The sequence below is a fragment of the Anomaloglossus baeobatrachus genome, chromosome 5 (genome assembly GCF_048569485.1).
Source record: "Anomaloglossus baeobatrachus isolate aAnoBae1 chromosome 5, aAnoBae1.hap1, whole genome shotgun sequence".
Taxonomy (NCBI): Eukaryota; Metazoa; Chordata; class Amphibia; order Anura; family Aromobatidae; genus Anomaloglossus; species Anomaloglossus baeobatrachus.
In genome coordinates, this window is record NC_134357.1 from 299,095,530 (window position 1) to 299,342,450 (window position 246,921).

The 246,921-nt window shown below is 50.0% G+C and overlaps 3 protein-coding genes across 3 annotated transcripts; 2 read left to right on the top strand and 1 right to left on the bottom strand.

Moving 5' to 3' along the window:
- Positions 1-33,504: 33,504 nt before the first annotated feature.
- On the top strand, positions 33,505-175,440 carry NUP85 (nucleoporin 85). Its single transcript, XM_075349637.1, has 19 exons — positions 33,505-33,697; positions 36,812-36,905; positions 37,971-38,127; positions 38,272-38,342; positions 71,975-72,018; positions 72,755-72,824; positions 104,818-104,939; positions 106,056-106,190; positions 119,434-119,547; positions 126,199-126,330; positions 126,601-126,707; positions 126,804-126,887; positions 147,962-148,027; positions 148,189-148,340; positions 148,484-148,601; positions 173,802-173,902; positions 174,000-174,151; positions 175,090-175,194; positions 175,285-175,440. Exons 1-19 carry the CDS (start codon positions 33,665-33,667, stop codon positions 175,381-175,383), a joined length of 1,956 nt encoding a protein of 651 aa, XP_075205752.1. The 5' UTR covers positions 33,505-33,664; the 3' UTR covers positions 175,384-175,440.
- A 654-nt stretch (positions 175,441-176,094) lies between these two features.
- On the bottom strand, positions 176,095-226,119 carry GGA3 (golgi associated, gamma adaptin ear containing, ARF binding protein 3). Its single transcript, XM_075349638.1, has 17 exons — positions 225,906-226,119; positions 222,337-222,421; positions 222,152-222,227; positions 220,913-221,011; positions 220,669-220,792; positions 219,196-219,299; positions 219,033-219,113; positions 198,930-199,067; positions 197,828-197,909; positions 197,347-197,463; positions 196,051-196,302; positions 187,871-187,923; positions 187,537-187,784; positions 187,221-187,450; positions 182,436-182,605; positions 181,073-181,183; positions 176,095-179,521 (listed from the first exon to the last, which is right to left on the bottom strand). The coding sequence occupies exons 1-17, from the start codon at positions 225,943-225,945 to the stop codon at positions 179,411-179,413; spliced, it is 2,121 nt and encodes a 706-aa protein (XP_075205753.1). The 5' UTR covers positions 225,946-226,119; the 3' UTR covers positions 176,095-179,410.
- Positions 225,900-234,989, top strand: MRPS7 (mitochondrial ribosomal protein S7). Its single transcript, XM_075349639.1, has 5 exons — positions 225,900-226,120; positions 227,693-227,884; positions 228,172-228,235; positions 234,362-234,529; positions 234,616-234,989. Exons 1-5 carry the CDS (start codon positions 226,065-226,067, stop codon positions 234,835-234,837), a joined length of 702 nt encoding a protein of 233 aa, XP_075205754.1. The 5' UTR covers positions 225,900-226,064; the 3' UTR covers positions 234,838-234,989.
- The last annotated feature ends 11,932 nt before the right edge of the window (positions 234,990-246,921 follow it).

Genomic DNA, 246,921 nt, shown 5'->3' on the forward strand with positions numbered 1-246,921 from the left:
TTTCCTGCAATCAGGGTTGGAAAAGGGCTTGTCGCTCGGCTCCCTTAAAGGGCAAGTCTCGGCACTATCCGTGTTTTTTCAGAAGCGTCTAGCACGTCTTCCTAAGGTGCGCACGTTCCTGCAGGGGGTCTGTCATATTGTGCCCCCGTACAAGCGGCCGTTGGATCCATGGGATCTGAACAGGGTACTAGTGGCTCTCCAGAAGCCGCCCTTCGAGCCTCTCAAAGAAGTTTCTTTTTCTCGCCTGTCACAGAAAGTGGCGTTTCTTGTTGCGATCACATCGCTTCGGCGAGTGTCTGAGCTGGCTGCTCTGTCATCCAAGGCTCCCTTCTTGGTGTTCCACCAGGACAAGGTTGTGCTGCGCCCCATTCCGGAGTTTCTCCCTAAGGTCGTATCCTCGTTTCATCTTAATCAGGATATATCATTGCCTTCCTTTTATCCTCATCCGGTTCACCGGTATGAAAGGGACTTGCGTTTGCTAGATCTGGTGAGAGCACTCAGGATCTACATTTCCCGCACGGCGCCCATGCGCCGTTCCGATGCACTTTTTGTCCTTGTCGCCGGTCCGCGCAAGGGGTTGCAGGCTTCTAAAGCCACCTTGGCTCGATGGATCAAAGAACCAATTATAGAGGCCTACCGTTCTGCTGGGCTTCCGGTTCCTTCAGGGCTAAAAGCCCACTCAACCAGAGCCGTAGGTGCGTCCTGGGCATTACGGCACCAGGCTTCGGCTCAACAGGTGTGTCAGGCGGCTACCTGGTCGAGTCTGCACACGTTCACCAAGCATTATCAGGTGCATACCTATGCTTCGGCGGATGCCAGCTTAGGTAGAAGAGTCCTGCAGGCGGCAGTGACATCCCCGTAGGGGGGGGCTGTTTTGCAGCTCTAACATGAGGTATTTCTTTACCCACCCAGGGACAGCTTTTGGACGTCCCAATCGTCTGGGTCTCCCAATAGAGCGCTGAAGAAGAAGGGAATTTTGTTACTTACCGTAAATTCCTTTTCTTCTAGCTCTTATTGGGAGACCCAGCACCCGCCCTGTTGTCCTTCGGGATTGTTTTTGCTGTTTGCGGGTACACATGTTGTTCATGTTGAACGGTTTTTCAGTTCTCCGATGTTACTCGGAGTTAATTTGTTTAAACCAGTTGTTGGCTTCCTCCTTCTTGCTTTGGCACTAAAACTGGAGTACCCGTGATACCACGGGGGGGTATAGCCAGAGAGGGAGGGGCCTTGCACTTTTAGTGTAGTGCTTTGTGTGGCCTCCAGAGGGCAGTAGCTATACCCCAATCGTCTGGGTCTCCCAATAAGAGCTAGAAGAAAAGGAATTTACGGTAAGTAACAAAATTCCCTTCTTTTATGGCTCTTAGGCTGCATTTTTGCACATTGCACTTATTGGGGTCAATCGTCAGTATTACAAACCCAACCTGAAGGGAATTCAAAACACAAATACTGATGTGATGCTGCAACCCATTTTGTATTTCCTTCAGTTTTTGCACTTTTACAAATGTTCTACATTCATGTTTTCCAAAGTTTACTTTAAAAAGTTTATTAAAAAATGTTCATATTCAATGTGTGCAGTTTTTTTCTTTGCAGGGAGTTCAGCTAAGAATAAAATTGTGACTGGGAACTAAGGGAGGGGGAAGGTAACAAGTATTGGCACATAAGGGGTTGACTTACATAAATCCCTTATGATATTGTAGAATTTATTGTATATATCACTCACGTAATGTAAGAAGTAAAACTTTTTTCATTGTACTATACCTATTTTTCTCCATCATATCTGTGCATAGTGAATCAAGGTATGTATTAAAGGGGCCCACTGAGACCTTTTCGCCCAGGGCCCACAAAAACCTGGAGCCGGCCCTGGGCGGCCGGATGGAACGTTGCCTGGCACGTTTTTTTGTGTGGCAAAAAACACGCATCGCGCCGCATCCGGCGCGATGCGGCGTGATTTATAATGCAAGCCTATGGATGCTGGATACAGTTTTTTGCACTGTGCATGCTCAGTATCAAGCCGCATCCGTCAAAAAACGGACGGGCCGCATGGAAAAACTTATGCAACGGATCTGTTTTTTCACCGCATCCATTGCATAGGTTTTTTTTTCCAATTTAAAGTTTTATTGGTTTTCAAAGGAAAGAGTACAACAACATTGTAAACCATTGAATACAAATTTGATAAACAAGGAGCCAACACGGTGGCTAAAGGCCACAGGCTCAGTAATCTTTACAGCTGTCATTGAGGAAATAATCAAACAACATGACTTATTAATAGAGAACAAGAAACCAAAGTGAAGGTAAAGAAGGATGAACAAGGAAAAGAGTAGATCAGAAGTGGGTGGGGGAGACAAGAGGGGGAGAACCGTAGGGGAAAAGATGTGGATAGGAGTATGTTGGCCGAGACTGGCGTCCCGTCTGTTGGGCGTAAACCTGAAAAGAATGAAAATGACTATGGAAGGTGTGGTTAGCCGAGGGTCTTGTTTACTGAGGGTCAACGAGGGCAAGAAACCTTGGGTCAGAGAGAAAAGATTCCCACTGATACCATTTAGAGGAGGCCTCCACTAGCTGGCCCCGCGATTGAGCCATTACCATCTCCATGCGGTGTATTACATTTACTTCTGTCACCCATTCCTCTATGGACGGGGGGTAGGGTCTTTCCAATGTCGTGGGATTACTGTCTTGGCGGCCTAGAGGAGATGTCCAGTAAGAGATTTTTTATACACCTTTTCTGGTATTTTAAACATAAACAATAGGGCTGCCTCGGGGCGACTGGGGACTAAGATCCCTGTGACCTCCTGGATGCCCACCAGCACCTTGCTCCAGAAGGCCGCCAAGCTCGGACAGTACCACCAGATATGGGCCATGGTACCTCCCTGTGCCCCGCACCGCCAGCATGTGTCAGGGATTTCGGGGCACCACTTATGAAGGGATGACGGGACCTTGTACCACCTGGAGAGAATTTTGTAGCAAGTCTCTTGCATTCTCGTTGCAACCGCTGACTTGTGGGTCAAGCGGAAGCATCGTTCCCATTGATCCCTGGAGAATGTCTGGCCGAGCTCTGCCTCCCATGCAGTACAGAAGCGAGGAAGTGGTGTTTCCGCTGCTGCTGTCAAGATCCCATAAATCCTTGATATTGCATGTCTAGTGTCGGGTGTCCCTGTACAGATAAGTTCAAAAGGGGTTGGGGATGAGGGACGAGCTAGGTCTGCCCCCTGCGTGGTTATGAAGTGTTTAAGTTGGGCATATTCAAAGTAGAACCGCATCCTGAAGTCTCTCTGCCCCACAATGTCCGTGCATAGGTTTTTGAGACGGATTGAGCCGCACTGCAAAAACCGATGTGTGAAAGCAGCCTTAGGCTATGTGTCCACGTGGATGTGGATTTTTCTGCCTCAAAATCCGCAGCTTTCCCCCAGAATCCGCACCTTAGCATAGCTGCGGATTTGACGCGGATTTCGTTGCGGATTTTGTCCATTGTACTCTAATGTGTTTCTGAATAAAGCTTTGACTGTTTTGAAGGCAAAAAAAAGTCTCTTTATGTCATTTCCTGTCCCAACCCTCCTTTCTTCTCCATTATCCATTTTGTTAGCAGTCTCACAGTGTGCTTATACAGAAAAGCTGCTGCCAACACCACTGAGCTCTGCCAACACCACTGGGCTCTTACATTCTAACAGGCTGTATATAATAACCCAATGGTGGTGGCCGCAGCTTATAGCCAAAAAATGTGGTCCCATGTTCCCTTTCACTGTTATTTAAAAAAAAAATGTGCTCCGCTGTATTTTCACTGTCCAGCCCGATGCAAGCGAGCAACTGAGGGCTGTGCTTCTCAGCGGGATAAGGCTGAAGCATTCTCTGCCCCTCCCGCTGAGAAAAACAGTCCTCAGCTGCCCCTGAAAATGGCGGCTCCGTTGTGAAGCGCCATTCTCAGGTGCTGTACCGAGCCTCATCCAGCTGCCCTGATGCATTGGCTGGCTGGGTAATACGGGGTTAATGCCAGTTTTCTGCAAACTGGCACTAAGCCCGAGGTTCATAATGTCATGCCTGTGTAGACACGGCCATTATGAACCTCCATTTGGGAAAAAAGAAAACACAAAACACCTTTATTAAAAATTTTAATTGAAAGAAAAACACACACACACATCCCTGATTGCCATCTTTATTACTCCCAAGCCTCAGAGGTTAATCCAGGACAATATCACAGGAAAGCTCTCTGCCGGCTGCTGGGAGCGGCAGAACTCACTGGCCGGGTCAGCTGACTTCACAGCATCAGCTGACCCGGGCACAGAAGTCAGCCGGTCACAGCAGCCGTCAGTGTATTAAATGCTGCACAGCTCTCTTCCGGCAGCTGGGAACGTGACTTCAGAGCCCTGGTCAGCTGACTTAATTCGCGAGCGCGGGCGGGTCAGCTGAGTGCACATCGACAGCTGAATAGTCGGCCGATGTGCACTCATCTGACCCGGGCACGGACGTCAGCCGGTCCAAGCAGACGGAAGAGAGCTTTGCAGCATCTCGTACACTGACGGCTGCTGGGACCGGCTGACGTCCGTGCCCGGGTCACATGACTGCACATCGTCAGCTGTCGGTGTGCAGTCAGCTGACCCGCCTGCACTCGCGAATTAAGTCAGCTGACCAGGGCTCTGATATCAGACGTTCCCAGCTGCCGGAAAAGAGCTGTGCAGCATTTAATAATACACTGACGGCTGCTGTCACCGGCTGACGTCAGTGCCCGGGTCAGCCGGGTGCACATCGGAGCTGTCATGGATTATCGTCGGGGGATTCAGGGAGTAATAAAGATGGGAATCAGGGATGTGTGTGTGTGTTTTTCTTTCAATTAAAATTTTTAATAAAGGTGTTGTGTTTTCTTTTTTCCCAAATGGAGGTTCATAATGGCCGTGTCTACAGAGGCATGACATTATGAACCTCGGGCTTAGTGCCAGTTTGCAGAAAACTGGCATTAACCCCGTATTACCCAGCCAGCCAAATGCATCAGGGCAGCTGGATGAGCCTCGGTACAGCACCTGAGAATGGCGCTTCACAACGGAGCCGCCATTTTCAGGGGCAGCTGAGGACTGTTTTTCTCAGCGGGAGGGGCAGAGAATGCTTCAGCCTTATCCCGCTGAGAAGCACAGCCCTCAGTTGCTCGCTTGCATCGGGCTGGACAGTGAAAATACAGCGGAGCACATTTTTTTTTTTTTAAAAAAGAATTGTGAAAAAAGACCTGGGATCCTGTTTTGCCAGCTAAAAGCAAGCAGCCTGTAACTAGCTGCTTTTAGCTGGCAATCCAGAGTCCGGACACAACACGACTACACTGCCACTACTCTACACTACAAAATGGTGAAACTTCCTCTTCCTGAACTATCCTACATCACTTCCTGCGGATTTGTTTGTGAAATCCGCACCAAATCCGCAGGAAAAAGAGCCTGTGGGAACAGACCTGCGGATTTCTTGCAGATTTTACACCTTGCATTGACTTGCATGGGAAAAATCCGCAACAAAATCCGCAACAATAATTGACATGCTGCAGATTTTTCCGGATCAAAATCCGCGGCAAATCCGCCGCGGAAAAATCCGCAGCATGGGCACAGCATTTCCAAAATGCCATTGAAATGGCTTGGAAGTGCCGCTGCTGCAGATTTTCGGCAAATCCGCGGCAAAATCCGCGGTAAATCCGCAGCGTGGGCACATAGCCTTACAGTGTTCTATGCTGCAGAATAGTATGTGTCCATAAAACTGGATGGCATAGGCTACTTTCACACATCAGTTTTTTCCCATCAGGTACAATCCGGAAAAAAACGGGTAAACCGGATCCGGTATCGCATCCGGTTTATCCCCATAGACTTGCATTGTAACCGGATTGTACCTGATGGCTTTGCGGTGTATCCGTTTTTTTCCGGATGCGGCAAAATTAATAAATGCGGCGGCTGGATAGAACGTTCCCTGCAACGTTTTTTGCTCCGGCAAAAAAAGCCGCATCCGGCCGCTGCGGCGCATTTTCAATGCATGCCTATGGATGCCGGATGCGGCGCAATGCGGAAAAAACCGCATCCGGCCGCCGCATGCGTTTTTTTCCACTGCGCATGCTCAGTAGCGTGCCGCAACCGGAAAAAAACGGACCGGCCGCATGTAAAAACTTATGCAAAGGATGCGGTGTTTTCACCGCATCCGTTGCATAGGTTTCACAGCCGGATTGAGCCGCACGGCTCAAACCGGATGTGTGAAAGTAGCCATATGGACATGTGTGGCATCTGATTTTTTTCTCACACATATACACTTACATTGACGAGTCGTGTCCAATAGACAATCGCTGCATGCTGCAATTAATTTTCATCAGTCCAATTGGAGCTGAGGAAAAACTCGCAGATCTGCTCTGCCTCATTGAACAATATTGGTCCCGGTGCAATGCGATTTTTTTTTTTCTCACATTGTACTTTATATGCTTTATATACCAGTGTGAGAGGACCCTTACATGTAATCACCCAAACAGAGCAAGACATATGTTCATCAACTGGGCATATCCCACACGCGTTAGATACAGGTGAAACCAGAAGTTTCCCTCCACTCTCTATAAAGACACATCAGCATGTTTTTCTCACTATCTTAGGTGAAATCTATATAAACCTTTCCTGTTTAGGTCAATTAGGAACCAAAATTATTTATATTTGCCAAATGCCAGAGTAATGAGAGAGAATGTTTTAATGAATTTTTATTACTTTCTGCAAAGTCAAAAGTTTACATACACTTGAGCCTGCTTTACACGGTACGATATTGCTAGCAAGCGTACACGCCCCCGTCGTTTGTGCGTCACGGGCTAATCGCTGCTCGTGGCGCACAATATCGCTAACACCCGTCACATATACTTACCTTCCTAGCGACGTTGCTGTGGCCGGCGAACAACCTCTTTGTTAAGGGGGGGGTTTCGGGCGCCGTCACAGCGACGTCACACAGCGGCCGACCAATAGAAGAGGAGGGGCGGAGACCAGCCGCATTATCGACACGCCCACCTCGTTGCCGGAGGACGCAGGTACGGTGTTGTTCGTCGTTCCTGGGGTGTCACACGTAGCGATGTGTGCTGCCTCAGGAACAACGAATAACCTGTATCTAAAACGATCAACGAGATTTTAAAAAACGAACGACGTGTCAACGATTAGGTGAGTATTTTTGATCGTTAACACTCGCTCAGAGCTGGAACAAGGAGAAAAGGGTATACCAACACGGGATCACCACACCATGAAATAATTAGGAAACAAATTTTATTGAATTATTTTGTAGCCAAAAACACGAGACACATGTCTCCACACTTAGAATATCACACTTAGAATATAAACACACAGTGACACAGGATAAAAACACTTAAAAAGCCATAGGCGTAAAAAACGTCCGCCAGGAACCAATAGTATGTGATAATCAATAAATATGACAAGGACACTCCAATAAATATTGCACAAGGCCCGTTCCTAGGATTTAAACATCTGGCATGATAAATTCATTATATAGAGACACTTGAGACTGATAATGCACAAAATGAAAAATATGCAAATCAGTGGACAGACCATAAGGTGCACGGATACAAGGAATCTCTGATAGTGTACGTAATAAAATATATGGATCGTATCTCAGTATGGATCTATCCACAAAGTGCATACAGGTCTCTATACATGCAAAATAGCTCTACAAGCATAATGTCCCAACATGGATGTATCCATACAGGCCCATAAAATACATAACAATATTGAGTCAGTGTTTCTATCTGCATAGTATATATACCAGTATTTTGCCACACATAGCCGGTATCCTAGGTGCTTGAAGAGGTGCCCACCAGTAAAAGTATATGCGGCAGATAAACCAGCGGCCAGGCTAGAGGAGGCACAGGATTGGACCTATACCCACCACCCCACTAAATAAATAGCAACCAAGCAGGTGGGGTAGATAGGAGGAGCGACCAAAGGGGTTCCTGGCATGGACACCCCACGCGTATCGCCACGTATACAGTGGCTTCCTCAGGGGAAAAAGAAGGCAATGTGCAATGGCAATGTGTGTCCTATTTAAGGGAGTATAATCAACACTCACCAGTGTTTGCAGCTGCAAGATCTTAGACGCTGGAGGTGAAGCTCGGAGCTGTTACACGCAACGACGTCGCTAACGACGCCGGATGTGCGTCACGAACACCGTGACCCCGACGATATCTCGTTAGCGATATCGTTGTGTGTAAATGGACTTTTAGAGTACTTTGGCTTTAAATGATTTGGCACAGCCCATATATTATACGGCCCATTATACAGCCCATCCATTATACTGTATGTACATTATACTGCATGTCCACACGGGTCATATATGTACATTATACGGCATGTTCACGTGGGGCAAATATGTACATTATATGGCCCGTCCACATGGGTCAGTTATGTACATTATACAGCATGTCCACAAAAGTCAGATATGTACAGTATATGGCTCGTCCACACACGTCAGATATGTACTGTATATGGCCCATCCACATGGGTCAGTTATGTATATTATATGGCATGTCCACATGGGTCAGATATGTACTTTATACGGCATGCCCACATGGGTCAGATATACATTCAGATATACATTATACAGCATGTCCACACAGGTCAGATACAGTTAGGTCCAGAAATAATTGGACAGTGACACAATTTTTGTTATTTTAGCTGTTTAGAAAAACATGTTCAGAAATACAATTATATATATATAATATGGGCTGAAAGTGCACACTCCCAGCTGCAATATGAGAGTTTTCACATCCAAATCGGAGAAAGGGTTTAGGAATCATAGCTCTGTAATGCATAGCCTCCTCTTTTTCAAGGGACCAAAAGTAATTGGACAAGGGACTCTAAGGGCTGCAATTAACTCTGAAGGCGTCTCCCTCGTTAACCTGTAATCAATGAAGTAGTTAAAAGGTCTGGGGTTGATTACAGGTGTGTGGTTTTGCATTTGGAAGCTGATGCTGTGACCAGACAACATGCGGTCTAAGGAACTCTCAATTGAGGTGAAGCAGAACATCCTGAGGCTGAAAAAAAAAGAAAAAATCCATCAGAGAGATAGCAGACATGCTTGGAGTAGCAAAATCAACAGTCGGGTACATTCTGAGAAAAAAGGAATTGACTGGTGAGCTTGAGAACTCAAAAAGGCCTGGGCGTCCACGGATGACAACAGTGGTGGATGATCGCCGCATACTTTCTTTGGTGAAGAAGAACCCGTTCACAACATCAACTGAAGTCCAGAACACTCTAAGTGAAGTAGGTGTATCTGTCTCTAAGTCAACAGTAAAGAGAAGACTCCATGAAAGTAAATACAAAGGGTTCACATCTAGATGCAAACCATTCATCAATTCCAAAAATAGACAGGCCAGAGTTAAATTTGCTGAAAAACACCTCATGAAGCCAGCTCAGTTCTGGAAAAGTATTCTATGGACAGATGAGACCAAGATCAACCTGTACCAGAATGATGGGAAGAAAAAAGTTTGGAGAAGAAAGGGAACGGCACATGATCCAAGGCACACCACATCCTCTGTAAAACATGGTGGAGGCAACGTGATGGCATGGGCATGCATGGCTTTCAATGGCACTGTGTCACTTGTGTTTATTAATGACATAACAGCAGACAAGAGTAACCGGATGAATTCTGAAGTGTACCGGGATATACTTTTAGCCCAGATTCAGCCAAATGCCGCAAAGTTGATCGGACGGCGCTTCATAGTACAGATGGACAATGATCCCAAGCATACAGCCAAAGCTACCCAGGAGTTCATGAGTGCAAAAAAGTGGAACATTCTGCAATGGACAAGTCAATCACCAGATCTTAACCCAATTGAGCATGCATTTCACTTGCTCAAATCCAGACTTAAGATGGAAAGACCGACAAACAAGCAAGACCTGAAGGCTGCGGCTGTAAAGGCCTGGCAAAGCATTAAGAAGGCGGAAACCCAGCGTTTGGTGATGTCCATGGGTTCCAGACTTAAGGCAGTGATTGCCTCCAAAGGATTCGCAACAAAATATTGAAAATAAAAATATTTTTTTTTGGTTTGGTTTATTTGTCCAATTACTGTTGACCTCCTAAAATGTGGAGTGTTTGTAAAGAAATGTGTACAGTTCCTACAATTTCTATCAGATATTTTTGTTCAAACCTTCAAATTAAACGTTACAATCTGCACTTGAATTCTGTTGTAGAGGTTTCATTTCAAATCCAATGTGGTGGCATGCAGAGCCCAACTCGCAAAAATTGTGTCACTGTCCAAATATTTCTGGACCTAACTGTATGTACATTATACAGCATGTCCACACATGTCAGATATGTACAGTATATCACTCGTCCACACAAGTCAGATATGTACAATATATCGCTCGTCCACACAAGTCAGATATGTACTGTATATGGCCCATCCACATGGGTCAGCTATGTACATTATACGGCATGTCCACATGGGTCAGATATGTACATACATTATACAGCATGTCCACACAGGTCAGATATGTACATTATACAGCATGTCCACACAAGTCAGATATGTACAGTATATCGCTCATCCACACAAATCAGATATGTACTGTATATGGCCCATCCACATGGGTCAGTTATGTGCATTATATGGCCCGTCCACATGGGTCAGTTATGTACATTATACAGCATGTCCACACAAGTCAGATATGTACAGTATATGGCTCATCCACACAAGTCAGATATGTACTGTATATGGCCTATCCACATGGGTCAGTTATGTACATTATATTGCATGTCCAAACATGTCAGATATGTACATTATACGGCATGTCCACATGGGTCATATATGTACATACATTATACAGCATGTCCACACAAGTCAGATATGTACAGTATATCGCTCGTCCACACAAGTCAGATATGTACAGTATTTCGCTCCTCCACACAGGTCAGATATGTACAGTATATCGCTCGTCCACACAAGTCACATATGTACTGTATATCGCTCGTCCACACAAGTCAGATATTTTCTGTATATGGCCCATCCACATGGGTCAGTTATGTACATTATATGGCTTGTCCACACATGTCAGATGTGTACATTATACGGTATGTCCACATGGGTCAGATATGTACATACATTACATAGACAAAACTCCATATAACGATTTTAAACATAATTACGGTTAAGTGCCACCCTGGGATCACCTCGCTGTACACACAGACTCCACATTAAATGCATGAAAAAAGGATGAAAATAGGAGTTCAATGTGCAAACATTTATTGAGCAAAAGGAAAGGGGAAGGGGTTACACATTTTCTTTTTTCCTTCCCTGATGAAGCTACAAACGGGACGTACTTTGACTCCCGGCGAAATACGTGTTGGTGTGTTGGGGGGAGGGTTCCTAATTACAGATCCGGTCCTTGGGTTTGTATTTACTGGCACTTGCACTTTATGGTTGGTATATAATTTTGTTATCAACAGAAATTACTCTCTCTTTAGCTGCTTGATGCACTTGGCACTTTGAAACAGAAAAGTGATTTTGATAAGTTTGTCTAATGTCTCCATACATTATATGCACTTGCTACTTTAATGTAAAATCAGCTTTGCCTGTTCTCAGCCAATGCGATTTTTGTATATAATTGTACCCTTATTTATATACCATCATAATTATTTACAAAATTGTGCTTTGTACCGGTGTCCCTTCTTTTGTATGTTTTTTTTTTTATTCTTTTACATGTGTATATTAAAAAACCCCTTCCACTTTCCTTTTGCTCAAATAATATTTGCACATTGAACTCCTATTTTCCTCCTGTTTTCATGTACATACATTATACAGCATGTCCACACAAGTCAGATATGTACATTATATGGCCCGTCCACACAGGTCAGATATGTACATTATGCGGCATGTCCACACGGGTCAGATATGTATATTAAACTGCTCATCCACACAGGTCAGATATGTACATTATATGGCATGTCCACACGGGTCAGATATGTATATTACACAGCCTATCCACATGGGGCAGATATGTACATTATACAGTATGTCCATATGGGTCAGATATGTACATACATTATACATCATGTCCACACAAGTCAGATATGTACATTATATGGCCCAACCACATGGGTCATATATGTACATTATACGGCACGTCCACACAGGTCATATATGTACATTATACGGCACATCCACATGGGTCATATATAAACATTACACGGCACGTCCACACGGGTCAGATATATACATAATATAGCATGTCCACACGGGTCAAATATGTACATTATACAGCCCATCCACACAGGTCAAATATGTTCATTATGTGGCATGTCCACACAGGTTAGATATGTGCATTATGCGGCATGTCCACACAGGTCAGGTATGTACATTAACACTAGAACTACTGGACTCGTGACACCTATATAGAAATACATGGTGCAAAGTAGTCAAAATGACTACCTCAGTAGTTCTAGTGTTAAACTGACCATCCACACAGGTTAGATATGTACATTATATGGCATGTCCACACAGGTCAGATATGTACATTACACAGCCTATCCACACTGGTCAGATATGTACAGTATACAGCATGTTCTCTTTGGTTTGATAAGTAACATTTTTGGGACAGAAAATCCCCTGCATGTAGTATGTGTATACAGATTAAATAGACATCGGGTATAAACTCCATAGCAGGACCTCTTGGCTACAGGGAGAAAATGAACTTGTAGCTTCATTGGAGTGTGCATAGAGCAGTTACAGTCACCTCTCACTATACAGAGGGCACACTGTAATTACACAGGTCTACAAGGGTAAAATTGTTTGAAAAGTAAGAGGTGATTTTTTATATACAGTGCCTCGCGAAAGTATTCGGCCCCCTTGAATTTTTCAACCTTTTCCCATGTTTCAGGCTTCAAACATAAAGATAAAATTTTAATGTTATGGTGAAGAATCAACAAGTGGGACACAATTGTGAAGTTGAACGAAATTTATTGCTTATTTTAAACTTATCAAAAAAATAAATAACTGAAAATTGGGGCGTGCAATATTATTCGTCCCCTTTACTTTCAGTGCAGCAACTCATTCCAGAAGTTCATTGAGGATCTCTGAATGATCCAATGTTGTCCTAAATGACTGATGATGATAAATATAATCCACCTGTGTTTAATCAAGTCTCCGTATAAATGTACCTGCTCTGTGATAGTCTCAGTGTTCTGTTTAAAGCACAGAGAGCATCACGAAGACCAAGGAACAGAACAGGCAAGTCCGTGATACTGTTGTGGAGAAGTTTAAAGCCAGATTTGGTTACAAAAAGATTTCCACAACTTTAAGGCTATGTGCCCACGCTAGAATGTCCCTGCGGATTTTTTTGCCTGAAAATCCGCGACTTTCGCGGCAAATCCGCACCCGCGGATTTGCCGCGGATTTACCGCGGATTTGCCGCGGATTTTGATGCGGATTTTTTTTTTTTTTTTCCCATTCAAAGCCAAAAATCCACACCAAATCTGCACCAAACAATTGACATGCTGCAGATTTTTCCGGATCAAAATCCGCGGCAAATCCGCCGCGGAAAAATCCGCAGCATGGGCACAGCATTTCCAAAATGCCATTGAAATGGCTTGGAAGTGCTGCTGCTGCAGATTTTCGGCAAATCCGCGGTAAATCCGCGGCAAAATCCGCGGTAAATCCGCGGTAAATCCTGTAGCGTGGGCACATAGCCAAACATCCCAAGAAGCACTGTGCAAGCAATCATATTGAAATGGAAGGAGTATCATACTACTGCAAATCTACCAAGACTCGGCCGTCTCTCAAAAATTTAATCTCAAACAAGGAGAAGACTGATCAGAGATGCAGTCAAGAGGCCCATGATCACTCTGGATGAACTGCAGAGATCTACAGCTGAGGTGGAAGAGTCTGTCAACAATCAGTCGTACACTGCACAAATCTGGCCTTTATGGAAGAGTGGCAATAAGAAAGCCATTTCTCAAAGATATTCATAAAAAGTGTCGTTTTAAGTTTGCCACGTGTCACCTGGGAGACACACCGAACATGTGGAAGAAGGTGCTCTGGTCAGATGAAACCAAAATCCAACTTTTTGGGCTCAATGCCAAACGACATGCTTGGTGTAAAAGCAACACAGGTCATCACCCTTAACACACCATCCCCACTGTCAAACGTGGTGGCAGCATCATGGTTTGGGCCTGCTTTCCTTCAACAGGGAAGATGGTTAAAATTGATGGTAAGATGGATGGAGCCAAATACAGGACCATTCTTAAGAAAACCTGTTGGAGTCTGCAAAAGACCTGAGACTGGGATGGAGATTTGTCTTTCAACAAGACAATGATCCCAAACATAAAGCAAAATCTACAATGGAATGGTTCACAAATAAACATATCCAGGTGTTAGAATGGCCAAGTCAAAGTCCAGACCTGAATCCAATCGAGAATCTGTGGAAAGAGCTGAAAACTGCTGTTCACAAACGCTCTCCATCCAACCTCACTCAGCTCCAGCTGTTAACAAAGGAAGAATGGGCAAGAATTTCAGTCTCTCGATGTGCAAAACTGATAGACACATACCCCAAGCGACTGCAGCTGTAATCGCAGAAAAAGGTGGCGCTCCAAAGTATTAACTTAAAGGGGCCGAATAATATTGCACGCCCCAATTTTCAGTTTATTATTTTTTATAAAAGTTTAAAATAAGCAAGAAATTTTGTTCACCTTCACAATTGTGTCCCACTTGTTGATTCTTCACCATAACATTAAAATTTGTATCTTTATGTTTGAAGTTTGAAATGTGGGAAAAGGGTTGAAAAATTCAAGGGGGCCAAATACTTTCACAAGGCACTGTACTTTTGATCACTGAACTCAGGAAAACTATTGAAAATATTCCATCACGTACAGTTTTTTCACAAACACTGACTCCATAGGCTTTTTCTTGCACCATACTTTGACCCCTTTGTGTAAACTGGTACCTGTTTTTCATGGTATAGAAGCAGAGAGAAGTAATTCCTTCCATACTTTTCTCACGACGGTGCTCCAGTGTATTGCAGTGATGTTCCTGGGCTGATGGAAAAATGTAACATTGAGTACAATGTGAGTGAGTTGGAGACTTTAATTATTCATCCAAAAAAAGTCTAAAAGAGATTATGTTCGGTGATTGCACCTCTTGAAAACTGGACTGAGATGTATGAAGTGGAGAGTGGATCCAAATCATGATGAAAAAAATGTTTTTTTATTTGTTGTTAAAAACATTAAAATTGGCTAAAATATTTAGCAGTGTACATTCAAGAGGCACGATCACCGATCGTAATCTCTTATAGGGCAGTCACAACTTGCGTATCGCTTCTGATGCAAGAGCATCGGATGCGATATGCTAATGACCCACGGGCTCAGACTCTGCTGCGAGTGAGTCTAGTGTCATGCAACTGTGGTCCGTTCCTGAGATCAGATCACAGCTGCGGAGGAGAGGTAGGGATTAATCACCCCATCTCCTCCATTGGTAGCCTGTGCGTATATCGCACTGCACAAGGATAACATCCGAGTGCAATCTGATGTTTCTTTCGCACCCATAGACTTGTATGGGTGTGAGTAACAGCTCTTGCAGACATTTGCGTCATGCTGTGATTTTATCCTCAATCCATTTAGGGCTGAGGAAAAACTTGTAGATCTGAGCTGCAGCATTATCTTAAATGGGGTTGAGTGTAATGCGAGATTTTCTCGTATTGCACTCTTGCGGGTCATACGCAAGTGTGACGCTGCCCTTACTTGCATCCTACTCGACATCCACTTGAGGATTCCCATTCAGGGGGGTCCGATCGACTACCACCAGCCCCTCCAGTATCTGGACATCTGGACATTCCTCTCCTACATGCTGTACCTGTCCACCGCAAGGTAAGTTTGTTAACCATTTCATATCATTATGGTGTTAACCAGCTACTACACCCAGAAAGCGCCACATTTTCTCGTTCCTTCACCGGATCCTCTCAAGAAATGCTTATTATCCCCAAAAGAAGTCTGAAAGCTATGCTATTGCACAATGATAGAAAATATGCTTCTGTGCAGGGGTGGGCAATTTATTTTCCCAAGTGGCGACTTGGAAAGTGTGACTAGTGTGGAGGGCCAAACCAATAGTCTGAAATTAATTCTGCTCTATATTAATATTAACATATTAAAGGGAATCTGTCACAAAGTTTTTGTCACCTAATCTGAGAGTAACATAATGTAGGGCAGAGACCCTGATTCCAGTGATGTGACTAAGGCTAGGTCCACATTTCCGTTTTTTATGATCAGTCACAATCCGCCGCTCTGATAAACAACGCAATCCGTTTGGCGGATTCCGTTGTTTCCATAGACTTGTATGAGCGGCAGATTGTGACTGATGACGCTGCGTTGAAACCGCTGCCCAACTGATCAGTCATGGAACGACTGACCGTCGGGCGGCAGGAACGCAACATGTAGCATTTTTTGAGCAGCGGAATCCTTTTGATTTCGCTGCGTATGCTCTCTCTCGGCGGCCGAACGATCAGCTGATCGCCCGGCAGCCGCCTTCTGTAAGCGATCAGCTGATCACCCGGCGGCCGGCTTCTGTGAGTGATCAGCTGATCACCCGGTGGCCGGCTAATGAAAGCGATCAGCAGATCACCCGGCGGCCGGCTAATGAGAGCGATCAGCTGATCACCCGGTGGCCGGCTAATGAGAGCGATCAGCTGATCGCTCTCATTAGCCGGATGCCGGGAGATCATCTGTTCGCTCTCAAAAGCCGGCGGCCTGATCGTTCTCTCTGTCTCGTTTTATAACGGAATCCGCTTTCTCTTCCAATACTTGTCATCCGTAGTACAACACATCAGTCACAAGCGTCAAGCAACGCATGTGACTGATGCAAAACAACGGAAATGTGAACCTAGCCTAAGTTCACACACTGCGTCTTTTTGACGCTGCATTTTTGTGCGTTTTTGCCGCAAAAAAACCGCACAAAACGCACCTGTGGCAAAAAAACGCGGCAAAAACGCATGCGTTTTTACCGCATTTTTTGCTGAGTTTTGCTGCGTTTTTGCTCACTGCGTTTTTTTTGCGTTTTTTAGCAGTGAACTATGCCATTAAAGATTGTTGAAAAAAAAAAGAAAAAAGGTCTGATGTAATTTCCTTCTTCAATATGTTCTTCATTCTCCACTAGTGTATGCAGGAGAGCAGACAGCTGCAGAACTACAAGGCTCAGCATGCTCCATCCAGGACTGTATGCTGGAGGGAGAGTCGGGGGAGCAGAACTACAAGGCTCAGCATACTCCATCCACTAGTGGATGCAGAAGAGCAGACAGCAGCTGCAGAACTACAAGGCTCAGCATCCTCCATCCAATAGTGTATGCAGGAGAGCAGACAGCAGCTGCCAAACTACAAGGCTCAGCATCCTCGTTCCAGGACTGTATGCAGGATTTCTTTGCCCCCCAAACAAAACAAATGACGTGGGCTTCGCCATATTTTTGTATGCTAGCCGGGTACAGCAGGAAGGTACGGGCTGCCCCCAACCCCCAGCTGCCTATTTGTACCTGTCTGGGAACCAAAAATATAGGGAAGCCCTTTTTTTTTTTAATTATTTCATGAATTTCATGAAATAATTAAAAAAAAAAATTACGTGGGCTTCGCCCAATTTTTGTGTCCAGCCAGGTACAACTAGGCAGCTGTGGATTGGAATCCGCAATGCAGAGTGCCCAAGCTTTCTGGGCACCCCCGCTGCGAATTGCAGTCCGCAGCCACCCCAGAAAATGGCGCTTTCATAGAAGCGCCATCTTCTGGCGCTGTATCCAACTCTTCCAGCTGCCCTGATGCCGGGTGGCTCGCTGGGTAATAAAATGTGGTTAGGGCTAGCTGTGTATTATCAGCTGGCCCTAAGCCTGAAATTCATGGTGTCACGCCAATATTAGACATGGCCACCATGAATTTCTAGTAAAGATAAAAAAAAAACCACAACACACAAAAATATTTTTATTAGAAATAAAACACAACACAATTAGTGACTCCATCTTTATTGAAATAAAGAACCCCCCTCCACAGTAATCCTGGGTCAAGGGTCCCGCGCCGTCCAATCCGGATCCAATATCATCTGATCGGTTTGCTGGAAGGCAAAGCGATCAGATGATGTGTCAGGTTCAAGGCCTGAATCAAATGACACATCAGCTGATTGTATAAAAGCCGTTTATACAATCAGCTGATGCATCAGTGCAAAAACAAAAAACAAAACACAGCAGCATCGGACTGGCTACAGGAGGAATCTCAAGTAATTCCAGGCCTGGATTCAGGTACCTGCACTGCACTCCGGAGTTCTCAACTGACCTCCGGCGTGCAGCCTGGACTTTACAGCGAGCGCCGAGTGATTGATTCCCCGGCACTTGCGGTTCAGTTCATGACAGCTGCAGACAGGCCAGGGTGATCGCCGGTGCTCTCACCTGAACTCTGGAGATCAGCCCTGCCTGTCTGCAGCTGTCATTAACTGACTGTGAGCGCCAGGGAATCAGTCACTCAGCGCTCGCTTGCTGTACAGTCTAGGCTGATGCATCAGTGCAAAAAAACAAAACTACACACGTCCGTCCTGACTCCCGTCCAACCGCTGCAGGAGCTGCCGGTAATCAGTGATGAAGTCTCCTGACGGCATCAGCTGATAGCCGGCCGGGCGGTAAAATCCGGCGTCACCGCGAGACTTACGATCAGCTGATGCGTCAGGTGACCGCATCAGGTGATCACCGCCAGGTCCTGCAGCTATCGTACGTGCCTGGGAGCCGGCACACAGCCGGAGCGGGGGTGGCGGTACCGGGAGCAGACATGGCACCGGGAGTCTGCAGACAGGTGAGTATGACATTTTTCTACTGTTCACTTTTGATTTAGCAGCCGCTTCCACCTCCTGCACGGGAGCAGACATGGCACCGGGCGGGAAATGGAAGCAGCGGTGGCGGTACCGGGAGGATTCACGCTTCTGTGTTTACTAACAGAAGGAATCTTCTTCCTGTACATGTCACTTTTCTACCCACCCCTTGCGTTTATAGTTGCGTTTTTAGTCATAAAAACGCACTAAAACGCAGCTATATTTGCAATTTGCGATTTTCATTGCGTTTTTGAACATCTCATTGAACTCAATGGGTAGAAAACGCAGTGAAAAACGCAAAAATAATTGACATGCGTTTTTGTGGGCACCACAAAAACGCAGCTAAAAAAAACGCTGTGTGCAGACAGCAAAAATGAAAACTCATAGACTTTGCTGGGGAAGCAAAGTCATGCAGTTTTCTGAGCAAAAATGCACCCGAAAAACGCCGCGAAAAATGCACTGTGTGAACTTACCCTAAGGCTGCTTTCACATCACCGGGGTTTTTTGCCGGTCGGCAAAAAAACTCAAAACACATATGACCAGATCCCTTACAAATGCGTTGTCATTTCAATGCATTTGCAATGGAATCGCAGCAATATGCGTTCACTTGCTGTTTCGTGCAGCACACACTGGATCTGGTAATATGCAGTATTTTATCATTTTCAAAAACGCTACTTGCAGCGTTTTTGACCTCCAACAAAATACTGCATGTCACCGGATCCTTCATATTGTGGTGGTACCTGCAATGCTTTTCAATGAGTCGGATCCTGCTCTACCGGAAGTCACCGCATTCTGGTAGGCAGGATCCTGTTTGTCTGTACTGAGCATGCCCAGAAAGCAGTTCCTTCTCCGTGCTTTCTTGATATAGTGGTGCTGCATCAGTTGAAGAAAGAAGGCAGAAGAAATAAGACAGACGACCAGGATTATGGAGGGGTGAGAGGGAGTAATAAAGATGGATTCAAGTGTGTCTGTGTATTTATTTCTAATAAAATATTTTTTCTCTGTGATGTCTTTTTAACCCTGTATTGGAGATTCTTAATGGCCGGGTTAAACTTGGCCTGACATTAAGAATCTCGGGTTTTATATCAGCTGGTAAAAGAAAGCTGGTATTAACCCTTTATTACCCAGCGTGCCACCTGGCGCCAGGGCCGCTGGAAGAGTTGGATACAGCGCCAGAAGATGGCGCTTCTATGAAAGCGCCATTTTCTGGGGCCGCTGCGGACTGCAATTCGCAGCAGGGGGGCCCAGAAAGCTTGGGCTACCCTGCACTGCGGATCTTAATCTCCAGCTGCCTAGTTGTACCTGGCTAGACACAAAAATTGGGCGAAGCCCACGTACATTTTTTTCTTAAATTATTTCATGAAATTCATTAAATAATTAAAAAAAAGGGCTTCCCTATATTTTTGGTTCCCAGACGGGTACAAATAGGCAGCTGGGGGTTGGGGGCAGCCTGTACCTGCCTGCTGTACCTGGCTAGCATACATAAATATGGCAAAGGCCACATAATGTTTTTTTTGTTTTTTGGGCAAAAAAACTTAAAAAAAAAGGCTTCCCTGGATTTTCCATTGCCAGTGAAGGTAACACCAAGCAGTGGGGGTTAGCAGCCAGTAGCTGCTTGGGTTACCCTTTTCTATAGAAAATGCAGCAGGAGCCCATACATTTTTTTTTTACCCCTAACCCTAGGGTTAGGGTTATGTGTTTGGGGTTTTTGTTTTTTTATTTTTTAATGAATTAGAAAAAAAATAGACATGAGCTTTCTCCATCGAGCATTTTACTCCTCACTCATCCCTACTCCTGACTACACAGCCAGCAGAACAAGTAATCATATCAGCTGACTACAGTGTCGGCCGATTACTTGTTCTGTGTCCCCCTGCATCCATCGCAGCATGTGCGGGCTGTGAGGTCAGCTGAGTTCGCCCGGCACTGGAGTCAGCTGATCTGAACTCAGCTGACCTCACACGCTGCGATGGATGCAGCAGGACACAGAACAATTAATTGGCCGACACTGGAGTCAGCTGATCTGATTACTTAAGTTCAGATCAGCTGACTCCAGTGACGGCTGATTACTTGTTCTGTGTTCCCTGCAACCATCACAGCGTGTGCGGATTGTGAAGTCAGCTGAGTTCAGATCAGCTGACTCCAGTGCCAGACGAACTCAGCTGACCTCACATCCCGCACACACTGCGATGGTTGCAGGGGACACAACAATTGACTGACACTGGAGTCAGATGATCTGAACTCAGCTGACATCACAGCCCGCACACACTGCGATGGTTGCAGGGGACACAGAACAATCGACTGACACTGGAGTCAGATGATCTGAACTCAGCTGAACTCCTGACCACACAGCCCGCTCACGGTCACATGTGATTGGCAGCAGCCAATGACTGCTGTTAACCTGCATCCACAGCGTGTGCGGGCTGTGAGATCAGGAGTCAGCTGACTCTCGATCAGCTGACTTCCGTGCCGGCCGATAAATTCTGTGTCCCGCTGCAGAAGGATCCGGTAAAATAACAATTGCGGTTGCATGCGTTGCACGTAGAATCCGCAGGATCCGGTCAGGTGTGTGTTGCGTTTTTTTGCCGCCAGGCAAAAAAACGCTGATGTGAAACTAGCTTTACTGGGCTGCTTAGTGTAGTTTTGATAAAATCACTGTTATATCAAAAGTAGATTATCATTAGAGGACTACTTGGCGTGCTGGCTGGAAATCCAGAATATTCATGAGCTCTAATAAAAAAAACAAGAAAACAATATTATTTTCATCATGGGTTTTCTTTATCTTGTGGCCAGTATGAAATGCGTTTATAACTTGCATGTGCACCAACTCACGCTCCGACTCATTTTTTTGTTTTTTATTGTAGTCTCTTGTACTCAGTACAAATAGGGTGTGGCCCCCTTCTCAGTGAGCTGGGCATTTCATCTTATGCTTCCCATGGCTGTGTGTCCAGTTATGACCTGGTCACTCTCTGCCTTTATTCAGATTGATAACAATCAAAAACACTGCTGGAACACCATTGCAAATGTGAACAGGGTGCTAGCTAAAAAATACACAATCTATATCAAGTGAAAGCTGCACACCAAATTCAGAGAAATATAAGCATAACTTCTCTATGGTACATAAAGACATGAAACATACAATAAGCCAGATGAAAAATTGGAAAAATTACAGCCCAGGTCCCAGCTATACACACTGGGACCTGGGATGACCTTTTATCCGCAGTTGCCTCTTTTTGGCAGGGGTGGCTGAAACAATTGATCAATTATTTGCTAAAAATCTCATTTTGTATTATAGTACAGTTGGAATAAATCCGTGAATTTGCACTTATATATGATGCATGCCACTCTCAGTTTGTGCTGGCTCTTCTTTCTATGTACTGACATGAGCAGGGGGACCTTGCATGCCCCGCTGGATTTTTATCCATGACAGCATAGTGTGTTACTAACAGTAACCTTTGATATTTTTTAGACTGTGGTCCCAGCTCTTTTCAGGTCATTGACCAGGTCCTCCCTTGTAGTTTTGGGCTGATTCATGACCTTTCTCAGAATCATCCTTACTCAACAAGGCGACATCTTGCATGGAGCCCCTAAACCGAGTAGCATTGCCATTCAACTTGTTTCTTCCATTTTCTAAAAATTGCACCAACATTTGTTGCCTTCTCACCAAGCTGCTTGCCTATTGTCCTGTAGCCCAACCCAGCCTTGTAGAGGTCTACAATTATGTCCCTGGTATTCTTACAAAGCTCTTTGGTCCTGGCCATGATGGAGAGCTTGGAGTGTTATTGGCTGAGTGTGACAGGTGTCTTTTATACAGGTAACGAGTTCAAGCAGGTGCAATTAATACAGGTAATGAGTGCAGAGTAGGAGGGCTTTTTAAAGAGAAAACAACAGGTCTGTGAGAGTCACAATTCTTGCTGGTTGATAGGTGATCAAATACTTATTTCATGCAATAAAATGCAAATTAATTATTTAAAAATTATACAATGTGATTTTCTGGATTTGTTTCCCCATCTGTCACAGTTGAAGTGCATCTACAATAAAAATTACAGACCTCTCCATTCTTTGCAAAATCAGCAGTGTATCAAATTCTTATTTTCCCCACTGTAGCCTCTAATATACATTTTGAGCCCCACTTACCCCCATACAGTGACCTGCAAATGTTTGGGCACCCCTGGTCAAAATTAGTTATTGTGAACTATTAAACAAGGTGAAGATGAAATCAGGGCTGTGGAGTTGGAATCCATTTTGATGAAGTTGGAGTTGGTATAAAATGGACCAACACTGACTCCTAAAATATATAATAAATTGGATATAGCGGTTCAATGCAGTGTGTGATGAATATTTTTTCATAAGAATTTGGGGAAGTTATGAAATGTCCTATAAATGTCTGTTCTATTCCTGATAAAAAAAATCTAGGCTTTTAGTTGAGATGAATCTGATCTGTGCTGCACTTCAGCTACATTATATAAGTAGTGATGGTATCATTTTACTACACTAAATTTATCACAAACATGAGTCATGTACAGTTGAAACCTGAAGTTTACATACCATACACTATCTAAAAAGACAAATCTGCATGTTTTTCTCACTATCTGACATGAAATCAGAAAAAACCTTTCCCATTTTAGGTCAATTAGGAACCAATATTATTTATATTTGCCAAATGCCAGAATAATGAGAAAATGTTTTAAGGCATTTTTATTACTTTCTGCAAAGTCAAAAGTTTACATACACTGAGAGTACTATGCCTTTAAAATAAACCTGTCAGGTGCAATATGCACCCAGAACCATAAGCAGTTCTGGGTGCATATTATTAATCCCTGCCTAACTGTCCCAGGCAGTATATATATATATATATATATATATATATATATATATATATATATATATATATATATATATATATTGCATATATAAAGAGATCTTTAGAAAAAGTATTTATAAAAATTCTTTATAATATGCTAATGAGGCGAGGAACTAGTTGATAGGGCATTACTTCCCCCAACTAGTCCGCCCTCTTAGCATGGTAGCACGCCACAGGGGCGTGCTAACATGCTACTCAATGCAATATCACCAGCGGTGATGCGCATACTTGTGTCCACTGTCTCCGCTGTTCAGAAGTCCGGCACCTTCGGTCATGTGCAGTATGAAGCCGGGTGTACGTATCCCGGCTTCAGCAAAGTTTAGTGCGCATGAACAGAAGTGCCAGGGACGTTTGTACAGTGGACACAGGTACGCACATCACCTCTGGTGATGCTGCATTGAGTAGCATGTTAGCACGCCCCTATAGGTGTGCTACCATACTAAGAGGGTAGAATAGTCAGGGGAAGTAACGTCCTTGTGACTAGTCCCTGGCCTCATTAGCATATAATAAAAGATCTTTAGAAATACTATTTCTAAAGATCTCTTATCTATGCTATTAGATACAGGGACAGTTAGGCAGGAATCACTAATATGCACCCAGAACTGCACATGGTTCTGGGTGTATATTGCACCTGACATTTTCCCTTTAAACAATATGGGACAGCCCATATGATGATGTCATATTTTTGGAATCTTCTGATAGGTTTATTGGCAACTACTGAGTTAATCAGAGACACACCTGTGGATGTATTTTTGTTTTTTAAACATATTTTATTTGATGAGTTGTCAACAAAATAGTTACAGAAATGAAAACATTCTCAGTTAGCGTTTTAACAATTCTCATCCATTTTAAATCTTTTTTTCTGTCGCAACACTAAACATGTTGGCGTTTTCAAGTTGTACATCGAAAATAATAATAAATTAACATAGAAATAACCATAACATAAGGGTTCCTTGTTTTAACTTTCTATTCTCAATCTCCCCAACAAGCCATCTAGCTCTCCCCAGCTATACCAGGCTGTATCTTTGAAACGTTGCATTAAATTAGAAATCTCTCTTTGAGAGTAGTTTTTTTCTATAAATGTTTTCCATTTATTTAAAAAACTAGACGTGCGTTTCTATTTGCTATCTTCTGCTTCTAATAGACCCATCAGTATCAACATGTTCATGGTATCTAACACTTCTGTAATATCTGGTGCTTGTTTTGTAAGCCAGTGTCGCAAAATGCATTTTTTAACCGATAGTATTAACGCGTGTACTGCTTTTGGAATGAATAACTTTTCTTCCCTCTCTCTCGCCTCTCGACTTGTGGCATGGAATAAACAGAATCAGATCTTTTGGGATTTTGATTCCCCAAGTCTTGTCTATCTGTTTGATTGTATCCCCCCAAGGTTTTGCTATCACCGGGAATTCCCATAGGCAATGTATCCTCTTTGCTTTGTGGAGGAGGCATTTGGGGCAGCTACTTAGATAGTGTGCTGGGGAGTTTGTGTACGGAAGGTCAAAGGCGTATATAGCATTGTGCATTAGTTTGAATTGCATCTCTCGCCATTGTTCGTTAACCAACAGTGTTCTTACAGTTAACCATCCCTTGAGTATTTTTTCTTGTAGACCATTAACTTCAAATTTATTGTTCCACTTTCCCCCTACTTCGTTCTCTTTACCTCGATCATATTGACTCCGTATTTGGGCATAAAGTGTCGCCAATGAGATCTGGTCCTCTCTTCCACCCAACAAGGTATCGAATTAGTTTCTAATTCCCAGTGTCCCCCAGCATTTCATTATGGACGAGTAATGGCTCACCAGTTGTCTGCACTGACAGTGTTGTTTGTTAGATAGCGAGTATACTCCCAACATTTCTTGCCAGTTGAAGGCCCTGCACTCTGCTAGATTTAGTAAATCTCCTAATTCTTTTAATTCCCTTTTGTTTCCATTCTCCAAAAAGCTTGTTTTGTTGTCCCTCTTCAAAATTGATGTCTTCCCAGAGAGGCATGTGTTTTGAAAGATTAAATGGTACTCTATATAATTTCCTTAGTTTTTTCCAGGCTCTTCTAGTGTCAGTTAGTAGGCAACTGAGTTTAATATGTGACGGGAGTTTGTTCGTTTTCAAATGTAATATCGTAATTAGATCTAGGGGTTTTGCTAGTTCTTTTTCCAACTGAGTATTGGAAAAGTACTGAGTGTTGTATATCCAATCTTTGATGTGTCTTGTCAAGGCAGCTAAATTATAGGCTCTCATCATAGGCATTTGCATCCCTCCTTCCTGTTTCAATCGGGTCAATTTATGATAGAAATTCTAGGTCTTTTGCCCTGCCAAATACAGTTGGTGAATGCTTTCAGAATTGTGTTTACATCCGTGTGTTTTAAAAGGACTGGAATGGTTTGCATTGGGTAAAGTAGTCTCGCAAAACTAATCATTTTGATCAAGTGCATTCGTCCAAATAGAGAAAGCGGCAGGGTTTTCCATCTCTCTAGATCCCTAATTATTTTTTCTATCAACGAGGGTAATTAAGTCTATACATGGCCAAGGAGTCTGTACCAATTTTAATTCCGATAAACTGCGTCACCACTTCATGTTCAAAAATTTCTTTGATCTCCGCCCTGTGGGTCTTAGGAATAGCAACTGGCATTTATTTATATTTATTTTGTAGCCTGAGTAGGCTCCAAAAGATTCAATCAGGTTTAAGATGTGCTGTAACTGTTTTTCTGGTTCTGCTAGAAATAAAAGCATATCATCAGCAAAACAGGTCAGTTTTTATTTCTCTGTTTCCAACTCTTATCCCTGTAAAATTTTCACATTTTAGAAATTGTTGGGCAAGTGGTTCAATGGAGATATCAAATAATAGCGGCAAAAGTGGACATCCCTGTCTAGTTCCTTTTTGCAGGTGAATTATTTTAGACAGAAAACCTGGAGTTGCTATTTTTGCTTGTGGGTCAGCATACATGGCTTTTATATAGCTTCGGAAGGTCCCTATGATTCCCATTTTGTCCAACACTAACTCCAACCATTCCCAGTTTACGTTGTCGAAAGCTTTTTCGGCATCCAGTGCCAAAGTGCCGGGTTGCCTCCCACCATGCTCGGTCGTCTCATACTATCCTGTACCGCTAAGACAGAACGAATATTAAAAACCGCCGATCTATTTTTAATAAATCCCACCTGATGTTTTCCTATCAACAATGAAAGAAAGAGGGGCAGTCCGTCCGCTAAGATTTTGGACAATAGTTTAATATTCTGGTTAATCAGGGATATGGGTCTATAGGATGCCGGATCAATTTCATCATTTCCTTATTTGTGGATAACGTTGATGTAGGCCATATTCCCAGATTGTAGAAGTGTTTGTTGCTGTAAGATAGTGTTGTATACTTGGCGTAGTGTGGGTGTTATGTCCTCATTCAAAATTTTAAAGAATTCTCCTGGAAGTCCGTCAGGGCCTGGAGCTATAGTTATTTTTTAAATTTGTAATAGCCTCTGTTATTTCGCCTTCCCAGATTGTTGCATTCAAGGTTTCCCTATCTACTTCTGAAATTTTTTGCAGGGCAAGGTTGTTCAGCAGCTCCTGGCCTCCTTCTATCTTAAATTTTTCCTGAGTATATAGTTTTGTGTAAAAGCTTTCTAAAATCTCGTTTATTTTTTTAGGGTCAGTATAATTTTGCCCCTGTTCATCTCTTAAACACCCAATGTTCGTAATAGGGATCTTTCCTTTTGCAAAGTTCGCTAATAGTTTACCTGACTTGTTTCCATATCTGAAAAATTGCGCTTTTACTCTCTGGCTCTTAATCTTTTACTTTCTATTGAGCCACAGGTCAAAATTCTTTTTTGCTGTCACCCACTGCTCTCTGTTTGATGTATTTGGTGTTTGTTGGAATGAATAAAAAAGGGAAATAGTCCGATGCAAAAGTTTGGGCACCCTGTATGGTGAGTACCTAGTAGCACTCCCTTTGCAAAGTATCACAGCTTGTCAACGCTTTTTGTAGCAGCAAAGAGTCTTCCAATTCTTGTTTGAGGGATATTCACCCATTCTTTCTTGGAAAAGTCTTTCAGTTCTGGGAGATTCCTGGGTCGTCTTGCATGCACTGCTTATTTGAGGTCTAGCCACAGATTTTCAATGATGTTCAGATCAGAGGACTGTGATGGCCGTTGTAAAACCTTCAGCTTGCACCTTTTGAGGTAGTCTATTTTGAATTTTGATGTGTTTAGGATCATGATTAGACATGAGTGAACCCGAGGTACGTTGTTCGTACCGAACACAGACAGTAGAAAAAAAACAAGAGTTCAAGTTTGGCAATCAAGTGCTTTATGTATGCAAACCACTCGCGTGAGCCTCGCTGTGCTCAGGTACGCTCGGTGCTCAGTCCAGTGGCTCACACTGGGGGTAACAATAGCATGGTCGGATGTAGTGTGCACCAAAAGATGAAAACCCCCCGTCCATCTGCCCCCGGGAGTGATCTGTTTATGGCTGACTGCGTGTGGGCAGAGACTCATACTGCCCAATTAGTGACTTCCACTGGGGTTCAGGTCAAGTCTGGGAACCAAACTGATATTTTGAAAGCTCTGGAGGGGTCTGCTCTTCTCTAATCATGATTCATTTATAGAAGCCATCCTCTTTTCAACTTTAGCTTTTTTACAGATGGTGTTAGGTTTACATCAAGAATTTGTTGAAATTTCATTGAATCAATTGTTCTCTTTACTCGTGAAATGTTCCCCGTACCATTGGTTACAACACAACCTCAAAGCATGATTGATCCACCCCCATGTTTAATGGTTAGCAAGATATTATTTTCTTGAAATTCTGTGCCTTTTTATCTCCCCACATACCTTTGATCATTGTGGCCAAAGAGTTCCTGGAAGAAGAAATAAAAATACATGGTATGGGGTCTTCTTACTTCCTTTATTGTAGAGGATGTGAGAGTGTCTACTTAATTAATGATCATATTTTACTGCTAATTAACCTATCTTCTGTTCCAACTAAGCATAAGGAATTAACTCATTGTGTGCTGTCATAGGACGACCAGTAAATATGTATTTATTGCCGTAATATTTTTTCACAATTTTTTCATTATAATTTTTTTTTCCTTAGTCCCTAAATGGGACTTTAAAGGGATTGTCTAGTCTAAATCCCGAAGTCTGCAATCATTGCATGTGACTGCTGACGTATGAATTTTCACATCGCAGACAATGTGTAGTGTGAGAAGTTGTTGGTTTCAGAATTGGGAACGGCGGGGAAGTGGTTGCATATATGTGAGGTGCAGACTTCCGGCTACAGTCTGAATATAAAGGGTCATGGCCTCGCTCAATACACTTGGATTGAGCTGGTTTGTTCTGAGGGAGTCCCCCTCCCTTAGCAGCCCCCCTCCCCTAGCATTCTAAATGCCATGATCGCTATTGATTTTGGCACTTAGAGGGTTAAGCCAGGGGCAATGCGAATAGCGGCCTTGGCTGTTACAGCAGTAACTCAGCTGTTACATAAACTGAGCCCCCTATGGCGTTCGTTCTGGCACCATTCCTGTGCCAACATAATTGCTATGATGTACCAGTATGTCCATTTGCAGGAACACACATCAAAATATGACCTAAGGATATGCTATGTTTCAGGAAGGGGTTAAAGAGGTTGAATTGTCCAGTGACAAGTAATCACCTTCCAGTGCATCACATTCTGGTTCAAGTCAAAAGGTCCATTACTTGGATTGTGAAGGTCGGTTGCGTGAATCTGGCCTTACAGGGGTTGTCCTGCTTTCTGGTGAAAGTCTGCAGTCAATCTGCAAACTTCTGAAGACATACAGCACCTACATCGCAGGCTGTCAGGCTTTTTCCGAAATGGTGAGAACAGGCGGTCATGTGACCACAAACATTCGATTTCATATTTCTGGCCGCATTCAGACTAGACGTGTGTGACCATGCTCAATCCAAGTAGACTGAGCGAGGTCAGAAAATGGCTGAATGGATACCAGTATTTGTGTGACCATCACCTCTCCCTGGCAACTCCAGAGAACCCTGACAGCATACAGTCTTACTTTCCTCAGACCCCTTTACTATAGGTGTCTGGAAACAAATAGAAAAAATGATCCTGCACTACCAGGGCACCTTTGCAATTTCGGTGGCAGTAGGGGAGCAACTCCAATCCCTTTATTCAGCACGTGCAAGGAGGTGCACACTCTTGAAGTAAATGTTCAGATAATTATCCATGAAGAAGAAAAGAGAGGCTCAACCCCAAAGTCTGTAAAAAGTAGAAATTTATTCCAAAAAGTGTGCATAAAATAGGCAGTGGCGAAGCCAGGTGGGAGATACCCCAGGACAAACCTGGACAGGACAAACCTGGGGGAGCTCGCACCTGGCTTCACCACTGCCTGGGGAGCTCGCACCTGGCTTCACCACTGCCTGGGGAGCTCGCACCTGGCTTCGCCACTGCCTGGGGAGCTCGCACCTGGCTTCGCCACTGCCTGGGGAGCTCGCACCTGGCTTCGCCACTGCCTGGGGAGCTCGCACCTGGCTTCACCACTGCCTGGGGAGCTCGCACCTGGCTTCACCACTGCCTGGGGAGCTCGCACCTGGCTTCGCCACTGCCTGGGGAGCTCGCACCTGGCTTCGCCACTGCCTGGGGAGCTCGCACCTGGCTTCGCCACTGCCTGGGGAGCTCGCACCTGGCTTCACCACTGCCTGGGGAGTTCGCACCTGGCTTCGCCACTGCCTGGGGAGCTCGCACCTGGCTTCGCCACTGCCTGGGGAGCTCGCACCTGGCTTCGCCACTGCCTGGGGAGCTCGCACCTGGCTTCGCCACTGCCTAGGGAGCTCGCACCTGGCTTCGCCACTGCCTGGGGAGCTCGCACCTGGCTTCGCCACTGCCTGGGGAGCTCGCACCTGGCTTCGCCACTGCCTGGGGAGCTCGCACCTGGCTTCGCCACTGCCTGGGGAGCTCGCACCTGGCTTCGCCACTGCCTGGGGAGCTCGCACCTGGCTTCACCACTGCCTGGGGAGCTCGCACCTGGCTTCGCCACTGCCTGGGGAGCTCGCACCTGGCTTCGCCACTGCCTGGGGAGCTCGCACCTGGCTTCGCCACTGCCTGGGGAGCTCGCACCTGGCTTCGCCACTGCCTGGGGAGCTCGCACCTGGCTTCGCCACTGCCTGGGGAGCTCGCACCTGGCTTCACCACTGCCTGGGGAGCTCGCACCTGGCTTCACCACTGCCTGGGGAGCTCGCACCTGGCTTCACCACTGCCTGGGGAGCTCGCACCTGGCTTCACCACTGCCTGGGGAGCTCGCACCTGGCTTCGCCACTGCCTGGGGAGCTCGCACCTGGCTTCGCCACTGCCTGGGGAGCTCGCACCTGGCTTCGCCACTGCCTGGGGAGCTCGCACCTGGCTTCGCCACTGCCTGGGGAGCTCGCACCTGGCTTCACCACTGCCTGGGGAGCTCGCACCTGGCTTCACCACTGCCTGGGGAGCTCGCACCTGGCTTCGCCACTGCCTGGGGAGCTCGCACCTGGCTTCGCCACTGCCTGGGGAGCTCGCACCTGGCTTCGCCACTGCCTGGGGAGCTCGCACCTGGCTTCACCACTGCCTGGGGAGCTCGCACCTGGCTTCGCCACTGCCTGGGGAGCTCGCACCTGGCTTCGCCACTGCCTGGGGAGCTCGCACCTGGCTTCGCCACTGCCTGGGGAGCTCGCACCTGGCTTCGCCACTGCCTGGGGAGCTCGCACCTGGCTTCACCACTGCCTGGGGAGTTCGCACCTGGCTTCACCACTGCCTGGGGAGCTCGCACCTGGCTTCGCCACTGCCTGGGGAGCTCGCACCTGGCTTCGCCACTGCCTGGGGAGCTCGCACCTGGCTTCGCCACTGCCTAGGGAGCTCGCACCTGGCTTCGCCACTGCCTGGGGAGCTCGCACCTGGCTTCGCCACTGCCTGGGGAGCTCGCACCTGGCTTCGCCACTGCCTGGGGAGCTCGCACCTGGCTTCGCCACTGCCTGGGGAGCTCGCACCTGGCTTCGCCACTGCCTGGGGAGCTCGCACCTGGCTTCGCCACTGCCTGGGGAGCTCGCACCTGGCTTCGCCACTGCCTGGGGAGCTCGCACCTGGCTTCGCCACTGCCTGGGGAGCTCGCACCTGGCTTTGCCACTGCCTGGGGGAGCTCGCACCTGGCTTCACCACTGCCTGGGGAGCTCGCACCTGGCTTCGCCACTGCCTGGGGAGCTCGCACCTGGCTTCGCCACTGCCTGAGAAGCTCGCACCTGGCTTCGCCACTGCCTGGGGAGCTCGCACCTGGCTTTGCCACTGCCTGGGGAGCTCGCACCTGGCTTTGCCACTGTCTGGGGGAGCTCGCACCTGGCTGCGCCACTGCCTGGAGAGCTCGCACCTGGCTTTGCCACTGCCTGGGGAGCTCGCACCTGGCTTTACCACTGCCTGGGGAGCTCGCACCTGGCTTTACCACTGCCTGGGGGAGCTCGCACCTGGCTTTACCACTGCCTGGGGAGCTCGCACCTGGCTTTACCACTGCCTGGGGGAGCTCGCACCTGGCTTTACCACTGCCTGGGGAGCTCGCACCTGGCTTTACCACTGCCTGGGGAGCTCGCACCTGGCTTCCCCACTGCCTGGGGAGCTCGCACCTGGCTTTACCACTGCCTGGAGAGCTCGCACCTGGCTTTGCCACTGCCTGGGGAGCTCGCACCTGGCTTTACCACTGCCTGGGGAGCTCGCACCTGGCTTTGCCACTGCCTGGGGAGCTTGCACCTGGCTTCGCCACTGCCTGGGGGAGCTCGCACCTGGCTTCGCCACTGCCTGGGAAGCTCGCACCTGGCTTCGCCACTGCCTGGGGAGCTCGCACCTGGCTTTACCACTGCCTGGGGAGCTTGCACCTGGCTTCGCCACTGCCTGGGAAGCTCGCACCTGGCTTCGCCACTGCCTGGGAAGCTCGCACCTGGCTTTGCCACTGCCTGGGGAGCTCGCACCTGGCTTCGCCACTGCCTGGGGAGCTCGCACCTGGCTTTGCCACTGCCTGGGGAGCTCGCACCTGGCTTCGCCACTGCCTGGGGAGCTCGCACCTGGCTTTACCACTGCCTGGGGAGCTCGCACCTGGCTTTACCACTGCCTGGGGAGCTCGCACCTGGCTTTGCCACTGCCTGGGGAGCTCGCACCTGGCTTCGCCACTGCCTGGGGAGCTCGCACCTGGCTTTACCACTGCCTGGGGAGCTCGCACCTGGCTTCGCCACTGCCTGGGGAGCTCGCACCTGGCTTCGCCACTGCCTGGGGAGCTCGCACCTGGCTTCACCACTGCCTGGGGAGCTCGCACCTGGCTTCGCCACTGCCTGGGGAGCTCGCACCTGGCTTTACCACTGCCTGGGGAGCTCGCACCTGGCTTCGCCACTGCCTGGGGAGCTCGCACCTGGCTTCGCCACTGCCTGGGGAGCTCGCACCTGGCTTCGCCACTGCCTGGGGAGCTCGCACCTGGCTTTACCACTGCCTGGGGAGCTCGCACCTGGCTTCGCCACTGCCTGGGGAGCTCGCACCTGGCTTCGCCACTGCCTGGGGAGCTCGCACCTGGCTTCGCCACTGCCTGGGGAGCTCGCACCTGGCTTCGCCACTGCCTGGGGAGCTCGGCGGATCCCAGAATCATCAAGGGGTCCCCAGCTTCCTTGACATTATTCCAAGTAGAACCAGAGCATCAGGAGGCCAATGTGATCGTAGCCTCACTGGTGCCCACTCTTACTAGGCTCACTTCAGACACTATGGGCAAACCCTGGCAGGTTGAATCAATAAATGTGGCACAAGTCCTAAGTCCCGCGCACTCTGAGTGCGGCTCCTTATTTCCGGTGTAAATGACTGATGATTTTGGGGGAGCGCGGCTGATGACCGAGCAGGAGACGACCCTGTCTGCCAGGCTGAGGTAGTGGGGAATGGCGGGTGTGGCCAGTGACGGCGGCTCAGGATTTCCTGTCAGTGCCGGCGCAGGCAGTGAGGAGGACAGCCCCGGCCCTACTGACATCAAGCGGGAATCTGGAAGCCGAGAATGGAGGAGCTGGACGAGCAGCCGGCGGACACGGTAACCTGCCCGTCCTGTCTCTGTACAGCGCCCTACCATGCAACATGTGTCAGTATGAAGACAGTGCTGTGCATGGGGTCGGCTGGACCCCTAATACATCCCATGCTGGGTACTAGTCATAACAACGGGGCCACTGTGGGCTATGAGGGGCACAACATCAGGCCCAGGGATGGCTGTGTGTCATATCACTGAGGTGGGCACAGCTACATGTCAGGTCCCTGTGTAGCTGGCACAGCAACAGTGTGTGGGCCACTGTGAGCTAGGAATGCAAAACATAGGGCCATCAGGCCACTGCTGCCGGGGAAGACAGCATGTCGGCCATTGTAATGGCAGAATATTACGCCACTGCTTGCCGGGGATGGTAGCAGAGTGCCAGGCCGCTTCATACATGGCAATATCTGGCACAACACCTTGTGGGCTGCTAATGGCAAAACATTGGGTCACTAAGTACCAAGTATGGTGACAATGCGTCAGGCCACCAGCGCATGTCATGTAGGGCAGTGCATTGGGCCACTACGAGGCAGGCTGACCAGCCGTGCTTACAGCCATTGTACAGTGACTGTTTTGTGCCAATGCAATGTTGGTCCACAGTGATGCTGGCACAGGAGCAGGGTAATGGGGGCACCATGTGGCAGGTATGACAACGGCGCCGTCAGACCCCTGGGAGACAGGGATGTCCGAGCGTTAGACCCCTGTGTGGCACGCAGAGAATGGCAGTTCTTGGGTCACCAGTAAGACCCTATGATCAAATGTTGCCATCTTATCTGATTTGTGTCATTTATACTGATGGAAGAAATAAGCCCCCATCTTCCCTAGAAAAAGTCCCTTGTAGAAATGTAATGACCCATCATTGATCTGCCAGATATTACTAGTCACCACAGCTTAGCTGCATTGAGCTCTGAAGGGTGAGCTAGTCTAACATCTGCTGTCAGTTACTGCTCCCTTATGCTTTAGGGTATGTGCTCACGCTGCGTTTTGGCTTGACAAATAAACTGCAGCGTTTTGACAACTGTAAACACTGCGTTTGACAAAAAAAATGCATCTTAAATGCGTTTTGGATGCATTTTTGACAGTGCGGTTCCACTCGGCTCTGCTATATCCCCATAGAGCATGGCTGGCTGCGAGACAGAGCCATGCAATCAGAATGAACTCAGATGGACTTCACTGTCATTGCTTTGTCTGTGTGCCACGGCCTGATTTGCAATCACTGGTGACTGAAAATTCCCTGAGTGACTGAAGTGAGCTGCGCGATCAGCGGTGCCGTCACTCAGGTTACCCGCGGCCAGCCGAAGTCCAACACCCGAGACCACAAATCACCTGAGATAGGGCACCGCTGATCGCGCGGATCACTTCAGTCACTCGGGTGACTTGCTGTCACAGTTAGGGGATCCAGCGGTGGCCTCGGGTAACCTGAGTGACATCAACGCTGATAGCGCAACTCACGTCAGTTGCTGCATGGAGCTCACAGAGATTGGTCATGGTCTGTGGAGTTCGCTGTCAGCTTCCGATGTAGCAGGGCTGAGAGCGTCGTGGGACCTCATGTGGATTACGTCGGACCTGGAGGGCTGTTTGGGGATTAATAAAGTGGTGAAATAGGGTGTTTTGGGGTTTTTTGTCTTTTTTTCCAATTAAAGGATTTTTTGGGTGTGTGTGTGTGTATTTATGTTCACTACAGTTTAATGATGGGGGTGTCTCTTAGACGCTTGCCTTCACTAAGCTAGGACTTTGTGGCAGCTTTGGGCTTGCCATTAACTCCTTATTACCCCGATTGCCACCGCACCAGGGCAATCAGGATGAGCCGAGTAGAGTCCCCGGACTGTCGCATTTCCGGGCGGCTGCTGGCTGATATTTTTAGGCTGCGGAGCTCCCCATAACGTGGGGCTCCCCATCCTGAGAATGCCAGCCCTTATCCGTGTGGCCTTACCTTGGCTAGATTGGGGGGGGGGGTGCATGCCGTTTTTTGTCTTATATTTTTTTTATTTTACTACACGATATAGTCTTGCCCACCAGCGGCTGTGATTGATTGCAGTGAGACAGCTGTCAGCGTGGGGGCGCGTCTGACTGCAACCAATTATAGGCCCTCATGGGCGGGGGAAGCAGTGAATATGAGATGGAATAATGAGCAGCCGGCATTTTCAAAAGCAGGAGAAGTCGCCAGAGCTTTGTGACAGCCGTGCAGCGCCGCGCCGGTGATCGGTGAGTATGAGAGAGGGGGTGAGAGGGCGAGACCGACCGACAGAGAGAGAGAGACCGCTAACTGACTGACTGACTGACAGACAGAGAGATCGACAGAGACCGAAATACCTGTCTTTTGTTTGCCAAAAAAGCATGCAGAATGCAACAAAAATGCAGTGCAATCGCACAGCTAAACATTTTGGTTGCAATTTGACACCCCTCATTCATTTCAATGGGTGGAAAATGCAACCAAGACGCACAAAATAAGTGACATACTGCTTTTTTAAAAGCATCGATTTTGTCAAATATTTGGCATCCAAAACGCTGCGTTTAAAAAAAAAAAAAAAGAAGCAACGTGCGCATGGAATTTGCTGACTTCTCATAGACTTTGCTGGGGAAGCACAACGCATGCATTTACACTGCAGTTTTAAACGCTGCGTAAACGCGGGGAAAAAAACGCAACGTGCGCACATAGCCTAACACTGCAGCTTTGCTGTGTATACAGGACCACTGCAATGTCTGGGGTTAGAGAGCAGTAATGGCTGTGAGAATGATTGTAAACTATCAGCTAGACCACATGGTGAAGTAAGCCGAGTGTATTCCAGAATTCACCATAATTTCCTGCTGTATGATTGGAATTATACAGGTGTTCTAGTTAGAATAAGTTATCATGTATACACAGGATAGCTTGTAACTACTGGATTGATTACAGCCCAAGCACTCAGACCCCACCGAACGCCAAAATGGGGGGACTTGTGTTCCCCGTTTCAATAGAACAGCCATCGCTCGTGTGCCCTGCCGCTCTAATCCATCTGTACTATATATTATATTTTGGGGACTAATATACATAAAATGGGACATACTCCTATCTGTTTTGTTTTTACCTGTTCATCTAACCAGATTGATTCATAGGGTTCCTTTTCATTTTTTTTCTCTTAGATTGTAAATGGACTCGGCCGACCTGACACACATATTGGGTTTGATTGGGGGCCAGGAGAATTGCTTCTTTATGAAACACGTTACCCAGCCAAAGGTATGTGCATTATATTCTTTGAAAAGTAACTTTTTTTTTTTTTCCCCCATAAATCGGCAGTGACAATATTAGAAAGTTGCTTTTTTTTAAATTCACAAAAAAAAGCTTATTTTATTTCTGCCAAGAGATGCAGATTCAGTGCAGAAATTTCTGCAGCCAAGTGCTCACATAGCGTTCTACTTTAAGAAAAATAGCCAATATTGTCTATACCTCCCCAAATAGTACAAAAAGATAGGAATTAAATACCTACAAACCTTACATTGTAAGAGGACCTGTCAGCACTATAGTCAACCGATAACTAAAGGTATGAGTGTAAAGCCCCTTTAATGCTTATTACATCCATACTTTGCTAATAGAAATTCGGGAAATCTAGATCCAGTCTTGAAGCTTTATATTCAAGTGCATCAGGGCAGGCACTTCACTGCCCAGCTCCTCTGTACTTTACCGGCCTCTGGTTACTCTTTCTTCAGTGACCTGTCTCGCCTGCGCAGGAGCGGTCTATGCCCGGGTTTATTTCCATCAGAAGGGCCTGCGCAGTGAGCTCTTGATGACGTTGAGAGCACTATACTGACACCTGCAGCGTCATCAGGTGATCACTGGCTCATTACAACGCACCCAGGCAGTGACTGCACCTGCATAGTGACCTCCTTAATGATGTTGTGGGTGTCTGTACATTGATCTCACATTGTCATCAGGAGCTCACTGCACAGGCGCAAACCCATCTGATCAACTGATCCTGGGCAATGATGGCCCCTGCACAGGAGAGATAGGTAAGTGACCGGCGAAGTACAGCATGGTGGTGAGTGAAGTGCCTGCCCCACTGAGCATAAAACATCAAGGCTTGATTTCTCAAAGAATACCAAAGTGAAAAATCTACTAGAAAAGTATGATTGTTGAGAGCCTTAAAGGGGCTTGACACTCATACCTTTGGTTGGGGTCAAATAACCCGCAGACAGGTCCTCTTTAAGCTTGAACACCTTTCTATAGGAAATCTGTCACCATTCCTTTGTAACCTTTTCTGTCCACTTAGACAAACTATAACTGAGATTTGTTTTTTCTCTGCAGACTTGCATTTCCCAACCACAGGGCACCTGGCTTTTATACGTGATGACGAAGAACTGTACTCACCAGTCTTGAGAAAGCTTTTCAATGAGTCACATGGAATATTTGTGGGCCTGCAAAGGAGTGAAGAAGCAGCGTCCAGCAGATCGCGTAAAGCTCAGTATGTAATTGCTGTTGGGGGCATCTGACACGTTAGGGGAGATGTTAGTTGACAGACACCTTTTGATGCCACTTGATGAATGTCTTTGTAATTTACTGTTGATCTATATATGTATACTAATCTGCTTGGTATTTTATTTCCCAGGTTGGTTCTTGTGAGTAAGAATTATCGCTCACTTCTCCAGGCTTGTATGCAAGAAATGCACAAAGTGGCAAGTAAGTCAGTCTCCAACTATTTTTCCATACATGCATGGTGGCAATACATATGTATACTATTTCACTGAATTACTTTTCAGCCCTCATTTGTCAGTTATGCTCTCCTGACAGTGTTTTTTAGAAATACATCCATTCCTCATGGAATAACAAATTTGTACTTTGTGTCATACCCTATTTCTTTATCGTTCCTTTGGGAGACCCAGACCATGGGTGTTTAGCTTCTGCCTCCGGAGGACACCCAAAGTACTACACTTAAAAGTGTAGCTCCTCCCTCTGAGCTTATACACCCCCTGGTAGCCAGTCCCAGCCAGTTTATCGCTTTGTGTCAGGAGGCATACATCCACACATGCATTCTCATCTGATTTGTTTGACTTTTGGAAAGAGTTTGAAGAAAAGCGGGTCCATGTCTGGACTCCCGGCATGTCCCTTCTCACCCCACTGTGTCGGCGGTGTTGTTAAGGTTGATTTACAAGGCTGCAGCCTTACATGCCGCGCTCCTTCACCATCCCTTCTGGGCTCTGGCTTGAAGTGGGAGCCAGCACGGTCTCCATGCCTGGCAGGAGTCTGGTCTCCATCCACAGCCCCTTGAGGATTCTGTTGGACCGGAGCACTCATCCCCAGGGACATGGCCCTGCGTCTCAGCAGCTAAGTACCTGAGACGTTTATGTTGGGGGTCCCGGTTCTTTATTGTAAGGGGAGAGTATGCTGTATGTGATTGTTTTTTAACTTTTCCGGCGGGTTCTCTAGCTTTTGCCTGAGAACCGCGCCGATGGTGCCTGCTTGTCGGCCTCGCCGCTTAAATTTAGGCCCCGGCTTCGCCGGAGGCCTAGTTTCATTTTCCTGCCCTTGCATGTCACTCATGCAGAGGGACAGGTTCAGCTCCTCCCGGCGGCCGTTCTACACTGAAGAGGGACACTCCCCACTGCTGGGGCGTCCCTCCTTCCCTGCAGGTCTCTATAGCCCTCCAGTTCCCGCTCTTTTATAGGAACGCCCCCTAGTTTCTCAGGCAGAGTTCACTCTGCTCTGGAACATCCTGCATTCTGCATCTCTGCTGAGGTGCTGCGTCTGGGGGACCGGACTTCGGGATCTGGAGGGCACACAACACCGCGCTCAGCGGTCTGGTAAGCCACAGCAGGTCTCCGGTTGTGGACCTCTGTATATTCTCCCTGGGGTTCATTCTCTGGAAAGCCCCCACTCCAGCAGCATGTCTCACACAAGGAGCAAGGCTCCAAAGCTTTATTCTGCATGCACTGCATGTAAGCTCCTGCTGCCTGAGCCGAGCATTTATCCACACTGTGTTGGTTGCTCTAACTTGGCGGTGCCACAGCCTGGAGTCTCACCCCCAGTGGTCTCTCAGGCTGCTGCTGCACCTGTGACTGAACCCCCGGCCTGGGTAGAGTCCTTTTCTAGGTCCATATCCCAGTCATTTGCTGAGTCCATGGGACTTTTGTCCAGGACTTTGATGAATATGCATCAGCCCCCCTCACAGGGTGCCTCTAATACTCTTGACAGAGGATTCCTATCCTCTGACCTCCGTCCATCGGAGCTCACGGAGGATTCATCATCTGATCCCAGACCCCGTCCTTCTAAGAGAAGGCGCAGGGTTTCCTCCCGCTCCCCATCCCACGGCTCTGTCTCAAGAGCTGACTTTCAAGATGAGGAGGATGCCCTCACTGGGGGCTCGGAGGCTATGTATCCCTTCGATTTCTCTGAGGGTGACTCAGATCTTAGTGATTTGATTGCTTCTATTAATTCTGTGCTGGATCTCAATCCGCCAGTGTCAGAGGAGCAACCCTCTTTGGCAGAAAAACATCAGTTTACCTCGCCTAAGAGAGTGAAGAGTGTGTTCTTTAACCACTCTAGTTTTCAGACCGCTGTGACCAAACCCAGGGCCTGCCCTGACAAACGCTTTCCAAAGCGTGGTTCTGATGACCGGTTTCCATTTCCACCTGAAGTGGTCAAGGAGTGGTCTCACTCCCCAAAGGTAGACCCTCCGGTGTCTAGGCTCTCAGCCCGGACCGTTGTGTCGGTGGCTGACGGCACCTCACCTCACTTAAGGATTCCACTGATCGTCAGATTGACCTTCTAGCCAAATCTGTGTATGAAGCTGCGGGGGTCGCGTTTTCCCCGACTTTTGCAGCGGTGTGGGCTCTCAAAGCCATCTCTGCTTCTCTAGAGGAGATGCATTCCCTCACCAAGGAATCTATGCCTGAGATGGTTACCTTAACTGCTCAGGCTTCAGCCTTTTCATCTTATGCCATGTCTGCCATGCTAGAGGCTGCTCACCGCACTGCGGTGGCTTCAGCTAATTCTCTTGTTATCCGCAGGATTTTGTGGCTTCGAGAGTGGAAGGCAGATGCTTCTTCCAAGAAGTTTCTTGCTGGGCTCCCTTTTGCTGGTTCACGGCTGTTTGGTGAACAGCTGGATGAAATCATTAAAGAAGCTACTGGCAGGAAGAGTACTTCCATGCCACAAACCAAGACCAGGAAACCCGCCCAGGGTAGGAATCAATCAAGGTTTCGTTCCTTTCGTTCCTCCAACTGGTCATCCTCTAAGCCTTCCGCCTCGTCCGCTAACTCAGCCAAGGATCAGAAATCCAACTGGCGCCCAAAAGCGCGTCCGCAGAAGGTGCTGCCACTAAGGCAGCTTCCTCATGACTCTCGGCCCGCTCCAGCCACGTCCTTAGTCGGTGGCAGGCTCTCCCACTTTGGCGACACTTGGTTAAAGCAAGTCTCCGATCAGTGGGTGAGAGACATCATATCTCACGGCTGCAGGATAGAATTCTCTTCCAGCCCTCCAAACAGATTTTTTCTCTCTACTCCCCCCTGCTCCAAGGCCGCTGCCTTCTCGCAGGCTGTGGCATCCTTGCAGGCAAACGGAGTGATTGTCCCAGTTCCCGCTCAAGAACGGTTCAGAGGTTTTTACTCAAATCTCTTCCTAGTTCCAAAAAAGGACGGTACCTTCCGGCCCATCCTGGATCTCAAGCTTCTCAACAAGCATGTCCGGGTGCGGCATTTTCGCATGGAGTCTCTGCGATCAGTCATTGCCTCTATGACCCAAGGGGATTTCCTGGCGTCCATCGACATCAGAGATGCCTATCTAGATGTGCCAATCGCAGTGTCACATCAGCGTTGGTTACGTTTTGCGATAGGAGAGGATCATTTCCAATTCGTGGCTCTCCCCTTCGGGTTAGCCACGGCCCCTCGGGTATTCACCAAGGTCATGGCGGCAGTGATTGCGGTCCTGCACCTCCAGGGGTTAGCAGTGCTTCCTTATCTGGACGACCTTCTGGTCAAGGGTCCATCCAGCGCAGACTGTCAGCGGAGTGTTTCGCTCACTCTCGCCACCCTAGCCCAATTCGGGTGGATTGTCAATCTTCCCAAATCCACTATGACTCCGACCCAGAGTCTCACGTACCTAGGGATGCAGTTCGAGACTTTGCCGGCACTTGTGAAGTTGCCCTTAATCAAACAGCAGTCTCTCCGGCTAGCGGTACGCTCTCTCCTGAGGCCCCGCCATTATTCCCTCAGGCGCCTGATGCAGGTGCTGGGTCAAATGGTGGCCTCCATGGAGGCGGTTCCCTTTGCCCAGTTCCATCTGCGTCCTCTGCAGCTGGACATTCTCCGCTGTTGGGACAAGCGGCCTTCCTCCTTACAGAGGTTAGTGGCTCTGTCGCCACGGACCAGGAGCTCTCTTCAGTGGTGGCTTCGACCCCTCTCCCTGTCCCAAGGGCGCTCCTTCCTGACTCCGTCCTGGGTGATTCTCACCACAGATGCCAGCCTATCCGGCTGGGGAGCGGTACATCTCCACCACAGAGCTCAGGGCACTTGGACTCCGTCCGAGTCAGCCCTTTCAATCAATGTGCTGGAAACCAGAGCTGTGCTTCTAGCTCTCCTAGCCTTTCACCACCTGTTGGCGGGCAGGCACATTCGAGTCCAGTCAGACAACGCGACAGCGGTTGCCTACATCAATCACCAAGGCGGGACACGCAGCCGCCTGGCAATGTTGGAGGTCCAACGCATTCTTCAATGGGCGGAGGACTAGAAGTCCACCATATCCGCAGTCCACATCCCTGGCGTAGAAAACTGGGAGGCAGATTATCTCAGCTGTCAATCCATGGACGGTGGCGAGTGGTCCCTGCACCCGGCGGTGTTTCAGTCAATCTGCCGCAAGTGGGGCACTCCGGACGTGGACCTAATGGCATCCCGTCACAACAACAAGGTTCCGGTTTACGTGGCTCGCTCCCACGATCCTCAGGCCTTCGCCGCGGACGCTCTGGTTCAAGACTGGTCCCAGTTTCGTCTGTCCTACGTGTTTCCCCCTCTAGCTCTCTTGCCCAGAGTCCTGCGCAAGATCAGAATGGAGGGCCGTTGAGTCATCCTCATTGCACTGGACTGGCCCAGGCGAGCTTGGTATCCGGACCTGCTCCAACTGTCCGTGGAGATGCCGTGGCATCTTCCGGACCGTCCAGACCTGCTCTCGCAAGGTCCGTTTTTCCGCCCGAATTCTGCGGCACTCAAATTGACGGCGTGGCTCTTGAGTCCTGGATTTTGACGGCTTCTGGTATTCCTCCTGAAGTCATCTCCACTATGACTCGGGCCCGTAAGTCTTCCTCCGTCAAGATCTATCACAGGACTTGGAAAATTTTCCTGTCCTGGTGTCGCTCTTACGGCCATTCTCCTTGGCCATTCTCGTTGCCGACCCTTCTGTCTTTTTCTTTGTCGCTCCATTGGGAGACCCAGACAATTGGGTGTATAGGCTATGCCTCCGGAGGCCGCACAAAGTATTACACTAAAAGTGTAAAGCCCCTCCCCTTCTGCCTATACACCCCCCGTGCTCCCACGGGCTCCTCAGTTTTTTGCTTTGTGCGAAGGAGGTCAGACACGCACGCACAGCTCCACAGATTGGTCAGCAGCAGCTGCTGACTATATCGGATGGAAGAAAAGTGGGCCCATATAGGGCCCCCAGCATGCTCCCTTCTCACCCCACTCTTGTCGGCGGTGTGGTTAAGGTTGAGGTATCCATTGCGGGTACGGAGGCTGGAGCCCACATGCTGTTTTCCTTCCCCATCCCCCTCAGGGCTCTGGGTGAAGTGGGATCCTATCGGTCTCCAGGCACTGAGACCGTGCTTCATCCACAACTCCTGTGGAGCCTGCTGGATAGGAGCCGGGTATCGTTCAGGGACATGGCCCTGCTACTTGGAGGTACTCTGTATCCCTGTGGGGACAGCGCACAGCAACACTCCAGCTTTGCTGGGTGTGCTAGTGCACCTGGGACCGCGGCGCTGACCGGGTTAATATGTGCCATTACACACTCAGCGTTGCTGAGTGTGTTTATGTATAGGGACTGCCGCACTGACCGCCGCTGCCATGGAAACACCGCGGCGCGGCTGGGACTTGTAGTGCGCCGGGGACTTCCACGCCGGCCGCGCTTTTACGGCGGCCGCGTTTATTACTAGAGTCCCCGGCTTTTTGCGGCCTAGTTTCCTTTCTTCCCACCCCCAGCCCTGACAGGCAGGGGAAGGGCGGGACGCTGCACAGAACGAGCAGCACTGAGGGCTGGAGCATGCTTTGCATACTCCACCCCTCTCACTGTGCACAGTGCGGGCACCAGTTCCCGCACTTTCTGGGTCACGCCCACGGCTCCCTCCTCTCCTCAGGACGCCGGCAGCCATTCCTGTCAGCTCCTCGGACGCTGCAGAGGGGGACAAAGTCTGGGAGACCCAGGCAGGGACTCTGGTGGCCTCACAACCGCTTTAAGCGGGGGGTAAGCAGCACCTGTGGTGCTAGCCCCATTGTGCAGTAGTGTAACATTATATGTTTATGGTATATATATTTTACACTGTATGGTGCACAGTTGATTTCTGGCTATATACCCTATTGTGTTGCTCAGGGAAGATAATAGCATGGCGCCCACGAAAGGCAGGGGTGCCAAAACACAGGCTTTTTATGCTGCCTGCGCCGCATGTACGACCCCGCTACCGGCAGGTTCCACTTACCCTCATTGTGTGCACTGTTCGGCCCCTGTGGCACTTACTCAGCCAGAGCCTCTGCTAAGAGGGGCCCAGGGGGAGCCACCTGCTGACACTGTCCAGGTGACGGGGACGGAGTTTGCAAAACTCTCTGAGACTATGGCTAAGATACTAGAAGCCTTGCAGTCCAGGCCGGTATGTCAGCACAGGGACTCTGTTGAATCTTTGTTCCCTGGCCCACCTCAGTTGGACCAACAATGTCCTCCCGGGGTATCTCATGGGTCCCAGGCTGAGGGTTCTGACACAGACCCCAGCCCCAGGCCGACTAAGCGAGCTCGCTTAGAATTTCCCTCGACATCATCATATTGTGCAGGGTCTCAGAGGGGGGAATCTCTGGTTGATGAAGCGGAGACAGTTGATCAGGATTCTGATCCTGAGGCCGCTCTCAATCTTGATACTCCGGACGGGGACGCCATAGTGAACGATCTTATTGCGTCCATCAATCTAATGCTGGATATTTCTCCCTCAGCTCCTCCGGCGGAGGAGTCGGCTTCTCAGTAGGAGAAATTCCGTTTCAGGTTTCCCAAGCGTACACCGAGTATGTTTCTGGACCACTCTGATTTCAGAGAGGCAGTCCAGAATCACCATGCTTGTCCTGATAAGCGTTTTTCTAAGCGCCTTAAGGATACACGTTATCCCTTTCCCCCTGACGTGGTCAAAAGTTGGGCTCAGTGTCCCAAAGTGGATCCTCCAATCTCCAGACTGGCAGCTAGATCCATACTGGCAGTGGAAGATGGGGCGTCACTCAAAGATGCCACTGACAGGCAGATGGAGCTCTGGTTGAAATCCATCTATGAAGCTATCGGCGCTTCTTTTGCCCCAGCATTCGCAGCCGTATGGGCGCTACAAGCTATCTCAGCGGGTCAAGCGCAAATTGACGCAGCCACACGCACGTCCGCGCCACAGGTGGCGTCCATAACCACTCAGACGTCGGCATTTGCGTCTTACGCTATTAATGCTGTCCTGGACTCTGCGAGCCGTACGGCGGTTGCAGCCGCCAATTCGGTGGTACTACGCAGGGCCTTGTGGCTACGGGAATGGAAGGCAGATTCTGCTTCCAAAAAGCGCTTAACCAGTTTGCCAATTTCTGGCGACCGATTGTTTGGCGAGCGTTTGGATGAAATCATCAAACAATCCAAGGGAAAGGATACATCCTTACCCCAGCCCAAACCGAACATACCCCAACAGAGGAGGGGGCAGTCGTGTTTTCGGTCCTTTCGGGGCGCGGGCAGGTCCCAATTCTCCTCGTCCAAAAGGCCTCAGAAAGATCAAAGGAACTCTGATGCATGGCGGTCTAAGTCACGTCCTAAAAAGACCACCGGAGGTGCCGCTACCAAAGCGGCCTCCTCATGACTTTCGGCCTCCTCACTCCGCATCCTCGGTCGGTGGCAGGCTCTCCCGCTTTTGCGACACCTGGCTGCCACGGGTAAAAGACCGTTGGGTGAGAGACATTCTGTCTCACGGTTACAAAATAGAGTTCACCTCTCGTCCCCCGAGTGATCCCGTACTTGGACGATCTGTTGATCAAGGCACCCTCTCAAGAGGCATGCCAACACAGCCTCGACGCTACCCTGGAGACTCTCCAGAGTTTCGGGTGGATCATCAATTTTCCAAAGTCAAATCTGACACCGGCCCAATCGCTCACATACCTTGGCATGGAGTTTCATACCCTCTCAGCGATAGTGAAGCTTCCGCTGATCAAGCAGCGGTCACTACAGAAAGGGGTACAATCTCTCCTTCAAGGCCAGTCACACCCCTTGAGGCGCCTCATGCACTTCCTGGGGAAGATGGTGGCAGCAATGGAGGCAGTCCCTTTCGCGCAGTTTCACCTGCGTCCTCTTCAATGGGACATCCTACGCAAATGGGACAGGAAGCCGACGTCCCTCGACAGGAACGTCTCCCTCGCTCAGGCGACCAAAGCTTCCCTTCGGCGGTGGCTTCTTCCGACTTCATTATCGAAGGGGAAATCCTTCCTACCCCCATCCTGGGAGGTGGTCACGACTGACGCGAGTCTGTCAGGGTGGGGAGCGGTTTTTCTCCACCACAGGGCTCAGGGTACGTGGACCCAGCAAGAGTCCTCGCTTCAGATCAATGTTCTGGAAATACGGGCAGTGTATCTTGCCCTGAAAGCGTTCCAGCAGTGGCTGGAAGGCAAGCAGATCCGAATTCAGTCGGACAATTCCACAGCGGTGGCATACATCAACCACCAAGGCGGCACACGCAGTCGGCAAGCCTTCCAGGAAGTCCGGCGGATTTTAATGTGGGTGGAAGCCACGGCCTCCACCATCTCTGCAGTTCACATCCCAGGCGTGGAAAACTGGGAAGCAGATTATCTCAGTCGCCAGGGCATGGACGCAGGGGAATGGTCCCTTCACCCGGACGTGTTTCAGGAGATCTGTTGCCGCTGGGGGGTGCCAGACGTCGACCTCATGGCGTCCCGGCACAACAACAAGGTACCGACGTTCATGGCACGGTCTCAAGATCCCAGAGCTCTGGCGGCAGACGCCTTAGTTCAGGATTGGTCGCAGTTTCAGCTCCCTTATGTGTTTCCTCCGTTGGCACTGTTGCCCAGAGTGTTACGCAAGATCAGGGCCGACTGCCGCCGCGTCATCCTCGTCGCTCCAGACTGGCCGAGGCGGTCGTGGTACCCGGATCTGTGGCATCTCACGGTCGGCCAACCGTGGGCACTACCAGACCGACCAGACTTGCTATCTCAAGGGCCGTTTTTCCATCTGAATTCTGCGGCCCTCAACCTGACTGTGTGGCCATTGAGTCCTGGATCCTAGCGTCTTCAGGGTTATCTCAAGACGTCATTGCCACTATGAGACAGGCCAGGAAACCAACGTCCGCCAAGATCTACCACAGGACGTGGAAAATTTTCCTGTCGTGGTGCTCTGCTCAGGGTTTTTCTCCCTGGCCTTTTGCCTTGCCCACTTTTCTGTCCTTCCTTCAATCTGGACTGGAAAAGGGTTTGTCGCTCGGCTCCCTTAAGGGACAAGTCTCAGCGCTCTCTGTGTTTTTCCAGAAGCGCCTAGCCAGACATCCACAGGTACGCACGTTCCTGCAGGGGGTTTGTCACATCGCTCCTCCTTACAAGCGGCCGTTAGAACCCTGGGATCTGAACAGGGTGCTGATGGTTCTTCAGAAACCACCATTCGAGCCAATGGGAGAAATTTCTCTCTCACGCCTTTCGCAGAAAGTGGTTTTTCTAGTAGCAGTCACTTCACTTCGGAGAGTGTCTGAGCTAGCAGCGCTGTCATGCAAAGCCCCATTCCTGGTGTTTCACCAGGACAAGGTGGTTCTGCGTCCGGTTCCGGAATTTCTCCCTAAAGTGGTATCCCCCTTTCATCTCAATCAGGATATCTCCTTACCTTCTTTTTGTCCTCATCCGGTTCACCAATGTGAAAAGGATTTGCACTTGTTAGATCTGGTGAGAGCACTCAGGCTCTACATTTCTCGGACGGCGCCCCTGCGCCGCTCGGATGCACTCTTTGTCCTTGTCGCTGGCCAGCGTAAAGGGTCACAGGCTTCCAAATCAACCCTGGCTCGGTGGATCAAGGAACCAATTCTCGAAGCTTACCGTTCTGCTGGGCTTCCGGTTCCCTCAGGGCTGAAGGCCCATTCTACCAGAGCCGTGGGTGCGTCCTGGGCTTTGAGGCACCAGGCTACGGCTCAGCAGGTGTGTCAGGCGGCTACCTGGTCGAGCCTGCACACTTTCACGAAACACTATCAGGTGCATACCTATGCTTCGGCGGATGCCAGCCTAGGTAGATGAGTCCTTCAGGCGGCGGTTGCCCACCTGTAGGAAGGGGCCGTTTTACGGCTCTATCACGAGGTATTATTTTACCCACCCAGGGACTGCTTTTGGACGTCCCAATTGTCTGGGTCTCCCAATGGAGCGACAAAGAAGAAGGGAATTTTGTTTACTTACCGTAAATTCCTTTTCTTCTAGCTCCAATTGGGAGACCCAGCACCCGCCCCTGTTTTTTTGTGTGTACACATGTTGTTCATGTTGAATGGTTTCAGTTCTCCGATATTCCTTCGGATTGATTTTACTTTAAACCAGTTTATAATTCTTTTCCTCCTTCTTGCTTTTGCACCAAAACTGAGGAGCCCGTGGGAGCACGGGGGGTGTATAGGCAGAAGGGGAGGGGCTTTACACTTTTAGTGTAATACTTTGTGCGGCCTCCGGAGGCATAGCCTATACACCCAATTGTCTGGGTCTCCCAATTGGAGCTAGAAGAAAAGGAATTTACGGTAAGTAAACAAAATTCCCTTCTTTACAGTCCGGTCTGCAGCTAGGACTGTCCCTCAACTCTCTCAAGGGACAAGTCTCAGCTCTATCAGTGCTGTTCCAGCGGCGTCTCGCCCGGCTGGCTCAGGTCCGCACCTTCATGCAAGGTGCGTCTCACATCATTCCGCCTTATCGGCGGCCCTTGGATCCCTGGGACCTTAACTTGGTCTTCACGGTATTGCAGAAACCCCCTTTCGAGCCCCTTAGGGAGGTTTCTTTGTATCGTCTATCTCAAAAGGTGGCCTTTCTAGTTGCCATAACTTCTCTCAGGAGAGTCTCTGATTTGGCTGCGCTCTCCTCGGAGTCACCTTTTTTGGTTTTTCACCAAGACAAGGTAGTTCTCCGTCCGACCCCGGACTTTCTTCCTAAGGTGGTATCTCCTTTCCACCTTAACCAGGATATTTCCTTGCCTTCCTTCTGTCCGGCCCCTGTTCTGCATACTCTAGATCTGGTGCGTGCTCTCCGGATTTATGTGTCTCGCACCGCTGCGCTTAGGCGGTGCACCTCTCTTTTTGTGCTAACCACAGGGCGGCGCAAGGGTCTCTCTGCTTCTAAGCCGACCTTGGCCCATTGGATTAGATCGACCATTTCGGACGCCTACGAGAATACTCAGGTGCCTCCCCTGCCGGGATCAAAGCACACTCGACCAAAGCTGTCGGTGCCTCTTGGGCTTTTAGGCACCAGGCTACGGCTCAACAAGTCTGTCAGGCTGCCACTTGGACTAGCCTGCATACCTTTTCGAAGCACTACCAAGTGCATGCTCATGCTTCGGCAGATGCGAGCTTGGGCAGACGCATCCTTCAGGTGGCTGTCGCCCACTTGTGAAGTTAGGCTCCGCCTACTTAGTTTTTTCTGTTTTTCTTTGTCGCTCCATTGGGATACCCAGACAATTGGGTGTATAGCTTCTGCCTCTGGAGGCCACACAAAGTATTACACTTTAAAAAGTGTAACCCCTCCCCTCTGCCTATACACCCTCCCGTGGACCACAGGCTCCTCAGTTTTTACACACACATCCACTCATAGGGAAAAAAAAAAAAAGATTTCTCATACATAGTATGACGGATGGAAGAAAAGAGGTCCCCTATGGGGTCCCCGGCATGCTCCCTTCTCACCCCACTATGTCGGCGGTGTTGTTAAGGTTGAGGTAAACATGGCGGGTACAAAGGCTGCAGCCACATGCCGTCTCCTTCACCATCCCTTATGCGGCTCTGGGAGAAGTGGGAGCCTCATCGGTCATTCACCTGCTGAGACCGTGCTCCATCCGCAGCCCCTGGTGGAACCTGCTGGACCGGAGCGTTTTCATCCCCAGGGACCGGGCCCTGCAACCTTGAAGGTACTCTGTGTCCCCATGTGGAGACGGTACGGGGAGAGAGGTCGCCTTTCTCCCCAGTAGCGCCGTCCGTTGTTTTTTCATCGGACTTCGCGCCGACCGTGCCTGCTTGTCGGGCACGGCCTTAAATTTAGTCCCCGGCTTCATCGCGGCCTAGTCGCGAAAAATCCCGCCCCTGGGCCTGCCTGTCAGGGGTAAGGGCGGGATTACCGACAGAGGGCTGGAGCATCTTTGCATGTCTCCCCTCCCCTCTCATGGACCACTATGGGGCCTCCAGATTCCCGCCTTTTACCGGCGCCGCCCATGGCTTCACTCCCCCCTTGAGAGCTCCGGCGGCCATGTTTGGCATTCTGCCGGTGTATGCCCGGTGCTGGTTCCCCTAGGGTGCCGTGATTATATATATATATATATATATATATATATATATATATATATATATATATATATATATATATATATATATATATATATATATATATATATATATATATATATATATATATATATATATATATATATATATATATATATATATATATATATATATATATATATATATATATATATATATATATATATATATATATATATATATATATATATATATATATATATATATATATATACAAAATATTCGGAACGGCTGTAGAACCTTTTCCCATATACCCTCAGTGGTCGCTCTCCTAAGGGACACTTATTGCTTACAGCATGTCGTCCACAAGGAGCAAAGCCCCTAAGGCACAGGTTTTTTTGCAGCCTGTACCTCTTGTGGGGCTATGTTGCCTGCGGGATCCACCTACCCTCACTGTGATCAATGCTCGACTCCTGCCACGCTTGCTCACCCGGAGCCTAGGGCACTTGTGGGCCCCTCGGCTCATGTAGATCCCCCTGCTCCCCCTGAGCAGGCTGCAGGGACAGAGTCACCGTCGTTGGCCTCTTTCGCTGAGAAACTGTCACTTTCTCAATCCATTGCACAGTCTATGGACAAATGGTCATCTAAGCTCCTTGAGGCATTGCAGTCCAGACCGGGCTCTTCACAGGCCCCGGCCCCTGTTAGTTTGTCTCCTCCAGGGCCTTCTCGCTCCGCGCCGCAGCGCGCTCCCAGGATAGCCCCTAGGTCCCAGGCGGAGGACTCCTGCCCGGATCACAGTCCCAGACCGGCTAAGCGGCCTCGCTGGGACTCTTCCCCGTCCTCCTCACGCTGCTCTGGATCTCAGCTTGAGGACTCTCAGGATGACGAGTCGGACGTGGGAGCTCAGGGCTCTGACCCTGACTTCACCCTCAACCTTGATACCCCTGAGGGGGACGCCTTAGTAAATGATCTTATTTCGTCCATCAACCAGGTGTTGGATCTCTCTCCCCCGCCTCCACCTGTAGAGGAGTCGGCTTCTCAGCAGGAGAAACACCAATTTCGATTCCCCAAACGTACGCGCAATACGTTCTTTGATCACTCTAACTTCAGGGACGCTGTCCAGAAGCCCAGAGCGGTCCCGGACAAGCGTTTTGCTAAAAGGCACTCTGACACGCGTTATCCCTTTCCACCTGAAGTCGTTAAGGGCTGGGGCACACTCACCCAAGGTGGATCCGCCAGTCTCTAGATTGGCTGCTAGGTCCGTTGTGTCTGTTGTCGATGGCTCATCCCTGAAGGATGCCACTGACAGACAGAGCTCTTGGTGAAGTCTATTTATGAGGCCACGGGCGCATCTTTCGCCCCGGCCTTTGCGGCCGTGTGGGCTCGCCAAGCAATCTCGGCATGTCTGTCTGAGATTAATGCTGTCACGCGGAATTCTGCTCCGCATGTTTCTTCCTTGACCTCTCAGGCATCAGCATTTTCGTCCTACGCCATGAACGCCGTCCTGGACTCCGCTAGCCGTACGGCCGTGGCATCCGCTAACTCCGTGGCTGTCCGCAGGGCCATGTGGCTGCACGAATGGAAAGCAAACTCTGCTTCCAAAAGGTTCTTAACTGGTTTGCCTTTTTCTGGCGAACGTTTATTTGGCGAACGGCTGGATGAGATTATTAAGTAATCCTCGGGAAAGGACTCCTCCTTACCACAGTCCAAACCTAAGAGACCTAAGCAGAGAAAGATCCAATTGAGGTTTCGGTCCTTTCGTCCCTCCGCCAAGCCCCAAGCCTCTTCGTCCAACCGGCCGGAGAAAGGCCAGAGGAACTCCTATGCGTGGCGGTCCAAGTCACGCCCCCAAAAGGCCGCAGGAGGCACTGCCTCCAAGACGGCCTCCTCATGACTCTCGGCCTCACCTACCCACATCCTCGGTCGGTGGCAGGCTCTCCCGCTTTGGCGACGCCTGGTGGCCACACGTTCAAGACCGTTGGGTGAGAGACATTCTGTCTCATGGTTACAGGATAGAGTTCAGCTCTCGTCCTGCGGCTCGTTTCTTCAGAACCTCCCCACCCCCTGCACAGGCCGACGCACTTTTTCAGGCAGTGGACGCTCTAAAGATGGAAGGAGTTGTGATTCCCGTTCCCTTTCAGGAATGTGGTCGCGGATTTTACTCCAACTTGTTCGTGGTGCCAAAAAAGGACGGGTCATTCCGTCCCGTTCTGGACCTCAAGCTGCTCAACAGACATGTGAGAACCAGACGGTTTCGGATGGAATCTCTCCGCTCAGTCATCGCTTTGATGTCACAAGGAGACTTCCTAGCATCGATCGACATAAAGGATGCTTATCTCCATGTGCCGATCGCACCCGAACATCAACGTTTCCTGCGGTTCGCCATCGGGGACGAACACCTCCAGTTCGTCGCATTGCCCTTCGGCCTGGCGACAGCCCCACGGGTTTTCACCAAAGTCATGGCATCCGTCGTGGCGGTCCTGCACTCTCAGGGCCACTCGGAGATCCCCTACTTGGACGATCTCCTAGTCAGGGCCCCTTCTCGGGTGGCGTGTCAACGAAGTCTTACCGTCACTCTGGCGACTCTCCAGCAGTTCGGGTGGATCATCAATTTCCCGAAATCCAAGTTGACGCCGACCCAATCACTGACTTACCTCGGGATGGAGTTTCATACCCAGCAAGCGTTAGTCAAGCTACCGCGCGACAAACAGCTTTCTCTGCAGGCGGGGGTGCAATCACTTCTTAGGAGTCAGTCACACCCCTTACCGCACCTCATGCACTTCCTGGGGAAGATGGTTGCAGCTATGGAGGCAGTGCCGTTCGCGCAATTCCATCTACGGCCACTCCAATGGGACATTCTTCGCAAATGGGACAAGAGTTCGGCTTCCCTCGACAAGAACATCTCTCTTTCCCTTGCAACCAAAACATCACTTCAGTGGTGGCTCCTACCCACATCTCTGTCTCGGGGAAAATCCTTCCTACCTCCAACCTGGGCCGTGGTCACCACGGACGCGAGCCTGTCAGGTTGGGGAGCGGTTTTTCTCCACCACAGGGCTCAAGGAACCTGGACTCCGATAGAATCGTCCCTTCACATCAATATCCTGGAGATAAGGGCAGTATATCTAGCCCTATTGGCTTTCCATCGGTGGCTGGAGGGCAGGCAGATCCGAATCCAGTCGGACAACGACACTGCCGTCGCCTACATCAACCACCAAGGCGGCACTCGCAGTCGTCAAGCCTTCCAGGAAGTCCAGCGGATTCTGCAGTGGGTGGAAGCCACAGGCTCCACCATCTCCGCAGTTCACATCCCGGGCGTAGAAAACTGGGAAGCAGATTTTCTCAGTCGTCAGGGCATGGACGCGGGGGAATGGTCTCTTCACCCAGACGTGTTTCGAGAGATCTGTCACCGCTGGGGAACGCCGGACGTCGATCTCATGGCGTCACGACACAACAACAAGGTCCCGGCCTTCATGGCACGGTCTCAGGATCACAGAGCTCTGGCAGCGGACGCTTTAGTCCAGGATTGGTCGCAGTTTCGACTGCTATACGTGTTTCCCCCTCTGGCGATGCTGCCCAGGGTACTACGCAAGATCAGGTCCGACTGCCGTCGCGACATTCTCGTCGCTCCAGACTGGCCGAGGCGGTCGTGGTATCCGGATCTGTGGCATCTCACGGTGGGTCAACCGTGGGCACTTCCAGACCGCCCAGACTTGCTGTCACAAGGCCCGTTTTTCCATCTGAATTCTGTGGCCCTCAACCTGACTGTGTGGCCATTGAGTCCTGGCTCCTAGCATCTTCAGGGTTATCTCAGGATGTCATTGCCACCATGAGACAAGCCAGGAAGCCAACGTCCGCCAAGATCTATTACAGGTCTTGGCAAATCTTCCTATCCTGGTGCGCTGATAACGGTTTTCCTCCATGGCCGTTTGCCTTACCCACATTCCTTTCATTCCTACAATCTGGAATGGACAAGGGTTTGTCCCTCGGCTCTCTCAAGGGCCAAGTATCGGCGCTCTCCGTGTTTTTTCAAAAGCGTCTAGCCAGGCTTCCGCAGGTCCGCACGTTCCTGCAGGGGGTCTCACATGGTCCCACCTTACAAACGTCCGTTGGAACCTTGGGATCTTAACAGGGTCCTGACGGCTCTTCAAAAGCCGCCTTTTGAGCCGCTGCGGGATGTCTCTCTCTCCCGTCTTTCGCAGAAGGTGGCCTTCCTGGTGGCAGTCACATCACTTCGGAGAGTGTCTGAGCTTGCAGCGCTGTCATGCAAAGCCCCCTTCCTGGTTTTGCACCAGGATAAGGTGGTTCTGCGTCCTGTCCCGGAATTTCTCCCTAAGGTGGTATCCCCTTTTCATCTAAATCAGGATATCTCCTTGCCTTCCTTTTGCCCTAATACAATTCACCAGTGTGAAAAGGATTTGCACTCTTTGGATCTAGTGAGAGCACTCCGGTTCTACGTGTCTCGCACGGCGCCCCTGCGCCGTTCAGATGCGCTCTTTTGTCCTTGTCGCTGGCCAGCGTAAGGGCTCTCAGACCTCCAGGTCAACCTTGGCTCGGTGGATCAAGGAACCGATTCTCGAGGCCTACCGTACTTCTGGGCTTCCGCTCCCTTCAGGGCTGAAAGCCCATTCTACCAGAGCCGTAGGTGCGTCCTGGGCATTGCGGCACCGGGCGACGGCTCAGCAGGTGTGTCAGGCAGCTACGTGGTCTAGTCTGCACACTTTCACGAAGCACTATCAAGTGCATACCTATGCTTCGGCAGACGCCAGTCTAGGTAGACGAGTCCTTCAGGCGGCGGTTGCCCACCTGTAAGAGGGGGCCGTTTTCGGCTCTTTTTATTGAGGTATTCTTTTACCCACCCAGGGACTGCTCTTGGACGTCCCAATTGTCTGGGTCTCCCAATGGAGCGACAAAGAAGGGAATTTTGTTTACTTACCGTAAATTCCTTTTCTTCTAGCTCCTATTGGGAGACCCAGCACCCGCTCCTGTGCCCTTCGGGCTGGTTGTTCTCTTGTGTACACATGTTGTTGATGTTGAATTGTTCTTTTGGTTCATGGTCTTCAGTTCTCCGAACATCCTTCGGATTGAATTTACCCTAGACCAATTTGTACGTTTTCTCCTTCCTGCTTTTGCACCAAAACTGAGGAGCCCGTGGTCCACGGGAGGGTGTATAGGCAGAGGGGAGGGGTTACACTTTTTTAAAAGTGTAATACTTTGTGTGGCCTCCAGAGGCAGAAGCTATACACCCAATTGTCTGGGTCTCCCAATAGGAGCTAGAAGAAAAGGAATTTACGGTAAGTAAACAAAATTCCCTTTATTCCCACCCAGGGACAGCTTTGGAATGTCCCATGGTCTGGGTCTCCCAAAGGAATGATAAAGAAAAAGAGAATTTTGTTACTTACCGTAAATTCTTTTTCTTATAGTTCCGTATTGGGAGACCCAGCTCCCTCCCTGTTGCCTGTTGGCAATTTTCTTGTTCCGTGTGTTATCACCGGCTGTTGTCGTGGACAGAGTCTCCGGTTGTTCCGGTTCTTACTCGGTTCTACTTGTGGGTGGCTATTCTCCTTCAGCTTTTGCACTAAACTGGCTAGGACTGGCTACCAGGGGGTGTATAAGCTCAGAGGGAGGAGCTACACTTTTAAGTGTAGTACTTTGTGTGTCCTCCGGAGGCAGAAGCTAAACACCCATGGTCTGGGTCTCCAAATACGGAACTATAAGAAAAAGAATTTACGGTAAGTAACAAAATTCTCTTTTTTCCCAATGTCAATAGGGTATGTACTTCCACAATGTAACACTTGCAGCAATGACTTACCAGATTGTATAGGGACATAAGGAGAATAATAACCTCCAATTATTTGTTGTTGTGTTTTGTTTTGGTTTTTTTCTTCATCGTTCCTATGGGAGACCCAGACCATGGGTGTATAGCTTCTGCCTCCGGAGGACACACAAAGTACTACACTAAAAAGTGTAGCTCCTCCCTCCGAGCATATACACCCCCTGGATAACCAAATATAGCCAGTTCAATGCTTTGTGTTCAGGAGGCACACATCCACACATGCATTCTCATCTGATTTTTGATTTTAAAGAATTTGAAGAAAAGCGGGTCCAAGCCTGGACCCCCGGCATGTCCCTTCTCACCCCACTGTGTCGGCGGTGTTGTTAAGGTTGATATCAGGGCTGGAGCCTTACATGCCGCGCTCCTTCACCATCCCTCGGGCTCTGGCTTGAAGTGGGAGCCAGCACGGTTCTCACTGCCTTGCAGGAGACCGGTCTCCATCCGCAGCCCTTTCAGGATCCTGCCGGACGGAGCACTCATCCCTCAGGGACCTGGCCCTGCGTCTCACAAGCTAAGTATCTGAGACGTTATTGTCGGGGGGGTCCCTTGTACTTTATTGTTGGGGAGAGTGTGTTATTTAACTTTTGTGTCATTTCCGGCCGGTTCTCTGGTTTTCACCTGAGAACCGCGCCGAGGGTGCCTGCGTGCCGGCCGCATTGTAAAATTTAGGCCCTGGCTTCGCCTGAGGCCTAGTTTCGTTTTCACTGCCCCTGCATGTCAGTCATGCAGAGGGACAGTGCGGCGCCGCCCACCGGCCGTTCGGCACAGGGGAGGACACTCCTCTCTGAGGAGATGTTTCCCTCCCCTGTATATCTCCTTGGCCCTCCGGATCCCGCTCTTTGACTAGGCCCCGTCCCCTCTCCTCGCTCCGGCGCCATTTTATCAGCGTTCTCACACCGATCGGCGCTGGCTGCAGCATCTCTGCATAATCTGTCTGGGGGTCCGAGCTGTGGGATCCGGAGGGCACACAAACGGTCTGGTAAGCCACAACCTCCGGTTGTGGACCTTCTTATACACTCTCTGGGGGTCATTCTGACTCAGAGCCCCCACCTCAGCAGCATGTCTCACACTAGGAGCAAGGCTGCAAGGCTGTACTCAATATGCACTGCATGTAAGCTCGTACTGCCTGAACCGAGCACATATCCACATTGTGATGCCTGCTCTAACATGGTGGTGCCTCAGCCTTGAGTCTCCCCAGTGGTCCCTCCGGCTGCTCCGGCCCCGGTGGCTGAACCCCCGGCTTGGGTAGAATCCTTCTCTAAGTCTATCTCCCAGTCCTTTGCCGACTCCATGGGACAGCTGTCCCGGACTCTGCTGAGCATGCATCAGCCCCCTTCTCAGGGTGCCTCTGCTACTACGGCTCGCTCTGCAGAGCTCACAGAGGATTCTTCATCTGCTCCCAGACCCCGTCCTCCTAAGAGGAGACGCAGGGTCTCCTCTCCTTCCTCGTCCCGCGGCTCTAATTCACGAGCTGACTCGCAGGATGAGGAGGATGTCTTTACTGGGGGCTCGGACGCTACCTCCATGTGCCCCATTGATCTCACCGAGGGTGACGCAGATGTTGGTGATTTGATTGCGTCCATTAATTCTGTACTGGACCTCAATCCGCCAGTATCAGAGGAGCAACCCTCTCTGGCAGAAAAGCACCAGTTTACCTTGCCTAAGAGAACAAGGAGTGTGTTCTTTAACCACTCCAGTTTTCAGGCCACTGTGACCAAGCCCAGAGCCTGTCCTGACAAACGGTTCCCAAAGCGTGGTTCTGATGACCGTTTTCCTTTTCCACCAGAGATGGTCAAGGAGTGGGCTCACTCACCAAAGGTAGACCCTCCGGTGTCTAGACTCTCAGCCCGGACAGTTGTATTAGTGGCTGATGGCACCTCACTTAAGGATCCCACTGACCGCCAGGTTGACCTTCTGGCCAAGTCTGTATATGAGGCGGCAGGGGCCTCGTTCTCCCCATCCTTTGCAGCAGTGTGGGCTCTCAAAGCCATCTCTGCTTCTCTAGAGGAGATGCATTCCCTCACTAGGGACTCTATGCCTGAAATGGTTGCCTTAACTTCCCAGGCTTCAGCCTTTTCATCCTACGCCATGTCTGCCATGCTGGAGGCTTCTCACCTCACTGCGGTGGTTTCGGCTAATTCCCTCGCTATCCGCAGGATCTTGTGGCTTCGAGAGTGGAAGGCAGACGCTTCTTCAAAGAAGTACCTTGCTGGGCTCCCATTTGCTGGGTCCAGGCTGTTCGGTGAACAACTGGATGAAATTATTAAGGAAGCTACTGGCGGGAAGAGTACTTCCTTGCCACAGACTAAAACCAGGAAACCTGTCCAGGGAAGGAACCAGTCGAGGTTTCGTTCCTTTCGTTCCTCTAACTGGTCGTCCTCTAAGCCCTCGGCCTCGTCCACTAACTCAGCCAAGGACCAGAAGCCCAACTGGCGCAAGAAGCCGCGTCCACAGAAGTCCGCAGGAGCTGCTGCCACCAAGGCAGCCTCCTCTTGACTATCTGGCCGAGCCAGCAACGTCCTTGGTCGGTGGCAGGCTCTCCCACTTTGGCGACGTGTGGTTTCAACACGTCTCCGATCAGTGGGTGCGGGATATCATCTCCCATGGCTACAGGATAGAGTTCTCTTCCAGCCCGCCAAACAGATTTTTTCTGTCAACTCCCCCCTGCTCCAAGGCCGCCGCCTTCTCTCAGGCTGTGGCATCCTTGCAGGCCAACGGAGTAATTGTACCGGTTCCCACCCGGGAACGGTTCAGAGGTTTCTACTCAAATCTCTTCCTAGTCCCCAAAAAGGATGGTTCCTTCCGGCCCATCCTGGATCTCAAGCTTCTCAACAAGCATGTTCAGGTGCGGCATTTTCGCATGGAGTCTCTGCGATCAGTCATTGCCTCAATGACCCAAGGAGATTTCCTGGCATCCATCGACATCAGAGATGCCTATCTGCATGTGCCAATTGCAGTTTCACACCAGCGTTGGCTATGTTTTGCAATCGGAGAGGAACATTTCCAATTCGTGGCCCTCCCCTTCGGGTTAGCCACGGCCCCTCGAGTATTCACCAAGGTCATGGCAGCAGTGGTTGCGGTTCTGCACCTCCAGGGGTTGGCAGTGATTCCTTACCTGGACGACCTTCTAGTCAAGGCTTCATCCAGTGCAGACTGTCAGCGGAGTGTCTCGCTCACTCTCGCCACTCTTGTTCAATTCGGGTGGCTTGTCAATCTGCCCAAGTCCACTCTGACTCCGACCCAGAAACTCACGTACCTAGGGATGCAGTTCGAGACTCTGCCGGCACTTGTCAAGCTGCCCTTAGTCAAACAGCAGTCCCTCCATCTGGCGGTGCGCTCTCTGCTGAGGCCCCGCCGTCATTCCATCAGGCACCTAATGCAGGTGCTGGGTCAGATGGTGGCGTCAATGGAAGCGGTTCCCTTTGCCCAGTTCCATCTGCGTTCTCTGCAGCTGGACATTCTCCGCTGTTGGGACAAGCGGACTTCTTCCTTGCACAGGTTGATGGCTCTGTCGCCACAGACCAGGGGCTCTCTTCAGTGGTGGCTTCGGCCCCTCTCTCTGTCTCAGGGACGCTCCTTCCTGGCCCCGTCCTGGGTGATTCTCACCACGGATGCCAGTCTATCCGGCTGGGGAGCAGTATACCTCCACCACCGAGCACAGGGCACTTGGACTCCGTCCGAATCAGCCCTCTCGATCAATGTGCTGGAAATCAGAGCTGTGCTCCTAGCTCTCGTAGCCTTTCACCACCTGTTGGCGGGCAAGCACATTCGAGTCCAGTCAGACAACGCAACAGCGGTTGCCTACATCAATCACCAGGGTGGGACTCGCAGCCGCCTGGCAATGTTGGAGGTTCAACACATCCTTCAGTGGACGGAGGACTCCAGTCCACCATATCCGCAGTCCACATCCCAGGCGTAGAAAACTGGGAGGCAGATTATCTCGGCCGTCAGGCCGTGGACAGCGGCGAGTGGGCTCTGCATCCGGCAGTGTTTCGGTCAATCTGCCGCAAGTGGGGCACTCCGGAAGTGGATCTAATGGCATCCCGGCACAACAACAAGGTCCCGGTTTATGTGGCTCGCTCCCACGATCCTCAAGCCTTTGCAGCGGACGCGCTGGTTCAAGATTGGTCCCAGTTTCGTCTGTCTTACGTGTTTCCCCCTCTAGCTCTCTTGCCCAGAGTCCTGCGCAAGATCAGAATGGAGGGCCGTCGGGTCATCCTCATTGCTCCAGACTGGCCCAGGCGAGCTTGGTACCCAGACCTGCTCCATCTGTCCGTAGAGGTGCCGTGGCATCTCCCGGACCGCCCAGACCTTCTCTCACAAGGTCCGTTTTTCCGCCAGAATTCTGCGGCTCTCAGATTGACGGCGTGGCTCTTGAGTCCTGGATCTTGACGGCTTCTGGTATTCCTCCTGAAGTCATCTCCACTATGTCTCGGGCTCGGAAGTCTTCCTCGGCCAAAATTTATCACAGGACTTGGAGAATTTTCCTGTCCTGGTGTCGCTCTTCCGGCCATGCCCCTTGGCCTTTTTCCTTGCCGACCATCCTGTCCTTTCTACAGTCCGGTCTGCAGCTAGGACTATCCCTCAATTCCCTCAAGGGACAGGTCTCGGCTCTGTCAGTGTTGTTCCAGCGGCGTATCGCTTGGCTGGCTCAGGTGCGCACCTTTATGCAGGGCGCATCTCACATCATTCCGCCTTACCGGCGGCCTTTGGATCCCTGGGACCTTAATCTGGTCCTCACGGCCTTACAGAAACCCCCCTTTGAGCCTCTTAGGGAGGTTTCTTTGTTTCGTCTTTCACAGAAAGTCGTCTTTCTAGTGGCCATAACTTCCCTCAGGGGAGTCTCTGATTTAGCTGCGCTCTCTTCGGAGTCGCCTTTTTTTGGTTTTTCATCAAGACAAGGTGGTTCTCCGTCCGACTCCGGACTTTCTCCCTAAGGTGGTATTTCCTTTCCACCTTAACCAGGACATTTCATTGCCTTCCTTTTGTCCGGCTCCTGTTCATCGCTTTGAGAAAGCATTGCATACTTTAGATCTGGTGCGGGCGCTCCGGATCTATGTGTCACGCACCGCTGTTCTTAGGCGGTGCACCTCTTTTTTTTGTGCTGACCACAGGTCGGCGTAAGGGCCTCTCTGCTTCTAAACTGACCCTGGCTCGTTGGATTAGGTCGGCCATTTCTGATGCCTACCAGTGTATTCAAGTGCCTCCCCCGCCGGGGATCAAGGCACACTCGACCAGAGCTGTCGGTGCCTCTTGGGCTTTCAGGCACCAGGCTACGGCTCAGCAGGTCTGTCAGGCTGCCACTTGGTCTAGTCTGCACACCTTTTCGAAGCACTACCAAGTGCATGCTCATGCTTCGGCAGATGCGAGCTTGGGCAGACGCATCCTTCAGGCGGCTGTCGCCCATTTGTGAAGTTAGGTTTCGCCTACTTCTCAGTTTTCTGTTTATTTCCCACCCATGGACTGCTTTGAGACGTCCCATGGTCTGGGTCTCCCATAGGAACGATGAAGAAAAAGAGAATTTCTTTGTCGCTCCATTGGGAGACCCAGACAATTGGGTGTATAGCTTCTGCCTCCGGAGGCCACACAAAGTATTACACTTTAAAAAGTGTAACCCCTCCCCTCTGCCTATACACCCTCCCGTGGATCACGGGCTCCTCAGTTTTATGCTTTGTGTGGAAGGAGGCACACATCCACTCATGCATTCTCAGATTAGTTATATCGGTTGGAAGAAAAGAGGACCCCCACGGGGTCCCCGGCATGTTCCCTTCTCACCCCACTACGTCGGCGGTGCTGTTAAGGTTGAGGTACCCATTGCGGGTACAAAGGCCGGAGCCTCATGCCGTTTTCCTTCACCATCCCTTAGTGGCTCTGGGAGAAGTGGGATCCTGACCGGTCGTCCATTCACTGGGACCGGGCTCCCTCCGCAGCCCCTGTGGGAATCTGCTGGACAGGAGTCTATTCTTCATCAGGGATCGGGCCCTGCATCTATAAGGTACTCTGTGTCCCCATGGGGACTGTGCATGGAGCGCCTTATTCCCGGACGCTGCAGCAGCTGCTGATTTCGGAAGACCGGCGGACTTCCGCGCCGACCGAGCCTGCTTGTCGGCCGCGGTCTTAAATTTAGTCCCCGGCTTCATCGCGGCCTAGTAGCAAAAATCCCGCCCCCGGGCCTGCCTTTCAGGGCTAAGGGCGGGACGGCCGGCCTGTCGTCGGCTGTGAGGGCTGGAGCATCCTGTATGTTTCCTCCCCCCTCACTGATCACTGTGGGGACCCCAGATTCCCGCACTTTTCTAGCACCGCCCAGGGCTCCACTCCTCCCCTGAGAGCTCCGGCAGCCATGTTTTTGGCATTCTGCCGGTGGAGGATTATCAGAGAAGAGCTCTGCAGCTCTGGGAGACCTAAGGCAGGGAATCTGGAGGACACACACTCGCTTTTTAGCGGTCGGTAAGCCACACCGGTCACCCGGTGCTGGTCCCCCCCCCCCCAGGGTGCCGGAATAGATACGTATTTATATACATATTTCTGTTCGGTCGGGCTGTATACCCCTTCCCATATACTTTCAGTGATCACTCTCCTAGGAGACAACAGCATGTCGTCCACAAGGAGCAAAGGTGCTAAGGCACAGGGTTTTTTTGCGACCTGTACCTCTTGTGCGGCTATGTTGCCTGCGGGTTCCACCTACCCTCACTGTGAGCAATGCTCAACCCCTGTTTCGCTTGCTCAGCCGGAGCCTCGGTCACTAGTGGGCCCCTCGGCTCAGGTAGACCCCCCTGCTCCCCCTGTCCAGGCGGCAGGGACAGAGTTTGCTGCTTTTGCTGAGAAACTCTCTGAGTCACTTTTGCAATCCATGGCTCAGTCTATGGACAAATGGTCTGCCAAGCTGCTAGAAGCTTTGCAGTCCAGACCGGTCCTTACACAGGCCCCGGTCCCCGTTAGCTCGTCGCCTCCAGGCCCCTCTCGGTCCGCGCCGCAGCGCGCTCCCAGGTTGGGCCCTAGGTCCCACGCGGAGGACTCCTGCCCGGATCTCAGTCCCAGACCGACTAAGCGGGCTCGCTGGGAATCTTCCCCGACTTCTTCACGCTGTTCGGGTTCCCAGCCCGAGGACTCTCTGGAGGACGAGGCGGACGTCGCAGCTCAGGGCTCTGAACCTGACGTTGCTCTCAATCTTGATACACCTGAAGGGGACGCCTTAGTTAATCTTATTTCGTCCATTAACCAGGTGTTAGATCTGTCTCCCCCGCCTCCACCTGTAGAGGAGTCGGCTTCTCAGCAGGAGAAACACCAGTTTCGGTTCCCCAAACGTACACGGAGTGCTTTTTTCGATCACTCTAACTTCAGAGATGCTGTCCAGAAGCCCAGTGCGGTTCCGGACAAGCGCTTTACTAAGCGCCTTACTGACACACGTTACCCCTTCCCCTCTGACGTAGTTAAGGGTTGGGCTCAGTGTCCCAAGGTGGATCCTCCAGTCTCTAGATTGGCGGCTAGATCTGTAGTATCGGTGGCAGATGGCTCATCGCTGAAGGATGCCACTGACAGGCAGATAGAGCTCCTGGTGAAGTCCATCTTTGAAGCCACGGGCGCGTCTTTTGCCCCGGCCTTTGCAGCCGTGTGGGCACTCCAAGCTATCTCAGCTTGTCTGGCTGAAATTAATGCAGTCACACGTAATTCTGCTCCGCAGGTTGCGTCTCTGACTTCTCAAGAGACAGATTTTTCTTCCTACGCCATGAACGCAGTCCTAGACTCTGCTAGCCGTACAGCGGTGGCATCCGCTAATTCTGTGGCAGTCCGCAGGGCCATGTGGCTGTGCGAATGGAAGGCAGACTCGGCCTCAAAGAGGTTCTTAACCGGTTTGCCGTTTTCTGGCGACCGATTGTTTGGCGAACGATTGGATGAGATTATTAAGGAATCCAAGGGAAAGGACTCCTCCTTACCCCAGTCCAAACCTAAGAGACCTCAGCAACGGAAAATTCAATCGAGGTTTCGGTCCTTTCGTCCCTCCGCCAAGCCCCAGTCCTCTTCGTCCAGCAGGCCGGAGAAAGGCCAGAGGAACTCCTATGCGTGGCGTTCTAAGTCACGCCCCCAAAAGGCCGCCGGAGGCACTGCCTCCAAGGCAGCCTCCTCATGACTCTCGGCATCCCCGAACCGCATCCTCGGTCGGTGGCAGGCTCTCCCGCTTTTGCGACGCCTGGTGGCCACATGTTCAAGACCGATGGGTGAGAGACATTCTGTCTCACGGTTACAGGATAGAGTTCAGCTCTCGTCCTCAGACTCGTTTCTTCAGAACCTCTCCGCCCCCCGCTCGGGCCGACGCACTTTTTCAGGCAGTGGCCACTCTGAAAACAGAGGGAGTTGTGATCCCGGTTCCCCCTCAGGAACATGGTCGCGGCTTTTACTCCAACTTGTTCGTGGTGCCAAAGAAGGATGGATCATTCCGCCCCGTTCTGGACCTCAAATTGCTCAACAGACATGTGAGCACCAGACGGTTTCGGATGGAATCTCTCCGCTCGGTCATCGCCTCAATGTCACAAGGAGACTTCCTAGCATCGATCGACATCAAGGATGCTTATCTCCATGTGCCGATCGCACCCGAACATCAACGCTTCTTGCGTTTCGCCATCGGGAACGAGCACCTTCAGTTCGTGGCATTGCCTTTCGGCCTGGCGACAGCCCCACGGGTGTTCACCAAAGTCATGGCATCCGTAGTGGCGGTCCTACACTCTCAGGGCCACTCGGTGATTCCCTAGTTAGACGATCTCCTAGTCAGGGCACCTTCTCGGGCGGCGTGTCAACACAGCCTTACAGTCGCTCTGGCGACTCTCCAGCAGTTCGGGTGGATAATCAACTTCCCAAAATCCCAGTTGACACCGACCCAATCACTGACTTACCTCGGAATGGAGTTTCATACACAGTCAGCGGTAGTCAAGCTACCGCTGGACAAACAGCTGTCCCTGCATGCAGGGATACAATCTCTTCTTCGGGGTCAGTCATACCCCTTGAGGCGCCTCATGCACTTCCTGGGGAAGATGGTGGCAGCGATGGAGGCAGTGCCGTTCGCGCAATTCCATCTGCGGCCACTCCAATGGGACATTCTCCGCAAATGGGACAGGAGGTCGACTTCCCTCGACAGGAACGTCTCTTTGTCCCTTGCAACCAAGACGTCTCTTCAGTGGTGGCTCCGTCCCAATTCTCTATCGCAAGGAAGATCCTTCCTACCCCCAACCTGGGCTGTGGTCACCACGGACGCGAGCCTGTCAGTGTGGGGAGCGGTTTTCCGCCACCACAGGGCTCAGGGAACCTGGACTCCGGTAGAGTCCTCCCTTCAGATCAATGTTCTGGAGATAAGGGCGGTGTATCTAGCCTTATTGGCCTTCCATCGGTGGCTGGAGGGCAGACAGATCCGTATACAGTCGGACAACGCCACGGCCGTCGCATACATCAACCATCAGGGAGGCACGCGCAGTCGTCAGGCCTTCCAGGAAGTCAGGCGGATTCTGCAGTGGGTGGAAGCCACAGCCTCCACGATCTCCGCAGTGTACATCCCGGGCGTAGAAAACTGGGAAGCAGATTTTCTCAGTCGTCAGGGCATGGACGCGGGGGAATGCTCTCTTCACCCAGACGTGTTTCGAGAGATCTGTCGCCGCTGGGGAACGCCGGACGTCGATCTCATGGCGTCACGACACAACAACAAGGTCCCGGACTTCATGGCACGGTCTCAGGATCACAGAGCTCTGGCGGCGGACGCATTAGTTCAGGATTGGTCGCAGTTTCGACTGCCTTTATGTGTTTCCTCCTCTGGCGATGCTGCCCAGAGTGTTACGCAAGATCAGGTCCGACTGTCGTCGCGCCATTCTCGACGCTCCAGATTGGCCGAGGCGATCGTGGTACCCGGATCTGTGGCATCTCACGGTGGGTCAACCGTGGGCGCTTCCAGACCGCCCAGACTTGCTGTTACAAGGACCGTTTTTCCATCTGAATTCTGTGGCCCTCAACCTGACTGTGTGGCCATTGAGTCCTGGCTCCTAGCGTCTTCAGGATTATCTCAGGATGTCATTGCCACTATGAGACAGGCCAGGAAACAAACGTCCGTCAAGATCTATTACAGATCTTGGCGGATCTTCTTATCCTGGTGCTCTGATAATGGTTTTTCTCCCTGGCCGTTTGCCTTACCCACTTTTCTTTCATTCCTTCAATCCGGAATGGACAAGGGTTTGTCACTCGGCTCTCTCAAGGGACAAGTATCGGCGCTCTCCGTATTTTTTCAAAAGCGCCTTGCCAGGCTTCCGCAGGTCCGCTCGTTCCTGCAGGGAGTTTGCCACATAGTCCCACCATACAAGCGTCCGCTGGAACCCTGGGACCTTAACAGGGTGCTAACGGCTCTTCAGAAACCACCTTTCGAACCGCTGCGGGATGTTTCTTTATCACGTCTTTCGCAGAAGGTGGCATTTCTAGTGGCAGTTACATCACTCCGAAGAGTGTCGGAGCTTGCAGCGCTGTCATGCAAAGCCCCCTTCCTGGTTTTTCACCAGGATAAGGTGGTTCTGCGTCCTGTCCCGGAATTTCTCCCTAAGGTGGTATCCCCTTTTCATCTCAATCAGGATATCTCCTTACCTTCATTTTGCCCTAATCCAATTCACAAATGTGAAAAGGATTTGCACTCATTAGATCTAGTGAGGGCACTCCGGTTCTACGTGTCTCGCACGGCACCCCTGCGCCGTTCAGATGCGCTTTTTGTCCTTGTCGCTGGCCAGCGTAAGGGTTCGCAGGCTTCCAAGTCAACCTTGGCTCGGTGGATCAAGGAACCGATTCTTGAAGCCTACCGTTCTTCTGGGCTTCCGATTCCTTCAGGGCTGAAAGCCCATTCTACCAGAGCCGTGGGTGCGTCCTGGGCATTGCGGCACCGGGCTACGCCTCAGCAGGTGTGTCAGGCAGCTACCTGGTCTAGTCTGCACACTTTCACGAAACACTATCAGGTGCATCAGGTGTATCCTGTAAGAGGGGGCCGTTTTCGGCTCTTTTTATCGAGGTATTCTTTTACCCACCCAGGGACTGCTTTTGGACGTCCCAATTGTCTGGGTCTCCCAATGGAGCGACAAAGAAGGGAATTTTGTTTACTTACCGTAAATTCCTTTTCTTCTAGCTCCTATTGGGAGACCCAGCACCCGCCCCTGTGCCCTTCGGGCTGGTTGTTCTTTTGTGTACACATGTTGTTCATGTTGAATTGTTCTTTTGGTTCATGGTTTTCAGTTCTCCGAACATCCTTCGGATTGAATTTACCTTAGACCAATTTATAAGTTTCCTCCTTCCTGCTTTTGCACCAAAACTGAGGAGCCCGTGATGCACGGGAGGGTGTATAGGCAGAGGGGAGGGGTTACACTTTTTAAAGTGTAATACTTTGTGTGGCCTCCGGAGGCAGAAGCTATACACCCAATTGTCTGGGTCTCCTAATAGGAGCTAGAAGAAAAAGAATTTACGGTAAGTAAACAAAATTCCCTTCTTTGTTTACTTACCGTAAATTCTTTTTCTTATAGTTCCGTAATGGGAGACCCAGCACCCGCCCTGTTGACTGTTGGCAGTTTCTTGTTCCGCGTGTTATCACCGGCTGTTGTTGTAGACAGAGGCTCCGGTTGTTTCGGTTTTTTGCTCTATCTCTACTAGTGGGTGGCTATTCTCCTTCAGCTTTTGCACTAAACTGGCTATATTTGGTTATCCAGGGGGTGTATATGCTCGGAGGGAGGAGCTACACTTTTTAGTGTAGTACTTTGTGTGTCCTCCGGAGGCAGAAGCTATACACCCATGGTCTTGGTCTCCCATTACGGAACTATAAGAAAAAGACTTTACGGTAAGTAAACAAAATTCTTTTTTTTTTCCATACATTTCCTAGAAGAACTGAGCAAAGCGCAATGCAGAGTTCTGAAAAAAAGATGCTTCAGTTTTTATTGGAAAGGCAAGCATATACTGCAACAGACAGGCTAGAAGAGCTGATGCCACCTCTTAGTATCTTTTGTCTGGGAATCGGATGAATCCTACTAATAGCACTAATCTGTAATCATTATAAAAAATATATTCGTTTTTATACATATCCAACTTATTTAGAAACCAAAACTAGTGAAGAACTAGGAGTACTAGCGCAAAAAAAACAAAACAAAAACTCCTAAAATCAATATTTATTATATCATAGTATTAAAAATGCTCAAAAAAGAGCGCAATAACTCTTATATAATTAAGTAAACTGGTCAAGTGTGGTGGAAGAAAGGACAAAAAGAGGTGAGAGCCAAAGTGATGGGGGGAGCTCTAATTTACTCAACACTCAAAATAGAGCTATAGGTAGCATAACTTCAAAGATATAGTTTTGCAGATTGAATGCCCTATTGTTCTAGGGGGTATAAAGAAGGGGATAGTCTAACCCTCCCTTTTTTCTACCTACCAGCGGAGGTGCACCATAAGTTATTAGGTACCCCCCGCTCCTCTCGGCCCGGTGTGTTTGGGGTCATTATACCTCGAGCACTAGTGGGTAATGCATGTCAGACGTTTTGCCCACTACTAAAGGCTACTGATATCGGCCTGTTATCACGAGGAAAGCCAAACCAGCTAAGAAAGAAAGTTTATGAAACTGATGATTTGGATATGATGAAATCTTTCTTTCTTCCCCTGATGAACCCCTAAAGACATAAATAGGGGGGAAACGCGTCGGGATTGGGATATGTTATCAGTGACCCTAACAGATAAGTTCCCTGTTGGGATTACATACTATTATTAATATCATCGGTATATCATTACCTATTTGCATCTGTATAGCTGTACAGGAACATATATGTGTACAGTTATAGTTTGGCTATCACATCTATGATGACCAAACTTTAGCAAATATTGTTTATGGATTTCCAAGTTTGATGCTAATACATTAATAAGCATCATCTTCTTTTCTCCTTTTATCATAAAGGATAAGCTGCATCAGGGTTGCCAATCCAGGTAACCAGTTTGATAATGACCTTCTGACTATTGTGCACCTTTTATTCTTGGTGGTTGTTCCTGCGACTTGCGGGTCAAAGGGACAGAATAGGGAAAGCCGACGAGGAGCGGGGGTACCTAATAACTTATGGTGCACCTCCGCTGGTAGGTAGATAAAAGGGAGGGTTAGACTATCCCCTTCTTTATACCCCCTAGAACAATAGGGCATCTAATCTGCAAAACTATATCTTTGAAGTTATGCTACCTATAGCTCTATTTTGAGTGTTGAGTAAATTACATATCCACCTTAGCCTTAGAACTTTACATCAGCCCTGTCGACAGCTCCCCCATAAGGCCTGTATTTACATTAAAGCTGGCTGGCAATATGTCAGTAGTATTGCAACTCCTCTGGCAATCGTTGACTGATATAAATCAGTATGTTCCTTTTTAAAGGAATTGTTCAATTTTAGGAAAATGGGCCCCAAAGTTTGTAAATAATATAAAACCACAAACTCGGTGCTGAACCCAGGGAGGATGTGTACCTGCTGACTGCGTGCCGCTGTTTCGGTGCTGGTGATTTGACCACAGTTGCGTTGGCGTGCGTCACCGCTCTAGCAAGTCCTTGAGCTCCGTGATTGGTTACAGCATTGACGCGTGTTGTTGATATGACACCACTATCATAGTAAAACACCAGTACCGGAGGAGCTGGGAAGAGCTGCCAATGGACCCAGGAAGGAAGCATATCTGCTGAATTTATGTACTTTACACAGTTTGGTGACCACTTTCTTAAAAGTGGACACCACTTTTAAAAGGGTTGTCCAATGTCAGAAGAAAAGTCTTAAGTTACTCTGTGACTGGTAAATGCCAAATGTGCGATGGGTAAACTGTCACCATTCCCCTGTATTCCCCTTGCGGGTGGGCGGCTGAGCGATATACATACTTGTGGTTACATTCTGAGGCGTCTGCCTTGGCCTCTTGCAATATAAGAGAAATGGCCACCCACCCGCGTGTGGGAACCGTGACAGAGTACGCATCGCCCACTGTCATGTCTTGGCAGTCTACAGTCCTGGTATATCTGCTTTAATAAAAGCTTACATTTTTAGTCAAGTAACAGTTCTCAGAAATCTGTCGGCCAATTCTCTTTATTCCTCCTGGAAATGTATGAATCCATTGATGTTTGGGCTTTATTATTCCTCTATGCATAATGCAGAGTTTTTAGTAAAGATGCTCCTGAATATCTTTTTACAGGGATTTAAGAACCGACATGTCAGAATGTGTCTGATCGCTGTACACCAGATATTGAATTCTCTGCCCTTTTGCTTTCTTGTTATTTGTCACCTTTTGTGTGCTGTATTTACCGACATTTCTTTTCTTTTCACACTTTTCTATAAAGCGAAGGTCCTTTCTAATTAAGGGTACTTTCACGCTTGCGTTCAGCGCAGTCCATCACTATGGAGAATAGCGCAGTCCGTTAACGCACTGCGCTATTCTCCATAGACTTGTATGGATGACGCACTGTAACGCAAGTGTCAGCGTTGCATCCGCTGGACGACGCAGCGTCGTTATTAGCTGCGTCGGGCGGAAGGAACACAGCATGTAACTTTTTTTGAGCAGCGGAATCCGTTGATTTCACTGCGCATGCTCTCTCTGGCTCCCTGCACCCGTAACCAGGGTACACATCGGGTAACCAAGCAAAGCACTTTGCTTGGTTACCCGATATTTACCCTGGTTACGTGTGCCGGGAGCCCGACATTCCCCCACTCGGTTCCGCCCCCTCCCGCACTCCGTATGTATATATACACACACACATACACACACTCACACTCACTTACCTGTCCCCCAGCGATGCAGTCCCCGCGGCACTGATGTCTTCAGTCATGGCCCCGCTCGGCTCCACCCACTTCGCACTCCGCTCCCGCATCCCGCACACATTGTCGGCGGCCGAACGATCAGCTGATCACCCGGCGGCCGGCTACTGTGAGCGATCAGCTGATCACCCGGCGGCCGGCTACTGTGAGCGATCAGCTGATCACCCGGCGGCCGGCTACTGTGAGCGATCAGCTGATCACCAGGCGGCCGACTACTGTGAGCGATCAGCTGACCACCCGGCGGCCGGCTACTGTGAGCGATCAGCTGACCACCCGGCGGCCGGCTACTGTGAGCGATCAGCTGACCACCCGGCGGCCGGCTACTGTGAGCGATCAGCTGACCACCCGGCGGCCGGCTACTGTGAGCGATCAGCTGACCACCCGGCGGCCGGCTACTGTGAGCGATCAGCTGACCACCCGGCGGCCGGCTACTGTGAGCGATCAGCTGATCACCCGGCGGCCGGCTACTGTTAGCGATCAGCTGATCACCCGGCGGCCGGCTACTGTGAGCGATCAGCTGACCACCCGGCGGCCGGCTACTGTGAGCGATCAGCTGACCACCCGGCGGCCGGCTACTGTGAGCGATCAGCTGATCACCCGGCGGCCGGCTACTGTGAGCGATCAGCTGATCACCCGGCGGCCGGCTACTGTTAGCGATCAGCTGATCACCCGGCGGCCGGCTACTGTGAGCGATCAGCTGATCGGCCGGCTACTGTGAATGATCGGCTGATCACCCGCCGGCCGACTGCTGTTAGCTATCAGCTGATCGTTCACAAGAGTCTGCCGACGGAAAAAACTGTAAGAAAAAAACAAACAAAAAAAAACCGGATTGCGTTGTTTTGCAGCATCCATTGCATCCATTGTGCCACTATGTGCAACACATCCGTTGCATCCGTCACACAACGCAATGCTACAGATACCGTTCAACGCAAGTGTGAAAGTAACCTAACAGAGTTTTCAATTGTTCTTTCAGGCTACTCACGAGATGGAAAGCAAAGTGCCAAGTACTCTGAGCTGGTAGGACAATAATATGGTTTTATTTTTTTTTTTTTTATATTACAAAAATATTTCTCCTCATCATGCCTGCTCATAATAAAGCTTTATTTGTTATGTTATGGTAGAGGGACTGATATTTGGGATATCAAGTTTATTATATAAATAGGAGCGTTGTCGTAGTCAGAAAAAGTGTCCGTAAAGGAAAACTTGTCAGTTATTCAAAAACCTAAATCACAGTGTATAACTGAAGGTATTCTTAGCCCTCTCTCATCTATACAGTGCTGTCCTTACACCGGCTGTGCCACATCCATAGGTGTAAATGTCTCTATTGGAGTCCCTCAACGAGGACCACCACCAGTCACTAGAACAACAAGCCCCTCGTTCCTTTTTACTGCAGAGTTAGTGAATTTGGAATGGACGAGTGGTCACATTCCATTTAATGTCAGCTCTCAATCTAATGGCCAAGTACAGCTCTTTCCTGGTGGCCAGAATAAACGTCTGTTGCTGCTTTTAGCCAGAATTAGTGCTGTGGATTTTACTTTGGATTTGTCTGTTTGTCCTGAGACCAGTTTGCTTGAGTTCCGGTCTAATAAGCCAAGAGCCTGGAGACCCCCAGCGTATTGGCTTGCCGTGTCTGAGCTGAGTAGTGCCAACCATGTCTTGGCTTTGGATTGGCTAAGCATAGTGAGCCTCGGACTTTGAATCACTTGATTGAAGTCTTTTGTTGTCTAATCAAATTGTCTTTTTTGGACTTCAGCTCTCTATCCTGTCTGCCATGGAGCTATGCTGGAACCTTTGTGAAATACTTTTCATTGAAGCTGCAACAGGTGAGCATTTTTAGGAAATACTATTTAATAATAATCTTTATTCCTATAGCGCTAACATATTCCGTAGCGCTTTACAATTCAGGATAATCATTTACAAACCAGTAACAGTTTAAGAAAATACAATATTTTAGAGGGAAAGAAAGACAACCCTGCTCGTGAGAGCTTACAATCTACAATGAGATGGGGGGAGAAGGTACAAGTGCTTATTTACAATGGCAGTCCAGCCATCTCAAGGAAATGGGGGATAAATAATGGCTTCCTGGACCAGTTGGCCAGAACCTTGAGATGCATTTGGGTGCCATGGAGTTTGACGTGGGGTTATGTTCTGAGAAGTTGTGGAGGGACTATGTGAATTTAGTTTGGCTAGGGAGTGTGATAGGCCGCCCTAAAAAGATGCGTTTTCTCTGACGCCTCATTGGGGGACACAGGACCATGGGTGTTATGCTGCCTATCCATAGGAGGACACTAAGTAGATGCAAAAAGCATAGCTCCTCCTCTGCAGTATACACCCCCTGGCCGGGCCAGGCAACCTGAGTTTTAGCTTAGTGTCTGTAGGAGGCACATCTTTCAAGGTTTTGTTATTTTCTTTGTCGCTCCATTGGGAGACCCAGACAATTGGGTGTATAGCTACTGCCTCCGGAGGCCACACAAAGTATTACACTTTAAAAAGTGTAACCCCTCCCCTCTGCCTATACACCCTCCCGTGCATCACGGGCCCATCAGTTTTATGCTTTGTGTTGAAGGAGGCTGACATTCACACAATGCTCCACATTTTAGTCAGCAGCAGCTGCTGATTATATCGGATGGAAGAAAAGAGGGCCCCTAACAGGGCCCCCGGCATGCTCCCTTCTCACCCCACTGAGTCGGCGGTGCTGTTAAGGTTGAGGTACACATTGCGGGTACACAGGCTGGAGCCACATGCCGTTTTCCTTCCCCATCCCTTAGGGGCTCTGGGTGAAGTGGGATCCTAACCGGTCATCCAGGCACTGGGACCGGGCTCCCTCCGCAGCCCCTGGGGGAATCTGCTGGACAGGAGACTGAGTATCGTCAGGGACATGGCCCTGCATCTACAGGTACTCTGTGTCCCCTTTGGGACGGTGCATGAAGCACCTTGGCCTTCAGACGCTGCAGCGACTGCGGTGTGGTTTTTTGACCGGGACTACCGCGCCGACCGTGCCTGTTTGCCGGCCGCGGTTTTTACTTTAGTCCCCGGCTTTTGCGGCCTAGTGTATTAAACTCCCGCCCCTGGGCCTGCCAGTCAGGGGGAAGGGCGGGACGGTCGGTAGGACGCCGACCGTGAGGGCTGGAGCACACTTCGCTGTCCTCCTCCCCCCTCACTGATCTATGGGGCAAGATTCCCGCACTTTTGTGGTTCCGCCCACGGCTCCCTCCTCCCCTCGGAACGCCGGCAGCCATTATTATATGGGTCTCAGTATGATGCTGCCGGTGGAGGATCTCAGATTGTGCTCTGCAGCTCTGGGAGAGGGGGTTCCTAACCGGTCGCCATGCACTGGGACCGGGCTCCATCCGCAGCCCCTGGGGGATTCTGACGGACAGGAGACTGGACATCATCAGGGACAGAGCCCTGCATCCATAAGGTACTCTGTGTCCCCCTTGGGACGCTGCATGCAGCACCTGGGTTACAAACGCCGCAGCGGTTGCTGTGTGCTTTGTGAGACCGGGACTACCGCGCCGACCGCGCCTGTTTGCCGGCCGCGTTTTTAATTTTAGTCCCCGGCTCTTGCGGCCTAGTACCATATACTCCGTTCCCGGGCCTGCCAGTCAGGGGTAACGACGGGACGGCCGACTGGACGTCGGCAGTGAGGGCTGGAGCATACTTGGTATCCTCCTCCCCCCTCACTGAGCACTGTGGGGCACCAGTTTCTCAATCGGGTGCTGACCCCCCTTGGGTGCCGAAGTATATATATATATATATATTTATATGGTATATGATTCACTGTTCGGCAGCACTATTTGCTTTTCTTCGGCGCTCTATTGGGAGACCCAGACGATTGGGTGTATAGCACTGCCTCCGGAGGCCACACAAAGCAATTACACTAAAAAGTGTAAGGCCCCTCCCCTTCTGGCTATACACCCCCAGTGGGATCACTGGCTCACCAGTTTTCTGCTTTGTGCGAAGGAGGTCAGACATCCACGCATAGCTCCACTGTTTGTAGTCAGCAGTAGCTGCTGGCTCTATCGGATGGAAGAAAAGAGGGCCCATATAGGGCCCCCAGCATGCTCCCTTCTCACCCGTGATGGTGCTTGTAAGGTTGAGGTACCTATTGCTGGTACGGAGGCTGGAGCCCACATGCTGTTTTCCTTCCACATCCCCCTGAGGGGCTCTGTGGAAGTGGGATCCTGCCGGCCCCCAAGCCCTGGGGCCGGGCTCCATCCACAGACCCATAGAACCTGCTGGATTGGGAGCGGGAGTGCCGTTCAGGGACATGGCCCTGCAACTTCAGGTACTCTGTGTCCCCGGCAGGCACGGACACTCTCAGGGCTTGCTGAGCGTTATAGTGCGCCGGGGACAGTGGCGCTGTACGCTGGGGGTTAGGTCACTGCAGCTTTGCTGAGTGACGTTTGTGTGTTGGGAACTATTGCGCCGACCGCTCCTGGAGCGGCGGCGCAGCTGCGACTTGTAGTGCGCCGGGGGCTTGGCGCCGACCGCGCTTGTACGGCGGCGGCGTTTTTAACTTTAGCCCCCGGCTTCTGCGGCCTAGCGCCGCTTCGTTCCCGCCCCCACCCTGTCAATCAGGGTAGGGGAGAGACGCTGCTCAATGGCTGCGCCGAGGGCTGGAGCCTTATTTACATGCTCCAGCCCTCTCACTAGGCACAAGGGGAAGCAGACTTCCCGCTCTTCGTCGGTGTACGCCCAGGGCCCGCCCCCCCTCTCCACAAGGACGCCGGCAGCCATTACACATGCGATCTGGCTGGAAGGAGGCAGCAGGCTCTGGGAGACCCAGACTAGAGGGATTTCTGGCGCCCACACACCGCTCCTAAGCGGGTGGTAAGCTGCACAGTAGTGCAGGCCCCACTAGTGCCTCAGTGATATATTAGTGTACTTCTTTATTGGTACCATATATATATATATATATATATATATATATATATATATATATATATATATATATATATATATATATTTATATAGTGCACTGTAAGGTCGCTTCTGGCTGGACACTCTGTACTGCTCTGAGGACGCAGCAACATGTCATCCGCAAAACGCAAGGCTGCCAAGGCACGGGCTGTGTACACTGTTTGTACTGCATGTGGGGCTAATCTACCAGCAGGCTCCAATGATTCACATTGTGTGCAATGTTCAGTCCCAGTGGCACTTCGCCAGCCAGAGCCTATTGTGGTGGTAGCCCAGGCAGAGACGCCTGTGAACCCTGCCCCGGTGACGGGGACAGACTTTGCAGTGTTTGCTGATAAAATGTCTGAGGCTATGTCAAGGATCCTGGAGACCTTGCAGGCCAGGCCAGTTCCTCAGACTATGGACACTGCTGTGGCTATGCTCACTGGTCCCCCTCAGTTGGAACTAATCCGTACTTCAAGGGGGTCTCAAGCATCACAGGCTGAAGTCTCTGACTCAGATGACAGTCCCAGGCAGCCTAAGCGTGCTCGCTGGGAAAGACCCTCGACGTCATCACACTGCTCAGGGTCTCAGCGAGAAGAGTCTCTCTGTGATGAGACTGAGGACGGTGATCAGGAGTCTAATCCTGAGGCCCCTCTCAATCTGGATGCCCCTGATGGTGACGCCATGGTTAATGACCTTATATCGGCGATTAATAGGCTGTTGGATATTTCTCCCCCAGCCCCTTCTGCAGAGGAGGCAGCTGCACAGCAGGAGAAGTTCCATTTCCTGTATCCCAAGCGTAAATTAAGTGCTTTTTTGGACCACTCTGACTTCAGAGAATCAATCCAAAAGCACGACGCTCATCCAGACAAGCGTTTCTCTAAACGTTCTAAGGATACCCGTTATCCTTTTCCCCCTGAAGTGGCCAAACGCTGGACCCAGTGCCCAAAGGTGGATCCCCCAATTTCCAAGCTGGCGGCTAGATCCATAGTCGCAGTAGAAGATGGCGCTTCACTTAAAGATGCCAATGACAGACAGATGGACCTTTGGTTGAAATCTGTCTATGAAGCTATCGGCGCGTCGTTTGCTCCAGCATTCGCGGCCGTGTGGGCACTACAGGCTATTTCAGCGGGTTTAGCACAGGTGGATGCTATCATGCATCCAGCAGTGCCACAGGTGGCGTCCCTAACTTCGCAAATGTCTGCGTTTGCGACCTATGCTATCAATGCTGTCCTAGAGTCTACGAGCCGTACCTCTATGGCGGCCGCCAATTCTGTGGTTTTGCGCAGAGCCTTATGGTTAAAGGACTGGAAAGCAGATGCTGGTTCCAAAAAATGCTTAACCAGCTTGCCATTATCTAGAGACAGACTGTTTGGTGAGCCATTGGCTGAAATCATAAAACAGTCCAAGGGTAAGGACTCTTCCTTACCACAGCCCAGAGCAAGTAAACCTCAACAGAAAAAGTGGCAGTCGAGGTTTCGGTCCTTTCGAGGCTCGGGCAAGCCCCAATTCTCCTCGTCCAAAGGGACTCAGAAAGGACAAGGGAGCTCAGATTCCTGGCGGGCTCACTCACGCCCCAGGAAAGCAAATGGAGGAACCGCTTCCAAGGCGGCTACCTCATGACTTTCGGCCTCCTCCCTCCGCATCCTCGGTCGGTGGCAGGCTCTCCCGCTTTTGCGACATTTGGCTGTCACAGGTCAAGGACCGGTGGGTAACAGACATTTTGTCTCGCGGGTACAGAATCGAGTTCAGTTCTCGGCCTCCACTTCGGTTCTTCAGAACCTCCCCACACCCCAACCGAGCAGATGCCCTGCTGCAGGCGGTGGACTCTCTAAGAGCAGAAGGAGTCGTGATCCCTGTCCCCCCTCTGGAACGGGGCCGAGGATTTTACTCCAACCTCTTTGTGGTTCCAAAAAAGGACGGCTCCTTCCGTCCCGTTCTGGACCTAAAACTGCTCAACAAGCATGTGAACGCCAGGCGGTTCCGGATGGAATCCCTCCGCTCAGTCATTGCCTCAATGTCCCAAGGAGATTTCCTAGCGTCAATAGACATCAAAGATGCTTATCTTCACGTGCCGATTGCTACGGAGCACCAACGCTTTCTGCGCTTCGTGATAGGAGACGAACATCTTCAGTTCGTGGCTCTGCCATTTGGTCTGGCGACAGCCCCCCGGGTGTTCACCAAGATCATGGCAGCAGTGGTAGCAGTCTTGCACTCTCACGGACACTCTGTGATCCCTTACTTGGGCGATCTATTGGTCAAGGCACCCTCTCAGGAGGCATGCCAACTCAGCCTGAATTTTGCACTGGAGACTCTCCAGGCGTTCGGGTGGATCATCAACTTCCCAAAGTCAAATCTGTCACCGACCCAATCACTAACGTATCTTGGCATGGAGTTTCATACTCTCTCAGCGATAGTGAAGCTTCCGCTGAGCAAGCAGAGGTCACTACAGACGGGGGTGCAGGCTCTCCTTCAGAGTCAGTCGCACTCCTTAAGACGCCTCATGCACTTCCTCGGGAAGATGGTGGCGGCAATGGAGGCGGTTCCGTTTGCGCAGTTTCATCTGCGTCCACTTCAATGGGACATTCTCCGCCAATGGGACGGGAAGTCAAAATCCCTGGACAGGAAAGTCTCCCTTTCCCAGACGGCCAAGGACTCTCTGCAGTGGTGGCTTCTTCCCACCTCATTATCACAGGGAAGATCCTTCCTACCACCGTCCTGGGCGGTGGTCACGACAGACGCGAGTCTGTCAGGGTGGGGAGCAGTGTTTCTTCACCACAGGGCTCAGGGTACGTGGACTCAGCAGGAGTCCAGCCTTCAGATCAATGTTCTGGAAATCAGAGCGGTGTTCCTTGCCCTGCTAGCCTTCCAGCAGTGGCTGGAAGGGAAGCAGATCCGAATTCAATCGGACAACTCCACAGCGGTGGCATACATCAATCACCAGGGCGGGACTCGCAGTCGGCAAGCCTTCCAGGAAGTCCGGCGCATTATGATGTGGGTGGAAGCCACGGCCTCCACCATATCCGCAGTTCACATCCCCGGCGTAGAAAACTGGGAAGCAGACTTCCTCAGTCGCCAGGGCATGGACGCAGGGGAATGGTCCCTTCACCCGGACGTGTTTCAGGAAATCTGTCGCCGATGGGGAAAGCCGGACGTCGATCTAATGGCGTCTCGGCACAACAACAAGGTCCCAACCTTCATGGCACGGTCTCGCGATCAAAGAGCTCTAGCAGCAGACGCCCTAGTGCAAGATTGGTCGCAGTTCCGGCTCCCTTATGTGTTTCCACCTCTGGCACTCTTGCCCAGAGTGCTACGCAAGATCAGATCCGACTGCAGCCGCGTCATACTCGTCGCTCCAGACTGGCCGAGGAGGGCGTGGTATCCGGATCTGTGGCATCTCACGGTCGGCCAACCGTGGGCGCTGCCAGACCGACCAGACTTACTGTCCCAAGGGCCGTTTTTCCATCGGAATTCTGCGGCCCTCAACCTGACTGCGTGGCCATTGAGTCCTGGATCCTAGAGTCTTCAGGCTTATCCCAAGGGGTTGTTGCCACCATGAGACAGGCTAGGAAGCCCACGTCTGCTAAGATCTACCACAGAACGTGGAGGATATTCTTATCCTGGTGCTCTGCTCGGGGAGTGTCTCCCTGGCCATTTGCATTACCTATCCTTCTTTCTTTCCTCCAATCGGGGTTAGAAAAAGGTTTGTCGCTCGGCTCCCTTAAAGGGCAAGTCTCGGCGCTATCTGTCTTTTTTCAGAAGCGTCTAGCACGACTTTCCAAGGTGCGCACGTTCCTGCAGGGGGTTTGTCATATCGTACCCCCGTACAAGCGACCGTTAGATCCATGGGATCTGAACAGGGTACTAGTTGCCCTCCAGAAGCCGCCCTTCGAGCCTCTGAGGGAGGTTTCACTTTCTAGGCTATCACAGAAAGTGGCTTTTCTGGTAGCGATCACATCTCTTCGGAGAGTGTCTGAGCTGGCAGCGCTGTCATCCAAGGCTCCCTTCCTGGTCTTCCACCAGGACAAGGTAGTGCTGCGCCCCATTCAGGAGTTTCTCCCGAAGGTGGTATCCTCTTTTCATCTTAATCAGGATATCTCTTTGCCTTCGTTTTGTCCTCATGCAGTTCATCGGTATGAGAAGGATTTACATTTGTTAGATCTGGTGAGAGCACTCAGAATCTACATTTCCCGCACAGCGCCCCTGCGCCGTTCGGATGCACTCTTTGTCCTTGTCGCTGGTAAGCGCAAGGGGTCGCAGGCTTCTAAGGCCACCCTGGCTCGATGGATCAAAGAACCAATTCTTGAAGCCTACCGTTCTGCGGGGCTTCAGGTTCCGTCAGGGCTAAAGGCCCATTCTACCAGAGCCGTGGGTGCGTCCTGGGCATTGCGACACCAGGCTACGGCTCAACTGGTGTGCCAGGCAGCTACCTGGTCGAGTCTGCACACTTTCACCAAACATTATCAGGTGCATACCTATGCTTCGGCGGACGCCAGCCTAGGTAGAAGAGTCCTGCAGGCGGCAGTTGCCTCCCCGTAGGGGAGGGCTGTCTTGCAGCTCTAACATGAGGTATTTCTTTACCCACCCAGGGACAGCTTTTGGACGTCCCAATCGTCTGGGTCTCCCAATAGAGCGCCGAAGAAGAAGGGAATTTTGTTACTTACCGTAAATTCCTTTTCTTCTAGCTCTTATTGGGAGACCCAGCACCCGCCCTGTTGTCCTTCGGGATTTTTGGTTTGTTTGCGGGTACACATGTTGTTCATGTTGAACGGTTTTCAGTTCTCCGATGTTTCTCGGAGTGAATTTGTTTAAACCAGTTATTGGCTTTCCTCCTTCTTGCTTTTGCACTAAAACTGGTGAGCCAGTGATCCCACTGGGGGTGTATAGCCAGAAGGGGAGGGGCCTTACACTTTTTAGTGTAATTGCTATGTGTGGCCTCCGGAGGCAGTGCTATACACCCAATCGTCTGGGTCTCCCAATAAGAGCTAGAAGAAAAGGAATTTACGGTAAGTAACAAAATTCCCTTCTTTGCTATATACCCTCACTGATTACTCTAGAGGTGACAACAGCAGGTCGTCCGCAAACAGTAAGAGTGCCAAGGCACAGGCTTTCTTGCAACCTGTACCTTTTGTGCGGCTATATTGCCGGCAGGTTCCACCTATCATTGTGTGCAATGCTTGGCCCCTGGGGCACTCACTCAGCCGGAGCCTCCGGCACTGGTGGGACCCTCGGCTCAGGTGGTACCACCGGTTTTTCACTGCACAGATGGCAGGGACAGAGTTTGCACGTTTGACTGAGCAACTCTCTGAGTCGCTTTCACATTCCAGGCCCAGTCTATGGACAGAGGGGCTGCTAAGATTCTGGAAGCTTGCAGTCCAGACCGGTAACACAGGGCCAGGGCGCTGTGAGTTCATCGCTCCCAGGCCCCTCTGGGTCGGTACAACAAGGGGCTCCTGGGGTAACACCCAGATCCCACGGTGAGAACTCCGACACGGACCGCGGCCTCAGACAGGCTAAGCGGGCTCGCTGGGAACCTTCCACGACTTCATCACGCTGTTCGGGGTCTCAGCTTGAGGAGAATGAAGCGGAGGTCGCAGCTCAGGACTCTGACCCTGACGTTGCTCTCAATCTGGATACACCTGAAGGGGACGCCATAGTAAATGTCCTTATAGCGTCCATCAACCAGGTGCTAGACCTCTCTCCCCCATCTTCTCCTATGGAGGAGTCGGCTTCACAGCGGGAGAAACACCAGTTTAGGTTTCCCAAACGTACACGGAGTGCGTTTTTCGATCACTCTAACTCCAGAGAGGCTGTCCAGAAGCACAGAACTTTCCGGACAAGCGCTTTACTAAGCGCCTTAATGACACACGTTACCCTTTTCCCCCCTGACGTAGTTAAGGGTTGGGCTCAGTGTCACAAGGTGGATCCTCCAGTCTCCAGACTGGCGGCTAGATCCGTAGTATTAGTGGCAGATGGTTCATCTCTCATGGATGCCACTGACAGGCAAATAAAGCTTATGATGAGATCCATCTATGAAGCCATAGGCGCATCTTTTGCTCCGGCCTTCGCAGCCGTGAGGGCACTCCAAGCTATCTCAGCTTCTCTGGCTGAGATTAATGCGGTCGCACGTACCTTTGCCCCGCAGGTTGTGTCCTTGGCTTCTCAAGCGTAGGTTTTTTTCGTCCTACGCCATGAACGCCGTTCCTGGACTCTGCGAGCCGTACAGCGGTAGCATCCACCAATTCGGTGGCAGCCCACAGGGCCATGTGGCTACGTGAATGGAAGGCAAACTCTGCTTCCAAGAAGTTCTTAACCGGTTTGCCATTTTCTGGCGACCGTTTGTTTGACGGGCAATTGGATGAAATTATTACTCAGTCCAAGGGAAAGGACTCGTCCTTACCCCAGTCCAAACCAAACAGACCTCAGCAACGAAAAATACAATCGAGGTTTCGGTCCTTTCGGTACTCAGCCAAGTTCCGTTCCTCCATGTCCAACAGGTCAGAGGAGGGCCAAAGGAACTCTTCTGCATGGCGGTCTAAGTCACGTCTTACAAAGACCGCCGGAGGAACCGCCTCCAAGGCGGCTTCCTCATGACTTCGGCCTCACCAAGACCGCGTCCTCGGTCGGTGGCAGGCTCTCCCGCTTTTGCGACGCCTGGTGGGCACATGTCCAAAACCGATGGGTGAGAGACATTCTGTCTCACGGTTACAGGATAGAGATCAGCTCTCGTCCTCCGACTCGTTTCTTCAAAACATCTCCGCCCCCCGAGCGAACCGGTGCATTTTTTCAGCCGGTGAACTCTGACGGCAGATGGAGTTGTGATCCCTGTTCCGCTTCAAGAACGTGGTCGCGGCTTTACTCCAACTTGTTCGGGGTACCAAAAATGGACGGATCATTCCGTTCAGTTCTGGGCCTCATTCTGCTCAACAGACACGTGAGAACCAGACTTTTTCGGATGAAATCTCTCCGCTCTGTCATCGTCTCGATCCCAAGGAGACTTCCTAGCATCAATTGACATCAGGGATGCTTATCTCCATGTTCCGATTGCACCAGAGCATCAACGCGCCTTGTGTTTCGCCATCCGGGACGAACACTTTCAGCTTGTGGCTCTGCCTTTCGGCCTGGCGACAGCCCCACGGGGCTTCACCAAGGTCATGGCATCAGTGGTGGCGGGCCTACACTCTCAGGGACACTCGGTGATCCCTGTCTTAGACGATCTCCTAAGTCAAGACACCCTCTCGGGTGGCATGTCAACACGGTCCGAACATTGCTCTGGAGACTCTCCAGAGGTTAGGTTGGATCATCAATTTCCCAAAGTAAAAATTGACACCGACCCAATCACTGACTTACCTCCTTGATGGAGTTTCATTCTCTCTCAGAGATAGTGAAGCTTCCGCTGGACAAACAGCGTTCGTTGCAGACAGGGGTGCACTCTCTCCTTCGGGCTGAGTCACACCCCTTGAGGCGCCCCACGCGCTTCCTAGGGAAGATGGTGGCAGCAATGGAGGCAGTTCCCTTTGCGCAGTATTCATCTGCGTCCACTCCAATGGCACATTCTCCGCAAATGGGACAGGAGGTCGACGTCCCTAGACAGGAACGTCTCTCTTTCTCTGGCAGCCAAAACCTCCCTTCAGTGGTTGCTTCTTATCTTCTTGTCGAAAGAAAAATCCTTCCTGCTCCCATCCTGGGCGGACGAGAGTGTCAGGGTGGACAGCGGTCTTCCTCCACCACAGGGCTCAGGGAACCTGGACTCCGACAGAGTCCTCCCTTCAGATCAATGTTCTGGAATTAAGGGCAGTGTAGCTAGCCCTACAGGCATTCCAGCGGTGGCTGGACGGCAGGCAGATCCGGATACAGTCGGACGACGCCACGGCGGTCGCGTACATCAACCACCAGCACAGAGCGCTGGCGGCGGACGCATCAGTTCAGAACTGGTCACAATTTCGACTGCCTTATGTATTTCCCCCTCTGGCACTGCTGCCCAGAGTGTCATTCAAAATCGGGTCCGACTGCCGCCGCGCCATCCTCGTTGCTCTACACTGGCCGAGGAGGTCGTGATACCTGGATCTGTGGCACCTTACGGTGGGTCGACCGTGGGCACTCCCGGAACGACCAGACTTGCTGTCTCAAGGGCCATTTTCCATCTGAATTCTGTGGCCTTCAACCTCACTGCGTGGCCATTGTGGCCTGGCTCTTAGTGTCCTCGGAGTTATCTCTATCACGCCTTTTGCAGAAGGTGGTCTTCCTAGTGGCAGGCGCATCACTTCGGAGAGTGTCGGAGCTAGCAGCGCTATCATGCAAAGCCCCCTCCCTGGTGCTACGCCAGGACGAGGTGGCCCTGCGTCCGGTCCCGGAATTCCTACTTAAGGTGGTATCCCCCTTTTTCTTCTCAATCAGGATATCTCCTTACCTTCTTTTGGCTCATCCAGTTCACCAGTGTGAAAAGGATTTGCACTTCTTAGATTTTGTGAGAGCACTCCGGCTCTACATTTTGCACACTGCGCCCCTGCACCGTTCTGATGCGCTCCTTGTCCTTGTCGCTGGCCAGCGTAAGGGGTCGCAGGCTTCCAAGTCAACCTTGGCTCGGTGGATCAAGGAGCGGATTCTTGAAGTCTACCGTCTTCGGGGCTTCCGAGTCCTTTAGGGCAGAAAGCCCATTCTACCAGAGCCGTAGGGGCATCCTGGGCATTGCGTCACCAGGCTACGGCTCAGCAGGTGTGTCAGCACTACCTGGGCGAGTCTGCACACTTTCACGAAACACTATCAGGTTCATGCCTATGCGGCGGCAGATGCCAGCCTAGGTAGGCGAGTCCTTCAGGAGGAGGTTGCTCACCTGTAAGAGAGGGCCGTGTTTTTCGGCTCTTTTTATCGAGGTATTCTTTTACCCACCCAGGGACTGCTTTTGGACATCCCAATTGTCTGGGTCTCCCAATGGAGCGACAAAGAAGAAGGGAATTTTGTTTACTTACCGTAAATTCCTTTTCTTCTAGCTCCAATTGGGAGACCCAGCACCCGCCCCTGTTCCCTTCGGGCTGTTGTTCTTTTGTGTACACATGTTGTTCATGTTGAATTGTTATTTGGTTCATGGTTTCAGTTCTCCGAACATCCTTCGGATTGAGTTTTACCTTAGACCAATTTATAAGTTTCCTCCTTCCTGCTTTGGCACCAAAACTGATGGGCCCGTGATGCACGGGAGGGTGTATAGGCAGAGGGGAGGGGTTACACTTTTAAAAGTGTAATACTTTGTGTGGCCTCCGGAGGCAGTAGCTATACACCCAATTGTCTGGGTCTCCCAATTGGAGCTAGAAGAAAAGGAATTTACGGTAAGTAAACAAAATTCCCTTCTTTTGAGGGCGACAGTTTCCTTTTGGGACCAATCTCCCAATACCATCAATGGGCGGAAACGCGGAGTATTGTCTCCACGTACCCCCTCCTGCGACGCTGGATCCTGGGCTGCCTTTTACTGGACGACTGGTCCCACAGACACTGATTTTTCCAGAGCCCAGGGCAGAGGCACAATTCCTCAGCTCCTTGTTACAGGCACTGAGTTGAAAATTGCACCTGTGTGGCCGGACACAGCAAGCTGACACTGCTATTTACACTGCCTGGACTGAGGCAGAGTTAAGGGGAGATCCCCCCCCCCCCCCCCGACTGGTTTCCCAGACAAAGGGAAAAAAAAGACTGTGCAGGGAAGGCTCCCAGGACTACTGAATTTACAGTATTTATTATGAGAAAGTCCTTGCTGATTGCAAGGAGGAGAGCCCCAGGAATCCTGAACACACAGTGTTAATTTTTCTCTAGCTGTGTGCTGGCTGGAGGAGGGGGAAGTCCCTCGCTGTTTGGGGGGGGGGGGGGGGGGGCAGAGCTCAGGAACTCACACTGTTTATTTGCTCTGCTTATTTGCTCTAGCTGCGTGCTCTGATTGCAGGAAAGCCGGCAGAGGGTGACAAGCTGTGTGCTGACTGGAGGGAGGGGAGAAAAACTGTCACAGAAGCCCCCTTCCCGCCGTTTTTTGCTACCGACAGCAGAGGGGCACACTGACTTCTTCTTGGCGCTCTTTTAGCGCTAAGCCCCGCCCCCCACGGGCCGCTATAAGTCTTGTCCCCCCCCCAGGAAAGCGTGCGAAGATCTCCACAGAGCTTACTCCTTCCTGAGGACGCAGGGCCATCAGCTGATTCTGGTGAGGTACTTGCTTCACTTGTAGCTCTGCTGAGCATTGCTCCCCCTCCTTGCATACTCCTATTAGGAACATGCAGAATTCTAAGGGTACTAAGAGATTATTCAGCCTGCACTGCCTGCCACGCTGAGCTACCACGTAAACACACCTCTTTTCTCTGTGAGTCCTGTGGTGCCCCCAAGGCCCCCCCCCCCCCCCCCGCCACCACCGCCGCAGCAGTCAGCCCAGAGCCTAGGGCTCCCAGCCCACCGGAATGGGCACAGTTTTTGTCCCAATCCATGGAAAAACTGTCACAGAACCTGGTTCTGGCTATGCAATGTCGTCCTCCACACCCTTCTGGGCCCCTGGACGGAACGCGGCCTGAGGATACCCCTATGGAGGATCCTTCTGAGGTAATCTGGGCACATGCTTCACCGGTTGCAGGGATCAGGAAAAGAGCACACGGCCGGGTGTCTCCAGCACTCTCTCATGGCCCCCAGGGCTCTCCGTCGGGAGTAGACAGGGCAGGCTCTCCCACACGCTCCACGGCTTCTGAAGAGCTGGAGAAGGGAGAATGCTGTTTGTACCAGGAGGATTCCTTGGTTTCATCCTCCCCAGATGATCAAACTGCAGTAGACTCCCTTAGGGTATGTGCGCACGTTGCTTTTTACCTGCTTTTTTTGCTGCTTTTTCTTCTGCGCTGTTTAATGCCAAAATGGATGTGTTCTTCTATTCAAGCAAAGTCTATGGGAATTTGGGTTTCTTGTTCACACTATGTTGTTCAAAATGTTGCCTTTTTGTGGCAGAACTTTGGTCAAAAACTCAGCTTTTCAAAGAAGCAACATGTCAATTGTTTTTGCCATTTGGGTTTTGCACTGCAAAGCTGAGTTTTTGACCAAAGTTCTGCCACAAAAAGGCAGCATTTTGAACAACATAGTGTGAACAAGAAACCCAAATTCCCATAGACTTTGCTTGAATAGAAGAACACATCCATTTTGGCATTAAACAGCGCAGAAGAAAAAGCAGCAAAAAAGCAGGTAAAAAGCAGGTAAAAAGCAACGTGCGCACATACCCTTATAGCAGCAGTCAACCAAACTCTGCATGTGGAGGATCCCCCATTCACTACCACTAACCATGCTGTCTCCTTTAAGAGGGCAAGGAAACACCAAAAGGTTTTCGCTGATCACCCAGAGGCGAACGTCTGGACAAGATCATTTCTGACGCCACGGGAGGAAAGAGTACCTCCCTCCCCCAGCTGAAGTCCAGGACGACCTTCACCAGATGTCCACAGTCCTCGTTCCGCTCCTTCGGAACTCATTTGGTTGGTCGACATCCCGTGCTGTCCCCGCCACCAGCCGCGGACTACGCAGGGACCGACCTCAGCTCTCCCCGAAACCCACTTCGTCATGGCAGCCTAGACCGAAACAGTCCAGGACTAAGGAGACTCGTCCACGACGTTTTCCCCCCTCATGACTCCTTCAGCGCCCCGGAAGACACACTCATTGTAGGAGGTCGACTGCGGCTCTTTCATCACATCTGGGCTGCCGCCTCAGACGACAAATGGGTGCGAGACCTTGTGTCTTCTGGTTACCACATAGTATTTCGGACCCGACCCCGAGTTGGTTCTTTCTCTCAAAGCCCCAAAGACCCAAACGACGCAAAGCTTTTTTCTCAGCAATCCACTCGCTCCAAACAGCAGGAGTGATAATACCTGTCCCAGACGACGAGAAGTTCAGGGGCTTTTATTCCAACCTCTTTGTGGTCCCCAAAAAGGATGGGTCAGTTCGACCCATCCTGGACCTCAAACACCTGAACAAACGTGCACGTACGGAGATTCAGAATGGAGTCCCTAAGGTCCATTATTGCATCCATGGTTGAAGGGGAATTCCTCGCCTCCATAGACATCAAGGACGCGTACCTGCACATACCCATCGCCCCAGATCACCAAAAGTTCCTCCGCTTCGCAGTTCAGGACTCCCACTTTCAATTTGTAGCTCTACCCTTCGGCCTTGCCACCGCACCAAGGGTCTTCACTAAAGTCATGGCGGCCGCCATGAGTGTCCTTCACGCCAGGGGAGTAGTCATTCTCCCTTACTTGGACGACCTCCTCATCAAGGCCCCCTCCTTCCGCGACTGCTCAACCAGCGTACAGATCACTGTGGACACCCTGTCCCGCTTAGGGTGGCTAGTGAATCTGGACAAATTGTCAAGGTCAGAATGACGATGATGATGAGACTCAAAGGATCTCTCGATATCCGGCTGCTGCTTCTAATTAAAAATGTCATGTGTGCACACGAGAAAGACATAACTGACTTGCTGTGCAGTTATTTTTCAATCTCCATGACTGGCTCTTGACCAAGTGGTTCTTTATTGTTTGAAAGAAACTCTAGACCAAACAGTAAGGGGGTGTGAACAAAAGTTTTAGTCCAATCAAGTATCGTAAGTCAGGGCTTCATGACGTAGAGAGATCTGCATATTCTCCTTGGATTGGACAGTCCAGGCTCCAGGAATTTTCCTTTGTCCATCTGTGTTGGGTGTGGAACAGGAAATGGTGGCCATTTTCAAGCTATACATATATATATATATATATATATATATATATATATATATATATATATATATATATATATATATATATATATATATATATATATATATATATATATATATCCTAGTATATACTGAGTTTAAGGAAAATACACTGAATATGCAATATACATAAGAAACAAAAGCATTCACAAATATGTGTGTTAGTTCACATCTACTGAACTATATAACTGAGTCTATGAAATGGCTGAATTAAGTATTTTTGGATACTCAATTCTTTATCCTCAACAGTCCCCCCTAAAGACTTACTTCTGCCATTTCTAAATTCTAAGGGTACTGTGTTCCCTTAGGAAGAGAGGTAGAAAGATCTGTTGAAAAACCTGCCAAACTGAACGTTGAAACATGGGCGGAAAGGGGAAAGGGGTTTTCTTCACCGGTTTGAGACCAAGGACTCCTAGGCGAGTCCTCACCCTTTGTAGTTGGACTTTCCCATGTCTCAAGGTTCTCTAAGTCTTCTCTTCTAACTGTTCTGGCAATGCTGGTCTAAAACTGTACAGGGTTTTCTGAAAAGGATAAGTATGAGCAGAACGCTCAGTGCAGCTCTGGTTGATTAACCCTTCTACAATGCGAGGTGTGGATCCATAGATGTTTCTGCGGTTGGATCAGCTCCTCTAGTGTTGACTCATGGCTCTTTCTCGCTTGTCCTTTAGGATCAATCAGTCTCCTGACTGGAGACCATATGCTAATAGCTCTGATTTAAAATCTGGAATTGGAGAATACACCTGTTTATCACACTATTCAGTCAATTATATAAAAATATACATGTCTATGCTAAACCAAAAACATCTTACATAAAAACCTGTTTATTACAAAAAGAAAACAAAACATATACATTTTGTACACGATTTGCCAGTTTCCACTTTTCTATAAAATATACACTTTTTGTAAACACATTTTTCTTTACATACCACCTTCATGTGCTTCTCAACAATATCGTTTTCTGCACTGGAATGCCTCTGACCAAACCTGGAGAGAAATTTACACAACACGCACAGACTTGCATACAACGTGCTCATGATATACATCTATAATCAGTTTGCAGTCTCTAAGAATGGGTAGAGTAGGTGCAGGGTGTTTCCACGGACTCTTTACAGTTTTTTTTTTCTCACTTCGTTCTAGGCACTTGCCTCACGAGACTGGATGAATCTGCCCACCTGGGTACTGAACCCGGTGTCACCAAAGCACACACTGACAATTGTCTTTCACAGATGTTACCTGGGCCATCATTAAGAAGAGCTCTCATGGCAGAGAAAGCTTACCACCCTTTGTCCACAGACCTTCCTCAGTCAGCTGGCTCCCTGCATGTCACACTCCATTCCTTGTTGTATCGCTTGTTCCTGTAGGGATTTAAGAACACAAGGAGTGACAGAAGTCACTGACGTGACCAATGTCACCAAGGCATGGTCGGTATTGGTGAAAGACTCTCAACTCTAGGCCCGTTTACTGCTTCTTGGTCAGCTGCACCTGTGCGAGGATCTCCATCCGAATCCATCAGCTCAGATCTAGACTTTCTTTTCGGCATACCTAATTCATTTGACAACAGGAAAAAATCTACAACCTACATACACCTCTAAAGACTCTTACCCACTCCTGTTCTACCCATCAAAAGAGGCATTTAATGCATCACTGTCTCCTGTATCAATAGGATTGGAGGGAGTGGTCGAATTTAGACTACCTCATGTGGTGTAAACAGCAGCATATCCAGTGCAGAATCGACCACCATCTGGTTTCATCTATAAAAACAAAAACTAAAAAATATACATTAGATCATTCTTATAACTTTATCTCTGATCATAATACAGTTAGTGGTCATCTATACTTCACATGACTGAGAATACTTAATAAATAAACAAACAAATAAATAAACAAATAAACATATAAGACAAGACTTTCCTATTTCAGTTAACAGATATACCTCATAGCAATCTAATAAACATAACCTATGGGAAAAAGGTCAGCTTCAAAACCAAGGTTAACTTCAAAACCTATCTAATATGCCTGCTGCGCCCTCGAAGAAACTGGAGAATATAATTAATACCTTATTCCCCCCTTGTTTAATTGTTTATTTACCAATATGGCAAAATTCAACATTTTTATACTGGTATTCCCTAAAAGAAAAAATAAAACAGCAGGTAATAAATTAGCCACATACTAAAACCTAAAATGAACAAACACTGAAAATAACGTATATCTCACAACAATATACATTACTGGGAAATTTTAAAACCTTACAATAAACACTGTATCCACAAAGAAAAGAAAAACCTTTCATAGTAGAAACGACTAAGACATGATGAAATGACAGCTGTGACTGGGCGACTAACTTGCAAAAATATATAAATGGTTTAGAAATAATCGTAAAAACAGAAAAGGCGATAGTCACAAAATAAAAATATATTGTTCAAATAAATCGCCATTAAAAACAAAACAACACAAATTATATCGCACATCCCATAAAATTTAATATTCCCTATTCAGGTATAAACAGCAAACTAAAAATGGGAAATCCTGAACTCTAAGGGTTAAACCAAACTTACGTCACTATTGGAAAAAAGACACATTCCATCCTTGTCTCTTAAAAGCGAGAGAGGAAGAAGAAAAAAACTCATCCTTTGTTATAACAAAGACGTAGCAGTGAACACATCCATTACCTATATCTACATTGGATGCATTATACATTTTTCCTAATTCCTTTTTACAAATGGATTTGATACATTTTGACATCAGTAGGGGTAAGTCGTTTACAATTTTTGTTTTAAATTAACTAACACAGTACAAAGACATATATATATATATATATATATATATATATATATATATATATATATATATATATATATATATATATATATATATATATATATATATATATATATATATATATATATATATATATATATTTACCTTCCTCTATTTTATTTTATGATATAATGCTGCAGGACTTCTAAAATACCAATTGATTTTATGTGAACAGAAAATTCTGTAAAAGTTTCACTTACTTATCTTTGACTTGCATTTATGGGATAGCTGAGTAAACAAATATACAATTTATACTTATTCAAATATGTTAGTCATTTATACCACAGAACACCTCCCACCGGGGATGGGTGGAGAGCTTTGAACAAAGAGCCATTGCGAGGGGTGTGGCTTATGAGGTGTACTGCCATCAGTGGGTGTAGCAAGACGGCTGCCACAGGAAGTTCCAGGCACCTGACTTCCGGGTGCAGCATCCATGTTGTGACTCCCTGGGTGTACTGGGAGTGTCTGGAACTACGTAGTAAACCAGGGATACTTTTAGTGCCTGTAAATTTGCATTTCAGCATACAAAAGAGAGATTTGATTAGCACCAGATATAATGACTTCTAGAGCAGAACAATGAGGCACCGCTAGAGAAAAACATTTAGTGATTCTACAAACAGCAACAGACAGTGAATGAGGTCTTTGTTCTCCAGGATACTCTCACTGGAGATTAATCTGAACTTCAGTACATGGATTGCAGCCTGCCATCTAGTGGTAGTCCAACGATTTTACACAACTTTTTGCAATCTTTTATATTTTTTTTCGTTTTTTGTAACTAGGGCGACAGCGTTCTCAGCTTTTACTAAAAACAACATATTTATCTTTTGAACAGAGTATACAGTGCTTAATTGGACCGGCCGGCTCCAACCGAAATTCTTTCCCGTCTCGTTATGAAGACCTACCCCTTCATAACAGTGACTCACGTTTAATACGCAGGGGAATACGCTAATTCCGACACTTTTACCTTAACTAAAGTGAGTTCCTTTCCCGCCTCGTCTGCCACGCAGACAGTGACATGCGCCTGAACCGCAGGGGAATACGCTAAATCCACTTTAAGTTAACAGAACCCTTCCCGCCTCGTCTATTATTTATCCAACATTCAACATTCAACATTCAACATTCAATATTTAATATTTAATATTTAATATCTAATATCTAATATCTAACAAACAGTGGCTGTGTTATCCGCAACACAGGGGAATCGCTAGTTCTCATACTTCTGTTCAAAAAACAAACAATTTAAAAAAGCTGAAAAATGCATGAACCCGTTAATTTCCCTCTAATCCAAACCAAAATAACACTTGTTTTTCTTTCAAATCATTACAACTCTGTTTGCTGTACTATACAAAGGCTGCAGCCATCTCCTGTGTGTTAGCCCACTGACACCTCCTTTCTCCTCACTCCAAAGAGCTGCGCTGTTTTGACCACTGGTATCTGCCTCTTCACTCTTCCACCCCCCTTGTTTCTCAGCTAAAAGACAGCAGAGACATAGCTATGCAACTTGATCTCCGCTCTGCCTCAAGCAGCTGGTGGACATATGGCCCCCACCTTTTTGCTTCCTCTGAGTGTAAGAATGTAAGGATGTGCTCCCCCCTCTCGCATTCCTTGTTCTCAATAGAAAGACTGTCAGGGATGCCCCTGGGCTTAACCAGACCCCCGCAGTCTGCCTCTTCGCTCTCAGTGAAGAAAAAAAAACTGCAGGCAGGGGGTGATTAACCTCCACCCCTGCTTGTTCACAAAACAAAGACAGCAGCTCCTTAGCCTCCATTTTCTCTCCCTCCGTGAACAATAACAGACAATTAACTCTCCGAGAACCAAACAGAGAAATCACAAGCCTGATTAACTATACACTTTATACAACCCAACAGCTACTCAAAAAAAACACCCCATTTCTAATTACAGACAGCCGGATACTTTAAAACCTACCCCTAGCCCCTATGGGGACTGGGTCCGTTTCTTGCCCACCGGCGAGTGACAGTCACACCGTTGGGTCTCCGGTGCACTACCATTCTCCGGACTAGTGACCACCCCCTTTCGCCAGGTGTCTCTCGAACCACAGGTAAAACAGCACACACAATGTATATGATGGTTACCTGCGAAACGGAGGGTGATCAAGTCCTCGATATCGAGCAACACCTGGATACTTGTGGAGCATCCCCCAGACGTCCGGAAAATGGAAGCTCTGACTCACCCTTCTCGGTGGTCCCATCTGGGGTGCCAACTGTCAAGGTCAGAATGACGATGATGATGAGACTCAAAGGATCTCTCGATATCCGGCTGCTGCTTCTAATTAAAAATGTCATGTGTGCACACGAGAAAGACATAACTGACTTGCTGTGCAGTTATTTTTCAATCTCCATGACTGGCTCTTGACCAAGTGGTTCTTTATTGTTTGAAAGAAACTCTAGACCAAACAGTAAGGGGGTGTGAACAAAAGTTTTAGTCCAATCAAGTATCGTAAGTCAGGGCTTCATGACGTAGAGAGATCTGCATATTCTCCTTGGATTGGACAGTCCAGGCTCCAGGAATTTTCCTTTGTCCATCTGTGTTGGGTGTGGAACAGGAAATGGTGGCCATTTTCAAGCTATACATATATATATATCCTAGTATATACTGAGTTTAAGGAAAATACACTGAATATGCAATATACATATATACATGTTAGTAAGAAACAAAAGCATTCACAAATGTGTGTTAGTTCACATCTACTGAACTATATAACTGAGTCTATGAAATGGCTGAATTAAGTATTTTTGGATACTCAATTCTTTATCCTCAACAAAATCATCCCCGATCCCATCACGATCCATCACCTTCCTGGGCATGTCCCTGGACACCCGTCGGGGCTTGATCTCCCCCTGGACAAGGCGATCGCTCTTCAACGAGCGGTACGCTGCCTTCTACGTCCTCCGTCTCGCTCCATTCGATTCAGCATGAAGGTGCTCGGCACGATGGTGGCGGCTATGGACGCAGTACCCTTTTGCTCAACTGCACCTCCGCCCACTGCAGCTAGCCCTTCTAGCGGCCTGGGACAAGAGCCCCTTCTCCCTGGACAGACATCTTCACCTGACGCCTTCAGTCAGGTACGCACTCCGCTGGTGGCTTCGGTCCTCATCCCTATCGAAGGGGAGATCTTTTCTCCTAGTGAACTGGCTGGTCCTGACCACGGACGCCAGCCTCCTAGGCTGGGGAGCAGTGTACCGGCACCACACTACTCAAGGACGTTGGACGCCCCAGGAGTCTTCCCTACCCATAAACATCCTGGAAATCTGCGTGATCTTCCTCGCATTCAGGGCGTTCTGCTCTCTGCTAGCGGGTCATCAGATTCGAGTCCAATCGGACAATGCGACAGCTGTAGCCTACATCAATCAGCAGGGCGACACCTGCAGCAAGGCAGCTTATCACGAGGCCCACAGGATCCTTAGCTGGGCCGAATCGACAGGGTCAGTGATATCAGCGGTACACATATCGTGAGTAGAGAACTGGGCAGCAGACTTCTAAGTCGCCAAGGCCTGGCCGCCGGAGAGTGGTCTCTCCACCCAGAAGTGTTCCTACACATCTGCACTCGCTGGGGCACACCAGACGTGGATCTAATGGCCTCAAGGTTGAACGCAAAAGTACCCGCGTTCATAGCCAGGTCACGCGATCCGCAATCCATCGGCGCGGATGCTCTAGTTTGCTCCTGGCACCACTTCCGCCTGCCTTACATATTTCCACCTCTGCTGCCGCGGGTAATCGGGAAAATCAAGGCAGAGGGAGTCCCGGTGATACTGATAGCATCGGACTGGCCCAGGCGCGCCTGGTACGCCGAATTAGTACAAATGCTCGTAGACGTGCCGTGGCGCCTTCCAGACATCCCAGACTTGCTGACACAAGGGCCCATTTCCCATCAGAACTCCAGAGCCCTGAAGCTGACGGCATGGCCATTGAGACCTGGGTATTAACAAGAGCAGGATTCTCCCCCGCGGTTATCTCCACCATGATCAGCGCCCGAAAGCCTGCTTCATCCTGCATTTACCACCGGACGTGGAAAATCTTCCTTTCATGGTGCAGGGAAACTAACGTCCAGCCTATGCCTCTGGCCATCCCCAGGATTCTCGACTTTCTACAGTCTGGCTTGTAAGCGGGGTTGGCTCTCAGTTCCCTTTTAAAGGGCAGGTCTCAGCGCTCTCAATCTTCTACCAATGCCGCCTGGCTCAAAAACCACAGGTCAAGACCTTCCTCTAGGGCGTTTCCCATCTAGTTCCCCCGTACAAACGGCCGCTGGACCCATGGGACCTCAATCTCGTTCTGGATGGTCTCCAGAGGTCTCCCTTTGAACCTCTCAAGGAATCCTCCCTTGCTCTTCTGTCCTGGAAGGTAACATTCCTGGTGGCAATTACGTCCATCAGACTGGTTTCGGAGCTGGCAGCACTCTCTTGCCGCAAGCCTTTTCTGATCTTTCACCAGGACAAGGTGGTTCTGCGCCACCTTCCGGATTTTCTTCCAAAGGTTCCTACCCCGTTTCATTTGAACGAGGACATTGTTTTGCCTTCCTTTTGTCCACACCCAGTTCATAGGGTGGAAAGGTCTCTGCATTCGTTAGACCTTGTCAGAGCCCTCAGATATTACATATCCAGGACAGCCCCCTTTAGGAAAACGGACTCTTTGTTCGTCATTCCTGAGGGGCCTAAGAAGGGACAGGCAGCTTCAAAGGCGACTCTGGCTCGCTGGATTCGCTCTGCGATCCAGGAAGTCTACCGGTTGCAACTCAAGCCCATTCCTAGTGGGCTGCGGGCTCATTCCACACGAGCAGTTGGCGCTTCGTGGGCCATTCGGCATCAGGCTTCAGTGGAACAGGTTTGTAAGGCTGCGATCTGATCTAGCCTACATACGTTTTCAAAGCATTACAGAGTCCATACCCAGGTTTCAGCTGAGGCAAATCTGGGTAGGAAAATTCTGCAAACGGCAGTAGAGCACCTCTCTCAGTAGGTGCTCCAGGCTGTCTGGGACTGGTTCCTAGTCCTTGGGTTGCGGTGTCTTGTTTTTATTTTTCCCACCCATGGACGCTTTAGGACGTACCATGGTCCTGTGTCCCCCAATGAGGCGTCAGAGAAAAAACGGATTTTTGTGTACTCACAGTAAAATCGCTCTTGGCCATCATTGGGGGACACAGCACCCACCCTGTTGCCCTGTTGGGCCTTGGTTCTCTCAGTACTTTATTTGGTTATGACTTTTTTTTTCTCATGTTCCTCTGTTGAGAAGTTTTTACTGGCTTTTTCTCCTACTGCTTGTGTACTAAAACTGAGGTTGCCTGGCCCAGCCAGGGGGTGTATACTGCAGAGGAGGAGCTATGCTTTTGCATCTACTTAGTGTCTTCCTATGGATAGGCAGCATAACACCCATGGTCCTGTGTCCCCCAATGATGGCTAAGAGAAAACAATTTTACGGTGAGTACACAAAAATCCATTTTTTAGGGTGCGTCTGAGTAAGTTGTGATTCGTTCTAACTTCTTGAGGTAGAGCGTTCCAGAGGATTGGTGCGGCTTTGGAGAAGTCTTGGATCTGTGAGTGGGAGGTTCGAATTAGTGTGGATGTTAGTTGAAAGTCATTTGTAGAGCGTAGAGAACGGGTGGGGTGATAGAGAGGAGGGTGGAGATGTAGGGGGGTGCCGCATTGTGGAGAGCTTTGTGGGTGAGAACAAGCAATTTGAATTGGATCCGGTGATATATGGGCAGGCAGCCAGTGCAATGACGGGCACAGAGCAGAGGCATCCGAGTAGCGGTTAGCCAGATAGGTGACCCTGGCTGCTGCATTAAGGATGGATTGTAGAGGAGAGAGTCTAGTTTGGGGGAGCCCAATTAGTAGAGTGTTAGGGGTACTTTGCGACATCGCTAGCATCGGCTAGCGATGCCAGCGCGATAGTACCCGCCCACGTCGCACATGCGATATCTTGTGATAGCTGCCGTAGCGAACATTATCGCTACGGCAGCTTCACACGCACTTACCTGCCCTGCGACGTCGCTCTGGCCGGCCCTTCTTCCTAAGAGGGCAGGTCATGCGGCGTCAAAGTGACATCACACGGCAGGCGGAGGGGCAGAGATGAGCGGGATGTAACATCCCGCCCATCTCCTTCCTTCCGCATAGCTGGTGGAGGCAGGTAAGGAGATGTTCCTCGCTCCTGCGGCTTCACACACAGCGATGTGTGCTGCCGCAGGAACGAGGAACAACATTGTATCTCCTATTGGTGCGACATTTTGAAAAAGACCGACACTGCACAGATCACCGATTTGCGATCGTTTATCAGCGCATCTAGGCTTTACATGTTGCGACGTCGTTACCGACGCCGTATGTGCGTCACTTTCGATTTGACCCCGACGATATCGCAGTAGCGATGTCGCAGCATGCAAAGTACCCCTAACAGTAGTCAAGGCGAGAGTGGATCAGGGCCACGGTGAGGGTTTTTATCGTTTCCAATGTGAGAGGGGCGAATTCTAGAGATGTGTTTGAGGTGCAAGCGGCAGGAGAAATGTATATTTATTTATTTATTTATTTATTTATTTTTTTTTAAATTATGCCATTTTAAATGATCACTAACTAGAGATAAAAATCTATCCTGTACACATTTTGCAAAGAGAAGGGTACCAAATGGTTGGGGCTTGATGATTGTGTCCTACTGCAGACATGGTAAAGGTAGGCGGTTCCTGCTGCAGTAAGTTGTCCTACAGCCAGATGTAAGATATAGAGGATGAGGAGAGGGCATGGTTGAGCTCCTAGCTTTGGCTCACAAACTGCATGGGTGTTTTCAGCGTTGGGATTGTTTTTAACTTTTAAGTATACTTTTTTTTTTTTATTTATCTATCCACACATGTAACTTTTGATTTCAAAAACTGTATAAAAAAAAAGACACTTGAGAATGCACCCAGAAGAAGCTATGAAAATGTTGTAGAGCTGTGTGATCATGAGCTGCAGAGTGGCCAGATATCTTCATGAGTAGCACCGGGGCTCAGTGGTTTACATTGTAGCCTTGGGCACTGGAGTCCTAGGTTCAAATCACGGACACCTTCTGCAAAAAGTTTGTATGTTCAACTTCTCCACGAGTTTCTGGGGGTTTCTTCCCACACTCCAAGACTTACTGATAGGAAATTTTAAGTTTCTTCAGCGCTCTATTGGGAGACCCAGACGATTGGGGGTATAGCTACTGCCCTCCGGAGGCCACACAAAGCACTACACTAAAAAGTGCAAGGCCCCTCCCCTTCTGGCTATACCCCCCCGTGGTATCACGGGTTCTCCAGTTTTCAAGCTTTGTGCGAAGGAGGTCAGACATCCACGCATAGCTCCACAGATTTTAGTCAGCAGTAGCTGCTGACTATTTCGGATGGAAGAAAAGAGGGCCCATATAGGGCCCCCAGCATGCTCCCTTCTCACCCGTGGATGGTGTTGTAAGGTTGAGGTACCTATTGCTGGTACAGGGGCTGGAGCCCCACATGCTGTTTTCCTTCCACATCCCCTTGTAGGGCTCTGTGGAAGTGGGATCCTGCCGGCCTCTAAGCTCTGACGCCGGGCTCCATCCACAGACCCAGTTGAACCTGATGGATACGGAGCAGGAGTACAATCAGGGACATGGCCCTGCATCATACAGGTACTCTGTGTCCCCGGCAGGCACAGACACACTCCGGGCTGGCTGGGTGTTGTAGTGCGCCGGGGACCGTAACGTTGGAGTTAGTGTTCCTACAGTTTACTGGGGGACTTTGTGTTGTGGGAACGCAGCGCCGACCCCCACTGGACCGGGCGGCGCTGCTGTGACTTGTGGTGCGCCGGGGACACGCCGACCGCGCTTTTACGGCGGCGGCGTTTATAAATCCAGTCCCCGGCTTTTGCGGCCTAGCTCCGCTTCGTTCCCGCCCCCACCCTGTCAATCAGGGTAGGGGAGAGACGCTGTTTCGCAGCAGCGACGAGGGCTGGAGCCTGATTTACATGCTCCAGCCCTCTCACTAGGCACAGAGGGAAGCAGGCTTCCCGCTCTTAGTCAGGAACGCCCAGGGCCCGCCCCCCCTCCTCTCCCAGGACGCCGGCAGCCATTACATGCAGTCTGGCTGGGGGAAGGACGCAAGGCTCTGGGAGACCTGGACTAGGGGGCTTTTGGCGACCACACACCCGCTCTTAAGCGGGCGGTAAGCGGCATTTCAGCTGGCCCCTCTAGTGCCTCAGTGTGTATTGGTGTACTGTGTCACCAGATATATATATTTATTTATTTCTTGCACTGTGAGGTCGCTTCCTGGCTAGACCCCAGATCGCTCTGAGGAGGCAGCAACATGTCATCCACAAAACGCAAGGCTGCCAAGGCTAGGGCTGTGTACACTGCGTGTGCTGCATGTGGGGCTGCTCTACCAGCAGGTTCCAAAGACCCCCATTGTGTGCAATGCTCAGATCCGGTGCTGCTTCGCCAGCCGGAGTCCGGAGGGGTAGTGACCCAGGCTGAGACGCTTGTAAGTCCTGCCCCGGTGTCAGGGACAGACTTTGCAGTTTTTGCTGATGGAATGTCTGTGACTATGGCAAAGATCCTTGAAACTTTGCAATCCATGTCTGGGGCTCAGTCTATGGACACGGCGAGGTCTCTGTCCTCTAATCCCCCTCAGTTGGAATTAGTCCAGACTGCAAGGGGGTCCCCGGCTTCCCAGGCTGAGTATTATGACTCAGATGATAGCCCCAGCCACCCTAAGCGAGCTCGCTGGGAAAGACCCTCAACGTCATCACACTGCTCAGGGTCTCAGCGCAATCAGTCGCCCTGTGATGCGTCTGAAGAGAGTGATCAGGAGTCTTATCCTGGAACCCCTCTCAATCTGGATACCCCGGATGGGGACGCCATGGTAAACGATCTTATCTCAGCCATCAATAGACTGTTGGATATTTCTCCCCCAGCTCCTTCTGCAGAGGAGGCAGCTGCAGAGCAGGAGAAGTTTCGTTTCCTCTATCCCAAGCGTAAATTGAGTGCTTTCTTGGATCACTCTGACTTCAGAGAATCAATCCAGAAACACGACGCTCATCCAGAAAGGCGTTTCTCTAAACGTTCTAAGGATACACGTTTTCCTTTCCCCCCTGATGTGGTCAAGCGCTGGACCCAGTGTCCAAAAGTAGACCCCCCGATTTCCAAACTTGCAGCTAGATCCATAGTTGCAGTGGAGGATGGCGCTTCACTTAAGGATGCCAATGACAGACAGATGGACCTTTGGTTAAAATCTGTCTATGAAGCTATCGGCGCGTCGTTTGCTCCAGCATTCGCAGCCGTATGGGCGCTCCAAGCTATTTCAGCTGGTTTAGCAAAAGTGGATGCTATCATACATCCAGCGGCGCCGCAAGTGGCGTCCCTTACCTCGCAGATGTCTGCGTTTGCGTCTTACGCTATCAATGCGGTCCTAGAATCTACCAGCCGCACCTCAATGGCGTCCGCCAATTCGGTAGTTTTGCGCAGAGCCTTGTGGTTAAAGGACTGGAAAGCAGATGCTGGTTCCAAAAAATGTTTAACCAGCTTGCCTTTATCTAGAGATAGACTGTTTGGCGAGCCATTGGCTGACATCATTAAACAGTCCAAGGGTAAAGACTCTTCCTTACCCCAGCCCAGATCAAGCAAACCTCAGCAGAAAAAATGGCAGCAGAGGTTTCAGTCCTTTCGAGGTTCGGGCAAGACACAATTCTCCTCGTCCAAAGGGACTCAGAGGACGCAAAGAGTCTCAGATTCCTGGCGGGCTCACGCACGCCCCAAGAAAGCAAATGGAGGAACCGCTTCCAAAGCGGCTACCTCATGACTTCCAGCCCCCCCCCTCCGCATCTCCGGTTGGGGGCAGGCTCTCCCGCTTTTCCGACATTTGGACGTCACAGGTCAAAGACCGGTGGGTGACAAACATTTTGTCTCGCGGGTACAGAATCGAGTTCAGTTCTCGTCCTCCAGCTCGGTTCTTCAGAACCTCCCCACATCCAGACCGAGCAGATGCCCTGCTGCAGGCGGTGGACTCCCTAAGAGCGGAAGGAGTAGTGGTTCCTGTACCGCCTCAGGAACAAGGGCGAGGGTTTTACTCCAATCTCTTTGTGGTTCCAAAAAAGGACGGCTCGTTCCGTCCTGTTCTGGATCTAAAGCTGCTCAACAAACATGTGCACGCCAGACGGTTCCGGATGGAAACCCTCCGCTCTGTCGTTGCCTCAATGTCTCAAGGAGACTTCCTTGCCTCAATAGACATCAAAGATGCTTATCTCCACGTGCCAATTGCTACAGAACATCAACGTTTTCTACGTTTTGTGATAGGAAACGACCATCTTCAGTTCGTAGCTCTGCCATTCGGTCTGGCGACAGCCCCCCGGGTCTTCACCAAGGTCATGGCGGCGGTGGTAGCAGTCTTGCACTCTCAGGGACACTCGGTGATCCCTTACCTAGACGATCTACTTGTCAAGGCACCCTCTCAAGAGGCATGCCAACTCAGTCTACATGCTACGCTGGAGACTCTACAGACGTTCGGATGGATCATCAACTTTCCAAAGTCGAATCTGTCACCGTCACAGTCGCTAACGTATCTTGGCATGGAGTTTCATACTCGAGCAGCGAGAGTGAAGCTTCCGCTGAACAAGCAGCGGTCCCTACAGACAGGGGTGCAATCCCTCCTTCAAGGCCAGTCGCACCCCTTACGGCGCCTCATGCACTTCCTCGGGAAGATGGTGGCAGCCATGGAAGCAGTTCCCTTTGCGCAGTTTCATCTGCGCCCACTTCAATGGGACATTCTCCGCCAATGGGACGGGAAGTCAACGTCCCTGGACAGGAAAGTCTCTCTTTCCCAGACGGCCAAGGACTCTCTACAATGGTGGCTCCTTCCCACCTCATTGTCTCAGGGAAGATCCTTCCTGCCCCCATCCTGGGCAGTGGTCACGACAGATGCGAGTCTGTCAGGGTGGGGAGCAGTGTTTCTCCACCACAGGGCCCAGGGGACGTGGACTCCGCAGGAGTCCACCCTTCAGATCAATGTTCTGGAAATCAGGGCAGTGTATCTTGCCCTACTGGCCTTCCAACAGTGGCTGGAAGGAAAGCAGATCCGAATCCAGTCGGACAACTCCACAGCGGTGGCATACATCAATCACCAAGGAGGGACGCGCAGTCGGCAAGCATTCCAAGAAGTCCGGCGCATTCTAATGTGGGTGGAGGACACAGCCTCCACCATATCCGCGGTTCACATCCCAGGCGTAGAAAATTGGGAAGCAGACTTCCTCAGTCGCCAGGGCATGGACGCAGGGGAGTGGTCCCTTCACCCGGACGTGTTTCAGGAAATCTGTCGCCGATGGGGAGTGCCGGACGTCGACTTAATGGCGTCCCGGCACAACAACAAGGTCCCGGCATTCATGGCGAGGTCGCGCGATCAAAGAGCTCTGGCGGCAGACGCATTAGTTCAAGATTGGTCGCAGTTTCGGCTCCCATACGTCTTCCCACCTCTGGCACTCTTGCCCAGAGTGTTACGCAAGATCAGATCCGATTGCAGCCGCGTCATACTCGTCGCCCCAGACTGGCCGAGGAGATCGTGGTATCCGGATCTGTGGCATCTCACGGTCGGTCGACCGTGGTCACTGCCAGACCGACCAGACTTACTGTCCCAAGGGCCGTTTTTCCATCAGAATTCTGCGGCCCTGAACCTGACTGTGTGGCCATTGAGTCCTGGATCCTAGCGTCCGCAGGATTATCTCAAGGAGTCGTAGCCACAATGAGACAAGCTAGGAAGTCAACGTCTGCTAAGATCTACCACAGAACGTGGAAGATTTTCTTATCCTGGTGCTCTGCACAGAGAGTATCCCCTTGGCCATTTGCATTGCCTACCTTTCTTTCCTTCCTGCAATCGGGGTTGGAAAAGGGCTTGTCGCTCAGCTCCCTTAAAGGGCAAGTCTCGGCACTATCCGTGTTTTTTCAGAAGCGTCTAGCACGTCTTCCTAAGGTGCGCACGTTCCTGCAGGGGGTCTGTCATATTGTGCCCCCGTACAGGCGGCCGTTAGATCCATGGGATCTGAACAGGGTACTAGTTGCTCTCCAGAAGCCGCCTTTCGAGCCTCTGAAGGAAGTTTCCTTTTCTCGCCTGTCACAGAAAGTGGCGTTTCTTGTTGCGATCACATCGCTTCGGCGAGTGTCGGAGCTGGCAGCTCTGTCATCCAAGGCTCCCTTCCTGGTGTTCCACCAGGACAAGGTAGTGCTGCGCCCCATTCCGGAGTTTCTCCCTAAGGTCGTATCCTCGTTTCATCTTAATCAGGATATATCCTTGCCTTCCTTTTGTCCTCATCCGGTTCACCGGTATGAAAAGGACTTACGTTTGCTAGATCTGGTGAGAGCACTCAGAATCTACATTTCCCGCACGGCGCCCATGCGCCGTTCCGATGCACTTTTTGTCCTTGTCGCTGGTCCGCGCAAGGGGTTGCAGGCTTCTAAAGCCACCCTGGCTCGATGGATCAAAGAACCAATTCTAGAGGCTTACCGTTCTGCGGGGCTTCCGGTTCCTTCAGGGCTAAAAGCCCACTCAACCAGAGCCGTGGGTGCGTCCTGGGCATTACGACACCAGGCTTCGGCTCAACAAGTGTGCCAGGCAGCTACCTGGTCGAGTCTGCACACTTTCACCAAGCATTATCAGGTGCATACCTATGCTTCGGCGGATGCCAGCTTAGGTAGAAGAGTCCTGCAGGCGGCAGTGACACCCCCGTAGGGGAGGGCTGTTTTGCAGCTCTAACATGAGGTATCTCTTTACCCACCCAGGGACAGCTTTTGGACGTCCCAATCGTCTGGGTCTCCCAATAGAGCGCTGAAGAAGAAGGGAATTTTGTTACTTACCGTAAATTCCTTTTCTTCTAGCTCTTATTGGGAGACCCAGCACCCGCCCTGTTGTCCTTCGGGATTTTTTTGTTGTTTGCGGGTACACATGTTGTTCATGTTGAACGGTTTTTCAGTTCTCCGACGTTATTCGGAGTTAATTTGTTTAAACCAGTTATTGGCTTCCTCCTTCTTGCTTTGGCACTAAAACTGGAGAACCCGTGATACCACGGGGGGGTATAGCCAGAAGGGGAGGGGCCTTGCACTTTTTAGTGTAGTGCTTTGTGTGGCCTCCGGAGGGCAGTAGCTATACCCCCAATCGTCTGGGTCTCCCAATAAGAGCTAGAAGAAAAGGAATTTACGGTAAGTAACAAAATTCCCTTCTTCCCAATGTGGACAGTGATGATGATGATGGCGCTATTTAAATGCGTAAAATAAATAAAATGACTATGTAAATGCCACAAGGAACAGTTGTGATTATTTCTGAAGATGAAGAATAATTCTTTATTATTGCATTCTTTACATATAGTTATTAATTGCACTTTTAGCTGGTTCCCTCCTTGTACTACTTCTTGATTGGATACGTTTGCATGCAAGCGACATAGACCGTATAGCTGAAGAAGTTCTACAGAGTGAAAGCCCCCTGCAGCATGACAGATTCTGGGATTTGGTAAGTGTGACGTTAGCTATAGGTGTCCATCTATGCTTGGTAACCATTGTTATCTTTTACTGTTATAAACCTAGTCTTCCTTTTGGACATAAATGCTCATCTATTTTATATGTGCCTTCCCACAAATGGGTGGGGAATAGTGTTGAGCGTACCCGAACTGTAAAAGTCTGGATCTGCGCGGTTTCAGCGTCTGATCTGGATCCAACCTGGACCAGGAAATCCGGCTGCACGATCCGGGTTCTGTTTTTTTTTTTTGTTTTTTTTTTTTTTTTTCCTTTCTCTTTTTTTCTCTTTTTTTCTCTCCTTTTTTTTCTCTGCTTTTTTTTTCTCTGCTTTTTTTTTCTCTGCTTTTTTTTCTCGCTTTTTGTTCTCGCTTTTTGTTCTTGCTTTTTTTTTTCTCGCTTTTTTTTCTTGCTTTTTTTTTCTCGCTTTTTTTTTCTCTCTTGTCCCGGATCCACTCCCCATTGACTTACATTGGGATGGGTCACCATGAGAGTTGGAGATCCAACAGAGGTCTCCAGGCTTGTCATAGCTGGATGCATTTTAGGCCCAACTAGAAGCAAATGGAGCACCTGTCTGTTATACATTATCTATATCAAAGCGTTATATCAGTGATCATATTGTAAAGACCCAAAGATGGTCTAAAACAATAAAGGGCTATTCTGGTATCTGTACCTGTGGTGTCACCAGCGCCATTCACCTCACAAGGCAGAAGTGATCAGCACAAGAATAACAATTTAAAGCTGAAAATAATGTGCAAAGTAATGTAGCAATAAAAAGCATACAATTGGTGTGAAAATAGCAAAATGTAAAATAAAAAAAAAAAGATTTTGCTACCATGTGCTAAGGCTTTAACTGATGAAGAAAAAGTACCAGTACCTTGAGGAGGTGGATCTTTAGGTTGATGTATTGTTTCATGTTGGGTGCTTGAGTTGCACTGTTCCCATTTAGGGCCCACTTTATTTATGTTTTGGGTGGGGGGGGGGGGGATTGCCAATATTTTTTTTTTGTAATTGTGTGTACTAATTTACACTTGATTCTGTTGGAACACTGTAGTATGCTTTCTTTATGCCAGAAATATTTATAACCTCTCCTTATATCATACCTTCACTATAGATCACCGGATATGTCCTGCAGGCTCGTATGGATGACGCCCGGCAACTGCTGGCCAAGCAAGCTGCTGCTTCCGCAAGCACCCGGAACATGTGTCGTGTCCTAGATGATCTCCTCAAGAAAATGCCTAAATTCAGTGTATGTACGATGATCCGTGGACGGGGAGGGTTATCTTGCAGAGCTGTATATTTTTTGGATCATTGGACAAATCTATGTTTATTGTAATGAAGCGTTTCCCGTTTTTTTTTGTTTTGCTCTTCTGCAGTTTCTGCTCTCCTTCTTTCGAGAGCCGTGCAATTTTTTTTATTTTTTCTTTTCTTCATCGTTCCTTATGGGAGACCCAGACCATGGGTGTATAGCTTCTGCCTCCGGAGGGGACACAAAGTACTACACTAAAAGTGTAGCTCCTCCCTCTGAGCATATACACCCCCTGGATGACAAATCTAACCAGTTCAATGCTTTGTGTTCAGGAGGTCACACACACACATGCATTCTCTGAATTTTGATTTTTGATTTCAAAGATTTGGAAGAAAAGCGGGTCCAGTCTGGACTCCCGGCATGTCCCTTCTCACCCCACTGTGTCGGCGGTGCTGTTAAGGTTGATTTTACAAGGCTGGAGCCTTCACATGCCGCGCTCCTTCACCATCCCCTGAGGCTCTGGCTTGAAGTGGGAGCCATCACGGTTCTCACTGCTTTGCAGGAGACCGGTCTCCATCCGCAGCCCTTTCAGGATCCTGCCGGACGGAGCGCTCACCTCCCAGGGACCTGGCACCTGCGTCTCACAAGCTAAGTACTGAGACGTTATTACCACAGAAAGTGGTGTCTTTCCAGGGGTCCCTTGTACTTTATATATTGGGGAGAGTATGTTATATGACTGTGTTAACATTTCCGGCCGGTTCTCCAGTTTTCACTGGAGAACCGCGCCGATGGTGCCTGCACGCTGGCCGCATGTTTAAATCTAGGCCCCGGCTTCGCCTGAGGCCTAGTTTCGATTTCACTGCCCCTGCATGTCAGTCATGCAGAGGGACAGTGCGTCTCCGCCCAGCGGCTGTTCAGCACAGGGAACGGACACTCCTCACTGAGGAAAGATTCCCTCCCCTGTATACCTCATTTGCCCGCTCTCAGAGTAGGCCCCGCCCCCTCTCCTCGCTCCGGTCGCCATTTTATCAGCGTTCTCAATGTCTGCATAACCACATTGTGACAAATGGGGGCCTGGGCTGGGGGACTGGAGGGCACAGAGATGTATGTTAAACGGTCTGGCAAGCCACAACCTCCGGTTGTGCAGCTGCTTATATACTCTGTTTATATACTCTGCTGGGGGTCATTCTGGACAGAGCCCCCACTTCTGCAGCATGTCTCACATCAGAGCAAGGCTGCAAGGCTGTTCTTAATATGCACTGCATGTAGACTCGTACTGCCTGTACCGAGCACATAAACACAATGGTCCCTCAGCCTGGAGGCTCATCAGTGGTCCCTCCAGCTGCTCCGGCTCCGGTGGCTGAACCCCCGGTTTGGGTAGAATCCGCTCTTTCCAGGGGACAGCTGTCCCGGACTCTGCTGAGCATGCATCAGCCCCCTTCTCAGGGCGCTTCTGCTGCTACGGCTCGATCAGCAAAGCTCACAGAGGACTCTTCATCTGGTCTCAGACCCTGTCCTCCTAAAATGGAGACGCAGGGTCCCCTGTCCTTCCCCGTCCTGCAGCTCTGATTCACGAGCTGACTCGCAGGACGAGGAGGATGTCTTTACTAGGGGCTCGGACGCTACTTCATGTACCATTGATCTGTCCGAAGGTGACGCAGATGCTAATGATTTGATTGCGTCCATTATATTTGTACTGGACCTCAATCCGCCTGTATCAGGGGAGCATCCCCCTCTGGCAGAAAGGCATCAGTATACCTTAAGAGAACAAGGCGTGTGTTCCTTAACCACTCCAGTTTTCAGCCCACTGTGACCAAGCCCAGAGCCTGTCCTGACAGACGCTCCCAAAGCGTGGTTCTGATGACTGTTTCCCCCTTCCACCAGAGGTGGTCAAGGACTGGGCTTATTCACCAAGGGTGGACCCTCCGGTGTCTAGACTTTCAGCCCGGATAGTTGTATCAGTGGCTGACGGCACCTCTCTAAGGATCCTACTGTCCGCCAGGTTGTCCTTCTGGCCAAATCTATATATGAGGCGGCAGGGGCCTCGTTCTCCCCATCTTTTGCAGCAGTGCGGGCTCTCAAAGCCATCTCTGCTTCTCTGGAGGAGATGCATTCCCTCACCAGGGACTTTATGCCCGAAATGGTTGCCTTAACTTCCAGGCTTCAGTCTTTTCATGCCATGTCTGCCATGCTGGAGACTGCCACCGCACTGCGGTGGCCTCGGCTACTTCCCTCGCTATCCGCAGGCTCCTGTGGCTTCGAGAGTGGAAGGCAGATGCTTCTTAAGAAGTTCCTTGCTGGGCTCCCTTTTGCTGGGACCAGTCTATTCGGTGAACAACTGGATGAAATTATTAAGGAAGCTTTTGGCAGGAAGAGTACTTCCATGCCACAAACCCAGGAAACCTGTCCAGGGCAGGAACCAGTCAAGGTTTCGTTCCTTTCGTTCCTCTAACTGGTCGTTCTCTAAGTCCTCGGCCTCGTCCACTAACTCAGCCAAGGTCCGTAAACCAACTGGCGCATGAAGCCGCGTCCTCAGAAGTCCGCAGGAGCTGCTGCCACCAAGGCAGCCTCCTCTTGATTATCTGGCCGCGCCAGCAACGTCCTTGGTCGGTGGCAGGCTCTCCCACTTGGGCGACGTGTGGTTTCAACACGTCTTCGATCAGTGGGTGTGGGTTACCATCTCCCACGGCTGCAGAATAGAATTCTATCCAGCCCGCCAAACAGAGGGTCGTGGCATTCTTGCAGGCCTGTGGAGTAATTGTACCAGTTCCCGACTGGGAACGGTCCTGAGATTTCTTCTCAAATCTCTTCCTAGTCCCCGAAGAGGACGGTGCCTTCCGACCTGGATCTCAAGCTTCTCAACAAGCATGTTCAGGTGCGGCATTTTTGCATGGAATCTCTGCGATCAGTCAATGACCCAAGGAGATTTCTTAGCATCCATTGACATCAGAGATGTCTATCTGCATGTGCCAATCGCAGTTTCACGCCAGCGTTGGCTACGTTTTGTAATCGGAGAGGAGCATTTCCAATTCGTGGCTCTCCCCTTCGTGTTAGCCACGGCCCTTTGTGTATTCGCCAAGGTCATGGCAGCAGTGGTTGCGGTTCTGCACCTCCAGGGGTTGGCAGTGATTCCTTACCTGGACGACCTTCTAGTCAAGGCTTCATCCAGTGCAGACTGTCAGCGGAGTGTCTCGCTCACTCTCGCCACGCTTGCAAGTCCACTCTGACCCCGACCCAGGAACTTACGTACCTAGGGATGCAATTCAAGACTCTGCTGGCACTTGTGAAGCTGCCCTTAGTCAAACAGCAGTCCCTTCATCTGGCGGTTCGCTCTCTGCTGAGGCTCCGCCGTCATTCCATCAGGCACCTCATGCAGGTGCTGGGTCAGATGGTGGCGTCAATGGAAGCGGTTCCCTTTGCCAGTTCCATCTGCGTCCCCTGCAGCTGGACATTCTCCGCTGTTGGGACAAGCGGACCTCTTCCTTGCACAGGCTGGTGGCTCTGTCGCCACAGACCAGGAGCTCTCTTTAGTGGTGGCTTCGGCCCCTCTCCCTGTCCCAGGGACGCTCTTTTCTTGCCCCGTCATGGGTGATTCTCACCACGGATGCCAGTCTATCCGGCTGGGGAGCAGTGCTTCTCCACCACCGAGCACAGGGCACTTGGACTCCGTCCGAATCAGTCCTCTCGATCAATGTGCTGGAAATCAGAGCTGTGCTCCTAGCTCTCGTAGCTTTTCACCACCTGTCGGCGGGCAAGCACATTCGAGTCCAGTCAGACAACGCGACAGCAGTTGCCTACATCAATCACCAGGGCGGGACGCGCAGCGCCTAGCCCTGTTGGAAATTCAACGCATCAGTGGACGGAAGACTCCAAGTCCACCATATCCGCACCCAGGCGTAGAAAACTGGGAGGCAGATTATCTCAGCCGTCAAACCGTGGACAGCGGCAAGTGGGCCCTGCATCCGGCAGTGTTCCGGTCAATCTGCCGCAGGTGGGGCACGCCGGAAGTGGATCTAATGGCATCCCGGCACAACAACAAGGTCCCGGTTTACGTGGCTCGCTCCCACGATCCTCAGGCCTTGGCGGCGGACGTGCTGGTTCAGGATTGGTCCCAGTTCCGTCTGGCCTACGTGTTTCTCCCTCTAGCTCTCTTGCCCAGAGTCCTGCGCAAGATCTGAATGGAGGGCCGTCGGGTCGTACTCATCGCCCCAGACTGGCCCAGGCGAGCTTGGTTCCTAGACCTGCTCCGTCTGTCCGTAGAGGTGCCGTGGCATCTTCCGGACCGCCCAGACCTTCTCTCACAGGGTCCGTTTTCCGCCAGAATTCTGCGGCTCTCAGATTGACGGCGTGGCTCTTGAGCCTTGGATCCTTACGGCTTCAGGCATTCCTTCCGAGGTCATCTCCACTATGACTCAGGCTCGGAAGTCTTCCTCGGCCAGGATTTACCACAGGACTTGGAGAATTTTCCTGTCCTGGTGTCGCTCTTCCGGCCATGCTCCTTGGCCGTTTTTCCTTGCCGACCATCCTGTCCTTTCTACAGTCCGGTCTGCAGCTAGGACTGTCCCTCAATTCCCTCAAGGGACAGGTCTCTGCTCTGTCAGTGTTGTTCCAGCGGCGTATCGCCCGACTGGCCCAGGTGCGCACCTTCATGCAGGGCGCATCTCACATCATTCCGCCTTACCGGCGGCCTCTGGATCCCTGGGACCTTAATCTGGTCCTCACGGCCTTACAGAAACCCCCCTTTGAGCCTCTTAGGGAGGTTTCGTTGTTTCGTCTTTCACAGAAGGTGGTCTTTCTGGTGGCCATAACTTCTCTCAGGAGAGTCTCTGATTTGACTGTGCTCTCTTCGGAGTCACCCTTTTTGTTTTTTTCACCAAGACAAGGTGGTTCTCCGTCTGACTCCGGGCTTTCTCCCTAAGGTGGTGTCTCCTTTCCACCTTAACCAGGACATTTCATTGCCTTCCCTTTGTCCGGCCCCTGTGCATCGCTTTGAGAAAGCGTTGCATACTTTGGATTTGGTGCGGGCGCTCCGGATCTATGTGTCACGCACCGCCGCTCTCAGGCGGTGCACCTCTCTTTTTGTGCTAACCACGGGTCAGCGCAAGGGTCTCTCGGCTTCTAAACCGACCTTAGCTCGTTGGATTAGGTCGGCCATATCCGATGCCTACCAATGTTCTCAGGTGCCCCCACCGCCAGGGATTAAGGCGCATTCGACCAGAGCTGTCGGTGCCTCCTGGGCTTTCAGGCACCAGGCTACGGCTCAGCAGGTTTGTTAGGCTGCCACTTGGTCTAGTCTGCACACCTTTTCGAAGCACTACCTAGTGCATGCTCATGCTTCGGCAGATGCGAGCTTGGGCAGACGCATCCTTCAGGCGGCTGTCGCCCATTTGTGAAGTTGGGTTTTACCTACTTCTCAGTTCTGTTTATTTCCCACCCATGGACTGCTTTGAGACGTCCCATGGTCTGGGTCTCCCATAAGGAACGATGAAGAAAAGGAGAATTTTGTTACTTACCGTAAATTCTTTTTCTTATAGTTCCGACATGGGAGACCCAGCACCCTCCCTGTTGCCTGTTGGCAGTTTCTTGTTCCGTGTGTTTTCACCGGCTGTTGTTGTAGACAGAGGTTCCGGTTATTCCGGGTTTTACTCTATCTCTACTTATGGGTGGATGTCCTCCTTCAGCTTTTGCACTAAACTGGTTAGATTTGTCATCCAGGGGGTGTATATGCTCGGAGGGAGGAGCTACACTTTTAGTGTAGTACTTGGTGTGTCCTCCGGAGGCAGAAGCTATACACCCATGGTCTGGGTCTCCCATGTCGGAACTATAAGAAAAAGAATTTACGGTAAGTAACAAAATTCTCTTTTTTTTTTCTTTTTCGGTCAATCCTGCCACGTGATGGCTTGTTTTTTGCTGGACGAATTGTACTTTTAAATGAAACCATAAGTTTTACAGTTTTGCCATATATTTTCTGGAAAACAGCAAAAAAAATCCAAGTGCGGAAAAATTGCAAATAAAAGTGTGATTGCATGATTGTTTTTGGGATATAAAAAAACATCAAAAGTTTGTCCCAAAGTGGCGCAACCTTTGCGTCATTGTCCGCGACCCGTAGCGTTCTCTTTTTTTGGGATATAGGGCTCAGTGACAGCTTATTTTTTGCGAGCTGACGTTTTTAATGTTACATTTTTTGCGCAGATGCTACGTTTTTATCGCCAGTTATTCTATTTTGCGCAAAATTTGCGGTGACCAAAAAACGTAATTTTGGCGTTTGAATTTTTTTTTTTGCTGGTATGCCGTTTACCGATCAGATTAATTGATTTGATATTTCTTTGTCGCTCCATTGGGAGACCCAGACAATTGGGGTGTATAGGCTATGCCTCCGGAGGCCGCACAACGTATTACACTAAAAGTGTAAAGCCCCTCCCCTTCTGCCTATACACCCCCCGTGCTCCCACGGGCTCCTCAGTTTTTTGCTTTGTGCGAAGGAGGCAGACATGCACGCATAAGCTCCACAGCTTAGTCAGCAGCAGCTGCTGACTATGTCGGATGGAAGAAAAGAGGGCCCTTAACAGGGCCCCCAGCATGCTCCCTTCTCACCCCACTCTTGTCGGCGGTGTTGTTAAGGTTGAGGTATCCATTGCGGGTACGGAGGCTGGAGCCCACATGCTGTTTTCCTTCCCCATCCCCCTTAGGGCTCTGGGTGAAGTGGGATCCTAATCGGTCTCAAGGCACTGAGACCGTGCTCCATCCACAGCTCCTGAGGACTCTGCTGGATAGGAGCCGAGTATCGTTCAGGGACATGGCCCTGCTACTTTGAGGTACTCTGTGTCCCCGTGGGGACCGCGCACAGCAACACTCCAGCATTGCTGGGTGTGCTAGTGCACCGGGGACCGCGGCGCTGACCGCGTTTGTGCCATTACACACTGCAGCGTCGCTGAGTGTGTTAGTGTATGGGGACTACCGCGCTGACCGCCGCTACCATTGTTATTACTGTGGCGCGGCTTTTTCGGCCTAGTCTCTTTTTCTTCCCGCCCCCAGGCCTGCCAGTCAGGGGAAGGGCGGGACGCTGTGCAGGACGGCAGCACTGAGGGCTGGAGCATGCTTTGCATACTCCACTCCCCTCACTGTGCACAGTGGGGCACCAGTTCCCGCACTTTCTGGGTCACGCCCACGGCTCCCTCCTCTCCTCAGGACGCCGGCAGCCATTCCTGTCAGCTACTCTGACGCTGCAGAGGGGGGACAAGCTCTGGGAGACCCAGGCAGGGATTCTGGTGGCCACACAACCGCTTTAAGCGGCCGGTAAGCAGCACCTGAGGTGCTGGCCCCACTTGTGCAGAAGTGTAATTATAGGTTATATGTTTATAGGCTATTCTTTACACTGTATGGTGCACGGTTTAGTTCTGGCTATATACCCTATTGTGTTGCTCAGGGGAGACAACAGCATGGCGCCCACAAGAAGCAGGGGTGCCAAAACACAGGCTTACTATGCTGCCTGCGCCGCTTGTATGACCTCGCTACCGGCAGGTTCCACTGACCCTCATTGTGTGCACTGCTCGGCCCCTGTGGCACTTACTCAGCCGGAGCCTCTGCTAACACTGTCCAGGTGACAGGGACGGAGTTTACAGTTTTTACTGAAAGACTTTCTGAGACTATGGCTAAGATTCTAGAAGCTTTGCAGTCCAGACCGGTATCTCAGACCATGGGCACTGTGGAATCATTGCCCCCTGGTTCCCCTCAGTTGGGACAACAATGTTCCCCCGGGGTGTCTCATAGATCCCGGGGTGAGGTCTCTGACACGGACCGCAGCCCCAGACCGCCTAAGCGAGCTCGCTGGGAAATCCCCTCGACCTCATCACATTGTTCAGGGTCTCAGAGGGAGGACTCTCTGTATGATGACCCGGAGGTAGCTGATCAGGATTCTGATCCTGAGGCCGCTCTCAACCTTGATACTCCTGATGGTGACGCCATAGTGAATGATCTTATCGCGTCCATAAATCAAATGTTGGATATTTCTCCCTCGGCTCCTCCAGTGGAGGAGTCAGCCTCTCAGCAGGAGAAATTCCGTTTCAGGTTCCCCAAGCGTACAACGAGTATGTTTCTGGACCACTCCGACTTCAGAGAAGCAGTCCAGAAACACCGAGTTTGTCCAGATAAGCGTTTTTCCAAGCGCCTTAAGGATACACGTTATCCCTTCCCCCCTGACGTGGTCAACGGCTGGGCTCAATGTCCCAAGGTGGATCCTCCAATCTCCAGACTGGCGGCTAGATCCATAGTTGCAGTTGAAGATGGGGCTTCGCTCAAGGATGCCACTGACAGACAGATGGAGCTCTGGTTGAAATCCATCTATGAAGCTATCGACGCGTCTTTTGCTCCAGCATTCGCAGCCGTATGGGCACTCCAAGCTATTTCAGCGGGTCAGGCGCAAATTGACGCACTTACACGTACGTCTGCGCCGCAAGTGGCGTCCATAACCTCTCTAACGTCGGCATTTGCGTCCTACGCTATTAATGCTGTCCTGGACTCTGCGAGCCGTACGGCGGTTGCAGCCGACAATTCGGTGGCAATACGCAGGGCCTTGTGGCTACGGGAATGGAAGGCAGATTCGGCTTCCAAAAAGTGCTTAACCGGTTTGCCAATTTCTGGCGACCGTTTGTTTGGTGAGAGGCTGGATGAAATCATCAAACAATCCAAGGGAAAGGAAACATCCTTACCCCAGGCCAAACCAAAATTACCACAACAGAGGAGGGGACAGTCGAGGTTTCGGTCCTTTCGGGGTGCGGGCAGGTCCCAATTCTCCTCGTCCAAAAGGCCTCAGAAGGATCAGAGGAACTCCGATCCATGGCGGTCTAAGTCACGCCCTAAAAAGACCGCCGGAGGTGCCGCTACCAAGGCGGCTTCCTCATGACTTACGGCCTCCTCACATCGCATCCTCGGTCGGTGGCAGGCTCTCCCGCTTTTCCGACACCTGGCTGCCACAGGTAAAAGACCGTTGGGTGAGAGACATTCTGTCTCACGGTTACAGGATAGAGTTCAACTCTCGTCCTCCGACTCGATTTTTCAGAACATCTCCGCCTCCCGAGCGAGCCGATGCTCTTCTGCAGGCGCTGGGCACTCTGAAGGCAGAAGGAGTGGTGGTCCCTGTTCCTCTTCAGCAACAGGGTCACGGTTTTTACTCCAACTTGTTTGTGGTTCCAAAGAAGGACGGGTCTTTCCGTCCTGTCCTGGACCTAAAACTGCTCAACAAACACGTAAAGACCAGGCGGTTCCGGATGGAATCCCTCCGCTCAGTCATCGCCTCAATGTCCCAAGGAGATTTCCTTGCATCGATCGATATCAAAGATGCTTATCTCCACGTACCGATTGCTCCAGAGCATCAGCGCTTCCTGCGCTTCGCCATAGGAGACGAACACCTTCAGTTCGTGGCACTGCCGTTCGGCCTGGCGACAGCCCCACGGGTTTTCACCAAGGTCATGGCTGCAGTAGTTGCGGTCCTCCACTCTCAGGGTCACTCGGTGATCCCTTACTTAGACGACCTGCTGGTCAAGGCTCCCTCTCAAGAGGCATGCCAGCACAGCCTCACCGCTACTCTGGAGACTCTCCAGAGTTTCGGGTGGATCATCAATTTTCCAAAGTCAAATCTGACACCGGCCCAATCGCTGACATATCTTGGCATGGAGTTTCATACCCTCTCAGCGATAGTGAAGCTTCCGCTGAACAAGCAGCGTTCACTACAGACGGGGGTGCAATCTCTCCTTCAAGGTCAGTCACACCCCTTGAGGCGCCTCATGCACTTCCTGGGGAAGATGGTGGCAGCAATGGAGGCAGTTCCTTTCGCGCAGTTTCACCTGCGTCCTCTTCAATGGGACATCCTACGCAAATGGGACAGGAAGCCGACGTCCCTCGACAGGAACGTCTCCCTCTCTCAGGCAACCAAAGCTTCCCTTCGGTGGTGGCTTCTTCCCACTTCATTATCGAAGGGGAAATCCTTCCTACCCCCATCCTGGGCGGTGGTCACGACGGACGCGAGTCTGTCAGGGTGGGGAGCAGTCTTTCTCCACCACAGGGCTCAGGGTACGTGGACCCAGCAAGAGTCCTCACTTCAGATCAATGTTCTGGAGATCAGGGCAGTGTACCTTGCCCTGAAAGCGTTCCAGCAGTGGCTGGAAGGCAAGCAGATCCGAATTCAGTCGGACAACTCCACAGCGGTGGCTTACATCAACCACCAAGGAGGAACACGCAGTCGGCAAGCCTTCCAGGAAGTCCGGCGGACTTTGATGTGGGTGGAAGCCACGGCCTCCACCATCTCCGCAGCTCACATCCCAGGCGTAGAAAACTGGGAAGCAGATTTTCTCAGTCGCCAGGGCATGGACGCAGGGGAATGGTCCCTTCACCCGGATGTGTTTCAGGAGATCTGTCGCCGCTGGGGAATGCCGGACGTCGACCTAATGGCGTCCCGGCACAACAACAAGGTCACGGCATTCATGGCACGTTCTCACGATCACAGAGCTCTGGCGGCAGACGCCTTAGTTCAAGATTGGTCGCAGTTTAAACTCCCTTATGTGTTTCCTCCGCTGGCACTGTTGCCCAGAGTGTTACGCAAGATCAGGGCCGACTGCCGCCGCGCCATCCTCGTCGCTCCAGACTGGCCGAGGAGGTCGTGGTACCCGGATCTGTGGCATCTCACGGTCGGCCAACCGTGGGCACTACCAGACCGACCAGACTTGCTGTCTCAAGGGCCGTTTTTCCATCTGAATTCTGCGGCCCTCAACCTGACTGTGTGGCCATTGAGTCCTGGATCTTAGCGTCTTCAGGATTATCCCAGGAGGTCATTGCCACTATGAGACAGGCTAGGAAACCAACGTCCGCCAAGATCTACCACAGGACGTGGAAAATATTCCTGTCGTGGTGCTCTGCTCGGGGTTTTTCTCCCTGGCCATTTGCCTTGCCCACTTTCCTGTCCTTTCTTCAGTCCGGATTGGAAAAGGGTTTGTCACTCGGCTCCCTTAAGGGACAAGTCTCTGCGCTCTCTGTGTTTTTTCAGAAGCGCCTGGCCAGACTTCCACAGGTACGCACGTTCCTGCAGGGGGTTTGTCACATCGTTCCTCCTTACAAACGTCCGTTGGAACCCTGGGATCTGAACAGGGTGCTGATGGTTCTTCAGAAACCACCGTTCGAGCCAATGAGGGATATTTCTCTCGCACGCCTTTCGCAGAAAGTGGTTTTCCTAGTAGCAGTCACTTCACTTCGGAGAGTGTCTGAGCTGGCAGCTCTGTCATGCAAAGCCCCCTTCCTGGTGTTTCACCAGGACAAGGTGGTTCTGCGTCCGGTTCCGGAATTTCTCCCTAAGGTGGTATCCCCCTTTCATCTCAATCAGGATATCTCCTTACCCTCTTTTTGTCCTCATCCAGTTCACCAATATGAAAAGGATTTGCACTTGTTAGATCTGGTGAGCGCACTCAGACTCTACATTTCTCGTACGGCGCCCCTGCGCCACTCGGATGCACTCTTTGTCCTTGTCGCTGGCCAGCGTAAAGGGTCACAGGCTTCCAAATCAACCCTGGCTCGTTGGATCAAGGAACCAATTCTCGAAGCTTACCGTTCTGCTGGGCTTCCGGTTCCCTCAGGGCTGAAGGCCCATTCTACCAGAGCTGTGGGTGCGTCCTGGGCTTTGAGGCACCAGGCTACGGCTCAGCAGGTGTGTCAGGCGGCTACCTGGTCGAGCCTGCACACTTTCACGAAACACTATCAGGTGCATACCTATGCTTCGGCAGATGCCAGCCTAGGTAGGCGAGTCCTTCAGGCGGCGGTTGCCCACCTGTAGGACGGAGCCGTTACGGCTCTATTATGAGGTATTATTTACCCACCCAGGGACTGCTTTTGGACGTCCCAATTGTCTGGGTCTCCCAATGGAGCGACAAAGAAGGGAATTTTGTTTACTTACCGTAAATTCCTTTTCTTCTAGCTCCAATTGGGAGACCCAGCACCCGCCCCTGTTTTTTTGTGTACACATGTTGTTCATGTTGAATGGTTTCAGTTCTCCGATATTCCTTCGGATTGAATTTACTTTAAACCAGTTTATAATTTTTTTCCTCCTTCTTGCTTTTGCACCAAAACGGAGGAGCCCGTGGGAGCACGGGGGGTGTATAGGCAGAAGGGGAGGGGCTTTACACTTTTAGTGTAATACTTTGTGCGGCCTCCGGAGGCATAGCCTATACACCCCAATTGTCTGGGTCTCCCAATTGGAGCTAGAAGAAAAGGAATTTACGGTAAGTAAACAAAATTCCCTTCTTTGATCAGGCATTGCTAAAGGTGGCAATACCAAATGTGTGTGTACATTTTTATTTTTGTAAACTTTTAATTTTCAATGGGGCGAAAGGGGGTGATTTGAACATTTTTAGTTTTTTGTTTTGTTTTTTTTTAATTTTAATAAAACTTTTTTGTTTTGTTTTTTATTATTACTAATTTACTTGTCCCCTAGGGGACTATAAGGATCAGCAGTCTGATCGTTCATTCATTACTGTTGATCACAGCTACACAGCTGAGATCAGCAGAAATGCTTGTCTCTTGTAATAAGCATCACTCTGGTGCCTGTTACAGGAAGTGAGTCATGTGAGCTACAGGAGTCGTCATATGACCCAGTGCTACCATGGTAACCTTCGGCTCCTTCTGATCGTGTCACGTGACTTCCGGTGGCGGCGTGTGAGTGTAATTTTACCACGCCGGCGCTTTAAATCGCCTGGTCACATTTTGACATTGCGATCTAAAGGGTTAACAGGCCTGGGTGGATCGCCGATCTACCTGGGCCTGCGAGGTACATAAGTCAGCTGTGCAAATAAACTGAAATGTGCGGGGATCTCCACCGGCTGCTCTTTTTCAGTACACTGTGGTAGAGTGAATGGTGGTGTTCAAAAGTACAATAACGAAAAAAACAAAAACAAGCCCTCGTACGACTGTGTGGATGGAAAAATAAGTTACGTCTCTTGTGTGGAAAAAAAAAACGGAAAATCACCCGGGGCTGAAGGGGTTAAGTGTAGTGAACCACTAAGAGGTTCACAATGTCGTATCCGATGGCTTCAAGCAGTCTGATCAGCATGTTAACCAAGAAACTCGTGTTCAGTTTTGTAAAATGGATGAATGGTCTAAGGTTTGGGTGTGTCGTCCATGTTCTCCACAGCACTGTCATCTTTATGTCTGTTCCCACACTTTGGGCCTACCATGGTTTTCTTTTCTTTCTCCCTTTTTATAGTCCCAGACGCTGACAGAGTTTGAATTAAAGTGGCAGCACTGGCGGGAGGAATGTGAGCGTCATCTACAGTGTGGGACCTTCTCATCCAGTCCTGAGATGGAGACCATCTGTAAGGTGCGTACCCTTAATGCGATATGTCCTTATGGGGGGGCCATTGCTTGGTTCATTTTTTAAATAGAGAGCTATCCTGAGACAACTATTCTTGTCGTGACTCCATGCATGACCTGTTGGGGTACTTGAAAATGTTTAATACGAATATGAAGGAAAGGCAGTTATGTATTTCTTTGTCGCTCCATTGGGAGACCCAGACAATTGGGTGTATAGGCTATGCCTCCGGAGGCCGCACAAAGTATTACACTAAAAGTGTAAAGCCCCTCCCCTTCTGCCTATACACCCCCCCGTGCTCCCACGGGCTCCTCAGTTTTTTGCTTTGTGCGAAGGAGGCAGACATGCACGCATAGCTCCACAGAGTAGTCAGCAGCAGCTGCTGACTATGTCGGATGGAAGAAAAGAGGGCCCATAACAGGGCCCCCAGCATGCTCCCTTCTCACCCCACTCTTGTCGGCGGTGTTGTTAAGGTTGAGGTATCCATTGCGGGTACGGAGGCTGGAGCCCACATGCTGTTTCTTTGTCGCTCCTAATTGGGAGACCCAGACAATTGGGTGTATAGCTACTGCCTCCGGAGGCCACACAAAGTATTACACTTAAAAGTGTAAGGCCCCTCCCCTTCTGGCTATACACCCCCCCGTGGGATCACGGGCTCCTCAGTTTTATGCTTTGTGCGAAGGAGGTCAGACATGCACGCATAGCTCCACTGTTTAGTCAGCAGCAGCTGCTGACTATGTCGGATGGAAGAAAAGAGGCCCCCAGCATGCTCCCTTCTCACCCCACTTGCGGTCGGCGGTGTTTGTTAAGGTTGAGGTACCCATTGCGGGTACGGAGGCTGGAGCCCACATGCTGATTCCTTCCCCATCCCCATTAGGGCTCTGGGTGAAGTGGGACTTGACCGGTCTCCGGGCACTGAGACCGTGCTCCATCCACAGCCCCTGGAGGATCTGCTGGATACGGAGCGGAGTTTCCTCAGGGACAGGACCCTGCTTCATTAAGGTACTCCGTGTCCCCGTGCTTACCGCACGCACACTGCAGCATTGCTGGGTGTGTTAGTGCGCCGGGGTAAACAGCGCTGCTGCGCTTGTGCCGTTACTCACTACAGCTCTGCTGAGTGAGGAGACTTAGTACGATCGGCCGATCCGGCCGCTGGGGTCAGTGTTTACTGCGTCGCGGCTGGGATTTGTGGTGCGCCGGGGACTTCCGCGCTGGCCGTGCATATATGACGGCCGCGCTAGATTACTACAGTCCCCGGCTTTTGCGGCCTAGTTCGTATCGTTCCCGCCCCCAGACCTGCCAGTCAGGAGGAGGGCGGGACGCTGTACAGACCAGCAGCGCTAAGAGCTGGAGTCTGTTTTACATACTCCAGCCCTCACACTAGGCACAGTGGGACGCAGTTTCCCGCACTTTTGTTTGTGGCACGCCCACGGTCCGCCCCTCTTCACAGGACGCCAGCAGCCATTCCTGCCTGCACGCTGAGCTGCAGAGGGGAGGCTGGGAGACCCAGACAAGGGATTCTACGACCTCACACCCGCTTTTCAGCGGGCGGTAAGCAGCCCTCAAGGGCTCTCCCCCACTTGTGCCATAGTGTACTTTGTATTTTGTGCTGGCAATACTTTACACTGTACGGTCGCTGGTGATTTTCTGCTATATACCCTCCTTAGATTTCTCAAGGAGACAACAGCATGTCGTCCGCAAAAAGCAAAAGTGCCAAGGCACGGACTTTATATGCTGCCTGTACCGCATGTGGGGCTGCCCTACCGGCAGGTTCCACTGACCCCCATTGTGTGCAGTGCTCGGCCCCTGTGGCAATTGCTCAGCCGGGGCCTCTGCTAGAGGTGACCCAGGGAGAACCACCTGTGAATGCTGTCCAGGTGACAGGGACGGAGTTTGCAGCTTTTGCTGACAGATTGTCTATGACTATGTCTAAAATTCTTGAAACATTGCAGTCTAGACCAGTAACTCAGACCATGGGCACTGTTGGTTCATTGCCCCCTGGTCCCCCTCAGCTGGAACACTTCCTAGCTCCGGGGGTGTCACATGCACCCCAGGGTGACGGCTCTGACTCGGACGACAGTCCCAGACAACCTAAGCGGGCTCGCTATGAGCGACCCTCAACTTCATCACACTGGTCAGGGTCCCAGCGGGACGACTCTCTGTGTGATGAGGCGGATGTAACTGATCAGGATTCTGATACTGGGGCCGCTCTCAATCTAGATACCCCGGATGGTGACGCCATAGTGAATGATCTTATAGCGTCCATCAATAAGATGTTAGATATTTCTCCACAAGCTCCTCCTGCGGAGGAGGCAGCTTCACAGCAGGAGAAATTCCATCTCAGGTATCCCAAGCGTAAATTAAGCACTTTTCTGGACCACTCTGACTTTAGAGACGCAATCCAGAAACACCACGCTTATCCAGATAAGCGTTTCTCCAAACGGCTTAAAGATACGCGCTATCCTTTTCCCCCTGACGTGGTCAAGGGCTGGACACAGTGTCCCAAGGTGGACCCTCCAATCTCCAGGCTTGCAGCCAGATCTCTAGTTGCAGTGGAAGATGGGGCGGCACTTAAAGATGCCACTGACAGACAGATGGAGCTCTGGTTAAAATCCATCTATGAAGCTATTGGAGCGTCGTTGGCGCCAGCATTCGCAGCCGTATGGGCACTCCAAGCTATTTCAGCTGGCCTTACACAGGTCGACACGGTCACACGTACATCTGCTCCGCAGGTGGCACCATTGACCTCTCAAATGTCTGCATTCGCGTCTTACGCGATTAATGCTGTCCTAGACTCTACGAGCCGTACGGCGGTGGCGTCATCCAACTCCGTGGTTTTACGCAGAGCCCTGTGGTTGAGAGAATGGAAGGCAGATTCTTCTTCCAAGAAGTGCTTAACCAGTTTGCCTTTTTCTCGTGACCGATTGTTTGGTGAGCGTTTGGATGAAATCATTAAACACTCCAAGAGTAAGGATTCAGCCTTACCGCAACCCAGACAAAACAAACCCCAACAGAGGAGGGGACAGTCTGGTTTTCGGTCCTTTCGAGGCTCAGGCAGGTCCCAATTCTACTCGTCCAAAAGGACTCAAAAGGATCAGAGGAGCTCAGATTCTTGGCGGACTCAATCACGCCCAAAAAAGCCAGCCGGAAGAATCGTTACCAAGACTGCTTCCTCATGACTTTCAGTCTCCTCTCTCCGCATCCTCGGTCGGTGGCAGGCTCTCCCGCTTTGGCGACATTTGGCTGTCACAGGTCAAAGACCGTTGGGTGAGAGGCATTCTGTCTCACGGGTACAGGATAGAGTTCAGCTCTCGTCCTCCAACTCGTTTCTTCAGAACTTCTCCACCGCCCGACCGAGCCGATGCTCTGCTGCAAGCGGTGTCCGCTCTAAAGGCGGAAGGAGTGGTGACTTCCGTTCCTCTTCAGAAACAAGGCCACGGTTTTTACTCCAATTTGTTTGTGGTGCCAAAGAAAGACTGGTCGTTCCGTCCCGTCCTGGATCTAAAGCTGCTCAACAAACACGTAAAAACCAGGAGGTTCCGGATGGAATCTCTCCGCTCCGTTATCGCCTCAATGTCTCAAGGAGATTTCCTAGCATCAATAGACATCAAGGATGCTTATCTCCACGTGCCGATTGCACCAGAGCATCAGCGTTTTCTACGCTTCGTTATAGGAAGCGAACACCTGCAGTTCGTAGCTCTACCTTTCGGGCTGGCGACAGCCCCTCGGGTCTTCACCAAGGTCATGGCAGCAGTAGTAGCAGTCCTGCACTCGCAAGGTCACTCTGTGATCCCGTATTTAGACGATCTACTTATCAAGGCACCCTCTCAAGAGGCATGCCAACACAGCCTGAACGTGGCACTGAAGACTCTCCAGAGTTTCGGGTGGATCATCAACTTTTCAAAGTCAAATCTAACCCCGACCCAATCACTAATATATCTTGGCATGGAGTTTCATACTCTCTCAGCGATAGTGAAACTTCCACTGGACAAACAGGGCTCGCTACAGACAGGGGTGCAATCTCTCCTGCAGGGCCAGTCGCACCCCTTGAGGCGCCTCATGCACTTCCTAGGGAAGATGGTAGCAGCAATGGAAGCAGTTCCTTTTGCGCAGTTTCATCTGCGTCCATTACAATGGGACATTCTCCGCCAATGGGACGGGAAGTCGACGTCCCTCGACAGGGAGGTCTCCCTCTCTCAGGCAGCCAAGGAATCTCTCCGGTGGTGGCTTCTTCCCACCTCATTGTCAAAAGGAAAGTCGTTCCTACCCCCATCTTGGGCGGTGGTCACGACAGATGCGAGTCTATCAGGGTGGGGAGCAGTGTTTCTCCACCACAGGGCTCAAGGTACGTGGACTCGGAAAGAGTCCACCCTTCAGATCAATGTTCTGGAAATCAGAGCAGTCTATCTTGCCCTACAAGCCTTCCAACAGTGGCTGGAAGGCAAGCAGATCCGAATTCAGTCGGACAACTCCACAGCGGTGGCATACATCAACCACCAAGGGGGAACACGCAGTCGGCAAGCCTTCCAGGAAGTCCGGCGGATTCTGACGTGGGTGGAAGACACGGCATCCACCATATCCGCAGTCCACATCCCAGGCGTAGAAAACTGGGAAGCAGACTTTCTCAGTCGCCAGGGCATGGACGCAGGGGAATGGTCCCTTCACCCGGACGTGTTTCAGGAGATCTCTCGCCGCTGGGGGATGCCGGACGTCGACCTGATGGCGTCACGGCACAACAACAAAGTCCCGGTTTTCATGGCACGGTCTCACGATCACCGAGCTCTGGCGGCAGACGCCTTAGTTCAAGATTGGTCGCAGTTCCGGCTACCGTATGTGTTCCCACCTCTGGCATTGTTGCCCAGAGTGCTCCGCAAAATCAGGTCCGACTGCCGCCGCGCCATTCTCGTCGCTCCAGACTGGCCAAGGAGGTCGTGGTACCCGGATCTGTGGCACCTCACGGTAGGCCATCCGTGGGCACTACCAGACCGTCCAGACTTGCTGTCTCAAGGGCCGTTTTTCCATCTGAATTCTGCGGCCCTGAACCTGACTGTGTGGCCATTGAGTCCTGGATCTTAGCGTCTTCAGGATTATCCCAGGAGGTCATTGCCACTATGAGACAGGCTAGGAAACCAACGTCCGCCAAGATTTACCACAGGACGTGGAAAATATTCCTGTCGTGGTGCTCCGCTCGGGGCTTTTCTCCCTGGCCATTTGCCTTGCCCACTTTCCTGTCCTTTCTTCAGTCCGGATTGGAAAAGGGTTTGTCACTCGGCTCCCTTAAGGGACAAGTCTCTGCGCTCTCTGTGTTTTTTCAGAAGCGCCTGGCCAGACTTCCACAGGTACGCACGTTCCTGCAGGGGGTTTGTCACATCGTTCCTCCTTACAAACGTCCGTTGGAACCCTGGGATCTGAACAGGGTGCTGATGGTTCTTCAGAAACCACCGTTCGAGCCAATGAGGGATATTTCTCTCGCACGCCTTTCGCAGAAAGTGGTTTTCCTAGTAGCAGTCACTTCACTTCGGAGAGTGTCTGAGCTAGCAGCTCTGTCATGCAAAGCCCCCTTCCTGGTGTTTCACCAGGACAAGGTGGTTCTGCGTCCGGTTCCGGAATTTCTCCCTAAGGTGGTATCCCCCTTTCATCTCAATCAGGATATCTCCTTACCCTCTTTTTGTCCTCATCCAGTTCACCAATGTGAAAAGGATTTGCACTTGTTAGATCTGGTGAGAGCACTCAGACTCTACATTTCTCATACGGCGCCCCTGCGCCGCTCGGATGCACTCTTTGTCCTTGTCGCTGGCCAGCGTAAAGGGTCACAGGCTTCCAAATCAACCCTGGCTCGGTGGATCAAGGAACCAATTCTCGAAGCTTACCGTTCTGCTGGGCTTCCGGTTCCCTCAGGGCTGAAGGCCCATTCTACCAGAGCCGTGGGTGCGTCCTGGGCTTTGAGGCACCAGGCTACGGCTCAGCAGCTGTGTCAGGCGGCTACCTGGTCGAGCCTGCACACTTTCACGAAACACTATCAAGTGCATACCTATGCTTCGGCAGATGCCAGCCTAGGTAGGCGAGTCCTTCAGGCGGCGGTTGCCCACCTGTAGGACGGAGCCGTTACGGCTCTATTATGAGGTATTATTTACCCACCCAGGGACTGCTTTTGGACGTCCCAATTGTCTGGGTCTCCCAATGGAGCGACAAAGAAGAAGGGAATTTTGTTTACTTACCGTAAATTCCTTTTCTTCTAGCTCCAATTGGGAGACCCAGCACCCGCCCCTGTTTTTTTGTGTACACATGTTGTTCATGTTGAATGGTTTCAGTTCTCCGATATTCCTTCGGATTGAATTTACTTTAAACCAGTTTATAATTTTTTTCCTCCTTCTTGCTTTTGCACCAAAACTGAGGAGCCCGTGGGAGCACGGGGGGTGTATAGGCAGAAGGGGAGGGGCTTTACACTTTTAGTGTAATACTTTGTGCGGCCTCCGGAGGCATAGCCTATACACCCAATTGTCTGGGTCTCCCAATTGGAGCTAGAAGAAAAGGAATTTACGGTAAGTAAACAAAATTCCCTTCTTTAACGTCAGGTGAGTGAGGGGAGAAACTGTCGTTCCTGTTTCACCCTGTGTGAGTTGCGTCTTATAATCACTGAGCTTCTTGACTTCCTAACAGGTTTTACTGGGAGCTGAGGATATCATGCTGGAGAAGAAAGATCTGTTAGGCACATGGTATCATTTCCTGGTATCACAGCTGCTTTTTACACATCCGACAGTGACGCTGACCGAAATCCACTCCTATGCCCAGGTGAGACGCAACCTGCAGATCGTGTACTGAAGCTGATATTGGCTTTATTAGCAGCAAGTTAAATATCACATTTGTAACATGTTTTACCTTGATTGTTGTGAGTTTATAAAAAAAAAAAAAAAAGTAACACATTTTTGTTCATATCCATATTCCAAATTCTACAATCCTTTCAGCTTCTTTCCAATAAATATAAGAGACTGCGATGTTTTTGCCCAATGAAAACCTTTTCTCCTATTTAACAATTGCTCCTCTGTTCTCTTGTACCTTCAGTCCTGCCTGGATATCTTTAATGCTGGAGAAAGCAGTTCTGAGCCATTGGACAACATTTTGCTTGTGGCTTTTGAGCTTGATATTCATCAAGTCATAAAGGAATTCAGGTAACCCACCAAATTTCGGTTGTAGTCTCTTAAAAATGTAAATCCAGTGTTTGTTTCGTTTAATTCTAAACATTATTTTATTCTTTGGTCTTGCAGCATTGGGACAAATAACTGGTGGTTTGTGGCTCATCTTACTGACCTGCTGGATCACTGTCAGCTCTTTCAGTCTCACAACCTATAGTAAGCTGGACCTACGTTTTTGGTAGGGGAGGGGGCAGAAGTAGAAAAACATACCAGTGATATATTTTGGATTTGGATGTGATTTATATAAATAAGTATTTCTTTGTCGCTTCATTGGGAGACCCAGACAATTGGGTGTATAGCTACTGCCTCCGGAGGCCACACAAAGTATTACACTTTAAAAAGTGTAACCCCTCCCCTCTGCCTATACACCCTCCCGTGCATCACGGGCCCATCAGTTTTATGCTTTGTGTTGAAGGAGGCACACATGCACACAAGCTCCACATTTTAGTCATCAGCAGCTGCTGATTGTATCGGATGTAAGAAAAGAGGGCCCCCCACAGGGCCCCCGGCATGCTTCCTTCTCACCCCACTGAGTCGGCGGTGCTGTTAAGGTTGAGGTACCCATTGCGGGTACAGAGGCTGGAGCCACATGCCGTTTTCCTTCCCCATCCCTTAGGGGCTCTGGGAGAAGTGGGATCCTAACCGGTCATCCAGGCACTGGGACCGGGCTCCATCCGCAGCCCCTGGGGGAATCTGACGGACAGGAGACTGGATATAATCAGGGACAGGGCCCTGCATCCATAAGGTACTCTGTGTCCCCTTAGGGACGGTACATGCAGCGCCTGTGTTACAGACGCCGCAGCGGCTCCTGTGTGGTTTGTGAGACCGGGACTACCGCGCCGACCGAGCCTGTTTGCCGGCCGCGCTTTTAACTTTAGTCCCCGGCTTTTGCGGCCTAGTACATGTACTCCCGCCCCCGGGCCTGCCAGTCAGGGGTAAGAGCGGAACGGCCGACTGGACGTCGGCAGTGAGGGCTGGAGCACGCTTTGGTATCCTCCTCCCCCCTCACTGAGCACTGTGGGGCACCAGTTTCCCGCACTTTATTAGGCACGCCCACGGCTCCATCCCCCCCTCAGAACGCTGGCAGCCATTGTTATAATCATTTCTGCCGGGGGGGGGGATTTCAGAACGGGCTCCGCAGTTCTGGGAGAAGTGGGATCCTAACAGGTCGCCGGTCACTGGGACCGGGCTCCCTCCGCAGCCCCTGGGGGAATCTGACGGACAGGAGGCTGGATATCATCAGGGACAGGGCCCTGCATCCATGAGGTACTCTGTGTCCCCTTAGGGACGGTGCATGCAGCGCCTGTGTTACAGACGCCGCAGCGGCTGCTGTGTGGTTTGTGAGCCGGGACTACCGCGCCGACCGCGCCTGTTGGCCGGCCGCGCTTTTAACTTTAGTCCTTGGCTTTTGCGGCCTAGTACATGTACTCCCGCCCCCGGGCCTGCCAGTCAGGGGTAAGAGCGGGACGGCCGAATGGACGTCGGCAGTGAGGGCTGGAGCATGCTTTGGTATCCTCCTCCCCCCTCACTGAGCACTGTGGGGCACCAGATGCCCGCACTTTATTAGGCACTCCCATGGCTCCCTCCTCCCCTCAGAACGCTGGCATCTGCAGCTCTGGGAGTCCCAGGCAGGGAATCTGGTGGACACACCACCGCTTGGGGCGGTGGGTAAGCCACACCAGTTGTCAGGTGCTGGACCCCCTTGGGTGCCGTAGTGTGTGTGTGTGTGTGTATATGTATATATATATATATATATATATATATATATATATATATATATATATATATATATATATATATATATATATATATATATATATATATATATATATATATATATATATATAATATATATATATATATATATATATATATATTATACACTTTCTCTATTCGGCAGCATTATTTGCTTTTGGCTATATCTCTAAGAGGAGACAACAGCATGTCGTCCGCAGAAAGCAAGGGTGCCAAGACACAGGCTTATTTTGCAACCTGTACCTCTTGTGCGGCTATGTTACCTGCAGGCTCCACCTACCCTCATTGTGACAATGCTAGGCCCCTGTGGGACTCACTCAGCCGGAGCCTCCGGCACTGGTGGGACCCTCGGCTCAGGTGGTACCGCCGGTTTACACTGCACAGATGGAAGGGACAGAGTTTACAATTTTGACTGAGAAACTCTGAGTCGCTTCACATTCCATGGCTCAGTCTATGGACAGATGGTCTGCTAAGATACTAGAAGCTTGGCAGTCCAGACCGGTAACACAGGGCCAGGGCACTGTGAGTTCATCGTCCCTAGGCCCCTCTCGGTCGGTACAGCAAAGGGCTCCTGGGGTGGCACCCAGATCCCACGGTGAGAACTCCGACACGGACCGCAGCCTCAGACAGGCTAAGCGGGCTTGCTGGGAACCTTCCCCGGCTGCATCACGCGGTTCGGGGTCTCAGCATGTGGACCCTCTGGAGGATGAAGCGGAGGTCGCAGCTCAGGGCTCTGATCCTGACGTTGCTCTCATTCTGGATACACCTGAAGGGGACGCCGTAGTAAATGACCTTATAACGTCCATCAACCAGGTGCTAGTCCTTCTCCCCCAACTCCACCTATAGAGGAGTCGGCTTCACAGTAGGAGAAACACCAGTTTAGGTTTCCCAAACGTACCCGGAGTGCGTTTTTCGATCACTCTAACTTCAGAGATGCTGTCCAGAAGCACAGAGCATTTCCGGACAAGCGCTTTACTAAGCGCCTTAATGACACACGTTACCCTTTCCCCCCTGATGTAGTTAAGGGTTGGGCTCAGTGTCCCGAGGTGGATCCTCCAGTCTCCAGACTGGCGGCTAGATCCGTAGTATTAGTGGCAGATGGTTCATCGCTCAAGGATGCCACTGACAGGCAAATAGAACTCATGATGAAATCCATCTATGAAGCCATAGGAGCGTCTTTTGCTCCGGCCTTCGCAGTCGAGTGGGCACTCCAAGCTATCTCAGCTTGTCTGTCTGAGACTAATGCGGTCGCACGTACCTCTGCTCCGCAGGTTGTGTCTTTGACTTCTCAGGCGTCGGCTTTTTCGTCCTACGCCATGAACGCCGTCCTCTGCGAGCCGTACAGCGGTAGCATCCGCCAATTCGGTGGCAGTCCGCAGGGCCATGTGGCTACGCGAATGGAAGGCAGACTCTGCTTCCAAGAAGTTCTTAACCGGTTTGCCATTTTCTGGCGACCGTTTGTCTGGCGAGCAATTGGATGAAAAACCGATGGGTGAGAGACATTCCGTCTCACGGTTACAGGATAGAGCTCAGCTCTCGTCCTCCGACTCGTTTCTGCAGATGGAGTTGTGATCCCCGTTCCGCTTCAAGAACGTGGTCGCGGTCTTTACTCCAACTTGTTCGGGGTACCAAAAAAGGACGGATCATTCCGGTCCGTTTCCGGGCCTCATTCTGCTCAACAGACACGTGAGAACCTGACGGTTTCGGATGGAATCTCTCCGCTCAGTCATCGCTTCGATGTCCCAGGGAGTCTTCCTAGCCTCAATCGACATCAGGGATGCTTATCTCCATGTGCCGATTACACCAGAGCATCAACGCTCCCGGTGTTTCGCCTTCCGGGTCGAACACTTTCAGCTCGTGACTCTGCCTTTCGGCCTGGTGACAGTCCCACGGGTCTTCACCAAGGTCATGGCATCAGTGGCGATGGGCCTACACTCTCAGGGACACTCGGTGATCCCTTTCTTAGACTATCTCCTAAGTCAAGGCACCCTCCCGGGTGGCATGTCAACACAGCCTGAACATTGTTTTGGAGACTCTCCAGAGGTTCGGGTGGATCATCAATTTCCCAAAGTAAAAATTGACACCGACCCAATCACTGACTTACCTCGGGATGGAGTTCATTCTCTCTCAGAGATAGTGAAGCTACCGCTGGACTAACAGCGTTCGCTGCAGACAGGGGTGCACTTTCTCCTCCGGGCCCAGTCTCACCCCTTGAGGCGCCTCACGCGCTTCCTAGGGAAGATGGTGGCAGCAATGGAGGCAGTTCCCCTTGCGCAGTTTCATCTGCGTCCACTCCAATGGCACATTCTCCGCAAATGGAACAGGAGGTCGACGTCCCTAGACAGGAACGTCTCTCTTTCACTGGCAGACAAAACCTCTCCTCAGTGGTGGCTTCTTCCCACTTCTTGGTCGAAAGAAAAGTCCTTCCTGCTCCCATCCTGGGCTATGGTCACGACGGACGAGAGTTTGTCGGGTTGGACAGCGGTCTTCCTCCACCACAGGGCTCAGGGAACCTGGACTCTGACAGAGTTCTCCCTTCAGATCAATGTTCTGGAGATAAGGGCAGTGTAGCTAGCCCTAAAGTCGTTCCAGCGGTGGCTGGACGGCAGGCAGATCCGGATACAGTCGGACGACGCCACGGCGGTCGCGTACATCAACCACCAGCACAGAGCGCTGGCGGCGGACGCATCAGTTCAGGTCTGGTCGCAATTTCGACTGCCTTATGTATTTCCTCCTCTGGCGCTGCTGCCCAGAGTGTTACTCAAGATCGGGTCCGACTGCCTCCGCGCCATCCTCGTCGCTCCAGACTGGCCGAGGAGGTCGTGATACCTGGATCTGTGGCACCTCACGGTGGGTCGACCGTGGGCACTCCCGGACCGACCAGACTTGCTGTCTCAAGGGCCATTTTCCATCTGAATTCTGCGGTCTTCAACCTGACTGGGTGGCCATTGAGTCCTGGCTCTTAGCGCTCTCAGAGTTATCTCTATCACGCCTTTCGCAGAAGGTGGTCTTCCTAGTGGCAGGCACATCACTTCGGAGAGTGTCTGAGCTAGCAGCGCTGTCGTGCAAGCCCCCTTCCTGGTTTTTCGCCAGGATGAAGTGGTTCTGCGTCCGGTCCCGGAATTCCTACTTAAGGTGGTATCCTCTTTTTCTTCTCAATCAGGATATCTCCTTACCTTCTTTTGGGCTCTCATCCAGTTCACAATTGTGAAAAGGATTGCACTTGTTAGATCTCGGGAGAGCACTCCGGCTCTTCTTTTCGCACACTGTGCCCCCGCGCCGTTCTGATGCGCTCTTTGTCCTGGTCACTGGCCAGCGTAAGGGGTCGCAGGCTTCCAAGTCAACCTTGGCTCGGTGGATCAAGGAACTGACCCTTGAAGCCTACCGTTCTTCTGGGCTTCCGATTCCTTTAGAGCTGAAAGCCCATTCTACCAGAGCCGCAGAGGCATCCTGGGCATTGCGTCACCAGGCTACGGCTGAGCAGGTGTGTCAGCACTACCTGATCGAGTCTGCACACTTTCACGAAACACTATCAGGTTCATGCCTATGCTGTGGCAGATGCCAGCCTAGGTAGGCGAGTCCTTCAGGAGGCGGTTGCTCACCTGTAAGAGAGGGCCGTTTTTTCGGCTCTTTTTATCGAGGTATTCTTTTACCCACCCAGGGACTGCTTTTGTACATCCCAATTGTCTGGGTCTCCCAATGGAGCGACAAAGAAGAAGGGAATTTTGTTTACTTACCGTAAATTCCTTTTCTTCTAGCTCCTATTGGGAGACCCAGCACCCGCCCCTGTTCCCTTCGGGCTATTGTTCTTTTGTGTACACATGGTTCATGTTGAAGGGTTCTTTTGGTTCATGGTTTCAGTTCTCCGAACATCCTTCGGATTGAATTTACCTTAGACCAATTTATAAGTTTCCTCCTTCCTGCTTTGGCACCAAAACTGATGGGCCCGTGATGCACGGGAGGGTGTATAGGCAGAGGGGAGGGGTTACACTTTTTAAAGTGTAATACTTTGTGTGGCCTCCGGAGGCAGTAGCTATACACCCAATTGTCTGGGTCTCCCAATAGGAGCTAGAAGAAAAGGAATTTACGGTAAGTAAACAAAATTCCCTTCTTAACTCGTCACTAATATTCTAAGGAAGCATATTTTTACATGTGCTATTGATGTGAATTTCTCACCCAATGTCTGTAACAGCCCAACCAATCCGCACAGGCAAAGAAATTAAACCATAGCTGACCATAAGTTTATGTGCAAAGATGAGAAATGACACAGGGACAAAGTATTGAACACACTTACTGAAATATAATACTTCTTAAAAAAAAGCTCTTTGTTGGTAAATACAGCTTTAACCCCTTAACGACCCATGACGTACTGGGTACGTCATGGATCGTGTGCCATTAATCCCTGCCGTGGGCAGGCGGCGGTGATCCGCGCACATATCAGCTGTTTTCAACAGCTGACATGTGTGCCTGATAGCTGCGGGTGGAATCGCTTCCACCCGCGGCCATTAACCCCTTACATTTCGCTGCCAAAATCTGGCAGCGATATGTATATGGGCGCCGCCATGACAGTTACTTACCCCACCCCCACCGGAAGTCACGTGACATGATCACGTGACTTTCGGTGGTTGCCATTGTAGCACAGGGTCTTGTGACGCCTGCAGCTATGAAGTTTCACTTTCGTTTTCACCCGGCTCGGAGCAGGGTGAAACAGGAAGTGACTGTATCTGCTGTTTACAGCTGTATAGCTGTGATCAGCAGATAAGAGCGATCGGATTGCTGATCGCTATAGCCCCTTAGGGGGACTAGTAAAATAAAAAAAAAGTTTTAAAAAAATAAAAAAACCTAAAAGTTCAAATCACCCCCCTTTCACCCCATTGAAAATTAAAGGGTTAAAAAAATAAAAAATATACACATATTTGGTATTGCCGCGTTCAGAAATGCCCGATCTATCAAAATATAAAATCAATTAATCTGATCAGTAAATGGCGTAGCGGCAAAAAAATTCCAAACGCCAAAATTACGTTTTTTGGTCGCCGCAAATTTTGCGCAAAATGCAATAACAGGCGATCAAAACGTAGCATCTGCGCAAACATGGTACCGTTAAAAACGTCAGGTCGAGACGCAAAAAATAAGCAGTCACTGAGTCTCAGATCCCGAAAAATGAGAACGCTACGGGTTTTAGAAAATGGCGCAAAATGTGCGCCACTTTTTTTGGACAAGCTTGTGAATTTTTTTTAACCCCTTAGATACAAGTAAACCTATACATGTTTGGTGTCTACAAACTCGCACTGACCTGAGGTATCACATAGATACCTCAGTTTTACCATATAGTGAACACAGTGAATAAAATATCCCAAAAACTATAGTACGATCACACTTTTTTGCAATTTTTCCGCACTTGGAATTTTTTTGCCGTTTTCCAGTACACTATATGGTAAAACTTATGGTTTCATTTAAAAGTACAACTCGTCCCGCAAAAAACAAGCCCTTATATGGCAAGATTGATGGAAAAATAAAAAAGTTACGGCTCTCGGAAGAAGGGGAGCAAAAAACAAAAACGCAAAAACGGAAAGTGCCCGGGGGCTGAAGGGGTTAAGACTCCTCCCTGTATGGAGACTGGCTGCATACATTGCTCAGGTGCGATTTTGGTCCATTCTTCCACACAAACACTCTGCAAATCCTGAATGTTCTGTGTGCTCTTTCTATGAACTCGGAGCTTTAATTCCTTCCGTAAATTTTCTCTTGGATTCAGGTCAGGTGATTGTCTGGTTCATTCTAGCAGCTTTGTTTTATTTCTCTGAAACCAATGGAGAGTTTCCTTAGCTGCGTGTTTGGGATCATTGTCTTGCTGAAATGTCAACTTTCGTTTCAATAACTTTGTAGATAGAAGCCATTTTTTTATAAAGGTGATTATGAGATTATGGGCGGGTACTTGCTGATGACAATCTCAGCGCTGCCCATAATCTCATGCGTGCGCAACACGTCACCAGCGGTCACACTGTGCTCAGTCCCGTGAGTGGCACTGGGCATGCGCGGGGACCGCTGGAGCACTGGGTGGCGTCATCAGGTATGGAAAGGAGTGATGGGGGACGGCATAAAGGACCAGGAGAGAGAATAAAGGACATCAGAAAGCCCGCCCCCGTGACTATAAAAAAAGATTGCCATACAAAAAGGTAAGACTTTATAAAGTCTTTATTTTGGTCTCACATGGGGCACAATAGCAACAGGAACCTTGCTAGAATGCAGCACAGGAGCTGCAGAGGGAGAATCTTTTAGGTTTTGGGCGAAATTTCTGCTGACAGGTTCCCTTTAATCAATAAAAGCAAGGAAAAATCATCCCAGCAAAGTTAATGAGAATCATGACTTGCGGTGCACACGCTGCTTTTTTTCCTTGCAGACTTTGTTGCTGACAAAAGAAGCAGCATGTCAATTATGTCTGAGTTTTTTTTTTTTTTTTTTTTTTCTGCATTTCTATAATGCCCTGCAGTGCTTTATCACTACAGGGGATTATAGCGCAGCACTTCGCCTCACACACTGTGCCTACAGCATCGTGTGCGAGGCTCTCCGTAGCTCAGTAACCCAGAGTTGTCATGGTGATGACCCAGGGTTACTATGGCAGCAATCGGGTCAAACAGGGACCCTATAGCCATTGAGAGTTAAGCGATACCTTTCCCTGCCTCCTGAATGCTGCAATCCAACTGATCGCAGCATTCAGGGGGCGTGGGCACCGCTCCGGGCAGAGAGTCGGGTCCCGGCTGTACCATCAACTGGAGACTAGGGCTGAGTGGACCGTACTGAAAGTTCGGATCCGCACGTTTTCAATGTTGCCTGGGTGCTGAATCCGGGCCTGGGATTTTGGGTGTTTGATACGGATCCGGCACTCGAGAAAATTAAAAAAAAAAATAAAGAAAAAAATAAAATAAGAATGAAGCAAGAGCTTCATACTTACTCAGGCTCCAGCCGGCTGTACACTGCTCCCATGATGCTATATGCTGCTCCTGCTGCCTCCCTGTGCTGCTCATTTCATATGCCCGGCTTTCCCTGCCCACCGGTCTGGCAGGCTTCTGTGATTGGTGGCAGTCAGATGCGCCCCCAGCCTGTGTGATGTGTCTCCCTGTATCCAGTCACCGCTCATCGTGGCTCATGCATTCTCTAGAGCGCACAGTGAATGGTCGTGCTCTATGCTGTGATATTCAGATGTAGCAGAGCTGATTAGCCGTAGGACCTCATGTGGATTACTTCGGACCTGCAGGGTTGTATTGGAGTTAATAAAGTGGTGAAAGAGGGTGTTGTTTTTTTTTGTTTTTTTTTTTCTCTTTCATTTAATTCCAAAGAGAGGATTTTTTTGGTATCTGTGTTTTATTTACTTTCAGATTAATGAAGCCGGTGTCATAGAAGTCTGTGCCATCATTAATCTAGGGCTTAGTAGCAGCTGTGTGCTGTTATTAACTCCTCATTACCCCGATTGCCACCGCATCAGGGCAATCGGGAAGAGTCGGTAAAGCGCTGGGCTTGTCACATCTAATGGATGCGGCAATTCCAGGCGGCTGGAGGCCGATATTTTTAGGCTAGCCCTCCCCAGCCTGAGAATACAACCCCAGCTGTTAGCTTTATCTTGGCTGGGTATGAAAACTGGGAGCTGCGCGTCGTTTTTTTTATTTATTTAAATACTTAAAAAAAAAAAAAAAAAAGAGCCACATGCGGTTCCTCTTAGGCCGGAGTCAAGTCACACTTGCGAGGGACTTGCATGAGTCTTGCGTCGCATCACCCAGCACGGCCGCACACTCTCCTGACAGGAGCGGGTCGGCTGCATGTAGTTCTGTGCAGCTGTACGCTTGTGTCTGGAGAGTGTCAGACCGTGCTGGGTGATGCGATGTGAGACTTGCGCGAGTGTGACTTCGGCCTTACGTTGCATTCACAAGAACCGTATGACTTGCAGGACTACCGGATCGCATCACCCGACACCGCCGCACACTCTCCGTCTTTGGACATGCTGCATAGAACTACATGCAGATGCACGCTCTTGTCAGGAGAGTGTGTGGCTGCCGAGTGATACGATGCAAGACTCATGCAAGTGTGTTACTCTGGCCTTATTCTGATACACAGCCATGGTAAAGCCCGACAGCTGGGAGCTGCAGCTGGGGGCTTTCTGTGCTGGTACCAGAATACAAGGAGACCCTACACCGATTGTTTGTTTTATTTGTTCATTTATTTTTATACCACGATACTGACCCGCAGACACTTGCACTGCTTTCCCCGCCCTCGGCTGCTCTGGCGCCTGTGATTGGTTGTAGTCAGCTGCCACTCAGGGTAGGGGCATGTCTAACTGCAACCAATTAAACACGCAAGTGGCCGTGGAAAGCGGTGCATATTCAATGAGGGTTAATTGTCAGCTCTGGAAGGGAAAGCGTGACCTTTAAGTAGCTTGCCGCCATCACGAAGGTTCAGTGAGTACACCACGCGATCCTACCCCCATATCCCTTCTGCCAACATTTTTATCCTCCGGATTCTGGGTACCATAGACTTATATGCGTACCTTATTCAGGACCAGATCCCGTTTTTTTTTTTTTTTTATTTTATTTATTTTTTTTAAATTCAGCAGGGACCCGCTGTCCCTGTTTTCTGCGAGTTCGCCCAGCTTTACTGGAGAACCAACAGCGATCGCCGGGGTACAGTGCAGGAACCCCTGTGGTCACCATGACTTAAAGAAGCATGGAAAATCACATATGAAAAAAACATGCAAATGAAATAAAAAAAATGTTTTTTCCTGCCAAAAAAAATGGATTTTTGTGTACTCACCGTAAAATCGTTTTCTCTTAGCCATCATTGGGGGACACAGGACCATGGGTGTTATGCTGCCTATCCATAGGAGGACACTAAGTAGATGCAAAAGCATAGCTCCTCCTCTGCAGTATACACCCCCTGGCCGGGCCAGGCAAGCTCCGTTTTAGTACACAAGCAGTAAGAGAAAAAGCCAGTAAAAACTTACCTCAACAGAGGAACATGAGAAAAAAAAAAGTCATAACCAAATAAAGTACTGAGAGAACCAAGGCCCAACAGGGCAACAGGATGGGTGCTGTGTCCCCCAATGATGGCTAAGCGAAAACGATTTTACAGTGAGTACACAAAAATCCGTTTTTCTCTGACGCCTCATTGGGGGACACAGGACCATGGGACGTCCTAAAGCAGTCCATGGGTGGGAAACATAAAAGAAGACAACACAACCCAAGGACTAGGAACCAGTCCCAGACAGCTTGGAGCGCCTACTTAGAGAGGTGCTCTACTGCCGTTTGCAGAATTTTCCTACCCAGATTTGCCTCAGTTGAAACCTGGGTATGGACTCTGTAATGCTTTGAAAACGTATGTAGGCTAGACCAGGTCGCAGCCTTACACACCTGTTCCACTGAAGCCTGATGCCGAATGGCCCACGAAGCTCCAACTGCTCGCTTGGAATGAGCCCGCAGCTCACTAGGAATGGGCTTGAGTTGCAAGCGGTAGACTTCCTGGATCGCAGAGCGAATCCAGCGAGCCAGCGTCCCCTTTTGAAGCTGCCTGTCCCTTCTTAGGCCCCTCAGGAATGGCGAACAAAGAGTCCGTTTTCCTAAAGGGGGCTGTCCTGGATATGTAATATCTGAGAGCTCTGACTAGGTCTAACGAATGCAGAGACCTTTCCACCCTATGAACCGGGTGTGGAGAAAAGGAAGGCAGGACAATGTCCTCGTTCAAATGAAACGGGGTAAGAACCTTTTGGAAGGAAATCCGGAAGGGGGCGCAGAACCACCTTGTCCTGGTGAAAGATCAGAAAAGGCTAGCGGCAAGAGTGCTGCCAGCTCCGAAACCAGTCTGATGGACGTAATTGCCACTAAGAATGTTACCTTCCAGGACAGAAGAGCAAGGGAGGATTCCTTGAGGGGTTCAAAGGGAGACCTCTGGAGACCGTCCAGAACGAGGTTGAGGTACCATGGTTCCAGCGGCCGTTTGTACGGGGGAACTAAATGGAAAACGCCCTGGAGGAAGGTCTTGACGTGCGGTTTTTGAGCCAGGCGGCATTGGTAGAAGATTGAGAGCGCTGAGACCTGCCCTTTAAGGGAACTGAGAGCCAACCCCGCTTGCAAGCCAGACTGTAGAAAATCGAGAATTCTGGGGATGGCCAGAGGCATAGGCTGGACGTTAGTTTCCCTGCACCACGAAAGGAAGATTTTCCACGTACGGTGGTAAATGCGGGATAAAGCAGGCTTTCGGGCGCTGATCATGGTGGCAATAAACGCGGGGGGAGAATCCCACTCTTGTTAATACCCAGGTCTCAATTGCCATGCCGTCAGCTTCAGGGCTCTGGAGTTCTGATGGGAAATGGGCCCTTGGGTCAGCGTGTCTGGGATGTCTGGAAGGCGCCACGGTGCGTCTGTGAGCATTTGTACTAATTTGGCGTACCAGGCGCGCCTGGGCCAGTCCGGTGCTATCAGTATCACCGGGACTCCCTCTGCCTTGATCTTCCTGATTACCCGCGGCAGTAGGGGTAGAGGTGGAAATATGTAAGACAGGCGGAAGTGGTGCCAGGAGCAGACTAGAGCATCCGCGCCGATGGACTGCGGGTCTCGTGACCTGGCTATGAACGCGGATACCTTTGCATTCAACCTTGAGGCCATTAAGTCCACGTCTGGTGTGCCCCAGCGGGTGCAGATGTGTAGAAACACATCTGGGTGGAGAGACCATTCTCCGGCAGCCAGGCCTTGGCGACTCAGTCTGCTGCCCAGTTCTCTACCACCGGTACGTGTACCGCTGATATCACTGATCCCGTCAATTCGGCCCAGCTGAGGATCTTGTGGGCCTTCGAGATAAGCCGCTTAGCTGCGGGTTCCCCCCTGCCGATTGATATAGGCTACAGCTGTCGCATTGTCCGATTGAGCTTGAATCTGACGACCCGCTAGCAGAGGGCAGAACGCTCTGAGCGCGAGGAAGATCGCGCGGAGTTCCAGGATGTTGATGGGAAGGAAAGACTCCTGGGGCGTCCAACGTCCTTGAGCAGTGTGGTGCCGGTACACTGCTCCCCAGCCTAGGAGGCTGGCGTCCGTTGTCAGGACCAGCCAGTTCACTGGGAGAAAAGATCTCCCCTTCGATAGGGATGAGGACCGAAGCCACCAGCTGAGTGCGTACCTGACTGAAGGCGTCAGGTGAAGATGTCTGTCCAGGGAGAAGGGGCTCTTGTCCCAGGCCGCTAGAAGGGCTAGCTGCAGTGGGCGGAGGTGCAGTTGAGCAAAGGGTACTGCTTGCATAGCCGCCTCCATCCTGCCGAGCACTTTCATGCTGAATCGAATGGAGCGAGACGGAGGACGTAGAAGGCAGCGTACTGCTCGTTGAAGAGCGATCGCCTTGTCCTGAGGGAGCAGGATCAAGCCCCGACGGGTGTCCAGGGACATGCCCAGGAAGGTGATGGATCGTGATGGGATCGGGGATGATTTGTCCAGATTCACTAGCCACCCTAAGCGGGATAGGGTGTCCACAGTGATCTGTACGCTGGTTGAGCAGTCGCGGAAGGAGGGGACCTTGATGAGGAGGTCGTCCAAGTAAGGGAGAACGACTACTCCCCTGGCTTGCAGGACGCTCATGGCGGCCGCCATGACTTTAGTGAAGACCCTTGGTGCGGTGGCAAGGCCGAAGGGTAGAGCTACAAATTGAAAGTGGGAGTCCTGAACTGCGCAGCGGAGGAACTTTTGGTGATCTGGGGCGATGGGTATGTGCAGGTACGCGTCCTTGATGTCTATGGAGGCGAGGAATTCCCCTTCAACCATGGATGCAATAATGGACCTTTAGGGACTCCGTCTGAATCTCCGTACGTGCACGTTTGTTTAGGTGTTTGAGGTCCAGGATGGGTCGAACTGACCCATCCTTTTTGGGGACCACAAAGAGGTTGGAATAAAAATAAAAACCCCTGAACGTCTCGTCGTCTGGGACAGGTATTATCACTCCTGCTGTTTGGAGCGAGTGGATTGCTGAGAAAAAAGCTTCGCATCGTTTTCGAGTCTTTGGGGGGTTTGAGAGAGAGAACCGACCGGGTCCGAAATTCTATGTGGTAACCGGAAGACACAAGGTCTCGCACCCATTTGTCGTCTGAGGCGGCAGCCCAGATGTGTTGAAAGAGCCGCAGTCGACCTCCTACAATGAGTGTGTCTTCCAGGGCGCCGAAGGAGTCATGAGGGGGAAAAACGTCGTGGCCGAGTCTCCCTAGTCCTGGACTGTTTCGGTCTAGGCTGCCATGACGAAGTGGGTTTCGGGGAGAGCTGAGAAGGTCGGTCCCTGCGTAGTCCGCGCTGGTGGCGGGGACAGCACGGGATGTCGACCAACCAAATGAGTTCCGAAAGGAGCGGAACGAGGACTGTGGATGTCTGGTGAAGGACGTCCTGGACTTCAGCTGGGGGAGGGAGGTACTCTTTCCTCCCGTGGCGTCAGAAATGATCTTGTCCAGACGTTCGCCAAACAATCGGTCTGGAAAAAAGGGAAGGCCCGTGAGAGACTTCTTGGAGGCAGAATCCGCTCGCCATTGTCGGAGCCAGAGAACTCTACGGATGGCTTATGGTATCTGAGGCGGCAAACGCTGCGCAGGTAGCAGCGTCCATGGAGGCCTGGATGAGGTACTCCGCCGCAGCGGCAATTTGAGCCATTACCTCTGTGAAGGTATGAGTGAACTGGGATTCCTCAAGCAAAGTGTTAAGGGAGTCTGCCCAGACCGAGATCGCCTTTGTGACCCACACAGAGGCAAAAGAGGGCGAGAGGGAGGAACCCGCAGCCTTCAAAAGCAGAGCGGGCGAGGTGCTCCACCTGTCTGTCTGTCGGGTCCTTGATGGAAGAACCATCGAGTAAAGACAGAAGAGTCTTTGTGGTAAGGCGGGAGACCGGAGGGTCGAACGAGGGCGGATCGGCCCAGCCCTTAGGGGCAGGTGAGGCAAAAGGGTACCGGGACTCCATGAGTTTTCGGTTACCGAAGCGCCTGTCAGGCTTCTCCCTTTGCTTTGTGAGGATATCCTGAAGCTCTGGGTGATCAGCGAAAACCTTTTGGGGTTTCCTTGCCCTCTTAAAGGAGACCGCATGGTCAGTGGTAGTGGATGGGGGATCCTGCACATGCAGAGTTTGGTTGATTGCTGCTGTAAGGGAGTCTATTGCAGTTTGATCATCTGGGGGTGATGAAACCAAGGAATCCTCCTGGTACAAACAGCATTCTCCCTCCTCCAGCTCTTCAGAAGCCGTGGAGCGTGTGGGAGAGCCTGCCCTGTGTGCTCCCGAGGGAGAGCCCGCTGGAGACACCCGGCCGTGTGCTCTTTTCCTGATCCCTGCAACCGGTGAAGCATGTGCCCGGATTACCTCAGAAGGATCCTCCATAGGGGTATCCTCAGGCTGCGTTCCGTCCAGGGGCCCAGAAGGGTGTGGAGGACGACATTGCATAGCCAGAACTAGGTTCTGTGACAGTTTTTCCATGGATTGGGACAGAAACTGTGCCCATTCCGGTGGGCTGGGGGCCCTAGGCTCTGGGCTCCCGGTTGCGGCGGTGGTGGCAGGGGGGGTCTTGGGGGGCTATAGGGGCACAGGACTCAGAGAGAAGAGGTGTGTTTACGTGGTAGCTCAGCATGGCAGGCAGTGCAGGCTGAATAATAGACCTATGTGGGCCTTAGTACTCTTAGTGCCCTTAGATTTCTGCATGTTTCTAATAGGAGTATGCCAGGAGGGTGAGCAATGCTCAGCAGAGCTACAATTGAAGCAAGCACCTCTCCAGAATCAGCCGATGGCCCTGTCCTCAGGAAGGATTAAGCTCTATGAAGATCTTCGCACGCTTTCCTGGGAGGGAGGGGAGGGGGGGGCGCTTATCGCGGCCGCGGGGGGGAGGGGGGGGGGTTTAGCGCTAAAAGAGCGGGAAGATGAGTCAGTGTGCACCCCCCTGCTGTGGGTAGTAAAAAAAAAAACCAGCGGGAAGGGAGCTTCTGAGTTTTCCTCCCTCTCCCTCCAGTCAGCACACGGCTTGTCACCAGTGGTTATCAGCCGGCTTTTCTGCTAGAGCAAATAAACAGAGCAGATAATAAACAGTGAGTTCCTGAGTCCCTGAGCCCTCCCCCCTGCCACCGGGAAATTATCTGCAAGACTTTCTGCAAACAGCAGAACTTCCCCCTCCTCCAGCCAGCAAGCTAGAGAAAGTTAACACGGTGTGTGCAGGATCCTTGCTCCTTGCACATAATAAGGCTATGTGCGCACAGTGCGCTTTTCGCGGCGTTTTTGCGCGTTTTTCGGGTACGTTTTTGGCCTCAAAACTGCAGGACTTTGCTTCCCCAGCAAAGTCTGAGTTTTCATTTTTGCTGTCCGCACACATCTGTTTTTTTTACCTGCGTTTTTGAGTTAAAAAAAAAAATGGACATGTCAGTTCTTTTCTGCGTTTTTCTGCGTTTTCCCCCCATGCAATGCATTGGAAAAACGCAGCAAAACGCAGAGATCAAAAACGCAGCCAAAAACGCACCAAATCACGGCAAAAACGCATGCGTTTTTTATGCGTTTTTTCGACGCAGGTGCGTTTTTAGCGGCCAAAAACGCAGCGTCAATAAGACGCAGTGTGCGAACCTAGCCTAAATACTGTAAATGTCCCGGGAGCCTTCCCTGCAGCGTCTTTTCTCCCTTTGTCTGGGAAACCAGTCAGGGGGGATCTCACCTTTAAAACACTGCTTCAGTCCAGGCAGTGAAAATATATAGATCTGAAAATAAGGAGCGCTGATAGTGTAACACCAAAGTGATCAGTGGGGTATACCTGGAAAATATACACTCACCTGGATCAGTTGTGAAAGTCACAACCACTAGTGCGCATGAGATAATGGCGTCTGCTGCAGCCCCACGTGGATGAGATATAAATATTTTTTTTTTATATATAAATATATTTTATGATACACATATATATTTACATAATTCTATGATACATATTTTTTTCACGTGTCTTTACACATTTAATTCTAGGTGTATACACATGTATATATAAATGAACATATTATCACTATATATATATATATATATATATATAATATATATATATATATATATATATAATATAATTTTTTTTATAGATAAAAAAATAGTCATATATATATATTTTTTTTCTTGTTAACACACCTTCAGACACGCGAACGTGCATTTTTCAGTATATGTTTTTTCTTGTGGCACTGGTGAACTCCTTGTCCGGTTCACCTCAAGTGTTTTAATCACTTTTTGGAGACCTTAATAAAGAGGTCTGTCCGATTCACACTTCTTCTTCTTTTTGTTTCTGCTCCTTCTTGGTTCTTCTTTTCTTGCTCTTTTTGTGGAACTATTGGTGGTGATCACCACTAGAATGGTGACTTGGTTTTTAATTATAGGGCTATCACCCATATAAGGGTTCTAGTCCTTTTATAAACACATACACATACACTTTTGTCTTTTTTTTTCTTTTTTTCTTTCTTTATTATGTTTTTATTTTTCTTTATTAACGTTTATAGATTTATTATTTTTTGCATAATATGTTATCCTTGAATATATGTGAATTTGATGTACTACTATGAATTTGCCATGTCATGCAGTTGGAGGATCTTCCCACTGATTTTTTTTTTTTTCTTTCAGTGGGCGTTTCTTTCCATCAGTTGTGTGTGTATATATATGTCATCTTCATGTATGTTGTACTTGTTGTTGATGCATTGGTCCTGAGGAAGAGGTTGTCACCTTGAAACGCGTAGACCTATGAAACAAAAGAATACTCATCTTCATCAACATTATACGTCTTCATTTGGCTGATGCGCAGCATTAACCCCTTTTCTGCCTTATCTTGTATGCTCAGGCAGTGAAAATAGCAGAGTCAGCTTGCTGTGTCGGTGTCATATTCAACTCAGAGCCTGCAGAGAGGGGCTGAGGAATTGGGCTATAGGGCACAGGCCTCTACCCTGGGCTTTGGAAAATCGGTGTCTGTGGAACCCGTCGTCCAGCCCAGGATCCAGCGTCGCGGGAGGGGGTACGTGTAGGCAACACTTCACGTTCCCGCCCGTTGATGGTAGTGGGAGATCGGTCCCAAAAGGAAACTGTCGCCCTCAAAAAATAACAAACCTTGAAAGGAAGTGCCTCCTATAGACACTAAGCTAAAACTGAGCTTGCCTGGCCCGGCCAGGGGGTGTATACTGCAGAGGAGGAGCTATGCTTTTGCATCTACTTAGTGTCCTCCTATGGATAGGTAGCATAACACCCATGGTCCTGTGTCCCCCAATGAGGCGTCAGAGAAACCTGCTTTATGTGCACATAAAAAAGCAACATGGGCACATAGACTTTATGTCTCACCTTGGTAATGAGACACCTTTTATAGGCCATCAGGTGAACCAACTGATATTATTTTTCAATAGGTGTCAGGATAGCTTTCTAATTACTGATAGATTTCAGCTGGTATCATGACTTCACATGGCTTTCTGCACCTTTCTTCATCTGTTCAGTACTTTTTCCGTGTCATTTCTCATTATTACACATACCGTATTTTTCGCTTAATAAGACGCACTTTTGTTCCCCCAAATTTTGGGGGAAAGTAGGGGGTGCGTCTTATAATCCGAATATACGGATTATATACTGCAGGGTCCAGGGGAGGCGGGGGCAGCTCTGGAGCGGTGCTGGAGCCTGAGGGAGGCTGGTAGAGGCGGTGAGCTGGTGAAGGCTGCAGCGGGAGATCTCCCGCTCATATAATATGCACTGCCGCTGTCCATCACCGTGGTGCTGAAACCGCACCGTGGTGACGGGCTGGGGGAGCGGCGCATATTATATGTGCCTGTGTTCCCCTTTGATGGCACATGCTCCCCTGTGTTAAATATGGCCTCCATGCTGCTGCCCATAGTAAAATAAAAAACTCTTTCATTACCTCCTCCAGCGTGTCTCCCGGTGTCTCCCTCTTGCAGCTGTGATCAGGCACGCAGAGATGATATCACTCTGCTGTGCCGATCACATGACCGGCACTGAGAACCAGGAAGTGCAGGAGATCAGCAGCACGTAGTGAGACACAAGGGAGGACAGCACAGGAGAAGGTAAGGAAAGAGTTTATTTTACTATAAGCAGCATGGGGGCTATATCTAACACAGGGTGATGTGTGCCAGCCACAGGGGGCCAAGGGGCAGCAATAGGGGGCCATGGGCAGCAATAGGGGCCGTGTGCCAGCCACAGGGGGCCATGGGCAGCAATAGGGGCCGTGTGCCAGCCACAGGGGGCCATGGGCAGCAATAGGGGCTGTGTGCCAGCCACAGGGGGCCATGGGCAGCAATAGGGGCCGTGTGCCAGCCACAGGGGGCCGTGTGGGATCATTGGGTGGCTATATTCAATATAAGGGGGCCATATCCAGATTAAGGGGGCTAATTTTAGGATGGGGGCTATGAGGGACATTTACCCTATATGATTTGTTATACGGACACTGGCATTATAAGACGGACCCCATTTATTAAAAAAAAAAAAAAAATTCTCTTTTCCTTCACCAAATTTGGGGGTGCTTCTTAAAATCAGGTGCGTCTTATGAAGTGAAAAATACGATAATTTATGGACATCTGTTTTGATTTCTTTGTCTATGTGGGTTGGATGGGTTGTTAACAATATCTGGAACTTCGTCATTTTCATAGCCCTGCTGTAAGACAACTGGCTGCAGCAGAAGTCCCCTGCCCTCCTCCCCTCCCCCATGCATTAGAGTACAAAACTAATTAAGGATTAATGATTAGGGCTATTTCTACTCGACTATCTTCTGTATCAGGAGGTGAATGAGAATGGTGATTTCACTACCAAGACATAGGTGTGATCAGAAGGTACCTGACTGGTAAATGTGATGTTACAGGCCCTGCTCATCTCCTGATACACAAGTTAAGGAGCCAGAATAAAGCTTTAGGCTATGTGCGCACTTACCGGATTTTGCCGCGGATTTTTTGCGGTTTTGCTGCATGTTTCGCTGCAGAAAATGTTCATAACATCTCTGCAGTGAATCACCAGCAAATCCTATGGAGAAAAAAAATCCTGTGCGCACTGGGCGGAATTTGACAGCTGCATGTTTTGCTGCGGGATTCCCGCAGCAAAAACACGTGCATGTCACTTCTTTTCCGCACATCGCTGCGGGATTTCACTCCATTGACTCCAATGTTAATCATGAAATCCCGCAGGGAATAACGCAGGCAGCAAAATCTGTGCGGTTCACTGCGTTTTCCTGCATTATTCCCTGCGGTATTTCGCGGTTTACCTCCGGTAATGTACATCGCCTGTCTGCGGTTTTGCAGGGAAGTGATGTCATTACAGGAAGAGGAAGCCGTGCAGAGAGTAAACACACACAAAGATCACACACACACAGACATCACAGACACAGAACACATAGACACAGACACATAGAACACACATAGAAATCAAACGGACATATAGAAAACAAAGAACGTGGGCTCCGCTGCATATTTACCTTCCAGCCGAGGTAAGCACACAGCGGCGGCCCGGTATTCTCAGGCTGGGGAGGGAGAGGGGCAGGGTTAATGTCCCCCGCCTCACTCCCCCTCCCACAGCCGAGAATATCAGCCGCAGCTGCCCCGGCACTGTCGCATGCATTATGCGGCAGCACCGGCGTGTCCCCGGCTCTTCTTGCTGCCGTGTAGCAGTGGCAGCAAGGTAATACAAGGGGTTAATGGTGGTGGATCACCGCCATTTACTCCAGGCTTGATCATGGCAGCGTCTATGTGACAGCGGACATGATCAACCAGTAAGTAAAGTGAATAAAACACAGACACCGAAAAATCCTTTATTTTAAATAAAACAAACCAGCCTCGTTCACCCTTTTATTAACTCCCCCCAAACAAAGCGCCGACGTAATCCACAGGTCCTGCGCTGCTTACATCCAGCCGCGACTGTCACAGACACAGCGCTGAATGAATGCAGCAGACAGCAGAGGTAATTACCGGTCATTTCCCACGGCCGGTAATGTGAACTCACTGCCGACCGTGGGAAATGCAGCGATCTGTCCTCTATCTATCTATCTATCTATCTGTCTGTCTATCTATCCCTCTATCTATTCTTCGGTCTATCTATCTACTATCTCAGACATGACTTTTTTTTTTTTTTTCAATGTGCTTTATTGCATTGAATGCAATAAAGCACATCCCAACCCGCACGCGGCAATACCGCGAACAATACCGCGGTGAAACCGCGCCAAACCGCATGCGGTTTTCGGGTGCGGTTTGCCGCTGTTTTTTACCGCGGGTGCGGTAATCTTTGAGAGCATGCGGCGTTTTCTCAAGAAAATTCCATTTCCCAGTGCGCACATAGCCTTAAAGTTCTTCCCCCTTCGGCCCATTACTAACATGAAATTACCCCAAGACTGCTAGATTTCCACAGTATTTCATTAAGAAAATGCAGGTTTTTTTGCTTTCTTTTCATCATTGATTTCTAGATGTTTGACATAACTATATCTATTTGTTCCTGCCAAATTTTAGTTTTGGGTCCAACATGCGAGAGCACTTACTTCTGGAGTATGCGTCTGGCCTCTTCTCCCATCATAGGTATGATATTTCACTATCACTCTAATTTACAGCCATTATCATACCCTTTTATGCTTATTACTTTTTATTTAGCAGCAGTTCTTGATCGCTTTTCTAATGTAGTTTATTTAGCAGCTTTTCTTCTACAACCTGTAATTGATGGGAAGGAATTTTTCTTGCAGCCTTTGGCAGCTTGGGGTTGACTATTTAGATCACTGTCCAGAACTGGGTCGAGTGTATCTGGAGCTTCACATGGAGAGGATTCCTCTGAGCACAGAAAAGAAAGCTTTGAAGGCCTTGCGGATCTGTGAGGAGCGACAAATGACCGAGCAAGGTACGTGTGAGGGAATATTAAGGACAATTAGGTTTTTTTTGCGCATTTCAGCCATCAGTTAGTGGAGTCTCAAACTGTAAAAAGGAAGATTTAAATCCTTTTTTGATGTTTTGACTATTGTAAACTTTATTCCTGGTTTCTAGTCCGCAGTATTTGTAAGTCAATGGCGATGCAAGCCATGCGCAATAGACGATTAGGATCAGCACTTTCTTGGAGCATTCGAGCTAAAGACGCAGCATTTGCCACTCTCATATCTGATCGGTGAGTGCACATGGAGTTTTATTTATTTTAAGAGTTTTTTTTACTGGATTTTTTTTTTATTTTTATTTAAACAGAATACCTTCTCCCCTGCTGTTTTCCTGATACTGGACCATTTTTTTCCTTTCTTTCCTCTATGCCCAACCGTTACAAATTTTGCCCACCTGATAATTAGCAGCTCACAATATGCAAATATTCCTTTTCACAAAGTGGACATGTGCTTCAAAATTTCACTGTGGACATTTTTGATTTTTCCTCTGTAAGGCTAAGTTCACACTTCCGTTGTTTTGCATCAGTCACATGCGTCGCTTGACGCATGTGACTGATGCGCTGTACAACGGATGACAAAGAACAGAATTCTTTGATGGATTCCGTTGTGTGCGGGGGGCGGACTTCGGGGTGGGTGGAGCCGAGCGGGGCCGTGGCATTGAGTACGTCAGCCTTCTTGCTTTGAATATTTCCCAGGGGGCATTGCTCTAGAATCACTGCGTTGAGAAACACGTGGTGGTGTCTCCGCAGTGGTGGATGTTGATCTCCCTAAGGTCAACCATCCTTGCTCATATATATATATATATATATATATATATATATATATATATATATATATATATATATATATATATATATATATATATATATATATATATATATATATATATATATATATATATATATATATATATATATATATATATATATATATATATATATATATATATATATATATATATATATATATATATATATATATATATATATATATATATATATATATATACATGCTGAGTGCGGGAGGGGGCGGAGCCGAGCGGTGAAGTGTCGGGCTCCGTGCACAGCCAGGGTAAATATCGGGTATAAGCAAAGCACTTTCCTTGGTTACCCCATATTTTTCTTGGTTACCAGCATACACTGCTTATCGCGGGCTCCCTGCACACGTAACCAGTGTAAATACCGGGTAACTAACCAAAGCGCGTTGCTTAGTAACCCGATGTTTATCCTGGTTACCTGTGCGGGGAGCCAGAGAGCGTATGCACAGTGAAATCCAACGGATTCCACTGCACAAAAAATGTTACATGCTGCGTTGCTCTCGCCCGACGGTCTCTCAAAAAACGACTGACCGCGACGCAGCGGATGCAACGCAGCATCATCAGTCACAATCCGTCGCCAATAGAAGTCTATGGGGAAAAACTGGAATCCTGCAAAATATTTAGCAGGATACCGTAATTCCTCAAGGCGACGAATTGTGACTGATGCAAAACAACTGAAGTGTGAACTTAGCCTAAGCTGCGTCATAGATGGTTGAAAAAGCAAACTCCCACAGAGGTTGCAGCTGCAACCTGGATCGTTGTATTCACTTGAGACAAGATGGGATTTGTCTTTGGAACTCGTTGAGAGCTCCAGCCATCACGTCCCTTTCTCCTATTAGAATGGTGGAGCGAAGGAGAGCAGCAACACATTGAATTGAACGAGGCTGTAGCTGTGTCCTTTCACTGTTGGTATTTTCTATTTTTTCCTCTCTGTGACAGGCAGTGTTTTGATTGGCCAATGTCATAGAGGAGAAAATGCAAATGCTTACAGAATGTATAGCAAAAGAATCAGTTTTTTTTTTTTGTTTTTGTGTTTTGTGTTTTTTTGCATCATAATGTACAGTCATTTACTATATCATTCATTAACAGATAATCATTGTCAGCATTGTGCATATCCTAAAAATGAGGTGTTCAGAAACGCCTGTAGTAAACACAGCAATTAAAAACAAAACAAGAACTGGTCCAAAATGGAGACCATGATGTGCCTCCATTTTTTTTTTTTGCTCTGTTTGTAATGAATAGTTTTCTTCGGCGCTCTATTGGGAGACCCAGACGATTGGGTGTATAGCACTGCCTCCGGAGGCCACACAAAGCAATTACACTAAAAAGTGTAAGGCCCCTCCCCTTCTGGCTATACACCCCCAGTGGGATCACTGGCTCACCAGTTTTCTGCTTTGTGCGAAGGAGGTCAGACATCCACGCATAGCTCCACTGTTTGTAGTCAGCAGTAGCTGCTGGCTATATCGGATGGAAGAAAAGAGGGCCCATATGGGGCCCCCAGCATGCTCCCTTCTCACCCGCGGTGGTGCTTGTAAGGTTGAGGTACCTATTGCTGGTACAGAGGCTGGAGCCCACATGCTGTTTTCCTTCCACATCCCCTGGAGGGCTCTGTGGAAGTGGGATCTTGCCGGCCCCCAAGCCCTGGGGCCGGGCTCCATCCACAGACCCATAGAACCTGCTGGATGTGGAGCGGGAGTGCCGTTCAGGGACAAGGCCCTGCAACTTTCAGGTACTCTGTGTCCCCGGCAGGCACGGACACTCTCAAGGCTTGCTGAGCGTTATAGTGCGCCGGGGACAGTAGCGCTGTGCGCTGGGGTTAGGTCACTGCAGCTTTGCTGAGTGACGTTACATGTTGGGAACTACTGCGCCGACCGCTCCTGGAGCGGCGGCGCAGCTGCGACTTGTAGTGCGCCGGGGACTTTGCGCCGACCGCGCTTTTACGGCGGCGGCGCTTCTAACTTTAGCCCCCGGCTTCTGCGGCCTAGCGCCGCTTCGTTCCCGCCCCCACCCTGTCAATCAGGGTAGGGGAGAGACGCTGCTCAATTGACAGCGCCGAGGGCTGGAGCTTTATTTACATGCTCCAGCCCTCTCACTAGGCACAGGGGGAAGCAGACTTCCCGCTCTTCGTCGGTGTACGCCCAGGGCCCGCCCCCCCTCTCCACAAGGACGCCGGCAGCCATTACACATGCGGTCTGGCTGGGGAAAGGCAGCAGGCTCTGGGAGACCCAGACTAGAGGGATTTCTGGCGACCACACACCGCTCCTAAGTGGGCGGTAAGCAGCACAGTAGTGCTGGCCCCTCTAGTGCCTCAGTGTTATATTAGTGTACTTTTTTCTTGGTACCATATATATATATATATTTATGTAGTGCACTGTAAGGTCGCTTCTTGGCTGGACACCCTGTACTGCTCTGAGGAGGCAGCAACATGTCATCCGCAAAACGCAAGGCTGCCAAGGCACGGGCTGTGTACACTGTTTGTACTGCATGTGGGGCTGATCTACCGGCAGGCTCCAATGACTCACATTGTGTGCAATGTTCAGTCCCAGTGGCACTTCGTCAGCCAGAGCCTATTGTGGTGGTAGCCCAGGCAGAGACGCCTGTGAACCCTGCCCCGGTGACGGGGACAGACTTTGCAGTGTTTGCTGATAAAATGTCTGTGACTATGACAAAAATCCTGGAGACCTTGCAGGCCAGGCCAGTTCCTCAGACCATGGACACTGCTGTGTCTATGCTCTCCGGTCCCCCTCAGTTGGAACTAATCCGTACTTCAAGGGGGTCTCAAGCATCACAAGCTGAAGTCTCTGACTCAGATGACAGTCCCAGGCAGCCTAAGCGAGCTCGCTGGGAAAGACCCTCGACGTCATCACACTGCTCAGGGTCTCAGCGAGAAGAGTCTCTCTGTGATGAGACTGAGGACGGTGATCAGGATTCTAATCCTGAGGCCCCTCTCAATCTGGATGCCCCTGATGGTGACGCCATGGTTAATGACCTTATATCGGCGATTAATAGACTGTTGGATATTTCTCCACCAGCTCCTTCAGCAGAGGAGGCAGCTGCACAGCAGGAGAAGTTCCATTTCCTGTATCCCAAGCGTAAATTAAGTGCTTTTTTGGACCACTTTGACTTCAGAGAATCAATCCAGAAGCACGACGCTCATCCAGACAAGCGTTTCTCTAAACGTTCTAAGGATACCCGTTATCCTTTTCCCTCTGAAGTGGCCAAACGCTGGACCCAGTGTCCAAAGGTGGATCCCCCAATTTCCAAGCTTGCGGCTAGATCTATAGTCGCAGTAGAGGATGGCGCTTCACTTAAAGATGCCAACGACAGACAGATAAACCTTTGGTTGAAATCTGTCTATGAAGCTATCGGCGCGTCGTTTGCTCCAGCATTCGCGGCCGTGTGGGCACTCCAGGCTATTTCAGCTGGTCTGGCACAGGTGGATGCTATCATGCATCCAGCAGTACCGCAGGTGGCGTCCCTAACTTCGCAAATGTCTGCGTTTGCGACCTATGCTATCAATGCTGTCCTAGAATCTACGAGCCGTACCTCTATGGCGGCCGCCAATTCTGTGGTTTTGCGCAGAGCCTTATGGTTAAAGGACTGGAAAGCAGATGCTGGTTCCAAAAAATGCTTAACCAGCTTGCCATTATCTAGAGACAGACTGTTTGGTGAGCCATTGGCTGAAATCATAAAACAGTCCAAGGGTAAGGACTCTTCCTTGCCACAGCCCAGAGCAAGTAAACCTCAACAGAAAAAGTGGCAGTCGAGGTTTCGGTCCTTTCGAGGCTCGGGCAAAGCCCAATTCTCCTCGTCCAAAACGACTCAGAAAGGACAAGGGAGCTCAGATTCCTGGCGGGCTCACTCACGCCCCAGGAAAGCAAATGGAGGAACCGCTTCCAAGGCGGCTACCTCATGACTTTCGGCCTCCTCCCTCCGCATCCTCGGTCGGTGGCAGGCTCTCCCGCTTTTGCGACATTTGGCTGTCACAGGTCAAAGACCGGTGGGTAACAGACATTTTGTCTCGCGGGTACAGAATCGAGTTCAGTTCTCGGCCTCCACTTCGGTTCTTCAGAACCTCCCCACACCCCAACCGAGCAGATGCCCTGCTGCAGGCGGTGGACTCTCTAAGAGCAGAAGGAGTCGTGATCCCTGTCCCCCCTCAGGAACGGGGGCGAGGATTTTACTCCAATCTCTTTGTGGTTCCAAAAAAGGACGGCTCCTTCCGTCCTGTTCTGGACCTAAAACTGCTCAACAAGCATGTGAACGCCAGGCGGTTCCGGATGGAATCCCTCCGCTCAGTCATTGCCTCGATGTCCCAAGGAGATTTCCTAGCATCAATAGACATCAAAGATGCTTATCTCCACGTGCCGATTGCTACGGAGCACCAACGCTTTCTACGCTTCGTGATAGGAGACGACCATCTTCAGTTCGTGGCTCTGCCATTTGGTCTGGCGACAGCCCCTCGGGTGTTCACCAAGATCATGGCAGCAGTGGTAGCAGTCTTGCACTCTCACGGGCACTCTGTGATCCCTTACTTGGACGATCTACTGGTCAAGGCACCCTCTCAGGAGGCATGCCAACTCAGCCTGAATTTTGCACTGGAGACTCTCCAGGCGTTCGGGTGGATCATCAACTTCCCAAAGTCAAATCTGTCACCGACCCAATCACTAACGTATCTTGGCATGGAGTTTCATACTCTCTCAGCGATAGTGAAGCTTCCGCTGGACAAGCAGCGGTCTCTACAGACTGGGGTGCAGGCTCTCCTTCAAAGTCAGTCGCACTCCTTAAGACGCCTCATGCACTTCCTCGGGAAGATGGTGGCGGCAATAGAGGCGGTTCCGTTTGCGCAGTTTCATCTGCGTCCACTTCAATGGGATATTCTCCGCCAATGGGACGGGAAGTCAACATCCCTGGACAGGAAAGTCTCCCTTTCCCAGACGGCCAAGGACTCTCTGCAGTGGTGGCTCCTTTCCACCTCATTATCACAGGGAAGATCCTTCCTACCACCGTCCTGGGCGGTGGTCACGACAGACGCGAGTCTGTCAGGGTGGGGAGCAGTGTTTCTCCACCACAGGGCTCAGGGTACGTGGACTCAGCAGGAGTCCATCCTTCAGATCAATGTTCTGGAAATCAGAGCAGTGTTTCTTGCCCTACTAGCCTTCTAGCAGTGGCTGGAAGGGAAGCAGATCCGAATTCAATCGGACAACTCCACAGCGGTGGCATACATCAATCACCAAGGGGGGACACGCAGTCGGCAAGCCTTCCAGGAAGTCCGGCGCATTATGATGTGGGTGGAAGCCACGGCCTCCACCATATCCGCAGTTCACATCCCCGGCGTAGAAAACTGGGAAGCAGACTTCCTCAGTCGCCAGGGCATGGACGCAGGGGAATGGTCCCTTCACCCGGACGTGTTTCAGGAAATCTGTCGCCGATGGGGAAGGCCGGACGTCGACCTAATGGCGTCCCGGCACAACAACAAGGTCCCAACCTTCATGGCACGGTCTCGCGATCAAAGAGCTCTAGCAGCAGACGCCCTAGTGCAAGATTGGTCGCAGTTCCGGCTCCCTTATGTGTTTCCACCTCTGGCACTCTTGCCCAGAGTGCTACGCAAGATCAGATCCGACTGCAGCCGCGTCATACTCGTCGCTCCAGACTGGCCGAGGAGGGCGTGGTATCCGGATCTGTGGCATCTCACGGTCGGCCAACCGTGGGCACTACCAGACCGACCAGACTTACTGTCCCAAGGGCCGTTTTTCCATCGGAATTCTGCGGCCCTGAACCTGACTGTGTGGCCATTGAGTCCTGGATCCTAGCGTCTTCAGGCTTATCCCAAGGGGTCGTTGCCACCATGAGACAGGCTAGGAAGCCCACGTCTGCTAAGATCTACCACAGAACGTGGAGGATATTCTTATCCTGGTCCTCTGCTCAGGGAGTGTCTCCCTGGCCATTTGCATTACCTACCCTTCTTTCTTTCCTGCAATCTGGGTTAGAAAAAGGTTTGTCGCTCGGCTCCCTTAAAGGACAAGTCTCGGCGCTATCCGTCTTTTTTCAGAGGCGTTTGGCACGCCTTCCTAAGGTGCGCACGTTCCTGCAGGGGGTTTGCCATATTGTACCCCCGTACAAGCGGCCGTTGGATCCATGGGATCTGAACAGGGTACTAGTTGCCCTCCAGAAGCCGCCCTTCGAGCCTCTGAGGGAGGTTTCACTCTCTAGACTATCACAGAAAGTGACTTTTCTAGTAGCGATCACATCTCTTAGGAGAGTGTCTGAGCTAGCAGCGCTGTCTTCCAAGGCTCCCTTCCTGGTCTTCCACCAGGACAAGGTAGTGCTGCGCCCCATTCAGGAGTTTCTCCCGAAGGTGGTATCCTCTTTTCATCTTAATCAGGATATCTCTTTGCCTTCGTTTTGTCCTCATGCAGTTCATCGGTATGAGAAGGATTTACATTTGTTAGATCTGGTGAGAGCACTCAGAATCTACATTTCCCGCACGGCGCCCCTGCGCCGTTCGGATGCACTCTTTGTCCTTGTCGCTGGTAAGCGCAAAGGGTCGCAGGCTTCTAAGGCCACCCTGGCTCGATGGATCAAAGAACCAATTCTTGAAGCCTACCGTTCTGCTGGGCTTCCGGTTCCATCAGGGCTGAAGGCCCATTCTACCAGAGCCGTGGGTGCGTCCTGGGCATTGCGACACCAGGCTACGGCTCAACAGGTGTGCCAGGCAGCTACCTGGTCGAGTCTGCACACTTTCACCAAACATTATCAGGTGCATACCTATGCTTCGGCGGACGCCAGCCTAGGTAGAAGAGTCCTGCAGGCGGCAGTTGCCTCCCCGTAGGGGAGGGCTGTCTTGCAGCTCTAACATGAGGTATTTCTTTACCCACCCAGGGACAGCTTTTGGACGTCCCAATCGTCTGGGTCTCCCAATAGAGCGCCGAAGAAGAAGAGAATTTTGTTACTTACCGTAAATTCCTTTTCTTCTAGCTCTTATTGGGAGACCCAGCACCCGCCCTGTTGTCCTTCGGGATTTTTGGTTTGTTTGCGGGTACACATGTTGTTCATGTTGAACGGTTTTCAGTTCTCCGATGTTTCTCGGAGTGAATTTGTTTAAACCAGTTATTGGCTTTCCTCCTTCTTGCTTTTGCACTAAAACTGGTGAGCCAGTGATCCCACTGGGGGTGTATAGCCAGAAGGGGAGGGGCCTTACACTTTTTAGTGTAATTGCTTTGTGTGGCCTCCGGAGGCAGTGCTATACACCCAATCGTCTGGGTCTCCCAATAAGAGCTAGAAGAAAAGGAATTTACGGTAAGTAACAAAATTCCCTTCTTTGTTTCTGTATTAAACTGATATTTTAGGGCAATTTTACAAGAATAATACAAACTCGAGTGTTGTGCCTTTTTAATATTAAATCTGCTACAAATTGATAAAATGTGAACAGAGCCTAATAGTTATGCTGTGTAAGTAATTGTCATTTTAATTTTTATTTCATAAATTAAATGTACCCATAAAAAAAGCAACTTTGTAGTATGTTTATAAGAGAAATCTGCTTCCTTCTCAACCAGGACTGATCATTCATTCTCAATTCTGGGTTGATGGTTGTATTCGGTGAAGAGAGACTTTCCCATTACTGAGACAGGAGATGACAGTTGCTACTGATAAGATTCTATGTAGAGGAGAGGAACTAGAGGCAGAGATCCTTCTCTTCCCTCTCATATACATAGCATTTTATCAGTGCAATAGTCATCTCCTGTCTCAGTAATATAACATTCTGTCTTCACGGAATACAGATTTTGCAACGCACACTGCATTTTTCTTTATCGTTCCTTTGGGAGACCCAGACCATGGGTGTTTAGCTTCTGCCTCCGGAGGACACACAAAGTACTACACTTAAAAGTGTAGCTCCTCCCTCTGAGCTTATACACCCCCTGGTAGCCAGTCCTAGCCAGTTTATCGCTTTGTGTTCAGGAGGTCATACATCCACACATGCATTCTCATCTGATTGTTTGACTTTTGGAAAGAGTTTGAAGAAAAGCGGGTCCATGTCTGGACTCCCGGCATGTCCCTTCTCACCCCACTGTGTCGGCGGTGTTGTTAAGGTTGATTTACAAGGCTGAAGCCTTACATGCCGCGCTCCTTCACCATCCCTTCTGGGCTCTGGCTTGAAGTGGGAGCCAGCACGGTCTCCATGCCTGGCAGGAGTCTGGTCTCCATCCACAGCCCCTTGAGGATTCTGTTGGACCGGAGCACTCATCCCCAGGGACATGACCCTGCGTCTCAGCAGCTAAGTACCTGAGACGTTTATGTTGGGGGTCCCGGTTCTTTATTGTAAGGGAAGAGTATGCTGTATGTGATTGTTTTAACTTTTCCGGCGGGTTCTCCAGCTTTTGCCTGAGAACCGCGCCGATGGTGCCTGCTTGTCGGCCTCGCCGCTTAAATTTAGGCTTCGCCGGAGGCCTAGTTTCATTTTCCTGCCCTCACATGTCACTCATGCAGAGGGACAGGTTCGGCTCCTCCCGGCGGCCGTTCTACACAGGGGAGGGACACTCCCCACTGCTGGGGCGTCCCTCCTCTCCGGCAGGTCTCTATAGCCCTCCAGTTCCCGCTCTTTTATAGGAACGCCCCTAGTCCCGCCCCCTCCATTTCTCAGGCAGCGTTCACTCTGCTCTGGGACATCCTGCATTCTGCATCTCTGCTGAGGTGCTGCGCTCTGGGGGACTGGGCTTCGGGATCTGGAGGGCACACAACTCCGCGCTCAGCGGTCTGGTAAGCCACAGCCGGTCTCCTGTATATTTTCCCTGGGGTTCATTCTCTGGAAAGCCCCCACTCCAGCAGCATGTCTCACACAAGGAGCAAGGCTCCAAAGCTTTATTCTGCATGCACTGCATGTAAGCTCCTGCTGCCTGAGCCGAGCATTTATCCACACTGTGATGGTTGCTCTAACTTGGCGGTGCCACAGCCTGGAGTCTCACCCCCAGTGGTCTCTCAGGCTGCTGCTGCACCTGTGATTGAACCCCCGGCCTGGGTAGAGTCCTTTTCTAGGTCCATATCCCAGTCATTTGCTGAGTCCATGGGACTTTTGTCCAGGACTTTGATGAATATGCATCAGCCCACCAAGATGAGGAGGATGCCCTCACTGGGGGCTCAGAGGCTATGTATCCCATCGATTTCTCTGAGGGTGACTCAGATCTTAGTGATTTGATTGCTTCTATTAATTCTGTGCTGGATCTCAATCCGCCAGTGTCAGAGGAGCAACTCTCTCTGGCAGAAAAACATCAGTTTACCTCGCCTAAGAGAGTGAAGAGTGTGTTCTTTAACCACTCTAGTTTTCAGACCGCTGTGACCAAACCCAGGGCCTGCCCTGACAAACGCTTTCCAAAGCGTGGTTCTGATGACCGGTTTCCATTTCCACCTGAGGTGGTCAAGGAGTGGTCTCACTCCCCAAAGGTAGACCCTCCGGTGTCTAGGCTCTCAGCCCGGACCGTTGTGTCGGTGGCTGACTGCACCTCACTTAAGGATTCCACTGACCGTCAGATTGACCTTCTGGCCAATTCTGTGTACAAAGCTGCGGGGGCCGCGTTTTCCCCGACTTTTGCAGCAGTGTGGGCTCTCAAAGCCATCTCTGCTTCTCTAGAGGAGATGCATTCCCTCACCAAGGAATCTATGCCTGAGATGGTTACCTTAACTGCTCAGGCTTCAGCCTTTTCATCTTATGCCATGTCTGCCATGCTAGAGGCTGCTCACCGCACTGCGGTGGCTTCAGCTAATTCTCTTGTTATCCACAGGATTTTGTGGCTTTGAGAGTGGAAGGCAGATGCTTCGTCCAAGAAGTTTCTTGCTGGGCTCCCTTTTGCTGGTTCACAGCTGTTTGGTGAACAGCTGGATGAAATCATTAAAGAAGCTACTGGCGGGAAGAGTACTTCCATGCCACAAACAAAGACCAGGAAACCCGCCCAGGGTAGGAATCAATCGAGGTTTCGTTCCTTTCGTTCCTCCAACTGGTCATCCTCTAAGCCTTCCGCCTCGTCCGCTAACTCAGCCAAGGATCAGAAATCCAACTGGCGCCCAAAAGCGCGTCCGCAGAAGACCGCAGGAGGTTCTGCCACTAAGGCAGCTTCCTCATGACTCTCTGCCTGCTCCAGCCACGTCCTTAGTCTGTGGCAGGCTCTCCCACTTTGGCGACGCTTGGTTAAAGCAGGTCTCCGATCAGTGGGTGAGAGACATCATATCTCACGGCTACAGGATAGAATTCTCTTCCAGCCCTCCAAACAGATTTTTTCTCTTTACTCCCCCCTGCTCCAAGGCCGCCGCCTTCTCGCAGGCCGTGGCGTCCTTGCAGGCAAACGGAGTGATTGTCCCAGTTCCCGCTCAGGAACGGTTCAGAGGTTTTTACTCAAATCTCTTCCTAGTTCCAAAAAAGGACGGTACCTTCCGGCCCATCCTGGATCTCAAGCTTCTCAACAAGCATGTCCGGGTGCGGCATTTTCGCATGGAGTCTCTGCGATCAATCATTGCCTCTATGACCCAAGGGGAGTTCCTGGCGTCCATCGACATCAGAGATGCCTATCTACATGTGCCAATCGCAGTGTCACATCAGCGTTGGTTACGTTTTGCGATAGGAGAGGATCATTTCCAATTCGTGGCTCTCCCCTTCGGGTTAGCCACGGCCCCTCGGGTATTCACCAAGGTCATGGCGGCAGTGATTGCGGTCCTGCACCTCCAGGGGTTAGCAGTGTTTCCTTATCTGGACGACCTTCTGGTCAAGGGTCCATCCAGCGCAGACTGTCAGCGGAGTGTTTCGCTCACTCTCGCCACCCTAGCCCAATTCGGGTGGATTGTCAATCTTCCCAAATCCACTCTGACTCTGACCCAGAGTGTCACGTACCTAGGGATGCAGTTCGAGACTTTGCCGGCACTTGTGAAGTTGCCCTTAATCAAACAGCAGTCTCTCCGGCTAGCGGTGCGCTCTCTCCTGAGGCCCCGCCGTTATTCCCTCAGGCGCCTGATGCAGGTGCTGGGTCAAATTGTGGCTTCCATGGAGGCGGTTCCCTTTGCCCAGTTCCATCTGCGTCCTCTGCAGCTGGACATTCTCCGCTGTTGGGACAAGCGGCCTTCCTCCTTACAGAGGTTAGTGGCTCTGTCGCCACGGACCAGGAGCTCTCTTCAGTGGTGGCTTCGACCCCTCTCCCTGTCCCAAGGGCGCTCCTTCCTGGCTCCGTCCTGGGTGATTCTCACCACGGATGCCAGCCTATGCGGCTGGGGAGCGGTACATCTCCACCACAGAGCTCAGGGCACTTGGACTCCTTCCGAGTCAGCCCTTTCAATCAATGTGCTGGAAACCAGAGCTGTGCTTCTCGCTCTCCTAGCCTTTCACCACCTGTTGGCGGGCAGGCACATTCGAGTCCAGTCAGACAACGCGACGGCGGTTGCCTACATCAATCACCAAGGCGGGACACGCAGCCGCCTGGCAATGTTGGAGGTCCAACGCATTCTTCAATGGGCGGAGGACTCCAAGTCCACCATATTCGCAGTCCACATCCCTGGCGTAGAAAACTGGGAGGCAGATTATCTCAGCCGTCAATGCATGGACGGTGGCGAGTGGTCTCTGCACCCGGCAGTGTTTGTCAATCTGCCGCAAGTGGGGCACTCTGGACGTGGACCTAATGGCATCCCGTCACAACAACAAGGTTCCGGTTTACGTGGCTCGCTCCCACGATCCTCAGGCCTTCGCCGCGGACGCTCTGGTTCAAGACTGGTCCCAGTTTCGTCTGTCCTGTGTTTTCCCCCTCTAGCTCTCTTGCCCAGAGTCCTGCGCAAGATCAGAATGGAGGGCCGTCGAGTCATCCTCATTGCACCGGACTGGCCCAGGCGAGCTTGGTATCCGGACCTGCTCCAACTGTCCGTGGAGATGCCGTGGCATCTTCCGGACTGTCCAGACCTGCTCTCGCAAGGTCCGTTTTTCCGCCCGAATTCTGCGGCACTCAAATTGACGGTGTGGCTCTTGAGTCCTGGATTTTGACGGCTTCTGGTATTCCTCCTGAAGTCATCTCCACTATGACTCGGGCCCGTAAGTCTTCCTCCGTCAAGATCTATCACAGGACTTGGAAAATTTTCCTGTCCTGGTGTCGCTCTTCCGGCCATTCTCCTTGGCCATTTTCGTTGCCGACCCTTCTGTCTTTTTTACAGTCCGGTCTGCAGCTAGGACTGTCCCTCAACTCTCTCAAGGGACAAGTCTCAGCTCTATCAGTGCTGTTCCAGCGGCGTCTCGCCCGGCTGGCTCAGATCCGCACCTTCATGCAAGGTGCATCTCACATCAATTCCGCCTTATCGGCGGCCCTTGGATCCCTGGGACCTTAACTTGGTCCTCACGGTATTGCAGAAACCCCCCCTTTGAGCCTCTTAGGGAGGTTTCTTGTATCGTCTTTCTCAAAAGGTGGCCTTTCTAGTTGCCATAACTTCTCTCAGGAGAGTCTCTGATTTGGCTGCGCTCTCCTCGGAGTCACCTTTTTTGGCTTTTCACCAAGACAAGGTAGTTCTCCGTCCGACCCCGGACTTTCTTCCTAAGGTGGTCTCTCCCTTCCACCTTAACCAGGATATTTCCTTGCCTTCCTTCTGTCCGGCCCCTGTTCATCGCTTTGAGAAAGCGCTGCATACTCTAGATCTGGTGCGTGCTCTCCGGATTTATGTGGCTCGCACCGCTGCGCTTAGGCGGTGCACCTCTCTTTTTGTGCTAACCACAGGGCGGCGCAAGGGTCTCTCTGCTTCTAAGCCGACCTTGGCCCGTTGGATTAGATCGACCATTTCGGACACCTACCAGAGTACTCAGATGCCTCCCCCGCCGGGGATCAAAGCACACTCGACCAGAGCTGTTGGTGCCTCTTGGGCTTTTAGGCACCAAGCTACGGCTCAACAAGTCTGTCAGGCTGCCACTTGGACTAGCCTGCATACCTTTTCGAAGCACTACCTAGTGCATGCTCATGCTTCGGCAGATGCGAGCTTGGGCAGACGCATCCTTCAGGCGGCTGTCGCCCACTTGTGAAGTTAGGCTCTGCCTACTTCTTCGTTTTTTCTGTTTATTCCCACCCAGGGACAGCTTTGGAACGTCCCATGGTCTGGGTCTCCCAAAGGAACGATAAAGAAAGAGAATTTTGTTACTTACCGTAAATTATTTTTCTTATAGTTCCGTATTGGGAGACCCAGCTCCCTCCCTGTTGGCAATTTTCTTGTTCCGTGTGTTATCACCGGCTGTTGTCGTGGACAGAGTCTCCGGTTGTTCCGGTTCTTACTCGGTTCTACTTGTGGGTGGCTATTCTCCTTCAGCTTTTGCACTAAACTGGCTAGGACTGGCTACCAGGGGGTGTATAAGCTCAGAGGGAGGAGCTACACTTTTAAGTGTAGTACTTTGTGTGTCCTCCGGAGGCAGAAGCTAAACACCCATGGTCTGGGTCTCCCAATACGGAACTATAAGAAAAAGAATTTACGGTAAGTAACAAAATTCTCTTTTTCTTTGTCGCTCCATTGGGAGACCCAGACAATTGGGTGTATAGCTTCTGCCTCCGGAGGCCACACAAAGTATTACACTTTTTAAAGTGTAACCCCTCCCCTCTGCCTATACACCCTCCCGTGGACCACGGGCTCCTCAGTTTTATGCTTTGTGTGGAAGGAGGCACACATCCACTCATGCATTCTCAGATTAGTTATATCGGTTGGAAGAAAAGAGGACCCCCACGGGGTCCCCGGCATGCTCCCTTCTCACCCCACTATGTCGGCGGTGTTGTTAAGGTTGAGGTACCCATTGCGGGTACAAAGGCTGGAGCCACAGGCCGTCTCCTTCACCATCCCTTATGCGGCTCTGGGAGAAGTGGGACCTGAGCGGTCATCCATTTGCTGGGACCGTGCTCCATCCGCAGCCCCTGGTGGAACCTGCCGGACCGGAGCCTCTTCAACCCCAGGGACCGGGCCCTGCTACTTGAAGGTACTCTGTGTCCCCATTGGGGACTGTACAGGGAGCGCACCTTCTTCCCGGAAGCCGTGGTAGTTGTAAAACTGAGGAGGCAGGTGGACTTACGCGCCGACCGGGCCTGCTGGTCGGGCGCGGCCTCAAATTTAGTCCCCGGCTTCACCGCGGCCTAGTCGCGAAAATCCCGCCCCCGGGCCTGCCTGTCAGGGCTAAGGGCGGGATTACCGACATGACGTCGGATGTGAGGGCTGGAACATCCTGCATGTCTTCCTCCCCCCTCACTGACCACTGTGGGGAACCCAGACTCCCGCTCTTTGCTGGCGCCGCCCTCGGCCCCGCTCCTCCCCTGAGAGCTCCGGCGGCCATTTTCTGGCATTCTGCCGGTGGGTGCTTCTCAGGGGAGCTCAGGGTGAACACAGCACCCAGTGCTGATCCCCCTAGGGTACCGAATACATATGTTATATATTATATATATTTCGGTTCGGACAGACTGTATACCGTTGTTCACATTTAACCTTCAGTGGTCACTCTCCTAGGAGACAACAGGCACAGGTTTTTCTCACGGTCTGTACCTCTTGTGGGGCTATGTTACCGGCGGGATACACCTACCCTCACTGTGAGCAATGCTCGGCTCCTGCCTCGCTTGCTCAGCCGGAGCCTCGGGCACTGGTGGGCCTCTCGGCTCATGTAGACCCCCCTGCTCCCCCTGAGCAGGCTGCAGGGACAGAGTCACCGGTGTTGGCCCTCAGTCATTTTCATATGATCAAATGGTCTTCTAGGCTCCTTGAGGCATTGCAGTCCAGACCGGACCTTTCACAGGCCCTGGCCCTGTTAGCTTGTCTCATCCAGGCCCCGCTTGGTTAGTGCCGCAGCGCGCTCCCAGGTTGAGCCCTAGGTCTCAGGCGGAGGACTCCTGCCCGGACCGCAGTCCAAGACCGGCTAAGCGGTCTCGCTGGGACTCTTCCCCGACTTCCTCGCGCTGCTAGGGATCCCAGCTTGAGGATTCTCAGGAAGACGAGGCGGACGGGGGAGCTCAGGGCTCAGACCCTGACTTCACCCTTAACCTTGATACTTCTGAGGGGGACGCCTTAGTAAATGATCTTATCTCGTCCATCATCCAGGTGCTGGTTCGCTCTCCTCCGCCTCCTCCTGTAGAGGAGTCGGCTTCTCAGCAGGAGAAACACCAGTTTCGGTTCTCCAAACGTACACGCAATACGTATTTTGATCACTCTAACTTCAGGGATGCTTTCCAGAAACCCGGAGCGGTCCCGGACAAGCGCTGGGTTAAACGTCACACTGACACGCGTTACCCCTTGCCATCTGAAGTCGTTAAGAGTTGGGCTCGTTCTCCCAAGATGGATCCTCCAGTCTCCAAATTGGCTGCTAGGTCCATGGTGTCTGTTGCAAATGGCTCATCCCTGAAGAATGCCACTGACAGACAGATAGAGCTCTTGGTGAAGTCCATCTGTGAGGCCACGGGCACGTCTTTCGCCCCGGCCATTGCAGCCGTGTGGGCTCTCCAAGCAATCTAGGCTTGTCTGACGGAGTTTAATGCTGTCACATGGAATTTTGCTCCGCATGTTCCGTCTTTGACTCTCGGACATCAGCCTTTTTCGTCCTGCGCCATGAACGCCGTCCGGGACTCCACTAGCCGCACGGCTGTAGCATATGCTAACTCCGTGGCAGTTCGCAGGGCCATGTGGCTGCGCGAATGGGAACCAGACTCGGCTTCAAAAAGGTTCTTAACTGGTTTGCCTTTTTCTGGCGACCGTTTATTTGGCGAACGATTGGATGATATTATTAAGGAATCCAAGGGAAAGGACTCCTCCTTACCCCAGTCCAAACCTAAGAGACCTCAGCAAAGAAAAATCCAATCGAGGTTTCGGTCCTTTCGTCCCTCCGCCAAGCCACATTCTTCTTCGTCCAACAGGCCGGAGAAAGGCCAGAGGAACTCATATGCGAGGCGGCCCACGTCACGACCCCAAAAGGCCGCAGGGGGCACTGCCTCCAAAACGGCCTCCTCATGGCTCTCGGCCTACCCTAGCGCATCCCCGGTCGGTGGCAGGCTCTCCCGCTTTGGCGGCGCCTGGTGGCCACAAGTTCAAGACCGATGGGTGAGAGACAGTCTGTCTCATGGTTACAGGATAGAGTTCAGTTCTCGTCCTGCGGCTCGTTTCTTCACCTCTGGGCCCCTTCTCAGGTGGCGTGTCAACAAAGCCTTGCCGTCACTCTGGCGACTCTCCAGGGACAAACAGCTTTCTCTGCAAGCGGGGGTGCAATCACTTCTTCGGAGTCAGTCACACCCCTTAAGGCGCCTCATGCAGTTCCTGGGGAAGATGGTTGCAGCTATGGAGGCAGTGCCGTTCGCAAACCAAGGCGGCACTTGCAGTCGTCAAGCCTTCCAGGCAGTCCGGCGGATTCTGCAGTGGGTGGAAACCACAGGCTCCACCATCTCCGCAGTTCACATCCCGGGCGTAGAAAACTGGGAAGCAGATTTTCTCAGTCATCAGGGCATGGACGCGGGGGAATGGTCTCTGCACCCAGAAGTGCTTCGAGAGATCCATCGCCCCTGAGGAACGCAGGACGTCGATCTCTCAAGGTCCCGGCCTTCATGGCACGGTCTCAGGATCACAGACCTCTGGCAGTGGACGCTTTAGTCCAGGATTGGTCGCAGTTTCGACTGCCTTATGTGTTTCCCCCTCTGGCGATGCTGCCCAGGGTACTACGCAGGATCAGGTCCGACTGCCGTCGCACCATTCTCGTCGCTCCAGACTGGCCGAGACGGTCGTGGTATCCGGATCTATGGCATCTCACGGTGGGTCAACCGTGGGCACTTCCAGACCGCCCAGACTTGCTGTCACAAAGCCCGTTTTTTCCATCTGAATTCTGTGGCCCTCAACTTGACTAGGTGGCCATTGGTCCCTGACTCCTAGAGTCTTCAGGGCTATCTCAGGATGTCATTGCCACCACGAGACAAGCCAGGAAGCCAACGTCCGCCAAGATCTATTACAGGTCTTGGCAAGTCTTTCTATCCTGGTGCGCTGATAACGGCTTTCCTCCATGGCCGTTTGCCTTACCCACATTCCTTTCATTCCTACAATTTGGAATGGACAAGGGTTTGTCCCTCGACTCTCTCTCTAGGGCCAAGTATCCACGCTCTCCGTGTTTTTCTTTCAAAAGCGTCTAGCCAGGCTTCCGCAGGTCCGTACGTTCCTGCAGGGGGTCTGCCACATGGTCCCACCTTGCAAACGTCCGTTGGAACCCTGGGATCTTAGCAGAGTCCTGACGGCTCTTCAAAAGCTGCCTTTTGAGCTGCTGCGGGAGGTCTCTCTCACCAGGAAGGCCACCTTCTGCGAAAGACGGGAGACAGTCACATCTCTTCAGAGAGTGTCTGAGCTTGCAGCGCTGTCATGCAAGGCTCCCTTCCTGGTTTTCCACCAGGATAAGGTGGTTCTTTGTCCTGTCCCGGAATTTCTCTCTAAGGTGCTATCTCCTTTTCATCTAAATCAGGATATCTCCTGGCCTTCCTGTTGCCCTAATCCAATTCACCAGTGTGAAAAGGTTTTGCACTCTTTGGATCTAGTGAGAGCACTCCGGTTCTACGTGTCTCGCACGGCGCCCCTGCGCCGTTCAGATGCGCTTTTTGTACTTGTCGCTGGCCAGCGTATGGACTCTCAGGCCTCCAAGTTGACCTTGGCTCGGTGGATCAAGGAACCGATTCTCGAGGCCTACCGTTCTTCGGGCTTTCCGCTCCCTTCAGGGCTGAAAGGCCATTCTACCAGAACTGTAGGTGCGTCCTGGGCATTGCGGCACCGGGCAACGGTTCAGCAGGTGTGTCAGGCAGCTACGTGGTCTAGTCTGCACACTTTCACGAAGCACTATCAAGTGCATACCTATGCTTCGGCAGATGCCAGTCTAGGTAGGCGAGTCCTTCAGACAGCGGTTGTCCTCCTGTAAGAGGGGGCCGTTTTCGGCTCTTCTTATTGAGGTATTCTTTTACCCACCCAGGGACTGCTCTTGGACGTCCCAATTGTCTGGGTCTCCCAATGGAGCGACAAAGAAGAAGGGAATTTTGTTTACTTACCGTAAATTCCTTTTCTTCTAGCTCCTATTGGGACACCCAGCACCCACCCCTGTGCCCTTTGGGCTGGTTGTTCTTTTGGGTTATGGTCTTCAGTTCTCCGAACATCCTTCGGATTGAATTTACCCTAGACCAATTTATAAGTTTCCTCCTTCCTGCTTTTGCACCAAAACTGAGGAGCCCGTGGTCCACGGGAGGGTGTATAGGCAGAGGGGAGGGGTTACACTTTTTAAAGTGTAATACTTTGTGTGGCCTCCGGAGGCAGAAGCTATACACCCAATTGTCTGCGTCTCCCAATAGGAGCTAGAAGAAAAGGAATTTACGGTAAGTAAACAAAATTCCCTTCTTTTGTTACTCCTCATTAGAGTCAGCGAGTGAGTGCACTGTCAATGTGTGATGAACAGTAATATAACAGTGATAAGTGAGGTCATACTGCACATATGTCGGAATTGACAACTGACACATGGTCAATAGAGCAGAGACTAGCCCAGCACCTGAAATGGATGTCTCGAACACTTAATTTCAGGGATGGGACACTGGTCGTTGCAGTGACTTCAGCCTCTGCCACCGTATGATGTCACTTTTGAGTATCTCTTAGCACATACTGGGGATTCTTAAATGAAATGTGATCAAAACAGAAATTAATTATAGAGGCATGGGTTCAGACTTTTTAGTTAAGGGAACCTGTCACAATAAAAAAAATGCTAATAACCTTCAAATATGGGGGTAATCTGCAGGTTAATAGTAGTCTGAACCTGCCCGGCGCTTGCATATTAAACCCTATTGCCGGGAAGAAATTAACTTTATTCCTCCCAGCAGCGTTCCAGTTTCAGTCCCGGGGATGGTGCCGTCATGGGTTCAGTCACTGCTCTCTGTATGAAGAGCAGCGGTTGTAACCATGCCTCCTGCACTTACTGACCGCTTCCTCTAATCCTGAGTGGCTGTCAGTCAGTGCGCGGGACATGGTTACAGCCGCTGCTCTCCATACACAGAGGTGACTGAACCTGCGCTCGCCCCCCTGACTGAAACTCGAATGCTGCCGGGAGGATTAAAGTTTATTTCTCCTGGCAGCAGGGTTTAATGTGGAGATGCAGGGCAAGTTCAGAATGCTATTAACCTGCAGGTTAAAAGCATTAGGGTTCCCTTTTTAAAGAATATTAAGAAGTGATTTTAGATTATTTATATGAAAAAAATAGACATTTTGAATTAAGATAAGTGTTAGTTTCTCACAACCCCTTTAAGGAAATGCAGAACAGCAACATTAGTAAATGTATTAAAAGAAAATGATTGTGTATAGTTGAACCTAGGATTGGGAACCCCCAGTCTTATATTTGTAGGGGTTGTACTTTCTGTAAAATTTGTCTCTGAGCCTTCATTGGGGGACACCATGGGAAGAAAGGAAGTCACAGGCCACAAGATTATCTTATCCTGGTGAAGAATGAGAAAGGGGGAATAGCATGATATAGCTGCAAGCTCAGAAACAATCATAATGGATGTTATGCTACTAGGAAAGTAACCTTCCAAGATAGAAGGGGCAGAGAATTCCCAAAGAGGTTGAAGTGAGGACGTAACAGGGCATTCAAGTCCAGGTTGAGATCCATGGGAACGACGTGGTTGGACTCAAACCAGAAAAAGGCCTTCTAGGTATCATGATGGATACGGGAAGAGCAATGTTTTCGGGTTCTAATTATAGTCTAAATAACCTGATTGGAGAACCAGAGACCTTCAGAACCATGGCCTCAAAAGTAATGCAATTAAATGGAGAGGCCATGAATTCTTGTGGAAGCGGGGACCCTGGGAAAGCAGGTCTGTACAATTTTTACAGCCTTCACGGGATGTCTGTGAGGAGGAACCTTCTGCCTTGATCAGCCTGGGTAACAGAAGCAGAATGAGATGGGGAAAGACTGAACTAGGACTACGGGATTGTTAGTGAGTTTGCGTCGATCGCATATGACCTGGACACGAACCACAGAATCTTGTTGTTCAATGTGGATGCTATCAGATCGACGTCTGGGTAGCCCCACCGAAAACAGATCTGCTCAAACACAGCAGTGTTTCCAGATCATTCACCCGCGGTTAGACACTCTCGACTTAGAAGGTCCAAGGCCCAGTTGTCCACTCTAGGATTGTGGTTTGCCGATATGGCTGGAACTCTGTGTTCTGCTCAGGAGACAATTCAAGAGGCTTATGTTATGGCTGATTGACTTTGACTTTGAATTACTTCCATGGTGGTAGCATCGTCTGAATACGAACAAGAAGGCAAGAGAGAAGGTCCTGCCAATGCAGAATGGACAGAAGAATTGCTCTGCTCTCTAGTATGTTGTCGGGTAGAAAAGACTCCTGTGTGTTCCACCGACCTTGGACTGTGCTGTTGCAGAAGTTCACTCCCCACCTGAGGAGACTGATGTCCTTCATAATATAATATTTATTAATTTATACAGTGTGTCCACCACCATTAACTTGAGAACGGCGGCAGCTATAGGCATAGAAGTGGTGTCTAGGTATAGTAAAGTAGCCATGCGCTACGCAATGAAACCACCTATTGCGCCACCTGGTGGAAAGCAACGGAGTGAGCATTTTTATCTCAAACGGAACGAGATAGAGAAAAAAAGTGAATTACAAAGTTGTAGGGCATCATCAATTCAATACGAATCGACACCTTGCATACAAAAATGCTATAATTAGAACGTGTAAAACTCACAAGGCTGCAGACGTGAAGCGATACTTCATGGAGACCTTCCTACAAGTCATTTGGTATGGCGCCTATTAAATGAGCGCCATATGCGTGACCAACATTCAATGTTTTGGGGGGGGGGGGAAGGGGTTTCATATCATAGCATTTCTGTATGCAAGGTGTATTGAATTGATGATGCCCTACATTTTTTTTTAATTCACTACTTTTCTCTCTTGTTCCATTTTCAAGATAAAAATGCTAACTCCGTTGTTTTCCACCAGGTGGCGCACTAGGTGGCTTCATTGCGTAGCGCATGTCTACTTTACTATACCTAGACACCACTTCTATGCCTATAGCTGTCGCCGTTCTCAAGTTAATGGCGGTGGACAGAATATGGGTGGACACACTGTATAGTGCTGTTAATTCCATAGTGCTTTACATACAATGGCAACAAATCGAAAAAATGACTGTCCCTCACGGATGAGCGGGGAAATTGGCCATCAAGACAGGGACTGCTTGACTCGAAGTGGAAGAGAGATCGGTGCAGGGAAGCGACCATCCTGTCCCACAGAGCTAGAAGAGAGAGCTGTAGTTGTCTGGTATAGAACTGTTAAAAGGGAATTGCCTCCAAAGCAGTCACCATCCTGCTTAGGATGGCAATGCAAAAACAAAGGGACTATCGCAAGGACACCGTAACAGAGAAATGCCTTGACGGAGAGCCGACATCTCTTTTGGAAGGAAGACTCTTGCTAATCTTGTGTTGAAGAGCATCCCCACGAATTCCGGGTGCTGAGACTGAAGCAAAGATGACTTTGTGGTGGTAATAATTGAGCCAATGTGTGAGAGAGTGTCGACTGTGATTTGGACACTTGCCTGAGTTGAAGAGCAGGATGGGGCTTTGATGAGGAAATCTTCTAGGTAAGAAATGATAATGATTCCTCTGGCTCGTAGAATGGCCATTACTGCCGCTATGAATTAACACTCAGAGCAGTGGCCATTCCGAAGGGGAGAGCTACAAATTTGAAATGATGGTGTTGAACTGCGAAACAGAGAAACCTTTTGGTGTCCATGAAAAACAGGAATATGAAGATAGGTGTCTTGAATGTCTACAGAGCAGAGGAATTTGCTTGTATCCATGGAGGCTGTCACTGAGCGGAGCGACTCCATTCTGAAATAACGAAGACAACCTTGTTTGTTCAGTAACTTGAGGTTTTAGGATGGATCGAACAAAACCCTCCTTTTTTGGATACTACAAAAAGATTTGAGTGGAAATCCAGGAGTTATAACAGCTAGAGAAGAGCTTGGTCTCAAAAAAAAATAAATCCAGAATTAGTGTGGGGGACGAACCGTAAAGCGTCTTCGACAATGGAGAGCCAAATGTCCTTAAAAAGAAGACATCCGCCCACCCTGGGAGTCTTCCTGGGTAGGAGTAACCCATTAAGCGGATATGAATCTGTTGGATCAGTGCCTGGGAGTTCTGGACTGTTGACTGCATGAATGCCAGAAAGGAACTCTCATAAATGAAAGGTCTTTTCCTTTCCGGCTGTCTGGATGTTTTCTCTTGATAGTTGGACTCTTCAGAAGAGAATAATTTAAAGGACCGAAAGGGCATAATCCTTGTGTCTGATAGGAGGGTGTCTGAGTCTTGGTTGAAGGAACAGGGTGCTTTTACTGCCCTGTATGTCTTGAATAATCTGGTCCAACTGGGCCACAAACAGGCGAGGGAAGATATTTTCTGGCAAGAGCAATCTGGTCAGCTGAGTCTGCCAGGTAAACAGGAGAATGCCTCATCTTGACTGCTTGGCCCAGTCTTACACTTCTCTAGATACCCATGTTGCAGCAAAAGTCAGACACAGGGTAGAGTCAGCTGTTTTTGAATCAATCCAGTTCTTTAGAAAAATAGGAAAAAAGGGATACAACATTTCTAGGTGTTTTTCTCTGGAGCTTCTTGTCGCATACCTTTTTTGACACCATCAAATTCCTTATGATTAGTGAAAAACCTGCTGGTTCGTGTGACTGAAGCTTCCTGGATTCTCTCCTGCACAGAACAGAGTTCCAGCCACATTGGCAGTCCACATTCCCAGAGTGGAAAATTAGGCCGTGGACTCTCTAAGTCGAGAGAGTCTAACCGTGGGGGAATGATCTCGAAACCCTGCTCTATTCAAGCAGATCTGTCTTCGGAGGTGCTCTGATGACCTCTAGATTGAACAACAAGGTTCTGCGGCTCGTGTCCAGGTCATGCGATCCTCTTGCAATTGATGCATATGCACAAGTAATCCTGTGGTCCTAGTTCCGTCTTCCACATCTCATTCGTCCTCTGCTTTTGTTACTCACGGCTAATCAAAAGAAGACTTTGACTGCACCAGAAGATTGTAGTACGAGTAGCTGGTTAACCGCCTCTCAAACATCCAGTGGAGCCCCCAAATTGTCCAGACCTGCTTTCTTAGGGTCTCCTCTTCCACCAGAATTCATGTTCTCTCATTTTAATGACATTTCTGTTGAGGCTGCGGTTCTGAAGGTCTCTGGTTCTCCAATCAGGTCATTCAGACCATGAATAGAACATGAAAACATTTGCTTTTCCCGTAGCTATCATTGTACCTGGAAGGCCTTCTATTGCTGGTGTGAGTCCAAGCATGTCGTTCCCATGTCTTTCTCCTGGCCTTCTTACATAGGGAGAAATTATAGAAGAAGGAAGTCAGTGAAGCTGCAGAGGAGGAGAGTGCCACACCAGCCGACGTCATAGCTTTTTAGACCTGACAGAAGGAACTGCAGTGTACAGTAACTGTAGTGAAACTAGGCTGAGCACACCAGGAGCCGAAAAACGCTGCATGGGTACGCTGGTGAGAAGTTGGCGATCCCAGAGAAGAGCGGGTAATGAGGCACCACGTGGTGCTTGTGCTGTATTGCTGGGCCAGAAGACGTGACATTGGCATGGAAGGATGGCAGTCCCAAGAGAGCGCGTGGAGGAGGCCTGTGCAATGGAGAAGGATACGAGGCCTATTGGCGCAAAAGACTGCAGAAAAGCTGGGACCTAAATTTTGAATGACTGTTGCAAGAGAGAACAGGAGCGCCACGGTGGTATTTGTGAATGCGAAAAGTGTTCCTCTTAAGAGGGGGAGAGATGCACTGCTGGAAGAAGAGGGTAGAAAGGAGAGAGATTTAAGTGGAACGAAATAGAATTCCTTGCGTTTGTTGGAGCTGGAGGCCATCTTGGGAGTGGCCTGCTAGTTGACAACCTATTGCAAAAATAGGCCTGAAAAATTCCTAAAGATGAAATCTAGTTCCACTTCACAGGCACTGTAGATGGTCACCAGAAACTTTTGGATTTAAGTCCTTGGCTCGTGGACAGTCTTGAACCAAGCGGTGGTGGATAATCAGGCTGGAGAGGTAAAGGGCAGGTGTGCCGTCTACCTTGTCACCTAAACACTCTTCATGCATTAGGGGTTAGGGTCCTTACATAATGTCTTCTCTGGTCTGCATGGGACAGGTTTCACACTGTTCTCTAGGTGGGATAACTGTGAGAGCTAACACTAAAGCTTCACTCAGAAGCAGAATCTAAAAGGAAGAGATTAATTAACAAGATTGAAGGAAGAGACTGGTGTGAACACAGACCCATGTTCACCTCCTACTGACACTTAGCTAAAACTGAAATAGCTTTGTGCCAGTTGGTGGGTGTTACCTGCTGAGGAGGACCCAACATTTGTTTCCATAGTATCAGCCTCCTTAGTGGCAGCAGCATATACACCCATGGTCTTCCTGTGTCCCCCAATAAAGCGATAGAGAAAGCTGAGTTACATGAAAAACCACAGATTTAATATTTGGACTCGTCAGGATACTGGACCAGTTAAAGATCAGCGATTTCTGGGATTGAGCATTAAACACAAGGTTTTTTTGCTTTATTTTCCTGAAGGTTTTTAAAGGATTACTGTGAAAGAGGAAGATTCTCTGATTTGGATCTGATTGACAATCTGGGCTCTGCAATGTTGCTCAGTGATCGTCTGACATTCCTAGGTGGGTGTGGTCCTCAAAATGCAGTTATATACCAATAGTCACACCTTATTACTTTTGAAAAGGCGTGATCTAATGCTTGTGAATTTTCTACTAAAAGGAAAATACCGGGAGTTTCACAGAATGTACTATGACCAGCAATTTGAAGAAGCAGCCTGCTTATTGCTTTCACTCATGACTGCTCGTATTGCTCCCTGTTCTTTTTGGCTTACTTTACTGCTGGATGCATTACCTCTACTTGAACAGCAGCAGGTAAATCCTATCATCTAATTCACACATATTTGTAAAAATACTTGAATTGCAAAGTAATGTTTCCCAGGAAGAACCTACAGTAGTTGACATCTATGGGAAATTCCATGGCGTACGCTAAAGGGGTCTTAGAAAGTACATATCTAAAAGGATGTTAGCTACGAAACTACAGTGGAACCTTGGTTAACTAGAACAATCCGTTTTGGGAGTCTGCTTGTTAACAAAGGTACTCGTTCAGCAAAGCAAGATTTCCCATAGGAAATCATTGCAATGCAGACCATTCATTCCACAACTTGTTAAATGTCCCATCCTGCTCCCCTGTTGTGCCATTCCACACACACACACACACACACACACACACACACACACACACATACACACATTCTCATCTTACCTTCCTTTCAATCGCCGGCCTCCTGGATCTTGCAGTTCGCCGCTACAGGATGTATATCGGGTAACCATCGCGACGAGGGAGGAACTTCCGCTGCCAAAGCGCTGACGTCAAAGGCAGGAGCCGCTTGCCTCTGATTGGTCAGCGTGCTTGCCTTTTGAGTAGTGGCTGACAGTGTAAGTTCTTCCCTCGTCGTGATGGTTACCCAATACACATCCTGTAGCGGCGAACTACAAGAACAATGAGGCCGGCGAAGGTAAGGCGAGTATAGAATGTGCATGCGTGTTTGTGCGGACTGCAAGAGAATGTTAGAACGCGGTGGATGTACGGAATCGGAAGTGTGTGCGGTGAGTATTTTGCTCGTACGACAAAGCTTGCTCAGAAACTGAGTTACAAATTTACAGCTAGCTTTCTCGTTAAGCGAAATACTCGCTAACTGGGTTACTCGTTAAGCGAGGGTCTCCTCATACAAAATAAAATTGCCATAGAATAGTGCTACATATCTAATTTCATAAAATCTAGCAGTCTCCTAACAAATGATCTCCTATAGGTGATCTTTTCTGCTGAGCAGACATACCAGTTAATGAGCTGTTTGGAGGAAAGAACTACAGCAAAGTTGGAACCTCTCCATTCAGAGGAGAATCTCAAAGCCCAGGTAAGTTGCATTGAGTAAAAGAGAAGCTTTCGGTACATTTCCGAAAACAATGACTGATAACTACATTGCTTGTGCTCTTTTCTTCCACAGGACACCAGTATTGAACACACAAAGCTAGAGATGCTCAGGCTCGCTCTTGCACGAAACCTTGCCCGTGCCATTGTAAAAGAAGGAACTGCTCAAGTGTAAATAGATAAAAATATTGCTATATGTAATTATATTTTGCAAATAAACTTCTTTTTCTTATTCTCTGGTTGAGCCTCAGAATGTCTATGCTACATATATATATATATATATATATATTATATATATAATAAAATTTCAGCCAAAGTGCTGGGTCACAAGCAGATCAGTGGCAGCAACATACATCTGACTGAGGTTCTAGTAATCCATGATACTATTTCATATATATATATATATATATATATATATATATATATATATATATATATATATATATATATATATATATATATATATATATATATATATATATATATATATATGAAACTGATTCATGCAACAAATCTGCCATTTGTGGACATCTAATGGAAGGACCAGTGGATTCTGAGCTGTAACCCTAATAAATAAAGGCATTCTTCAGTTCTCTGCACAGCCAAGTGGCTGGGTCCTGCAGTGCAAACCAAAAACAGAGAGCTTCATCACATCATTCTCTAGATTCTATATGATTTACTTAAGATATGGAAAATTCCCTTTTAAGAACTATTGTTGAAATATACGCTAGAAAATCCACCACAGAAATACTGTAGACATACTTTAGATTTCGAAACCCCATTCTCTTCTACTGTACTATACTTTGTAGATTCCAGATCCAATATAGGTGTCAAAATGGCTGAAAGGTTCTCCAGTGACAGGTTCCCATTCAGTAGTGCAAGAAAGTACAAGTATTCTACATGTTTTAATTGTGCAAACCAATAGAAATGACAACTTGAGAACAAACAAAGGGTTTATTAAACATGCATGCTCAAGGATTAAAGTGTCTGTCGCACATTAGATCTGTACTTGGTGACTATTCACAGAACAAATATTACAGTACTTTTCAGTCTTACAATGGTAGGACTTCCAGGATTTATTACGTCCATCTGTTTAATTCTCTACAGTACAATCATCTGGCTAAAAGTAAGGGTGTAAAATAAAAGATTGCGTTTCCTTGCTTCCTTCTTTCCTTTGATACAGAAAAGACTGAAATGTTTCTCTCAAGAATAGGGGCTCTCCCCCTTTCTTGAAATGATGTTCTTGGGTGCAGTTTGGAAAACTAAAATAGTTTTCACCCCTGGTCCCAGAGTCTTGGTATCAGTGCTGAGTTCATGTCCACAGCCAATTGACACTGGCAAAGTCGCAGATCTCGCTAATTGGCTGTTGATGCAATGACTGCATTGAAGCCAATGCTAGACAACGGAAGCAGAGGAGAAGATTCACCGGTGGATTTGGAGATGATTATATCTTGATGTCTTTTATAACAAACTACCCCTATGAAGCAAACTTTCCTGAAAGAGGCAAACCCTTTAAAACACAAATGTGACAGAGGTCTCTTAGTCAATGATTTTATTTATAAAATACTATAGGTCCATAAACTTAAGATTAAGCAAAAATCATCTGAATTTGTGATCTCACCCTGGATGTATTTGTTAAATAAAATGCTGACTTCAATTGGGATTTAACATAAACAAAGGTTGTCTCAAGGTATCTGAAATGGTGGAGTGATAAATCTACAGCCCTATGTTAATGTATCCTATGACATTGTAAAGGGAAAGCTGTCCCACTTAGTAAAACAGACATGTAAACAGCCTATTTTATTTTTGCTTACATCCTTTTACAACAGCCAAATGCAATTTGGATCCTGTGCATTCCCACGTCATACAGAAGCAGCATTGACTTACATGGGGGCTGTCTGGTTTTAGGGGTTTTTTTTGTTTGTTTTTTTAGGCTGCTTTCACACTTCCAGTTTTAGCAGTGCGGCTAAATCCGGCTCTAAAACCTATGCAACAGATGCTGCGAAAAAAACGCATCCTTTGCATAAGTTTTTACATGCAGCCCGTCCGTTTTTTGCCGGTTGCGGCACGCTACTGAGCATGCGCAGTGCAAAAAAACGCATGCGGCAGCCGGATGCGTTTTTTGCCACATCCGGCGTCCATAGGCATGCATTGGAAAAAGCGCCGCATCGGCCGGATGCGGTTTTTTTTTGACGGACAAAAAACGTGCCAGGCAACATTCCATCCGGCCGCCGCATGGGCTAAATATGCCGCATCCGGCACAAACCGGACCGAACGCAAGGCCATGCGGCACAATCCAGCACTAATGAAAGTCTATGCGGAAAAAACGGTTGCGTTTTTTCTGCATAGAGCCAGATTGTGCCGCACAGCAAAAACCAGATGTGTGAAAGCAGCCTTAGAGGGAAAAAAAATCCTAAATGCAGAACTTATTTCTTTCCTTCTAAAAATAAACAGACCCCATGTAAATCAATGTGGCCCCTCAGTGTCTGTTTGAAATAGCATTAGCATCCTGTGCATTCCCATTTGTCAACTCTACATGGAGTAGTAAAACTGACATGTGAACAAAGCCTAAATTGCCAGGTGCATACATTCGATTGCCAAAAAATCTGATACACTATTTGCAGGTCAACACTAAATACAAACTACTAGATGTCTGTTCCAAAAAGCCAGCCAGTCCCTAATTTCTGTATAATGAAATTGTAAAGTCTATCATAAGAACCAGTGTGAGCAACCCTCCTAAGCAGTCTACATGGGCACATGTAAGTCATGGAAAGCTGAGTAAAATCATACCTTGATATTTTAGGGAAATGCACGTTTCTCCTAATGCAAATACTCTAACATACTGTATATGAGCAGGACACAGAATTCCCTGCCAGTCTGCCTCCAGAGTTTTTTTTTTTTCTTTCTTTTAAATGAAGGGGTGAAGACATGTAATGACTGACAGTCTCAATCACACACAGCTCTACTGTGAGATCAGAACTAACACAGTACTGCAGAAGTAAACAAACAGAGCTGTGTAATTATGAGAGCATTGTCAGTCTCATTTATTCATTTAATCTTACTGATAGATTCCCTTTAAGTCAGGTGTAATGTACTGCTGAAAACATGATTCTGTAGGAGGACAGGACACTCAATCAATGCCCATTAATAGGTTGATTTCAGCCTATGTAAATCATCCTTTAATATGCATAATTAAATATCAAACTGTAAATGATATTCTGTTACTTCTGCACAATTTCAATTTCTGCTGTAAGGCTATGTGCCCACGGAACTATATACCCGCAGATTTTGCCACAGAAATCCTGCAGATTATCTGGATTTTCTAGATAAATCCGCAGGTTTAAGCAAGTACAGACACTCCATGTTATCCTATGGGACATCGGGAGTCCCTGTGTCCATGCTGCGGTATGTGCGGCTGCGGATGTCCCACAGCCGCACGTAACCATGTCAATTATTCCTGCGGAAATCCCGGCCCTCCACTATGGAGATAGAGGCCGGGACTTCTGCAGGTAAGTCGCATGAATGTCCGCAGGTTTACCGCAGATATTTCGCTGGAATCCCACAGTAATGGATAGCTGCAGATTCCGGGGAGCTGCTGCGGGAAACCTGCAGATATATCCGCGGGTACATTGTCCCTTGGGCACATAGAGTGAACTCTTTGTTCTGACTGATGCACAAAAATGAATCAAACATTTTTAAATTCTAAATAACAGAAATCTTCAAGCTAAAAACAATCTTTGGTCCCAGTAAATTCTCGCTGCATTTTTCACTGGCTGTCCATGTTGCTTCTTTTGCAATTGTACTATGAGTTTACCATTGATATGAGAGGGATTTTCGGTATATGCCACGGATTCTGACATTTAATCATAAATGCGTTTATAATAAATAAGCTTAATACTGTATACAGAAAAAAAAAAATAGGACCATTTGAAAATCTAGCCCTAAATCGCTCTAGCAGTGAACTTTTTACAAGACAGGTTTGTGGGGTATCTTCTAAACAGAAGCATGATGATGATGATGAATGCAGTAGACTATTGAGAGCCTTAATGGTTAAAGAAGGTATCCATTTGGAAAAATCTGAATAAAGTGCTGAAAGGGTCCCCGTTACTTGCTGCATCGAGTCTTGTAAACAACCTGAATTCTGAAGCATCGTCACCTCACATTCAGTATCACAGTCTGAATTAAAAAATAGAAATCTCTGGTCATAACTTTCCCCACTGATCAGAGTCTGGGAATTGGTCCACTTCCCCCACCTCAGTGCTGCATTCTTCTCCGAGCGCAAAGGACAGTTTAAACCTGAGACGCACTTTATCCTGTGGGGAAAAACAAATAAAAAAATGTGCATTTGAAGGTGCATATCTGACTACAAGGTCCTCCAAACAGCTTAGTTATTTCAAGACCATATCACAGAGAAGTTATTTAGAGTAACAGGAGTCTGTCAGCTCAAAAATGACTGTCCAAACCAAGAACAAGCACCTGGTGCATCCTTTGAGTGGCCAACCAGTTTCATGGTTTGCAATATATCCTCATCCTTCTCTTTCATTGACAGCTCATGTTTTACAGAGGATAGGTGGCCACAGCAAGGGTGTACCAAGTGCCTTTGCTTGATTTGTACAGTCATTTTGTGCTGACCATCTCTCTTAAGGCCGCTTTACACGCAACGACATCGCTAACGCGATGTCGTTGGGGTCACGGAATTCGTGACGCACATCCGCTCTCGTTAGCGACGTCGTTGTGTGTGACATGTACAAGCGACCGCTAACGAGCGATAATACTCACCTTATCGTTGCTCGTTGACACGCTCTCCAGTTCCCAAATATCGTTGCTTTTTCAGGACGCAAGTTATTCGTCACTCCTGCGGCAGCACACATCGCTACGTGTGACACCGCAGGTACGAGGAACCTCACCTTAGCTGCGGCCGCCCGCAATGAGGAAGGAAGGAGGTGGGCGGGATGTTCGTCCCGCACATCTCCGCCCCCTCCACTTCTATTGGGCGTCCGCTTAGTGACGCTGCTGTGACGCCGAACGAACCGTCCCCTTAGAAAGGAGGCGGTTCGACGGTCACAGCGAAGTCGCTAGGCAGGTAAGTAGTATGACTGGTCCGAGCGATGTTGTGCGCCACGGGCAGCGTGTAAAGCGGCCTTTAGGTCTCCTTCACATATCCGTGTCTTTGGTACGTGTGATGTCTGTTTTCACACGTACCTGAGACACGGTCAGACGTAGACCCATTAAAATCAATGAGTCTGCGCACACGTGCGTGTTTTGCCATGGACCATTTGGAGCATACGTGTGTCCGTGTGCTCCACACGTAGACAAGTTCATTTTTCTCCAGCAGCATGGGTGTCACATGCACCGCACGCATGTGCTCAGTGTGACACGTACCGGAGAAAACCACGTTTCTGTGAAATAAAATTAATTACTATACACCTTCTCCAGCACTGCTGTCTCTGCTGCTCTGTAATTTGCTTTCGCCCCCCACTCATCGCATATTCACTGCACTTCGGGCGGGAAGCAGCAGCGGGGAGTCAGCAGGGCTGGAGGCCGCAGAGCGGAAGACATCAGCACCACGGACAGGTGAGCAGAAAGATAACACACGGAGAGCAGTATCACGGATAGAACACTGAGAATATGAGTGTGTGTGTGTGTGTGTGTGCACGACACACAAGGGGCCATACGCACCTTTTACACGTTCGTGCAAAACAAGTGTATTTTTCACGGACGTGTGAAAGAGGCCTTAAGGCTAGATCATCAATATCTTAAGTAGTGGACAACTTCTCTAAATAAGTCACCAATACCAGACTGGTGTGAACACCAACCCCACCAATCAGCTGTTATCAGCTCTGGTGGTGGCTCAGCCCACTTACCTTCAGAGGATTTGCCAGTAACATGACTTGTGTAATTGAGGCTGGGGGCAAGATGGGATTGAATGCTGCCAAGTCTGTCCCAGATGCAGGCTGCAGCTTCAGCTTCATTGTCTAAATTAAAAAAACAGAAACATTAAAATAATTTTCAGAAGAGTCAATAATACTTTAAAGAGAACCTGTCACCTGCGGTGATGTCCGATACGCTCTGGTCCTATGGGCATCGCTGGTCTCAGGTGCCTCCTCTATCCTTGTGATCGCTGTCCTTATTGTGGACGACAATGCCGTCCATTGCGCTCCTGCACTTTTCTCTTTGCCATGCTAAGTGCAGAGTAAAGTATTGCATTGCGCATGCATGGGCACTCTTTGTCCTTTCCCGTGCCTGCGGATTACAGTACTTTGCTCTGCCCTCAGCATGGCAAAGATTAGTGCACAGGAGCGCAACGGAGGACACTGTGGATAACGTAGGATGCGTTATCCACATGGAGGAGGATGTCAATCGCAAAGATAGAGGAAGCGCCGGTTCAAGATCCGCGACGTCCACCGGATCGGAATGCTCCACACGTGAGTAGGTGTAACGTCTACACCAGAATCCACTCCTGCGACTTCTGCGTTGGTCACCAGAAGCCGCCGTGGGTAGTGCTGGTTATAGGCGAGGAGTCAATACCAGTGGCTCTGGTGGAAACAGGCTCCGCCCATCCACTAAGCTGGGTTTGACTGTGACCTGCAGTACCACTGGCTGACTGTGGTGTGTGCCTTCCAGCTGAAGTTATCGCCTTTCAGCTACGGCCAATGGGAAGGCACCACACCCTTCTTAGTCCTCCAGTCTGCTGGTCACCGCCAGATATAGCCTTTATATATTCACTGCAGCATCTCTGATTCCTTTCCCTTGTACTTTTGCTACCTGTGTTTTGACCTCTGCCTGATCCCTAACCATTCATCTGCCTGCCGTTTTTGTACCTCGCTGCCATCTCCGATTTGACTTTAGCCTGATTTACTGACCACCCTTTTGCCTGCTGATTTAGCCTTTTCTGTACCTCCTGGTTTTGACACTGCCTGACTACCAATTCTTCTCTGGATTGCAGCCTTTCCATAGGCAACGATCTCCTGGACCTTGTTGTAATTCCAGATTCCTGTACAGGGGTTAAAGGGTCTCAGGATCCTGCTGAGTGGGCAGTTTGACTCTAGTCTGTCCATGACCGTCACCCTGTGTCTGTGGTCCTGGACAGACATTACAGTAGGTGACAGGTTCCCATTAAATTAGAGAAAGTAGGAGTATAATTCTTTTTTGGCCAATCAAATATTATTTAAGGACAGACACTCCCTGCGTAGCGTATAAGTAGATAATGGTAAAGACATTACTTACCTTCGGAACAGCTGCCTGGAAAAGAATTTTTTGGATTGGCAAGGGAGCGGTATTTATCATAGAGATGATTACCACCAGGACATCGGGACGATCTGGTGGACAATCCTTCGCAAAATGCAGCAATATACGAAAGCCATTCTTATCGTAAGCCGTCAGAGGGAGGAGGGAACCTGGAACACAATTGTGTCATTTATTTTTTAACCAATAGGCTTGTCTTATCTGTGATATTAAGGCCTGGGATACACTGTGACTTTTTGTATCAATACTGATTTAAGTTCACTGTTAAGCGGCAGCTGCAGTCTACTCAAATGCATATAATTCAGCTAAATGGTTAAAATCAAATCAGTAGCACTACAAAAAGTCTCAGTGTGGCCTAGGCATAATAAGTTTACCAAGAGCCAAAATTATAGCTCACTCCCAAGGTATCATGTTACTTGTATGCTATTCTAATGTGTAGCAGGCATAAGATGTCCTACACAGTTCACTTCAAAAGAATGGCTACTGCTTTGCTAAAAACAGACCCTTCATCAAATTTTTCATGAAAACATGACACCTGATGAAAGGAGAGCAGAACACAATGTGTTCTCAGATGCTTCATTGGGGGATACAGGTAATCATGGGTGTGCACTGCTACCACAAGGAGACTGGCACTAAACAATACAACCAAAAGAAAAAACACCTGCCCTCTATTCAGTTAACATAGTGTCAGATGGGTATGGAATTTCCAGACTTTTTTTTTTACCAATGGTATTTATTATTTACTACTCTATGGTCTCCTCTAGATATGGAAACCAAATGGACTGTGACCCTCCATGGTCAAAATCCAGAAGACAGTACAGTATGCCAGGGGTCAGGCTGTATCCATTCGCATCTGAATAGCAAGACCTTTTCTCTTAACACAGCCAGATTTCAGCAATTGGTGCGAATGGTCCCTGCCTGCCTGCCTCCAGTGTGTCACACGCTATATGAAGCGAGACCGAGCTGAAGATCTGGAACAGGAAATGGATCAAGCTTCTTCCACCCTACCACTGTCCGACAGAGCATCAAAAAAGGTCTCCACGTACTAACAAGTGGAACCTGAGGCCAAATCTGTGCTTGATGCCGCGGGGGTCAACATTGTTTCCTGCCTTCGCTGCTACCTGACTTGCCTGGGCAAAACCCCTTTGTCACGATATCATATCCGGATCATCAATCTCCGAATTGACAGACCTCAGATTGCTCACACAGGTATCTTTGCTCTGACTCTCTTTAATGCAGCCTTCTATGTTGGGGAGCAGTCTTCCAAAGGTTTATGGTGCAGGGTCCGCGGAAGACTCTAACAAGCCTACTTCACATCAACATCTTGGAACTCAAAGTCATTAGTCTATCACTTCTGCATTGGCAGGATCAGCTGTTGGGCCTCCCAAACCAAATTCAGTCCGACAACGCCAGTGCCATAGCTTACATCATCAAGGTGGGACTCTGAGTCTAAAAGCAATGGCAAAGGTCTTACAGATTGCCAGAATTCTTTGTTCTGCCCAGTTGGCAATCTCAGAGATCCACATGCTGGGAATAGAAAACTTGGGAACAGACTTTCTAAGTCAAAAAGGACTAACCTCGGCGGAGTGGTACCAGCATCAGATACAACCACTACGTTCTCCGGTTTGCGTCCAGTGATCACCTCAGGCTATTGATTCCATGGTCTCAATTTTGCCTCTGTTCCCTCCTGGACCTTTGTTATTAAACATGCTCAAGAAGTTCATGTTAGAAGGAATCCTGTCATACTGGAGGACACCAGAAAATCATTGTACAAGGAAGTGGTAAACCTCCTTGTAGAGGTTCCATGGAGACTTCTGGATCAACAAGATATACTTTAGGAAGGTCCCCTCTTCAAAAGGAATTCTTGGTCGCTCAATATAACGTCATGGCTGTTGAAGCCGCAGCTCTAAAATCCGCAGATTTTTCTGATCAAGTTGTGCAGACCATGATCATGGCACTAAAGCCAACCTTGTCTCGTATCTACCAACATATCTGGAAGGCCTTCTGCTGGTGGGAATCTCACAAAGTCACCCTTGAAGCACTGGATAAGAGGATTTTTGGACTTACCATAATATACCTTTCTCTTAGCCTGACCCTTTTCTTCTTGTTGCCCCATTGGGAGTGTGTGTTTGTAATTTTTTTTTCTCCTACTGATTTTCTCACTAAGTGATTAGCTTAATGCCAGTAGATGTGTGTAGCCTGCTGAGGAGGCGCTGACCTTTTTTCAGGTTGTAATTCTTAGCGTTAGCCTCCTGCTGGTGGCAGCGTGCAACCATGGTTTCCTGTGTGCCCCAATAAAGGCTTCTTCGAAAGAAATTTTATGGTGAGTCCAAAAATCCTCTTTTTTGTAAAACAAATTTGCCTGTTACAGAGATATTAGCAATCAAAGTATTTTTGGCAGTCAATCAGTTAATTTTTGTTAAGTACAAGTGGGTGTTATCAGATAGTGTTCACTGGGGGTGTATACTTTACCCTTGTATTATGTTAACCAATAAAAAGTAGGCAGGAACAATCAAGTGAAAGAAGAACACGAGCCCACCATGGCTTAGAACAGGCTGCTCCTATGTGAGCCATATAAAGACAGACAGCTTTATTTCACTGCAGAACCATTACAAATTGCTGTGAGCAGAGTACACAAGTTATTACTGACACTTTTGAGGTCTCATCTCTTGATCATCCATGTGAGGGCGAGGGGCAACATAGCTGACTTTAGCGGTGTCACATTACAAACCCTTCTATCAGTTCTCCTCCTCTTATAGCATGGTCACATGTGCTATATAGCCCCTCACTTTATACTGCCTGGCCAGATATGTGCTCAACTTATAAGCGCTCTGCACTGAGATCAAGCTGTCTGTCATATCTCACACAAAAGCAGCATATAGTGGGAGCTGTGTTCTTCTTTCTCCCAGAGTGAAGCTGCCTGCGTATGATTGGTCAATCTTATACAAGGAAAGAAAGTAAGTGCCCCCTGCTTGCTTATGATTAGTCAATGTCATACAGGGTGAGAAAGTACACGCCCCCAGTGAAAACTATCTGATAATGCCCACTGGCCTTAACGAAAGTGAACTCGTTAGCTACCAAATAATCTGATTGCAAAAATCTATACAATACAGAGACAAAATGTAAAAAACCCAGTACATTTTGTTCTGCAGCCACTATTACATGGTGTATACAGTTCAAGTGAAAAATATGGTGAAAGGTCCTTCATCACTGAAGGAGCTGTATAACGGTACTACCGTGTTTTTCCAAAAATAAGACCTCCCCCAAAAATAAGCCCTAGCAGGGATTTTCAGCATTTTCGGAGAAAGGCTTAAATGTAAGCCCTCCCCCGAAAATAAGCCCTAGTCGCGGATCAATAATGAAGTGTCCGTGCAGCTAAAAAAGATACAGATACTGCAGAACGTTTCATTATAGACAGCGGCACCGGCAATTACACTCACCCGACACTGCAGTGATCGCACACCCGCACTCATCAGATCTCACACACACACACACACACACACACACACACACAATCAGATCTCACACACACACATCGGATCGCACACACACAGTCAGATCGCACACACAAACATCGGATCACACGCAAACATCAAATCACACACACACACACAAACATCGGATCGCACACACATCGGATCGCAAAAACACTCACCTCATCCAGCGATACCGATCTCTTCTCGCCGGGAGAATCCTGGGAGGCATTGCAGTGCAGCGCAACGAACAGACCCTGCGGCCGGACACGTGACTTGCTTCATTCCCTGCTGCCGTAAGTGCTGGATGTGATGTGATGTGTGTATCTGTGATCAGCTGTGTGTGTGTGTGTGTGTGTGTGTGTGTGTGTGTGTGTGTGTGTGTGTGATCGGCTGCGTGTGCCTGCGATCTGCTGTGTGTGTGTGATCTGCTGTGTTTTTCTGCAATCGGCTGTGTGTGTCTGCGTTTGGCTGTGTGTGTATCTGTGATCGGCTGTGTGTGCCTGTGATCATATGTGTGTATCTGTGATCGGCTGTGTGTATCTATGATCGGCTGTGTATGCCTGTAATCGGATGTGTGTATCTGTGATCGGCTGTGTGTGCCTGTGATCGGATGTGTGTATCTGTGATCGGCTGTGTGTGCCTGTGATCCGATGTGTGTATCTGTGATGGCTGTGTGTGCCTGCGATCCCATGTGTGTATCTGTGATGGCTGTGTGTGCCTGCGATCTGATGTGTGTGATCTGCTGTGTATATCTGCGATCTGCTGTGTATATCTGCGATCTGCTATGTGTGTGATCGGCTGTGTGTGCCTGCAATCTGCTGTGTGTGATCTGCTGTGTATATCTGCGATCTGGTGTGTGTGTGTGTATGTGTGAGAGAGTGATCTGCTGTGTGTGCCTGCGATCTGCTGTGTGTGTCAGCCAGCAGCAGGGGAGAACGGTGTGCAGCACCAACCAGAGATCACAGGAGGACCTTGGAACCATGCAGAAGTCCTGGTCTGGTGAGTATGAGTCTCCTGGGAAGTGGGGGGGGTCTGCTTTTTTGGGGGGTAAACTTACCCCCAACCGTGTTTCTCCAAGAATAAGACCTCCTCCAAAAATAAGCCCTAGTGCTTTTTTGGGGGGCAAAAAGAATATAAGACAGTGTTTAATTTTTGGAAAAACACGGTAAAATGTCTCTGCACAGTGATGTTTTTGGTCACCATCAAATAAAATGATCTAAATTTGCCCTAATAATGTGTCTAAAGTATTTCTGCAATGTATCCGTTATTCATTAAGAGATTGACAACTTACTGGGTCTTATGGATTCCAAGGGTACAGTCACATTTGTTAGGGATATGTAGGAACCTTTCTGAGGACTTTCCTGCTGATGTGGTAGGAAGAGTGGGCTACTAGGAGCAACAGGCAAGGAGCCAAACGCTGGTGCAGAAACCACAGCGCCAAAAGCATTTGTAGGTTGCATTGGTGTCAGGGTTGGTATTGTGCTGGAAACAGTAACAGAAGTGACTGACCTAGCTGATGCGCTGAAAGAAAAACCATAATTAAATTTGGGGTAAAACACGGCCAAATCAAGAATCCTGTGTAAGGATACAATTCTTGTTAAACTCACCCTTTTGCTTCCTCCATAAGTTGCTGCCCAAGCACTTCAAGCTCATGAAGTTTAATGCCCCCTGTAGGAGGGGCGGGTGTGGGTACTGTTGTAGGAGCAATACTAAATACAGTAGTGTAGGTAGCGGGTGAGGAGTAGGAATTAATAGAACCCATGGGTATTACGGGCTGTGCCAATAATGGGGTGACTGTTGAGGTAAGTGGATCCATTGAGGGTCCTGTGAAAAAATCTATTTCTTTGCTCTCCACCTGGAAGACAGACAGAGCTCAGGTTAAGAATATCCCCAAATACACAATTCTCATGAAAATGGCCGCAAGGTTGCAAAAGTCCGTACCTTGGAGCTCGAACACAATTCCTTTGCTGTATTCGATGTTGGATCATCAATACCTTAGAAAAAGGGTTATGAATATTAGGCATAGAACATGATCCTTTTCCCCCCCTACACACATTTGCTCATAAATCATCAAATTATACTTTACTGTTGAGGAGAGCCTTCCATTAACCCCCTCAGCCCCCGGGCACTTTCCGTTTTTGCTTTTTGCTCCCCTTCTTCAGAGAGCCGTAACTTTTTAATTTTTCCATCAATCTTGCCATGCAAGGGCTTGTTTTTTGCGGGACGAGTTGTACTTTTAAATGAAACCATACGTTTTACCATATAGTGTACTGGAAAACGGCAAAAAAATTCCAAGTGTGGAAAAATTGCAAAAAAAGTGTGATCGTACAATAGTTTTTGGGATATTTTATTCACTGTGTTCACTATATGGTAAAACTGAGGTATCTATGTGATGCCTCAGGTCAGTGCGAGTTTGTAGACACCAAACATGTATAGGTTTACTTGTGTTTGAGGGGTTAAAAAAAATTCACAAGCTTGTCCAAAAAAAGTGGCGCACATTTTGCGCCATTTTCCAAAACCCGTGGCGTTCTCATTTTTCGTGATCTAAGGCTCAGTGACGGCTTATTTTTTGCGTCTCGACCTGACGTTTTTAACGGTACCATTTTTGCACAGATGCTACGTTTTGATTGCCTGTTATTGCATTTTGCGCAAAATTTGCGGCGACCAAAAAACGTAATTTTGGCATTTGGAATTTTTTTGCCGCTATGCCATTTACTGATCAGATTAATTGATTTTATATTTTGATAGATCGGGCATTTCTGAACGCGGCGATACCAAATATATGTATATTTTTTATTTTTTTAACCCTTTAATTTTCAATGGGGGGAAAGGGGGTGATTTGAACTTATAGGTTTTTTTATTTTTAAAAACTTTTTTTTTTTTTTTTTTTACTTTTTTTTTTATTTTACTAGTCCCCCTAGGGGGTTATAGCAATCAGCAATGCGATCGCTCTGCACTATCTGCAGATCTCAGCTACAGAGCTGAGCACTGCAGATATGGTGCTTTACTTTCAATGCTGGCTGTATTACGGCATTGAAAGGAAGTGACTCATGTTAGCTACAGGCGTCATCACATGACCCTGTGCTACCATGGCAACCACTGAAAGTCACGTGATCATGTCATGTGACTTCCGGTGGGGGCGGGGTAAGTGACTGTCATGGCGGCGCGCATATACATATCGCTGCCAGATTTTGGCAGCGATATGTAAGGGGTTAATGGCCGCAGGTGGAAGCGATTCCACCCGCGGCTAATAGGCACACATGTCAGCTGTTGAAAACAGGTGATATGTGCGCGGATCACCGCCTGCCCGCGGCAGGGGGCGGGGCTTAACGGCACACGATCCATGACGTACCCAGTACGTCATGGTTCGTTAAGGGGTTAAATACTTAACCTCTTGACAAGGAATTGTGGGAAAGATGTTGATTTGCCATACATAATTCAGGTTTCAGATCATACACAACACAGATTTGAAGATGACCACCTTTCTCCTGTTCTCCACACCTTGCCTGGAATGCAAGGAATGTCCAGATGTAAGAAGACCACCATATAAGGAAAGAAGGGAATTTTGTTTACTTACCGTAAATTCCTTTTCTTCTAGCTCCAATTGGGAGACCCAGACAATTGGGTGTATAGCTACTGCCTCCGGAGGCCGCACAAAGTACTACACTTAAAAGTGTAAGGCCCCTCCCCTTCTGGCTATACACCCCCCCGTGGGAGCACGGGTCCCTCAGTTTTAGTGCAAAAGCAAGAAGGAGGAAAGCCAATAACTGTTTCAAAAACAAATTCAATCCGATAACAATATCGGAGAACGTAACTTATCAACATGAACAACATGTGCACCCGAAAAACAAATACCCTAAGAAAAAACAGGGCGGGTGCTGGGTCTCCCAATTGGAGCTAGAAGAAAAGGAATTTACGTTAAGTAAACAAAATTCCCTTCTTTTTCGCTCCTAATTGGGAGACCCAGACAATTGGGACGTCCAAAAGCAGTCCCTGGGTGGGTAAAAGAATACCTCGTGATCGGGCTGTCAGGCAGCCCTTTCTTACAGGTGGGCCACCGCCGCCTGCAGGACTTGTCTACCTAGGCTGGCATCCGCCGAAGCGTAGGTATGCACCTGATAATGCTTGGTAAAAGTGTGCAGACTCGACCAGGTAGCCGCCTGGCACACCTGCTGAGCCGTAGCCTGATGCCGTAATGCCCAGGACGCACCCACGGCTCTGGTAGAATGGGCCTTCAGTCCAGAAGGAGTCGGAAGCCCAGCAGAACGGTAGGCGTGAAGAATTGGTTCCTTGATCCACCGCGCAAGGGTGGATTTGGAAGCTTGCGACCCTTTATGCTGACCAGCGACCAGGATAAAGAGTGCATCCGAACGGCGCAGAGGCGCCGTGCGGGAAATGTAGATCCTGAGTGCTCTCACCAGGTCCAACAGATGCAAACCCTTTTCAAATTGGTGAACTGGATGCGGACACAAAGATGGTAAAGTGATATCCTGATTGAGATGAAAGGAAGATACCACCTTGGGAAGAAACTCTGGAATTGGACGCAGTACTACCTTGTCTTGGTGAAACACCAGGAAGGGAGATTTGCAAGATAACGCCGCCAGCTCTGACACTCTCCGAAGAGACGTGACCGCCACCAGAAAAGCCACTTTCTGTGAAAGCCGAGAAAAGGAAATCTCCTTCATAGGCTTGAAAGGTGGCTTCTGGAGAGCAATTAGAACCTTGTTCAGATCCCAGGGTTCCAATGGCCGCTTGTAAGGGGGAACGATATGACAAACCCCTTGCAGGAACGTGCGTACCTTAGGAAGTCGCGCCAGGCGCTTCTGAAAGAATACGGATAGCGCAGAGACTTGTCCTTTAAGGGAGCTAAGCGACAAACCTTTTTCCAACCCAGACTGCAGGAAGGAAAGAAAAATAGGCAATGCAAATGGCCAGGGAGAAACTCCCTGAGCGGAGCACCAAGATAAGAATATCTTCCACGTTCTGTGGTAGATCTTGGCGGAGGATGGTTTCCGAGCCTGTCTCATGGTGGCAACAACATCATGAGATAAACCTGAGGTCCCTAGGATCCAGGACTCAATGGCCACACAGTCAGGTTCAGGGCCGCAGAATTCAGATGGAAAAACGGCCCTTGAGACAGCAAGTCTGGACGGCCTGGTAGCGCCCACGGTTGTCCTACCGTAAGATGCCACAGATCCGGGTACCACGACCTCCTTGGCCAGTCTGGAGCGACGAGAATGGCGCAACGGCAGTCGGACCTGATTTTGCGGAGCACTCTGGGCAACAATGCCAGAGGTGGAAACACATAAGGTAGTCGGAACTGCGACCAATCCTGAACTAAGGCGTCTGCCGCCAGAGCTCGGTGATCGTGAGACCGTGCCATGAAAACCGGGACCTTGTTGTTGTGCCGTGACGCCATCAGGTCGACGTCCGGCATCCCCCAGCGGCGACAGATCTCCTGAAACACGTCCGGGTGAAGGGACCATTCCCCTGCGTCCATGCCCTGGCGACTGAGAAAGTCTGCTTCCCAGTTTTCCACGCCTGGGATGTGAACTGCGGATATGGTGGATGCTGTGTTTTCCACCCACGTCAGAATCCGCCGGACTTCTTGAAAGGCTTGCCGACTGCGTGTTCCCCCTTGGTGGTTGATGTACGCCACCGCTGTGGAATTGTCCGACTGAATCCGGATCTGCTTGCCCTCCAGCCACTGTTGGAAGGCTCGCAGAGCAAGATAGACTGCTCTGATTTCCAGAACATTGATCTGAAGGGTGGACTCTCTCTGAGTCCACGTACCCTGAGCCCTGTGGTGAAGAAACACTGCTCCCCACCCTGATAGGCTCGCATCTGTCGTGACCACCGCCCAGGATGGGGGTAGGAACGACTTTCCTTTTGACAATGAGGTGGGAAGAAGCCACCATCGGAGAGAGTCCTTGGCTGCCTGAGAGAGGGAGACATCCCTGTCGAGGGACGTCGACTTCCCGTCCCATTGGCGGAGAATGTCCCATTGTAGAGGGCGCAGATGAAACTGCGCGAAAGGGACTGCTTCCATTGCTGCCACCATCTTCCCTAGGAAATGCATGAGGCGCCTCAAGGAGTGGGACTGGTTCTGCAGGAGAGATTGCACCCCTGTCTGCAGAGAGCACTGCTTGTCCAGTGGAAGCTTCACTATCGCTGAGAGAGTATGAAACTCCATGCCAAGATATGTTAGTGATTGGGTCGGGGTTAGATTTGACTTTGAAAAGTTGATAATCCACCCGAAACTCTGGAGAGTCTTCAGTGCCACGTCCAGACTGTGTTGGCATGCCTCTTGAAAGGGTGCCTTTATAAGTAGATCGTCCAAATACGGGATCACGGAGTGACCCTGCGAGTGCAGGACAGCTACTACTGCTGCCATGACCTTGGTGAAGACCCGAGGGGCTGTTGCCAGCCCGAAAGGTAACGCTACGAACTGCAGGTGTTCGCTTTCTATAACGAAGCGTAGAAAACGCTGATGCTCTGGTGCAATCGGCACGTGAAGATAAGCATCTTTGATGTCTATTGATGCTAAGAAATCTCCTTGAGACATTGAGGCTATGACGGAGCGTAGAGATTCCATCCGGAACCTCCTGGTTTTTACGTGTTTGTTGAGCAACTTTAGATCCAGGACGGGCCGAAAGGACCCGTCCTTCTTTGGCACCACAAACAGATTGGAGTAAAAACCGTGACCTTGTTCCTGAAGAGGAACGGAAGTCACCACTCCTTCCGCCTTTAGAGCGGCCACCGCCTGCAGCAGAGCATCGGCTCGGTCGGGCGGTGGGGAAGTCCTGAAGAAACGAGTTGGAGGACGAGAGCTGAACTCTATCCTGTACCCGTGAGACAGAATGTCCTTCACCCAACGGTCTTTGACCTGTGACAGCCAAATGTCGCCAAAGCGGGAGAGCCTGCCACCGACCGAGGATGCGGAGAGAGGAGGCTGAAAGTCATGAGGAAGCCGTCTTGGTAACGGTTCTTCCTGCTGTCTTTTTTGGGCGTGACTGAGTCCGCCAAGAATCTGAGCCTCTCTGATCCTTTTGAGTCCTTTTGGACGAGGAGAATTGGGACCTGCCTGAGCCTCGAAAGGACTGAAAACCAGACTGACCCCTCCTTTGTTGGGGCTTGTTTTGTCTGTGTTGAGGTAAGGATGAGTCCTTACCCTTGGACTGTTTAATGATTTCATCCAAACGCTCCCCAAACAATCGGTCGCGAGAAAAAGGCAAACTGGTTAAGCACTTCTTGGAAGCAGAATCTGCCTTCTATTCTCTCAACCACAGGGCTCTGCGCAAAACCACGGAGTTGGTTGACGCCACCGCCGTACGGCTCGTAGAGTCCAGGACAGCATTAATCGCGTAAGACGCGAATGCAGACATTTGAGAGGTCAATGGTGCCACCTGCGGGGCAGATGTACGTGTGACCGAGTCGACTTGTATAAGCCCAGCTGAAATGGCTTGGAGTGCCCATACGGCTGCAAAAGCTGGCGCCAACGACGCTCCAATAGCTTCATAGATGGATTTCAGCCAGAGCTCCATCTGCCTGTCAGTGGCATCTTTAAGTGCCGCTCCATCTTCTACTGCAACTAAAGATCTAGCTGCAAGCCTGGAGATTGGAGGGTCCACCTTGGGACACTGGGTCCAACCCTTGACCACGTCAGGGGGAAAAGGATAGCGTGTATCTTTAAGCCGTTTAGAAAACCGCTTCTCAGGATAAGCGTGGTGTTTCTGGATTGCATCTCTAAAGTCAGAGTGGTCCAGAAAAGTGCTTAATTTACGCTTGGGATATCTGAAATGGAATTTCTCCTGCTGTGAAGCTGCCTCCTCCGCAGGAAGAGCTGGCGGGGAAATATCTAACATCCTATTGATGGACGCTATAAGATCATTCACTATGGCGTCACCATCCGGTGTATCCAGATTGAGAGCGGTCCCAGGATCAGAATCTTGATCAGTTACATCCGCCTCATCACCCATAGATTCGTCCCGCTGGGATCCTGACCAGTGAGACGAAGTTGAGGGCCCCTCATAACGAGCCCGCTTAGGTTGTCTGGGACTGTTGTCTGAGTCAGAATCGTCACCCTGGGGTGCATGTGACACCCCCGGAGCTTGGAAGTGTTCCAGCTGAGGGGGACCAGGGAGCAATGATGCCACAGTGTCCATGGTCTGAGTTACTGGTCTAGACTGCAATGTTTCAAGAATCTTTGACATGGTCATAGACAATCTGTCAGCAAAAGCTGCAAACTCCGTTCCTGTCACCTGGACAGCATTCACAGGTGGTACACTCTGGGTCACGTCCAGCAGAGGCCCCGGCTGTGCAAGTTGCACAGGGGCCGAGCACTGCACACAATGGGGGTCAGTGGAACCTGCCGGTAGAGCAGCCCCACATGCGGTACAGGCAGCATATAATGTCTGTGCCTTAGCACCCTTGCGTTTTGCGGACGACATGCTGTTGCCTCCTTGTAATCTAGGAGGGAGTATAGCCGAGAATCACCAGCGACCGTACAGTACAAAGTATTTTCAAACACAAAATACTCAGTATACAAACGGCACAAGTGGGGGTGAGCCCTTGAGGGCTGCTTACCGCCCGCTGAACAGCGGGTATGAGGCCGTAGAATCCCGTGTCTGGGTCTCCCCGTCTCCCCTCTGCAGCTCAGCGTGCAGGCAGGAATGGCTGCCGGCGTTCAGTGAAGAGGGGCGGACCGTGGGCGTGCCACAAACAAAGTGCGGGAAACTGCGTCCTACTGTGCCTGGTGTGAGGGCTGGAGTATGTAAAAAAGACTCCAGCCCTCAGCGCTGATGCTCTGTACAGCGTCCCGCCCTCCTCCTGACTGGCAGGTGCGGAGGCGGGAACGAACGAACTAGGCCGCAAAAGCCGGGGACTGTAGTAATAAGCGCGGCCGTGATATATGCACGGTCAGCGCGGAAGTCCCCGGCGCACCACAAGTCCCAGCCGCGTCGCAGTCCCAGCGGCCGGCGCGACCGTTCTCCCTGAGTCTACCCACTCAGCTAAGCTGAAGTGAGGAAATGGCACAAGCGCAGCAGCGCTGTTGTCCCCGGCGCACTAACACACCCAGCAATGCTGCGGTGTGCGCGCGTATGCACGGGGACACAGAGTACCTTGACGGAGCAGGGCCATGTCCCTGACGATACTCAGCTCCATATCCAGCGGCTTCTCCAGGGGCTGCGGATGGAGCACGGTCTCAGTGCCTGGAGACCGGTAAAATCCCACTTCGCCCAGAGCCCTAATGGGGATGGGGAAGGAATCAGCATGTGGGCTCCAGCCTCCGTACCCGCAATGGGTACCTCAACCTTAACAAGCACCATCGACAGAAAGTGGGGTGAGAAGGGAGCATGCTGGGGGCCCTGTATGGGCCCTCTTTTCTTCCATCCGACATAGTCAGCAGCTGCTGCTGACTAAATAGTGGAGCTATGCGTGCGTGTCTGACCTCCTTCGCACAAAGCAAAAAACTGAGGGACCCGTGCTCCCACGGGGGGGTGTATAGCCAGAAGGGGAGGGGCCTTACACTTTTAAGTGTAGTACTTTGTGCGGCCTCCGGAGGCAGTAGCTATACACCCAATTGTCTGGGTCTCCCAATTAGGAGCGAAAAAGAAAGACCCACTGGCCAAGCTAGAGGACCAACCCACAGATCAGATGACACCATGGATTCATCCACTGACGTCAGACCCGACCATCAGCAGCAACACGGATCTCCCCATAGGCTAACCCATGAACTGTCCCACTAAATGGGCATATCCGAACTTGTGTACGCCCCTAGCCTATATCAGAGGCCGCATGGTCTTTCCTGTTCTGTTCGATGCCATCTTTACTGTGATAAAGAAGAGATTTCACATCCGACTGTGTCTGACGTGATTTATTTATGCATGCACTAGATCCACACCAATTAGGCCAGGCAGTAGGCAACAAGTGATCTCTGGTTAAGAGTTCACCCTAACATTACTAATTTATCTCACAAAAGGAGAAAAATATGGATAAAATTCCATATTGTAATACGATAGTTAAATAATTTTTTCCTCTAATAGTAATGTGACCAGCATAGGAAGCTGGTTTATAACACTGTGCACAATGACTGCAGTTTTCAGCAGTGAACATGTTACCTAGGTGCAGCAACTCTTCATCTAGCAAGCATAGAGAGTTGGTGGCACTGTTCATGTGAGTAAGACTGTGATCCACAGAGGAGCAAGGTCTGGACTGTGCAGGTAACAGTGGAGGTGGGGGGAGGATGGGGATCAGTGCTGATGGATGCTCTGCTACATCAGAAATGGCGTTTGGTTCTTCGGGTGGGCTTGAAGGCTCAAATCCTGCCAGATCGATTAGAGTTGGTAAAATGTTGCTTGATTCGGTCATCTCTGGTTGAAAAGAAATAAATAAATTGGAATTCAATATGAATAGAAGAAAAGTCAGACGGCAAGGTTAAAGGATGCCCTAGTAATAGGACAATACCACTCAGACATCTCCAGCAGCTCACTTCCACTTTTCTTTACTCTTTAGCTTTTCTGCTACGTTGGTAAATGGTTCCTTTATTTTTTTTTACTGTCTGGCCTCTATATCCCACACATTAGGTACATGAAATTTGTGGCTTGTTACTAGTAATTAGAATGTAAATGCTATGATTATTTTTTTTTTTTTTAACTCAGAGAATCTGTCAGTAGGTTTTTGCTATATAATCTGACAGCACCATGAGAGACCCTGATTCCAGCGATGTATCATTTAGTTTACCGGGTGAACAGTATGGCTTGCTGTACATGGCAAAAGTTATGGTCATCTATGAGCGCCAGCCATGGGCTAGCTATCACAGCACATTACAGGAACAGAGGTCTTCAGCAGACCTCTGCATGTCATTACAACCCATTGGCACCCCGTGATCACGTCATGGGGGCGCAAATGGGCGGTTACAAAAGTATGCTCCTTGGGACATGCTGTAAATGGCGCTGTCACAGATTGACAGCAGCATTTAATAGGCAGATGATAACTCAGCAATCATCTGCTGGCAAAGATGCGGGTTTAGCCTCTAAGCCCACATCAAAGTAAGGGAACCGGTATATAACGTAACAGTATGTTATATGTTGTTAATGCGTTACATTTTAATCTAACAAAAATATTTAAGCCAAAAAAAAAAAATAAAAAACAAATTCAGATTCATCTTAGTACATGCTGCTGTATCCACTTTGATTCATTTTGACCATTTGGGTTCCAAAATGGCTTAGTTTACCCAAGACACTGCCTTCGACACGTGATACATAGACAAAAAGGCCCCCACTACACATTGGATTTTAGTTGATGGAACCAGATTTGGGCTTGCTTCCTAATTATTGCACACACATTTTCTCAATGAAGAAGTTGACGTAGCTGGAATACCACTTAAGGACGTTTAGTAATAAGAGGACACTGACCATTATTGTTTGTGGATTCTGGAAGGTCCATTTCTCCGTTGATTTCTTGACCTTCTACAACCACCTTGTACAGATTGATGGCACGAGACACATTGTCACTGGCTTGGAGAATGTCCCCTGAATAAAGAAAAAAACCCCCCTCAGTGGAACAGTAGTCCAAAACTGAGTGTTACTATTGAGCTTGTTATAAGGCTGTATCAAGCTTACACATACTGAAACGGTCTTATCAGCGCTGGTTGCATAAGGGTTTAAAGACCAACCCACTGACAAGGGGCAATGGTAACACCCAGCTGTCAATTTGTTCATACATTTCCAGGAAAAATACTTAAACTGCACTTAGGTGTTCTGGAATGATTTATTAATTTATTTTTAAGAAATAAAAGAATATACTGGAATAGAAACATCAGTAAAACTACGTGTTTTCTTAAAGACAACACATACTGTAAGAAACAAAAACAATACAGAGAATCCAATCCCCTACCGAGGCTGCTATCGTTATCCTCAGTCTCGCTGGCCATTTTAAACAAGGCGAGTCTCTTGCTCTCACATCTCTCAAATAACTCCTACGAGCAATAGAAAGTTGCATTAGATGCTGCTGTGTAAGAAATAAACAGGCACTCCAGTATACAGAAATAAACAGTCACCCTCACTGGTGATATTCAGCACTGGCTTCCCTGGAGTGAGCACTGTTTGCATAGAAAGCTATGACAAGCCAGCATTAGCAATCACCAGTGAGGGAGGTGGTGCATGGAAACCCAATGGTCGAATGATTCCCCAAGTCTCACGAAGACTACAATGATGCCCCAAGTCTCACGAAGACTACAATGATGCCTCAAGTCTCGCGAAGACTACAATGATGCCCCAAGTCTCGCGAAGACTACAATGATGCCCCAAGTCTCGCGAAGACTACAATGATGCCCCAAGTCTCGCGAAGACTACAATGATGCCCCAAGTCTCGCGAAGACTACAATGATGCCCCAAGTCTCGCGAAGACTACAATGATGCCCCAAGTCTCGCGAAGACTACAATGATGCCCCAAGTCTCGCGAAGACTACAATGATGCCCCAAGTCTCGCGAAGACTACAATGATGCCCCAAGTCTCGCGAAGACTACAATGATGCCCCAAGTCTCGCAAAGACTACAATGATGCCCCAAGTCTCGTGAAGACTACAATGATGCCCCAAGTCTCGTGAAGACTACAATGATGCCCCAACTCTCGTGAAGACTACAAGGGTGCACCAATCCCCCAAATAAGCATTTTTTAATTAAGCTTCAGTTTCTGCAGAGCAAAGACAGTGATAAGATCACTAAAGGTACAATTTTTAATAGGGGCTATATTCAATACTAGGCTTATACTGTCAGGTTGGGCTGACAGACGCCCTCTAAATGCACAATATTTTTCTTCTCCCAAATAATCAGCCATCACAAGAGATTCAGACCAAAGCATTTAGGTCTATGGAGAAATTGGTTGGTAAAATCCGTTATGTCAGTAGTTTGGTTTTCTGAATGTGTGCAGAAAACGTAACAATCGCTTTTCTTGGCTGCTTATTGCCTCTAGTCACTGCTGCTCTTGTATCAAGTACCTTCATAAGCTCCTTGTCCCCCTCCGAGGAGTCTTCTTTGCTGTAATGTGTCAGCATCTCCTGCAGCAGCTTCACATTGTTGTTCACCTCTTCCAGAGTGTGTACTCTCTTACTCACCCTCTGCATTCTCACTTCATCCTGAAGAATACCGGAGCAGAAGTGAAGAACAGAAAACTTAGGCATAAAAATAACTCAAGGAGAATATGCAAATATGAAAAGTGTAATCCCAACCACGAAGCAAAGTACAGAAGTGAAATAAATGTAATCAGATCCAAAACTCCCTACGTGGGTGGCTTGGTGCAAGCACGTCTCTGGGAAGAGATGGCATCACCATACACTAAAAGAAGGCGAGCCAGCGGAAGAGGAATGGTCTTGCTGGAAGCTTTGGGTCCTGGACATTAAAAGTTTAACTAGGTGGTATGTGTAAACAAAATAGTTGCAGCGTTTGATATTAGACAAAATGACGGCTTTATTACATATCCTACCTAAACATTGTGCTGACCCCTATATATCAATGATATTCCCTAATGGCAGTGGCCACTTTCAGCAGAATAATGGTCCGGCCATACTGCGAACACTGTTTAGGAATGTTATGTTGGCTCCAAAGTTTCCCAGATCTCAATCGGATTGTGCAACTATGGTGTGAGATGGAAAAACAAGTCCGATTTATGGAAATCGCACCTCATAACTTACAGGACCTAAAGAGCTGCACAAGCATCTTGGTGTCAGATACTACAGGACACCTTCAGGATCCGTACATTCCTTTCCCAAGAAGCTGCAAAAACCCTAGTACATTCCCTTATTATCTCCTGCCTGGATTATTGCAACCTCCTTCTCTCTGGCCTCCCTTCTAACACTCTCGCACCCCAACAATCTATTCTAAACTATGCTGCCCGACTAATCCACCTGTCCCCTCGCTACTCCCAGACCTCTCCTCTCTGCCAATCCCTTCACTGGCTTCCCATTGCCCAAAGACTCCAGTTCAAAACGTTAACCATGACCTACAAAGCTATCTACAACCTGTCTCCTCCTTACCTCTGTGACCTAGTCTCCCGGTATCTACCTGCACGCAACCTCAGATCCTCACAAGATCTCCTTCTCTACTCCTCTCTGATCTCCTCTTCCCACAATCGCATACAAGATTTCTCCCGTGCCTCCCCCATACTCTGGAATGCTCTATCCCAGCATATGAGACTCTCGCCTACCTTGACAAGCTTCAAGAGGAACCTGAAGACCCACCTCTTCCGACAAGCCTACAACTTGCCTAACCCTCAGTCTGACATAGCGCCGCTCGACCAGGTCTGTCCTCACCTACTGTATCCTCACCCATCCCTTGTAGACTGTTAGCCCTCGCAGGCAGGGACCTCTCTCATCCTGTATCTGTCTATGCCTTGTATTGTTCTTGTTCCTATTATGTATACCCCTTTCACATGTAAAGCGCCATGGAATAAATGGCTCTATAATAATAAATATCTTGAGAAGTTCATGCCTTGATGGGTCAGTACTGACTGAAGGCAGGGGCCAAGGCAAGTGGTTGTAATGTTATAGCTGACAAGTGAATCAAGTCAATGCTTTTCTAGTATGAAAGTTAATTGGAATCTTCACACATTATGTCTTCTTAAATGCACATCCTCGATCCATATCTATAATAAATAGCGGTCCCAAGTATCAAAACTAACTCATCTAAAATCTACTTTGTAATATTCTTTATTCAAAACTTATTGGCAATATTTCTGTTTAATCTCAGTGACCAGAAACATTTGCACCTTCTTATCCTACATCCACGAGGTTTTAATTTTGGACTAAAACAAATAGTACACAAAACTAAAGCCTGTAAGGTGTATAGTAGAAATGTGACTGAAGACCACAAACGTACATTAAAAGGGAATTTAGGGCCCATTTACCAAAGCAGCCTACAAAGAAAGCAGTGAAGGGCTGCCAACACCCAATCGGACAGGGTGCTTTATTTGCACCGCACCTTTTTCATTCTAGTGAGCAGCTGGGGTCACATAGTTGGAACCCCACTAGTATGGTAATAAAGAGAATTTTGTTTACTTACAGTAAATTCTTTTTCTTATAGTTCCGTATTGGGAGACCCAGACATTGGTGTATAGCTTCTGCCTCCGGAGGACACACAAAGTACTACACTAAAAAGCGTAGCTCCTCCCTCTGAGCCTATACACCCCCTGGAGAACCAAATCTAGCCAGTTTAGTGCAAAAGCTGAAGGAGAATAGCCACCCACAAGTAAAAACAGAGCAAGAACCGGAACAACCGGAGACTCTGTCCATGACAACAGCCGGTGAAAACACGCGGAACAAGAAACTGCCAACAGGTAACAGGGAGGGTGCTGGGTCTCCCAATACGGAACTATAAGAAAAAGAATTTACGGTAAGTAAACAAAAAAGGGAATTTTGTTTATTTACCGTAAATTCCTTTTCTTCTAGCTCCTATTGGGAGACCCAGACAATTGGGTGTATAGCTTCTGCCTCTGGAGGCCACACAAAGTATTACACTTTTAAAAAAGTGTAACCCCTCCCCTCTGCCTATACACCCTCCCGTGGACCACGGGCTCCTCAGTTTGGTGCAAAAGCAGGAAGGAGAAAACTTATAAATTGGTCTAGGGTAAATTCAATCCGAAGGATGTTCGGAGAACTGAAGACCATGAACCCAAAGAACAAATCAACATCAACAACATGTGTACACAAAAGAACCAACCAGCCCGAAGGGCACAGGGGCGGGTGCTGGGTCTCCCAATAGGAGCTAGAAGAAAAGGAATTTACGGTAAGTAAACAAAATTCCCTTTTTCTTTGTCGCTCCATTGGGAGACCCAGACAATTGGGACGTCCAAGAACAGTCTCTGGGTGGGTAAAACAATACCTCAATAAAAAGAGCCGAAAATGGCCCCCTCTTACAGGTGGGCAACCGCCGCCTGGAGGACTCACCTACCTAGACTGGCGTCTGCCGAAGCATAGGTATGCACTTGATAGTGCTTCGTGAAAGTGTGCAGACTAGACCACGTAGCTGCCTGACACACCTGCTGAGCCGTCGCCCGGTGCCGCAATGCCCAGGACGCACCTACGGCTCTGGTAGAATGGGCTTTCAACCCTGAAGGGAGCGGAAGCCCAGAAGTACGGTAGGCCTCGAGAATAGGTTCCTTGATCCACCGAGCCAAGGTTGACTTGGAGGCCCGAGAGCCCTTACGCTGGCCAGCGACAAGGACAAAAAGCGCGTCTGAACGGCGCAGGGGCGCCGTGCGAGACACGTAGAACCGGAGTGCTCTCACTAGATCCAAAGAGTGCAAATCCTTTTCACACTGGTGAATTGGATTAGGGCAAAAGGAAGGCAAGGAGATATCCTGATTTAGATGAAAAGGGGATACCACCTTAGGGAGAAATTCCGGGACAGGACGCAGAACCACCTTATCCTGGTGGAAAACCAGGAAGGGAGCTTTGCATGACAGCGCTGCAAGCTCGGACACTCTCCGAAGTGATGTGACTGCTACCAGGAAGGCCACTTTCTGAGAAAAACGGGAGAGAGAGACATCCCGCAGCGGCTCAAAAGGCGGCTTTTGAAGAGCCGTCAGGACCCTGTTAAGATCCCAGGGTTCCAACGGACGTTTGTAAGGTGGAACCATGTGGCAAACCCCCTGCAGGAACGTGCGGACCTGCGGAAGCCTGGCTAGACGCGTTTGAAAAAACACGGAGAGCGCCGACACTTGGCCCTTGAGAGAGCCGAGGGACAAACCCTTGTCCATTCCAGATTGTAGGAATGAAAGAAATGTGGGTAATGCAAACGGCCATGGAGGAACACCGTTATCAGCGCACCAGGATAAGAAGATTTGCCAAGTCCTGTGATAGATCTTGGCGGACGTTGGTTTCCTGGCTTGTCTCATGGTGGGAATAACATCCTGAGATAACCCTGAAGACGCTAGGAGCCAGGACTCAATGGCCACACAGTCAGGTTGAGGGCCACAGAATTCAGATGGAAAAACGGGCCTTGTGACAGCAAGTCTGGGCGGTCTGGAAGTGCCCACGGTTGACCCACCGTGAGATGCCACAGATCCGGATACCACGACCGCCTCGGCCAGTCTGGAGCGACGAGAATGGCGCGACGGCATTCGGACCGGATCTTGCGTAGTACCCTGGGCAGCATCGCTAGAGGGGGAAACACGTATGGCAGTCGAAACTGCGACCAATCCTGGACCAAAGCGTCCGCTGCCAGAGCTCTGTGATCCTGAGACCGTGCCATGAAGGCCGGGACCTTGTTGTTGTGTCGTGACGCCATGAGATCGACGTCCGGCGTTCCCCAGCGGCGACAGATCTCTCGAAACACATCTGGGTGAAGAGACCATTCCCCCGCGTCCATGCCCTGACGACTGAGAAAATCTGCTTCCCAGTTTTCTACGCCCGGGATGTGAACTACGGAGATGGTGGAGTCTGTATCTTCCACCCACTGCAGAATCCGCCGGACTTCCTGGAAGGCTTGACGACTGCGAGTGCCGCCTTGGTGGTTGATGTAGGCGACGGCAGTGGCGTTGTCCGACTGGATTCGGATCTGCCTGCCCTCCAGCCACCGATGGAAAGCCAATAGGGCTAGATATACTGCCCTTATCGCCAGGATATTGATCTGAAGGGACGATTCTATTGGAGTCCAGGTTCCTTGAGCCCTGTGGTGGAGAAAAACCGCTCCCCAACCTGACAGGCTCGCGTCCGTGGTGACCACGGCCTAGGTTGGGGGTAGGAAGGATTTTCCCCGGGACAGAGATGTGGGTAGGAGCCACCACTGAAGTGATGTTTTGGTTGCGGGGGAAAGAGAGATGTTCTTGTCGAGGGAAGCAGCACTCTTGTCCCATTTGCGAAGAATGTCCCATTGGAGTGGCCGTAGATGGAATTGCGCAAACGGCACTGCCTCCATAGCTGCAACCATCTTCCCCATGAAGTGCATGAGGCGCCTTAAGGGGTGTGACTGACTCTGAAGAAGTGACTGCACCCCCGCCTGCAGAGAAAGCTGTTTGTCCCGCGGTAGCTTGACTAACGCTGGCTGGGTATGAAATTCCATCCCGAGGTAAGTCAGTGATTGGGTCGGCGTCAACTTGGATTTCGGGAAATTGATGATCCACCCGAACTGCTGGAGAGTCGCCAGAGTGACGGTAAGACTTTGTTGACACGCCACCAGAGAAGGGGCCCTGACTAGGAGATCGTCCAAGTAAGGGATCACCGAGTGGCCCTGAGAGTGCAGGACCGCCACGACGGATGCCATGACTTTGGTGAAAACCCGTGGGGCTGTCGCCAGGCCGAAAGGCAATGCCACGAACTGGAGGTGTTCGTTCCCGATGGCGAAACGCAGGAAACGTTGATGTTCGGGTGCGATCGGCACATGGAGATAAGCATCTTTGATGTCGATCGATGCTAGGAAGTCTCCTTGTGACATCGAGGCGATGACCGAGCGGAGAGATTCCATCCGAAACGTCTGGTTCTCACATGTCTGTTGAGCAGCTTGAGGTCCAGAACGGGACGGAATGAGCCGTCCTTTTTTGGCACCACGAACAAGTTGGAGTAAAATCCGCGACCACGTTCCTGAAGGGGAACGGGAATCACAACTACTTCTATCCTTAGAGCGTCCACTGCTTGAAAAAGTGCGTCGGCCTGTGCGGGGGGTGGGGAGGTTCTGAAGAAACGAGCCGCAGGACGAGAGCTGAACTCTATCCTGTAACCATGAGACAGAATGTCTCTCACCCATCGGTCTTGAACGTGTGGCCACCAGGCGTCGCCAAAGCGGGAGAGCCTGCCACCGACCGAGGATGTGGCTAGATGAGGCCGAGAGTCATGTGGAGGCCGTCTTGGAGGCAGTGCCTCCCGCGGCCTTTTGGGGGCGTGACTTGGACCGCCACGCATAGGAGTTCCTCTGGCCTTTCTCCGGCCGGTTGGACGAAGAGGATTGGGTCTTGGCGGAGGGACGAAAGGACCGAAACCTCGATTGGATTTTCCTCTGCTGAGGTCTCTTAGGTTTGGACTGGGGTAAGGAGGAGTCCTTACCCGAGGATTCATTAATAATCTCATCCAACCGTTCGCCAAACAAACGGTCGCCAGAAAAAGGCAAACCAGTTAAGAACCTTTTGGAAGCAGAGTCTGCTTTCCATTCGCGCAGCCACATGGCCCTGCGGACTGCCATGGAGTTAGCGGAAGCCACAGCCGTACGGCTAGCGGAGTCCAGGACGGCGTTCATGGCGTAGGACGAAAAAAGAGAATTTTGTTTACTTACCGTAAATTCTTTTTCTTATAGTTCCGTAATGGGAGACCCAGACAATGGGGTGTATAGCTTCTGCCTCCGGAGGACACACAAAGTACTACACTAAAAAGTGTAGCTCCTCCCTCAGAGCATATACAACCTCTGGATAACCAAATATAGCCAGTTTAGTGCAAAAGCTGAAGGAGAATAGCCACCCACAAGTAGAGATAGAGCAAGAACCGGAACAACCGGAGCCTCTGTCTACAACAACAGCCGGTGATAACACGCGGAACAAGAAACTGCCAACAGGCAACAGGGAGGGTGCTGGGTCTCCCATTACGGAACTATAAGAAAAAGAATTTACGGTAAGTAAACAAAATTCTCTTTTTCTTCATCGTTCCTATGGGAGACCCAGACCATGGGACGTCTCAAAGCAGTCCATGGGTGGGAATAAACAGAAAACTGAGAAGTAGGCAAAACCTAACTTCACAAATGGGCGACAGCCGCCTGAAGGATGCGTCTGCCCAAGCTCGCATCTGCCGAAGCATGAGCGTGCACTTGGTAGTGCTTCGAAAAGGTATGCAGACTAGACCAAGTGGCAGCCTGACAGACCTGCTGAGCCGTAGCCTGGTGCCTGAAAGCCCAAGAGGCACGGACATCTCTGGTCGAGTGTGCCTTGATCCCCGGTGGGGGAGGCACTTGAGTACACTGGTAGGCATCAGAAATGGCCGACCTAATCCAACGAGCTAGGGTCGGTTTAGAAGCCGAGAGGCCCTTACGCCGACCTGTGGTCAGCACAAAAAGAGAGGTGCACCGCCTAAGAACAGCGGTGCGTGACACATAGATCCGGAGCGCCCGCACCAGATCCAGAGTATGCAACGCTTTTTCAAAGCGATGAACAGGAGCCGGACAAAAGGAAGGCAGGGAAATGTCCTGGTTAAGGTGGAATTGAGATACCACCTTAGGGAGAAAGTCCGGAGTCGGACGGAGAACCACCTTGTCTTGATGAAAAACCAAAAAAGGTGACTCCGAAGAGAGTGCAGCCAAATCAGAGACTCTCCTGAGGGAAGTTATGGCCACTAGAAAGACCACTTTCTGTGAAAGACGAGACAAAGAAACCTCCCTAAGAGGCTCAAAGGGGGGTTTCTGCAAAGCCGTGAGGACCAGATTAAGGTCCCAGGGATCCAAAGGCCGCCGGTAAGGCGGAATGATGTGAGATGCGCCCTGCATGAAGGTGCGCACCTGAGCCAGCCGGGCGATACGCCGCTGGAACAACACAACAGAGCCGAGACCTGTCCCTTGAGGGAATTGAGGGATAGTCCTAGCTGCAGACCGGACTGTAGAAAGGACAGGAGGGTCGGCAAGGAAAAAGGCCAAGGAGCATGGCCGGAAGAGCGACACCAGGACAGGAAAATTCTCCAGGTCCTGTGATAGATTTTGGCCGAGGAAGACTTCCGAGCCCGAGTCATAGTGGAGATGACTTCAGGAGGAATGCCAGAAGTCGTCAAGATCCAGGACTCAAGAGCCACGCCGTCAATCTGAGAGCCGCAGAATTCCGGCGGAAAAACAGACCTTGTGAGAGAAGGTCTGGGCGGTCCGGGAGATGCCACGGCACCTCTGCGGACAGATGGAGCAGGTCTGGGTACCAAGCTCGCCTGGGCCAGTCTGGAGCAACGAGGATGACCTGATGGCCCTCCATTCTGATCTTGCGCAGGACTCTGGGCAAGAGAGCTAGAGGGGGGAAACACATAAGACAGACGAAACTGGGACCAATCTTGAACCAGCGCGTCCGCTGCGAAGGCCTGAGGATCGTGGGAGCGAGCCACGTAAACCGGAACCTTGTTGTTGTGCCGGGATGCCATTAGATCCACTTCCGGAGTGCCCCACTTGCGGCAGATTGACCGAAACACTGCCAGATGCAGAGCCCACTCGCCGCTGTCCACGGTTTGACGGCTGAGATAATCTGCCTCCCAGTTTTCTACGCCTGGGATGTGGACTGCGGATATGGTGGACTTGGAGTCCTCCGTCCACTGAAGCATGCGTTGAACCTCCAACATTGCCAGGCGGCTGCGTGTCCCGCCCTGGTGATTGATGTAGGCAACCGATGTCGCGTTGTCTGACTGGACTCGAATGTGCTTGCCCGCCAACAGGTGGTGAAAGGCTAAGAGAGCTAGAAGCACAGCTCTGATTTCCAGCACATTGATCGAGAGGGCTGATTCGGACGGAGTCCAAGTGCACTGCGCTCTGTGGCGGAGATATACTGCTCCCCAGCCGGATAGACTGGCATCCGTGGTGAGGATCACTCAGGACGAGGCCAGGAAGGAGCGTCCCTGAGACAGAGAGAGGGGCCGAAGCCACCACTGAAGAGAGCCCCTGGTCTGTGGCGACAGAGCCACTAACCTGTGCAAGGAGGAAGACCGCTTGTCCCAACAGCGGAGAATGTCCAGCTGCAGAGGACGCAGATGGAACTGGGCAAAGGGAACCGCTTCCATTGACGCCACCATCTGACCCAGCACTTGCATTAGGTGCCTGATGGAATGACGGCGGGGCCTCAGCAAAGAGCGCACCGCCAGAAGGAGGGACTGCTGTTTGACTAAGGGCAGCTTCACAAGTGTCGGCAGAGTCTCGAATTGCATCCCTAGGTACGTGAGTTTCTGGGTCGGAGTCAGAGTGGACTTGGGCAGATTGACAAGCCACCCGAATTGAACTAGAGTGGCGAGAGTGAGCGAGACACTCCGCTGACAGTCTGCACTGGATGAAGCCTTGACTAGAAGGTCGTCCAGGTAAGGAATCACTGCCAACCCCTGGAGGTGCAGAACCGCAACCACTGCTGCCATGACCTTGGTGAATACTCGAGGGGCCGTGGCTAACCCGAAGGGGAGCGCCACGAATTGGAAATGTTCCTCTCCGATTGCAAAACGTAGCCAACGCTGGTGTGAAACTGCAATTGGCACATGCAGATAGGCATCTCTGATGTCGATGGATGCTAGGAAATCCCTTTGGGTCATTGAGGCAATGACTGATCGCAGAGACTCCATGCGAAAATGCCGCACCTGAACATGCTTGTTGAGAAGCTTGAGATCCAGGATGGGCCGGAAGGAACCGTCCTTTTTGGGGACTAGGAAGAGATTTGAGTAGAAACCTCTGAACCGTTCCCGGGTGGGAACCGGTACAATTACTCCGTTGGCCTGCAAGGATGCCACGGCCTGAGAGAAGGCGGCGGCCTTGGAGCAGGGGGGAGTTGACAGAAAAAATCTGTTTGGCGGGCTGGAAGAGAATTCTATCCTGTAGCCGTGGGAGATGATATCCCGCACCCACTGATCGGAGACGTGTTGAAACCACACGTCGCCAAAGTGGGAGAGCCTGCCACCGACCAAGGACGTTGCTGGCGCGGCCAGATAATCAAGAGGAGGCTGCCTTGGTGGCAGCAGCTCCTGCGGTCTTCTGAGGACGCGGCTTCGTGCGCCAGTTGGGCTTTTGGTCCTTGGCTGAGTTAGTGGACGAGGCCGAGGGCTTAGAGGACGACCAGTTGGAGGAACGAAAGGAACGAAACCTCGACTGGTTCCTGCCCTGGACAGGTTTCCTGGTTTTAGTTTGTGGCAAGGAAGTACTCTTCCCGCCAGTAGCTTCCTTAATAATCTCATCCAGTTGTTCACCGAACAGCCTGGACCCAGCAAATGGAAGCCCAGCAAGGTACTTCTTTGAAGAAGCGTCTGCCTTCCACTCTCGAAGCCACAAAATCCTGCGGATAGCGAGGGAATTAGCCGAAGCCACCGCAGTGCGGTGAGAAGCCTCCAGCATGGCAGACATGGCGTAGGATGAAAAGGCTGAAGCCTGGGAAGTTAAGGCAACTATTTCAGGCATAGAGTCCCTGGTGAGGGAATGCATCTCCTCTAGAGAAGCAGAGATGGCCTTGAGAGCCCACACTGCTGCAAAAGATGGGGAGAACGAGGCCCCTGCCGCCTCATATACAGATTTGGCCAGAAGGTCAACCTGGCGGTCAGTGGAATCCTTAAGTGAGGTGCCATCAGCCACTGATACAACTGTCCGGGATGAGAGTCTAGACACCGGAGGGTCTACCTTTGGTGAATGAGCCCACTCCTTGACCACCTCTGGTGGAAAAGGAAAACGGTCATCAGAACCACGCTTTGGGAAGCGTTTGTCAGGACAGGCCCTAGGCTTGGTCATAGTGGCCTGAAAACTGGAGTGGTTAAAGAACACACTCCTTGTTCTCTTAGGCAAGGTAAACTGGTGCTTTTCTGCCAGAGAGGGTCAAATAACTAACATCTGCGTCACCCTCGGACCGATCAATGGGGCACATGGAGGTAGCGTCCGAGCCCCCAGTAAAGGCATCCTCCTCGTCCTGCGAGTCAGCTCGTGAATCAGAGCCGCGGGACGAGGAAGGAGAGGGGACCCTGCGTCTCCTTTTAGGAGGACGGGGTCTGGGACCAGATGAAGAATTCTCTGTGAGCTCTGCAGAGCGAGCCGTAGCAGCAGAGGCGCCCTGAGAAGGGGGCTGATGCATGCTCAGCAGAGTCCGGGACAATTCTCCCATGGAGTCGGCAAAAGACTGGGAGATAGACTTAGAGAAGGATTCTACCAAAGCCGGGGGTTCAGCCACCGGAGCCGGAGCAGCCGGAGGGACCACTGGGGAGACTCCAGGCTGAGGCACCACCATGTTAGAGCAGGCATCACAATGTGGATATGTGCTCGGTTCAGGCAGTACGAGCTTACATGCAGTGCATATTGAGTACAGCCTTGCAGCCTTGCTCCTAGTGTGAGACATGTTGCTGAAGTGGGGGCTCTGAGCCAGAATGACCCCCAGAGAGTGTATAAGCAGGTCCACAACCGGAGGTTGTGGCTTACCAGACCGTTTGTGTGCCCTCCAGATCCCACAGCCCGGACCCCCAGAGAGATGCTGCAGCCAGCGCCGATCGCTGTGAGAACGCTGATAAAATGGCGCCGGAGCGAGGAGAGGGGGCGGGGCCTACTCTAAGAGCGGGATCCGGAAGGCCAAGGAGATATACAGGGGAGGGAATACTGCCTCAGAGAGGAGTGTCCCTCCCCTGTGCCGAACGGCTGCTGGGCGGAGCCGCACTGTCCCTCTGCATGACTGACATGCAGGGGCAGTGAAATCGAAACTAGGCCTCAGGCGAAGCCGGGGCCTAAATTTAACAATGCGGCCGGCGCGCAGGCACCATCGGCGCGGTTCTCAGGTGAAAACCAGAGAACCGGCCGGAAATGTCACAAAAGTTACACAGCACACTCTCCCCAACAATAAAGTACAAGGGACCCCCCGACAATAAAGTCTCAAATACTTAGCTTGTGAGACGCAGGGCCAGGTCCCTGAGGGATGAGTGCTCCGTCCGGCAGGATCCTGAAAGGGCTGCGGATGGAGACCGGTCTCCTGCAAGGCAGTGAGAACCGTGCTGGCTCCCACTTCAAGCCAGAGCCCGAGGGATGGTGAAGGAGCGCGGCATGTAAGGCTCCAGCCCTGGAATCAACCTTAACAACACCGCCGACACAGTGGGGTGAGAAGGGACATGCCGAGGGTCCAGGCTTGGACCCGCTTTTCTTCAAACTCTTTCCAAAAATCAAAAATCAGATGAGAATGCATGTGTGGATGTGTGCCTCCTGAACACAAAGCATTGAACTGGCTATATTTGGTTATCCAGGGGGTGTATATGCTCTGAGGGAGGAGCTACACTTTTTAGTGTAGTACTTTGTGTGTCCTCCGGAGGCAGAAGCTATACACCCCATGGTCTGGGTCTCCCATAGGAACGATGAAGAAATGCTGATGCCTGAGAGGTCAAGGAAAAAACCTGCGGAGCAGAATTCCGCGTGACGGCATTAATCTCAGTCAGACATGCCGAGATTGCTTGGAGAGCCCACACGGCCGCAAAGGCCGGGGCGAAAGACGCGCCCGTGGCCTCATAAATAGACTTCACCAAGAGCTCTATCTGTCTGTCTGTCAGTGGCATCCTTCAGGGATGAGCCATCGGCAACAGACACAACGAACCTAGCAGCCAATCTAGAGACTGGAGGATCCACCTTGGGGGAGTGTGCCCAGCCCTTAACGACTTCAGGTGAAAAGGGAAAACGCGTGTCAGTGTGCCGTTTAGCAAAGCGCTTGTCCGGGACCGCTCTGGACTTCTGGACAGCGTCCCTGAAGTTAGAGTGATCAAAAAACGTATTGCGCGTACGTTTGGGGAATCGAAATTGGTGATTCTCCTGCTGAGAAGCCGGCTCCTCTGCAGGAGGAGGTGGGGGTGAGAGATCCAACACCTGGTTGATGGACGAGATAAGATCATTTACCAAGGCATCCCCCTCAGGGGCATCAAGGTTAAGGGTGAAGTCAGGGTCAGAGCCCTGAGCTCCCACGTCCGCCTCGTCTTCCTGAGAGTCCTCAAGCTGGGATCCAGAGCAGCGTGAGGTGGCCGGGGAAGAGTCCCAGCGAGGCCGCTTAGCCGGCCTGCGGCTGCGATCCGGGCAGGAGTCCTCCGCCTGGGACCTAGGGGCTATCCTGGGAGCGCGCTGCGGCGTGGACCGAGAAGGGCCTGGAGGAGACAAACTAACAGGGGCCGGGGCCTGTGAAGGGCCCGACCTGGACTGCAATGCCTCAAGGAGCTTAGATGACCATTTGTCCATAGACTGTGCAATGGATTGAGAAAGTGACTGGGAGAGTGTCTCAGCGAAAGAGGCCAACGACGGTGACTCTGTCCCTGCAGACTGCTCAGGGGGAGCAGGGGGATCTACATGAGCCGAGGGGCCCACAAGTGCCCGAGGCTCCGGCTGAGCAAGCGTGGCAGGAGTCGAGCATTGATCACAGTGAGGGTAGGTGGATCCCGCAGGCAACATAGCCCCACAAGAGGTACAGGCCGCGAAAAAAATCTGTGCCTTAGTAGCTTTGCTCCTTGTGGACGACATGCTGTTGTCTCTTAGGAGAGTGACCACTGAGAGTATATGGGAAAAAGGGTATACAGCCTTTCCGAACAGATATATATATATATATATATATATATATATATATATATATATATATATATATATATATATATATATATATATATATATATATATATATATATATCTCTCTCTATCTATATCTATATATCTATATATCTATATATCTATATATATATATATATATATCCATCCCGGCACCCTAGGGGGACCAGCACCGGGTGACCGGTGTGGCTTACCAACCGCTAACGAGCGGAGTGTGACCTCCAGATTCCCTGTCGTGGATCCCCCGAAGCTGCAGAGCTTTGCCGCTGAGTAGCATCCACCGGCAGAATGCTAAAAATGGTCGCCGGAGCTCTCAGGGGGGTGTGGAGCCGAGGGCTGCGCCAGCAAAGAGCGGGAATCTGGAGTCCCCAAAGTGGTCAATGAGGGTGGGGGGAGACATGTAAAGATACTCCAGCCCTCAAAGCCGACGTCATGTCGGTAATCCCGCCCTTACCCCTGACAGGCAGGCCCGGGGGCGGGATTTTGCGCGACCAGGCCGCGGCGAAGCCGGGGACTAAATTTAAGGCCGTGCCCGACAAGCAGGCACGGTCGGCGCGGAAGTCCGCCGAAAAAAAACAACGGACGGAACTACCGCGGCTTTCCGGGGAGAAGGTGCGACCTCCCTCCCTGTACAGTCCCCACATAGGGACACAGAGTACCTTCAAGTTGCAACGCCCGGTCCCTGGGGGTGAAGAAGCTCCGGACCGGCAGGTTCCACCAGGGGCTGCGGATGGAGCACGGTCCCAGCACGTGGATGACCGCTTAGGATCCCACTTCTCCCAGAGCCGCATAAGGGATGGTGAAGGAGACGGCATGTGGCTCCAGCCTCCGTACCTGCAATGGGTACCTCAACCTTAACAACACCGCCGACATAGTGGGGTGAGAAGGGAACATGCCGGGGACCCCATGGGGGTCCTCTTTTCTTCCATCCGTCATAACTATGTATGAGAATGCATGAGTGGATGTGTGCCTCCTTCCACACAAAGCATAAAACTGAGGAGCCCGTGGTCCACGGGAGGGTGTATAGGCAGAGGGGAGGGGTTACACTTTTTAAAGTGTAATACTTTGTGTGGCCTCCAGAGGCAGAAGCTATACACCCAATTGTCTGGGTCTCCCAATGGAGCGACAAAGAAATTCTCTTTTTCTTTATCGTTCCCATGGGAGACCCAGACATTGGGACGTCTCAAAGCAGTCCATGGGTGGGAATAAACAGAAAAAAACTGAGAAGTAGGCAGAGTCTTACTTCACAAATGGGCGACAGCCGCCTGAAGGATGCGTCTGCCCAAGCTCGCATCTGCCGAAGCATGAGCATGCACTTGGTAGTGCTTTGAAAAGGTATGCAGGCTAGTCCAAGTGGCAGCCTGACAGACTTGCTGAGCCGTAGCCTGGTGCCTGAAAGCCCAAGAGGCACCGACAGCTCTGGTCGAGTGTGCCTTGATCCCCGGCGGGGGAGGCACCTGAGAACACTGGTAGGCATCTGAAATGGTCGACCTAATCCAACGGGCTAAGGTCGGCTTAGAAGCAGAGAGGCCCTTACGCCGACCTGTGGTTAGCACAAAAAGAGAATGCACCGCCTAAGAGCAGCGGTGCGAGACACATAGATCCGGAGCGCCCGCACCAGATGCAGAGTATGCAACGCTTTTTCAAAGCGATGAACAGGAGCCGGACAAAAGGAAGGCAGGGTAATGTCCTGGTTAAGGTGGAAAGGAGAAACCACCTTAGGGAGAAAGTCCGGGGTCGGACGGAGAACCACCTTGTCTTGATGAAAAACCAAAAAAGGTGACTCCGAAGAGAGCGCAGCCAAATCAGAGACTCTCCTGAGGGAAGTTATGGCCACTAGAAAGACCACTTTCTGTGAAAGACGAAACAAAGGAACCTCCCTAAGAGGCTCAAAGGGGGGTTTCTACGAGGCCGTGAGGACCAAATTGAGGTCCCAGGGATCCAAGGGGCGCCGGTAAGGCGGAATGATGTGAGACGCGCCCTGCATGAAGGTGCGGACCTGAGCCAGCCGGGCGATACGCCGCTGGAACAGCACTGACAGAGCCGAGACTTGTCCCTTGAGAGAATTGAGGGACAGTCCTAGCTGCAGACCGGACTGTAAAAAGGACAGAAGGGTCGGCAAGGAAAAAGGCCAAGGAGCATGGCCGGAAGAGCGACACCAGGACAGGAAAATCTTCCAAGTCCTGTGATAGATCTTGGCCGAGGAAGACTTCAGAGCCCGAGTCATAGTGGAAATGACTTCAGGAGGAATACCAGAAGCCGTCAAGATCCAGGACTCAAGAGCCACGCCATCAATCTGAGAGCCGCAGAATTCTGGTGGAAAAACGGACCTTGTGAGAGAAGGTCTGGACAGTCCGGAAGATGCCACGGCACCTCTACGGACAGATGGAGCAGGTCTGGGTACCAAGCTCGCCTGGGCCAGTCCGGAGCAATGAGGATGACCCGACGGCCCTCCATTCTGATCTTGCGCAGGACTCTGGGCAAGAGAGCTAGAGGGGGAAACACGTAGGACAGACGAAACTGGGACCAGTCTTGAACCAGAGCGTCCGCTGCGAAGGCCTGAGGATCGTGAGAGCGAGCCACGTAAACGGGAACCTTGTTGTTGTGACGGGATGCCATTAGGTCCACGTCCGGAGTGCCCCACTTGCGGCAGATTGACTGAAACACTGCCGGATGCAGGGACCACTCGCTACTGTCCACGGTTTGACGGCTGAGATAATCTGCCTCCCAGTTTTCCACGCCTGGGATGTGGACTGCGGATATGGTGGACTTGGAGTCCTCCGTCCATTGAAGGATACGTTGTACCTCCAACATTGTCAGGCGGCTGCGTGTCCCGCCTTGGTGATTGATGTAGGCAACCGCTGTTGCGTTGTCTGACTGGACTCGGATGTGCTTGCCCGCCAATAGGTGGTGAAAAGCTAGGAGAGCCAGGAGCACGGCTCTGGTTTCCAGGACATTGATCGAGAGGGCTGACTCGGACGGAGTCCAAGTGCCCTGTGCTCGGTGGTGGAGACATACCGCTCCCCAGCCGGATAGACTGGCATCCGTGGTGAGGACCACCCAGGACGGAGCCAGGAAGGAGCGTCCCTGAGACAGAGAGAGGGGCCAAAGCCACCACTGAAGAGAGCTCCTGGTCTGTGGCGACAGAGCCACTAACCTGTGCAAGGAGGAAGGCCGCTTGTCCCAACAGCGGAGAATGTCCAGCTGCAGAGGACGCAGATGGAACTGGGCAAAGGGAACAGCCTCCATTGACGCCACCATCTGACCCAGCACCTGCATCAGGTGCCTGATGGAATAACGGCGGGGCCTCAGCAGAGAGCGCACCGCCAGTTGGAGGGACTGCTGTTTGATCAAGGGCAACTTCACAAGCGCCGGCAGAGTCTCGAACTGCATCCCTAGGTACGTGAGACTCTGGGTCGGAGTCAGAGTGGATTTGGGCAGATTGACCAGCCACCCGAATTGGGCTAGAGTGGCGAGAATGAGCGAGACACTCCGCTGACAGTCTGCGCTGGATGAAGCCTTGACTAGAAGGTCGTCCAGGTAAGGGATCACTGCCAACCCCTGGAGGTGCAGAACCGCAATCACTGCTGCCATGACTTTGGTGAATACCCGAGGGGCCGTGGCTAACCCGAAGGGGAGAGCCACGAATTGGAAATGTTCCTCTCCGATTGCAAAACGTAGCCAACGCTGGTGAGAAACTGCAATTGGCACATGCAGATAGGCATCTCTGATGTCGATGGATGCCAGGAAATCCCCTTGGGTCATTGAGGCAATGACTGACCGCAGAGATTCCATGCGAAAATGCCGCACCTGAACATGCTTGTTGAGAAGCTTGAGATCCAGGATGGGCCGGAAGGAACCGTCCTTTTTGGGGACTAGGAAGAGATTTGAGTAGAAACCTCTGAACCGTTCCCGGGCGGGAACCGGTACAATTACTCCGTTGGCCTGCAAGGATGCCACGGCCTGAGAGAAGGTGGCGGCCTTGGAACAGGGGGGAGTTGACAGAAAAAATCTGTTTGGCGGGCTGGAAGAGAATTCTATCCTGTAGCCGTGGGAGATGACATCCCGCACCCACTGATCGGAGACGTGTTGAAACCACGCGTCGCCAAAGTGGGAGAGCCTGCCAGCGACTAAGGACGTTGCTGGCGCGGACAGATAGTCAAGAGGAGGCTGCCTTAGTGGCAGCAGCTCCTGCGGTCTTCTGTGGACGCGCCTTTGTGCGCCAGTTGGATTTTTGGTCCTTGGCTGAGTTAGAGGACGAGGCCGAGGGCTTAGAGGACGACCAGTTGGAGGAACGAAAGGAACAAAACCTCGACTGGTTCCTACCCTGGACAGGTTTCCTGGTTTTGGTTTGTGGCATGGAAGTACTCTTCCCGCCAGTAGCTTCCTTAATAATTTCATCCAGTTGTTCACCGAATAGCCTGGACCCAGCAAAAGGGAGCCCAGCAAGGTACTTCTTTGAAGAAGCATCTGCCTTCCACTCTCGAAGCCACAAGATCCTGCGGATAGCGAGGGAATTAGCCGAAGCCACCGCAGTGCGGTGAGAAGCCTCCAGCATGGCAGACATGGCATAGGATGAAAAAGCGGAAGCTTGGGAAGTTAAGGCAACGATTTCGGGCATAGATTCCCTGGCGAGGGAATGCATCTCCTCCAAAGAAGCAGAGATGGCTTTGAGAGCCCACACTGCTGCAAAAGATGGGGAGAACGAGGCCCCTGCCGCCTCATATACAGATTTGGCCAGAAGGTCAACCTGGCGGTCAGTGGAATCCTTAAGAGAGGTGCCATCAGCCACTGATACCACGGTCCGGGCTGAGAGTCTAGACACCGGGGGGGTCTACCTTTGGTGAATGAGCCCACTCCTTGACCACCTCAGGTGGAAAGGGAAAACGGTCATCAGAGCCACGCTTTGGGAAGCGTTTGTCAGGACAGGCCCTAGGCTTGGTCACAGCGGCCTGAAAACTGGAGTGGTTAAAGAACACACTCTTTTGTCCTCTTAGGCAAGGTAAACTGGTGCTTTTCTGACAGAGAGGGTTGCTCCTCTGATACTGGCGGATTGAGGTCCAGTACAGAATTAATGGACGCAATCAAGTCACTAACATCTGAGTCACTTTCGGACAGATCAACGGGGCATATGGAGGTAGCCTCCGAGCCCCCTGTAAAGGCATCCTCCTCGTCCTGCGAGTCAGCCTCTGAAACAGAGGCACGGGACGAGGAAGGGGAGGGAGCCCTACGTCTCCTCTTAGGAGGACGGGGCCCGGGACCAGATGAAGAATCGTCTGTGAGCTCCGCTGAGAGAGCCCTAGCAGCAGAGGCACCCTGTGAAGGGGGCTGATGCATGTTCAGCAAAGTCCGGGACAGCTGTCCCATGGAGTCGGCAAAAGACTGGGAGATAGACCTAGATAAGGATTCTACCCAAGCCGGGGGTTCAGCCACAGGAGCCGGAGCAGCCTGAGAGACCACTGTGGGTGCGATTCCAGGCTGAGGCATTGTCAGGTTAGAGCAGGCATCACAATGTGGATAGGTGCTCGGTTCGGGCAGTATGAGCTTACATGCAGTGCATACTGAATACAGCTTTGGAGCCTTGCTCCTCGTGTGAGACATGCTGCTGGAGTGGGGGCTCTGCCAGAGTGACCCCCAGAGGTATATACAGAGGCCCACAACCAGAGGTTGTGGCTTACCAGACCGCTGGAGCGGTGTTGTGTGCCCTCCAGATCCCGAAGCCCGGACCCCCAAGCACCTCAGCAGGGATGCTGCAGCCAGTGATGATCGCAGAGAAAACGCTGATAAAATGGCGCCGGAGCGAGGAGAGGGGGACCAACTCTGAGAGTGGGAACTGGAGGGCCAAATAGACTTACAGGGGAGGAGACATGTACTCAGTGAGGAGTGTCCCTCCCCTGTGCCGAACGGCCGCTGGGCGGAGCCGCACTGTCCCTCTGCATGAATGACATGCGAGGGCAGTGAAACCGAAAGTAGGCCTCCGGCGAAGCCGGGGCCTAAATTTGAGCGGTGCGGCCGGCGCGCAGGCACCATCGGCGCGGTTCTCAGGCGACAGCCAGAGAACCGGCCGGAAATGTCAGAAAACTCACTCAGCACACTCTCCCACCATAATAAAGTACAGGGACCCCCAGAATATAAACGTCTCAGGTACTTAGCTTGCTGAGACGCAGGGTTCCAAGTCCCTGGGGATGAGTGCTCCGTCCAGCAGGATCCTGAAGGGCTGCGGATGGAGACCGGTCTCCTGCAAAGCATGGAGAACCGTGCTGGCTCCCACTTCAAGCCAGAGCCCGAGGGATGATGAAGGAGCGCGGCATGTAAGGCTCCAGCCTTGGAATCAACCTTAACAGCACCGCCGACACAGTGGGGTGAGAAGGGACATGCCGGGGTCCAGACTTGGACCCGCTTTTCTTCAAACTCTTTCCAAAAATCAAAAATCAGATGAGAATGCATGTGTGGATGTATGCCTCCTGAACACAAAGCAATGAACTAGCTAGATTTGGTTCTCCAGGGGGTGTATAGGCTCAGAGGGAGGAGCTACACTTTTTAGTGTAGTACTTTGTGTGTCCTCCGGAGGCAGAAGCTATACACCAATGTCTGGGTCTCCCATAGGAACGATAAAGAAAATGGCATATATGGACAATATAACAGTCTTACAACTTACAGACAAAGCTCACAGGTATATACATACACAATACATAGCGCACTGTGATTAATGAATACATGAACTCCAATACTGCGATAAACGTTAAAGACATAAGGTACTCTGTTAGTGGTTTTTTGATCAAAGAGCACAAAAGCCATCAAACCACACACAGGTACTCATACATCTCACGTTGGTCACGCTCAATTTGCTGTGCTGACATGCTCACCTCCTTAACCATGGATTTAATAAGCTTGTTTGCTTCCTGGAGATCATCTGGGTTCTTACTTTTCAGCAGTTTGGCCAACAACTGAAAGATAACAAGACACAATGTATAAATACAATGTGATATAAGCGAGACAGACTTTCCCGGGCACAAACCCTCAACCTACCTTAGATCTTTCTTCATCATCAAAAATTGGATTTTTGGGTCGAATTGGTGGTGAAGGGATCAATGTTCGATCCACTGGGATCACAGGATCAGAAAGTACAATTCCTGGGCAAGAGATGTACATTGAAGTTAGACATTAATTTAAGGGGTTTCTGGGGGGAGGCTGCATTTACAGGGTGAGTAAAAAGGTTTCCCAGCTTGATAAAGAGCTGGTGCCAGGGTCTAGTCAACTCCCTCTCTATGTATCACCGGTGTGTAAAGAAAGTGGCTGAATGACTATTTTTAATAGCTAAGCCAGCCCCCCTTATCTGTCAAACCTGATGCAGATTCAAAGAAAGACAACTCCGAGTCGGTGCAGAATTATTTGCACATCCCATTCCATCAGATATGACAGTGGTCTGTGGCCAATGGACAGCTGAGAATACCACGTCTCACCTGCTTAGGTCTACGACTCCTCTTCTGATTAACTGGACGATGACGTTGCACCCAAACAAAAGAAGAGCCGCCAGAGCCGGCAGGTAAGGGGCGATACTCTCTTTCTTGTCCAGCAGTCACTGTCGTAACTGATAGAATGGGACAGAATAATCGATTTACACCACCTCTATTTCTCATGGGCCAAATCCAATGTGGAAGAGGGATGGACTCAGGGATGGCACTAAAGCCTTGACATTAGGGCAGCTTTCTTAATTTTCATGGGGCTATAGATTTCCCTGGGGATAAAAGCTAATTTTTAGGTTCACAGCAGCATGACACCTAAGCTGACTCTTCCAACAAAATAGGATTGCAAAATCCACTTAAGGCTCGAGTCACACTAGCATATGGCTTCCGATGAAAGCATTGGATTCGATATGCTAATGACCCCCTTTTCAGGCTCTGCTGCGAGCCTGAGCTGAGTGTCATGCGACTGTGACCCGATCCTGCAATCGAGTCACAGCTGTGAAGCGGAGGACGGGCTCTGCGGACGAGAGGGAGGGGTTAATACCCCCATCTCCTCCATTGTCAGCCTGTGCGTATATCGCACTGCACTGGGATAACCTCCGAGAGCAGTGCGATGTATCTCACACACACATTCACTTGAATGGGTGCAAATGATACGGCTCTTGCAGAAAATCGCAGCATGTTGCTACTTTTCTTGCATCCAGAATCTGGATGAGAATAAAGCTGACCAACTGCTGTCCCTCATTCACTAACATTGGTCAGAGTGCAATGTGAGATTTTCTCGCATTGCACTCGTCCGTTTTTCACGCTCGTTTGAGCATACCCTAAGGGACAGATATTGTGTCTGGATCTATGAGCTCAGTCACATTTACAAGGCACTGAAGGTGCAGTTACCTCGCTGTACACATGATTGGCAGAGGGTACCATGAGCGGCCTCCACTGACCATACATGAGCAGGCTATACTGTGAAGATGTTTAATTCTGGAAAAACAATTTCACGATATACATGAAAGAACAGCAGAAGAGAAGACGGTACCTTGTCTCTTCAGCATCTGGTAAGCATCTTTTATTTTATTCTCCTCCGGCAGGGCTACCGTCCAGCTGTATAACAAGCCGACAACTTTGCTCTTTACCTTCTCTGACACCCTGTCTCCCAAGTACTGTGAAGAAAATGTTCCCCTTAAATAGAATACAAGTAATATTCATACTGAAAGAGTAACCTGACAACCAATGACCAGTGATTGATCCATTGTTGTCAGATAGGGTTGGATCACACTTACCTTAGGAGACACAACCTTAATCAGTTCATTCAAAAAGCGAAATTTGCCCACTTCGCTGTGAAATCTTCTTCCGCAGTTCTTCATGCAAGCTTCCAGAACCTGAGAAGAAAGGAGCCCAGCAGTAAACAGGCAGCCCTCCATTGTACAGGACCAGTCCTAGTGGCCGGCTGATATTCTCCTCTTACTGGCAAATTTTTAATTTTTTCGTATAAAAAATAATTGGAGATAAATGAATATCAATGTATAATTACTGACGTCAAAAACAAGTAAAAATCCTTAGGGTGCGTGTCCACGATCAGTATTTGCAGCGTTTTGGACTCAACCTACCTCAGCTGCGTCCAAAACGCTGCGTTGTACAGTACAAGCACAGTGGATGGATTTCTAGAAATCTCCTGCCCACTGTGCTTCTTTTTTTTGCCGCAAACACTGACCTGCGGTGCATCTTTCCAGACCGCAGCATGTCAATTGTTTGCTGCGGAATCACATGCGTCCCCCATAGGGAGAACACAAGAGAGAGACCGCAGCACACTGAACCCTGATCATGGGTACAAGCAGCGGTGTTCTCCTGCGGAGGAGACATGCGCCCCTGAACGCAGCAAGTCCTGATCGTGGGCACATACCCTTAGGCGGGCTTTGCACACTACGACATCGCAGGTGCGATGTCGGTGGGGTCAAATTGAAAGTGACGCACATCCGGAATCGCATGCGACATCGTAGTGTGTAAAGCCTAGATGATACGATTAACGAGCGCAAAATCGTCGTAATTGTATCATCGCTGCAGCATCAGCGTAATCCATAATTACACTGACGCGACGGTCCGATGTTGTTCCTCGCTCCTGTGGCAGCACACATCGCTGTGTGTGAAGTCGCAGGAGCGAGGAATATCTCCTACCGGCGTCACCGCGGCTTCCGTAGGATATGCGGAAGGAAGGAGGTGGGCCGCTATTGGCCGCCTGCCGTCGCTATGACGCCGCACGACCCGCCCCCTTAGGAAGGAGGCGGGTCGCCGGCCAGAGCGACGGTCGCAGGGCAGGTGAGTGCATGTGAAGCTGGCGTAGCGATAATGTTTGCTACGCCAGCTATCACACGATATCGCACCTGCGACGGGGGCGAGGACTATCGCGTGCGACATCGCAGCATCGGCTTGCGATGTCGCAATGTGCAAAGCCCGCCTTACAGTTATTTGATGTACATACAACATGGCCGCAAGTCTGGGACCAGGGAGGGCAAAGTACTCACTGTGAGGGCCTGCAGCGCTTCCCATTCTTGTGGGGACTGGATTTTGTGAGCCAGAAGTCTGACTGCGATCTGTGGACTAAGAAGACAACAGAAATAAAACATGACTCCTAATACATAAAGTGTCTGTACCCAATAATGGCAGCTAAAACTCCCCGATATCCCACAAACGCGTTCTGCTGGCTTACCCTTCAAGTTCCTTGTTGATTTGGTCACAGAAACTAATGATATACTCCCAATCCTCTTGTCGATTACAGGGGTTTGTGGCCTTATCTGCAGAGAGAAAGAAAGGAGAATAAATATATGTGCTGCATTTACTTGGTCTCCATTATAAAGCAGAATCTACGAAACAGGGATGGCCAGAGGCAGAGTCCCATCATACTGCAGACTACAAGTACATATGGGGTCTAGGAGCGGATACAGACAGAAGGGGGCCTGTGCAAGAACAGTATGTGGACTCATCATAACACACAATCATCCCCTGCTTTGGAGGTGGGAATGGGCACCCGTGGGCCCCTGCAGAGGTTGCACAAATACTATTTCCACCCCCTGGTTCCATCAACGTATCTGTGCTTGGATGAGAATACTGCAGCACCCTAGACTATTCCTTATGATAAATCTGTGACCACAGCCGTACACAACAGTCACAGACAAGTCTACAGCAGCTGACATACAAGGCCTCTGACCGGCCGAATGGGATCCGGTTCCTTTTTAAGCAATGATCACTTAAAGGGGTGGTTCACCCATATTTTTTATTGTCTAGATCGATATTATATTGAGAAACAATGTTTCTCTCAAATACCTTGTGTTGGCAATAGTGCCTGTGAGAGGCGCTATTGCAGACCACTGATCCCGCTCCAGTGACGTCACCGTCAAATGCTGCACACGTCACATCCGTGCAGCCGGCTACATTCTGAGCCCATCTGCTCCCTGCTCCTCCTCCCTCCTCCCTCACAGCACGTCTCTTGCTTGCAGCGTTCTGCGAGGAGGGAGGAGGGAACGCACCGTGCTGTGCTAGGAGGGAGGAGGGAGGGGAGCAGGAGATGCGCCGTGCTGTGCTAGGAGGGAGGAGGGAGGATGGAGGATGGAGGAGGGAGGGGGGGAGGAGGGAGGGGGAGGAGGGAGGAGGGAGGGGGAGGAGGGAGGAGGGAGGGGAGCAGGAGATGCGCCGTGCTGTGCTAGGAGGGAGGAGGGAAGGGGGAGCAGGAGATGCGCCGTGCTGTGCTAGGAGGGAGGAGGGAAGGGGGAGCAGGAGATGCGCCGTGCTGTACTAGGAGGGAGGAGGGAGGAGGGAAGGGGGAGCAGGAGATGCGCCGTGCTGTGCTAGGAGGGAGGAGGGAGGAGGGAAGGGGGAGCAGGAGATGCGCCGTGCTGTGCTAGGAGGGAGGAGGGAGGAGGGAAGGGGGAGCAGGAGATGCGCCGTGCTGTGCTAGGAGGGAGGAGGGAGGAGGGAGGGGAGCAGGAGATGCGCCGTGCTGTGCCAGGAGGGAGGAGGGAGGAGGGAAGGGGGGGGAGCAGGAGACGCGCCGTGCTAGGAGGGAGGAGGGAGGGGAGCAGGAGATGCGCCGTGCTGTGCCAGGAGGGAGGAGGGAAGGGGGGGAGCAGGAGACGCGCCGTGCTAGGAGGGAGGAGGGAGCAGATGGACTGTGACAGCAGTGAAACACCGCTCAGAGTCTGGAAGAATGCGGCCGGCTGCACGGATGTGACGTGGCAGCACTTGACGTGACGTCACTGGACGAGGAGCAGCGGTCTGCAATAGCGCCTCTCACAGGCACTATTGACAACACAAGGTATTTGAGAGAAACATTGTTTCTCAATATAATATCGATCTAGACAATAAAAAATATGGGTGAACCACCCCTTTAAAGCTTTTTAAAAGGAACTTCGATCCAATCTGTAGAATAGAAAGACTGCAGCAATTTACTGACAAATTCGTAATAACAGAAGAGAGAATAAAGTGCGGCTAATATATTATAATAACCCAGGCAGGTTCATAAATCTGACGCACCTCTAGGCCGTTTAGTATAACGGTATACCACACCTAATACTTGGCTTCACTTTCAACAAAAAAATGTTGACCAAATTTTGCAGTATGGTACTGGATTCTTATACCATGGTCATCTGCTGAGAGAGTCATTCATGGTGATCAGATTCTCTCGTATGTGAGAATCAGATCAGAGATAAGGAGAAGATGGAGGGATTAATGTCTCCATTGCCTGTCTCCGCATATATCTGACTGTACTTGGATGTCATCAGTGCAGTCCGATGTTTCACACGCACCTATAGACCTGTATGGGTGTGCGTATCTGGGATATGTGGCCATTCGCAGCATGCAGCAATATTTTCGTCATGCCACTGGTCAGCACTGCCCCATAGTATAACATTGGGCTGAGTGCTATCCGATAACATAGGATAGCACTCATCTGTGTTATACGGTTCTAAAAATGAGCATCACTTAGTAAAGACTACTCCTTTCAAAGTGCAGCCCACCATAATGTGATGTCTTACGCCACTATGTACGTGGCATTGGCCATTTTGAGTTTATGGTGCAATCACTGAGCCATCACAGTTTCCCTGCCCTATCTCAGGATCTAGCTTGCGATGGATCACTCCACTTTTTACAGCGGCAAGAAGGCAATATTCTGGCAGAAGGAGCCATAAGACATTTCTGATAGCCCACTAGTCCAAAGCTAGCCACTGCATTGTAAAGACTAAGGCCACGTGCGCATGTTGAGCCCTGGGCTATCCTATGCATAAAGGATAACTTGCTACTTTGAGACTAACCCTTTAAGTGATGGCATATCCAAAAAAATACGCCGTTGCTTACTGAAGTAAACATATTGGCTTAGAAGAACTACCTTGTTCAAAAATAAGAGCTCTACTCACCTTCCCCAGGTCCAGCGAAAGTCAGTGCCATTGTCTGCTCTGCTGGTCACGTTGACAGCGCTGCAACCAATCAGTGAGATCAGCAGCTCATACCGAGCCGCTGAGCTGACCGATTAGCTGCAGCGCTTTCAGTGATGTCAGCGCTGCAGACAATAACAGACATCAAGAGCAGCGCTGGAGACAGTTTTTTAAGCAAATTGCAACAGGGAAAAATGATTTCTGAAACTGGAACATCCCTTTAAGTGGAGGTGATTTTTCCGCCAATAATCTGCGGATGTTGATATAGATTTAGCCGTAACGGGTGACAGGCGGCAGACTTCAAAGTCTGAAATCTGATACAGTCTGCATTGCATTCCTGTATGAGCGACAATTTGCCCCCGGCACGGTCACAACACCACCCGGGACGGTCGGGCCTAGTGTTACCCTTGTTGTGGGGCCTGGGGTCCTGTGTTGGGCATACCACACACCATGGTGGCACACAGTCCCCCTTTATTATAGCCATCTGGTGTCAGGCGAGTATGGCAATGGATGGAAATCAATGACCTCCATTCCATATAGCTGTGCCACCCGAGGCTGTGGGCACACTGGCACTTCTAGGACAGGTTAGAGGCAGCTCAGTAACATGCCCCCATGTGTACAGTAATGGGGCAGGTCTCACTACATTATGTGCAGGGGTGACAGTCACACTCATCAGTGCTATAGCCACTTGTGGACTTGTCAGCCTGGCACGGCTCAGCCATGCACATCAGATGCCCCCTATCATGCCCAACAATAAGAGCACGTCAGTGCGCATGTGCAGGAGCACAGCCGCGATCACCGCTATATACAGAGCTCTGAGGTGACCCGGCGGGTGTCGCTCTCTGTCACTCACTCAGCCAGGACTCCAGGGTCTCCCCGTCACTGTCCGCCATGATGTCAGCGGAGGCCCCGCCTCCTCCGCGGAGACTTCTGTGAACCGTACAGCTCCTGTCTCGCGAGACTTCACTGGTCTTCTGTACAGGATCGGGATCTCGTGAGAGGTCAAATAAAGATGGCGGCGCCCAGCTATAAGCTGCTCGTACAGCGGATCCGGGCCGGGTTACCGAGGTGTGTGTGTCCTAGTGTCATTACCGTAAAGTGAGAGGTGCGGTACAGCAGGAAGTGTTGTCATGGTAATAAGTGCAGGGGCTGCGCTGTCTGTGCAGACAGGGGACCCGGGGTAAAGGGCAGAGGAGGAGAGCTCCAGCATCCACATGGCTGTGGTCATAGAGGCGCCGCCTAATGGCTGTCCTCCTACTGAAGGGAGCATGAGTTCTGACCTCTGTGGCCACCATAGTCCTGAACTAGGCATGTCTGTAGTAGGTTGTAGTAGCACCGCGGGGGAGAAAGGTGGGAGGTTACCAGGGGTTATAATGGCTGTGGAAGCAGGGTACGCACTACTGGCCAACCCCTGCTTATCACTGTCTCTAGTGGGCATTGTGTCATCATGTGACTGCTGCAGCCAATCTGCTAATCAATATTCAATCAGTGGCGCCACCTGATGGGAATAGTGGGAGCGCACTACCATTGTTCTCATTCCATTGGTGGGGCCCTGTAAGTGATCAAGCAGGGGATGCCCAACAACAGAAGCAAATGATCTGCCACCCTTGCCGATCTGCCCCCTTCCCCTCGCTGATCTGCCCCCTTCCCCTCGCTGATCTGCCCCCTTCCCCTCGCTGATCTGCCCCCTTCCCCTCGCTGATCTGCCCCCTTCCCCTCGCTGATCTGCCCCCCTTCCCCTCGCTGATCTGCCCCCCTTCCCTCGCTGATCTGCCCCCTTTCCCTCGCTGATCTGCCCCCTTCCCCTCGCTGATCTGCCCCCTTCCCCTCGCTGATCTGCCCCCTTCCCCTCGCTGATCTGCCCCCTTCCCCTCGCTGATCTGCCCCCTTCCCCTCGCTGATCTGCCCCCTTCCCCTCGCTGATCTGCCCCCTTCCCCTCGCTGATCTGCCCCCTTTCCCTCGCTGATCTGCCCCCTTTCCCTCGCTGATCTGCCCCCTTTCCCTCGCTGATCTGCCCCCTTCCCCTCGCTGATCTGCCCCCTTCCCCTCGCTGATCTGCCCCCTTCCCCTCGCTGATCTGCCCCCTTCCCCTCGCTGATCTGCCCCCTTCCCCTCGCTGATCTGCCCCCTTCCCCTCGCTGATCTGCCCCCTTCCCCTCGCTGATCTGCCCCCTTCCCCTCGCTGATCTGCCCCCTCCCCCTCGCTGATCTGCCCCCTCCCCCTCGCTGATCTGCCCCTCCCCCTCGCTGATCTGCCCCCTCCCCCTCGCTGATCTGCCCCCTCCCCCTCGCTGATCTGCCCCCTCCCCCTCGCTGATCTGCCCCCTCCCCCTCGCTGATCTGCCCCCTCCCCCTCGCTGATCTGCCCCCTCCCCCTCGCTGATCTGCCCCCTCCCCCTCGCTGATCTGCTGCACTCGCACCCTCATTGATCTCCTGGAAAAATACTTGAGTGCCCGACTGACTTCCATTATACTCCATACACGAGTCACACCCATCCGAGCATCCAGCACCATGTTCGCTCATCACTACTAGACCGTAATGCTTTATCTTGAATAACTGATGTCACTTTACATGTCCATTGCACATTAAGTAGCCAGTTATTACACGCGGCCATTGTAGTGATGTTGGCTGATTTCAGTTTAATGCAGGTGCGATGGAGCAGGTACAACCCTCAGTATTTGGACCCTGTCACAGATAAGGAGAAATACCGCCGTCCCTTTGAGGACCTTAGTAAAGAAGATCAGGAGAAATGGGAACTTAAGGTCGTCAGACCTATCAAGGCATGTCCGAACGGACTGACCAGCTCTGTCTTCACTGACCCGGCTATAAGGTATTTATCAAAAACACAAGATGAAATGATGTACGACATGTGCTTCACAATAGCTTTCATTCATCATGGTAGAAGGAATGGCTAACTAGATCTTCTGTAGTATTACCTCTAATTGCCACTGACTGGGATAGGTGGTATTCAGGACTTAATGGGGTTTATTTAATCATCTGTTCAGTTTGTATTGTAAATTCTGGTGACACAGCCACTTGGATCTCTGTACTTTGTCCTTTTCATACTGCATTTTCACTATCCGGCATCTTATGGTATTTTTCTGTTGCTGTTCACAGCAAATTCACCAACATGATGATGAAGGGCGGTGATAAGATTTTGTCACGACAGATCATGAACAGGGTGAGTCAGACATGTGTTCCCTCGTCAATGAAAGTAAATGGAATATAAAAAGGTAAAAAGTAACCTGACAGATACCCCAGGCTCCGAAACCACCACCATCTATTTATTGCTATTACTGTCAAGGCCTTAGGGTACTTTCACACTTGTGTTCAGTGCAGTTCGTTAACGCACTGCGCTATTCTCCATAGACTTGTATAGACGATGCACTGTAACGCAAGTGTCAGCGTTTTAAAAAAAATTTAAAAAAAAGCTTTACGTTGTTTTGTACGATCCGTTGTGCCATTATATGCAACGCATCCGTTGCATCCGTCACACAACGCAATGCAACGGAGGCCGTTCAACGCAAGTGTGAAAGTAGCCTTATTGTCTTCCTGATTACGGAATGGGACAAAAATAGGTTTTTTTAGAACTGCAGTTAAGATATGCTAATTAATGTATGAATGTCGTGGGGTGTTTATCTTTTTCCAGAATAATCATTCCACTAAACGTTATCACTCTGCTGTGGATGTGATAACATGATTGGCGTCACCGCCAGCTTTCTTTCAAATCTCTGCCACCCTGCCAGTGTGCAGTAAGCAGGGTGTATGGACCCTAGCTTCACTGATGCACTGTGCTTGCCTATGGAGGCAGCAATGACATAGGACCATGGGTGTATCCTGCTGCTACTAAGAGGCTGACACTATGCAATTTAAAATCTAGCTCCTCCTCAGCAGGGTACATCCACCGACTGAGACAAAGCTAATTAGTTATAGCTTGGCATCAGTTGGAGGCAGACACGGGTCTACTCTCAAATCCGTTTCTACCTGAACTCTGTGTTTTCTAATCTTTATCTTTTGAGCTAAAGATTGTGACTTGGGCAACAGGGTGCAATCTCTCACCCTGTCTTCCCACCTTAGAGACTGAGGGAACCATGTGGTTTGATCCATATCGTACTCTCTCTGGTCTGTACGACCTAACACATCAAGAGAGACTTGGGGCTGCCACCTGGACTGTCTTCGCCATCCATCCCCGGCCCAATTGTCCACCATAGCAGACAATTCAGGGGAGAAAACTGATACATCCCCAGAGACTACAGCGGGGTTTACACGCTGCGACATCGCTAGCATCGGCTAGCGATGTCGAGCGGGATAACACCCGCCCCCGTCATACGGCCGATATGTGGTGATCACTGCCGTAGCGAACAATATCGCTACGGCAGCGTCACACGCACATACTGCTCTGCGACGTTGCTCTGGCCGGCGAACCGCCTCCTTTCTAAGGGGGCAGGTCGTGCGGCGTCACAGCAACGTCACACTGCAGCCGTCCAATAGAAGCGGAGGGGCGGAGATGAGCTGGACATAAACATCCCGCCCACCTCCTTCCTTCCGCATAGCCGGTGGAGGCAGGTAAGGAGATGTCCGTCGCTCCTGCGGTGTCACACACAGCGATGTGTGCTGCCGCAGGAATGATAAACAACATTGCTAAAAAGCAGAAAACGATTTTTTTTATTTCGGGACGACCTCTCCGCAGCAAACTATTTTGCCCTCTTTTGCGATCGTTTCAGATCGCTCTTAAGTTTTACACACTGCGATATCGTTAATGACGCCGGATGTGCGTCACAAACAACGTGACCCCGACGATAATTCATTAACGATATCGTAGCATGTAAAGCCCGCTTACCTCCGAGGAGCCTTCGAGCCATCTCCCATTAGGTGAAGGATTTGGGACTGCCTCTGGACATTACAGCCATCCTTCCCTTAAACATGGACAGTGGGTGCTCCCTATCTGTTCTGGCCCAGGCTTTTCTCTCCTAGCTGCAACCTAGAACAGTGCATCCCATTCACTCCGTAGCTCCTTCCAAGAGATCATAGGATACAAATGCGATGGGTTCTGTCGGCCTCACTGGTCTGTCCCCTCAAATTCAGGCCTGGCTTTCTCCAAGCCACGCCTCCCAGTGTCATCTGACGCGCTGTACTTGTGGATTATCTTTTAACCCTGCCACCTCTTGCCAATCAGAGTTCCCCTTTCTTTTTGTCAATTACTGCCGCCCAGGCTCCTTGCATGCGTGTTCTCTGACCCTTTTTCTCATCCCCCCCCCCACACCATCTTCTAGCAGATGTTGCCCTGAGCTCCTGCATTCTCCTTGAGTCTCCATGGACTGTGGCCAATCGCTCAGTAAAGGATTAAGATCACCTTCTGACCGCTTATACGGCTTCAAGAACCTGGGTAGGCCTCCCTCAGGTGTTTTCCTACCACATGGAGTTCGAGAGTATTTTATTCAAGGAATAGGGGCATCCGGAAAGGTGTTTTCAGAGAAGGAGGCAAATGGATATCCTGTATCCTTTTTTTTTCTCCCAACCTCCTCAAGGTCTAAGCAGAGTTCCCCGATTGTTGATCTTCTGGTATTTTGGTTCACCACCAATATGATTCTGCCGCTTTCAGACAGTGCTTCTCACAAGGATTCAAATGACAGACACATTGAATCCCTGTCCAAATCTGCATTTGAGTCTGGCCACACATCTCTCAGCCCAGTTCTTGCATATTTTTCATTGTTCTAGTGGTCAAACCTTTTTATGATTGAAAAGAAAGACTGCTCTGTTCAACCCACCCTAGACCTCAAGCTCCTGAACAAGCGAGTCTGCATTCACTACTTCAGAATGGAGTCCCCCTCCCAATCATTGATCGTCTCCATGGAACCTCAAGAACTCTTCTACCCTATGGACATCCAGGATGCTTATCTCCACATATCCATTTGCATGTCTCATCAAATATTTCTCCGATTCACAGTACATGATCTTCACTTCCAGCTCACAGCTCTCCCCTTTGGTCTAGCTTCTAAACCCAGACTCTTTACAATGGTCATGGCGGCCATCATGGCCTTTCCTTATTTGGACAACCTTCTAATCAAGGCCGCATCCTATGGAGCCGGTTGCGAAAGTCTTTGAATCACTTTCGATATGGTGTCCCATTTGTGCTGGATCGTCAACAGGGCGAAGTTGTCTCTGATATTGTTTGATACTGCTTATGCCAAAGTTTTCCTTCCCAACGAAAACCTTTCCACCCTGTTGCTCGGGATTCACTCCTTCAGATGGAACTCACCCCGACTCTCTCTCCAGCACTGCATGGCTATGCTAGGCAAGATGGTCGCTGCAATGTAGGCCGTCCCTTTTGCACAGTTCCACACTCATCCTCTTCAGCTTGTTCTTCTGTCACGCTGGGACAATCTCCTCTGGACCATCCCATTGTTCTTCCCCCACGTGTGAAACAGTACCCGATTTTAATGAAAGCTCTCGCCCCTCATTCACCAAGGGCAATCCTTTCTCCCATTGCATTGGCTGATCCTGATGACCGTAGCCAATCTCCTTGGATGGAGCACCGCGATTCACCAGCTTGCAGGGACGCTAACACCCTCCCCTTCCTCCCCAAGAGTCCTCCCTCCCAATCAACATGTTAGCGGTCAGGGCATTTTACCTTTCAATCCATCACTGGCAGGACTGTCAGGCCATCCGATGCATATTCAATCCAACAACGCTACAACTGTGGCATAACCTCTCAATCACCAAGACTGAACCCATAGCACATTAGTAATGGTGGTCTCTCTCTCTCTCATGGGCTGAGCAGGATACTGGCAATCTCAGTAGTTCACATTCCAGTTGTGGACAACTGGGCCACTGACTCCTTAAAGCGGGAATGCCTCTCCTCGGGCGAATGGTCTCTGAATCCAGAGAACTTCAATCAAATCTGCCAATGATGGGACGTTCCTGAAGTCGACCTGATGACATCCAGGATGAATAGGAAGATTCCTTAGTTGATCTCCAGGTCCCGCTATCCCATAGCGATTGGTGTCTACAAACTTGTTCTGCCATGGTCTCAATTCAGCCTACCATATCTCTTCCCACCTCTACCCCCTGATAGCTCATCTCATCAAGAAGATCAAAGTGGAAGGAGAACCGGCCATCCTCGTGGCGCTAGAGTGGTCCAAAAACATATGATACTGTATATGTATGTAGGTAGTCAATCTTCTTGTGGATGTCCCATGGAATAATATTTATTCATTTATATAGCACTATTAATTCCACAGCGCTTTACATACATTGTGAGCCCCAATGGGGACAGTGTTGCCAATCTAAATTCCCTATCAGTATGTTTTTTGGAGTGTGGGAGGAAACCCACGCAAACACGGGGAGAACATACAAACTCCTTGCAGATGTTGTCCTGAGTGGGACTAGAACCCAGGACCCCAGCACTGCAAGGCTGCAGTGCTAACCACTGAGCCACTGTGCCACCCAAGGTCCCAGACTGCCCAAACCTCCTGTCTCAGGGGCGTCTCTTCCACCAGAAGTCATATTCTCTTAATTTAATGACAAGGCTTTTTGAAGCCGTGGTCCTAAGAGACACTGGTTTCTCTTACCAAGTCATACAGATAATGATCAAGGCAAGGAAACCCTCTTCCCGTGTTTATGAATGGACTGGATAGATTTTTTTTTTTTTTGTAGGTGTAAGGCTAGACTGGTACTTTTTGGAACCTTTCCTCTCTTCTCCTTTTTGCAGTCAGGCCCCAACTCCGGCCTGTCCCTTGGCTCCCTCAAGGCACGGGTTCCAGAGGACCCTAGCCATGTACTTTTGGGTCAAGAGTGTCACCCATTCTGTCCCGCCATATCTGCATCCCATGGTCCCCTTGGATATCTATCTAGTTTTGGGCATTCTTCAGGGTCACCCCTTTGAGACGTCGCCCTTTCTCTCTTCTCTTGGAAGGTTGCCTTTCTGGTGGCTATCAACTTTTATCAGGCGTCCCAAAGCTGGCAGCACTCTCCTGTCGTTCCCCCTTTTTTGTGTTTTTTCAGGACAAGGTGGTTCTTCACCCAATTCCTTTTTCCTCAAGGTGGTTGGTCTTTTCACCTCAATGAGGACATCATTCTGCCATCCTTCTGTCCATCCCTGCTTCATCCTGTGGAACAGTCACCTCATAAGTTGGATCTAGTCAGAGCATTACATATGTCTTTCCAGAATGGCACCATTCAGATGTTCGGACTCCTTGCTTGTGATTCTGGAAGACCATCATAGGACTCCCAGCTACTAAGGCCACTATCACGCGATGGATCCGCTTTAACATTTTGGAAGCCTATCAGGCAAAAAGGAGGCTGCCCCCATCAGAAGTCAAGGTTCCCTCCACCCATGCAGTGGGGGCTTCCTGGGCTGTACAACATAAAGCTTCCTGGTCACAGCTTTTGTAAAGTGGTTACCTGGTTTTCTGTTTATACCTTGTCAAAATTCTACTGCGTGCACCTCCACGCCTCGGCTGAGGAGTGCTTCGGCAGTGGCTCAGGTCATGATCATGGCTTTATTCCATTCCTGTTCTTTATCCCACCCTTTGGGATTGCTTTCCTATGTCCCCAAATGAAGCGCAAGAGAAAAGAGGATTTGGGTACTCTGTAAAATCCATTTTTGAGAGCCTTCATGGGGAGGGTTTTGTTTTCAACTATTTTATTCTCAGCTTTGTTCTTTCTGTTGCTTCTCTCAGTGCTTTCTGAGTAGCTTTTGTGCCACTTGGTTGGTGTACCCTGCTGAGATGACCTTTTTTCTTGCCTAGTGGCAGCAGCATAGACCTGTGGTTTCTTGTGATCCCCAATGAATGGTCTGAGAAAGGGATTTTACTGTGAGTAGCCCAAACCCATTTTTTTGGCTTATGAAAAAATTGATAAAACAGCTAAGCGGGGTTATTAGGCAGGGTTTAATGGTAGCAATAAATTCTTGTTGGTGCCTGGAGAAGCTGTTAGGCTCACTTTAAGGAGTATTGTGGACCAAAATAATTAACACAGAGTAGGTTTTAATTGATTGCTTTGGATTCCTGTCCATGGGGTTTGATAAAGTTTTACAGGTGGATTGTGCCACGCTTCTAGAAGTCCTGGCACTGAAGATCCAAAGATGGCTGAATGCCCTATATTAGTCAGTGGCATAGGCTTTTAATGGATCATCTAAGAAAAATGAGATATTTAGCACATATAAATGGCCATTTTGTATATCTGCCCAGTTGCCCCTTCACGGCATATCTCGTAAATTTTAATGGATCAGAAGGGAACATGCACGACCAACCACTCCTTTCTACTCAATCTGACAATTACATGTTGTTTTCCATATTTGTTTCAGACTCTGGAGAAAATCAAGAGAACACAGCTAGAGAAATATTACAAAGCAAGTCCGGAGGAGAGGGAGAACATTGAGTGCAACCCTTATGCCATATTTCACAAGGCAGTGGAGCAATGCACCCCCATCATTGGCCTCACAAATATACTGAAAGGAGGGAAATCCTATCAGGTATTTAACCACGTGAACTTGAAGGGTGTTTAGAATATTTATAAATTTATGTAATTATTTTTTTTTTATTTTTTTTTTTGGTGCAGGTCCCTGTACCCCTAACAGACCAAAAGCGTCGCTTTATGGCGATGAAGTGGATTATCACTGAAGGCCGAGAGAAGAAGGCTCGCCGCACTTTAATGTATGAAGGGCTTGCAGATATATTGCTAGAAGCCTTCCACGGTGAGGGGAATATTATTAAAAGGAAAAATGATCTCCATAAAATGGCAGAGGCAAATCGAGCCTTTGCTCACTTCCGATGGTGGTAGACATAAACCTTTATCACAGCTGAGTTCTGACCACATAAGGACTAATATTCCAGGTCATGAGAAGAGCTTCATGTATATAAACTAAACTACTTTTCTTTATTGTGATGTGTAAATATGTTTTCATTAATAAAAAGGAAAATTGTATTTCAAAATGTGTGATGACTTGTTCATGTCAGATGCCCTACTAGGGGTAGTTGTATATTGTTACCCTTTCTCACTTGCTCTATATTTGTATTATATGGATGGCCGTCTATTTCAGGGCATGTATCATTACTGTATATTACCTGCTGCAGGGAAATAAGCAACTTTTTGTAAAATCGCCCTTTAGCCAAAATTCACATATGTAGTGTTTTTTTTTTTTTTTTCCCCTGAGGTTTGGCCACTCACACTAAATTTTTTTCTTTTTCTTTTTCTTGTACCATCATACTCTGAGGGCTATAGTCTATACAGTGTGTCCACCCATATCCTGTCCACCGCCATTAATTTGAGAACGGCGGCATGCTGCTTATCCATAGGAGGACACTAAGTAGATGCAAAGATGTTAGCTCCTCCCCTGCAGTATACACCCCCCCCCCCCCCCCCTGGCCCAGCCAGGCTACTTCAGTTTTAGCTTAGTGTCTATAGGAGGCACATCTCTGCAGACTACTGCAGCAAGAATTTTTTGTTTTTAGAGGGCGACTGTTCTTTCAGGGACCGATTTCCCAAAACCATCAACAGGCGGGAACGTGGAGTGTTGCCTCCCCGTACCCCCTCCTGCGACGCTGGATCCTGGGCTGTTACTCACTGGACGACGGGTCTCATGGCACCAATTTTCCAGAGCTGATGAAAAACGTCCTCAGTCCCTCTGGCAGGCTCTGAGTTGACACACGCTCTGCACCAAGTGTGACCAGGCATAGCAGGCGTCAGAATCTCCACACTGGAGCTGAGGTGAGATCCTCCCTGATAAGAATTTTAGCTGAGGACTCCTCCCTGACAGGAATTTTGGCTGAGGACTCCTCCCTGACAGGAATTTTGGCTGAGGACTCCTCCCTGACAGGAATTTTGGCTGAGGACTCCTCCCTGACAGGAATTTTGGCTGAGGACTCCTCCCTGACAGGAATTTTGGCTGAGGACTCCTCCCTGACAGGAATTTTGGCTGAGGACTCCTCCCTGACAGGAATTTTGGCTGAGGACTCCTCCCTGACAGGAATTTTGGCTGAGGACTCCTCCCTGACAGGAATTTTGGCTGAGGACTCCTCCCTGACAGGAATTTTGGCTGAGGACTCCTCCCTGACAGGAATTTTGGCTGAGGACTCCTCCCTGACAGGAATTTTGGCTGAGGACTCCTCCCTGACAGGAATTTTGGCTGAGGACTCCTCCCTGACTGGATTCACATGAATGCTCCTGCATAGCATCCACCGAGGGCGGGGGGAGGGGGAGAGCACCCAGGACTCAGTGCACCCGCAGCTGCGGTACACTTATGGAGTTTTTTTCTGTCCACCATTGTTGTGCAGGGCTGGAGGGGGGAAGGGGAGTCCCTTCCCACCATTTTATTATATTTCCTCATGTCGACGTTGCTGTCGGAGCTAAGCCCCGCCCCCTCCGACATGCGATAAGCCACGCCCCCTCACGAAAGCGCGTGTAGCTCTCCTCACACAGGAGCTCTGCAGAGCATCGCTCCCTCTCATTGTGATCAGAGCCTGTGGGTGTCTCTCAGAGCTTCCTCCTTCCCACAGGAACTGGGACACGAGGGGGGTGGGGCCATCAGAGTTCTGGGTGAGTTATATCCTTACTTGTTTTTTCACATTAGCTCTGCAGAACATTGCTCCCTCGTTACAATCTAAGTACAGCTATTATTCAGCCTGCACTACCTGCCACGCTGAGCTACTAGGGGTTGATAGCACCGCTTCCTTCTGTGAGTCCGATGCCCCTGTAGCCCTCCCGCCACCACCGCAGCAACCGCTGCCAGCCCAGAGCCTACGGCTCCCAGTCTCCCGGCTGGGAACCTGGTGCTGGCTATGAAACATCCATCCTCACACCCTTCTGGGCCCCTGGACAGAACGCAGCCTGATGACACCTCTATAGAGGTTCCTTCTGATGAGAATCAACCCTCTGCTTCACCGGTTGCAGATCAGAAAAAGGGCATGACCCCCATGGTTCTCCCTCAGGTGTACACAGATGGGGTTCTCCCACATGTTCCGCAGTCTCTGAGGAGCCGGAGGAAGGGGAATGATGTTTGTACCAGGATGATTCCTTGGTTTTCAACCTCCCCGAGCGATCAAGCTGCAATGGACTCCCTTATTGCAGCAATCAACCAAACTGCATGAGGAAGATCTCCCATCCACTACTACTGACCATGGTGTCTCCTTTTAAAAGGGTGACTAAACCTCTAAAAAAAAAAGTTTTTGCCGGCGCTTCGGTATCCGTAAACTTATGGAGTCCCGGTACTCCTTTGGCTTAGCTGTCTCTCTAAGGGCTGGCCCGATCCGCCCTCAGTGGACCCCCCCCTCTCCCGGCCTCCCGCCTGCCTGAAAGACCCTCCTATCTTTTACTTGATGGATCCTCCTTCAAGGACCTGACAGACAGACAAGTGAAGCAGGTCGATCGCTCCACCTTGAGGCCGCAGGTCCCTCTCTCCTTCCGTGTGGGTCGCACAGGCACCAGGAATACCAGTTTTCCTCAGACCCTCACAGAAGTAACAGTTCACATTGCTGCGGCGGCAGAGTACCTCATGCAGGCCTCCCTCGACGCTGCTACCTGTGCAGTTTTTGCCGCCTCAAATACCATAGCCATCCGTAAGGCCCTCTGGTTCTGATAATGGAGAGCGGACTCTGGCCCTAAGAAGCCTCTCACAGTACTCCTTTCCAGACCAATGGTTTGGTGATCGTCTAGACAGGCTCTTTTCTCTGACGCCACGGGAGGAAAAGAATACCTCCCTCCCTCAACTCTATATGACGCTTCCTGGGACGGTGGTAGCTGTTTATGGCTACAGGATTCCTCTGTGCTGTTGCTGATTCTGCTAAAGAAAGGCGCCATGGATCTGCATAATTATCTTTCCTTATGCCTCCTGATGAACCACAGTCTTTTATGTGGGGAAACGCGTCGAGGTGGAGACTGAATCAAACTGATTTGATTGTCGTCAGTTCACTTTAATATTATTGGGACTGGATATCGTATGCTCTGACTTATTTGGACTCATCTGGACTACATGCCCGAGTGACCTATGTTATAAAGTGTTCTGTGGAAGAATATATACAGTCCTTAAGTTAAGTTACCTGTATGGTGCTATCCATATTCCCTATGTGAACTTTTTAGACATCTGAATGTATTAGTTTGTCCGATAGAACTATGTAAACCCTATCCTTGATACTCAAGGCTAGAGGTGACCAAATGGTCTATGTCTGCGACAAATGAATTTTGAATTTTCATCAAAGGTGTGGTATTTATATTAATATATATTTAATAAGTTAATGAAATTTGGGGATACATTGTTTGACTCCCTCAACTCTAGCCCAGGACGTTTTTTACTAGACACGCAGGGCCCGACATTCTCAGCCCTCCCCAAGTCCACCTCGTCCTGGCAGTCTAGACAAAGACCAAGGAGTCTCGTCCTCCTCCATCTGGGCTGCCGCCTCAGACCATAAATGGGTGCAAGACCCTGTGTCTTCCGGTTACCACACTGAATTCCGGACCCGATCCCCGGGTCGGTCTTTTCTCTCAAACCCCCCAAAGATCCAAAACACTGCGAGGCCTTCTCCTCAGCAATCCACTCCCTCCAAATGGCAGGGGTGATAGTACCTGTTCGGCGAGAGGTTCAGGGCCTTCTATTCCAACCTCTTGTGGTCCCCAAAAAAGGACGGGTCAGTTCGACCCATCCTGGCTATAGAGGCAGTGCCGCTCGCTTAGCCACACCACCGCCCACTGCAGCTTGCGCTTCTAGCTGCCTGGGACAAGAGCCCCTTTTCCCTGGATGAACTTTTCACCTGACGCCTTCAGTCAGGTATGTTCTTTGCTGGTGGCTTCAGCCCTCTTCCATATCAAGAGGGAGATTTCTTCTCCCAAGTGGACTGGCTACTCCTGACCACAGACGCCAGCCTCTTAGGCTGGGTAGCAGCATACTGGCTCCACACTGCTTGGGGATGTTGGATGCCCCAGGAGTCTTCCCTTCCCAGAAATCATCCTGAAAATCAGCGCGATCTTTCTCGCGCTCAGCTCGTTCCCCCATCTGCTCCACCCAGAAGTGTTCCCACACATCTGCACTCGCTGGGGTACGCCAGACGTGGATCTAATGGCCTCAAGGTTGAACGCAGGTACCCGCGTTCTTAGCCAGGTCACGCGATCCACAGTCTATCGGCGCAGATGCTCTAGTCTCTTCCTGAAGTCGCTTCCATCTACCTTACATGCTTTTCGCCTCTGCCCCTGCTGCCACGAGTAATCCGATAGCTCAAGGCAGAAGGAGTCCTGGTGATACTAATAGCACTGGACTGGCCCAGGTGTGCCTGGGACGCCGAATTAGTTCAATTGCTCATGGCGCCTCTTAAGCATCCCAGACCTGGTGACCCAAGGGCCCATTTCCCATCAGAACTCCAGAGCCCTGAAGCTGACGGCCTGGCCATTGAGACATGGACTTTAACAAGAGCGAGATTCTCTACCGCGGTCATCTCCACCATGATCAGTGCCTGAAAGCCGTCCTTCATCCCGTATTTACCACCGTACGTGGAAAACTTTCCTTTTCCGGTGCAGGGAATCTATTGTCCAACCTATACCTCTGGCGATACTTAAAATTCTTGATTTTTTGCTGTCAGGTTGCAAAAGGGGTTGGCCCTCAGCTCCCTTAAGGGGCAGGTTTCATCTATCTCAGTATTCTATCAATGCCGTCTAGCTTGCAATCCGCAAGTCAAGACCTTCCTCCAGGGCGTTTCCCATCTAGTTCCCCCTCCATACAAACTGTCACTGGACCCATGGGACCTCAATCTCGTTTTGGATGGTCTCCAGAGGTCCCCTTTTGAACCTCTGAAGGAATCTTCTCTTGCTCTTCTCTCCTAGAAGGTAACATTCTTAGTGGCGATTACATCCATCAGACAAATTTCAGAACTGGCAGCACTCTCTTGCCACAAACCCTTTCTGATCTTTCATCAGAAGAAGGTGGTTCTATGCCCCCTTCCGGATTTTCTTCCGAAGATTACTTCCCCGTTTCATTTGAACGAGGACTTAGTTCTGCCTTCCTTTTGTCCACACCCAATCTATAGGGTGGATAGCTCTCTACATTCGCTATACCTTGTGAGGACTCTCAGATATTACGTATCCAGGACAGCCCTTTTAGGAAAATGGACTCCTTGTTCGTCATTCCTCAAAGGCCTAAGAAAGGACAGGCAGCTTCATAGGCAACGCTGGCTTGCTGGATTCGCTCTGCGATCCAGGAAGTCTACCGCTTGCAACTCAAGCCCATTCCTAGTGGGCTGCGGACTCATTCCACACGAGCAGTTGGCGCCTCTTGGGCCATTAGGCATCAGGCTCCAGTGGAACAGGGGTGTAAGGCTCTGACCTGGTCTTGCCTACATACTGTTTCAAAGCATTACCGAGTCCATACCCAGGCATCTGCTGAGGCGAACCTAGGTAGGAAAATTCTGCAAACTATAGTGGAGTACCTATCTCAGTAGGCGCTCCTGGCTATCTGGGACTGGTTCCTAGTCCTTGGGTTGCATTGTTTGTTTACCCACCCAGGGACTGCTTTAGGACATCCCATGGTCCTGTGTCCCCCAATGAGGCGTCAGAGAAAAACGGATTTTTGTGTACTCGCCGTAAAATCGTTTTCTGTTAGCCATCATTGGGGGACACAGCACCCTCCCTGTTGCCCTGTTGGGCCTTAGTTTTTTCTCTCTCAGTACTTTTTTGTTAGGAGTATTCACTCATGTTTTTTATTACTTGTTCTCCTACTGCTTGTGTACTAAAACTGAAGTAGCCTGGCTGGGCCAGGGGGTGTATGCTGCAGGGGAGGAGCTAACATCTTTGCATCTACTTAGTGTCCTCCTATGGATAAGCAGCATAACACCCATGGTCCTGTGTCCCCATGGTCCTGTGTCCCCCAATGATGGCTAAGAGAAAACTATTTTACGGCGAGTACACAAAAATCCGTTGTTTTTTTTTCGCTATATCATTCAGTTTGCGATAAAAATGCTAACTACATTGTTTTCCACCAGGTGGGGCTATAGGTGGTTTCATTGCGTAGCGCATGGCTACTTTACTATACCTAGACACCACTTCTATGCCTATAGCTGCCGCCGTTCTCAAGTTAATGGCGGTGGACACACTGTATATTTTGCTGCTTAATCATGTGAGGGCTTATTTTTTGAGGGATTAATTGGAGGTTTTGGGGGGGGGGTTTTGGTACCATATTCGAGCATTTTTATTTTTTTTTTTTTTGTGTTATGCTTTTGAGGCGCAAAATGAAGAAGAAACTATCTCAGTATTTTTGTAACACTAGTCACCATGTCGTAAGTGATGACTGCTGTATTCTTCAGGTTTGTACAAATACAGCTAAACCACATTTTATATACCGGTATGTAAAAAAAAAAAATTGTTTTGCAGTTTTTACACAATAGAAACAATGTTGTAGAACAAAAATGTTTTTTTACATGGGCTTATCTGTCAGCTTTCTAAAACCATAAAATCCCTTCCTTTACATAAAGCACCAGGTCCAGATGGTTTATTTAAAGTCTACTATAAAACCTTTTTTGAGCAGTTGGCCTTTTCGTTATTGGAAACCCTACAACAAAATCTATCAAAATAGGTTTATTCCCCAAAAAATGCTTTTCTCTATCGTTTCATTGGGGGACACAGGACCATGGGTGTATGCTGCTGTGACTAGGAGGCTGACACTAAGTAGACATAAAAAGAGTTAGCTCCTCCCTTGCAGTGTACACCCTGAGCCGGAGGTGGATCTATGCCAGTTTTTTTGCTTAGTGTCGTAGGAGGCTGAAGTGGGCCCATATCTCTGTGGGCCAACCTCAGCCAAGGCTATATTTTTCAGTTTCTTTTTCCTTTTTTAGGCCACGGCGTCGCTCAGCCCTTTCATTTTCTATTTTGTGTCTCCTCTGCAGGGCTAAAGTCTCTGCAACAAAGAGCACCCCTCGTCTGCTCCATCCCTCCGGGTACCGTCCTCAGGGGTGTTCAGGCTCGAGACGCCAGGCCCTCTCCCCCTCCATCCCTACGGTACCGTCCCAGGGCTGCTTGGGGTCGAGCGTTTTTTTTTTAAGGGCACACTCCCCATCCTCTCCTACGGTACCGTCCCAGGGGTGTTTCTGGTGGAGGCAGCAAGGGCTCTCTGCAACCCATGGCCTTCACCATCTAGGAACCAGTGAGAGCATCGCAGGCTCTGCAACGCAGGAGCGCTCAGCAGCACCAGGCCTCCCCAGCGTTACCTTCTACCCTGGGCCCAGGCAGAGGATCGTGGTCACTGCAGTGCAGGAGCGCTCAACAGTGTTCCCCAGCTCCCCCAGCGTACCCCCCCGGTGGCTCCCAGGGGCGTACAGCAACTCACCGGTAGGCACAGCATCTGAGGATGGGGCCGAGGATCGCAGCGACGCCGGCAGGACGCAGGTAAGATTTTCCCGCGCTCAGCGCTGCGCTCCCGGCAGCTGCCCACTAATTTAGTCCCCGGCTTCGGCCTACCTCGGGCCTGAGCGCTCCGCCCCCTGTTTGCTCGCGCGCTTTCCCAGGCACGCCCCCTGCAGATTCTGCCCGGATACAAGCCGGCCAGCCCCCCTGCACGCCCTCCAACAGAGAGAGAGAGAGAGAGAGAAAAAAAAAGGCCCACGCTGTTTTCAGCAACAGCTCACCTCGTCAGCAACGAGCAGGCCTGTCGGCAGCAGCATCCTGGTTATCCCCTAGTACTGTCCCCGCAGCTCTGAGCCCTCTGCTGACCTGGGAAGGACACAGGACCTGGGTGAGTGCTGCTCCTGCTTAGGACCAGACTATACTCTTACGTCTCTTTTTTCGTCTCTTTCACCTATCTCCTGTCTCCTCCCTAGTGTCACTAGTGAGAGTTCTCTGAGCACCCATGCCTAACCCTAAGTCCTTTATAACGTACCTTGCGTGCACAGCCTGCAAGAAAAAATTCTCCCAAGGCCAGGCTACGCCCCTCTGCTCGGCTTGCGTCCCAGACCCACAGCCCACGCAGATTGCCCCAGACGCCGCCAGCAACGCTGTCGCTACTGCAGCAGTACAGGACACCCCGAGCTCCAATGCGCTCCCTCCCCCGGATTGGTTGTCCTCTCTGTCTCAGTCGGTGGTCTCTCTCTCAAGGGCGTCTCTGACCATCGCGCAGGCGTTGCAGTCCCTCCCTACGCCTGGCCATCCCCCCCCCCCTCCTCTCTCACCTCCAGGGCCCGAGTACCACTCGCACCCGAGACCGTCTGACCTTTCAGGAGAAGAGTCGGATGCAGCCTTGCTGCTGGATTTAGATCAGACGGCCGATGTCAGACGTATGGTGCATAGTCTGGTCGAAGCGGTAAATCAAACGCTGAAGCTCCAGATGGACTCCGTGACCACCCAGTGCTCGCATGTCTCCTTCAAACGGGTTAAGCGGGCACACAGGCAATTCTGTGACCATCCAGCATTTGCTGACATTCTACGCAAGGACAGGCAACAATCGACAAGATATTCAACAATGGTAAGTCGATTGATTTATATTATCCCTTCCCTGAGGAACTCAGTAAGTAATGGGCAGGCTCGCCTGTGGTCGACCCTCCTGTTTCCCGCCTGTCATCACAGTACTATCTCTTCCGCACGGGGCATTGCTCCGAGACGCCACGGATCGGAACACCGAGAGATTCGCCCGTTCGGCCTTTGAGGCGGGGGGCACGGTCTTTTTTCCTGTTTTCGCCGCCGTCTGGGTCGCAAAAGCCATGGTGTCCTGGGCCGATACCCTCCGTAGGGGTCTTCGCACGGGGTTGAGTAATCCGGAGTTCGTCAACATTGCTGCACAGATTTCTCTAGCGGGTGAGTACATAATCAATGCATCTCTGTCAGCAGCCAACTGCGCAGCGCAAGCGGCTACCAACACGGTGGCCAGACATCGGGCGATCTGGCCCAGAGCCTGGAATGCGGACGCGGCCGCTAGGAAATCACTTATAGCCCTCCCCTTTGCAGGAGGTCGCCTGTTTGGGAACAGGCTTGATCAGATTATCGCTGAGGCCACATGAGGTAAGAGCACCTCTCTTCCACAGCTGAGACCAAGACGTATCCCACTATGGGGAGATAAGGTATGCACACCAGTGACATTCCCCTTACATAGTCACTGGTGTGCATACCTTATCTCCCCATAGTGATGTTTTTTTAGGTTTTTGCACCCAGTTCAGACATAGAATGGAGTTCCAAACGTTATTTTGTATTTGCAAGACGTATCCCACGTCGCCAGCCAACCCCAAGGTTCCAGTCCTTTCGCAGCTTCAGTTCCACATCACATCCTGAGACAAACAGGTTCCCGCAGAGGAACAGGAAGAATCTGTCCTTCAAAACATACCCTTCCTGGCGTTCTAAGCCACGCCAGTCATCCAAGCCGACATCCAGATCACAGCGCTACCCCGCTAAATGACTCGTGGTCTTCGTGCGCCAGTGCAGATCAGGTGGGGGGGCGCCTATCTCATTTCCAGCACGTCTGGCTGCCTTTGATCACGGACGCCTGGGTCGGAGAGATTCTGGACTCGGGTACAAAATAGAGTTCTCATCAATTCCATCGTTGGACATGCAGGTATCTGCACATCCCAATTCCCCAACAGCACCAGAAATTCCTGCGCTTCGCAATAGCAGAAGATCATTATCAGTTTACTGCTCTACCCTTCGGCCTCGCTCCTGCACCACGAGTGTTTACAAAGGTCATGGCGGCTGCCATGTCTATCCTGCACTCCAGAGGGGTTTTGGTGATTCCGTACCTGGACGACTTCTTGATCAAGGGGTCTTCTTTCGACGGCTGTCTCCTAAGTGTTCAGGTCACCATCGATACTCTGTCCCGACTCGGCTGGCTCATCAATCGGAAGAAGTCCTCTCTGACCCCAGCCCGCAGAATTACCTTCCTAGGCATGGAGTTCGATACCATCCAAGGACGCGTGTGCCTCCCGCAAGAAAAGATTGTCTCCCTCCAAAGAGACCTCCAGGTCCTCCGTCACTCCAAAGCGGTCTCCATACGTTTTGGCATGAGAGTCCTCGGTCGGATGGTGGCGGCAATAGAGGCGGTTCAGTTTGCCCGCTTCCACCTTCGTCCCCTTCAGCTAACTGTGCTGAACAGATGGGACAAATCTCTATTCACCTTGGATCGCAGGATGGTGGACCAGCGGCCCAAATCTTTCCAGAGGAATGTCTTTCATACCGGTACACTGGCAGACAGTCACCACTGATGCCAGTCTTCTGGGCTGGGAGCGGTGTTCCATCAACACACAGCTCACGGTCGGTGGTCCTCCCAGGAGAGCCGGCTCCCTATCAACGTTTTAGAGATCAGAGCTGTTCTCCGAGCCCTACAGAATTTTCAGCCCTTCATACAGGGCTCGCCAATCGGGATTCAGTCGGACAATGCCACAGCAGTGGCATACATCAATCACCAGGGCGGAACAAGGAGCGTCATGGCGATGAGAGAGGTGAAGAAGATCATACAGTGGGCAGAGCCTCACCACTCCAGGATTTCCGCATTACATATCCCTGGCGTGGAGAATTGGGCAACCGACTTCCTCAGCAGGCAAGGTCTGGCATTGGGCGAATGGTCCCTCAACAGGGAGGTTTTCGAACAGAGCTGCCACAGATGGGGGATTCCGGATGTGGACCTGATGGCCTCTCAGTTCAACAATCAAGTTCCACAGTTCATCTCCCGTTACCACGACCAGCAAGCGCTAGGAGTCGACGCTCTCATCCTTCCGTGGAATCAGTTCAGGCTACCCTTCATCTTTCCACCGCTTCCACTGATCCCAAGAGTCCTCAAGAAAATCAAAGCAGAGGGCATCCCAGTGATTCTCATTGCCCCGGAATGGCCCAGGCGAGCGTGGTTCGCAAAGCTCACGCAGCTCATCGCAGACACCCCAGGGCGGCTTCCAGATCATCTGGACCTGCTGTCGCAAGGTCCTCTCTTCCATCAAAATTCAGGGGTTTCTCTATTTGACGGCATGGCTGTTGAATCCTGGCTACTCGCCCAGCAGGCTTTACCCCGCAGGTGATACAGACTGATCAGGGCTCGAAAGCCTTCGTCTTCAAAGATCTATTACCGCACTTGGAAGGCCGCCTTTCAATGGTGCGAGGTCAACGGCAACTCATCTCCGCTGGATCTTGCATCCCCAGTGTTACTGGCCTTCCTACAGTCAGGCTTACAGGCGGGTCTCTCGCTGGCAACCCTCAAAGGGCAGGTGTCGGCTCTGTCTGTCCTTTTCCAGAGAAATTTAGCTTCTCGGCCACAAGTCAGGACGTTCATCCAGGGAGTCGCCATCTGGCACCGCCATATCGTTCCCTGTTAGAACCATGGGACCTCAATCTGGTCCTAGGGTCTCTCCAATTAGCCCCGTTCGAACCTCTAAAGGAATCCTCAAAGTCACACCTATCCTGGAAGGTGTTTTTTCTGGTGGCAGTCACATCAATCAGGAGACCGTCTTAACTGGCAGCCCTCTCATACCGGTCACCTTTTCTTGTTTTACACCAGGACAAGTATATATATGTATATATATATATATATATGTATATATATATATATATATATATATGTATATATATATATATATGTATATATATATATATATATATATGTATATATATATATATATATATATATATATATATAATATGTATATATATGTATATATATATATATATATATATATAATATATGTATATATATATATATATATATATATATATATGTATATATATATATATATATGTATATATATATGTATATATATATATATATATATGTATATATATATATATATATGTATATATGTATATATATATATATATGTATATATATATGTATATATATATATATATATATGTATATATATATGTATATATATATATATATATATATATATGTATATATATATATATATATATATATATGTATATATA

Bases quoted from the DNA above. Each gene is read 5' to 3' on its own strand.
- NUP85 (XM_075349637.1), top strand. From the start codon at position 33,665: ATGGAGGAGCTGGACGAGCAGCCGGCGGACACG. The intron at 33,698-36,811 runs GTAACCTGCCCG...TTTTTCTCTTAG, and splicing joins ACGAGCAGCCGGCGGACACG to ATTGTAAATGGACTCGGCCG. The intron at 126,888-147,961 runs GTAAGCTGGACC...GCCAAATTTTAG, and splicing joins TTTCAGTCTCACAACCTATA to TTTTGGGTCCAACATGCGAG.
- GGA3 (XM_075349638.1), bottom strand. From the start codon at position 225,945: ATGGCGGACAGTGACGGGGAGACCCTGGAGTCCTGGCTGA. The intron at 197,910-198,929 runs GTACTTGATACA...TATTGCTCGTAG, and splicing joins GGGACAAGGAGCTTATGAAG to GAGTTATTTGAGAGATGTGA. The intron at 197,464-197,827 runs GTAGGGGATTGG...TTCTTTATTCAG, and splicing joins GGATAACGATAGCAGCCTCG to GGGACATTCTCCAAGCCAGT.
- MRPS7 (XM_075349639.1), top strand. From the start codon at position 226,065: ATGGCGGCGCCCAGCTATAAGCTGCTCGTACAGCGGATCCGGGCCGGG. The intron at 227,885-228,171 runs GTATTTATCAAA...TGCTGTTCACAG, and splicing joins TTCACTGACCCGGCTATAAG to CAAATTCACCAACATGATGA. The intron at 234,530-234,615 runs GTATTTAACCAC...TTTTTGGTGCAG, and splicing joins AAGGAGGGAAATCCTATCAG to GTCCCTGTACCCCTAACAGA.